Source organism: Gymnodraco acuticeps, unplaced genomic scaffold, assembly GCF_902827175.1.
Source record: "Gymnodraco acuticeps unplaced genomic scaffold, fGymAcu1.1, whole genome shotgun sequence".
Taxonomy (NCBI): Eukaryota; Metazoa; Chordata; class Actinopteri; order Perciformes; family Bathydraconidae; genus Gymnodraco; species Gymnodraco acuticeps.
Window position 1 is genome coordinate 1,533,900 of NW_022991003.1, and position 288,358 is coordinate 1,822,257.

Genomic DNA, 288,358 nt, shown 5'->3' on the forward strand with positions numbered 1-288,358 from the left:
GAGGGGTGTGAGCAGTATGAGGCATGGCTACAATGGGTGAACTGTTCACAGACATGTTTTTTATAGGTATGGCCCTACAATATATGTTTACAATATAGCATAATAGGTCCACTTTGAACAGTATATGTTCTTTGAGTAAATGTAATATGTCAATATTATAGATTCCCTGGCAGATGAAGTCTCTTCTTAAATCCTCTTATAGTGAAATATTCTTACTGTCAGCTCAAACTGCAGGTGGGATGAGATGCAGCAGCAGGCAGGTGGGTGGCGTTGCTTAGGTCAATTGGACTTGAAATGGAGGCAGACTTCACCTCAGGTTATAATATTAATGAAGCAATTATAATTCATATGATTAACAGGGAGGAACACAGAGAACCTGTGATGAGCATTGTAATGATGGGATTTATGCACCATTTGAGAGATAAGGGTGTTTGTTTTTTGGGGTTGTTTTTTTTCTTCTCTTGCCTGCCTGTTTATGCATGTGTGCATGTGCGTATGCTTCCACATGCATGCAGAGTGCAATTGACTTGATGTGGAAGGTAAAAGCAGAATATCCTTGAGCTCTTGCTCCCCGAGCGCTGGTGTAGAATCGCAGGCATCAATATTAATGAAGAGGAGCAGTAGCAGGTCTGACCACAAAATGCATTTTTTATCATGATAATCTACAATCTGTGTTTATTGGTCGTAATTTAAGTTATTTGGTGTCCTTATCAATGAGGTTTCATATTCATATCAGGGAACAGGAAGGAATTACATGTTTGTCAGACGCTGTTTTTGCTTCTGTCCAAATCTCAACTGTTCATATCATACGGTTAAATTAGGAGAAAGATAACACAATTTGTGTCTTTTTCTCTCCACACCCTCTGACTATCTCTCTGGATTTTCCCCCGCATCTTCCTATAGCGGGAGACTATGCTGCTGTTGTTTTTGTTTCCACCTAAAAGCTGTTTCTTTGCTTTAAAGATAGATGAACAAGAATTCTCCAGGTTATCAAATACAGTCTGGTCTTCCAGCTGAGTCTGAAGTGTGTGTTGGAGTGCTTGTGTGTGAACAAATGAAAAAGGTGTCCATGTGAGTGTGAGTGTGTGTGTGTGTGTGTGTGTGTGTGTGTGTGTGTGTGTGTGTGTGTGTGTGTGTGTGTGTGTGTGTGTGTGTGTGTGTGTGTGTGTGTGTGTGTGTGTGTGTGTGTGTGTGTGTGTGTGTGTGTGTGTGTGTGTGTGTGTGTGTGTGTGTGTGTGTGTGTGTGTGTGTGTGCACATAGGGATTTTGCAATCCATCAATGCACTGAAGGTTGCTATAGAAACACTTTTCCTCAGCCACATGGCCACTGACACCGGGTAACATTTAATCCATACATGAATATGTTTGCAAGGGCACTAAACGTTGTGAGGAATCCATTCCAAGGCTCAAATGTAACGCTGCGATCATCTAAATTGGGATTTATTTATTTTTTCTGCCACTGCAGGATCAGGGTTGTGATATTATTACAATGAAAGTGAACTTCCTGCAGTGTGTCTATTCAGAGACATAAACAAAGGCAATCGACTGGAAAAGAAAACAAAGAGGCTCTTCCACAAGGAAATAAAAGCACTCGTGCGATATTTAAACTATTATTTAAGAAGATAACAAACACCGAGGTAAAGTGTGAAGGATTCCTCTACCAGGGGTGCCCAACCAGTCGATCGCGATCGACCGGTCGATCGCGGGGAGATTCCCAGTCGATCGCGAGATGTATCTAAAAATAGAACAACAACATTCTGTTGTATCGTTAATGTCCTGTAACATAATCTTCCTGTGCCAGAATAATGCATTTGAACGCATCAAATCTTTGTGATTGGCCGGCGAGACCCCATGTGTCGGGGCGTGACTGGTGGGCATTGGGCAGTATTTCACTGACGTTGTCCGTGTCAACAGGAGTGACAGTCCGCACACACACAAGACCGCAATTATGGCAGAAGCAAAAAAGCCCAAAATATATAATTTTCACTCCGAGGGGGAGGATAATTATTTTTGTATCTATTCCAATTCAAAGTCCATCTGTCTGATCTGCAATGCGAGCGTGGCTTTATCGAAGAAGGGTAATTTAGGAGCGGCATTTCAAAACAGTGCACAAACGCTACGAGACGGAATTCCCTCCTAATTCTGCCCTACGCTCCCAAAAGGGGAGGGGCCTGAAAGGACAGCTAAATGCACAGCAGTCCATTTTCACCAGGCCTAACAACAAGAGCAAGGCTGCTACCATAGGATCTTATCGTGTCATGAAGTCTTTCAAAGACGGCGAAGTTGTGAAAGAAGCTTTCCTGGAGGCTGCCGACGCGCTTTTGGGGGACAGTCAAAATAACAGAATTTCAACAGGTTTTTGATATAATAAAAACTCAAGTTAGATACCGTTATTAATCAGCTGTAAGTTTTAGTTTGTTTGAACTTATTCATTATTGTACATAATGGTATAAGAATGCAAACATTCAGATCTGTTCTGTTTAAATTGATTATAGTCTATTATCAATTCAGGTTAAGAAACTAGTGTTGCTTGCATCCTATTTTAAAGGCATTTATTTGTATACTCTACTAAAATGCAACAAAAAAAGGGTTTGACTCTATTAATTTTGTCTTTTTTTATTGCACTTTGGCAGCAGATTCCTGTGTAGCTTCAGATCTGAGTTTTCTTATTAGTAAGCCTAATTTATACTTTTGTAGCAACACTATTTGTATATAATAGCAAAGAAAGGGTTCAGTCTTTTCTTTTTTTCCTGTGTCATATGTGGCAGCACTGTTCAATGTTTCTTAAACATTACCCACTGTAGTGACGTGTGAATAAACTCCAACTCTGTATCAACAACACTGTTGTGTAACTTCAGTTAAATACTTGTATGTGTGTAGATTAGAAAGAGGTAAGATAAAGGATCTGCAGTATTTTATGAAGTATTCATCGTACAAAGGTCAGTTTTATACAAGTAGAAGTGTGTATTTACCTGGTAGTAATGGCTACGCCTCCCTATTTGGACTGGTAGATCTCAGCAGACTGGCAACTTTAAAAGTAGCTCTCGGTTCAAAAAAGGTTGGGCACCCCTGCTCTACCCTAAGCACGCACCAATGCTTAAACTGATGCTTAATTTTCTCTGCAATTGTGTCTTTTGTCCATTTTGCAAGCCACCCTCAGAAGGGGCACCTACTCTCAAAGCTCCCTGATTAAATGCTTGCACATTAACTTTGAATAGAAATGATTCAAATTGCATGTTTTTCAAAAGTCTCACCTGTGTGTGTGCCCGTCTTGATAAATGAGGCAGTCTCTAAGCAACATGAGCCGACGCTCTCGCTACGTTCAATACCTCAGACTTCATCTGTTGTCCCACCCGCTCCATGGGAACAGGTAATGAAGTTTGGTGAGCTATTGTCTTGGAACGGCAGCTACCTGCCCGGTAATTGGAAATGAGCGAGTGTGATGCGGAAAGACTGTAGCAAGATTTTTGCTTGGGTGAGAAAGACAGACGGAAGGAAAGGTGGCAGAGAGTGAGATGGTTTTATGAAGTGTATGTGTGTGTGGTGTGTGTGTGTGTGTGTGTGTGTGTGTGTGTGTGTGTGTGTGTGTGTGTGTGTGTGTGTGTGTGTGTGTGTGTGTGTGTGTGTGTGTGTGTGTGTGTGTGTGTGTGTGTGTGTGTGTGTCAAATGCTAGCATGGACGTGGCCACTGAGAGCTCACCGTCCCCCAGGATTCCTCTGCAGTGATGGCTATTGGTGTCTGTCTTCCCCAAGGGTCCGCTGCTCTGTCATCTCTCTCACACAACATCTCCACACACACAATCCTCAGAGACAGCACACTGCCTTCCAGGTCTGTTTTTCGGCAATACACACACTCCCACAATACTTCACGGCTGCAAACTCCTCTGTATTAGTTGTAAAAAAAGCCACGCAACACACACACACCAACAATGGATTATAAGGTGCAACCATTACTACACACTGTGACATCCATTATTGCCCGGCACAATGACAACAAGGTCATGCCTCGAGGAGATCTGCATTTTGTCAAAACTGACACCCTAATGCTTCTGCTGCGCTGCTGCTGCTGCTGCTGCTGCCCGGGATTTATGCATCACTCTCAGGTTTTTTATTTTTGACATGTTCTGCTCAGTAGGTGGCTGGAAATCTTTGCAGCACACCAGTGTTCTTCTCAAAGTATGAGCAATTCATGTCTTCATTTGTGCCTTTGTTTGTTATATACAGACTCAACATGTTAGACATTTGTAGCCTAACATCCCGTCATGTCTGCTAAATTATTCAAGTCATGTTAATCAGGTTCATGTTATTGTTTCACGTTTAGTCCATAGCCCAGGTTAGATGTATGTTTAGTCAAGTCTTTTTGTTCACCTGTCTAGTCCTGTCATTGCACTTCCTGTTTTATTTTGTACTTACCTCTCTCATTTCAGGTCCCCTTACTTCCTCCCTTTGTGTGTTTTCCCGTCAGCGTCTGCCCCGCCCCTGATTGTTTCCACCTGTTCCCACTTACCTCATGTATAAATAGTCCTGTCTCCCTTTGTCCTGTGCCAGTTCGTCTTGTGCCTTGTGCTATTAAGAGAGCCTTGTCACGGCAAAAGATGTTGTACTTTGTGATCATAGTCAAGTTTATTTAGTTTGTAGTTTGCCTTGCTACGTTTTGCCTCTCAGGAGTGATTTTTGTTTGAACTTTATACTTATCCAAAGTAAAGACCTTTTGAACAACAAACTTTATTTTGAGTCGTGCGTTTGTGTCCAAGTGTCTGTCAAGGTTCTTAACAACATTTATACACACTGGGTACCACATTTCAATGCAGAGTTTAAACACTTATAAATTGTGACTATTGGTTAACAATGTGAATCAGATATAAGCCATTAATGACATTCGTTATGATGCGGAAAATCCATAATGGCTGATGCATATCTATCTAAAAGAAATCCTTGGTTATAGTAACAAAACCTAGCATTTGCATTCATTCCTACCGATTTGATGCCGTATTATGAAGTAAGAAAGTAGTGTTCTTATTAGTAGATTATTTGTAATGGCTATAAGTAATTATTGTCATTAAAATACACTGGGGTGACTACAAAATTACTGCAGATCTGATGGCTTTGGACACACTTTGATAACTTACTCGTATCATGAATTCTCATACATAGCTCACAAATAATAAATAAATAATGTGTAAATGATTATTGTAGTAGAATAGTATGAACTCTTTTAAAAAAATAACCCTATAATCCATGATCTTCTTAAAAATGTACTTTCTAAACAGCCAACCCCAAGCTGTTATGAATTGTTATTTACTGATTTATAATATGAATAAATGATTGTCTTAGGATATAACCCTTATTAAACACATTTATAACTGCAGACCTACAGTAATGGCTTATTATACATTTTTTATTACATGTCCCTTTAATGGTTAACTTACTTTTGATAACCCAGCCTGATTTGTTGTCTTATTTATGGCTTGATGCTGTTGCTTAAAGCACTGATAAATAACTGTATTTCCAATAATAAGTCCAATAGCAGTAATCTATAAAGTTTTTATAATTTACAGTTAATTATAAAGTGGAACAACACGAAGAATACCCTTGAGAAAAGTTCAGTTGTATAACAAACTCAATACTAAACCCTGAATATCTCATCTGCAGAAAGAAGTGGGTTACTGGGAAGTGCTAATTACTGCCAGAATGTTCTATCAGTAACTATCACATTCTGAGTTATGTTGGTGCAGAGAGAGAAAACATGACAGCTGGTGAGAATGCTCAGCAGAGGGATTTGGCGACTCCGAAACGTCTTCTTCCTTCCCACAGTGATCCGTCCGGCTGAGTCCCGCAAACACAAAGAGCTGTGTTTTGGATCAGGGCAACACTTATTACTGAGGCACAGAGATGGAGCTTGGCGGGGGAGAGAGAGACTGGGGGGCAAAGAGAGAGGACCAGGAAAGGACGAGTGCCAGCTCTGCCTCCAGTGTCCATCTCATGTCCCTCCATCCTTCCCTTCATCCTGCCCCCCCCCCTCTCTCCTACCCAGCAGCTGGCCAGTTTTCACCCCAGCAGAGAAAGAAGTCTCTGATGGCGCAGACTGAGACATCAGTGTGTGTTCAAACTAAGAACAGAGTCTCTAAACTCTCCATGAATCCACACCCGCTGTCTCGTCTCTCGTCCTCCTCTCACGTCTGTCCTTTCCTCACTCCTTTCCTCTATCTCTTCTCCCCTATTTCCCCTGACTCTCTTCTTCTCTCCTCCATGGTATTTTTCTCATCCAGCTCTCCTTCCCACTCCCCCTCTCTTACTCCAGCTGTCACTCCCGTCTCCGGTCTCTTTGGACCAGCCTTCCAGTCCAGTTTTAATGGACTTGGAGTGACGTGCAGCTGAGGCGATGGGGGCAGACCTCCGGGGGGGTCGATACGTACAGAGATGGAGCGCCTCCAACACCAACTGGACTCCACAGAGTCAACAGTGGCTAGCTGCTGGGTGACACAAGCAAATGGGCTATTTCCCCTTATTTGTACAAGTCTTATGGCAGAAATGAGGCCATGGACAGGACACCAAGTGAGGTGCTCTGATATGATACGTGACACAAATATAGTCCCAAATATTACCATGGTTTTGATTGGTTGTTTGCTCAATGATTTAAGAACATGAAACCAATCAGCTTCAATGTCTGTTTGTCACGATCTGTCTGTGTTTTGTTTTGTCTTGTCTTTTTCTGTCTTTGGTTTCCTGTTTTAGTTTGAAAAGTGTTCACCCCCTGTCTTGCCTGTTGCTTTCTGTCTGTGTTCCCTCCTGTCTGATTACCCGATTGTGTTCACCTTGTGCCCCTGTGTTTTCTCCTCCGTCCTCACCTGTCTCTTGTTTCTTTGATTAGTCTTGTGTGTATTTAAGTTCTGGTTTTTCTGTCTGACATTGTTAGTTCCTTGTTTGTCTTTGACTGTGTCACAGATAGTGTTCTGTTTTTGACGATTTGGCCATGGAATAAAGGTATTTTTCTGTGAAATCTGCTTTTGGGTCCTGCCTGCTTCACTCAACCCTGACACTGTTTTTCATGTTAGATTAGATTAGATTGGATTAGATCAGATTAGATAGATATACTTTATTGATCCCAATTTGGGAAATTGTTTTGTTATAGCAGCATGTTACAAGACATTGCAAAAAATACGAAATGAACATAAGCACGTAATATATACCCAGTCCATATCCACAGTAGTAGCGTATCTATAGAAAACACAATAAAGAAAATACAGAATAAGACAGCATACACTGTAATAGACCCACAAACTAAAAGTATATAAAGATAGGATACATTATAAAGTGTGCAAGATGCAGATGATAAGATGATGATACATTAAAATAATATAATACAATATTTTTGATAATCATGTTATATTTAATTTATACATGTAATGGATCAGAGGATTACTTTCTGATAAGAAAAAAGAAGAAAGGAGCAGCATAAATAAAAGTTCAAATTGAAAAATGTATTCCAAAGACATGTAAGATATGTAATAAAACACATGTTAATATATTTGTTATGAGCATGTAGGATTCACTATAAGAATACCGAAATCTCCATTTCCCACTCTTAGTATCTTCTCTCCTTGAGCTGGAAACACATTTCTGATTTTATCTGAAACACGCAAAGAAATATAGGAATATTTCCATGGAAATTACAATGTTTACCTTGAGATCAGGCTGACGGCACAAAGGCATCTCTGTGTGAAATATCACCAATAAGCACACTGTGGCTGCCCTGCTGATGAGGAAACCTGTGTGTGGTAGATCTGCAGGTTTTTCACTGGAGTAAACATAGCACCCGTTCATTTGCACTCGTGATCCATTTTTTATTCTGCAGCCCTTGAACGGAAAGCCGCAGTGACCTCAACACATCCCGCAGCTGAATAATGCATTCAAAGGTACTCATACATTGAACGTCTCTAGAAAGAAGAGTGGGGCAAAAGAAAATCTCCCTCAAGTCTTGTAATCAAAATTGTATTAGAAAAGGGGCAATATAAAAAAAGAAAAGCCAAGTTATTTAAATGTCTTAAAACATGTGTAAAACTCATTATAATGTCAAAATATTGATTCGGCACAGGGCATGATCACATGGCTGATACAATTATAATCTTTTGGATTACTCCTGGTCATGCTTTTCTATTCTGTTATAGGACATTTTATTAATTTGTTGTCTTTTTGTAAACTATCAGTGTTAATAAATCTTACCTTTGGCAACAAACGCACAAAGACTATTTATGGTCCTGTGGTTAACCTTTAAAAATTATTGTATAGGTTTACAGTAAATTGTATTGTGATATGTACATTTGTTTAATCTTTCTTTCCCTTTTTCTGGTATTTTATAAATATTTCAGCCCCTTCACATGACTTTGAATCTTTACGTAAGACTTGGAATCATTTTTGTTTGTTGTTTTTTCCATAATTGAAGATGGCTTTTTAATTTTCTTCTTCTACTTTGCATTCTTGTACCTTGAATATATTTATTACCATTGCATTAATTCAATAAAAAACAAACAGAAAAAAAGGTCAGTCAATACAAAAGAGAGTAGAATACAGGTAATCATTAATATTATTATAACTTCTATTATTATTATTATTATTATTATTATTATTATTATTGACATTCAGTGGACTTCTGTAATTCCAGGCTCCTGAGCTTCAGACTGTTGTTGAATTAAAATATGTTTATTTTAAGAGGGAGAATGAAAAAACTGTTAAAGAACATGTCAATAGGTTGAGAGGAGTGACTCATCTAACAATGTGTTGCACCTGTTGGCCTTGATGTGAAGGAGAAGGTCAGCCCTCTCCGCAGGTGCAAAACCAAAAGGATGAATTGACAAAATGGTGGAAAAACTCAAAAATGGAGGCTATCAGGAGTGTACCGCTCCTATGACCTCTGCTTTACAGTTTCAGACAGAACTCTTTCAGAGTGGCCTGTATTTGAAGGCAACAATGCGCCTGTGATGGAAAAAACATCAGGGGGTAGTGGGCAGCCTCAGTCCAATCCAAACACTGGTGCAAGTTTAAAGGTTTCCTTTTTGTCTGTAGCATGGAAGACGCTTTGTGGGGTCCAAAAGGGTCCTAAACCTGAATCTGTTGTTGCACAATGGCACAATAAATTGAAGTACTACTATTTCTTTACTTTTTTTTGTGTGTGTGTTTTGATTCAGTTTAATAAAGACTCTGTTGACAAGACAGAAAATGACAAAAATGACAAAAATAAAAGGTATTATTTGGCATTTTTTGTAAGAAGAGACAGTTTATTTCAACCTTGAGGTCTAATCGTACTACACTTCACATTAATTCATTCAACGGGGCTTAATATAGGATTTTCCCTTTCCTGAAGAGTGTTATAGGTTTGTGTGCATGTAAATGGTCTGCAAAGATGGGGTTTCTCCCCCTGCCTGAAACGCCTCGATTGGACTCCTTTGTTTACTTCCGTAACACACTAACATCACAATGTAACGCTGACGCTTCTACTGGCTAGCGCTCCAACAAATTGTACGTGATAGGCGGGGTGGGACATCTCTAAGCGGTTGACCAATCACAACAGTTCCGGCCAGCTAACCAATCAGAGCAGACTGGGCTCTGGTTTCAGACAGAGGGTGAAAAGAGGTGCTGCAGCACAGGCAGTATGAGAATAATAAATAGCTTTTTAAACATTAAAGCACGGAGACATGTCACAGCAGAGACACTAAATACTGATATGACATGTATACCAGTTACAATTATTTTTTAAATCAGCAGCAGATGTTGATAAAAATTGTTACAGCTGAGCTGACATGGCCAAATCAAAAGATACAGAGTCATTCTATAAAAATCAGGATAGTTTACAGTTTAATGTATTCAAATAAAAAGGAAAAACATGTTCAATCTTGCATTCAACTGTAAAACATCATCCCTTTCAGCGTGCAGACAGAATAACGCCTAAGAAAAGCATCACGCCCATGCTATATCTTTAAATTGTTATTGATATTCGTCTCACACTAAAACTAATATAAATGAACATTATGTGTGTGTTTGCACTTACATGGTTGAGTGTGTGTTGCATCTTTAGAAAGATTCATTAACTCAGCTCAACTTATTAACCTCTGAATGGGATTGCTTTATCAGAATAAACCGTTCCATATATTGTATCCACACGCAGCGATCCTTATGGAGCAACTCAACTAAAAGAAAATCTAATTAAATAATCCAGTTGCTTTTCAGTCTGTATTTATTATCGAGTCATGCTTGCACTCTGAACACGAAGAATGGATTTTGAGCGTGGCATTAAAGTAAATCTATGTGTCAGATTTTCTCGATTTGCTTTCTCTCGTGTTTTTAATGATGCTGATAAATGGAAATTCCTTCCAGACTCAAACAAAGGCTGTCCAGTCCCTTGGTCATTGTACGATATACAGACATTTAACAGAATATCCAGCAAAGCACATGTTGAATTCATCTCACCTCTCATTATGCTGGAGATAATTCATTTCTCTCTCTTGTGTCACAACAGATGGAAAGCAGGATCTACTCTTTATTTTACCATAAAGATATAATTATCCTTCTTCTTTTGATTTCCCCAAGCTGTAACATTTTCTATATAACATTTTAGGATTTCAATGTTGTATTTTCTCCTCAATATTTTCACTGAAAGGGAAAAGAAGTGTGTGGGAGTTTATTTTCTCATGGTGAAAGGCTAGGAGGTCGTTGCTTGGTGATGTAACTTCACTGTTACGTTGCTGGTAATTGCTATTCATATGAAGTGTCTCATATAGAAGTAGACAATGATGTCCTTTGCAGCTGTTGTTATTGACATTATGTGTCGGATCAGCAGTGTAAAAATTGACCAGATTAATGCTAGATGTCACATATGATTTAATTTGATTAACATATGATCATATTTACCTTGAGATGTGGCCCTAATGAACACCCAATATGAGAGGAAATTAGTGATTTTCTAAGGAATTGGATCAATTCAATTTTAGTTTTGACTTTTAAATAGTAATGATAATAAACTTCTGTCTCTAGCTATCTAATTGAATACCTTTTGGAATACTTTTGTGAAATAAATAGTGTATAGAAAAGACATGGCACTTTTAAGATATATGATATATTGTGCAAAGAAAGCCAAGATAAAAGTTCAACTTCATTTTTGCGGGAACAAAGACTAAAACTGTGTTAGGTTCAAAGGTAATCCGGGTAAATCACATTCAGACACAATCCAGATATGAGATGCATGTTAATCCCGGGCACAAAGGGAGACACACAGGTCTCCATGACAACCGCACCGGACGGTCTGCCGGGATCAGCGGCGTGAGAAGCTGAACAACTGTAATTACTTGATGAGTAAACCGTCCCGAGCATTGCAAATTTCATCTATAGCATCCAGTAACCTTCAGCGGATATCACTCCCATTCACCGTTACACTGACTGACATTCAGACGCACACTGTTGCTGCAGGAATCTCACTACCACAGTTGGATTATGTTGCTGTCTACATATTATTGGACGTGAGTGTTTTCTCGTATTTTCTCATGCAGCTGAATCCTATATTGTTGGTGGAATACCTGCAGGCCCAATTTTAAGTAACACAAAAAATCAATAGTCTGAAATAATAAACAATTAAAGGGACCTTATAAGGTTCGAGGGGTTTTTCCTTTCCTGTAGTAGTTATATAGGTTTCTCTCCCACACACTCCCCCCCCCCCCGAATCACACCACAAGATTCAAGGCTTTTATTGTCATTCGTACATAGCTACAGTGTAGTTATGTCGATGAAAATCTTAGGTCCCAGGCTCCTCCAACAGTGCAACACAATACAACAGATAAAATAGTGCAAGTAAATACAATAAAATAGAATAGAAGTAGTGCCATAAGAGTCTGTATACAAGTGATACATAATTGGTAAGTTGCAAACAACTCGATTGGACTCCTTCGTTTATTACTGGAACATAGTGACATCCCTGTGTAACACTTATGCCTCTATTGGCTAGTGCTCCAACACATTGTACGTGATAGGCTAAGGGGCGGGACATACTCGTTTGACCAATCAGAGCAGACTGGGCTCTGGTTTCAGACAGAGGGTGAAAAGAGGTGTTGCAGCACAGGCAGTATGAGAAAAATAAAGAGCTTTTTGAACATTAAAGCATGGAGACATGTTACAGTAGAGACACAAAATACAAATATGATCATAATAGGTCCTTTTTAAGGTCTATATCAGCCATCTCATCCACACTAAGTCTGACTAATAACATTATTATTTCACATGATGACAACATGAATGTCTCTGATTTGTCTGTAAGAGCATTCACCACAAAGATGTGAACTTTGCTGATGGCTGGTGTTGGCATGACTTGATCTCAACATCTGGCCTGGAGGACAGATGTGAAACCTCACCGCAAACCACAGGGCCAGAGCTCCCTTCATGAGTCAAGCCATGACAACAAACAATGCAATACTGGCCAGTCCTGGGGGCAATCAATTATGTATATCCTCGTGGATGGTGGTTGGTATGTATATAACAGTTGAGGAGAGGGAGAATGTGATGTAATACTCTAAACATAAATAAAAGTGCCTTGGGTGGAAATGATAACAACAATGTGAGGCGGGTTAGGGAAGGGTCTGTGCATGGTGCTTCAACATCTGCATAATAATCAGAGCTCTCTTTTCCTCATCTTGTGTGGAAACATGCCGTTGTATCGCCGCAGGCCATGCCAAGAGATGAGGTGTAACGTTAACACATGAGGAGGCCAATCTGAGTCCCATGTGCCTCCGTACGCATCGAGAGAATGGACGCACAGCTATTTAGTTGCTACATTAAGATCATGAAACAACACACAGGCACAGTGGTGCCTTTGAATTTTATGAATGCATATGAATTGGAACGGACTCAAAAGTAGTAATTATTTCCTTTCATTTGAAAAACAACTATATATTATATATAGATCATTCCCATGGCATCCTGTGGTGCGTGCATTTCCTAACATATTTGAAGATGTATTTTTCCGTGGTACTTTTAGAGAAGCTTTTAATAACTCCTACAGAGTAAATCAAATGAAACCTGTATAACTACTACAGGAAAGGAAAAACCTCTCGAACCTTATAGGGTCCCTTTAAAAAAGGCAGTGGCCTGTTTTCTGTTAAAAAGGTCACTGGTTACAATCCAAATATATCTGACAGGGAATGAACCAGGCTTTCCCCTTTCTAAATACATACTAATGACGTGCCTTTGAGCCACTTTATCTGGAGCTTACTGATAGGGATACTTTTTTATATTTGAAAGCAGATAAGACTCTACTACTCTTCAAGACATCAGCTCGGTCTGTGATCTGGTAAAGACATCAATGCTCTTGAATCAGCACTACAAAGAGGTGCAAAATTCATCTTTGGAGATTTCAAGTGGGACAGCAGCCTCATAGAAATGCTCAAACGGGTGGATTGAGTAAAAGAAGACGACTCGGTTAGTTTTCTTCTTTATGATCCTATCCTATCCTTAACATCTCAGCTGGTGATGCCTGTCACAAGTGAACATCGTAAAGCTAACTGTCTGAATTTGCTAAATGTGCTTATAGCGACACTTTCAAACATCCATTATTTCCAGGAACAATCAAAGAGGCAAACTTTCTGCCAGAACAAGCTGTCAACAGAGTCTGTGGACTGCTTCCAGCACAAGAGACATTTAGTGGGGATTGTCTATCCCCCACTGAGCGTGATACCTCAGCTCAGTCTTCATCAAGATGCAGATTCAGACCACTGCTCTCTTCAAAGTATCACAATTTAGGTTTTCCTTTTGTTCACATATTGTTAATGTTAAATACACTTTTAATTCACTGTTCATTTTAAGATGGACCTGGTGTCTTCAGCACACAGTGTTTCAGCTTGCTGTGTGGTTTAAAGTGGTGACAACAGATGATGACAGTTGGGTGCATCACACCGTGGGATGACAAAATGACAAAAAGTGACAAGGCAACAGCCGCTTGTAACATTTGTCCTCTGAAAGTGTTGCACTCCCTCTCTGAAGCCATCAGCAGTAAACAAGTCACTTTATTCTGACCTGTAATTGCAGTGCCGGCTGTTGGTAAAGCTTCGTCATTTTGAATCTGCCAGAAAACTCCAAAGTCCCAAAAGTTACATCAAATTCAGTCAGTGATGTCCAAGATATTGAATGTGGACTGTGGGGGAAACTTCTGTAGCAATGGAGAGTCAGGACTCAAAGAGACACGAGGAGAGTTGGAGCTTTGATGGCAAACACTGCTGGTTTATTTGGAGTTACGGCCGGAGAATTGACAGGTGGTGTGTCACGACGAGTTGACACAGCGGTCGCCAAACCAATTCTGAAGAACTCTTCTGCAGCTCGAGGTTTTAACTAGTTTTGAGTGTAATAATCAACATTCTTTAACAGTGAGACGAAGCAATTATGGACTCTGAGTCTAACTAGAGCTCTCGTCCATACAAAAGTATGCGCGCCAGGGAACCTTCGTCCCTGAACAGTGAACTACCTCGTGGCGGCTTGTGCTCTGTCATAGACTGGCAACAACAATGCGCCCAAGCTGCCCCTCCTTAAGAGAGATAGCAGCAATACCCAAGGCCGTAGACCTATGCCGTGGGAAAAGAGACAGTAAAGAGAGAAAACGATGAACTGGGTCGAAGGTTGAATACCTAAGCAAATGATTCCCTAACATGGACAAATAGAGGACGCAGAGCTGTAGGCAACAAGCTTCTTAGCAAGGTAAACAACTGCTGTGTGAAAAACGACTCACTATGTGCATTGCATGACCTTTGTGAATGCTGGCAATACTATTTATAAGATTCCCTATTATAACAATGAGAGTTTGTTTTCTTGACCCTCAACAGCACTTTATTGACAAGTTGATGGTGGTTTGTTAAATTGCATTTGTTGTTGCCATGCTAACCAATGGTGTCAAAACACCGCAGGTTAAAACATTTGAGGAATTACAACTTTAGAGCAACAACATAGATTTGTATAGGTATTGTGTATCATTATTTATCATTTTATTCAGCTTTAATAAAGTAAAAAAGTGTATTTGTCTGTAAAGCCGGTGTGTCCTTGGGCAAGACACTTCACCTGAACTTGCTCCTGTGGGTATTGTCCACAGTATCTGACCATTGCATGTATGATATATGTGTAATGTGTGTATATGTAAAGCGATTTGAGTCATTGAAAAAGCGCTATAATAAATGTAAGGAATTAATTAATTATTATTATTAATTAATTATTATTATTATTAATTAATTATTATTATTATTTCCAGTGTAAATTGGTTCTGCATGACGTTGTGTTTTGTTTGTTTTTTAAACCTTGCTACCACTTAGAGTCGCCTTAGCAAATCTAAATCCTGCCTATAGGGGATTTCAAGAGCATCCTCTTGCACTGATGTGTGAATAAAAGGTGCTTCGACATTGAAGAATTGTGAAAAAGTAATGATGACATTTGTATTCAATGGAATAAGAATGAATGAATGATATTTGAAGATCACCAGTAGAATAATAAAGGTGAACGGTGGGCGATTGTTCACACACACTATGTGCAATGCTCTGTAAATCTTTTCATTGTTTTATTTTAACTGCATATTGATATTGTTGTTATTGTTATTATTATTATCATGCGCCGCTTTCCACCTTCTTCTCCAGTAGGATTCAGATGAGGGTGTTGCACTTTTCTTTTCCTTATACATGTGATGTTTTGGTGTTGTTGTTTGTTGTTTTGTTTCTTTCCGTTAACCATCAAGTGGGAAATAAGTATTTTTTTGTGTTTCTCTTAGTATCCTAAGATACTATTATGTTTGGCTGTGAAACATTTTATTATTATGAAGGGCAGACTATCTCTGTATTTATTTTTGTTTTTTTAGAAAGGGGCAGGTCAGATGTTATTCTTCTCCCTGCTCCTTTTCGCTCAATGGTGTTTTGGTGGAGTCATGTTTTGTTGGCAATTATTGTACATTTGGTTTTACCATGAGCGGGACAAATAAAAATTAAATTAAATTAAATTGGCACCTATATGTGTCTTTATTCACCTTGTGTCAGGTGAAATAAGACATGTGTTCCTGAAAGCTTCTACTTAATCTAATGCTGCTTCAAGTGCATCTCATGTATACATTCATTTGGACAAAACTATCAGCCAAATAATGTATACAAATGTAATGTAAAAAGATAGAAAATATTGCGTATTATCTGTTTGCTAAAGTTTACGACTCTGGTAAAGAGTTGAGTGCTTAAGCTTTATATTTCCTGATGTATCTACAAAAGGGAATACTGATGTCGAAAGCATGTAATTATGAAAGCTGTCAATGTGCACCGGCAGTACGTCAGTGTGATAGCTTGTTGCTGACGTCTCTGGTACATTTTGTACTTACAGTCATATTTGATTTGAGTATTGTTTCACTCTCAGTTCTCCTCCTGTCTCCCTTTTGTTTCTTTCTGACACAATAAATACGAGTGAGGAAGATAGGCCACATGCTTTTCTTAGAAAGAAAAGAAAATAATTACAAAGCCAGAACACCGAGATGAACGGCAGTGTCATCCCTGCAAGGTCGGGTTTCATTGTTAGTTTGTAATCTCCTGAACTGACTGTCACAGCCTTTTGCCGCAGAGTGCACAAATAATGTATTTAAAAAATGAGACGGGCTGTGTGTCTCTACAGGGACGGTGGCCATGAGTGATATTAATGGAAACCATTAAAGAAATCTTACACAGAAACAAGACCCCTGGACGGGCAGATTCAAACGGCACCTAGCGGGCCGGGTGTCACATTTCAGCCAGGCACAAGCAGTTTTGTCTGAGGGGGTGAATGAGCACAACAAATTATTGTTCCACATTAAATGTCGCCTCTCTGCTTTGCCGGGGTGACCTCTGTGGCCAATTATAGGGGAGGCTAATGCTTTGGCTGACAAATCTATTTGAATGGATGAGATGTTTTTTCTCATTCGCTGACACAGGAGATCACACGCCTATTATCATCACAATAGCCGTATACACAAGCTTATGTAAATGCCTCCTCACGCAGTAGTGACAGTCAGGCCCACCGCATATTTGCTTTGTGCTCAGAAGAATGGCGAGTGAGGAGAGAATAGGAGGGATACATTCAGGGTTGCTTGGATATCACTGCCTGAGCCGAAAAGGCTAGGACCCAGAGATAACAAAGCCTCTTTTTTTTCATTGGTGTTTTATAATATTTAATTAGCTTGTTTGAACTGAAATAGCAGATGCATTGATGTGCTAAGGGCATTAAAGCTCTGAATTTGACATGTGTGGCCAGAGTATCAAGAGACATCGAGACCCCAGGCTGATAATTAGCTACTGTAGTGCTAATTGAATCAATTGTACCTTTATTGATTCAATTCCCAAAGTCCAAAAGGCTAAATTCCCAATGTCGCAGAAGAAGTGCTCTCACCGCACTGAGAGCACCTTGTGGATTGAAGTAGGGCAAGCACATACACCGGAGGCGTGGAAAGATATGGAAAATAGCAGTCTGCCTGCATATAGGACTGGGCAAATAACACAGCTAGCCTAACTGACTACCCCTGGGAGACGACCCCTAATTAGGCCCCATCAAGTTCAACGGGGCCAGCGCCTGCGAAAAAGCACCGAAGAAAAAGGCTCCAGTGGGGTTTCTGAAGCACTAGTGACTAGCGGATATTTTATCTGACGGCCATTCTGTGACTCCATTTCTGTTGGCTGGCAATATCCTCTGCTGCCTGCGTCATTGTTTCTCTGGCTGAAGTGGGTTCTTCATCAGGCCCTAATTAGCCGCAAAATAGTGAAGGACTAGATAGTAAGGAAAGTATGTGTGTGTGTGAAATGGCAAATGTGTGCCCCCAGAAGTGTGTGTGTCAGCATGTGTTTGCCTGTGTGGCTGTGCTGTGTGTTTGTATTGAGGCTGTGAGCTGCTGTCAGTAGTCATCCCGTCTGGGGGGAAAAGTCAACTGATTTGCCTCCTGCTCTCCTCTGTTTGATCCCACTGCTTGCTCAGCCGTGAGCTTGTTTGGTAACCTTTGATTATGGTACCATATTGGTGGAGTGCACGCATGACAGGTGTTTGCAGAGTTATATGTAATGCCCACCCACACAAAACCCCAAGTATATAGGAGTAATTATATAGCATGGGGTGGTTTATTTTTGCCTTGCTTATGGTTAAGGCTAGTTCCTGCATCTGTGGAGATGAAGCAACGCAGCGTCTTCTTTCCAAATTTTGTAAAACGCTTCTCTCTAGGCCGCCACCTTAATTAGAACAGTATCCAAGAGCCTGCAGGGAGGGGGGGGAGGAAGAGGGGGGGGGGGGGGTGTAGCAGAGGGATGTCAAAAGACTGACTGTTATACTTGTATAAACACACTGAGGCATTTGTCTGTCTCTCTTCCTGCATGCCCTTAAAGAACCCTCGGTATCCGAAGTGCACAAGTCCAGTCCTATCGGTCACCCTTCATTCTGTCAAGTGGCAGTCCCTCTTTTTTAATGACCCTCACGCTGCGCCTTCTTTTCTCTGAAAAGTTCAACCAGCTCCCCTCCGCTGTCAGCTTCTCTGGCTGTGATAATTGAAGCCCCTCATCTTTGGGCTAATTTGCCGCCTTTGTAGCGTTTTGTTCTCTTTCCTTTTCAGGGCATTATTCGCTCCACCTGCCATACTGCAGGATTCCTTGGTGTTACACAGACCTCCCCGCCCTTCATCAGGAGAGTTCTGACAGTGACGTCCCGTGCAGAGACTACTGTCACTTACTGTCATCTGCTGGTATCCGTGGGTATTGCAACACCAGCAGTATGCAAAGTCAAAGAGATTTGATTTAGCAGTATTAGTTTCCTTGTAATATTTAATGCTGCCACAGTAAATGTGTCAGTACACTACCCTGTGAGGAACAAAACACATTCATTAGGCGGAAGATGCTGCTCTACCAGGTGTTATTCTCCCACACTGTGGTGTGGGTTGTCATCATGGATTGGCACATTCCTCTTCCTGTTGTCACACTCAGCACTTATGTCAGCTGAGGAAGATGAGTATAGGCACACTAGCTTAGTGCAAGTTCGCTTTTTGTCAACACAAAAAGCCTCTGTGAGGTTTGCAGGCAAGACTCTGTATAGTTCACACTACTTAACAAAAACAGGAAAATAGATTTATTTAAATTCTGCATTATGCAGATGGTGCACCCCATGATTGGGAGACCTGGTCTGCTGAAATGATTTCATTGTTGTGTGTCACCATGTGCTCAAAATAGCTCCAACCATTTCGGATTTGGCTACCGTCAGAGAAGGGGAGGATGTGCTGCAGCTGGCAAAAGGTTTCTGACAGCGACTATTGAGCTTCCCCGGATATTTGTGTCTGTGTGCACATACACACTTGTATGCAAAGACAACACACAGACACACTCATCCTCACAACTTGGCAGGCCTGCAGACAGACCTGGCCAGGGAACGCGGGCCCTGGAATGACTTTGCTCTTCTGTGTCAGCAGCCCCCCCAGAGGTGGGCATGGGGGGGTTGGTAGAGGAGGTACCGCTACTTTCCTTTGCTTGAGTGCTACTAATAAGAACAGGAAGCCCAGATAAAGGGCTCTCTTTCATGCTGTACCCACAGCCATAATGAGGCCTGGCATCTGATGGATTACCCAGACTTATTTAGCAAAGGCTGCCTCCATTTTCCGGTCGCCCTCCGTTACCCTCAGCTCTCCCAGTCAGTTGAACAAAGGCCGGTCTTTTTAGTGCCTTAATGCATTTGTCGCACAGCCATCACGTGTGTCTGGACTTTGTGTCTCCCGCTCATTAATCGTTCAGCGATAAGTCTGACATGATATCCTTGGAGCTACAGAAGGAAATGTGCGCTTGGTGATGATACTGCACCTAATGGCCCTCCTATGTCAAAATCACAATGACTTCTTATGTACATCCCCTCGCCAATGTCACGTAAAGTAAATGCTCTGAATTGGGCGATGTTTAAAATAACTGTCCCCCACAGGTAAGGAGACATCCGGAGCCTTGAGGCCTTCATACACAGAGAGTCTTCAAACACAATAAAGTCCTGATGTCTCCTACTCCACTGCATTTATGTAATCTCTCATTGAGCAACCCTTTTATCAGCCTTTCTAGATTAATGAATCATGTTCCTGGGGTTTAGTATCCATATTCTAAGATAAATGTACACCTAGTAGAAGCTGAACCCTTTGTGACTGTATCAGATAAACCACGATTAATTACAAAAAACTGCTACTCCGACAGTATGCCAACGCACTAGCACAGCAGCATTGGTACTATATCATTCATCACAATTTAGTTTCTTCCAAATCCTGATATCCAGAAACACTATTATCACGTAATTTCTTACACTTTTTAGCTGTGATATCTGTCTCGATGGATGAATAGCTTCATAGATTTTTTTTCTGGCCACTTGGAGGCAGCAGAAACAAAATGTGATCACACCGTTGACATAAAATCTCCTTTTAAGTTGAAAAGTAAAAATATTAAGATTATGCGATTATTACACTCCCAAAGTTAAGTTTGATCTTGTATCAATCTCCAAACTTTCTTGTTAATGATTAAGTGTTACGACTGAATAAACGGGTTTTAACTCAAATGCACGACTCACACAGGATTTAACAAAAAAAGGTTTATTCAAACCAGAGCTTGATTGATTGATTGAAAATGTTATTAACAGATTGCAGAATGGGTACAATACAGTACAGCTCAATACACACAATTGTTAAGGGGATGCAGACCAGAAAAATACTTTCGTCTTGTTTACATCAGGGTCCCCCATTTTAATTCATCATAACATACATGACATACAGATAGATTACATTTTCATTTTAGATTCATTTTCAATTCATCATAACATATATGACATACATGACATACAGATAGACAGTACTGTTACATCTAGACATTTATGACATACCAGATCTACAAATATACAGTACTGTTTGTGAGTATAAAAAGTGTCTAAAAAGAGAGTATATACATTGAGGGGGGGTGGGAAACTGTATATTATAGGGGGTTGGGTTTGGACATTTACAGGGGCCAGTTTCGAATTGCAGTCTCCCGTAGGTGCTCTTTTAGAGAGGTTTTGAAGGTGGGTAGTGATTCACATTCCTTTACAGCTGTGGGTAGGGCGTTCCACATTGTTGTGGCATAATTGCGAAACGTGTTTCGTCCCTTGTTTGAGCCAAATCTGGGTTTAACATGATTTGTGGAGCTCCCTCTGGTGTTGTGGTCGTGGTATTCACTGACCTTTGGGAAGTATTTTGACCTGTACATGGGTACCTTCGTGGTGTAGTGTATCTTGTAGACCAGGCCCATTGCAAGTAGCTGTACTCTGTGGTCTACTCTAAGCCATCCTAGGTTGTCAAAGTGGGCAGGGGTGAGGTGGGTTCTAGTAGTAAGGTCAAGCAGTAGTCTGACCAGTTTGTTTTGTGATGTTTTTAATTTTGTTTTTAGCGCCATAGAGGTGCTTTGGTACCATGAGGTGCAAGCATAGTCGTAGTACCCTTGAATGAGTGCTCCTGCCAGAGTCTTCAGGGTATTCTTGTTTACCAGAGAGGAGATCCGGTACAAAAATCTAGTTCGTTGGTTGACTTTTTTGATTACATTGGATGCCATTTTGTCACAGGAGAGATTTGCCTCTAGTATGGAACCTAGGTATGTAATTTCATCTTTCCTTGTAACAATATTGTCACCCACTGTAACTGAGAAGCCGTCGGTCTTGCTGAGTTTGTTTTTTGAACCGAAGAGAATGGACTCTGTTTTACCCAGGTGTAATGATAGTTTGTTATCGGCGAGCCAGGTGCAGATTCTGCCGAGCTCGGAGCTGAGGGTTTTTTCAACCTGCAACCTGTTCCTGCCAGAGACCAGCAGGGCTGAGTCGTCCGCGAACAGGAACAAGTTGCAGTCACATGCTGATGACATGTCATTTACATAAATTAGGAACAGTAACGGTCCTAGTATGCTTCCTTGTGGAACACCACAGCTCACTGGGAGGGGGGGGATAGAGTACCGTTTACCTCCACCATCTGTTCTCTCCCCTCCAGGTAGGATTGCATCCAGCTCACTGATAGACTATCAAAACCAATTTCTTTTAGCTTGTCAATCAGAATGGGGTGATTGACAGTGTCGAAAGCCTTTTGTAGGTCCAGCATGACCATGCCGCAGTATTTGCCCTCGTCCACCTCTTGTTTGATGTGGTCGTTCAAATAGAGAAGGCATGTGTCAGTGGAGTGGGATGTTCTGAAGCCAGATTGGAATTCGTAAATTAGATTTTTTTGCGCGAGGTACTTTTCGACCTGTTCATATACTATTTTTTCCATGACTTTCGAGATGGAGGTAAGAATAGAAACAGGGCGGTAGTTGCCTGGGTCCAATGTGCTGCCCTTTTTGTGCAGGGGGGTTACTCTCGCAATTTTGAAGTCTTTGGGTACGTGTCCCTGTTTTATGGAGAGGTTAATTATGTGAGCTATGACTGGTGAGATGGCGGTTGCTGTGTCTCTGAGGAATTTGGAGGGGATATTGTCGTGGCCAGTGGCCTTGTTAGGTTGGAGGGCGCTCAGTTTTTTGTGTACCTCAGCTGTTGTTACCATTACTAGTTTGAAATCATCTTTGCGTACCCCTAGGTTATTGGAGTAGGCTATGAATGTGTTCTACCCCAAAATGCCCTGAGTGGGAGGGTAGTTTATTTATCAGTGTTGTGGCTATGTTTGTGAAGAAAATGTTTAAGTACTTGGCCACATCCAGTTTGTCTGTGATGAGCGTGTTATCTGTCTTTATGTTTATGTTTGAAAATCTGGTTTTAAGTTTTTTACTGCAGCCAAGCTGGTTATTGAGTAATTTCCAAAGTTCACGGGGTTTATTTTTGTTTTCCTCAGTTTTGTTATTGATGAAATTCTTTTTTGCAGTTTTGATCATGGAGCTTACGTAATTTCTTAGTCTGTTTCTTTGCAGTTTGAGTTCGGTCACGTGGGCTTGGAGTTCACTGCTCGAGCTTTTGGTAAGCTTTGACTGACTTTTACGAAACTCAGAGCATTTTTTGTCTCTGGTTTTCATAGCTGTCAATATTTTGGAGTGCATCCACGGCTCAGCGCGATTTTTTAATCAACTACAAAGGTATAAAAAACTAAATCACTCTTAATGAGGAAAAACACTAGGAGCATGAATAACAAAATACTTAGACAAGACGTGGCTCAAAGCTCTGCTTGGGAGTATTCCTGGCATGATACGCTGGTAGATTGTCACAAGGAACGAAACAAAACGAACTAGCACAGGACAAAGGGAGACGAGGACAATAAATACACCAGGTAATGGGGAACAGGTGGAAACAATCAGGGGCGGGTCGACAATCACAGGAGTGGGAGACACACAAGGAAGGGAGGTCAGAGTATCTGAAACGAGAGGGAAGGTTACTATTCAAAAATAAAGGGGAACATCACTAGACTAAGACAAAAACACTTAACTAAACTAACATAATTTGCGAGAGATGACATTAAGTCATATGCCATATGTGATCAAGTAATAAAAACGACAATTTCAGATGCAAATACAACAAATTAAACAGAAATGTAGCAAAATTCATGCCATAGCCATCCATTTATTGTTGGTGTAAGTAAAACATTTCTATAATTGGATACTTACCTGAAAAAGACCTGGCAGTTTTCTAATCTGAACCGAGATATCTTCCAGTCTTAAATGAAGTTTACACTTAATGCAGTATTCATGATCCATATATTCACAGGAAATAATTGTACGTGTTTCTAGGTGTTAGGAAAAAAAGAGCACTTTAACTATGAAAAATCATCATTACTAATTCATTGAAAGACAGAGGCTCTTAAAGAAACAATCATTTAAGATCCACTCAGTAGTGCCCTCAAAGAGCCTGTCCACTTTGTCTTGTGAAGGAACGCTTACCTCTGAAACAGCAGGAAGTAAAACACCAAGGATAGACCGTGTGTGTGTGTGTGTGTGTGTGTGTGTGTGTGTGTGTGTGTGTGTGTGTGTGTGTGTGTGTGTGTGTGTGTGTGTGTGTGTGTGTGTGTGTGTGTGTGTGTGTGTGTGTGTGTGTGTGTGTGTGTGTGTGTGTGTGTGTGTGTGTGTGTGTGTGTGTGTGGTGTGTGTGTGTGTGTGTGTGTGTGTGTGTGTGTGTGTGTGCTATTGAAGTCGACTCTGTGTTCCCTCTATGGTGCTTCCTGGTCCTCAGCCAAAGCCCAAGCTCTGTAACAGCAGATAAAGCTCGTCTGTTACCGAGACAGGAGGAAATGGAGCTTGGCTCTTTGGAGAAGGCCACTCACAGATGTATTTACATCATTCTGGAGGGGAGCTCGGTCACATGTGCGCTCATCAGTGAAGTGTCGTGTGTGCGCGGAGAGAGCTGTGTTTTGTTTAGAGAGCCCTCCCTATAGGCATAAACAAAAAAGAGGGCCTGCCTTTTAATTGCAGGGGTAATCTATCGCCTGACTTGCTAATTAAATCGCTCCTCAACCAGCCTGCCTAACACCATGACTGCACTAAGCCAGCATTCCAGCAAGGCGAGAAGTGGAATATTTTTGCCAAAGGCAAGACAGGGGGAAAGAAAGGAGAGGGGATGAAGGGAAGAAGGCTTTAGAAAGAGACAAAGGCAAGCCTGGCAGCGAGGTCAAAGGGAAGCAGAGGGAAAATAAAGCGAGATGTAAAGGGGACCGAAACACATGCCCTGTTGCATAACGCCATTGATCCCCTTCTTGTAATACCACAAGTTACAGGAGTCGAGTGTGTTCACATGCAAATAAAAGCTTCAATTAGTTTAGCAGGGCTTAAGAATAAAAGTGCACTAATGAGACAAGGTTAAAGTCACATTCCTTTAAAGCAAAATGTAGGCCTTTGAAACTTCAGGTCAACATTTTCTCTGAGCATTTCTGTGTCTTGAAGCAATTTTCAAACATAATTTGTTTTGAACCACTGTGTGTCTTTTAAAGTACTGCCCAACATTGCGGCAGTGACAAAGACAGATTCACATTAGATGTTTTTTTACCTGAGCCACGGAGGGAATGTTTGTTTGATTGTCCGTTTATCAGCAGGATTTTGGAAACAATTACGATTTTTTTTTATGAGAAGTGAAACATCGGCACAGGAAGAACCTATTCAATTTTGGAGCAAATCTGAATCATGGGAAAAAATACACAATTTATGTTTCTCCATCTTTGGCTTGGCAAACTAAAGCATTTTGCTGCATTCATGTGGAATGAGCTAAACAATTAGATCCTGACTGGGAATGTTCAGGTGAACATCTCCTCAAAGAACAACCAATCAGAAAGAGCTACAAATATTAAACACACGCAGTTACAACACATCTTCTTTGTAGTGTCCACAAGGTTTCCACATTACGACTTGAAGCTCATGAACCCAACAAAGTCGGAAGAATAACGTCACAGCATGGGAAATGGCCCAATCCAAAGAGCATATGAAAGCACCAAAGGACTTCCTGTCACAGTCTGCTCCCTCACTCACCTATTTTCTGCATTAGCATTTCTCAGTCACCTTAGTCACCTGGTAGTCACACCCTGTTTCTCTCTCATACTCTGTTACGCCCATTAGCTCCACTAGTATATAAGCCCCCTTCACTCTCACCTCAGTGCCAGATCGTACTTCGCAGCATGCAGTTCTTTCCAGCATTACCTCCCAGATTGCTCTCCCGGTTTCGACCTTGTCTGTCCCTGACCAGCCTGCCTCGCCTGCTCCCTGGACCCTGACCCTGCCTGTACCTGCGTCTCCCGTCTTGCCTACTCCTGGAACCCTCGCCTGTCCCCGACCAGCCCTTTGCCAACTGGCTGCCGGTTTATCTCATATCAGAACTTTTCAAGTGAGACACTTTGTAATAAAGCTGCTTACCGACTTTCCCTGGTTTCCCGTGTGTTGCATTTTGGTTCTCAGCTCGTTCGTGACAAATCCAGTGTTATTATAGTGATACTTTAGTCTGGCCTTCACTGCAACTATTTATTGTAACCTAGTAGCAATATATACAACAGGAATCAAATGACCCTGTGTAATATGAAAGCGAGTCATAGAGAATTTCTACCTGACCCTGACGTTTTTCTCAGCTTTACTGAATATTTTACAGTCTTTTAACGACGTTACCGTTTCGCATTTTTGCTCGGATTTCAGCAGTTGTGTAGATTGAAAAATCAAGATTAATCTTAGTGGGGATTTGAAGAACTAATTTTAGATGTGTAAATGTTTTCAAGAAACCTAAAAGACCAAAAATAAATGTAAATTTGGCCAGCAGTCTAATCTTAATCCTCCAGTTACACATAAAGCATGCAGGCATACAGTATGAACAATCCTGCTTGTGATGCAGCCAGCTGTCTATGCTTACACAATGGTACAAACATTAGGAATATCACAAGCCAAGTGTTTGAGTTGCTGATGCTAAACTTAAGGAAAACGCAAATTCACATACCGACTGAACATTTATGTGTGCACAGTACGGGTCCATGCATAGGCTGTACATCAAAAATGTCACATGAAATTCAATGTTTGTTATGTGAACTGGTCAAGCAGTAAAAGGACATATGTTGTCGTCCCATGCCAATCCTGTCAATGAAGGACATGATGGACACGTACCACTATTCCCTCAAGCCACAGGCATGTTTGCCTTTGCTGCAGTGCAAATACATGTAACACCGCAAAGTGCAGATACATGTATGACAAGAGTTCACATCTGGTGACCTTGCCGATATCCTATAACCAACCTGTCCATCACCCAGGGGAGAGGAGCGGGTGAGGACATCAGGTTCAAACACATCTGCCTATTGCAGCTGTGACAATTCCCCTGATGTGGTCACATGCTGGAAAATACTGTAACAGCTCAAGTTATGTTGTTGTTCAATAGAATGCACACAGAGATACACAGCAATGCAAAAAGCGATGCAATGTAATCGTTTCTTTGCTCCAACATGACATCCATGACTGGAATTGGTCACAGCCACAATGAGCAGCTTGTTGCTTCATACATAAAAATGTGTTTCCCCAAGAATGTCATGAATTTATTAAAATAAAACTGCTTCACGCTAGTCCATTTCCTGGAGATGCTGCTTGAATAATTGAACTGAACATACATTTATCAAAGGTAAAACATTGACTGCATTTTTCGTCCATTTGAAATCCTTTTATGAAATTATAAACAAAAGCAGGGATCTGTCTTTTTCCCTTTTTTCATGTACACTTCATTTGAGACTAAAATGAACACACTATTCAGAGTTTTCCCTTCATTAATATTCCCCTTTAGCTCGTCTTTTTTTCCACAAAACATGGCACAAACAAGTGAATGAGTTTGTCTGCTGCTTGGAGCGAGCCATCAGGTTTGAATGCACTCCAAAAGTCACAATCCACACAGCAGCCACAATGCTCGTGATGGGAATACAAGCTACAATTCAATTTGTTCTACTTTTTCATAAAAAGACCCTGCTAAAATTAGTCAAATTAAGTTCTCAAGCTGTTGATGATTTGTGTTTGCTATATAGGTGGGTCCCACTTTAAAAAGTAAAAGCATGTTCTACAAGATGAATGTACCTTTTAATAATTGTATTTGATCAGAGTAATTACCTTCTTTAAGGTTTCTCAGTAGTAAGTGGTTTTATACCTCAAACCATTTATAAAATCCTTCTTACCTGCTGCCGTCTTTGCAGCTAAAAGTCAAATTTGGTGCTAAAGATGACAATGTTATATTTCTCCAGCATCCCTGGAGTCCAGTCCATCTATATAGCTAACTCTGCGTACTTTATCTAACCTTTCTGATACAGTATCTCCCTAAGTATGCATACCTAAAAGACATTTAAGAACTATTTTAACTTGCATGGATCAGTTTTGTTGACGACTGTTCGGTCCAAAGTAGGTTTGGCATGCTGACTAAGAAAAATCCATCCATTAGAGAAAGTTATTTGACTTCAGTGTGTGGTCAAACAGACAATGCGTCTTTTGGACATAATCTTTGAACGTGGCCATCAATATCCCAAGGTTAAACTTTATTGGTTCGTATTTTTGTTTGAACATTTTTAATATGCTTGGCTAATGCACAATATCCAGTACATAGTTGTTTTGTTTTCGTAAATTGTGTGTAATCGATTCATATCACACCAAACTTTGGGATGTATATAACTCATAGTGTAACAAAATTGAAAGGGCAAATCAGTGGAACTCATAGGGACCTTTCTCTTATATATTCTTTCTCCTGGGGCCCAGAGTAAATTGAAATGCCTTTATTTAGACTTAAAATTCATGGTCTGCTTTAAAATATCTAATATATGCAGAAGTAAAGAGTATTGCATAAATGTTTCCTCTTTTCCTCATAACCCAATGCAAAGTGTGGTGTGCAGAGCTGCATAAACCCTGTGAATAAGGCTCATAACCATCCTCCACAAAGTCAATACAGCATGCGTGAGAATAGGGTGCATCCATCAGCTCTCGTTGCTATCATCCCGTGGTTCATTCAGTAAGGTTTTCTTACTTATTGATTCTCTTTTGTCCATTATCTGCCAGGCGGTGCGGGGAAAATGATAAACGTGACATGGTTGGGCACGAACGCTGTCATTGTGTATGAATTTAGATAAGACATTTAAAGCTCATTGCCGAAGCGTCATACATCAAGTTATTATCCATTGTCATCTTCTCTCGCCTCTTTAGTCATTTACAAAGGGCAGTCTAGTCGCTTTCGATCCATCATTGGAAATCTGGGTTGCTTCGCATAAAAGGTCTCATCTATTTTATTTAATCTGCCTCCATTGGGTGTTTCTGTGAAAATATGTGCTGCCAAAAGGCTTTATAGCTAGAAATGATCTTCAGATGTATTTATTTTTCCCTCGGTTGTCTCCTTTTTTGAAGACATACATTTCCTTTATTCTGACAAAACGCCAATTACATGTTCTTTATTCTTGGCATTGCCTCTGAGTTATTTGAATAATGTTGTCTCTCAGAGCTGTTGTATAAGTGTACCTACTCCTTTCTCAGCATCTCTGTTGAACTTATGCACCTGCTTCATATGGAAATGTTATTCCAAGGTGTCTTTACTTATCTAAGATGCAGATACAAAATGTATGAAGTCTTGTTCACTGTGTAGAAAACACAAACAGAATGAGATGATAATAAAGCTGAAAAATATAAAAGGGCATAATACAGGGCAGGGAATCGCATTAAATTCACATCTCAATCAGTCACGTCTTCATAACATTAAAGGTCAAATAACAGCAGGTAGGTGTAGAAACACAATGAAGAAAGGCTAACCTGGCTCTGCTTACTAATAACTCTGAAACACACTAATGAACATGCATCTCATTTATTTGGTGTGTACTAAAATAGCAATGTACAAATTGTGTTTAAGGTTTCCATGCACAAGACTCCAGAAAGTCAATACTGTCCGTTGTGGCTAATAACACCATGTACAGTAAATTATGTAGTATTTGAAATCCAAACTTAAATTCATAAAAGTATTTATTTTTATTTTTAGCTGTCAATCGCCTGTGTGATAGTAATCTTTTTCTGCTATTTCTTCATGAATGCCAGACTTTGTGAGCAGAAAGAGGAATCAAATCGCTCTGATGAAAATGGATCGGGAGATGATGATAATGACAGCTTGGAGATATTCCAGGTTCACCCATTGTGGTCATGATTACATACAGTATGATCCCTTTTTTCCCCAGGTAGTTTCACTCAGAAGTTCCAACAATAAGGGTGTACAGATCGCTGAAATCTGCTGGTGTGCTGTTTTTGGGTTCTTATATGCTGCAGCACAGGCACTATGAGAAAAATAAAGAGATTTTTAACATTACAGCATTTAAACATTAGTAGAAATACAGATATGAACCTTGAAAAGTGGATAATAGGGCCCCTTTAAACGTCTCAGCCCTCTGCGGCCCATCCCTGCTCCAGCAACAGGTTTTTGGGAAAGAAAAATAAAAAGTCTCCACAGTGTGTTCTCCCAGCATAAAATACTCCCACTCATTCATCTCCATCCCATTATATTTCAACATCATCCCTCTTTCATTCTTCAGGTTAGCTACCTAAGTATAATTAGACCGTTGCATAGCAACAAGATGCTGCACAAAGTCCTTAGGCCCTTTGAGCTCTTGTTCTCTGTGGTACTAGCAAAGCTCACAGCTTTGTGTTTGTGCATGAGAAGAAAGAGGAACTAATATGCTGCCACATTCACGTCATACACTGAACCATAACCAGTTATGCTGATGAGGTCATTAACTTAGCTAACACATGCATTACTTAGCATATGTTGACATCCTTGTTTTCAAACAACACACAGTGGTATAAATATGAACTACCTATCTTAAAGCATGAAGGGACTGCAGTAGATTTATTGGCATCAATAACCAAATGAATGCAGCTGAGAAAAAAAGCTAAGCCAATTATCTGCCCTATAGCTCGCTGTGGTGCTTGTATGACCTTTATTTCATTCGATGTTTGTGTCAGTGTTCAACCGATGTGCCACCAGTGTTCATACAAGCAGATGGTAACAATCATAATGTTATGCACACAAATGTATATCTGACCACACCCTCATACTGCTTGCCAGTGGAAAAAAGGAACATTTACTTTTGATTTTCTACCCGACAACAGAGTATCCTTTTCTGTTCTATATTCCATTTAGTTTCTTGTGAGGAGGAAGAGATACACAATTAATGTTGTATTTAGCTCTATAAAACACTCAGTATCTGAATGGTGTGTCTTTTTACATATTTCTGTTTTAAAGCCTGAGAAAGAGAAAGAGACGAGAAGCAATCAGAAACCAAACTGAGTTCAAATCACAAACCAATTCCCAGTATCTGCCTTACACTTTTCGTAGATGTAATATGTATTTATAGTTGTTATTCAAATGTGTTTGCTTAGAGTTTGCTGTATGTGTAGTGTACAGTTGATTGGATTTATTCTGTTTTTGTCTAACCCTAACCCTAACCCTATTATGAGTTACATGGTTTGAAATAAACTAAAGGCTAACCAACCCAATCAGACAGAAAACCATGAACAAATATAAACAATATAATATTATAAAGTGATTGAAAATAACATATTTGATGTATATCTTTGGTGAGTACTTTTCCCCGTTTAGTTCCGTTAGTAGGCTACCCTTTATTTTACGTTCACACCAAAAAGAGTACTTAGTGCCGGGAACTTTTACCCCCATTTGTTGTGCCTGCTAGAGAGGTGGTACTATCCTGGGGAGAAAAAAGTACACATTTCGATTGGCTGGACGAATTGCAAACCACGCCCCGTAAAACTCTGAAAAGTTTTGTGAAGCTGCCATTGTATTTTCTGGCATTAGCATTATTAGCATTAGCATTAGCCCAGTGCACAAACGCAGAGAGACTAACTTATGGCAACACAAAAAAAACATGGGAGCGGTGGAGATGAGGAGGTGTCGGCGTTCTGGTGATTTACTCGGAAGGCTTCAGTAGAAGCTGCTGGGAGTGCCAGCAGCTTCTACTGAAGCCAGTCCCCAACTCTGGGGGCTTCCGGCCGGGGACTTCGGGTGGCAGTATACGCCGTGAAGTTGGTTGCGGCCTGCCAGTAAACCCAAAGCAGAAGAAGACGAAGTGACGTCAGCGGCTCATTTGCGTAATCTTCCCTCAGGGAACTTATTCCGGTGTGAACGCGATCTGTACTTAGTTCCATGGGGTACTAAGTGCCGGGGCACTAAGTAGGCTACGGCAAAGTACTTGGTGTGAAAGCGGCTAATATACACTGGTTCCATTAATAGCAGCTTGCACCAGAATGTAGTCTTTAAAAGAATACAAATGAACAGTGCTCGACACTCACTTCACATCCCACTTATTTACTCACTAGCATAATTTTTTACACAGATGATAATACTGCCATGATTATCTATCATCACCTTCCTGACATGTCATGTGACATTATCATCATGTATATCCTGAGGCAGAAGGAGGGCTTGATGCATGCAGTGTGTGTGTCACAACGTTATCACTTTCCCAGGCCACACAGGCCGACTGGCAAGGACATATGGCCGACCCGCAGAGGGCCATCGGCAGGAAACCCTTTCCTCCGCACTGAACCTCTCTGGCTGCGAGCGGCTGATTGGACGTGACGTGACAGGTGGATAACCGTACAGGCGACAGCTGGACGCCTGCCGGGATCTGAAGAGTCTCCAGTTTAGAGCTGATTGAACCTGGCTCTCCGTTTCACAGCCTTCTGATACTATGCAGTGACCACTGATGCTGAATAGAAGAAAAAAAAATACAACAACAAAATAACAACGTTAAAATTGAAGCCAGACATGCTGCTGCTGGGATTTGAACAGTTGGCCTGCTTCAGTTCTGAGTTCCAAGTCAGCCAATTAGAGACAAACATGAATCCACAGGCAATGCTACTTATTAATTTATGACTCTTGGAAAGCTAGAATATGAGATATCTGCTGGTACAGATTACCATAATTATTGGCAGAGAATTTTTTTCCTCTGTTCACCTCAACAGAAAATCATCATATCTAATTTGCCTACCTGTTATTGTGATTGTGAGTAAATCCCCATGCAGGAAAAAAGCCTTATAGCTTCCAGCAGCATTTAGTTCTCGCTGGTTGCATTGTGGTGAGATCTTTATTATAAATAAATGAAATTGGTAAACAGTTCAGAGCTTCAATTGATTTTATAGCAGAATCTTTTCAGCCATCTTAAAACTCAATACCAGATATCATCTTTTGGCGTGGGCTTTGTGGACTTGCTATTTTGCATTGATGTTCATCAGAGTTGAAGGGAAATGTCCATTGTTGAAAAGCCAGAGACGTCAGTTTTTTCACTGACAGCAGCCTCAGAATGCAATGCAGCCACAAGACATGTGACTAAAGGCTGTAACTTCATTATACGTACATCTCGATAAAAATGATCCATAACATATTTAAAATATATACAATATGAGGGATTTGTGGTGTGATAAAACCCATCTTTTACCTTTTAGAGTATATAATGCATGTGACACAATCAGAACATGTGGAATAAGAGTTTTGCCAACTATAAACTCTGTGGAAAACAGAATCAATTGAATGTTAAAGGGTTTAATTACAGTAAATGATGGTGAGGTTTGTTATTTCTCTGGGAGAATCTCTGGGAAAACATTTATTACATCCCAAGCGATTTATATGTCTACAAGATCTTGAAAAAACGAAATGTTAAGGAGACTTAACTTTCTGAACTGTGGATGTTCCAAACCTATGTGTAATGAGCCTGAGAATTGGGTTGGATTAACTTTGGGTAATTGCAATAAGATTGCAATCAAAGTTTCAATTAGACTGCAGCCACAGTTAGCTAACTCCCGTCTGGGTGTTGATTTGCGATCTGGTAATTTGGAATTAGAGTGTTAGTCTTCTCGCTCTCTTGTTCATTTTATATCTTTCAAGTTAGGGGAGGTTTTTCTGGGTTGGGAGCTTCATTACTTTTCCTGTGTACGTCCATAAGAGGAATCTAATGTCTTACCGAATTTCCTGTTTGGACAGGCCAATTAGCCCAAAACGATGAGGCTGTGCTTAGGGACCTTTTAAGTCATCAGTGTGTTCTCCTCAAAAGAATAAAATAATTGACCAATGCATGGAGGGTTTTACAGTTTTCCTCGATTGCTAACACACTCAAATTATACATAAAGCACAATTATTTTAACTGACACTCAAAGAGCAAAACATCGGCTCAAATCTCCAAAACTCTAAACACGTTTTCAGCTTTTCACACAATTTGCAAATCAACATGGCACTTTTTGCAAACCACTGCACACGTTTCTCCACGTAAGACACAGGAGTCTGACATAAAGTCACGTGTTAGCTGGTTTAAAACACTGATATTCAAAAGGCCTCACACATGACCAATGATCAAGAAACACGTTCCACCTGACCAAACACCTGATAGCATAATTGTTGGCGCATCAATCAGGATGTTAGCACTATGAAAAGACCACAGGTGAGTACTTTCTTACAGCAACAATGGAAGCCAACATGGAAGCAAGAGGAAGAGGAGAAGAGGAGGAAGGGTACTCTCTAATGAAATGAAATGTTATCAACCATGGTTTGACGATGAGAGGCTGGACAGAGGGTTCAGCCTAATCTAAGCCGATTTACTGTCGCCTCTGTAATCCGGACACTTAGACTTGAAAACAGGTTAGTTCCCAGTTTTTATCTCTGCATAATTCGTGACATATCAGTGCTTATATCTGTTGTGTGACACGTATTTACTTCATTACTGTAATTGAGTTGTTAGCATGTTGCATACTATAACTGTACAAAGATCCTGCACAATGTACAGTGGTAACACACACTGACCGACCACTATGTCTTTGTTGTTTATCTGAAGGACAGAGAAACAAGGAGGTGCAGGTGGAAGGCTAAGGATTTTCAATGAGGCACAGGAAGCAGCAGAAACTGGGTTTTGGCAAACAATGCATCCCACTTAGAGAGATCCGAAGCATTGTAGCTATGTGCTGAGATGCATGTTGCACAATGTTATTTTTGAATAAAATGTGACTTTGTTCAACAACTCATTTGTATTTCTTCATTTACTGTATTTCTGTAAACTCAAGCAATCTTTCTCTGCAGAAACCTCTCTGTACAGAGCACAGCCCATAACAGATGAAAGTGTTTTAGAGTATGCTCAGCAGTGTGTAGTTGGGTGGTCAAACCATCTAGTATTATGAATGAAGTGTGTTATATTTGGTGCTAAAGTTTGAATTTGGTTAAGTGTTGATGTAGTTTTGAGTGCAGTTCTTCATTTAGCAGGAGAAATTAGGAGTTTTGCACTTTGGGTGTGTGGCTTTGTGAATTGTGTTTAGTGTTCTGAGAAACTGAGCAATTAAAAAAAAAAAATGGTGTTAGCAATCGAGAAAAACTGTAAATGTGATAGGGATATAATTGTTTGCAGAAGTTTATTTACCCCAGGGTTTCCAGCATTGTAGAGTTTGCTAAAAGTGAGCTGTGTGTCTGTGTGGCCCTGGCAGAGCTCCAACACTTTGACAGATGGAGATATTTCAAATTGCAGCTTCAACATAGACCTCAATGCATTAAAGGCTTGCCACCTCTGATTCTGGCCTAATTATTTCCTAAATAATCTGTACATCAAAATGAGATGAAAATGTCCTAATCTCATCCATTTGATACTTCTTTCCAGCCCACATGTTTAGTCTTTTTTTCATGTCTTATAAATATAGCTTGACATTCCCTAAGGGAGGTTACTATTGTAACAGTATCAGGTCTAAAACCACCAGACTCAGGGACAGTTTCATTCAGGCCATAAGACTGTTAAACACCTGAACTAAGAACATCCATAACATTCGCCTGTTTTTCAATTTACAAATTAGTTATCACTTGTCTCTTATGGCACTACTTATATTCTATTTATTTGCACTATTTATCAGTTTTATTGTGTTGGAGCCTGTGACCTAAGATTTTCATCGACATAACTACACTGTAGCTATGAACGAATGACAAAAAAAGCCTTGAATCTTGAAACTATGGAAATACATTTGAGAAATGTAATTAGTAAATATAACACTAGGGGGCAGCAACACCCTTAAAGACATTGGTCTATGTACACGAAGAAAACGGTGACCAACGAGGGGCCATAGAAGTAGAATATCTAGATCAGTTTGCTCTAATTAAATTAATTGTCCTTTATTTGCGTTGGATTCAATTGTGTAGGGTTATTTGTGTTTTCATTGGTTGGTTCCTATTGACGTTTCAAAGCACATCATGTTGAATAATATAATATTCCTGTTTCTGGTGTGTACCATAAATAGGTTGAATCCATATATATCCAGTTAAAGACAACATATTACAGTATCTATGTACAATGCATTTCAGATGTTTCTGTGATTCATTCTCTATTTTCATTTCTAAAGAAGTACAAACACGATACATTATTAGGAAATACTGGAAAATATAGCAGCATTTTTGCAGTACTAAGTATAAACTTAGCTACATGCCTGTCTATGTGGTTTGATTCTATGTCCAGGCTGCTGCTGTATTGTTTTGATTAGGAAAATCATTTGCACAGGTAGAGATACGGATTACGTTATCTAAGGTTAGTTTTCATTCGATGATTTAATGATAAATATACATTCAATATTTCAGTTAACATAGTACGAAATCTCATCTTGACGAGTTAATGTAACCTACAGCAAAAAAATAGGTGCCCGTATGCTAGCTGACTGCTTGCTAACTGAGTGCTAACGCTAGCTAGGAACATCAGTCCAATATCCTAGTGTTAGACGATTGTTTCTGATGATATCTTCAATATGTCTTTGCTTTTAAACATTTCCGTTGGTTAATATAAGACAGTCAATGACCGTCCTACATGCTGAAAAGCGCATTTTATGCACCGCAGCTGTTAAAACTGACATGAGCTCATTTGTATAACCGAAGCTAGCTAATACAAATGCTCACACCAATTGTGAGAATATCATCGACATTTAAACGTCTGCCGATTTAAAATGACATACGTTGCATTAGATTCTGACCACTCACTAACGAGTGTGACTATATTGTCTTACCATATGAACACAGCATTTGCTAACACCAACGCTTTCAACCCTGCTGACTGGGTGCTCATACAGAAGTATTAAGGACCTCACATTAACGTTATTACAACCAATAAACAACGCTCAATGCTAACATAACAGCAACATGTGCTAATTACTTTTATTTAGCCATTTTTTTCGGATTTAAAGTATAGGATAGCAGTTTGTAGGTCTATGTTTGCCTTGTATTTCTTACAGCCTATTCTAGGATGCATAGCTTGGAATAGGAATATTTAAATGCTTGCAAACAGTCATATATATCATCATTTAAATATACAGAGCAATGCTTGAGGAGTCTAACAAGATAAACGCATTTTCTGTGTGTAAAGTGACAGTGAAGCACTTAGTGTAGAGATATATTACTCTGTCCACGTTAAACCATGTATCATGTATTGTGTGCGTTCACCCAGCAGAGGGTACTATGGCATAGCTTTTATTTGTGAGGTTTAGGAAGCAAAACACTGTGAATATAAAGTATTGTTTGTTAGCTGCAGAGTGTTTGTTCATAGTTAAGCATCAGCATCTTAAAGCCCTACCTGCTGGTACAGTTTGTTTAATAGGCGACACACCTTGTGTTTGTCAGTATCTGTATGACTTTGATGTGTCACTAGAATCTGACCTCAGGCATCACAGAGTATGAGAGAGAAACCTTGCCTAACTGATGCTGCTGTTGGGGGAATTTCCCCCTCATTTTCTTCCCAACAGTGCTTTTTGTGGTAGACGGGCTAATTCCTCTGTGACTTTTCCCACAGTACTTAGTGACAGGGGGCAAAACCACATCCAGGATACAGAGGCTTGCTTCCCACGTAGTTATTTAGAAGAGGGGCAAAAGGTTAAAACACAACCTGGGCTGTTTGCCCGGAAGAGCCCTGAGTCAGTATATTTTTAATTAGGTGCTTCCTGAATTAATTTAGGATTGTTCGATTTGTTGTGTTTCATAACTGACCTAATATTATTCTAAAAGTAGCAGAGTTCCCGTTAGAGTATTTGTTCGCCGGTCAACATGTCCGTTCAAGTTTAATTCTTCCGGACAACATTTGAAAAGTGCAGGTCAAAGGTCTTCTTTGTTATTTATTGAGCTTTAAAACCAATTGATATGATTCGATATTAAACAAACTAATTATAGTAGATGAACTATTCAAAAGTGTACAGTAATTTACAATAACACGGTAATAATAAACGCAGCCCGTCAGTATCATGCAGCTCGCGGATCAGTAATGAGTGACCCGACAGTAAAACTAAACATATCTATAACTAGTTTAGGTAGTTTGAGAGGTCATTAAAATAGCTACGTGTGATATTCTAACCTGGTGTGTGTTTTGTTCCGCTCACCGCTGCATGTGATCATCCAGAGCTGCGTGTCGACTCGTCAGCAGCAGCTGATCTCTCTCTCCGGTCAGATTAGACTTCACTCGCGTGTATGTCCATATTGATCAGATCCAGCTCTAGCTAATGATAGGACTACCTGCTTATTAAAAGACACCTACACAATAAGCGTCGCTATGCAACCGGGTGAGGCCGCAAAGTATAGCGCAGCATTATGCATTTGTTTACATGCCCACCGGAACCCCGAGGCATTACCAACAGATCAACGCACAATCAACCCACACAGGACATCTCTTTCTCCACATTAAGTGTTAGACATTAGAATGGACTATTCTTGTCTGTCACATACTCTTTTGTCTGTCACATAAATGGCGCAAGTTGCGCAACTGATGCGGTATTTGCCTAAGCAGAAATTATTTTGACCGGACACTTTGACCGGAGAGATTTAGATTTGCCGGTCTTCAGCATATTTTACCGGTCATAGTCCGTTAATTACCGGCTAATGGGAACTCTGAAAAGTAGTTAGTAGTAAAAATGTGTTTCAAGCTATGATATAACTAGTAACAAAAAAATCTGTCCACAACACGACTCTCTTGAAAGCTTAGTTTGAACAGAAGTTCAGCTAGAGAACAGATTTTATTTCCCAGAGAGATTTTTGAGATGTAGCTGTTTTCTTCTAAGTGACAGTTCAACAGCTACTTCCTTTTGTTGAAAATAGGCTAAAATAGCATCTAAGGAGTGGGGGTGTTGTTGTTTTGTTTCATTAAATTGCTCAACGATGATTGATAGCAGCAAGACATTTCTATTAGAGGAAGCGTGACTGGCCAAGAGCACGTTTGGAGCCAAGATTGGCAGGAGTTTGCGGAAAAGCGATAGCGTACAATACTGAGAATCCACGATTCGCTCAAACCCTGTCTCAAAGTGCTTCATTCACATTCATCGGGATAAAATGTGTGTCTCAATTTTTTTTATCTGGCTCCTCCAGGTGACAAGCCTTACCTTAACTAATGGATGACCTTTCAAGATCATATATGGTAGGACAGTGTGTAGCTCTAACCAGAGATGAGAACAAAACAAAGACTTGAAACCAGACTGGAGCCAATGACTCATGAGTGGTGACTTCACTTGGACTTTTGCCTTTTGAATGAAAAAAACGTAATTACCTTCCCGCAAGCTGGCCACAAATAAATGACTTTCTTTTCATTTCCTGAATCACTAACATTAATGCTATTTGTTCAAGTCAACACTTAATACGCCAAATCCACTTTATTTGAAACAATCCAACAGCCTCCAATCAAGCTGCAGGAAACAACCATGGAAAATAAATTCTATGTCACTGAGCCCATTTGGAAAAAATTATACAGAAGAATAGATATTTTCTTTGAGCACACATACTATGAGTTGGTCAATGAAAGAGGGCATATTTTTGCGATAATTGAGATTTACTTGTGACTTTCAGAACAATGTCTTTGTCTCACGTCGAGCTTTCATCCTACTGGTTTGAGAAGTTTCCTATTCTAACATCTCCCTCTGTTTTTTCCCCCAGATCTTCACCGTAGTCATCGTGGTCATGGAGGAGCAGACCGCCTCTCCTGGAGCCAACGCCGACAACAACGGCCAGAGAAATGGAGACGAGGTAAGAGCTGGACTCGCTGTTAACACATGAAAATGTTTTCCGATTCAAACTCCAATGAATGTCCTGCCATTACATAACACACAGGACTGCTACCTGAAGCTTAAACACATCTCTGTTTTTGTCATCTCTGCAGAAGCCCCGACGTGGCAACTGGACCAAGGGGAGGAAGAGGAAGAAGCCGATGAAGGACAGCAACGCACCCAAGGCCCCCCTCACGGGCTACGTCCGCTTCATGAACGACAGACGGGAGCAGCTTCGGGCCGAGCGTCCGGACGTGCCCTTCCCAGAGATCACCAGGATGCTGGGCAACGAGTGGAGCAAGCTGCCCCCCGAGGAGAAGCAGGTCAGTGAGGAAGATCCAGACTGAGAAAACAACTGTGAGGAATCATGTGTCAATGAGAGTTGGATAAATGACTAATTACAAACATTTTTGTCTGATATTCCAATTTCAGAATAATTCACAATATTAGAGGGAATTATCATTTTTGAAACATTCACAGTAAGTTTGAAAAGACTGGAGTTTGCCCTTTCCTGTCGTGAGATATATAGGTTTTTGTGCATGATAATGGTCTGCAAAGGCTAACATCTTACCAAGGTGTCTCTCCCACACACTCTCCCCCAGCCTCCATTGGACTCTTTGATTACTTATGTAATATAGTGACATCACTATGTAACCCTTGTGCTTCTATTGGCTAGCGCTCCAACATATTGTACGTTATAGGCTGAGACCTCTCTCCCATAGTCAATTTTGTGTATTACTCTGTTTAAATGTTCCCATGGAAACATCAACGTCTTCATCAGTTTTTATTCTGTAAATATGAATGCAACAAAGGGAACTAACTAAGACGATATCGGTTTTGAAAAAGCAGTGATAAGGGAATCAACAGACCAGAGGCAGGACAGCCAGCAGCAAAATCTGTTCAGTTTTTGATGGATTTTTAATTGTCATTACTTTCAGTAATCGCTCCAACGGTGCCCCAAAGCGCCGGACAGAAATGTTCAGCTGCAACCTGCCAGCACTTAATCTGAAGCCACATTTACCACTCTCAAACCAGCAGAGACCTTTATCTATCTCTTTTTCCCTGTACACAAAGCGTGTCGGAACAAAAGCCTGTTGAGTCCATGGTGTCACTGTTTCAGAGCTGACAAAACACTGACTTATACATGGCTGTGTTTGCTAGTTTGACATCCTTTACAGATTGTTTTGCCATACTTGATGGCATCTTGTATTGTGTCCTAGATACGCCCTCAACTGGGATGCAAGAATAACAGAAAAATAATACAAAAGAATGAAGTTGCTGAGAGAAAAACAGTCGAGTTCAGGCAGATTTTTCATAACAATTTGATATTCCACTTCAAAGATATCTGAGGGATGATATTGTGATTCAACCTCGGAGAACTTTCGGTGGCCTTTAAAAAAAAAAATGGCAGATCATGGATCAACAAAATGATAATGCGTTTCCACATGTTCTTTTATCAAAATGCATCAACTTGGTCTGCTAGCGAAATAGCTAGTGCTTTATCAGTGTGCTGCTTTTCTTGGCTCTCTTTCAAGAAGAAGATTAGGACATGTTTTGTTTTGAAAAGCAAAGACTGGATAGAGCCTGAGAGCTTTTCTGCTGATGTGTATCTAAACCACGAGTTCAGAGCTCAGTCGGATCCACTTTCCTGGCACCAGGTCTTTGCACAAAGATGGATTTAGAAGTGTTTCCTCTAATTCCCAAACTAATGATAATACAAGATGCTTTAATCTGTTTTAAGCCTCGTATTACTGTAGGTTATTAATTTTGGAAATGACAGTTTTTTTGCCTTTTGAAAGAAACTAATCCTGATAAGAAAAAGAACTCTCCAAATCCTCATATTTGACTGAGTCCTTCCAACTCTCCTCACCTTTCTTTCTTCTCTCTGCAGCGATACTTGGATGAGGCGGAGCGAGATAAGGAGCGCTACATGCAGGAGCTGGAGAAGTACCAGAAGACGGAGGCCTACAAACATTTCACCAGGAAGGTTCAGGAGAAGCAGAAAGGCAAGCGACACAGGGGAGGTGAGGTCTGGGTAGAGAGGCAGCAGGGGGTCGAGTAGAATCAACCATTAAAACTAGTGTAGCGACTTCACCTCCAATAAAAATGCCCCAATCACTTCAATTGAAGATATCAAAAAGCCCGACATACTTTTGAACAGGTGGACCAAACCATTTCAATCACACATAGGTGACGATATGTTTAGGGAAGTCACAAAGTTTAAATTAAAGACAAATGAGTTGTGAAAAAAATAGTTTCATAACAGACAACGAATAAAATGTGCGCAGTCTTAATACATCATTATTATACGAAAACTAATAAACAAAAGCACAATTAGCATTTTGTCTCAAACAACCTGTAGCCCACCAACATATTAAAGCTCTGCTGTTTGAAAAGTAGTTGGCAAGATAAAAACGTTATATATCTGGTGACAATCGGATCAACCAGCTATTATATTTGGTGGACTACTGCTTCCAGGTCGACTAAAATGGACATAAATATATGATGAATACGTTTAGCAAGCTCTCAGTTTGATTATGTAGTTGTGTGTCTATTTTCCTTTTAAAGTTAGTTTACATTAACAAATAAATACAGGTACTTGTAATGTTCTTAAACATTTGGTTTTAAGCATAAAGATGCCAGTGAGCAAGGCACCAAACCACTACATTTTAATTTATTTTTATTTTAACTTTACTTAACCAGGATAGATCTCATTGAGATTTAAAATATCCTTTTCAACAGCGTCCTGGCCCAGGAATGGTAACAGCACATTTACAGACCATTTTAAAACCCACAATCACAACACAGTCACACAACAGTTAGCCAAAGCATTTACAGCCACAGCGGCTGATTCAAGGTCAGTTGGAGTAGCTTTGAGTTTGTTTAAAGAGACCAGCTCTCTGACTTTCAGCTCAACTTGCAGCTGGTTCCAAGCCACAGGAGCAGCGTAACTGAACGCCCTCTTCCCCAGTTCAGTACGGACTTTTGGTACATGATCTGGTAATGATGTTGGTTTGTTTGGTTGCTGCTTCAATTTGATACAAGATGTCAGTGTTTATAAAATAAATAAGGCTAAGAAGGCAAATGGTTGCAGGGTTTGACTATATCATATGAATACATGCCTTATTTAGTGTTGAAAGTCAACACTCATTATTTGCTTTCCTCAGTCAATGTAAATGTGGCCGAGAAAAGAGGTACTTTTGGAGTTCATGGCAGTTCCCGTTAAGAGTTAGAGTGTAATCTGAGGCCAAGGAGCGGTTACTGTTCTCGCACAACACATGGTCTTTATTTTCAGTTTCAAAAATGTCGACGACATAAACAGCTCTACCTTGGCAAACAATTCCTAAAGTAGATGATCTGCTCTGTTTCAGGTGAACCACAATGGAGAGGGCGGAGATGGGATTTTTGTATTGCTCTCATTCAGTCATCTGTTCACAAAGTAGTAAAAGCTCACTGCGTCGGGGGAATCATGAATCATCCTCTGTCCTCTCTCTTTATTCTTTCCTTCCTCTCCAGATGCTGGGCACCAGGTAGCCAACGAAGCTCTTCACGAGGTCAGTAACTCTTTCCCGCCCTATCACAATCACTGTCTCTAAGAATACAATAGATTCCTGTCCACGCAAGGAAATCTCAAAACATCGATCTAAAAGATTCACATGGTTAGAATACAATAGAAGCATGTCAACACGTCACAGTAGAGGCACAACATGCAGTATGAACATTAGCACAATATATCCTTTTGAATCAACATGAATTGGAAAGGGTTTGTTTTGACTTTAAAACAAAAATGTTCAGAAAAAGAACGACAAGTGAACTCATGCAAATATTATTAGATTAGATTACCACGAATTTCAGTTTGCATCCAACCAAATTAGTACAAAGAGTAGATAAAGTGCAGATAAGGATACAGTACATCCAGGTATATGTGTTACAGTATATACATGTTGTTGCATAGTGGTGCCATAAATATGAAATGTACTGTATACACAACAGGATAGCAAAAGTGCTGGCAGGTAATATTAACACATTTAGTTTCCTGGGTGCGAAAAAAGGCACAATTTGAATTTATTTTGAGTTTGTGTTACCATGGTTTTCTGTTATTTTCTCACCCAGGAAACTAAATCTGCTTTGTTAGCCCTCCTCTTGCTCAACCCATTAAATGCTTATTGTTGCATCACTAAAGCTGCGTTAATCCTCTTTGGTGCTGTGTTTGTGTTGCTAATCCAAACACTTGGCTTTTGATAAGTGTGTCATTCATTTGTATTAAGTTCTGCCTTTGTGAGGCTTATAGCCTTCTGCTGAGGGGTTATGGTCAAGGTGACTTTATTGGAATCAGCATTCCTGTGTGGATTCCCCCTCCACAGATTTCAAAGCACACGGGATTCAGCATACATTTCATTATGTTATGAAATGAGAAAGGATGATGCGTTCTTTCAGAGGAAGGAGTAAACCTGCGCTGTATCTTTGTGAAACACAATTTGATTGCGAACCATTTCAAGGCCTTTGATATCTTAGCAGCACTGCTGATGAAATTACTTTGCCTTCCTCATTTCTTAAATTGTATCACTGTATTTCCCCGGTGGCAAGATATAACATCTATTACCCACCCACCTACCAACCACATAGATAAATGACCAGCTCTCACTGTCAGTGTGTGCGGCCAAATGTGTTCTCTCTTCAGCTTATCCCCTTTCTGTCTCTGATCAACAGAAGGAGGGTGAAGGGAAGGACAGAACTGTGTTCGACATACCGATCTTCACTGAGGAGTTCCTCAACCACAGCAAAGGTAAAACTCAGCTAGCTCTGTTTGTTGTCGCACTGTAACTTTTTCAAACATCCATTTGTCTAAGTGTTTCTAAACGTGTTCATGGCCACCTCAAGATAACTTTGTTTAAAAGTGCTCCCAGAATACTTCCACAAACTCAGCGATGCTCTGAACTTTGAAAAGAACACACCTCTCTCAAGCAGATTAAATATGAATGCCGCTGTGTCCCCCTCTTTCTCTGTGTGTTTGTGTACAACAGCGCGCGAGGCTGAGATGCGGCAGCTGCGTAAGACCAACATGGAGTACGAGGAGCGTAACGCGGCGCTGCAGAAACACGTGGAGAGCATGCGCGGCGCCGTGGAGAGGCTGGAGGGCGACGTGATGCAGGAGAGGGGACGCAACGGGCTGCTCCACCAGCACCTGGAGACCCTGAGACAGGCGCTCACCTCCAGCTTCTCCTCCGTGCCTCTGCCAGGTGAGGATCCATATCACTGTCTGGCTGCTAAACACTCGGAACTGTTACAGGATGTGTATTTTGTAAATTGTGTAACTTTTTTTATTATAATCTTTGTATCTTTAATACTTTTTTATGCATGCTTCTTAGGTAACACTAAGCTGTCTTTGGCTCTTTTCTGCTGTAACAATGTACATGTCCCCTCTGTGGGACTAATAATGGCATTATTAACATAGGCAGGGCCAGTCTATTGATTGCGTGAAGTAGAACCGCGTGACTCAGTCATCCTTTAGCTCAAAAAGCATTTAAATACCGCATTTAGAAACTGATGAACTCAGTGTGCATCTGGACCCGGTGACAACATTACCTATTGACGCAGCAACCACTGTAAGTTATATTCTTGTTTAATTAGACTTCTCGGTTTCATTTATTCGACTCTGTATAATTGTTACTGTAGCTTAAACGGCTAAATCGCTTTTGAGAGATTTTAAATCTCAGATCTGCTCAGGCGAAACCTGCTTTACAGGTCTGAGCACTCAAGCCTGCATTATTAACATAGGCAGGGACAGTCTATTGTCGCCCATCAGCTGTAGATAGTTAACTAATTAACTTCAGCTGTGAGAACTGAGCAATCAGGTGTCCATTTCGGGTAGCTCTTTCCTGGAGCGTCAGCGGCAGACAGGCTAAGACTGACAAAGACATTAGAGTCCTACAGGAGTCACGAGGGAGGCAAAGAGGAGGCAAATCCTACTTTGATTGAGCTAAGTATCGTTGGTGTTTTTAATTTTTAATTTTGTTGTTTAGCCCCTCATGCTATAATCATGTGTATTTTCTCCATTCCTGTTCATGCGTCTTCTCGCAATTATCACTGGCCCTGTGTATCTCGTAATCGATATAACCGGCCTGCTCTCGTCTATCCCACGTGCTCCACTGAGATCCAACATCTAGTTTCAGGTGGCCTGTGGAACTGCCAGTCAGCTGTTCCTAAGGCTGACTTCATCTCTGGCTACACCTCCCTGCAGTCTCTGGATTTCCTTGCTCTCACTGAGACCTGGATTACTCCATCCAACACATCCACCCCAGCAGCTCTCTCCACTGCATATTCCTTCTCCCATACACCCAGACTCACTGGCAGAGGAGGTGGCACTGGTCTCCTGCTCTCTCCCAAATGGAGCTTTTCCCTCTTCAAGCTACCGAACTTTGCTCCTTCCACCTTTGAGTTCCATGCCGTCACAGTAACCCATCCTATACAGTTAACCATTGTTGTTCTCTACCGTCCACCAGGCGCCTTGGGGGACTTCTTGGAGGAATTAGATCATCTCCTCTCACACATCCCTGAAACTGGCCCTCCTGCTGTACTTCTCGGAGACTTCAACCTCCAGATGGGGAAGATAGACGAACTAACATCTCTGTTAACCGCCTTTGCTTTCTCACTCTCTCCGTCCCCACCGACTCATAAAGCTGGCAATGTCCTTGATCTCATATTCTCAAGGAACTGCGCTACTTCTAACCTCTCTGTAAACCCGCTCCACACATCCGATCACTTCTTCATTTCATTCTCTCTATCCCTTTCCAAACATAACAAACTAATCTCTTCCCATCCTACACTTGTCCGCCGTAACCTTCGCTCCCTCTCTCCCTGTACCTTTGCCTCGTCGGTGCTCTCAGCCCTCCCGTCCTCTGATTCGTTCCAACTACTGCCTCCAAACTCTGCTGCAGAAACTCTCCTCTCTACTCTCTCATCCTCTCTGGACTCTCTCTGTCCTCTGACATCTCGGCAGGCTCGTCAGTCCCCTCCGGCTCCCTGGCTAAATGATGCACTGCGTGCTAATAGAACCGTCCTTAGGGCAGCAGAGCGGAAATGGTGGAAATCCAAACACCGTGACGACCTCCTAACCTATCAAGCTCTCCTCTCCTCTTTCTCTGCTTCGATCTCTCAGGCAAAAAGCACTTTCTTTCAAGATAAGATCCAATCTTCCTATTCCAATCCTAAAAAACTATTTTCCATCTTCTCCACCCTCTTGGACCCTCCAAAAGCTCCTCCCCCCTCCTCACTTCTGTCAAGCGACTTTGTTACCCACTTTGAAAAAAAGGTTGATGATATTCGCTCTTCTTTTTCTGACTCACCTTTACTCACCGCTGGGTCACCAGACCTTCCTTCCACCAACACACTAACCTCCTTTTCCCCTCTCTCTCCAAGTGAGGTTCTTACCCTCATTACCTCTGCCCGCCCTACCACCTGTCCTCTGGACCCTATCCCTTCAAACCTCCTTCAGACTATCGCTCCTGATATTCTACCGTTTCTCACCCATTTCATCAACACTTCTCTAACTTCTGGTCACTTTCCAAACAGTCTCAAGGAGGCAAGAGTAAACCCTCTCCTAAAGAAACCCACTCTCAACCCGTCTGATGTTATAAACTACAGGCCTGTCTCTCTCCTCCCGTTCCTGTCTAAATCACTTGAACGCGCTGTCTTTAAACAACTCTCCTGTTATCTCAATCAGAACAACCTTCTGGATCCGCACCAGTCTGGTTTCAAGGCAGGTCACTCCACAGAAACTGCTCTCATTGCTATCACGGAGGAACTGCACACTGCCAAAACTGCATCCCTCTCCTCTGTCATCATCCTGTTGGACCTGTCTGCTGCATTCGACACGGTGAATCATCAGATCCTCCTTCGCACTCTCCAAAAACTTGGAGTTTCAGGCTCTGCACTTTCCCTCCTCACCTCATACCTGAAAGACCGTACCTACAGGGTGACTTGGAGAGGGTCTGAGTCCGACCCTTGTCAATTAACTACGGGGGTCCCTCAGGGCTCTGTTCTTGGTCCCCTCCTCTTCTCCTTGTACACAAACTCGCTCGGATCAGTCATTAGCCCGCATGGTTTTTCTTACCACTGCTACGCTGACGACACCCAATTAATTCTGTCCTTTCCCCGCTCAGAGACCCAGGTCGTCGCACGCATCTCTGCTTGTCTAGCTGACATCTCTCAGTGGATGTCTGCTCACCACCTCAAGCTCAACCTTGACAAGACTGAGCTGCTCTTCCTCCCGGGAAAAGATTGTCCAACTCTTGACCTGACAATCAACATCGGCACCTCAGTTGTTTCCCCGACTCAGACTGCAAGGAATCTGGGTGTGACCCTAGATAACAACCTGTCCTTCACTGCAAACATCGCTGCTACAACCCGCTGCTGCAGATACACGCTTTACAACATCAGGAAGATACGTCCCCAGCTGACACAGAAGGCGACTCAGGTTCTGGTCCAGGCTCTCGTCATCTCACGCCTAGACTACTGCAACTCCCTCCTGGCTGGTCTACCTGCATGTGCCATCCGACCTCTGCAGCTCATCCAGAATGCAGCGGCTCGTCTGGTTTTCAACCTTCCTAAATTCTCCCACACCACTCCGCTCCTCCGCTCCCTTCACTGGCTTCCGGTAACTGCTAGAATCCACTTCAAGACACTGGTACTTGCTTACCGTGCTGCGAATGGATCTGGCCCTTCCTACATCCAGGACATGGTTAAACCGTACACCCCAGCGCGTGCACTACGCTCTGCATCAGCCAAACGACTCGTTGCGCCCTCGCTGCGAGGGGGACCCAAGTTCCCATCGGCGAAAACACGTGGGTTTGCTATCCTGGCTCCAAGATGGTGGAATGAGCTCCCCATTGACATCAGGACGGCAGATAGCTTGCACATCTTCCGGCGCAAACTGAAAACTCATCTCTTTCGACTCCACTTCGAGCGTTAGAACGATTAACGAAGCACTTTTATACTAATAAAGGACTGGATTACCTAAAGCCAGTTGAGTAGCACTTGAAATGTTTGGCTCTATGAAACCTGATATACTTATATGATTCTGTTTTCTTCAAGGTTGTGTCTTCCTGGTCGAATGTACTTATTGTAAGTCGCTTTGGACAAAAGCGTCAGCTAAATGCAATGTAATGTAATGGTATTCTGATTCTGAATCCCAGTTTCAAACATGGCACAAACAAACTCTCAAGGCCTTTTCACACAGGGGAAACGTTTGACTTTAAATATATCATAATGTGTCAGGCTTTTATCATGGAAGTTAATGGAAGTGCTTCTTGTATGCGCTGCTTTTGTCAAGGTTGAAAGGAGAAGCAAAGTTAACCATCATGTAGTTGTTTTATAATCTAAAAAAAAAAGATATGCATTCATACCCATTTCGTACAACGTGATTGGTTGATGAAAAAAACTGAGAAAAATCGACCTTGTTTCTGAAAATGACGATGATTTTTCGCTGCATAGTTTTCACGTGAAAGTATTCCTAATAAAATGCGTGTCATGTTAACAGATACACATGAAAAAAGGCATTCTTCCTAAAAAAACATTTTTCATCGTTCTATCCGAGGAGATTTTTCTAGCACCTTTCACTTTTTGATATACATGTAAGGGTTTGGAACAAGTGACATTTTGAGATAGTCATTTTTGTATTTGTTGTTGTTCTTTTGTTTCAATAAAAAGACGATGAATGACTCGGCACTATCCTAGACGACTCATTTAGGCGGGCACTACTGCAGCCTCCTGAGTTTGTCAGATATTTGCTGATAGAGAGTTCATGTCTCCTCTGTCACGACGGTCTAGAATAAGAGCATTCGTTTTGGGAAACTCACAACAATAAATATTTAGTTTTTAATCAACATTCTGCTGTGTGTGGGAAAAATGAAATTGATTTTCTTTTATCTCTCAAAGTGAGCAATTTGGCTCTTGGGCCTGCTATTGATCAGTGCACAATATAAACCACTTTTGTCTTAATACCCCATACCAGTAATGCATCCCTTGACGTGAATACTGTAGTAAACTATTTGCAACAAGGTCAGATTTTAAATGAGTTGAGACATGAATGATAATGTAGGAGTGTTCATAACGTCTCCGCTCGAGTGTATTTGCTGTTCTTTTAGAGACTTTTACCGTGTACATTTCTTAATTAATTTTAACCTTAACATTATTTACATTTGAGGAATGTGTTCTCTCACTTTGTTCCTACTTGTTTTCTGCACACAGAGAACCCGTGCTGAGCTCACACCCACAGGTTTTCTCTTGTAATTCTTCCTCCACACCTATTTGAATTTCTTGCTCACACAGCAGAGACGGATTCTGCAAACAGTACTGGAATTATTTCATAAGAGCTTGACAATGAAAGATGATTGCAAAATCCACTTAAACCTAGCCACAGGGAAGCTCTGTGGCACTTTCATTTCAGAAGAAAGTGTCTATAAATTAATTACTGATAACATCAAAGCTTGTTCCGAGTGAAGGCTTTCCTTTGATTGTATTTGTTATCACGGTAAATGAGCCATTTCCAGTTATTAACTTACTTTACAAAGGTTAACTACAATTGAAAACTTGATATACCGGTCATTAAACATGCTCACTATTAAATATTTGAATACACTGGGATATCCTTTGATGTGTTTGCAGCAACAGCACCTAGTAGTAGTAGAGGTAGTGTTGTGCTTGAATCAATCGTATTCTGATGGAAATTGTCATATTTATTTCTGGCATTGTCCAAAATATCCAAATATAAAATGCCCATAGCTGTAAACACAAATGCTTATTCAAGGTTTTATCGGCAGTAATTAGAAGTAAATATAACTTAGTAACATGATTTGTTAAGACAATTTAGTGGGTATGAATAAATATACTTTTAACGGTTTGTGTCGTCCTATGAGGATCTTTCAGCTAAAAGACAATTCCAAGTACTTATTTTTGAGTACTAATATCCTTCATTGTTGTCCTACAGCGAGTGGAGAGACGCCCACTCTGGACAGCATCGACTCCTACATGAAGAAGCTCCACAGCATCATCGTCAGCTGCCCCCAGGAGCACGAGAATCTCATCAACACTGTGAGGGACGTGGTCAACCGTCTGGACAGGTGAGAGACGCTGTTCCTTTCATGACTTTAGTAGACTTTAGAGTTGCAGATGATCCATTTACATTAGGGCTGGTTGATATAGAGAAAATCAAATGTTACAATAGTTCTGATGAAATATCTCGATTTTTTTTTTTGCCTCCATTGACTTTATTGAAGATAGAGTTGAAAAGGGTCTGAGGCCAGTTTTGAGTCCGGGTCATTGGGCCAACAGCAACATTTGTAATAAATAATTATTAGTGATATTGGCTAAGTGGGTAAAGGAAAATAATAAATCGGCTATAACAGTCGAAGTTTAGAAAAATACTGTATTGTTATTTAGCCTTAAAAACCATGAAAAGTCCCATAAGCTATTACAATATGCAAAATGCATATAGATATTTATCTTCACATCACAGTATTGACATAATATGAACATATTGCCTAGCCTTACTTTACATTATTGCATCATCTAATGAACAATCATATTTTTTTTTTGTATTGGCTTTAGAGTAAGCTTTATTATCCCTTTCTCAGACATAATCAATTCAAGTCCAGTAGACATACAGTTTCACCTGTAGATTCATGTATCTTTTTTCAAGCTTTTTAGTTTTGTTTCACCAGTGTTCAATTATTATTAAATGTATTTGGGAATGAATAATGAGTGTGTATTTTTGCTGTCATGCTTTTGCCGCAGATAATTGGACCGTGTCTCGAGGCTGTTCCCTGACCGTGAATCTTCCTGCCGATCTGTCCTCCCAATTTATTTTTAAACGTCTTTTATTACTTCTCTAAGTTGATGTATGTGAAGGGGATGTAGGGACTCGTATTTATTTATTATTTTTTTACACTCTGTCCTCACTTTAATATAGCTGTAGTTTGTTTTATAAATCAAATGGTAGGACATGAAACAGTTTTCTGTCACTCATCGCTCCTGTTCTGTCTTTATGTCCATTTATAGCAAATGCTTTCACAAACAATATCTAAAGCATTATCAGACATGTTCTAAACAAAGACAAAATGTATCCGTGGGTTCACCATATCCAAGAAATGTTTTCTGTTTTTATACTCTGTTGAAGAAAAACATGTGCCATTTATTTTTTCTCCTGTGTGTAAAAGTGTTTGTGTTTTCAATAAACGTATTTACATCACCAGAGCAGTCGGTTTGTTTGGATAGGTTCATAACATGCTGGAATATATTTGCACTGAAATATAAAATCTAATTTAAATACACTATGGACCATTGCCCTAGATTCTTAGTTCATCATATACAGAATCTGTCTCTCCGTAGCTCAAGCTATGACACATATTTAGAGAAAATGGTCCCTCTTAAAGTTTAAGTAGTTTTATATACAGCGACATTCAGGTGTTTAAAAGGTAACTTTGCTAGTGTCTCAAAATTGCCAAATATTAGTATTTTTAATATGTATATTATATTGTATTTCTATTGACTCAATGCTCCATTTCCAGTTTGTGATTTGTAACATTAGGAAGAATTGTTGAATTTTAACAGCCTGGTTTTGAAGTCTACTCTATTAAAAATAACTATTAAGCTCATCTGCTGTATCACGTTTGTAATGGTGCCTATTTAGTGCCAAAGATTATTCAATTAAAGTAGATTTGCAGTCAAACAGATTTGGATTTGTTAGGTTCATTAAGCAGCTTTGCTGTAAATTACCAGAATCTGGAGAAAGAGACACAAATTACTTTGCGCTCTGTGGCACATTCACTTGGCTGTACTCAGCTTTGGGAAACAATGGCCCACTGTATCACATCACAGGATTTTCCCACTCTGGGTGTTTCTCAATGTCGAGGAAAGCTGCTCCAGAGCCACTATTTCAAGGATACTACGTCCCGCCGAAGGACTGTTCCAATGTCCAGGATACTTGGAATTCTACCGAGGCCAGCGTACTTGGTTGCGCGAAGTTTCGAGGCTGCAAGTGTAGACTCCGCGGTCTTAAAATCCCCACAATGCTTTGCGCACGGGCCAATTTCCAAATCTTTGGCGGAAATCGCACTCCATTTAAGACAGGGCCTCGCATATGACGCACACCTGCACACCTGTTAGCCTGTTCCACAATTCTTTGTTTTCCGAGGCTAGGAAGGATTCTTGCCTCGCTTCTGAAGCAACTGACTCGGAGGTACATGTGCTACCAAGCAAGCCTCCTCGACATTGAGAAACTGTGGCCGTTTCTCAATCGCGAGGATGCTGGCTTGGTATTCGCGTACTTCCAAGTCACTTCCTTCAGAAACGAAGCAAGTATACTTCCAAGCCATGGCTACGGAAAACGAAGAAGAATGGAACAGGCTAACAAGTGTGCCACTCTCTCTAACGGTTTCAACATAAACTACCAAAAATAAATACCTCACGATGTCTATTTAATTATGAACTTGCTTTACTTTCACGGAACATATTTTTCGTGATAACAAACAAATGTAACAAAGTAACATATTTACCAACACATGTTCTACGCCAATACATACTTACATTTAAATGTGTGCTGCGTCGGTTCTGCCATTCTCCGCAAGGGTTTTTGAAATTGGTCCGTGCGCAAAGCATTGTGGGGATTTTAAGGACGCAAAGTCTACCCATGTGCAGCCATAGACTGTATATATAAATGGACGTAGGGTCCGTGACGTCACCCATAGGATTCTGCAGAGTTGCCGTGAAGCCCTTAGTAGGCGGAGTCGGCCACTAACGGCTCGACGGTGTCGTCAGAGTCTAACTCCCGCCTTCTCCCGCCTTCTCCAAATAAGGGCAAAGAGGCGGAGCTGAGGCAGAGCCGAGGCGGGACCTGCTGCCAACGAGCGTGACGTTCGAGTCCTAGCTCAGGCTAAGAAGCTAAGCTAACATGCTCTTAGTATCAATCGAATGTAAAACATGATTGATGAAAGTAGTAAATCGGTCAGATTTGACCCGAAGACAACAGGAGGGTTAATGCCATATTCACTTAGTAACGCATGAACAACTTTTACAAATATTTCTATATAGTCTGTGTTGGTAAATGTCATCTAGGTTGCACATTTCCTGCTGAAATACATGCATACCAAGTCACTGCGTGGCACTTTGGTTTTGATAAAACAGTGTAGTTCCACTATATAACGTTACATTCATAATCAAACGAGACAATCTGCAAGATAATTAGCTATTTGGTATTATTCTTAATGCTTGTCATTCACACGTTAATAAAATAAAATAAGTACCGATACATAGCAGCAGGGCCGCCCCTGGCCAACTTGGGGCCCCAAGCGACATTGTGAGATGAAGCCCCCCCCCCCAACCGACAGGAGTGAACATTTTTTTTTTGGAAACAAAGTAGGCTACTTTGCAAATATAATTCCTGTTTATTATTATTATCAACGGTTACTTTTTTATACAGTGAGGTAAATGGTAAATGTGCATGTATGTCGTTCAGTATGGGTTTACAGGTGAATTTTGCATTTCCTGCCAAATACTAGCCTCAAAAAGATAAAAACATAATTAATGCAAATAAACTACTTCTACTAATAATGATAATCATAATCAATTCAATAATAAAAATACTATATTGTTTTATTATAATATAGTTGTAATATAGTCAAGACAAAACATGCTTATGACATGCTCAAAAACTGATATTTCTTAAATCTGTATTGTAGTTCCCTCTGTCAGCAATGTATCAACAACTACACACACATTTCTATCAGTATTTATCTGTGTTGTGGTTGACATGATGATGACTGTTAGGAGTTAAGGGGAGAGGCTGAGCATCACCATGAAATGTGCAAATTGACATACAAATTAATAAGAGGGGAACAAATGCTCCATGTTTTTTAAGCTGTAAACTTTAACTGTTATGTAAGCCAACTAGACAGACAGTTTATCACTCTTCCTCCTGTACATCAGCAGATAAAAGGCATCACATAATGAATGAATGGTAAATAAAGAATGCTGGAAATAACTGCATCTCCATTAGCCTATGCTCTGCAGAGACTGCCTTCTTCATGTCGTGAATTGCAGCTGATGTTTTAAGATGGCAATTTGACTTATACAACATTCGTAAGTTGTACATTTGACTAGATGTCGATTCATTGCAACGGTGTCGGGTTACAAACGTGCTCCTCTTGTCACCTCTCACGGCCCGTTCACACAGCGGCGTGCGCCGCACTCTCACTCTCGCGGGGGGTGCGCGGAGAACTGAGCGGAGAACTGAGCTGAGAACTGCGCACAGCAGCTGAGGCCCTCTGGGCGGGGCCTCCTGTGCAAGGCGGGGCCCCATGCAGCCTGCGTGATTGGCCTGTAGGGAGGGGCGGCCCTGTATAGCAGAATAATTGTGGCGGTGTTCAATTTAATAAGCCTTGCTCAACATCATTTATTTAGCTAATACTACAGCGGGCTGCAGGCGAACCAAGTCCGCGTTACGATGCATTCCTTGATCTCCAGTTATAACACCGGACTCCGCCGCTGGCCGAAGCTAACGGAGCCCCAGGGTGCTAGCTACGGCCGCCGGGACGCGCTAGCGAGCTAGCACCCTGCAGCCCCGTTAGCTTCGGCGGCGTGGACTCCGGCGGCCCACCCCTTTTAACATTTGCTCCCGTTTAGCATTATGGGCGTCATAGCCATATAGTATAAAAGTCTTACCCAAGGCTGAATCATAAACTAAACTGTATATATGTATAAAGGGTTACGTCCTTAGCTGGCTAATAAGCTACATAACAGGCTAAGCTAACAAGCACACAAACACCTGCTAACGGGGTTAACATGTATAATATTATCATTTTACTCACCGAAAAAAGCTGAAAGTAGACTTCTTGGAAGATCTGTTAGTACATTCAAGCGCACAGCACGACATTTTAATTATCTGGTATTTGTAACAATATTCCCTAACAGGCACGATCACCACGAACACAGCTAAAGGATCAAGTACAGTAACTACAACTAACTAACATTGTAGCCTCTATGGTTGTAGCCTAGCAGATTGGACAAGTTGCTGTTAGCTGACAGTGAGGCACGTATCTGTCAATCAAAGTGACCACGCCCTAATGTATGCACAAACTTTAAGACCTAATATAAATATAAAGGGTCGCGTTAGAAAACAATTCACTCACAGATCCATAATCATGAAGGTGGAATCTAACTATATCGATAATAAAATGTATGGAGCCAGGGGTAGAAACATGTTTTTTTCTGCTGTAAAATCGGGCATTTTAACATGGGGCTCTATGGAAATTGCTCCTTTCTGCAGCCATCGCCTATCGGCCAATATATGAACTGCAGTGTGTGGCACTTCCGTATTGGCTTCCAGGCTCTACCCCACAGTTTGCCGCTTGGTGCAGCCTCGAAATTTCCCCCAAACCAAGGACGCGGCCTCGGTGGAATTCCAAGTATGCTGGAGATTGGAACAGTCCTTCGGCGGCACTCGATGACGTAGCATCCTTGAAATATTGGCTTGGAAGCCAAAATCCTCGCGATTGAGAAACGGCCACCCATTGCCTCAAATGAGGAACAAAATGGCCGTAGATGACGGCCATAAATCGTTTTTAGTAAATCGGATTTACGTCATGATTCACTTGGAAATTTAAATATCTGTCTTAAGGAGCTGGCCAATTAGCTTGGATGCCAAGTATCAATTAGCTTGGATGCCAAGTATCAAGTTACTAACATAGTACTGTATTTATTTTCACTTTATATTATGAGCCTTTCCCGTTTCCATTGACAAATGCCCATTTCCTTTTTGCCAGCTGAGACTTCCTGTCCATAATGGCTGTATGTGTCATAGCTTTATGTCCCTAACAGATGTTCTGTTCCCACAGGAGAGTGCAGTGCACACCGTGAGCTAATAATACACAATCGCTGACTGCTATGAAACTGATTATATGTGAGGATAGGTTTCTGTTTGACATGCACGCTGCAAAGGTTCAGTTTCTCAGAACTTCGCTGTGCCAGGTGATGAAGTGTTGAGAGGACTTTGGCAATTTACAGGTTGTTATAAAATACTGGCATTTTACAACCCGGAAGCTAATCAAATGCCAGCTAGTTTTGGCAGTGATAGCCTATAATTGTATTGTCGAAGTAAAACGAGGAAGGGATTTTGAAGTTCTAAAACAGTGAGTGAATAATGTGTAGCTACTCTTAGAAGACTACAGACCAAAACTCAACTATGCTAGCAGACCTGTGTCCAAATATGCAGAGCAATTATTTGAGCTAAATGCTTACGGTTGCAACCCAGTCTCACAGCATTTCGTGTTCACCAACACGATTTTTAATCTATTGATTCGTGTTCACCAACACGATTTGCCCCTTTTTTTCGTGTTGCACAGCACGATTTTAAAAGCAATGTATTTCTACTGCCTGCAGCACGTCTTTTTCTCCGGTCGGGTCGAGGAAGACCGGAAGCTGTGTGGTTCATAAAAACATGTTCTTACTCAATATCAAGCCACAGTTATTGCTTTTATTTGAAATCGTATAATTTCGGACTTTTGTTGCCGTCTGTGAGGAAAATAAATGGGGCTCAGAGCCTCAGAATAAGAGAAAAAGACGTGCTGCAGGCAGTAGAAACACATTGCTTTTAAAATCGTGTCCTAAACGATAGCTGGGGATTATGGGTAGTGTAGTGTCTTCGGCCATCCTAAACTCAGAAATGTTGACAATCGCAATGATGCTCAAAATGTCCCTTATGTCCTTACGTCTGTTTCCGGTTATTTTTATTTGTTATTTTTATTCGTGACGGACGCCAAAAAAGCCCGAGATTATGGAATTAAACCAATAAATAAAAGCAAGGATAATTGTGTGTTATTAGTGAGTAAATAACAGTGTGTTATTTTGAAAAGAATAACGAATTAGAAGGAAAAAAATATTTAAAAATACAGATTTCCGTATTCTGAGGCTCTGAGCCACATTTATTTTCCTCACAGACGGCAACAAAAGTCCGAAATTATACGATTTAAAATAAAAGCAATAATTGTGGCTTGATATTGAGTAAGAACATGTTTTTATGAACCACACAGCTTCCGGTCTCCCACGACCCGACCGGAGAAAAAGACGTGCTGCGGGTGTCAGTACCAGATATGTTCGGGCTACCAGATATGTTCGGGTGTATTTCCGTCGCATCCGTCTTCCGTCATATCCGTCATATACTCACATCCCTCTGCTCCCAGCGCTCTGCTGCCACACACCGGCCGTCTGCGGAACTGCAGCCGGAGGAACTCGGGACAGCTTGTTATGTGTGGGGTGCTATGGTGGGGTCCCATGTACTTGTGCACATAAATAATGTTTCTAATTATTTACAATTCAAAAATATATATATTCTGCATTACTTTAGCCAACACTTTTATAAGGCCACTAGATTAGATAATTACGAAATGTGTAGATAGAATACATATCTTTCAGGTTGTTATTTTGTCATTACGTTTAATGTTTTATTTACCTTTTAGTATTTTTATATAGTATCTGAACTTTGGAGAGCAGTTGGGAGACACACGACACATCAAATCACATCTACAGATCAACGAAGCGAATGGAAGTACTCCCATACTCCTAGCGTGAAAATGTTTGTGAAAACGTGTGCAAAGTCTCCGAAAATCCTAAAAAATAAGCTCATATTTGAATTCCCCATAAAAAAACACATCATTCAGTAAAAACAAGGCCCCACTGATCATCTACTCTCTGAGACGATTCCAGGGATGTCTGGCTTGAGTTTCTACCACCAGGGAAAGTGGACAAAAGTGCCCGAGATCAGCCTCTTAATTTACCCAGGGCCTAGTGCTTGGCTTTGGGCATGAAACGTATTTTATTAAATATCTGAACTTTGGAGAGGAGTTGGGGGACACACGACACATCAAATCACATCTACAGATCAAGACGAAGCGAATGGAAGTACTCCTAGCGTGTGAACATGTTTGTGAAAAACGTGTGCAAAGTCTCCGAAAACGGAGCAGTGGCTGTGATGCTAGCTTTGCGGCTATTGGTTAGTTGTTATTGTTTGAAGTTGTTGCTATGGAAACAACATGACGGAGAAAAAATTAATATCTTCTACATATAATAACGGACAAAGTAAAGAATGAAGTGTAGGCTATGCCTGTTTGAAGTTGTTGCTAAGGAAACAACATGACGGAGAAAAAGTATAATCTTCAACATATAATAACGGACAAAGTAAAGAATGAAGTGTCGGCAATGTTTAAATGTTCGGAATTTGACCGTGATGGCCCTCTTGAGTTGCCGTAAAATATGACGAATATGACGGATGACGGATGCGACGGAAATACACCCGAACATATCTGGTAGCCCGAACATATCTGGTACTGACACAGGCAGTAGAAATACATTGCTTTTAAAATCGTGCTGTGCAACACGAAAAAAGGGGCAAATCGTGTTGGTGAACACGAATCAATAGATTAAAAATCGTGTTGGTGAACACGAAATGCCGTGAGACTGGGTTGTACTGCTAACTTATTCACAATGATGATGTTAGCATTTCGACAAAATACAGCGTCAATCTTGTTGGGGGTTACGGTATTCAAATTGATTCCAGTTGCTAGGGGGAAAAAAGAGAAGGTTTATTCTCTGGGCACCATGAATACCTTTTTTTTACTTAAAAAACACAAACTCTCAACCTGATGGTTAGATGAAAGCCAGGGAATCATCAACGCACTTTTGATTCACCAACTGGGGATCATGAATAGTGTTACAACATTTGATGTCACTTCCTCTAATTGTTGTTATTATAATTCAGCTTGGAGGAGCTGTATCACTTACCTACAGCCATGCTGCCGATGTGGCTAAACATGCTGAATCCAATAACATTTCAAAGCTCTTGAGTGTTAGATGTGCTGTGGGAAATACACTATATCCAGTGAAGCCTCTGTGACCAATGAGACACTCACTAGCTTATTAGAGTTGTTTACCTTTTCACTTATGGTATCATCTTTCACATGTCAACTGCTTGGTGTGTGCAGTAGGCCCCAAAGCTCATTTGTATAATGAGCTTAGCTACAGCTTTTTTTGTTGTTGCTTTGATGTTGCCCCAAAGCTGCAAAAATACAACACAGAAAAGGAGGGGGGTGTTTGAAGAGTAAAGGCTCTATACCTTGTTATCACATTCCTGACATTGACCCGTTTCGCCCAATCTGCCTTGGTAAATCTGTTTTAAAACATGATGTGTTGTATGGCTGTGGTCCAGTCCCTCATGATGACCCGCCGCCTGCCCTCTTCTCTCTGCACCATCATCACACCCAGTCTTTGTCTTCACAAAGAAAAGACCCACTGAAATAAAAACAGCCCCTTCCTTTCCAGAAGGGCCATGCCTGCATCCTTGGCCGGCTTCCTGCTCGTGGAGTGGCGGGTTAGCATTATGAGAAAGGAGCCAGTTTGAGTAAAGTGCCACAGATCCTGGACCAGGGGAGGGAGTGACTCAGAGCAGAGGGGATGAGTCAGGCGTCATGTGCTGAATTGGCATGCACCAGACCCGAATGCTTTCTGTTATCGCAAGCAATAATGGTCAAAATGAGCCTACCTTTTGTTACAAAGGCATGGTAATGTGGCCTTGCCTTGCTTATACAGGCCATGTATGCTAATCGGTTTTATCATCTACAAATATGCAACAGTGAGTGCATGGGTATTAACAATGCTTTCTGATGGCATAAAAGCCCTCATTTATCTAAGTATTCAGTTCAGTCACTCCAGAGAGAGCCACAGTTGACCTCAGTTTCTGAGGTCATGGACAGGACTATTCATTGTGATTGAGTATCTTCACATGTTGGGTACATTTGAAAAAATCAAAGGTGAGATAACTTCTTTATGAGTAGGATCTTCTATGTTCCACCCCTGTTCAGATGAGTTTTCTAATGGGATATTACGGATAGATCTTATCGAGTTGGAGTAGTAGTGTCTTGCTTGAAAAATATACTTATCCCGACAGACACTTGCCATGTTTTCTGCGTATTGTAATTATTAAGTTGAAGTATAGACAGATATTTCTCCAGTTCTAAAATAGATGATTACCTGGTTTCTTGAGAGAGCAAGAATGTTTGAATGACAATGGAAAACAAATCTTTATTATCTAGAAATTGTGTGTGAGTAAGTTATTCAGATTGGAACTCCATAAGTTTTACTTCCATATTAGATACAAGTAACATTTACTTTTCATTAAATACATATTTTTTCTATTTCCTCATTGGGGACAACATCCTTATTTTCAACTCAGTTTCTGATGTGAGTCACTTCTGACTTCATTACTTCTCTTCCAGCCGACCCTGACTCATGGCGCACTGTCTCTCTATCTCACTTTCTCAGATTGCATTACCTTCACTGTGTGTGACTTTACTGCATTAACATCCATTTGTATCAGAGTGACTGTGATGCTAATACAGTTTGTGCCAACATTTCAGTCACTGATTTCAAACACCGACTTTGCTGCTGCCAGTCTATCAGCTTTGCCATATTTTCTTGAAACTACTGGAACTTTTGGAAAGCCACTGTATACAAATCATCACAATATACTGTCATTTTGTAATAATTAGGACATATAACTAGTTTAGCATGTGCCTAAATGGACATTTCCAAATGGGTTGTCGCTTTATCTTGATCTCATGCTCCGTCCTTAGAACATCTCTTAAGAAAGGCATAGCACTTTTCTGTATGAAGGATACAGGCAAGCTATACAAAACCCAGAAAGACAGCTTAAAGTATACAAAACTAGTTCTTATTTAAACAGCTGGAGAAAGAGAAAATTACTTTAATGGGCAAAAGCGGAAAATGCGAGTCATCTTTCTCCTCCTTTGCTCCATCATCCGCACCATCTCCCTCAGCCTTGGAAAATCCTTGGCCTCAGTGCCCAGGACAGGGAGGAGGAGGAGGAGGAGGAGAAAACAATGCTAGGAATGTGTAAAAAACGTGAGTCATTCCCACATGTCAAGCTCCGGCTCAGCTCCTCCCCCTCTTCTCAGATGCATGTTGACTTCAGGTTCTCCTCATGAGCTTTTAAGTGTTACTTATTCGAATAAACTATTGTTGCTGCTGCCTTTAACTTTCACTCTCTTGCTTGCTTTACTGGACTTTTATTCTAGGAAAATACTCTTTAGAGAAGAATTGCAAACCATTGCATCACAATTAAATATGTGGTTTATTACACAAGATGTTGGTACAATTATCCTTCATAAGTGCCAAACAGAAACCTTTACAGTTACACGAACCATACTTTTATTTTTCATTTGAACTTGGCTTTAATTATGATAAAAATATTTCCTGAAGGCAGCAAGAGAGGAGGGGATTTCCTCTCCAAAAGTAATTTTCCCTTATGAGAAGCTCATGATAAAGCCACAGTGACTGCTCTCAACGCTTCTCAATAACTGTAACATGTAACACGCACTGTGGCACACAGCAGCTGTCTTTCCATACAAACACATTTTTCCAAATTAGTGCAGCTTTAAATTACAATGCTTTGATATGTGGTCTCATAATTTAGCAAGAGTGAATGTGGCTTTTCTTTCCAGGCACAGACGGAAAGAACACTGAAGAACAAATATCACAGCAGCACAAAGAAGAGCAGAAAAGTAATGCCCAAGTTAGGCTAAGCTTGACATTAAACAGACAAGATCATCACTTTTGGAAAAAGTATTTTAATCCATACTTGAGTAAAAGTATCAAAACCTCAAAGTAAAAATATTCAATAAAAAGTTGTTCTGTTGAAATTTGTAAGTTTTATCAGAGATTCTCAAGTGAATTACAAACACTTTTTTGTACCACTGAACATTGAATACTGACTAAAACAGGCATTACCAAGAGTAATTTGCAATAAACTAATAAACTACTATGTCCAATTATTTGATTAAGGTGATTAAAATCAACCAAATTAGTTTTGGGTACTTTTCGAATTCTATCCTGAAAAGCTGCAAAAAATCGGAATGCAAAAGCATATCTTACAAAGTCCCAAAACACACGAATTATGTTTAAAAGCAAATGCAGTTCAAGCAGTTCTTGACTGGACTTTCTCAAATACAGAAGGATTGGTGTGCCTTGTAAAATTGCGCGTTCACGACGTTCTCCTGGCCTGCCCAGTATCCCAGTGTGCGCGCTCCCGCTCCGTGCTGGTGGAAAAAGCTGCAGCGGCTGTTCTGTTACCGGTGTTCCGGATTGACTGGTTCCCCGATCAACTGGTTGACAGATGTGGAGGCGTGGCCTCGACTGAAATACACATTTCGATCGCTTCTTCTGTCGTTTACATACATCTTTTGGTATATTTGGCTGGATAGGAACACTTTGATGTACATTCAGTTCCAGTGTGTGAGGTTGTGCTTACGATGGCAATATCCGGACGCGAACAGCGAGGACTACAAAAAGAAAAACGAGTTGATCGGGGATGTCTGTTCAAAACATTGCGAGCTCCAATAAATCATTTAAACCAGCTATTGTTGCCAGACTTATTTCTGAATATCGTTCTTAATGTGATACCAAGTCCATCTGATACCTGTGTACACCTTCAGACAGCCTCCAAGTGAAGCACATGTTATTTACTCACAGTTTGAAAGCAGCGTGGAGAAGTCCTTCAGCTGTGTTAAACTGTGATCGCTCGAATAAATCCTTAAAACCAGCTATTGTTGCCCGATTTATCACTGAATATCGTTCCTAATGTGATACCAAGTCCATCTGAGACATGTGTACACCTTCAGACAGCCTCCCAGTGAAGCGTACGTTGTTTACTCAGAGTTTGAAAGCAGCGTGGAGAAGTCTTCAGCTGTGTTAAACTGTTCCTCTCAGGTAAACTGTGATTCGCCCATGGGAAAATGGGATCCGCCCAGATTAAACTGTGTTACGACTTCTGTGGCTATCTACCAGCGATCATGTTTAATATGAAAGACACACACATATACATCCCTTATAAAAACGGCATTCTGCAGCACTCATCCAGATAACATGTGACTGTTAACTCGTTTTGCAAAGATAGCAGCAGAAATGTCATTGCTGCATGTGCAGGGATATTAGACTTTAAAATGCTGATGGGTCATTAATGTTGGTCTCGGCAAACAATATTAGGAATCCTCTATTCAAACCACATAATATTCAGTGTCCATCGACATGAAAATAACAAAAAAGTTCATGCTGGACTCAAACCCGAGTTCCAACAGCAAAAGTCACTCCAGCCCTGCGCGTTATGAGTGCGCCACGGATCAACACGACGTATCGAACCACCACACTATAATATTTTAGATTAACCCTAATACACTTATATGTAAAACTAACACTTATCACAACATAATGTGGGCTCGCAGGCTGATAAACTAGGATATCTGATCTCGGTGGGTCTTAATGAGGCTTGATACAGACCTCAGTCAGTATACTATATTATAATATGTATATTATATGGCTTAAAGTGTACATTCGCTCACATTATAAATGATGGTCGGGTTGCATTTTTCTGGAACTTTTTAACAAGGTTAATTTAAAATATTATAGTGTGGTGGTTCAATACGTCGTGTTGATCTGTGGCGCACTTATAAAGCGCAGGGCTGGAGTGACCTTTGTTGTTGGGACCCTGTACAGTCTATGGTTGGGACTCGGGTTTGAGTCCAGCATGAACTTTTTTGTTATTTTCATGTCGATGGACACTGAATATTATGTGGTTTGAATAGAGGATTCCTAATATTGTTTGCCGAGACCAACATTAATGACCCATCAGCATTTTAAAGTCTAATATCCCTGCACATGCAGCAATGACATTTCTGCTGCTATCTTTGCAAAACGAGTTAACAGTCACATGTTATCTGGATGAGTGCTGCAGAATGCCGTTTTTATAAGGGATGTATATGTGTGTGTCTTTCATATTAAACATGATCGCTGGTAGATAGCCACAGAAGTCGTAACACAGTTTAATCTGGGCGGATCCCATTTTCCCATGGGCGAATCACAGTTTACCTGAGAGGAACAGTTTAACACAGCTGAAGACTTCTCCACGCTGCTTTCAAACTCTGAGTAAACAACGTACGCTTCACTGGGAGGCTGTCTGAAGGTGTACACATGTCTCAGATGGACTTGGTATCACATTAGGAACGATATTCAGTGATAAATCGGGCAACAATAGCTGGTTTTAAGGATTTATTCGAGCGATCACAGTTTAACACAGCTGAAGGACTTCTCCACGCTGCTTTCAAACTGTGAGTAAATAACATGTGCTTCACTTGGAGGCTGTCTGAAGGTGTACACAGGTATCAGATGGACTTGGTATCACATTAAGAACGATATTCAGAAATAAGTCTGGCAACAATAGCTGGTTTAAATGATTTATTGGAGCTCGCAATGTTTTGAACAGACATCCCCGATCAACTCGTTTTTCTTTTTGTAGTCCTCGCTGTTCGCGTCCGGATATTGCCATCGTAAGCACAACCTCACACACTGGAACTGAATGTACATCAAAGTGTTCCTATCCAGCCAAATATACCAAAAGATGTATGTAAACGACAGAAGAAGCGATCGAAATGTGTATTTCAGTCGAGGCCACGCCTCCACATCTGTCAACCAGTTGATCGGGGAACCAGTCAATCCGGAACACCGGAGCCACGCAGAGAGAGAGAGGAGGCACTGGCAAAAGAGTTGAGCTGCACACACAAGGATTTTTCCTTATTCCTGCCGAGGACGACGTTGTCAAAACCGGAATTTATGGCCGCCAGGAAGTGGTAGTATCGGCGGGGAGATATTCGGCGTTTGAAAGGTAGGAAAAAGTTAGGTAAGGGTTGTTTTTTTCTCCAAAATTGAAAGTGTCTTAGCCACAAGTCTAGGCAGTTTCCTTCGGTTGCCAACTTCCAGTTTGTACAGCAGGGGAAATGTCGTGGCTTTAAAACTATGCTAACGGCTCTTTAGCACTACATGTAAACTGTAATGCTGTTTAGTGATGCGTAGCCTAGACAGCGGAGAACTTTTCTAACCTTTTACGGTTTTCAATGATAGCTAATTAACGCAGTCTTCGTAACATTGCAACATAACTAACGTTAGCTGCTGCTGTCATGTCTTCAGGGCTGAAATACTGGAGACAGTGGATGCCCCGCCGCTGCTGCTTGTGTTTGCTCAAAAGTTAGTTTAGCGTACTCCTGCTTTTGGGAAAGGAGCCGTAGGCTACCAAAAGACAACTTCGCAATGTTTACAAAATGGGATAGGCGGCATTCAACTGACCGCTGCAGAACAAGGGACCGAACAAGGGACCGAACAAGGGACCGCCACGGGTATTGTGTTTTAGAGGGAAACAGTGGGACGTGGTTTTATTTGAGAGACATTTCACCGCCACGGATTTTTATATAATGAGGAAATGCATCGAGATGAGTGGAAAGAGAAAAAAGTTCATTTTATTCTGTTTCCATCTTTGTCACTCTCCGCAGGCCAAACATTCACTACTGTAAAAACTTCAAGTCATATGCAACAAAAACACAACAAACGTTATTTTTTTATTTCATGACATTATCTCTTAATTGGAGTATGTCACGTGACGTGTTGTAAAGTGCCTCTTACAGTTATATTGTATATTAATAACAACAAATCGTCTTGATTTTAAAGAAGTGTTAAATGTGTATTTTAAAGGCACCGTTTATTCTCCTTTAACCTGTGGTTTCATAAGGCTGAATCTCTTACAAAATACCCCGATCATCCACATTATCCCCATGTCAAGCCATGTACCCAACACAACGCAAGGCATGTGATAGTAGGTATTACATAAATACACCAGGCTTAATACTAGTAATTGTTTTTATCAGAGGCATGGTTTCATTTTCTTTCTCACCCTGCTCATCAAAGGTGAATGAAATGATAGCTTATTAAATTAGATAACACAACCAGTGTGATTATTGTGTTTAATTCTCTTTGGAAAATGCTTTTCAGAATTGCTGGTTACCAACAAATTGACATTTTGCATCGAGGCTGTGACTAATAATGACATCATTATATTTGAATAAACGTAAAGGTTTGGACAGCTACTAAATGTTAAGGAATCCTATTGGGTAATCAGTTTGATGATAAGATTAAGTATTATCAAAAACAAGTATTCTGGTTTGGTATTTAGAGGTAAGCACCAGACTGCATGCAAGAACGGCATTAGCCTTTCTGTTTTGTTGTACAGAAGAGGATTAATAACATTTATTTTCTTTCCTGGACATGGAAACACTTGTTTAATGCGAGAATCAAAAACCCAAAGGCTTTTGTTAACTATCGCACATCCATTTGCAATGCAGGAATAATTGATTGTGGGAAACTGCTTGAAAAGTGAAACCTCAGAGAGAGCTGAGGGTCAATGAGCAGTCGAGAGTGTGCTATACTGTAATTATCAATCACGTCATAACTTGTCTTCTCATCATTAGTTATACTAAATCACACATCTCAGGTGTGGGTGGAAAGATGTGTAAAATAATGTCAGCTTTAGCAGGAAATCAACATCTGTACCTCTCCAAAAATCCATATCAGTCAAATCCTAGTGGCGTTACTGCCAAGATCCATAATAAAGTGTATTATTCTGCAACAACAGGGACAAGAAACCCTCGTGTTTATGTGAAGAATGTGTTTGTGAAAGTGAAAACATTCTTTAGTTCCAGTGTCACAAGTTGAGGCGAGTGAAAGTAGAAGCACAATGCATCTCTAAACCTCAGCCCATTCACAACACAGACACTGGTCTGTTGATAAATGAGCTCTTCTTTGTGCGCTCACATGGGACTGTAGATGTCTTGTTTTTACTTGCTCTTGTTTTGACTCTTTAGTGGACAGTGTCAACAAAGGCAGGACTCTGACATTGTTACTTCTTCACCTGTTTGTTGCTGACCGGCTTGCGGATATGCGGATAATTCAGATCTTCTGATAAGCCAGTGTCCTGCGGATGCCTGTCCCCAAAGTGCGTGGGACCAATATTTGCAGGATGGTTTCCTACATTTCTGAATTGAATGAATGTGAGCATGCCTGACATTCTTTGTGAGGAGCAACAGGAAGATGGGGCTTTGTGGTGATCTTGATCTGTCTGGATCTCAGAGGGCTGGAAGATGTTTCGTGCGTGTCTTTGACAGATAGAGATGAAGTCTGACAGCTGCAGAATATACGCCTCGATGATCACAACATTTGATGACATTTGTTATTTCAGGGCAGCTGCCATACATATACAAGTACTTTAACTGCCTTTCCCCTTTGTTGTCTTGTACACGCTTTTAGCAGTGTATTCTAGATTGTGCAATTGTGGCATATATTATCCACTTCAATTGTTTCTTGTGGATGCCATTGGTGGCTCACTGGAAGCATATCATGAAATGCCAGTGCAGTGAGATGTTTACAATCAATCCTTTTTTATATTTCGACTTTGGATGAATTAGTGTCTGTTTCCCGTGAAGATCAATGAGTAGCCGCTGAACGGAGGCTTATCACTGTGTGTTCTAGGGCTGCTCGATTATGGCAAAAATCATAATCTCGATTATTTGGGTCAATAATTAATATCACGATTATTAAAAACGATTATCCATTTACTTTGAAAACATCAATTTATTGGAGAATTTTTTTTTTAACAGTATGTTTTTAACAGTTGATTACCCTGAACTTTAAGTATAACTCAACTGAAAAAACAATAGTAAAAAAAATTAGAATTTTTTTTTTAATTTTTATAATAATAATACAAAATAATAGTTATATTTCGGTTACGTTGTTTTCGTAATCGTTGCAAGCCATAATCGTAATTGCGATTAAAATACGAGTAATTGAGCAGCCCTAGTGTGTTCATTAAATACATATCCATTAGGGGTGTAACGGTACACGTACCCGTACCGAAATTATTCGGTACGGGCCCTTCGGTTCGGTACAGGTGTGTACCGAAGTGTACCGAACGAATATAACGTTAAACGTAAAAAAATTCAGAACGTGAACAACTTTTTGGAAGTAATCTCAGGTGCTGCGTCGCAGCATTCAGAGTAATTTGGTCACATTGGGTTCAACGCGTCATAGAGCGAGCAAGTCATTTCATTGGATGAGAGGCATACTATGAGAGCTGGTCAGAGGGATGCGTTCAAATGTAGTCAGTAATTTGAGGAACTGTCGAAAATTAATGGCGAACGCAGATAAAGTTGAGCTCGAAAATCCTCCAGCATCATTGAAGTTTCCGGTTTGGGAACATTTTGGTTCCGCAGTTACGTACAAGGATGAAGGACAAAGACAGGTGGACCGAACCAAAGCTGTTTGTCGGCATTGTTCAACTAAAATTGGTTACGCGGCTGGCAATACATCAAACTTGCACACTCTTGAAAAGGCATCACCCGAACGTGAATATCACCGGTACCAAAAGAAAAAAGACTGAAGTGCAAACCCAACTCCCGCTAGCATTTAAGCCTACACCACTCGCAGAGAGTTCAGACCGAGCCAAAGCTATTACAAACGCCATATATCCTTATGTTGCCATGTTAGCAAAGCGCTACCTGGCTGTATCTGCTACCTCTGTCCCTAGCGAGAGGGTGTTCTCCACAGCAGGAGACATTGTTAGTGCCAGCAGATCTGCCCTTTCGGCAAGCAATGTGGACAAGTTAATTTTTCTTTAAAAAAACATGAAAATACAATGACAAGCAAGTCATAATGTCAAACTGGCTGCTTAGGTACAGTACAGTTCAAATACAGATTATTTCAGTTCATCGAAAAGCTGCACCTTAATGTTTATTTTATTATATTTTGTATTTATTTGAGTGAATATTCACAGTTTAATAATAATTAAAAACCCAAAACTAATAGTTTATATTTTGTGAGTACTAGTAGCCTACAGTAAAGTTCAAATACAGATTATTTCAGTTCATCGAAATGCTGCACCTTAATGTTTATTTTATTATATTTTGTATTTATTTGAGTGAATATTCACAGTTTAATAATAATTAAAAACCCAAAACTAATAGTTTATATTTTGTGAGTACTAGTAGCCTACAGTAAAGTTCAAATACAGATTATTTCAGTTCATCGAAATGCTGTACCTTAATGTTTATTTTATTATATTTTGTATTTATTTGAGTGAATACATTATTCACAGTTTAATAATAATAAAAAAAAAAATATATATATATGTTTTGTTCTGTGAAAAAAAATTCTGCTGTACCGAAAACGTACCGAACCGAACCGTGACTAAAAAACCGAGGTACGTACCGAACCGAAATGTTTGTGAACCGTTACACCCCTAATATCCATACATGTTTAAGATGCAAATGCCAGTTAACAATAACACTTATTCTTAGGGATGCTCCGATCGCCAATTTCGGGGCCGGAATCAGTATCGGGCGATACCGATCGCCGATCCGATCGAGTGGGCGGGGCCTAAATGGAAGATTTAAACATCACTTTAAATCTTCCATTTAAAGTGATGTTTAAACTCAGTTAATGGGGCTCATTCACTGGAGCTTCCACAAACAACAATCAACTTAATTATTACATTCAAATGATGTACATTATTCAAGTTTACATTCACTTTGAATAATAACACGGGAGAAATGAGCGGAAGCGCTCTCTTTTCCTCTCTCCCTCTCTCTCTCCCCCCTCTCTCCCCCTCTCTCTCTCCCTCTCCTGACAGCCTGTCAGTATCTCATGCAGCTCACTGATCCAGTAATGAGTGACCCGACAGTGAAGAATACATATATTTATAATGACTAGTTTAGCTTGTTCCAGAGGTAGATAAAATAGCTAAGTGTGTTAGGTCTAACTCTTGTATGTTTCGCTGCGCTTACCGGTCCGGCGGGCGGAGCTGCAGGATTTCTGCTTCACACACGTGGAATACCGCTATTTTTCGGACACCTTAAAATAATGCCAGACCGGTGAAGCCATTTTGGCGAGCTTGTTTTGCCGCACACAGAGAAAAGTGTCATGTATTTTACGTCATGCGATCGGCATGTTTAGAGAGCACCGATCGATCGGTAGAGAGTGAGTATCGGCCGATCTCGATCGGTGACCGATCGATCGGAGCATCCCTACTTATTCTAATCTTTGAGTTCTGAGTGATAAAGCAAAAACTCCTTCATCAAAGCTGAACCACAAATACATTCCAATACTCTAAATAGCTTAATGAGCTCGTTCTGAATGATTCAATATTATAATGACTCTTCTGCCTTGTGAAAGCATTGAACACCTTTTGTTCTAATGTTGGTATTTAAATTGATTTATCACTAGCATTGCTTTTTTAAGGCATTATAGTATTTTTGGACAGAACGATGCAATTATTTATGAGCATGCATTTTATTAGACTTCAAGAAGTGTTCACAGTCCAGAACTTGGGACTATATGACGTCAATTGGATTTAATTCAACTGTAATAAGGCTTATATTTACAGAGGAGGGCATACTGTGAGATTTTCAAATGTGTTTAATCTAATAAACAGTTGTTTTCTGGGAAAGGTTAGTGACATCAATCACAGGTAATGTTTTGTTTGACATAATGCATGTGTCCAGTCGATTTTAAATCGAAATCGCGATTTGAAATGATGCGATTATGAAATCGCAAAGCCTGCAATTTTTGTTAACATTCTTTTTTTTTTACAATTTTTTTTCTTTTTCTTGTGTCTCAGTCATCCACACCAATCAGAAGTGCTGTGCTCCACATGTACCAGCCATTGTGAATCAATCAGAAGTAGCCCATGATAGAAGGTGCTTCTGAAAGTGCCTGCCCTTTCCAAATGGCTTCCAATGGAGCTTAGATGGTTTGGTGAAACAAACCATCTGGGTCAGGTTAGTAATGCTCCATCACGTGTTTCTATTACAGGGTGAATCTTAAACTGAAGCTCGACTTTAAAGCAACCCAACGGAAGTTTCATGTAAGTTTAGTTTTTTCACTCGTAGCTCGGGCTGCGGGGGTGCTAGAGACGGGAGCACGTTGATACGACCTTCCTAGCCGGAGATATGGCCGCATTTTACAATAAACTTCCGTTGGGTCGTTTAAAAACAAATATCGTAAATCGCAATCGCAATATTTGTCAGAAAAATCGCAATTTGATTTTTTTCCCCAAAATCGTGCAGCCCTAGTGTCCAGTGTGGGATCTGAAACAGGTCTGTGGAGGATGTGCCATGTGACACCACGACCCCTGACCCCTCCCCCTGCCCTGAGTTTGAGCTAGGAAACAGGTGTGACCCAGAGGTTAAGGAGCGAACACACACGCACGCACGCACACGCACACCATGTATACATCACTTCAGGGGACATTACATTGACTTACATGCATTTACTGGAGGCTTATCCTAACCTTAACCATAACCAACACATGCCTAACCCTAACCCTTAATCTTAACCTGACCCTAACCCTAAACCTAACCAAGTCTTCACCCTAAAATTAATGATTCCCCTCATGGGGACCTCCATTATGTCCCCATAAGGGAAGCCAGTCCCCACACGTGACTGTGTAAACAGATTTAGGTCTCCACAAGTATAGTAATGCTAGGACACACACACACACACACACACACACACACACACACACACACACACACACACACACACACACACACACACACTGAAACAGTAGTGGTAGTCAGACAAGATGGTAATCCTCGTTTTTTGATTTGTGATATGTTTTTTTGTGGAACAGGAAATGAATCCCCCCATGTAAACACAATCCACTCTCAGTCCTGTAACTAGGTCTGCACTCTGATGCAACATTGGAAAGGACAAGTGGAATAATGCAATCTTTATGGATATCAATATGGTATCACATTCATAATTTAGTTACTGATATTCTTGGTAAGATCTGGGGCAGAAACTGTTCATATTTATTCTAATACCTTGTCCCTGTACACATGAATTAATGATCAAAATGAGCAGACATTTAGCTTGTTATGCTAGTTCAAAGTGCTGCTCTTGCTAAATTATAGGTTGTTAATTTTTTTATTTCTAGTCAGATTAGAAATAAAAATCGAGGTCTTAAGAATGTTAAGTCCGCCCATAGCACTCATAGTTTTACATCTCCAAAGTAAGGTCTTCAACTCCACAAAGCTCAGCCGTACTTCAGTTTCTCTAAATGTCACATTCTCTGTGATAAACAACATTGTTCCCCTTTTTATGACATTACCGATTTGGCAATGTAGTCTCTCCGTAAAAAAAACACTCCAGGTTTTAGAAGGTCAACGAGTCTGATGAAGTGCAGTTTGGGCTGGAAGGCAGCCATGTCTAAAAACTTCAGCTTTGCCTGCCATGAAGGCAGAGCCGGTCCTACTTTTGTTTTGGATTTCTTAATAATTCATTCTGTCAGCTTCAGGTCGTGACATATACCGAGTACATTTTGCAGCTATCGGGCAACAACATTGCACACCAAAAGCTAGTGGCGTGTCACCCGAGTCATCCAGGTGGGAGGATGTCAGAAGAAATTAAAGTAATCCTCTGTCCTCCAGAAGTGACCCAGCTGACTAATAACACCTCCACAATGTGATAGATTGAAGATTTGTTTATAGGGGTGTAACGGTTCACAGAAGTCACGGTTCGGTTCGTACCTCGGTTTGGAGGTCACGGTTCGGTACGGTTCGGTCCAACAAGAAAAAGCAAAAAAAAGTCCCAAATGCATAATTCCAGGTTTGTTGTTATTTATTTTGAACAGTAGTGCAAGTTTCAGTTTAAAAATAAAGAACTCTGACATTTTGAATAATTAACTGTATTAAACAGTTAAAAACAAACCACAAACAGTACCACACACACTCAGATGGCCATATTATCTATAATGGCTGATGTCAAATAAAAAGGTTTCATCAAGCTGTAAAACTAAAAAGAACGTCTTGAAAATATGACATAATAAATAATAAGAAAGTGTTTCAAGAGCGCAAAGTCGTTGAAAAACATATGCCAAAAGCTTCCGTTATTTATTTTGGTCTCTCGGCTTTCATGTCTATTGTCTTCTTAAAAACAGCGGGGATCAGCTGTTGAACTGCTGTTGTCTTTTGCCGGGCTCCGGTGATTGGCAAATCTGGGTGATGCCTTCTGATATGATTTAGCATGTTTGGTGTGTGTTATCATTAGCATACCGCACCACTGTAGAACAACGCCGAGACACTGTCCTCGTCCGATCCACCACTCGCACAATTAATCGTTATTGTAGTCCACAGGGAACCCGAAATGTTCCCACACAGCTGATTTAAAAGAAGCAGGTGGGTTCTAGCTCCTGTGTGTTATCTGAAATCGCCATACTAACTTTTCTTCTTCTTGTAGTTTGTTCGTTTTGTTGTTGTGTTTCTTCTTGTTCTTCATTTGTTATTTAAGGGCGGCTGGCAAACAGCTTTTAGGCGCAATATCGCCCCCTGGATTATAAATAGTGTAGTGGATACTGCCCTGAATGACAGACTTTTTTCCCACTCGTAAAAAAAAGGCGTATTCGTCGTGTGACTGCGTGTGCCGAACCGTGACGTCTGAACCGTGACGGTACGGGACAAATACGGATACCGTTACACCCCTATTTGTTTTGCATGTTTATCACGCACTATGCACTTGCAGTGTTTCCCACAGAATTTGATTCTATTTGTGGGCGCACCGCACCGCACCGCACTGCACCGCACCGCACCCCCGGCAAGAAAAGCCAAAGGCCCCTTAACCAATTCGGGTTATCAAATAAGATAATACATGCGAGTTCATGGCTACTGTAGACAACGTTCTTGTTGCTCTGTGTTGCGTTGTTAATGAGTGAGACACACCGGAGTTGAGGATCTGTGGAGTTTATTCTCCCAAAAATATAATTTACAATTTAGGCATTTAGCAGACGCCTTATTCCAAAGCGACTTACAATGACCAATTACAGGGACATTCTCCCTGGAGGAACTGCGGGCTAAGTGCCTTACTCAAGGGCACACTAGTAGTGGGGTTCCAGGCAGGATTTGAACTCGCAACCTTCCGATCATCAGCCCACCTCACTATCCATTAGACCACAAAAAAAAAAAAATGAGATCCATTTGTGGCGGACGATATTTATTTGTGGCGGCCCGCCACAAATAAATCAATGTATGGGAAACACTGCACTTGATTTCACACTTGTTGCATGTGACATGACATCAGTGTTATGCGAGGTCAGCCAAGTGTCAGAGTTATGAGTCACTTCTGTTTCGGTCTCTGATATGTGGCTTGTTGCACGATGGTGAATGATAAAGGAGCAGATCGCAGTGACGCTGTCATGTTATATGGAGCCACAAGGTATCTGCCCTGTCCGGGTGTTTGATCTAAAGCACAGGGACAATCCTCAATGCTCCAACACCAGCAACCATGTGCCGTGCTCCCGTTTGTTTATCTGCCCGTGTGACGCTTTGTATGCATGTGGTCAACCATGCAGCTTGGTAAAGATGTGTTCTTGCAGTATGCATGATTAACCAACACGGTGTAATCTACAGGTTTTAATCCAAAATAACAGTTGTTCTACTTTGAGTTATGTTTGATCTACGGGGATCTCCTTCTATGTGGTTTAATAAAGTAGAAACAAAATAATTCAACAAAATATTGAAAGTGTTTTTATCCAGAAAATACTTTGCAGATATACTAATCTTAACTACTTTGTTTGCTACGTTCTAATGTCTTTCATTCAAACATTTTAAATATGTCAACCTCACATTTCAAGGAATGTTGGCTTTTCAAACATTTCTGATTATCTGGGAAACTCAAGGCTTTGCTGATAAACTGTTGGCTTAGTGTTGACCTTGAACATTAGCTAGTTTAATGAGCTATAACGTGAGGTAATAATGCAACAATGCAAATTTAAAAGGAACTGTTGAATAATTAAAAGACACATCAGCTTTAGTTTAACATCCATGCCATTTAAAAGCAAATATTTTTTTGTAGTTTTCCATTAAAAAGTGACAAGGCACCAACAGCTGTATTGCTATGCATACATATGAGGACAATTAGCTTAGGTGTTGACCTTAATGACTTAACTCCGGCTAAAAGCTGCCTGCTGCTGCTCTACCTGTCAAACGTTGTCCTTTCACCGAAGCGTGTGATTTAAAAGAGCGTCTCCTCCTCTCAGGGCAGCCAGAGTTCAGCTATTCAGCACATCCTAAACCGCCGTAATGGGCTGGAGCTGTTGGAGTCAGTGATTTAATGGTGTCAGATATTCTCCTCTTGAACCACGTAGCGGGTGTGGGATAGTCTACTCCTGCCATCACTATTGTTCTGCGGGGTAGAAGAAACAAAGGCTGAGCCAGTGGTGATGTAAGGTATTTTCATTGTTGACGTCTTCCAGACCTCTCACCTGTCTGCCTGCTTGTAAAATATCTCGTTGAAGTCTTTTTAACGGCTGATGGATGTGGGTCATGGCAGACGTTATATTCGCTGTTGTTGCTTTTGGCCGTCAGACGAAAGCCTAATGGATGGAAATGTGGCAGCATGTAGTATGCTCTGGATGTTGACTGACCTGATGTTCAAACCCTCCAGGTTTTCACTTTTCACAGTATACATGATAAGATCCTTGACAAATGTGTCTTTTCTGCTCACATATTTGCACACACTGGATATACGCTCTGGCATCGAGTACACTCTCTGACCCTGAAACCAAAGTCTTCATTTGGAGATTCCTTCAAGGGTCTGTTCCAGCTGCGTTGCATTCCAAGCTTGATATGTTCTGTTATTTCTCAGACTCCCACTTACTAACAGAGTGGGGATAATGAGTGATGTTGTGGCTGTATCCCCTTCGCTGTATTCAGTAGATATTCCACTTGCTTTTCACTGGAAAACTAAAGAGTAGAAGTACATTTTTAGCGATAGCTGCAGGGCAGAATTAGCATTTTTTTGTTATATACATTTTTGCTAAAGAGCATAAAATATAATAAAAGTTCAAAGATAGGGAAATCTTCAATTGTTATCCTTGCTCATGAAGACAACATTGCATGTAGAGTATATATAGCATAATGACAATATGGTTATTCACTCTTTTTGGTGAGAGAAGATTGCTTTGCTAGCATACCCTGTGTTGGTTTGTAAACAAAGGGTAGTATACTACACTAGTGCATATGAGCTGCAGTTAAAATTCTGCATATTCAACCACGTTTGTCACATTATCACGGCAAACTTTTGATTTAATGCCTGGTTCTTGTGAGATGACAGTAGAACAATGGTTAAAAGAAGGCCAACATAGAGTGGTAGCGAGGAATTGTAACTACAACTACTTCTTTACCATCTATGTGACTAAACGAGCCACACGTTTTAGCTGGCACAGTCTTCAATACATCTTACTGATAGTTTAATTAATATCTGTTTGGATTTAATTAATCACAGCCTTGTATCTCTGTCCATGTTATCACAGCTGCACCTTGCTCTGCAGTACCCCATATTTAACCAGTGTGTTGTCCTTGAATTAAAAACTTTCTTCACATTGACTTCTCTATACAAAAGTTAGTGTAAGGTTATTGCTTGCTTCCGGCCCGGTGGCTAAAGCTGCTTTAGTAGACCGGAAATGTCAGAGAAGCTAAAACACAATTCATTAATAGTTTTTTTGTTTAGGGAAGAATCAAATCATCCCCAACAGAAACAGACTAATGAACTGGTAAGAGAATGGACATGCAGTCTGGCTATCCGGCTAATCACATTTCCTATATGGTGCAAACTCAACTTGGCACTAAAACATGTCACAGTATGGTGGGTACAAAATATCAAATGAAGTCTTGTGTTCATAGATCTGTGGATACTTGACCTCAGAAGTCCAAGAACAACACACAGACTTCTTCATGCACTAACTACTCCATATGGCCTGATTTCCTACCATTTAATTATTGTCTTTGAAGGAACATCGCTATAAATTCTTTAATCTTGCACACTGAATACTCGGGAGATTAATCTGTGCTCTCTTTATTACCATGAAATGTGGAAACCATCCCTGAATAAATTATTCTTTTTTTTTAGACATCTGCAAGCTTCATTCCTCAGTCTGAGAACTAACACAGCTTATAGCCTGAGGCTGGAATGAAAGATGGCCAATAAAGACCTAACAATATGTGGTTGGAGATCAAAATCACCGAATGAATCTGGTTTCAAATCCCATTATGGCCAACATGCCTCCAGGCTCAGTCCCACAGTTCTGCATTTCTGGTGATTAAATCTGGGCGTGGAGGGATATGGGGTTAAGAAAATAACTGTGACATACAGATCAGTCAACACTGTGAATGAAGCACATGTAATGTATCTTGCCCAGCATGTGTGCACCCCTGCAGATACACTCTTTTGCAGACTTTTGCAACACTGTCATAATTAGTGGTGCACGATAATTATCGGCCCGATAATTATCGGTCCGATATTAGGAATTATGACGTCATCCCGATAAACCCGATAAAAGTATTAATAGCCCCGATAATAAATACTGCGGTGTGGGTGGATTGGGATGAGGGGCGCTTGTTTTTCACTCGGCTCCTCCCGTTTTGCCAGTACTGTGGTATTAGTGGTTTAGGAAGAGGGGAGTTTTTCACAAATCCAGCGCTCCCTAACTCATGCCTGGCTGTGACGTAAATGGTGTGCGGCCGTGAAGCCAGGACAGTAAACAAACATGTCGTCGGTAGTATGGGACTATTTCAAAGTTTCAGAGTTAGATAGTTCGCTTGCTATTTGTATTAACAAATGCAGAAGTTCCACGAGGAGGGAAAAGGCAACGAGCTATAATACTTCCAACCTGATTAGTCACCTGAAACATCGCCATCGCTACGATGGTGTGTTAAAAGCGTACGAAGACGCCTGCGCTGCTAAACTAGCGGCGAATCCAAAGCCAGCTGCAAAGGCACCGGGGCTTTTACCTATCGACGAGGCTTTTGAAAAAGGCAAGAAGTTTATTTGGGAAAATAAATATGGTCACTTTGAAGAGTTAAAACTGTTCTTGGCTTTGTTTTGTTCATAGTAGTAATGCTCATGTCATTTGCTCACTACTAGTCTCTTTTTACCACCAGGTGTGCAAAAACTACAGGTACATTTAATATATATATATATTATATTATTATCGGTTATCGGTATCGGTCTTGAGAAGCAGGAAGTTATCGGTATCGGTTTCAAAAAACCGATATCGTGCATCCCTAGTCATAATGTATCTGGACAGCCCACTCTCTTCAGTCTGCGTACAAATGACACGACTTTGCAAAGGCGTGTAATAGATACGCATAAGTCCGATTTTGCGTGCATATGATACTCCCACGTTACGTTTGTTATGAACGTATCTTAAATGCGTTTATTTTCTACATATCTTTGCCATTTATTTAACCCTAACCCTAACCCAATAAGCTGCTGTCGTTTATTGCACCGCAAACATTAAAACTGTCATTGGAACGGCGATCAAGCCTGAAGCCACAGAGCTCTTTGTTTTAATGTTTGAGGTGCAATATCAGCGTATCATATGCTATCATATATGGGGGTGTGTGACGTCGTGTCATGTGACTTGAATTTTGAATTGAGCCGTCCATTATAGATACTATCTCTTTACGTATTAGTGATGGGAATTCCGGCTCTTTTTAGTCACTAAGAAGTGCCGGCTCTTTCGGCTCCTAAACGGCTCTTCATTTTACCACAGAGCCTCAGTTTCGCCGCTGCAAGGCTCCGGCGTTTCGCAGTTCACGCGCGTGTTTCACTAGCACCCCCCACCAAGGCTCGCCGGCAGTACACTTTCCGTCACAAAATAATCCCACCAGACTCCTTTGCCCCTCCAACAGAGGGGTGTCCCTGTCCTTTTTCCTTTTCGTCATTTCAAGCGATAAAAACTCTCGATCTTCTCTCGAATTATAATTTTTTTTGGACGCCCTCGGCTCGAGTTCAGGGCGTTCCGAATGACGGCAAGACGCCCGCCTGGCGGAAACGCTGGACTTAATCTATAATTCACTTGATAATATATTGCATTTTGGTAACACTTTATATTAAGATACACATATTCACCATCAACTAGTTGTTAATTAACATGAATATTAGCAGTATTGCCTCTTTTATTAATCATTATAAAACACGTATTAATGCTTTATTCTATATGACCATATTCTACAAGTACTAGGCCATTAGTTAAGAGATTTCCTCAATAACCCTCTAATTAGTGTTTATTTATTGTAAGTAAGGAAGTTGTTGAGTTTTGGTCTTAATGTGCGCTGCTCAATATGGGCCCAATAAGGCAGCAGTACCACAAGAATAGTAATTCTCCCATAATAACACCTAACAAATATGATCTATTCTTATGTAACAAGACATGAAACTAAAAGTGTTAATGGTGTCAAAATAACGTGGTATTTCTAACTCAGAATTCCCTATTTTAAAGTGAAGTCTTGTTCATAACAAATAAGCTAGTAGTTTGACTCTAATTAACATGGTGAATAAATGTACCTTAATATAAAGTGTTACCTGCATTTTGAAATATTCGAGCAGTTTGAATTGAAAAATCAGTGTTACATGATCTCTAACTGCCCTGATAGTGTATGGAAGTCCATGTATGGCAGCAGGATAATTCTCCCTTGAAGTGTCTGCGGTGATCTCTCTACACAAGTATTTGTTTGAGTTAGGACAAAGCCTCTTTGACTGGATGTGGCTATGGGGAGGCAACACAATTTCTGGCTTACTCAGATGTGTTCAAAGTACGTTCTTGCTTTTGGCCAAGTTTTGACCTCACCGACTCTCGTGGACTCAGCCTGCATCCTAAAATAACTAATGCTCGGTGTGTTATGCTGAAGTCTGTCATACCTTGTTTACCGCGGTGAACCTGAGCTCTGCCTGCTGTTGGAGATTACACGGCTGGATAGGGGCCACTTACATGCCTCGATATTATCTCCTACATTAATCTGAATCTTTTCAGAATGAAACATGGTAGGTTTTTGGAGTTTTTCCTTGTGTAATCAGGTACATTATCTACAAAAAGAGAATTTTGCTGATTTTTCTTTGAGGTGTGTCGATGTATTCTGTATGGTTTTAATATTCAATACAGTTCCTAATCTGCATCTTGACAAAGCCCAGTGGATTATAGACATCTCATATATTGTAGATGAGATGGATGTGGCGCTTCTCTTCAAATCCACACTTATTAATGACTCTTCCTGACACCGCAAATGTATAAAAACCATTCCTCCTCTGTTCAGAATGGTAAACTAGGTCAACATGACTCCTATTTTCTCCTGAATGTGAAATTTAGAAAGGCTAAAGCTAAATGCTTATCGCTTTTACAGTAAGACTCGGCCCTTTCTAACCTTGTCCTAATTCAGTGATAAACAGGGACCTCTTTAATATCCCTTTGGCTCGGCTTTGGCTGATTTGGGTAATTGGGTACATTGTGCTGTCTTGGACTGTAGAAGCTGACAGAAATACTTCCTGCCAGTGAGCTACTATCTAATCACTTTTATATTACCATGTCACACCATAAAACCATTAAGCCAACATAATGACATGAACCCAATTCCCGTTGGCCTAACCCTTGTTTTCAACAGAGAGAATGCAGTTAAGGTCACAAAAACCCATAGTAGGATAGACAGTTATTATCAGTATCATTATGAATATATGACATGTGTTGTTGCATTAGGCTGCACAGTAAAGCTGGATTAGTACAAGGGTTTAACAGCTGTCCGCGGTAGATATTCTACCTGGTGATTGCACAACCTCAACACTACATGATCAGGCCCTGTCACACTTTAATGAAATTCCTAAAACAGTGGCCCATTATTTTTCTCACGGAAAGATTTGTGTCGTCTTTTCACCGAAACGGGGCTATTAAACTGCAGTGGTTGCCATTTTTCACACATTATGTTAAAGAGCTATGAACACTGTAAGCAAAAGGTTGTTGTGAAGATGGCTATGCTAGTTATAAGATTACTGAGCTAACTTCCTATGTTTTATTATTTAGTGACAACAATCTTTATTGGATAAATGTGGGACAAACATTCATATTCTATCTTCATATGTTTTAGGGTTACCTACCTTTTTTAGAAACGTTGTAATGTTCACTTTAAAAAAACAAAAAGAATAATGAGTGTTCATTGAACTGCATACATGTTCAGAAACACCTCTGTATGATGCAGTAGGTTTGGTTATAACCTGGCAACTTCGTGTCATTCTATTAGAAAAACGAATATTGATTTAGTGCTAACCCAGACATGAGTGAGTGAATTAGATTTAAAAATTAGCGCCAAGCTCAATAGTGCAGGCCGGCTTTGACCACAAAGTGTTCAGTATTGATAAGGGATGCTGATTTAGATTTTCTTTCTGACAGATAGCCGATGTTTACCAATCATTAAACGTTAACCGACAAGATAAGTGCCTTGCGTGCAGGGGAGCTGTGGTGAGCATAACAAGCTGCTCAGCTGTAACAACAACACATGCCCAAAACAGGTTGAATCCTTATTTTATCAGCAGCCTTATTGTAGGCTAACTGAACTGATTTATAGATCGACATTTTTATATTCGGTGATATGATTAATTATTTACATCTTTGGCATTGAACATTGTATTTCGATTCGATAGGAACTGAGAACAAAGTCAATTTACTGGCAAACAGAAACAATCGGTACCCCTTCAGTCTTTCACTTGGATGTCCAAGGTGGTTAAGACATTACACAGCATGCATGGTAAAAAAGCATCCCAGCATTAACCGCTTCATCATTTGTAAACAAACATCCGCTGCCTGACCTTGCCTGACACAGCAGGACTCTTTTCCGCAAATAATCCGGTTGGTGCTGCTCAAATTAAATGTGCACAGTCAGACACTCCATTTCCAAGTCACCCAGCTGAGAGAGGGCACATCTCAAATTACCTGTCACTGTCTCTCACACACACACACACACACACACACACACACACACACACACACACACACACACACACACACACACACACACACACACACACACACACACACACACACACACACACACACACACACACACACACACACACACACACACACCACACACACACACACACCACACACCACACACACACACACACACACACACACACACACACACACACACTGTGATCTCATTAGCAATATTGGTGCGTGCCGAATCTCCATAACAATTACCCCCCCCCGGTTGTGTAAGCGCTGGTTGTTTGGTGCGTGACATGATCTGGATAACATGGAGAGCGAAATGGCACGAAAACAAACACACCCATTCCTCCAGACCCTCACATACACCAGGCCAATGCCACAGATATATCAGGCTGGTGGGCCAACGGGGGTCCTGGCCGGTCGTTCGTGGAGAATGAGAGGCTTCTGTCTGAGAATGGTGTGAAGGAGCGCATGTACTTTTTATTCTGATTAGTTTGTGGATTCCGTGTTTGAACTGACTGCTTGCTTGTGCGTGAGTGTGTCATTGTGGCAGCAGGTGGGTGTCCTGCTCAGATATTGGCATTCAGCCAGTAGATCTGGGCCATGGGAGGAGGAGGAAGAAGAGGAGGAGGAAGAAGAGGAGGAGGAGGAGGAATTACAAGCGCTATGACCCAGCGGACTGTTGACTGACAGGAACAGTGGCTGTGCACGCGCACACTGAGTATCAGGCTACACTCCAGCACAAAAAGCTCCAGTACTAAATTCATTTCATATGACCCGGTGGTGGGACAGCATATTTCTTAGTGCAATTATTCAAACACTTTTTTCTCTCCTCTGGTACTGTTACACATTAAGGAGGAGTTTCGGCAAAATGTGTGTTTAGTTTCCTTTCTGAAGGAGAAAATATGTAAATGATGAAAATATACACATGCGTTTATTCTGGCTTGCTTGTTCCTCCCTTGTGCCAGTACATCTCCTTCCTGGACGAGTGCTGAAGGGGAACACCTGCTCCCACACGTGATGAGGACTCTGCAAAGATCAGAGGAAACCCTTTCTACGTTTGCTCTATTGGCATCAGAAAAAGCAAAGTGGTCTTTTGGGGTGGAAAGAGCTCTCAAGAGAGATTGAAATTGAAGAAATGAATGATATAATTTATTTCACTGTGAAGTGTCCCAGCTGGTGGTATAATGTCTGTTTATAGTGCCATTAGTGATGTCAAACGGGTGTAAAAACAGTCATAGTATTCCAAAGCAGTTAAAGAGGCTGTTTAATCGGAGTCAATGTGAACGTCTTTGTAGGCTGTTATTTATCGAGGGTAAGATGACAGACCCATGTTGACAGCATGTATCTGAGGATTTGTGATTGTATTATTGCACGCACTGATCAACCATCGTAATCTGACCCATTGGCCAAACATCTATTGATATGTTTTATTCAGAGCAACCATTTTGTTGTTAATAAGCTCACAATGCATTTGATAAATCAAAGTTTGAAATCCCCTGTTATTAGACAGCAAATTGCTTTGTTTAATAATCTGTTGGCTAAATATTCCTAAAAATAGAACTTGAATATTTATTTAGATGTATGCCCTTCCTATACAAGGAAATTGCCAATTCTTTAGATCTCTCACTCTTTCTTGCTTGTTCGCTTACTCACACATACATCCATATTCACCCTACACGCACCAGCACTCTTTTAATTAAAGCTATCTCTTGTGCACACACACTCAAGTCCCTCATTACATCTCAGCTAGTTCAGCAAGACATGTTCATTTACTTTGACTGTATAAGCATTCGGCTTGGTATGGAAGCATGCCAGAAAGTAGGACATGCATATTAATCAGGCTGCCTTTCTTCATCAAGGGCTTTAATTAAACAGGTTTGTCACAGTTGCTTTTACAACAGCAAAGGAATCATAATTATGAATAGAACAAACATGAGGTCAACACATGTTTGTGTGTTGTACAGTTTATGTATATTGTTGAATGACAAATAATTACTTTTAGTGAGTCTTTGCTCAGTATTTTATGTAAATAATTACCGTATATTGCTAGAGGCAGTTTTTGACTTTTCTTTCTTGTTTTAAAGGTCACCAACATGCTATTTTTAGGCAATAGCATAGGTCTCAGATATATAAAAAACATGTTTATGAAGTGTTTTGCTCAAAATACCGAACAGATCACCCATTCTAGCCATGCCTCATATCCCTCGATTTCACTTCCTGTTTCAAAAGTGCTGATTTGGGGTATAAAGCTAAAAAATAATAATTGATAAATAAAAAAGGAGGGGGCTGAGCTCATGCGGGACCCGGCAGCTACTGTCTAAACTAAATACTGCCGTGATGAAACGCCATATCAAGGATTTTCAAGGATTCTTTCTGAAACAGTTTGGAGCTCAAAGGCTTTCTCTCTTGCCGGTTATACCACAAGGTGAGTTCCTTTTGATTTCCTGCTTCTTCACACACATGCTCTCCAGTACAGGTTAGCTCTCAGTGATAGCGATGCTAATGTGACCACCGACCATATTACGTCCAAAACAGTCGGGCATTGTTTCTGATAGCAACTTTCTGATGGTGCCGTGGGTCCACATTTCCGATATTACGTCATATCGCAAATCTGGATCAGCTCCGTTGTAGCCCCGTTTTTAGAGATTTGGGTACGGAGGAAAAGAGAGAGGGTTTTATTTTTTGCCGCTGCTTGAGTTCCCTGGCACACCAGGGACACATATTTATGTATAAAAGACATAAAAAAGTGCATTTTGCATGATAGGTCCCCTTTAATTAAATGAATAACTCTGCTCCTTGAGAATGTAAGGTTACAGAAACTACTGATTGGCACACATTCAGAAATAAAAATTGGCAGGGAGTTGACATTTTATAACACAGGGGTTTACAACCAGCACAGAACAGAAAGTGAAACGTCTTTTAATGTTTAATAGCAAAGCAGTGGGCTGCTCTGTTTGGATTAACATCTCATTGCAGTTCACACTTAAAATAAATTGCAGTTGGATTGAACTCAACAATGTTTCTTTTGCTGATTTCCTCGGTTAACACCTTATGCAATTATATTATTCAGCTTAAACAAACAATAAGCCACAGTTCATTCACAGGTTTTAGCTTTCATGGTGATTCAATGTGCTTGGTTTCTTTATATGTTCATGTCTTTGTTCTCATACATACACGTCAGTCAAAGCTGTGAAGAAATATAAATTAAACACCCACAGTTGTCAAGATGCTGTATTGATGTTGTAGAAATGTGGGGGCATAAAAACCAAGAGTATAGAGGTGAGGAAATGACATGAAACACTAGTCTCATGCTGGATGTAAATGCACTTTTGCTAAGAGAGCTACTTGTGCTCAACCATATCAGTGTTGTTGAGTATATCCTGATCAAAATCATAAACCCCCATCTTTATAAATCCTGAGATCTACAAAAAAGGCCTGCACGCTTTAGGAAGCAGTATCCCTATTTCCTTAGAAGCGTCAAGTGATACAGTTATCTTTTTTGAGTTCATATAATACTACCCAATAGGAGTGCAGTACTGTAGTTCTGGTTTTTCAATTACTGCTTCAAAATCACTATCATTGCTCTTTCACAGGCCTCTCATTTCATTAGGTCATCCTGAACAAGGGATCCCTGCAAAATATCCGTGGTAACGCTCATGTCAGCACTTTGTTGAGAAAACGCTGCCACCAGGGATTTACAGTCATGGTAAAGTGAAACACGGAGCTTTGAAGATGGAGATTATAATCATGATTAGCTTTACAACAGCCTGAAGTGTGAATTCAATTCTATACAAACAGACTCAAAATGCTGACTCCATCACACCCCTCAGGGCACCAATAAAACTGCAACACTGTGCCCCCTAATAGCTTTCCTCAGGGAGTGTGATCTTGATCCTGAGTGATGTCTTTAAGCCTGCCCATTGAGTTTACATCACTCTTTTATTAGTTATATTTGGCTTGCTGCAAATGGCCAGTTTGTGTGTTTCTGTCTAAACCAGTTCTCTGTTTTCTTTGTACCAACTGGAGCTTTAAGAGTTTTGTGAGTTTACCGTAATTTGTGCCAACGATAAACAAATTAAATCCCACTGAGCATTGCTACGGGTGGCTGCCCTCACCACGACAATCTGGAGTTTCCCCTTTGTCCTCTGATGTAGAGCCAGCTGCCTGCCTGGGAGATGAACAGCGGGCCTACCGCATCATGGAGAAAGCGCAAGAAGAAATTAGGGAGTTTAGAGAAGAAACAGTCATAATGGAAATACTTTCAAAGTCTATTGACCGAAGACAAAGGAACAAAGAACATATCCTAAAAAAATTGACAATGAAGGATCTTGTTATTTGTATGCAGGAGATGTCCCTTCCTGTCCTCCAAGTTAGCAATATTGACTCATGTTTAAATGTAGAGTCTGATGGCATTTAAGTGTGATGCAAGCCCTCTGCTCTGGATCAGTACGGATGCTTTATTTTGCCCTGTCTCCAATGAATGACATCATGGCTCACGTACTACAGGGTAGATCTCCACTCCAGTCATTTGTCTCGTTGTTTTGGCTTGCATGCTTAGTCTTTCACAAACATTACATCCTATCAGTCACTTGTCACAGCAAACCCAGACTGCATTTATCCTCAAAATGCTTGAGTCATGATATAATCCCTTTACCATGGAGACAGATTGGTTTATGTTGGGCTAGGTTTCAATAGAGTCTTTTGTCTTTTTGTATCCATATTTTTTCCAATGTTGATCCAGTTATATTCACACACCCTGAAGCTAGTTGTTGGTTAAAAGCATTTTAGATCTTTGTAGACACTGGATTTGAACATCACATCCTAGATAACAAAAACTTGCAACTTCTTCTTTTGCAGCAACAGAATCTCTTAAGACTTTCTCTTTCAATCTGCAATTCAAAAACCTTCCCAGCTCTTGGAAAGGTCATGGAGAAGTCTTGGTGGTTTCTGTCTTGGGAACAAGGTCTCGGCCTGAAGACACGCTCCATGGACTGTTGCAAACAGACCTCTGCCCATCCTGTGGCCTCTCAGCCCACTTATGGCGCTTTTCCACGGCAGGACCTAGCACGGCTTAGTACGGTATGGTTAGGCCTTGGTACGCCAGGCTCACTTTATGCTGCGTTTCCATAACAGTTTAGGAACTGGTGTAGTAACTATGGTAACGCAGTGTAGGCGGGGCGATCGGCTGTTCGGCGGGAGGAGGGCCCCTGCGTAAAACTGCAGTGACGTCATCTTCAATGCGAACCACAAAACCAAAACATCAGCCGTTAGCAGTTAGCACTCAGAGCTCACAGCTCCTCATATCTGTTCAGAAACTAGACAAAAGTTAAACAAGTACAAACCACAGACTGTCTGTGTCATGGCTAATACAGTCGCTGGTTTATTTATGTCTGTAGGCCGTTGTTGTGAGTGTGGACGGAGCATATACTGCGTTAGCTTAGCCTGATCGATCCGATCTCCATTCAGAAAAAACACGCATTTTAAAAGGTTTTTCGTCTGCCGTCTTGTCTGCAAACCGGTATCAGTATGTTGTTACTTCGGCATCATTTTAAAACGTGTATTACAATTAAATCAGGGTAAAATATGTTCATTTTGTTCACCCCTTGCCAGCGATTCTCTCTGACCATTCAGCAGTCGAGTGTTTACGCCACTAGTTTAGCATATTCAGCCCGGTAAGAACCTCGATTTTGGAGGGCCAGAAAAAAGGTGAAAAACTACCCCTAGTTGAAAAGCAAAAAAAAGCAGGCCGGGCCAAACCGTGCTGCAGTGGAAAAGCGCCATTAGGCTGCAAACAAAACCAATCTAGCTGCATAGCTAAGAGAAGGAAACATCTGCACATTTCATAAGAAACCCAGAATATTTTATGAATGTTTACGAGCACACTGTTACTGTCTGTTGTTGTTATTCAAAGTCTGAATATATCCTTATTATTTCAAAACATTGTGTTTGCCACAGAAATAGAGCAAAAGTGGGTCACCAAAACAGAGTCTTGGCTCAATAACAATGTTTGTCAAGGGAAGAATTTAAGAAATTGCCTTCCAGTTCAACAATTCCCAATAGCAACTTCCTGACAATTTCCTCCTATACCTTTTTCACAATTTTTCTTAAAACCATATTTCTTTGCCATGGTCAATCCTAACTGAACAGGATGGTAATAAGCCAACATGTCGATGTCTTTGAAACCTTCTGTTGCTCTAGAAGCCAGCCAAGACCAGTAATGTCATATGTGGTTTGAGGGCTCATATCATGCAGTCTTTGATTCAGGTTCTGTTGAGCTTGGCATGTTTTCTTCCCAAAGGGATCTTTTAGGCTGAGTTTGAGTTGAAGATCAAAGGCCCGGTGCATGTGCAAGTTGCCCAAGGCTCACGGCTCGACCTTTCAAATCTGATACTCTCCACTCCTGACAGGTCGACTCAGACTCTTGCTGATCATTTCCCAGACACTATGCATGAAAGTTGTCCATCATGGCAGCATAGCAGCAGCCTGTAAATCAAGAGAGCCTGTGGAGGCATTACAATAGGCACAGCTCAAGGAGTGGGTGCAAATTGCATGAGTGCTGTTGGGATGCAATAAAACTGTTTGCATCGCAGTAGCAGTAGCTCTGTGCGCTCAGCTCCATATCAGCCCTGATTACCATCGCTTAACCGCCATAAAGGGACATATGTTGCTGTTTAGCTATCTGCCTGCGTAGAAATACATCAGAGCCAGAGGAAGGAAGTGGTCCCGGCTAAAACCTGGAGCCCAGGGGAGGGTTGGCCTGATTTGACATATCTCTCTTCTTATTTTAGTCGTCAGATGTGGGTTCTTTTTAGACTTTCTTTAGGATTGATCTGATGGTCTCCTGTTTTCTTTAGATGTTGTCACTCTCTTTGCTTTTCCTTTACCAGCATTCCTTAGCATGGCACTAGTTGCAAACCTCTTTATATAAATAAGATCATACTAAATCATAAGAATTGCATCAAGTTGGATTAGATGTTTTTACTCACACCTCACACCTGCATGTGTTCACTTCAAACTAACATTCTGTTCATTCCCCCCCCCCATCCTCTGCCCTCTGGCAGCCAATATTAGTGTTGGATTATACATTAAAGCCCGAGTCATGTTTAGCAAGTGGACCCTCTTAAAACAAAAAATCAAAAGTCTTTCCGTGTAAACAGACTCCCCACCTCTAAACTCTTGGCTGTAATAGTTAAGAGCCGCTAGCTGGACTCAACACTAACAATTCCTTATATAGCTGGCTTTCAGGCCTGACACCTGAATGCCAGGCCTGCAGCGATGAATTTAGGGCAGGGGAGTGGTTCATGTCTAATTTCTGATGACTCATGGCTTTTTAATGAGAATTGGGACATCAAAGTTGATCGGAGGCTGACATTGCAATGGTTCCTCTGTGTGAATGGAGATCAGGAGGGAGCAGTGCTTTGAGGCTCGTTCTTAGATGGTGCTTTGTAGAGGGCACGGTTCCAACGGAGACTTATAAAGTCTCTAGATATTTAAGCTCTTCAAATGTAAATTGGCAAATGAGACGACACTCTACAATGGAAGTGGCAGATGTTTATTTGCCTTGCCGCATCAATTTTGCGTCGGCTAAATGTTTTTGTTTGTTTTGCTCTGCTTGTCATATCTTAGAGAAGAGAAACAGACGTCAAAAAGGCAGAGATGCTAACAATATCTTTAGTATTCTTCTTTCTGTAGTTGTATAGCAGGCTTAAAAGGCTTTTAAAGCAATATTTAAATTTTACAAAAGCTATACATTTCATTTGAACAAAGGGTATGATAAAAATTGTTTCTTAAATGTTATGTATTTTCTTGTGGTAGCAAAAGCCTAGGCATTGAAATGTCAAATATCGGGCCAATTGTCAGTGATAAAAAACCATGAGACCTATTCCTCCCTTATGCATCAGCAGGTCTCAGTTTCACACAATTATACAATGTGGATATAATAATTATTTGATACCAAAATATTCCCTCAAGTGGTCATCAGCGTTTATGTTGGACATTTTGTACAAAGGTGGATTATTAATGTCCTGAGCTTCTCTTGATTTAAATGTGGACACACAAACAATAATGTCAGTTTCTTTGTCATTTCTTAAAATAAATCCATTATTTCTAATTAGCCTGTATGTGTGTGACTTCTGATGAGTAGGAGCTCACCATTAGCACTTGATGGTGGGTGACATTAAGCTGACATCTGCCCTCTCGCCTCTTGTCTGCAGGAACATTGGCTGCAGCCCCAAGATGCCCCGTGGCGTCGTCTGAATCAGCAACTTCTGCTGCTCTCAGACGGAAAACACTCCCGACAACAAGGAGCTGCATAACCTGCAAGGTAAGCACAGTCACTTTTGTTATCGGTTATTATGTGTGCTGCACCAGCTCTGCAAATTAAACAAATCTAACTCGCCGCCTCAATCTATCCCGTCAGTAATATATATTGTCAACAGCTGCGTCAGATTTGAATTTGAATTTATATTTGTTGCATTAAACTGAGTACTTATATTTTATTTTAAACATTTGTATGTGCTGAGGGAGTTTTCCCTTTCTTCTTTTGTATGAGCTTTGGCTGGTTTGGGAACTGTTGCTGATGTGGGCCTGTAAAGACATTAAGAACATTTTGTTATTCAAATAAACTGTAGTAAAAGCCTCCGACCACATCACAACAACAGCAAGACCAATACATGGACTACTTCAACCTCACTATTCCGACATCCTGGTTGTGATGTGTTATTCATTCTGATAGCTTTGACCTGACATAATATTTGAAATAGTCATAGTTTACACAGGGTTAGTCATCCTTGCACAGGGAGACGTAATGGGCATATTGTGTGTTTGGTTTCTGTCCTCACAGCCTTGACTTTGTGCCTGCCCCTCAATAAATCTGCCTTTTTGTAACAAGTATTCTCACGCTTTGGCACAGAGGAACAATTACAAAGCAGTCAAATGTGTCAAACTGCTCACCCTCACCCTGTTAACTTAGCTCTTGTGGGTACCGATTTGTGTCTGTGTGTTTTATTATAGTGAGGCTTTCCAGAAAACATTTGTTAAGTAAGTAAAGTCTCCCCATCTCGGCTCACACTGAGAAGCCCAGCATGCATTGTGTTGTTATACTACCCGTGACTAAAGGAGAGGTCATAGTCAAACACATTTCTTTCCTTACACATTCCTTGTACTACAATGAAAATATACATTATTTTGGGTGTAATACAACATGCTAAGAGCATTAAATATATATTCTTATGTAACTGAATACTTTACATGTCGAAGTTCAAATGATTCAATCGTTACGGGGAAAAACATATTTTTAGTGTGCACTCCTTTTTCTCTTGCTGGGAAAGGATTTAATCACTTCTGACTTCATGACCGAGGTATTTCAAAATGTTAGCTTCACGTCACCTACAAAGCTCAGCAGCTATTTCTAGCCATGTTTTTGTTCTGTTTTGGTAGTTATTATTAACTCGTGCTTTGACGTGTGAGACTGCTATGTTGTCTGATGTTTAGTCTCAGTAAGTCCCTCTGCATCTGATGCCAACATGGCTGTCATTGCTGTTCTATTTCACATTGACAATACATATTTCCTCCTCCTCCTCCTCCTCCTCCTCCTCCTCCTCCTCCTCCTCCTCCTCCTCCTCTCCTCCTCCTCCTCCTCCTCCTCCTCCTCCTCCTCCTCCTCCTCCTCCTCCTCCTCCTCCTCCTCCTCCTCCTCCTCCTCCTCCTCACTGACATTTCAGCTTTGTTTTGCCTGTTGTTGTGTCTTGCAAAGATACTCTGCTCATGTTGCTACAGGAAGACAGTTTTCTAAGTTAGATGTCATTTGAATTTGTTCTACATTTCATGCAAAGTATGAAGCATTTGCAAGAGCCTTAATCTATATTTCGATATTTGCATTATATGATATGAATACTTTTTAGATTAATACATTTTAGATTTTGAATTCACAGTGTGTTTGCTTTTCTACTACTGTATTTTAATCCGCCATGTAAACAAATGTAAAATAAATTACTTTTAGAGCACGTCATAAGGTTTAAAAGTGCTGAACTCATTAGCATTACAGATTTAGCTTTTAGTGCAATTTGTATACATTATTTCTTCACTTAAAGGGGACCTATACCTATGTCTTTTATAAATAAATATGTGTCCCCGGTGTGTCGGAGAACTCACGCAGCGTAAGAAAAATAAATTCTCTCTTTTCCTCTGTACCCAAATCTCAAAAAATGGGGCTACAACGGAGCTGATCCAGATTTGCGTCCGATATGACGTAATATCGGAAATGTAGGCTGGCTTTACAACCACGGCCCTATCAGAAACAATGCCCGACTGTTCTGGACGTAATATGGTCGGTGTTTACATTAGCATCGCTAACACTCAGAGCTAACCTGTACTGCACAGAGCATGTGTGTGAAGAAGCAGGAAATAAAAAGGAACACACCTTGTGGTATAACCGGCAAGAGAGAAAGCCTTTGAGCTCCGTACTGTTTCAGAAACAATCCTTGATAATCCATGATATGGCGTTTCATCACGGCAGTTTTTAGTTTAGACAGTAGCTGCCGGGTCCCGCATGAGCTCAGCCCCCTCCTTTTTCTTTTAGCAATTCATTTTTTTAAAGCTTTTTACCCCAAATCAGCACTTTTGAAACAGGAAGTGAAATCAAGGGAGATGAGGCATGGCTAGAATGGGTGATCGGTTTGGTATTTTGAGCAAAACACTTCATAGACATGTTTTTTATATATTTGTATATATCTGAGACCTATGCTATTGCCTAAAACTAGCATGATAGGTCCACGCCGCCACAAATCGCTCTGTACACAGGCTCCAGCTGACAGACCCTGCCATCCTGTCTCGTGGAGGATCAGGGGGATTTTTAAGGGGAGATGATTTAAGTGGGTTTGTTTTTGACGTAATTATCCTCTAAATGCAGATTCCCTGATAGCGAGGTCATTAACTTCAGTGTGTTCAAGAGGATGGAAGAATGTGGCTTCCGCATCTCTTCCTGATTTCCTCTGGGGAACTTCATTAGTGAGTCTGAGGATGGTGGTGTCTGGGGTTATAATTATCCATGAATATATGATGACAGCAGTGGTTAAGTCAGAGACGATGCAAAAGCCAACATTTGTGCTGTATTTATTGACGCTCTTCATTAGAGATTAAGAAACAAAGGATTAATTTACAAGAAAGACTTTATGATTTTGTTTAAAGGAAATAAAAGTCTCTTTGCTTCAGGGCAAAGCTCTTAGTGCTTGGAAAGTACCACATTTCCCCCTCCCCTGGCGCCCCCCCCCCCCCCCCCCAGGCTTCGGTTGGGAATGCAAATCAATGCTGGCAACATTTATACTCTAAATAAAATGAGCACAGTTTGCATATGACTGAATCATACTGATAGATTATTGGATTGAGAGCGTGATAAAGTCACTTGCCTTGACAACATAGATATCGATGCATTTATATATTTTTGCTTATATTCTCTATATAAATGATTCAGGGGAATTCTAAACAAGCTGTGGTAAAATGAGTTTCATTTCATTCATTCTCTGCTTTCCTTCATTTCCAACAGCTTTCTTTGTAAGAACTAATGCAATAAAATCCAGCTCAACAAACAACCGCTCAAGTCAAGGCCCATCAACTCGCAGAATCCCTTGATTATGATTGTTAGAACAAATGCAATGTAAACACTTTACTGTAACCTCAGCCTTTTTTTTCTCTCTTTTAACAATTCTATAAGCTAGTATCTGAACACACATTTTTCTACAGAAGTTAGAGTACAGGAATAGTACGTTATGTCAAATGATTAGTCTTTCAATTAGCCTTCATTATTTACTATATGTCTTAATTAGTGGTGCACGATAATTATCGGTCCGATATTAGGAATTATGACGTCATCCCGATAAACCCGATAAAAGTATTAATAGCCCCGATAATATACAATATATTTTTTGGGTAAAAAAAAGAAAGAAATACTGCGGTGTGGGTGGATTGGGATGAGGGGCGCTTGTTTTTCCCTCGGCTCCTCCCGTTTTGCCAGTACTGTGGTATTAGTGGTTTAGGAAGAGACGAGTTTTTCACAAATCCAGCGCTCCCTAACTCATAGCTGGCTGTGACGTAAATGGTGTGCGGCCGTGAAGCCAGGACAGTAAACCAACATGTCGTCGGTAGTATGGGACTATTTCAAAGTTTCAGAGTTAGATAGTTCGCTTGCTATTTGTATTAACAAATGCAGAAGTTCCACGAGGAGGGAAAAAGGCAACGAGCTATAATACTTCCAACCTGATTAGTCACCTGAAACATCGCCATCGCTACGATGGTGTGTTAAAAGCGTACGAAGACGCCTGCGCTGCTAAACTAGCGGCAAATCCAAAGCCAGCTGCAAAGGCACCGGGGATTTTACCTATCGACGAGGCTTTTGAAAAAGGCAAGAAGTTTGCCAGAGACGACCCCAGGGTTAGTTTTGTTCATAGTAGTAATGCTCATGTCATTTGCTCACTACTAGTCTTTTTTTTACCACCAGGTGTGCAAAAACTACAGGTACATTTAATATATATATTATATTATTATCGGTTATCGGTATCGGTCTTGAGAAGCAGGAAGTTATCGGTATCGGTTTCAAAAAAACAATATCGTGCATCCCTAGTCTTAATTACAAAATATGTTTTATAGGTGAACAGGTGACAGCCAGGCTACTACTATAGATAGCTCTCCGGATAAGAGTTAGATACTTAACATCTGAAAATTGCAATATACTGTCCTAAATATCTGAGGGACTTGTATAAAGCACCTCACCTTGGGATTGTAGTCTAACGTTGAGCCGCTTATGATGAAGCAAAATGAAGAACTCAAACAGAATACCAATTGAAAGTTTTAGAAATGATATAAGACATGCATTGGCAGTACATCTAGTCCCCTGGCTCTGACCAAGATATATTTTAAAGTGCAAATTCTTTCATTTTCTTGCATATTTCCTTAAATCCTTTGACACTTAACTAATAACATTTGCAATGTAATATGCCTAAACTGTTTTGTTTTGAAAGACATGAAGATCTTTCTAGTTTCAGCTGATCTGGGTAGAATATCTGATTTTGCTTCAAATAAAGCTACATTTGTTCACCCTTAGTTTGACCTGACTTTGTATGTTCTGTTTAATTGCTTGTGGCTTTGCTACATAGGCCAAGTGTACCGTTTATGTCCCTGTGGAGTTCGGGACCACTCTGGACGTCTGTGTGTATTGACTGGCAGTATGTATAGATCCATCAAGATTACACACTGTTGACTCATGGAAGCTCTTTAGGTTACTCTGCTTATTGATCGCTGCATTTCCCCGCTGTTATTGTCCTTGATAAATGGATTAGGATGTGCTCTGTGCCCTTTTTTACTCTCTAGAGTTACCACTTCAACAATGCTGACTAAAACTGCCCTTGCAATCTTGCTTTGAATTAGGACATCATTGATAAGGTTTGAATCAATTAAGCCACAGAAAATGAATCTAACTTTCAGGAAATGTAGTGGAAAAGTGGAAAAATATAGACCTTGGTGAGTGGTTCGTCCTTGGAGCCCATCATGTCAATGCAGCCAAGGTCAGTGTAAATCAATAAAAGAGTGGGTGTCTGGAACATGTATTCCCATCACTCTCTTACTTTCTCTCAATCCCTGACTTTCCCTGAAGGCACCGCTAAGTGGGCTGTGGAAACCAGCAGCTGTCGGATTTCCCATCAGAGCACCTCGGAGAGGGAAAGTGAATTTCACCAAGGGAGTCACAGAAGTCTGAAACATCAATATCCAATGATCTATGGGTCAGCTGTCCGCTCCGTTTCACTATAAGCATTAGTCAGAGGGAACCTCGGAGGTTCAACACTAGCTTAATGGAGTTACAAATCTTGTTAATTCCTTTTTTTTATTCAGGTTTTATTATATAATTACAAAAGTGTCAAGTTTTAGTTTGATAAGTTAGTAATTCATGTGTCAAAAAATTGAAATAATTAGACGGAACAACTGTATAAAGTATTTGTAATAACTTGAATATCCTAATTTACCTGATACATTCGTAACGTTCCTTTTAATAAACCCAGAGTTTAAATTCAAGAAAATGTCTTCTGGCCTATATCGCAACAACTCTGAAATAACTCCTTGCTTTCTCTTTCCATGACCAGGTTATGGAACAGAGGTCAACTAGTAAAATGACGTCAGCTTGACACCATTAACCTCACAGGACCAGTGGGAGTCTCGGTGGATTTAGGTAGCCTATTCAAAATGGTTAAAGAGGGGTGGGTGGCTGACTCCCCTAAATCTCCACAAGCTGTGACCCCCGTCTCCTCCACGCTGCTTGCTATAGTTATCCCAGGCCTGTTTCGACTTAGTTATGGCAGGAATGTGTCATTGCATGAGGAGAGGTCATCCCTCCTCATGGCTTTCCCCAGTCCTTAGTCAAAGCTGCCAAGATATGGACATGCTTTCCCACGCATGCAACCACCCTGCCATCCATCAATGAGGAATGTTGATATTTATTATGCAGCGAGCTTGACTTTGCTTTATCAAGACTATTTAGAGAAAGTATCTTTTTCTTTAAAGATCTACTTAGCCCGCAGTCTGGTCTCTAAATAAACATATGCTACAGTTTATTGTTCATCATAAATTAAAAGCAAGCCTTAGACTTTCTGTGGCCCCGCTGTGATATTTAACATTATTTTTACAATAAGCAGGTTTTTTCAGCATTGCTAAAGGCTCAGACACACCAACCTGATTTCGGCCGTCGATGGATGTCTGGCCGTCGATGAGCGTCCTGTCGCCCTACTCAGATTGGTGTGTCCCGCACCGTCGTGTATTTTTGGCCGTGCCGACAACTTCCGCCGCCGATTCGACATGTTGAATCGGGAGGCTGTCGGCTAAAGGCCGTCGGCCCAAGAAATCACTCTGATTGGCTGTTCAGCTTAGCGAATCAGTGCATGAGAAGCGAAACGGAAGTGAGGGACCCAAACAAACGAAGGCACACACAGACGGCTATTCTTTTTCATTTTCATCTCACACGGACGCAAGAATTTCTTCTTCATCATGGCGATCTGGAATGAAGACACCAAAGACCAACGCACACGCTATTTGTTGTTCGTTTATATCACGCAGTCTGTGCTTCTTCTCTCGGTGTATCACACAGTCTGTCTTCCGGTTGTTGCCTCTTTTTAATGACGAATACACACTACCGCCGCCTGCTGGTAAGGAGAGTTATTGCCACTCACGCATGCGCAGTTCGTACGTGCTACGTGTTGGCTGAAGTCTTTGCGGTGTGTTCCAGTGCGACTGTTGGCCAAGACGCAGGAGACGTGAGTGTTGGCCAAGACGCAGGAGACGTGAGACACAACAGTCGTGTTCCGTCGGGACGTGTTCTTTTAGTGTCAGTTTGGTGTGTCAGGGCCTTAACTCAACGACTTTAAGGACGAACATCTTGGTTTGCCGGTCCACCAATTTGTTGAAATCTATTCATGTTCCCCAGACAACGAATCCTGCTGACTTTGGTGAACACCAGATAATTCCTTTAGTACCAACATGAGCTTTACTTTTGATGCTTCATTGAAACATCAAAACATCTATTTGGGATGAGTTTGAGCTTCTTGTGGGAATATCATTTTTTTCCAATACTTTTGTTTGTTTGCAAATACCAGCCTATCCATGTACACTCTTGATCTTGTTTTTTTTCTGACACATGGCTAACACTGAGCTCTACACTAATGGCTCCTCCAACATGCCACCAAATCATCACATATGTATGGCAATGCAACCACAACCACGTCATTTAAGCTGCTTTCCCACATGCGTCTTACCCCATAAAGCAGTGGCAATTTTCGGAGTCTCTCATCATGTGGGATTAGAGGCTTGAATCGGTTGTGTAAGATCTTCAGAGTAATTAACCGGCTCAGTACAGTCACCGTAAATCTGTCATCATTGGCCCGAGCGGAAACAAAATCATCAACATTCATAGGTAAAGCATGCGATGGTAAATTGGTATATTAAAATTGTGCATGTTTGACTGTTTACGCTGGTGATTTAGTAAAGACAGGGATATTTGACGTGGTTATATACCCAATAATTGCCTTGAGATGTAATGGAATGGATTAGTCATTTTTCCATGTGCATAAGGAAGTCATTAAGTATTCGTGTTAACATTGATACGTTACATTTCTGTCTCCAGTGCGGACAAATGTTAATCATTTCAAAGTGAAATGAAGAAAAATGACTATTAATCACTTTAACGATAACAAACCAGAGAAGTCAGAATGAAGTTCGGCTACAGGGATTTTGGAAATGGACATTCCAAGCTTTTGCACAAACACAACTCTTGAGGGGGGGATAGTTCATTTCATGGGTTGGTGGAAAATGAGTTCGCTGGTGACGGGCATCTTTCTTCAACCACTGGTCGAGCGTGTCAAATAAGATGTATAGATGATTTCATGAAAAACTTGATCATCACTTAAATCGCAGTTAAGCTTGATTTATTCTTCACAGTGAATGCTAATCTATCATGTGCTCGATTCTGTTTAATACTGTCTGCCAACTGAAATCAGCACTTTAGTTGAGGCAAGGGGGGGGGGGGGGGGGGGGGGGAATTCCCTGACTTCTGAAAATAGATCTAGTTTCTTCACACGGTGTCATGTAATCTATGTTTCATATTTATTGACCTATATTCTTCCCAAAGACTTTCAACTTGATCTGCGCCAAGCCCTTTAGTCCGACCACCTATTGTTTCAGTGTTTTGTCAACCTTGTCCTTCGTGGCTCTTCAAACAAGCTGAAGTTACAGCTGTTCAGCCCCCCCCCCCCCCCTGCATGCTTCAGGCTTTGAAGATGGAATGAGAAATTAGATGTCATGCTATGGAGTTGATATTAAAGTTTAAATGGAAAAGTTCTAAAAGAAGTATTGTGGTTTTCCAAATGAGAAATGCCTCTGGCTTTTCTATCAAAGGCACTGAGTCCGTGCTTAATTTCAGTCAAAGCATTGTCTGTAAAGTCACCAAGGGGACAAAGTTAAGAAAGATTTCTAAAAAAGGTATTTAAAACATGACAGAGAACGACTGTAAAAGTGTTCCCAGTTTGCATTGTAAACTTTTCCAAAGTATTTATCCGCGTTATTCTTTCAAGTTGATGAGCAGACGGGCAGGGTCTCATTTTTACCACAGGAGTTGTGTGCACACAGACGAGCACACACAAAATATCACATGATTAATGTCACTCGGTATTGGAGGTGATGTGCAAAACAAAGAAGTGGTACAGCATTGCCTGCGAGGGATTTATCATCCTGTCAATTTGTAAGGGATGTAGCTGCTATTAGAATCACATTATAGCTGAAACTAGAACCTAGACACATTGCTCTGCGCCTGGTTTATTGACAACCCAGGAGCAATCCTATTTAATGCAAATACTGGAAGTATGTACTCTCGTTTTACCGGAAAGAGGATTTTAGGGGCCAAGGGCCATGTAAAAATAATTGTATGATATCATGTAAACGACATTGCTTCCCAGAATAACTTGCAGGGATTTTCAGAAAAGAGGGATGGGCAGGTTCAAGTAGTATGTCCTCTGCAATTTTAGTAAGCCTAAGCATATACAAATACTGGTTTTGATCAAAGTAACTGCTGACCATTGTTATCTGGGTGGATGTTATGAGAGATGGGGCTTGGGTTTTGTGCTCGATGTGTGTAATCTTGCCTTGTTGGGACTCCTCTCCACCCGGCCAGACTCTGTTCTCTCACCCTCTATTGCATGTTTTCTCAGCTGTGTTTACATGCCAGCTCTGTGAAAGTTGAAGGGTGGGGTGAATACCTTCCTCTGTACCAGACCTCTGACATCTGTCAGGACTTAACATCATTCATTATTTACCCGTTACATAAAGCATAAATGCTGGTTTTACGCTCATGTACACATTGAAAACACTTTAATGTTGAAGAATTTTTTTTTTTTATATGCCTACTTCAACCTAATTTCTTGCTTTCACTGATGTAGCAACGTCATATTTTCCTGTACCCACATACTAATGTTACATACAATGACATATATTTAAAAAAAAACAACATTTTTTTATTAGATGGATGGTTAAATCTCAAAAGTATATATATTTTTTTAATAATTAAATAAATCTAAAAACGTCTAGTTAGAAAACTGAACAAATGATCACAAAAAGCTTTACATTTTGTATATTTTTTTATTAGATATAATTGTTACTCAATATATTCAATCTTAAAGAGCCAGTCTAATATTTGCCATCTAGCTGAAGGAATCTGAATGAAATCAGCTATAAATATTAGATGAGATATATATATATATATACCTCATTAGTTTATAAGTTCAGCTGGACGTTAATGTATTCCCCAATGGCTTCATTCCACCAACAAACATTTAATAGTTTTTTCGGGTCAGAAATATTCGAGCCGCACTTTAGGGGCCTCTCTAAATTCTGACCTACCACTTCCTAAACATACATATTTCCTCCATGACAAATAATGCAAGCCACTTGGTCAGTTAGCAGGAAAGAAAAGCATCTATACGACATGCATTATTGATGAGTATGAAAATTGAGCCTTTGAGCTAATCTTTCATCTGCGGTGTACAGCACATTTTGTACCTAAGATCTATGAGAGTCCACTTCCCGGCCCTCACCCTGCGCTACTGCTCCGTTATTGATCATTTGTGAATACCACACCAGAATAATGTGCAATCTCTATGCAAGCAATGGGCCTGGGAATGTGATATTTTGGTGGAGAAGGCAATATGTGGTAATAGATCACCTGAAAGAGTCAGTCAACCCCCAAGGTGATGGCAGTGCGGTCATCTTCTTTCCATTTTGCTGAATTAGACAATATAACAAGCTCATATTAATGAATATGAAGAGTTGCAAGTCTCCTTAAATGTTCTGTTACTTGATATCTAAAGTATTATATACAGCAAAGTCAATCTTTTGATTTGAAGAACTTGAATCCAACCTTATCTTTGTAGGTTTTTCTTTTTTTTCCTAGTGTAATTGGGCTTTCTAGTAAACTAAAAGTTTCTGTGGAATCGCAGCAGTCCGTCAGAAAGTCAAAGTTTGATTTGAGCTCTGGATATAAATAAAACACTTAATCTTGGCCATAAATTCTACATGACTTAAATGTCAAATACATTATGCCTCATTATTAACCCATTACTTATTTTAAGTGGTTATTGTATTACCTCTACTATTGGTTATAGAGTCTTATAGGTATTTTATTTGACTGTTACCCCTATCTTGAAGACATTAACAGTACTGAAGTAACTTTTGAGCAATTTACAATATAACTTTAATGAACTGCAATGCATTATCTGACAAATTCACTAAATTAAAGGTGCAGTACAGAGACATAGTTGAACACATTACCCAATTAAATTGACTGAAAGCACTGCCAAACAAATATCACATCAGGTTATTCTAGTCATGATTCAAATTCCCATATTGCAGTTTAGCTTGAGCTATCATGACATGGCTATTTTTATAATCAAAGTAGACAGTGTTGAAATATAACTTTAGATGGGTCCTGAACTGGTAATGTCATCAAGACGTTAACACTGAAACTATGTCATTGAGAAAGAATGAGGGACCATTAAGACAAAATGATTACCCAGAGTGCACCTTCCTTGATTCTGTTGCATTGCGATCAAATCTTTTGCTGTATGATTATGTTTTTAGTCATTTTTAAAGAGCATTTTCTGCTGCCAAATATATCTCCCATAACATCATCATACAATTAAAACATCTTAACTTCCCAAAATGTGCAATGTAGCAAGTGATAATTTGCTTTGAGATGCAATCTTAGACCAAAAGTAAGTCTAACTTCGGTCACATGGAGTTGAAAATAAAGGCCTTTTATTTTAAGGCCACTAATTTCAGAAGTCTGTCTTCTTGACATGTTTAAGAAAATACCCGGAGGCAGACCAAAGTATTTCAGTGAATATGACATTGTATTTTGAACTTGTCAGTTTGTGACTACCAACAATGAAAGAGGCTGCAGCGTATAATTACATCTCCCTCTGGAACCTCGAGAGAAAGTTGAATCCAAAGATTGCTTTTGTATTTAGAGGAGAGAGGACTGATCTGTGAAAAATGTAAACTCCTAAGTTGCATCTCATAAAAGCGAAGATGATTCTTTCTTTCCATTGTCACTAGGTAAAAACGTTCTGCCCTGGATTGATAGTCTGTTTATTTTCTTTGGAAACATTGTGGTTTCCTTCTTGCCAGAAAGCCCCACAGAGCCAGATCTGTCTTCAAGAGCCAAATGGCAAAAATGAAATGTAGTGAGCTTGGCAGGGGACCGGAAGAAGTGGAAACTATTTTTGGAGAGAAAAATAGAAAAGGTTTTCAAAAAGTCATATCATTTCTCTTTCAATATCTCATCAAGGTGAAACATAAACTTGGATGAGTTGGATGAATCCCAGATGAAGTATGAAGGTTCCATTACAGGCTTTGTGTTTCTGTGCTCAGGCATTTCAGAAGACTGCAGATGGTCAGGACGAAGTTTACCGAAGAGTAGATACAAAAAGTTATTTCAACAAGAAGAATCATTACAATTGTGCACAATGAGTAAAAGTGCAGCAGCTTAGTAAAACCACATTGTCTTGTTACATTTGATAAATTGATAACAAAAATGTTCAACTTAATTCAAACCATCCAAGCCTGACGTTGGCTGTTCTTAGAGATTACATACATATAATTGTTAGAGGGCATTTCTGTCATGAACATGGAGAACATGAACATATCTCCCCCTTTTACGCAACTCAATGTTTTCCCTATTTTGCACTTAAAGATATCCATTATACAAATGTGGACTGATGAAGAACTTTTCAAAACACTAATCAAAATGCAACGTATCTAAGCAATGTGATAGCATGACAATGTAGCAAGACAATTGTCAAATTGGAAAACTTTAATTACCAACAACAGAGATATCTCCAGTTTGAATTACTGTAATGGCCAGTGAAAGAAGCACTGAAGATAACTTTTACTTTTATTTACCAGCTCTGAAAGTGTGCTTGAATTTCAGATACATTCTAAAAATGGCAGTTCACATTTCACGATCATCTTGTCTCCTCAATGCAGAAAAATCGCTATCGGCTGCTTGGATATTGTGCTTCTGCTGATGGAAGTTAAATCTGTTCAAGGATCATTAGTTTTATTTTGCAACATCAGCCTCCTCTTTCTCTACTTTTACACAACTTCACTGTAGAATGAAATAACATGAATTATGGCTTGCTGAAAACACTAGGTAGCCACATCATTCCGCCCCCCCCCCCCTTTTATGTCAGGATTATTGCGGCAACAACACTAAACATTTAATCTTTGCCTTTAGCAGACAAAGTGTGTCAAAGTTAGGGTTGGTAAACTTGAGAAATTGGCAAAAGTTCAGTAGATTTGAAAAGTATCTAAACAAAAGACCTAGCCCTGTGTTGCCCACCATTTCCCTATGAGAGTAGCTACCAGCACTAGCTCCAATAGTTGCTTAATCTAGTGCAAAAATATGCCTTAAAAGCAACACTGGCAATCTATTCAGTCCTCCCCCCAAAACCACTAAATGGTTTCCTTATTTAAAACCATATGATGTTGGTTGTATGTCACATGACACTGACAGGCTGTAGTGGTTTAAGCTCATCATGAGATTTCAAAGGGTACAATTCACAGAGATGCATTTTTCTGAATCTCTCAAACCTGTCGGGTTGCAACGAGATCCGGCTCTTAAAGCTTTCGTGGCCTGATCCGAGGTTTTGGCCGTGTTGTGGCGTCCTGTTGCTGCATGTCTCTCACAAGCTCAGCTGTTGATGGAATGCAAGGTTGGTAGAGTTGAAATATTTCTCTGTAGACTGGCATAGATTTGCGAGCATCAGACTTATACCGCTTCAGGCCAGAGCAAAGCAACCAAGCATATCTGCAAAGGCTTTCAGAAGTTTCCCAAAATATGTTTCGCACTGTGCCTGAAGTTTGGGTAACAGTTTGGGTAACAGTTTGTAATGCTTACGGTTTAAGAGGGAGAATAAACTATGGTTATACCAAGTGTCAGGTTTGTATTAAATGCATTCACTTCAAAGCTACTTACAGTCTTGTTCCTGTACACAAATAATGAAATGAATGTGTAATTTTCTGACCAAAATCCCTGGTTCAATGTTTTGTTTTGTAAAAACGGAGGTTGGTATGTGTGTTGGAGTAAAAGATTACAGAGTGGTGTGTGACGCTTAGTTTTTGTTTTGTTTTCTGAAGCAGTACAGTGTGTGTTGGGTAGCCGATATCATTGGTGTGTTGTTGTTCGAAAATCCGTGATGGAGTACAAAGTGTTCACAAAACACTTCACCACTTGTCTTACAAAGTCACATGTTGGTTTTAAAGGAATAATATATTTAGAAGAAATCCCCAAAATAACTGAAACTGCAAAAGCAATCGTAATATACGACCCTTCAAACAAATACAGTGTGACAAATGCTTGTCAGGAACATTAGACACATCTTAGCTTAAAACTGAGTAATTTGATCACTTTATTCTATTTCTCATTCGAAATGTTGCCAAAATAAACCAAAACAATCACTTTTAGCCTAATATGTAAAAGTATCTGTCAGCATCTTCCTTTGCAAACTCAAGCCAGCCCTATAATCCAAAAACTCATTTCATTTTCTACTCTGCCCTTTTTAAAACGAAGGCTTCTCAAATCAAATCCGGCTTTCATGGTGATCCACAGCGTAGCTAGCAGTGACTTTCCTCATTATTTTGTACGCGGAGAATATTACGAATTGCACTTCAAAGGGCTAATTTGGGTCTGACTTGCTATAAATAGGAGAGAGCGAGCACAGCAGGGGTTGCCTTCACTCTCTGTTCTAATGACTTCATTTATATGCATCGGGAGCAGCGCTGATGGATTTTGGTGTCTTGCTGCGCTTTGCTGTGACTCAGTCATCACATCTAGCACTCATCATGAGGGTCCAAGGATTCTGCTTGAGGACACTCATGTGATTCTTAAATAGGCATTCGGAAAGTGACATAATGACTTTCAAATGCAGTCTCACCATTTGTTTCCCCATTACCTGTCTTTCCCACTGGCACTTATGGTACATCAGTTACTGTTTGAGTGGGGCAGACCCGTCTTTCTGCGATAACTCGGAAATCTATTTATTCAGCTGCAAACTCGTCACTTTTTGTTAAAATTCCCTTTTGAAAGAAAAATATGGCAACTTCATGAAACATTTAGACCCTGCAAGCATATGAGATGTGTCAAAACTACCATACTAATTGTCTTCTGTAAATTCTTTGTGGCATGTTGACGTGCGTTATGCTTTAAGATGTCACGTCCTCTTCCACCAAACTCTCCAGGAAAACAACAATGTTCCACCGTTTTTCTCCCCAATCAGCACATCCCTTCTCACCTTGTAAGGTTTGTCTAGTATGTCCAGGGACTGACTCAGATTGAATGTCGTTATGTGACACCATGTACTGTAATTATTGAGGTTCACTGCCAGCCATCCTTGGGTCAAACAGAGAGAAAAGTGGTCAATTAAGAAAGAAGTAGCAAGTAGATGTGTTGCAGAGTGGGGACAACGCCAATCGTGATGTCTGCTATACTAAGCTTGAGTTGGCAGAGGTTGTGTCATTGATAACACTATTGCTATTCCTAATGAGCTATGTGTCTACTTGTTTCCTCTTTTAACAATGTATTGTTATAGAGCACACCAAATGATCCCTGTACAAGCGATTGGACACTTCATGTATTCATCTTTTTGTCATGCACGCATGTATGCTTGTAAAATATTAGTTTTGACTAGTTTTAAAAATGATTGCACCAGACTACATTGTTTTAGGTTCCCTTTTCCCTCTTTGGATATGATATATCTACAGTAGCAATATGTTGTGGAGACAACACATGGGAGAGAGAATCTCCTCTTCCCCACTTTGCCATTCTTTATTATCACCCTTCCTCACCCTCTTGTGTCTCTCTGCTTCTCAGAGGGTACTTCACAGCTTCTTATCACATATTTAGTCTAAAACAGGCCCTCTGAGACCGGCTGCAATCAGCCTGGAGAGGAAGCAAACATGAGCAGACTATGAAGAGAGCATTATTCGGTCCATCACGACCCTCTTCTATCTTTCCTGTCATCCCTCCTTCTTCCTTTTTTCACATCCCCCAACTGTTGTTGATGGCAACCATTGTTTTGGCTCTGGGTTTTCATTTATCTCTAAAATGTGTCCGTGTCATGAGAGTTGATCCAGAGAGCATTCAATTCCAGTGAATGCATTGGCTGAGGTTTCTTTAGAAATCTCTGCAGAGGAACAGAGTGTGCAACTAATGTGCACAAATGAGAAATTCTGGGCAAGTGAAAACTCTTCAGAAAATGGCCGTTCTCATAATTTGATAAAAAAGAAAGCGAAGTGCATACTGAAGATTGAAATGAGGCGATTTCTCACAGAAAGTATGGATCTAACATGTTTATAGTCTGTTGTTTTGGGTATGTTTGTGCTTAAAAGTACTCTGAGTACATTAGGGATGGGTATTGTTTGAAATGTATCGAATCCGATTCCGGTTCCGCTTATCGACTCCCCGTTTCGATTCCAAAATTGTAAAAGAGGTCAAACGTTTAGATAACAAAAATATCTTTATTCTTTTAAGCTTTAACTGACATTTTTACAAATAAAAAATATACATGCAATACAAATGTATTGCACAATAGCTGTGCTTTATTTGAACTGAGCTATGCCTGTGGCGAGCTATTAACAGGCATTACACTGTGCCTTTTCTTTTTCTTTTTTAGTGTAGTGGAGCCTCACTTCAGAGCGTTTACCGCGACCCATCTTTGGTGTCATGAAGTGACTGAGCTCGTGAAATGTCTACGGGAGGGCGGGGGGAGCCTCGCTGCGGGGCAACTGTGGACCTCTGTCGCCTGTCAGCGCAACTTACATGATGCCGTTTAAAAAAAGTAAGGGCGGTGCCGGCCGTCAGCGAACCGAGCCGGCCGTCAACGGCCCGCTGACGACCGGCCGTTCTGTGATTCTCCGGAACACACAGATGGCCAGTCCGCCCTTACCCTGTATTCCACCGGGTCACCGGGGCGCTGCGGTGCAGACGGACCCGGTGGAATACAAGGTCTACCGCGTTTAGGTACCGTCAAGCAGAACCAAAATTGTGTATTTTGAGTTTCGGTTCCCAACCCTAGAGTACATACATCTTCAGTATAGGCTGTTTGCACGTGACAGTAAGTAACATTTCTAGATTATGTGCATCAAATAATGTATTTACATTTGATAATCTATAACTGTGGCTTCATGAACTCAGAAAATAATGTCAGATCTTTCCATATTTTTAACCAACTGCATCTATTTGCGCATGATTGTCCTTGTGCTATCAAATAAGTCACTAATAGCTGAATATGTGGTTTTCCTGTATTATGTTTAACTGAAAAGTACCATGAGTCTTATACATCAACAGGATAGGTATACATGACTGATGTGGCTTGAAAACTAAATAAAATGTATTATTATTACAATAAATGTTATATACTGTAAAAGCCCATTGTTTTTATATGTACTGTATGTCCATAGATTTATATCCTCACTGAAACACTGGATTGAGACAATAGTAGAGGAGAGAATTAGTGCGACAGTAAATGACAACTAACGACTCTCATACTGAGCGTTAATGAAACGAGTGCACATAAATGAGCCATCTATACATAATGGAAAGGCATGTTGTGATGTATGGCTTATCAAGATTTACTGGTCTGTTGCTGATAAAATGCTGACAGGTTATTGGACAAGCTGACGGTATCAAGCTCTGTTAAGACCGCCCTTACAAGATTACAGTACTAATGTAGAGCTGTGCAGGAATCACAACTGGAGCGATGACTGATGATGACAGCACACGGCAGTTAAAGGATTGTTTCTGTTTAGTATAATACGGTATAGCTATACGTCTGTGTATACATTTAAAATGCTCTAACTAAAGAAGGCCATATTCTTTCCCATTGAATGTGTTGTCATTTAAATCTCTTTTATGTACATTAAACCATGTCGATTGAAGCGTACATTGTTTATTTTTGTACTTTTATCGTGTTTATTATATTGGTGTCAGAGAATAGTATCAGCCTGCATAACTATTACACAATATGGAACAATGGTGATTTTGCAAATCTACATATTTCAGAGTATAATGTTCCTGAACACTTTGTTGAACTGTGTAGTGTTTTGCTTCCAGCTAGGAGTTGTTTGTTTGAGAGTCAGCTCAATATCACCACACAATGTCCTGCCTTTCCAAAACAGACTTAACCTCCCACTGTTGCACATTTGTGATCTTGACGTATATTGGAAAGATAATTACCATCAAATGAGTAGAAGAAAAGAAACATCACTCTGTCAAGGTGTCCCAGACACACTGGATGATAAATTACCAGGATGCTGTATGCAGCTCTATTGATTTAGTTCTTTCAAAAAGTTCTGAATCTCCTTGGAATCCAATAGGTAAAATGCACTGTATGTAACTACTGAATGAACAGAGGCTTAGGTTACAAAAAAGGTCTTTATATGCAGAGGTTCGGTACACGGTAGGTCAGTCAGTAAGGCAACCACAACAGACGAGGCAGGAACAGGGTCAGGACACGAAGTTGGGTCAGGTACACGTGGAATTTAGATACTAGGAATAAACACTGCTGGAACGCTATAACTAAGACGAGCTGACACTGAGGGGAATCAATCAATCAATGTTTCAATCAATGTTTATTTATATAGCCCAATATCACAAATGTTACATTTGTCTCAGTGGACTTTACAGTTTGTACAAAATATCAGTATGACAATACGACACCCTCTGTCCTTAGACCCTCACATCGTACAAGGAAAAACTTCCGGAGAAAACCCACAGTTTAAAGGGGAAAATGGGAGAAACCTCAGGGAGAGCAACAGAGGAGGGATCCCTCTCCCAGGACGGACAGACGTGCAATAGATGCCGTGTGTAAATTGAAAAGATAATACATTTGCAACATAGGTAGTCCAAATGTTTGGAAATGCATGTGTGTATAATAGGAAGATGAATCCACGAGGATATCCATCCAGGACCTATGATCCAGGACCACAGCCACGACTCAAGATCCAGGGCTCGCGATCCAGGACAGAGGAGCGCAGGATCATCCATGACTCCGGATCCCAGCGTATACAGACACCAAAAAGAAATACATTTGGGGAAGCTGGGTTAATCGGAACATGAGAGTACACAGGTATAGACAGAGAGAAGGAAGAAGTAAGATGTCCCCCGACAAACTAAGCCTATATCAGCAAAACTAGGGGCTGAATCTAATCAGCCCTAACTATAAGCTTTATCAAAAAGGAAGGTCTTAAGCGCACTCTTAAAAACGGATAGGGTGTCTGCCGCCCGAACACAAACTGGAAGCTGATTCCACAAATGTGGAGCTTGATAAGAAAAGGCTCTGGCTCCCATTGTACTTTTAGAGACTCTAGGAACAACCAACAACCCTGCATTCTTGTAACGCAATGCCCTAGTAGGACAGTAGGGTATAATGAGTTCTTTAAGGTAAGATGGCGCCTGCCCATTAAGGGCTTTGTAGGCGAGAAGAAGAATTTTAAATTCTATCCTGTGTTCTATAGGGAGCCAGTGTAAGGCAGCCAGAACAGGAGGAATGTGGACGCACACTAAATAGACAGGGGGACGGATGATAATGGGGCACAGGTGAGGCTAATTAGGGATGGGAAGCAGGTGGAGTTCAATCAGGAGCAGGAAATGCTGATACTGAAATGAGGAGAGAAACAAAATAATACAGGAATAATAACAACTTGCTGGCTAGGACTTTACACTGTATACTTGCAGGAAGAAGTTTTTTTGTTTGCTTTAAAAAAACTCTGGGTGTTTCTCAATGTGGAGAAAGGCTGCTCCGGAGCCACTATTTCAAGAATACTACGTCATCGAGTGCCGCCGAAGGACTGTTCCAATGTCCAGCATACTTGGAATTCTACGAGGCTGCGCATGTGTAGACTCCGCGGTCTTAAAATCCCCACAATGCTTTGCGCACGTACCAATTTCCAAAATCTTTGGCAGAAATCGGCGGGGCTTCGCATATGACGCACACCCGTTAGCCTATTCCACAATTCTTCGTTTTCCGAGGCTAGGAAGGATTCTTGCCTCGCTTCTGAAGGACCTGACTCGGAGGGACTTGTCCTACCAAGGAAGCATCCTCGACATTGAGAAACACCCACAGACTGTCTGAACCTGCCTCCAGTGGTCTTCAAAGTATTGAATTCCTGATGGTGAAAGCCAAGGTGCCAACAATATATTACAGATTTGCCTCCCACTGAAAATGAAATATGACTAGAGCCATTATGAGGCTCAGCTGAGATGTCACTTCTGTTGATGAGCTGCAGGTGTGATCAGTCTAATCTAACGAGCTGCAGGTGTAATCAGTCTGACATAACGAGCTACAGATGTGATAAGTCTAATTAAAGCTAATAAGCAGTTTTCCTGTGGCCAGATGAGTCATGGGAAACACTGTAAATCACATTGTTTTCCAAGGGAACTACTGTCACAATATATCTCCTCCTCTTATGTTCCCAATCCTCCTTTATATTCCTATGGATAATGTAGATGACAGACAAACCAGCCTAATAAATATTGACCTTAGTGACTGTAGTCGTCATTAAAAACGCTGCTGCCATCCTTTTTCCTTTCATTTATTTCCTTTGCCAAGGAGGTTATGTTTTTGGTTCCTTCTGTTGGTTTCTGTTCTGTTAATCAGCAGGATTAGAATATCTACAGGCCCCCAATTATTAACATTGTTACATGTGTAGCATAAGAACCCATTCATTTTGAGGAAGGTGTTGACTTTGCTTCCAATGAACCCACTTATATGTTTGTATTTAAGTGTATTCAAATGCACAAGGTAGCTAGAAAAACTCTAGATAAGGTACTAACAGAAGGGCAGACAATAATAATAATAATAATGAATTCCTACCCATAAAACCTGCCTTTTCCCCCCTTGATCTTTTTGGAGTGCGCTCTTTCTCTCATAGCAAACCAAGCCCTATTATATAACCAGTTTTTGAGCCATACTTAAACTATGACTCAGTATTTTATGGTCACAGATTGATGGAGCAACATTTCATCCCTCTCCCCACTTTATGTTCTCTACTCCAGTTAGGCTATCCCTTTGTCCTGAATATTTTATGACATGATGTCTTCCAGCGGCTGAGCGAAATGCATCAAGGCTGATCTTTCGTTGTTGCTCTGTAATGCCGGCCTTTGCCCTTAAAGTGGGAGGGAAGTGTTTTTATTTCTTCTACTTAATACAACCCTTTGAAATATTCATTTTTTTAATAAATCATCACCATGCTCCTGAGGTCTAAAAGTAAGGTAGTTTCTGTACACTTGAATTACCTTGAAAATGATGTCATGTAATATAATATCTGTACTTCAGGAGGGAAAAAAGGATGATACTCCTATATAAACTATACTATATTTAAATCCAGTACAAACAAAGTTTATGTTTTGTCAACCTGAGGGATTAAAGTCAGATGTGTTAAATTAAAACAACAAACCTCAATAATAACATGTCAAGCTATACTCGCATTATAGTCTGTATTGTTATTTCAGAGTTTCCTGATTTTGACCAGTGCTTCCGTACATTCACAATGAACTCGGGTGTGTTTTCAGGCACGGTTAATGTTTGAGGGGAACTGCAACTCACAGAAAAGTCTGAGTATATTATAATATAATAACACAAAGGCTGTCTTCATTCTGTTTTGCCATCTCCTTGAGGAATGTTCAAGCTCACCTCTGAAACCCTTCACAGATACTGCCTTGTCCTGCTTGACATGTGAATAAGGGCGCAGTCTATCATTGAATCAGAGTGTCACCCAAGCACTGTCCTTTCAAATCTCAGGATGCTTTTCATCATTCCCTCTTGGTTCTTACCAACAAGTCATCCACTGAGTGAACTGCATCTTGTCTGTTTTACATGCTGATGTAAAGTACGTAGGTTCTAGACAGTGCTTCTGCACATCAACAACCTTTCAGCTTGATTGCAAGACCCCTGACTTTAGAGCCCATGCTTACCATTTCACTTCATCACATATATTAACTGTCCTAAAGCATCCACATACACTTGTCAATCATCGAATTGTCCAATTCCAACTGGGCTTGTGAAGCATACAACGGCAGGTTGCTTTAAAGCGACAGTACTTCAACAGTGTGTATGGTCATGTGACCGTACAGTCACTGAGGAGAATCTGATTGTGTGCAGAGATACAGTACGGCTCGTTAACAAATACTGGTTTTGCTCCAGGAAGTATATTTCCTCAGGATACATTTTTCCCCGGCCATTATGTTTGACTGCATATCTAAGTCATTTTTAAATTGCCCCTATAAAAATATATTTTAGGATTCACGTTGAATGTCCCATGAATTTGACATGCTCAGGGGATTCTCCCTAGTCAGATACGCCTCAAAGTTTTATGCAGAAATCTGGAAAGAACTTTAATTTCCACCAGAGGAAATTGATTTACCTTCGAATAATCTAGAGAGCTTTCTCAATTCAGCCAGCATTAATTGCAGAGCTCAGAGACCCCAGTTCTGCATATAGAGAGCAGAAACAATTCAGTGCTTTGCCTTTATCGCTTTCAGTCACCCGGCTCCCAAAGCTCAATTCGCTGACGCACGAGCCCTTTCATATGCTTTGATCCTGTTAATAATTATTTGCTATGCAGCTGAAGAAGGAGGGCAGTTTTAAAAAGCACCAGAATGCTTTGCACTGATAGTGGCATCGAAAAAAAAAAAAGCGAGAGAGGAATACTTGGAATGTTTTGTGGTGTGGGAGTTTCAACATCCCTGTGTTGTCCTTCCCAGACTTTCCTCTGGATATTAAGAAGCTGAAATTGGCCTTGAGGCTTCATCTGAAACTGTCAGTACACGCCAAAGGGCAACAGTCCTGCCGTGGTTAAAGCATAGCTGAATTCGAAACCAATTTAGTTTGTTTTTACCTTCATTCATTCAAAAAATGGCATGTTAGAATGCATCCTTCACTGTCCCCCTCCACTCCATTCATTTCTTCCATTTCTGATCTCTTTTGATGACAAATTCTGAGTGCCTTATCTCACCCCTGCCGTCGTTTGCTGTTGGAAAACGTTTTCCTCTTGGACCGGCTCCTTATCTGGAGTGGCTTTGGATGGACTCAGAACAGAACATCCCTACTGGGCTGCTGGCAAGGTCAAAAAAAGGGAAGCATTGACTGGGGGGGGCGAAACCGAGCCAAGGAGCTCAACCGTATCCTCATCCTCCTCTCCACTGGGGTTGGAGATAGATTACTATGGCATTCTTACATTTCTCCATAGATACTGGAGCTCATACTGGTCTCTTGTTGCCTTCTGGGTTCGTGATCAGAAAGCTAAAAAGGCTTCATGCTTCCACTGAGAGTCCAAGAGTAAATTAGAATAATTATTTCATTCAGAAATTGCTTAAAATAACGTGTTAAGTATACCAAATAGTTTGAATATCACTCATAGCCCGACATTTGAAGGTGTTTTTCTGTTTTTCTCCATTTACAGTCGGCATTCCATTGACCACCAAACACCACTGTTTATTTGACTGACAGGACTGTAATGCAGAAGGTCAGTCATCTGAAAAAGTATCTCACACCTCATTGTTTCGTGGAAGTTGTTAATTTTCAGAAGAGCAGGGTTACATAACTGGAACCCAACAAATCAAGAATCTAGTATGTCAAAAAAATTAAACAAAATAATGACTTGTGCAGAGTTTAACAGACTTATAGCTGGCATCTAAGGCGGAAAAAGGTACGTTACATTTGTCATTGACCTATATACTTGTTCCCTTTCTCTCTCTTAGTTTATGGGTTATTGAAATCATTGATTGATATCCTACTCTTGTTTCTACTAAATTGTTGTTAAAATAGACTTTTATGACCCAATACATATTTTTTCATTGAAGTTTTTGGTAAATCTGGATGAAAGAATGACTTACTCACTTTTAAAGACACATCATGTGAAAGTCGTTACAGTGACAAAGCGATGTTATCCCACTTGCAGGTAGGGAAGCTGATAGTTAAGGACAGAGGGATGGATATTGTTATAAGATAAGATAGAACTTTATTCATCCCAATTTGGGTTTATGGTTCCCTGTCAGTCTGAGGTGGGATAATAAAAAAACGGCAGTATGAGATATAAACTCAGAGATGGAAGAGGATGACGAAGCCTGAGATATGCCAACATAAGTGTGAGGTCTGTGATGAAGAACAGCTGTTGGGAGAGGATTCATTGGCAGTGTGTGTGTGTGTGTGTGTGTGTGTGTGTGTGTGTGTGTGTGTGTGTGTGTGTGTGTGTGTGTGTGTGTGTGTGTGTGTGTGTGTGTGTGTGTGTGTGGTGTGTGTGTGTGTGTGTGTGTGTGTGTGTGTCTGTGTGTGTGTGTGTGTGTGTGTGTGTGTGTGTGTGTGTGTGTGTGGTGTGTGTGTGTGTGTGTGTGTGTGTGTGTGTGTGTGTGTGTGTGTGTGTGTGAGCAATATTTATGCAAGGAGTAACGCCTTACATACAAGCACGCAGCTCACAGTTCCAGATGAAAGGCGGTAAACCTTAATGGGCAGGTTGGCCATTCATAATGGTGTCTAACCACAGGCATGTTTCTTGGAAGCCAACTGACATGTGGCCACAGACTGTTTGTAGCAGTTAACTCATGGTAGCTATAAGTCACAGAGGAATCTGAATTCAAACCAGCCCTAATGAAATGGGAATACATCTGGATTTAAATCATTTTAGTATTTTTGCCATTGTGTTATAGCTTTGTATTCTATAAAACAGAAAGCAATAGGGGCTATTCAACAACCTCTAAAACACATTCTACGTCACCTGTAATTGAAAGTTCTATTTGAACAAAAGGTTTGGCTCTATGTAGCTTAAGTATATAATTCATCCTTGAGCAAAATACAGTATACACACATGGTGCGATCAGACCAGTAATCTATCTCATGGAGCTATGCTTAATCTGATCCCTGAGATAGAGGACAATCATCCACCACAAAGGCTTTCTGTGTTATTTGAATCCATATCCCAGGAAACTCCTGCTTGTATCAGCTATCTGTAATTCATGAGGACATTCAGATGGCTAATTACTAGCAACCTTCTGGCTCGTCATCATCCCATCCCACTTACTCTACTTTTATCCTTCTGGCTTGCTTCCCATTCCTGACTTTACCCTTCTTCTTCTTCTTCCTCTTCCCAATTCTCCACACTATCCCTTCGAGATCATCCTTAGAAACCAAGCATTTAGGAAACGGCATGGAAGAGTTATTTCTTGGTTTCCTCTCCCTTTCTTATTTGTATTGCATATAGTACATGATGAAGTACATGCCATAAAGTGCATATATTGTTGATAACTCAATTTTCACGCAAATTGAAGCCCCTTATGAAAATGCCTGCAGCCTTTTCATTCTTTACAACCAATGCCCTTGTGGGTCCTTGGACTAATCCCACCCTTAGTGCCCTGTTTTTATTCTGAGTTCGGACCCTGGCCCCCCAGTCTAGAAGACATATGGTCCAGATGTCAGCACAGATGATGGGGCCACAAAGACCCCAACACATCAGCTGCAAACTGCACTGACATCTGCATACAAGGTACCTTTGTTGTCAATAGGAAATGGTCTATTTAAGCTAATTTAGTAGCACTGTGCCATGGAGACTAAACACTGGAAAAAGCTGGTAGCCATCAACTGTCTCCTCATTGTTAGAAATCCTGCATTACATCTGGGAAGCCTTCAGCGAAAAAGCCTCTGATTAGTTTTGGTTGTTAAACAGTCACTCACAATGCGCAAGTTATTTAAACAAATGTCTACTAAGTCTAGCAAGAGTGAGTAATGAAGGCAACCCTGGAAACTACGTACGTACTAATTGTGGAAATTCCGATTGGGATTGTTTAAGTTTCGATGTTTAAGAATCGCTCATGATCTGCACGCATGCTAATGACCATTTAAAGATATCAAATACTCTTGAAAATGTTTGAGTTGGCAGGGAATGCAACAGTAACTGCTACCGATCACATTGATATAGACTTCTCTCAAAAATACTAGTAAATAGCTGCTTGAAGCTAATGAAGTTTGGGTCAACTGCATCGCGTAGCACGGTTTAAGCGTGCCGTTTTTCTGGCCCTCCAAAATCGTGGTTCTTTCCGGGCCAACAACCGGACTGAATATGCTAAAGGCTATATGAGAGAATCGCTGGCAATGTGTGTTTTCTGAATGGAGATCGGCTAAGCTAACGCAGTATATGCTCCGACCGTCCACACTCACAACAACGGCTTACAGACATAAATAAACCAGCGACTGTATTCGCCATGACACAGACAGTCTGTGGTTTGTACTTGTTTCACTTTTGTCTAGTTTCTGAACAGATATGAGGAGCTGTGAGCTCTGAGTGCTAACAGCTAACGGCTGATGTTGGCTTTGTGGTTCGCATTGAAGATGACGTCACGGCTCCGCATACACTACGTTACTATAGTTACTGCTACTAAACTGTAATGGAAACGCAGCATAAAGTGAGCCTGGTCTACCAAGGCCTAACTATACCGTACTAAGCCGTGCGAGGCCCTGCAGTGGAAATGCGCCATTAGATCCTCACATTGAAGTTAACATAGACACTGTTTTAAATATGTATTGACTATTCAGTAGATGATACTGTATATACCACTGGGCATGCTTTCCTTGGTGTGGAATCTAATGAGTTGTCACGCCAGAGCTGCTCCTCTTAGACCAGAGGAATTGATTTGATAATCACTTTTCTTGACCTAGAAATTGAGATTTCTATAAAAATCGTGTGTTAATGACAGGCTTGCAGTAAGTGGTGCATACGCTTTGAAGAGCTGGACAAGGCTGATGAGGCTGGTGTAATTAAGGCTAGAGCTCTGAAAGGAAATTAGTTAGATTTTAACTAAGAGCGAAAAAAGAGTCATTCACTCAATTATATTTCTGTAATCACATTAGGGAGGCGTGTGGCGCAGTGGATAGCGCCTTGGTGTTGGGATCAGGGGGTCACAGGTTCAAACCCCACTGCAGTCAGCATGTCGTTGTGTCCCTGAGACACTTCACCCCAAATTGCTCCTATGGGGATAGCCCACAGCATTGAGTATGTAAGTCGCTTTGGATAAAAGCGTCTAACAAGTAACATGTCATGTAAGTTACATTTGTTGAAGTTGTCTGAAACTTTGGACTCAGCTGTAGCCCAACCTCCGAGCTGTGAAAATGTCTCAAGGAGATATGAATCGATCAATTTAAGAATGGCAATATGGCCAAAATCTTCTATTAGATCATATTTATTTCATATCTCTAATCGATTAACAATATGTGTCCCAGTAGAGCATGTGTTCCCTGGTTATTTTTATTTAATATGAAATCACACCATGAATAATATGTTATTAAATCTACTCCCAGCCCTTTTTCCCTCACTTCTTATTGGACGGTGCTGTTAAGATGTATCTACTTTATCTCTTCAACAGCCTGAGGATGCAATTGCAGGTGTAAGGAATGTAACACACATTGAAACACTGTTACAAAGACAGATACAAATCCAACACTTCTGGGTGTTGTTTTTCATCTCTGCCTCATGTGTTTACTTAAATAGTCATTGTTTAAGGAGTGGCGATCACTTCCTCTGTCTAGACTTACTCGCTTTACAAACCATTAGCTGCTGAAACATCTACTACATTTGCACTAAGCGGACCGGAGGTTGCCTTTGCTCCGCTCCATATCTGTGAGTTGACAGCTGCTCGACTCTTGCCCGGGCTGCAAAATGTATCGCTAAGAGCTATATGAAACTGATAGGTCTCTCTGGGAGTTCAGTCCTACTGGGAGAATTCAGCTCCACCTTATCCTCTCTTTTTACTCTCTTTCTGTTCACCATGAAGAGTGCTTAATGGGCTCGTATGATGTGACTGTTGAGGTGAGATGGTCACACTTGGGGACTGAACACAATGAGTGTTGCTAAAGACAGGCCAGGTTTATTTATTTCCTGTCACTCCTCTTGTTTTACTTTCCCCTCTCTTCTTTAAGTGTAAGAAGCCAAGTTGATTAGATTCCTCCCGTACGTGACCTAGCTTTTTCCTCCTTTCCCTTCCTCTGTCTCTGTTCTGTGATGTTATGCCTCCCTCATCATCAACCAGTCATATTTGTTCCCTTCCTCCCTCCCCCCTTACGTGGTGCTCCAGCTCTCCCTCCCCTCCCTCCCTCCCTCCCTCCCTCTCATTCATGCACCGGCTCCATATCGACTACGTTAGTCATGTGGCTCTCTTCTCCCATTCGCCTCCTTGGCCACAGATCGGATACGCTGCTGCCGCTGCTTTTGTGAGTAGTAAGCCACGTTTCTTTTTGTTTACTTTGTTGTTCTGCGCTCCTACAACTGTTGCTGTCTCTTCATTATGATAGGATCTGAGACACAGATGGACAGGATGATCACACAGGACTTAAGAGATTCACAGAGAAAAGGTTGTGAGATTAGATGAAGGGAAGGCAGGGTGAAGCGGAGGAGAGGGAGCCTAGGCAATGCATCATTATTATTATCTCCTGTCTCCAGTGTCAAGTGTGCAGCGCTGAAGGGACACCCTCTAATGAGGCACATGTTAATGAAACCTCTCTATAGACCGAGTAGCTGCAGCTTCTTAGTCACAGTGCGTTGTGAGGGGAAAACAATGCCTGTGTCACCACTCAACAATGCTTGTGTCTGTGCTTACTCTCACTCTACTTTGTATCTGTTCATGCGACTTAACCTATTGGAGACAAAGACGGATGTTTATGTTTTGTCTTCCAATTCATTTGCTTTCTTTTATACAATATTGTAGCAGCCCGTGATTCTTTTTCTCTTCCTTGTGAATATTGAATTTGTGGTGGAAGCAGCTTTCTCAGCTTAGCAAAATGTTCAAAGGAGAAGTATCTGCTTACAGGAACAGTGTTTGACTTTCCTCTCTGCTTTTTCAGCACAATCCTTTTTACTATCTGCATAAAAAAATCGAGCCATAACCAAATAATTTGTTTATACAGCATTTTAGTGATGGAACCTCAGAGTGAAAGAGAGAGACTAATGCACACTGAGGGGAATGATTGCTTGGAAAAACCTTTTCTCATTTGATCAACTGTGATGGAAGAAAGTATACACCCAGCAGTGTTTGTGTACAGTCAAGTTAATGCTACTTGATGTGAGGCTTATCTGTGACTATTTTTGCTCAATGTACATTGGATAATCCCACCCCTCCTCCAACACAATTCTTTCTAATCAGCTCTGAGAAGGAAGACACAATACACACGTCTGCGTGCTAGCTAATGCTTTTAGACATGATGTGTTTTCAGTTCTTGTTATCCCTCTTTATTTCACTGCAGGAGGGACATTTTGAGTCAATAGACTCTTCATTTTAATCCATTCACGTGTCACTGGCCAAGTGTGATTCAACCGGAAGTCATTCAGCTGACTTGCAAGGGATTAAGCATGGTGTTAAAGTGATATGTTGAAGTAGAAACCCTAGGCCAGAGCTAGAGCTTCAGGGTTATTGTGATTATTCCTGTAGCTCCTTACCTGAAGGAGAAACAAGAAATAAATTATCCTTAAAAATGTCATATGATGACAAAAACATTAAAGGTTTTGGATTGAGACCGATACCTGAAGCTGTGGGAGCTGGCCTTAATATGTGACCTTTTTACCATTTTCTCTTTGGCCACATCTTTAAGCTGGTGATTCCTTTATTCCCTTATGAGGGGAAAATATTAATCACCCAGAAACAAAAGCATTCGAAAACCATCCTCTGCCAACTCTGGAGAAACTCTGTATGCCAATGAAAAGCAGTCCTTAAAACCCTAAACCACGGTTTCAAATAATTCAGAAATACCTCCATGATTAACCCTAACAATCTACTGTTACTATACAACAATGAAATTGTGAAAACGTTTCTGACTAGGCTATTTCAGATGTTCCCTCTGTAGCTGACCTGTCCGTGTGAATTGCCTCAAATACCTCCATTAGACTCCTTAGTTTACTTCTATAACATAGTGACATCACTATGTACCACTCACGCTTCCATTGACTAGCACTCCAGCACATTGTACGTTATAGAATAAGGGGCCATATATCTCTAAGCAGTTGACCAATCACAAGTTAGCCGGTCAGCTAACCAATCAGAGCAGACTGGGCTCTGGTTTCAGACAGAGGGTGAAAAGAGGTGCTGCAGCACAGGCAGTGTGAGATAAATTATAAGTAGAGGCACAAAATACAAATAGGAACCTGGAAATGGGCATAATACTGTAGGGCCCCTTTAATAAAAGTTACTTTCGAAGTTGTCAGAGTGGAGCCTCTCTCCCCATCAGCAGTGACAAGCCTGTCTCTGGAAATGCCGAATATTTGGGATATTGGATTTTGGTGGTTGTTATGGAGACAAAAAGACTGTAGAGCAGAATGACAGGAAGCTATAATAAGATGAGGACCGAGCATAACAGCCATTCTGAAGACTGGGAGGGAGAGTGCATGCATATTCATGAAGCTGTCTTTAGGACTGATCTGAGTTCAGTGTCAGTCACAGCCGGTGGTGACACTGTCCTTCTCTGAGTGGCGTCGACTTTGCTGTATGCTCAGTTTTAAGTGATGATTTTACCTGTGGTCTTCCACTGAACCCTGTTGTTGTGTAAAGCTTCCTGTTTGTCTCTGTACTCAACCACAGTCTTAAACTATATCCAACACGCCATAGTTAGGAAAAACACAGGTCTTACATCTTAAGACTTACATTTATTGCAGAATGACGGGTAAAACTAAGAGAAAAATAACAGTTTGTTACCTAAAGTTCAGTGATGCTTTTTGAATCTCTTCTTAACAACATTCATGTGTTTTGGATCATTCAGTATTCTGAAATTACATAAAGAAACACAGGGAAGTTGCAGTTAGCATGATGTGGTGTTGATACCGTTAATAGAGTAACCTGCTAACAACACATGCAATCATTGTCTAGCTCAGTGGATGTGGTCACCTGAACTGTTTTGCTTGTATGAGTGATAGATGGAGTCATTATACTTTAATCCCAATTTCAAAAACATATTACGCACAATTAAGGTTACATTACTTTATCAAAGTATCGGTCGCTGTGTTTGTGTTTCTGGCTAGTTTTTTTGTTTTATTTTTTACCTGTCCTTTACCTGTTTGAGTGTTATCAGCTCGGCCTCTCTGCAGCCAGTGCTAATGAGTGAGTCAGCTATTTATTCTCACAGAAACTGGCCTTGGATTTAGGGAAGGTCAAGGTGATCTGGGAGTTAGGTGAAACTATTTATAAAACTGAAAGATGATAACCAATAAGTGCTAAATATGATTATGCCGTGTCAAAGAAATGCCATCATTATCATTTGAAGATGTACAGATGCCACAGTCATTTAGCTAAAAATAAAGTACATTTTATTTCAGGCAGGAAACTGTTCAGTATCCATATCATCTGTTTTAGACTGCACTTTAATAGACCATTTGTCTTAAAGGTGGGGTAGGTAAGTTTCAGAAACCGGCTCGAGTGCACTACAATTTGAAAGTACACAGCCGAAAGGAATCCGCCCCTTCCTTCAGACTTCCTTACAGAGCACCTCCTCCAACACACATGAACGCGCAATGCACGCCCAATGACGGCACGCCCAATGAGGGCATGAGATACATTTGTGCGTGCACGAGATGGAAGGCTGACAGACAGGGCGGCAATTGGTTGTACTTTTTACAGTATTACGGCTTCCACAGATGACATTTTTTGTATGGATTTGTTGTCAAAGCACTTAAGATATTCATTGCTACCGGGATGTGAAGAGCATTCCATGGAATATAACAAAAAGTGTATCTCCAGCCGGTTTCTGAAACGTACCTACCCCACCTTTAAATACCTATCTCTGATGTTTTAATCAGTATTTAGAATCAAAATCACAATACATTATTTAGTTGCTGTCCAGAAAAAAACGGATTATTGCTTGAACACCACAAATATTAAACATGACTTACAGAAAACGTCCAAGGAAGTAAACTGAACATTTCTGTTCACGCCACCCAGTAATGCTTTGTTAAAAAAGAACACAGACAGTCAATTAAAAGCCTGTTTACCGTCGTGTGCCAGTGGGGAACACAAACTGTTATTAAGGTGGCCGAGCAGCAACACTCACTCACGCTGTCCCAGTAAGTGCACCTCTCGGAGGGGAAACACCAATGGCGTGCGGGGGGTGTGAGTCCTGAGGAAGGGAATTCACAGGTAGCAGATGGACCGCTGGAAGCAGCTGTTGTTTACCAGGTAGGAGGGAGGGATGGTGGTCAATTAAGTTCACATAGGCAGGCACATGTGTGCAGTGGCACCTGCAAACAGCACACTTTAATTGAAGGTCTTCTGGCAGTGTTGGGCTGATACTGAGGATGCTACCACAACAGAGTGGTGACTAACTAAGGTTTAATTATCCTGTGTGTATGACTGCAGGGCAACTAGTGTCAATGATTGAAATGTAGGCACAGGAAATAAACAACCTGTATTCAGTATTTTGGTCTTCAGTTGTACGTCCACTGAGCCAGTTATTCACAAACTGCTCCATATGATCTAGTCAGGTCACCTGGAGTGGGTTTTATTGGACTGCTCGCAGGTTTGTAAAGCTGTTGGAGTGTGTGGGATGGAGCCATGTATTCATGAAGCCAAGTGATGATCTACAATGAAATGATTGAAACATTACCAGGGTAAAGGGTGTATGATCCTGCTGTTAAGCTTCACCTTTAGAAAACATATTCCTGTCCCCATAAAAAGGGTCCTAACTGCATCACACCTATTGATGTTGCTTTTCATGGCGCTTATCACCATTAGCCCGACACATAGGCCGGGTCAACACTCATCACAAAGGATGTGATTTCTGAACCTTTTACAGGGACATTTTAACCAAACTTTATTTTTCCATGTGTCATTTCTGACCATTATGATTTGACTAATTAAGTTGTTTTATGTCATATGGTGACACCACTAGAAGAAATAACATTAGAGCAGGCACTAGGAAATATAAGATGATCACTCATATTGTAAACTGACCATTTTAACAATATTTCCTGAAACTTTGTTGCATTTATAAAACAAAATTCAAGTTGTTTTTGTTGTGTACTCTTCTCAACTCATTCCATTACCTGTATCTCAACCATTAAGTTGTTTAGAAGAATGAACTGATCACCAATATAAATGATGGCCAGAGCTACACAAATTAGATAACAAAAAAAAATAAAATCTTCACACCTCGAAGTCATCAAGGTGCTTTACAAGTACACATTACACACATATCATACATGTAACGGTCATGTGCTGTGGACAGCACCCACAGGAGCAAATTCGGGCGAAGTGTCTTGCCCAAGGACGCAGTGGCAGGTTTCAGTGGTCTGATGATTAACGCACAGTCCACTACTGCGCCACTCCGTCCCTTAACAAAAAGAAAACCTATCTCTATTTCCCCTAACTAATAGGCATACTGCCAATTTAGCAGGATAAACTGTTTTCTGTGCCGGAGAGTTGCCCAGAAATGTTCATTAAAAGTCATTAAAACAGTGGAGGTTGGATCACTGCTCTGCATATAAATGAAGGTTGCATAAGAGACTGACAGGATCATCACATAAAGCTATTCCAATGTAATTGTAAGAGTTTATGTATTCACACTAAATGAACTGTTATGGGCATCCTACTGAACCCTTGAGTCTGCATGTGAATTGTCCCTCATGCACACATAGACAAAAACCAAGCAACAAAACAAATATAAAAAACACATCAAAACACACATTGATACCGAGTTAGTCAGAATGATCCTCAGTAAGTCTTTTAAATGTGCTTTATAAATCCATTTGATTTGATTTAAGCCATTTTCAAAGCTCCACACTAGAGCGTTTTGAAACCAACTTGTTTTTTTTTATCACAGTTTTATCGCTGCCAAACCTCCAAGAATTGTCTCTAGATATCCCATTTTGAAAGGCAATGTTGCTCTTTATAAAGCAAATAAATATGCTCATAAAAAGATCATGCCTCTTGAGATGACTGGCTATTTTTATCCATCAACAAGATGCTTTGTCCTCAGATGAATTAATGCAAAACATTATTTTTTAGATCTGACACGGGGGGTGGGTTGGTTTTACTTTACTTTCTAAAGTTTCCCTTGGTTGCATAGCAACACTCATAGGGCCACCTATTATGTCTCCAAATATACATCAAACAGATCTTAATAGAGCAAAAGTAGGACAGGAGTGAGCTTAGCAGTTTCCATGCATTGACAGAAAATATGTCCTCCCTTCACAGGCGGCAATAAATCCACCAACTGGATTAGAAGAACTGTCGCTGTCCAGTTTATTTTCAGCTCACAGGACATGATAGATGTTTGCATGCCACTCAACAGAGAGGAACATTGTGTATCACAGTGACCACACAATGATGTCTTCTGAAGAACACTTAGGGCACCTACTTTCGTGGCAGTGCCTTAATGTGGTCTCCTGTATTTTGGTAGAAATTGTCTTTAGATGTTTGTGGGGAAAATATACGTCTCAGCTGCTTCTTTAGTGATTTTGTCACAAACTAAATATGTGAAGTGTATGTGCAGTAGCATGCGAACAATTCTGAACATTTCAAGTTTTTTTAAATCAAACAGTCCCCAACAACACCAAGTGAAGATTTGTGAGGTTGTAGCAGGAACAATGTCATCTATAAATGTATTTATCTTTCAGTAACATGAGTAATTATTACAGTAGCTGTTGTTAACTGCTGCTTGCGAGTGTAGGAACATGAATAATTCACATAAACAAACTATATTTGATTCCCACTGGAAACTTTTAGGCACTTCATGTTTTGTTGTATATCAAGAAATATCCTATGAAGAGTGTGAGCAGCACTGTTCCTCAGGCCCACTCGCATCAGACAAACTAACAAAATGCTCTTTCTTCTTCTCTCCCTCCTTCTCTGTTTCACCCTCCCTCTTCTCTCTCTTGGATATCGTCCTCTCTCTGTCTGTCCTCCTCTGTCTCTTTTCCTCTCTGTCGTCTGCAGGATCCAGCAGTAGCTGCTCTCCCCGTCAGCAGCTGGGACTCCATGGCTGCCGCTTGATTCCCTGCACTGTGAGTTCCCTTGTGTCTGTTTGTCCAGCTGTGTTGTGTATAGGGATGGGAATTTGAAAGCAAATGTATATTCGAATATTCGACCCCCCAAAAAACGGTTAATCGGTTAACCGAAATGTACATATCCAAAACATTTGTTTCAATAACTTTTGGAAATAAATAAATACATATTCGAATAAGTATAGAAACCAAGTCTAATTTGTCAAATGTATTCAACTGGTGATTACAGTTTGACAGCTATAGGCCTACAGCTTTCATGTGTGGAGGTGATTCACAATCAGGCCAGCTGTAGAGAAGACCCTCGCAGCTGGAACGGAGGTTGCGGGTATAGCAAGGTATATATAAGTTTAATTTGGCATAGTTTGACCTCTACACCGCACTCACTAACCTGGTCGAAATATTTCCACACATTACTCCTTTTTGACGCCATGTCTGTTGTGTAGGACTTCTTAGAGTGTAAATAATTACTGGACTATGACTGGTAAAATATGTTGAATACCGGCAAAACTAAATCTATCCAGTCAAAATGTCTATGCACTTTGCCGCCACACACGGTTGCCAAGCAGCGCTTATTGTTGTTTAGGCTGGCCACTCATGTGTCACGAGTGTTGACAGGGGGCGGGGGAGCACGCTCATGAACTGTTAGCGCCGGAACCTTGCAACGGCTGCGGAGCGCATATGCGCCGCATTTGGGCCTAAGATGAGGTTTGAGTCTGCGTGATCTGCGTGTAGGGAGGGGCAGCAGCCATATCATTAGCTAGAACTAGCTAGATCTGATGGATTTGATAAACGCGAGTGAAGTATAACCGGATGCGAGAGAGAGAGATCAGCACCGGTGAGCAGAGCAAAACACACCTTTTAGACGTCACCTAACACATTTAGCTATGGCACTGTTGTATACATTTAATTATTCAATTTGATAATATGTAATCAACTTAGGCATCCCTTCCAAAAATAAAATAAAACAATTAATAAAAATATTAATAACTCATATTCAAATACCTGAATAATTTCGAATATTCGATTACTCGTTCCCATCCCTAGTTGTGTATGTCCTCAAACCCTTCTTTTGGTTCTTTTTGTCAGACTTTCCAACCTGCAACACTTGGATTTATCCTCTAAAGCCGCTGCTGCTTGGTGCCTTGTATGCATGCCATTGATTTGAATTGTGAAGATACACTTTGTATGACTCTACATGTTGATGCCAAGAGAGAAGAGTCGCTCCCTGTCCAGAGTCATGCTGCGTTCGGTCTCTCCTGCTGTGCTTCATTATTCTGCTGATTCCACATTAGTATGGCAACACTAGCAAAACAAACACTGTATGCAAGAAGCCAGTGTTCCCAACGTAATGACTGACAGGCTGTGATATCCATTACAAGCACTGCATTTTTCCTATTAGTGATTTCAAAACAACTTACCCCATCCATATTTCATATAATAATGGTGGAACAGCTGCAGTGGTTTTAATGGATTCTTAATGTCCTGAATAGCTAGATTGAGAGAGGAGAAGCCCTACAGCTAATGTTTGTTGTGGACCATTGATTGGATATTAGATGTTATGTCTGTATTTAACTTCTGTGTCCTCACACAGAGTGCTTATAACGGCCATTTTTGGATTTATCTTTGACAGAGAAATTAAGCTTAAAGGGGACCTATCATGCAAAATGCACCTTTGTACGTCTTTTATACATGAATATGTGTCCCCGGTGTGTCAGGGAACTCACCAAGAGTCAGAAAACACAACCCTCTCTCTTTTCCTCCTTACCCAAATCTCTAAAAACGGGGCTTTAACGGATCTGATACAGACTGATCCAGATTTGAAAATAGTCTGATGTCAGTGACGAGGAGCTCCGCCTATATGGCCAACTCTCCACCAATCAGGGGAATGAGAGGTTGCCGTGGCATGGTAACAGCATGGTAACAGCATGGTAACATGACGCTTGTGCCACGCCCCCCTCCTTTGCAGGGGGGCGTGGTCAGCTGCAGTGCATGCAAAGACATGGTGGAGGAGAGCAAAATAGAGCGAAATGAGGCATGGCTAAAATGCATGATCTGTTTGGTATTTTGAAAAAGAAAACGTATAAATATACCTTTTTATATATGTATGGCCCTACAATATATTATTCAAATATAGCATGATAGGTCTCCTTTAAATGTTGTAAGAAGCCTTTACTGTTTAGTGGAAGCAATGTTTTGGTTCAATGCACACTTAAGGTCAGAGGTTAATGTCAACAATGTCAGTGAGAAATTGATATCGTTCCTCACAAATATATATACAAGTGCAGCATTTAACGTCTATTTAATTTATGATAATAATAATACACTTCATTTATAAAACACCTTTCAAAACATACAGTATGTACAAAGTGATTTCACATAAAACAGAACACCGTTAAAACAAAATAAAACACCGTTGAAGATAAATAATTAGATGAACTAAACCACAGCATCCAAACACAGAGTAAAACAAATAAAAAACAAGAATAAAATCACATAATAGCAATTCTAAAAAAGTGACTTAAAAGAGCTGACAGATTGTGCAGCCCTGCTCTCCTCGGGCCGGTCGTTCCAAAGTCCAGGACCTCTGACAGAAATGGGTCTTTCTCCTTTGTGCCTCTGAGGATCTCACGGTGCAGGATAGGGCAGTAAAAGGTCAGATAAAGAACTTGGGGCCAGGCCTATCAAGGCATTATTATTTCGCAATAACATTTTAAAATCTATTCTCAAAGCAACAGGTAGCCTGTGTAAGGTGGCAATGATCAGTGCGATGTGATCAGTTTTCCTAGCCCGAGTTAAAGTCCTTGTAGTTTTGCTTGAGCTGGAAAACAATTTTAAACCCAATGTGTTTCCCACTGAGGCCGATCACTTCCACATAGTTATTGCATTTGTTGTCAATATGACCATTTTAATTACTGCAGCTTCATAACTGAAAACCTTTTTGAACTTCTGAGCATTTATTTCCTACCTTTGCTAACATTGCCATGCACCTATTACCTCTCTAATGACCTCTGTTTCCTCGTCTCAGTGCCAGCTGGGCAGAATGCAACCATCTGTCTCAGCAGGTTGGGGTCCTGCTGTGTGTGTGTGTTGTGTGTGTGTGTGTGTGTGTGTGTGTGTGTGTGTGTGTGTGTGGTTGTGTGTTGTGTGTGTGTTGTGTGTGTGTGTGTGTGTGTGTGTGTGTGTGTGTGTGTGTGTGTGTGTGTGTGTGTGTGTGTGTGTGTGTGTGTGTGTGTGTGTGTGTGTGGTGTGTGTGTGTGTGTGTGTGTGTTGTGTGTGTGTGTGTGTGTGTGTGTGTGTGTGTGTGTGTGACCAACCAACAGGTACTTGATGTGCTGCACTTGACCTCTCACAATGAACATCAGAACAACTACTTTCTCTTTGGTTGTGTCTGTTACTTTAGCTTTTTCTTGAAGCCTTGAAGGCGCACACACACATTCAATTAGAAGTGTATTGGAAGATAATAACGTACCTTATTAGTACAATGCATAGTGTGGGATGGACAAGAAATACATGGAAAGAAAGTCGTTACGGATGTAATTACATTTAAGGATGTAAAGTGCAAATATTTTTTAGATTGATAAGTTTTATTTAAAATAATTATTCAGCCTCATTGGAGATTATGATGATTGCACGTGTCCATTATTATTTCATCTCATGTAAAAAAATACATGTAGTCAGCAGAAATCACTGGCTGCCAGCGAAACTCCCCCTCACAACTAGGAAGTGTGTGAAATCCTATTTTTGGAAATGTTTCTTTTTAATGAGGCTCGGTTTCACACACGCATGCACAAACTGACATGGTTTCAGGCTGGTTTGAGAAACAGAGGAGGATAACAAATGCTTGTCAGGCAAAGGCAGAGGTGAAATTCGCTACAATGCATATGTTCGCTCTTTCGTTCAAAGCGTTTGACCGGCAGGCCGCTTCTTGACTTCGCCCACCGAGCGTTTCACCTGGAAGTGTGAGTCGTGGAGGATGGCATTAGCTCTCTCATTAGCCTCCGCCTCCTCTGCTCTCCATTAGTTTCTGCTGCTGCCGCTGGTTTGTTTTGCACTTGGCAGTTAAGGGAGGTGTTGTGTTCAATGTAATTGGATGATGTGGTACTGCTCTCCAAGTTGTTGATGCCAGCAGCCGTTTCTTGGCCCAACACATCTAATCATCTTCCTCAAAGCCTCTAAGAGGAATCACTGCTCCCATTGCAAGACAAGTGAAAACTGTCTATCTGTCCAAAACTAGCTTCTAGAAAATACTACAAATACAGATGGACTGGTCAGGGATTTGTTGTCGTTTTTGTTTACTATTATGATTTTGTTTATAGCTACCTGCCTGTATGTCAGGTCCACGCAGCTGTTTTGGCTCTTACCCCACTACTATTTATATAACCTCTTTCTGGAGTGGATACTTTTTTTACTTAAGGTTCACCAATTATGCAAAATCCACTTTTTCACGTCTCTTCTACATCAACATGTGTCCCCTCTTCTTCACGTCTCTTCTACATCAACATGTGTCCCCTCTGTGGAAAGAGACTCTGAAAGTTTCAGGAACAAAGATTCTCTCTCTTTTTGTCCTGATCTATTTCTATTAAAACCTGTCTGAAAATGAGCTGATCAGATTTTGGCCACTTTATGATGTCATAATGTTTTTTTGGCTTGTGTAACCATTAGCCAATCAGCAACCAAGGTAACCCCCCCACCCCCACTTATCACCTGAATCTCCTCCTAGAGCACCATTGTGTTCTTTTTAACCAAGTCTCTCTCAGAGGGGCGTGGGGAGGGGCTCCTTATTTTCATCTAAAGTAACAGACAGAGAATCAGCACTTTGGAAACAGGGCTGAAACAGAGGGGATTATGGGATGCTGCAAAGATCTGTTTGGTATTTGGAGCCAAACACTTCATAGACATGTTTTGTATATATCTGAGACCTATAATATATTGATAAAGAACAGTATAATAGGGGACATTTAAAGTTTTAAGACACAATGAATGGCAACTCATGGGAGTTAATCTTTGAAATGAAGCTGAAACTCAGTACAATGATTTTATTATCTCCCTTTCATTGAGGGGTTTTTCCATCTTTTTTTTTTATCAAATCTGTTCCATTTCACTTAACGCAAAAAGACAGCTGTAAATGTTTTCCAGAGTGGAATCAGACTTTTGGATTAGCATAGCCATTCTCCAGAGAAACAGACACAGCTATGGTTAAATCATTAGTGAAATAAGCCTGTGCTCCTTTTACAGACTAACATAGTCCACAAGTGAAGATCATTTTTGCACTCACAGAAACACAGCTTCTTTTTAGTGGTGGTAATTGGGGACTGTTATCAAATCTGTCCCCCCCCCCCCCTTCTCATTTATCTTCCAGTGCAGAAGCAGGCGATTATTCTTCCACGAAAGTAGGACATGATTCTCCAGCAGCTTCGGTTTTGTCTCCGGGCGCTTTCTGTTTTGTAGCTTCTTAGATATCCTGCCTATATAATCTGTTCTCAGGCACATACAGCACTGCAGAAACGCTCATTAAGGCCTGAGTGTTGAATAAGTGCCAGAAGTAATCGTTTCTTGTAATGCATCTTAACATTTACGTAAGTGCTTTATATCTTCTTACCGTGTTTATTGGTACTGGTAAATAGAAGAAGACATGTTAACCAGTTACAGTACAGACACACACATATAGGGCCCAAAATACACACCATCACAAACACATACATTTATGGAGAGGTGTCAGAGCAAAGAGGTTGCCACAGTAGCACCCATGGTTTGGGTGTTCGGTGCCTTGCTCAAGTACACCTCGGCAGGACCTAAGAGGTTAACTGTCACCTCTGAGGTACCAGTCCACACCAAACACTATTGTTTGTTAAAATATTTCGATACCCTTGTAACAAAAACGTTATTTTAACCATTGTAACATAAGGAGAAGCATTGCGACAGATCTAGCTAAAGCTAATGTGCTGCCCTTGTTCCTTGCTGGCTTCATTTTACATACATGAAACTGATTCAGGATATAAAAAAACAAGCTGTCAAAATGTAAGCTTTAATATATCAAAGTTATCTCAATAGAAGTATACCTTTTGACAGGAAGGGAACGTGCTGTCTGTGCTGCTACCGGCCGCTCGTGCAGGCAGTCTTGACAAGTGTGCGTAGTTTTCAGAGCTGAAGCCAAAATAACTTTCTTTGATCCCGACTGATTTTTTATTTCTGCACTTCCACCGGCGTCCCAGGAATATGCAGCTCTCAGTGCAATGCTCTACTCGTGTGTTTGATGCTTGCTGCTGCCATGCTGTTGGGGAAACAGAGGTGAGGATGTTAGTCAGGTGGGAGAAAACCTCCATGAGCTCTCCACAGTCATCACCCGCCCCCGGCTAATCACCGTGTCAGTTTTACACCAGAGCGCAAAGAGTGGGAGCGACCTGCTGCTGTTGTGTGTGCTAACTCAAGGTTTTCAGCTTGTATGATTTGACTGTGGTGCATTTCCAGATGCATGACCAGCACATAAACACAGTGACTGAGCTTCTTTCAAATGTCTTTTTCTGCTTTCCCAGCAGTTGCAAGGAAGTTATAAAACATGCCCAAAAAGTGTTGGAAGGATAATTCCTCTGGGGTTTGTTCACTGAGCAGACTCTAGATCTGTTTCACCACCTTCCTCCTGACTGTGTTCTTTGTGGTTTATGTTAAAGGGACCTTTTTTCCTGGTTGTTATAGTTTTGTTACCACAGGGGCTTCCTATAGAAGTATCATTAAGGGGAAAAGCTACCATAACATCCACATGACTTTGGAAAGTGGAGATGTTTTCCCTTTTCACAAATAGCTCTGCAAATGTTGGAAAGTGCAGAGCCAAGTCTCTAATCTGGGATATCAGGTTGCCCATTTCTACCTGCTCCAGTGACGGAGACGTTGTGATCACTGTGGCAGCACTCGCTGTGATTTCCTGGCCTACAAGGAACATGTTGTCCCCATTCAGGATGTATGTGATCAGGTAGAAGTTATGCACATATATACATGTGTGTCAGCAGGCGTTACAAAAGCAGCCTTGTGTTTGTTTTCAATGGATCGTATTTAATGGCACCAAGTATACACAAATATCTGATCATTTCAGATTGAATTGAGGATTTTGGATGTTGCAAACCAGGATATTAGATGCATCTATACAATTGACACTTAAAATGTGGATTGTTTAATATTCACTTTAATTAAAAAAAAGATATACCCTTTTCTAAAATGAGCAAAGTTAACATTCTTTAAAGTTTCGAGTTAAATTATATATTTTATTTATTACATACAGTATATTTGAACACAGTTACAGTACAGTGATTTTTTCAGGGCACCATCCATTATACATGTGTATTCTGCATCAACCAAACGGCTCGCTGCACCCTCGCTGCGAGGGGGACCCAAGTTCCCATCAGCAAAAACACGTGGGTTTGCTATCCTGGCTCCAAGATGGTGGAATGAGCTCCCCATTGACATCAGGACAGCAGATAGCTTACACACCTTCCGGCGCAGACTGAAAACTCATCTCTTTCGACTCCACTTCGAGCGATAGAACTATTAACAAAGCACTTATATACTAATAAAGGGCTGGCTTATCTAAAGCCAGTTGAGTAGCACTTGAAATGTTGTTGCTCTATGAAACCTGATGTACTTATATGATTCTGTTTTCTTCAAGTTTGTATTTTGTAGGTCGAACGCACTTATTGTAAGTCGCTTTGGATAAAAGCGTCAGCTAAATGCAATGTAATGTATTTCCATAACCATTCCCTGCTGCTACTCCAGTTTTCCTCAAAGCATAATTTGTCCTTTTTCTCTACTTTTAAGTTTTATTAAATGTATTTCTACATCCAGCATACTTGCAAGTATAAGGAGAAGTACCGTAAAATCTCAGTTCATGTTTTTAGCGTAGGCGTTATGATACTCAAAAGCTTAACAAATGTTTAAAAAAAATGATTCATTTCATTCTAGTAAGTATCACGTTTTCCATGTGGGAGATATTTATTTTGTGTGTGTGTGTGTGTGTGTGTGTGTGTGTGTGTGTGTGTGTGTGTGTGTGTGTGTGTGTGTGTGTGTGTGTGTGTGTGTGTGTGTGTGTGTGTGTGTGTGTGTGTGTGTGTGTGTGTGTGTGTGTGTGTGTGTGTGTGTGTGTGTGTGTGTGTGTGTGTGTGTGTGTGTGTGTTGTGTCTATAATGCATTCACGCACATCTGGCTGTTTCTGCGCCGCCACTTTGCTGGTGTTTGTCTGGAGGCCAGTGGGTTCCCCCCCCCCAGAGACCTGCACCGGCTCTTTCCCAGGCCACACTGCAGCAACGCTCCCAGAGCTTTACAATCCCAAACACTGCTCTGGAATGTTGTTGCTTTCTTTCTTTTTTCTTCTTTTACTCTCCTTCATTGCCTCTTTGTCATTGACTTTCTGCCACTGCCTCTCTGTCTCTCTCCTTCTTACCCCAATAGCCCCAGTTGAGCAATGCCTGCCCATGGAGTGTAACTGAAAACCTATTAAATTACATTGCCATCTTCTTTGCATGGAATATGTTCAGGAAGGGCTTATAGAGCCTTCAGGCTTAACACAGTGACTCTTACTGGCAGCCTTCTCCCTAAAGTCCAGATTTGTATTTTTATTAACTTAGCTAAAATCAATTAGGAAAACTAAAGATCCTACATTCCAGACACACATGCTCCTGCTACTGGAAACTTGATTTTTTTTAGAACCAACAATAAAAAACAAATCAAAGTTTTGAAAGAGGTGGTAGGGTTACATGTGATATCCCCATTGGCCATGTTGAAACTAAACAGCTTCTTACCATCTTGTGGGAATGTTTAAGACCTGACTGCCAGCAGCTAATGACTGAACTTTACTCCTGCAGCAAGGACGTTGTTTTGAGAGTTTCGTCTTTTTCTGCATTCGCTGTTCCAAGTCCAATCTGTCAGTAAATCAGCTTTGGGAGATGAGCCTATAATGAGGCCGTTTGGTTGTCACATCACTCATCGCTGTCTCTCACCACTACCGCTGAAAGGGCTTCTTCAGTCCATGTCTTTAGTTTGTTTACTCTGGGAAAACTTGAGGCTAGAACGAACTGAAGAGCATGCCTTGCAAATGTTGCGGCTGAAAAGTGTGCTCAAATTGCTGGCAGCTGAACGCGCAGATCGTCATGGATTCATTTGGCAATGGGAGGACACATAATGAGAAAAGAGCAGTTCTGAATACACACTGCAGGTATTCTTTCTGCAGTAGATGGTCGATCTTTAGCAGCAATACATTTCACCTGATCTAAAACCTTAAGTCAATAAAGAAAAAAACGATTTTCTTTGAATATAGAATAGACAGAATTGTTCATCTGACAGTAATGAAACTACATTTGAACCTAAAAATCAATAGCTGGTTCACATCACACATGCGTTCCCTGTAAATGTTTTCCAACATCTAGGACTTAAGAGGCATTCAAGTGACTGACAACTACCGGTATTTATAATCTCTAACAGGAACGACAACAACAAGTTGTATTACTTAAGTTCATTTTGATGATGTATTCAATGTTAGAAACAGCAACACTAAATCATGCACAAAGACTGCTACACACTAAATCACACACAACCCAATATCCTTCATTCATACACACACTCTCATACCATGTATACATCACTTCAGGGGACATTACATTGACTTACATGCATTTCCTGGAGGCTTATCCTAACCTTAACCAAGTCTTCCCCCTGAAATTAATGATTCCCCATAAGGGAGGCAAGTCCCCACACCTGACTGTGTAAACAGATGTAGGTCCCCACAAGGATAGCAATGCTAGGTCACACACACACACACACACACACACACACACACACACACACACACACACACACATACCATGTATACATCACTTCAGGGGACATTACATTGACTTACATGCATTTCCTGGATGCTTATCCTAACCATAACCATAACCAACACATGCTTAACCCTTACCCTAACCCTAACCAAGTCTTCACCCTAAAATGGATGATTCTTCATAAGGGAGGCAAGTCCCCACACCTGACTGTGTAAACAGATTAAGGTCCCCACAAGGATAGCAATGCTAGGACGCACACACACACACACACACACACAAATGCACAGAGCCAGCCGTCTAACCACTTAGTATATCACAGTGGATTCAGTCCATTACTCTCAGTCCATCTTGTGTTTCATTAATATGGATGAGCCCACGATGCAGCAGGAACACAGGAAAGGGCAAACCACAATGAAAACCATTTCTCAAGCATTTTAAATCCATCTTATGTATCATTGCATGGCAGAATTGTCTCAAACCACCAATAAGTACAATGTTTGCTATGCCAGATTTCAGATTGAATAATAAAAGCTTATTATGATTATTTGTGTTTCCATATGTGTGGAGTTGGATAGTAATATAATACACTGTTTCTACTGGTAATTCTATTTATGAAATGGGTATTATATCTGAGGACCATAACAGCTTCTGGAGCTTTATATTCTCCATCCATCTGTACTAAGTTGCTGTCAGATTGTTACCACATTGGCTATCATTACTTATAACATATATCCAGAAATTGGCTCATACAACGTTTCTTGGGGGAGCTGAAATGAAGTGGATCAGCTGAGTCCCGTGAGCCTCTTCACCTCCTCACCTCCTCTCCTCCTCTCCCTTGTCAGGCTTCCTCGGTGGTCTGTGTTGTCAGCTCTCTGACTTGTTTGGATTGTGAAACTAATTTTCAGGGGGAAATTCTGTGGATCACATACCATGTCTCTCAGTACTACTCGTTTCTCGGGACATAACTCTCTTAGCGAAGTGTAGTTGGAGCTGTGTTTTACCCGACTGGCTGCGTTGTGAAGGTCTTCTTCCAGACTTGTTTTCTCTGCAGCCTTGTATGCAGAGCACTTATAACTGTAAGGCTGAAGTGTTCAAAATGTTCTTTATTCAAGGTTTTCCAAATGTGCTAGTCGACAACATGCTGCCTCAGTCCTTCGCCAGTGGATTTTTGGACGCATTTAACTGTCATTAAAAAATAAATAAAAAGGGATCCTTCTGCGTTTCCTTTTTCATCTTGAGCTGAACCTAAAATCCTAAACTGAACCTCACTGTGTACTGTTACATCCCTAGGGAAAAATCATCTTTTGTTTCACTAACTGTTGTTTAATCAATTGTTGCAAACACGAGTGTATATCTCATAAAAAAGATCAGATTACACTAATTGGGGACGCCCCCCTGCAGCTACCTTCTGTAATATGAGCTAGCTGCTGATATGTGTGTTTATACAAGCTATTACAGCCAACACAGGATCAGGAAATAGTAGACTCTATAGCAGACTTGTAATACTTATAAGAGAGATGACACAGAATGATATCCCAATCATGCAACTTCAAGCCTCGGCCTTGGTTATTAAATGGATAAGCCCATGCCACTTCATGTATTTGTCCTAGAATAATACTCTTTGTTTTGCTGACGTGGCTCATGTGCATTTCCAAGTCTGCCTTTCACAAGCCTCTTAGCAGGGTTGAATCGTTTTTTCATCCCATTGAACCTCCACAGTGCTCATTAATGAGAGAATATCTTTTATTTGAGCTGTTCATTTATAAGGAAGTTCAATTGAGCAGCTAAGTGACAGTCATACTTGCGGAAAAGCTTCTTGAAACTGAAGTGACGTGCAGTGGGATCCCTTTGGCAGAATCAGGCTTTGGACAGAAAATGACATTTGGTAGAAATTGGGAATTAACAAAGTCGGGAAGTCAGCTGTCACTTGAGGTGGCTTAGCCCCGGAAATGAAAAGCTGTTTGGCAGGTGCCAGCATCCTCTACACATACACACTAACACACACATAGATACTAAGACACACATGCAGACATGGCTCAGGAAGATTTGACTGAACCTGTCATTGTCACAGGTCATTCCACATTACCTGTCCTATACTGCATTCAGAATCTGTTGAAAAAGACTTGTTACGCGCCATTCAGCATGACTAAGGGAAGAGATCAGTCAATGCACCACTCACTTTACTCTGAGGTCGAAATGCTTGAATAGCTTAGGGAGAAGTTTGAAGGTCGTCACTTTAAATCCAGGGATCAGCTGACAAAATCTGAGGGAAAAAGGCAGTAAGTGCAGCCTTCCCTTCATTTACTGCTGTCAGAGCGAACTTCAACATAGTGCAGGTTTTCTGATCCTAAGACACCGACTTGTTAAGAAAGTACTACGATATTTACACACAGACATACTAATCAAGCAGTGAAGTATGTATGGCTCATTTAGCTTCCTTTAACATCTTTGATTTAACACTGTTAGAATAAAAACAAGGGTGTATTCTTCTTGAATAACTAATAGCAGACACTGTCTTACTGTCTCTTTAACAAACAACAGCGTTCTCCCACTGCCTAGCTTCTCTCTCCGCACTTCCAATTTCAAATCTACTCTACTCTTGTCTGTCCGAATGCCACGGCTGTCTTATCATTCGAGCCCTCTGCCGTAAAGAAAATCCCACATCCCATCTCCTGATGTTTTCAGCTTTCAGCCTCAGTTATTCCACTATTATGTCCCAGCCTCTCTATGAACGTGCTCTGGGTGGGAAATGAGCTTCTCTCCTCAGCGTACTGACTTTTCTCAGGGGAAAACATTGCCTCTCTGTGGAGAAGAGAATACGGTGGAACCTGATGTGAAATTCTAATGTGAATTTTCTGTCTGTGGCTTTGATGTTTCACTTTCTTTACATCCCCACCTCTCATTCCTATCATTGGTCATTTTTCTTTTTGCAAATCCCGCATGTTTAACAGTGTACCCCCCTCTTCACTGGCACCGTATGTATCAGTACCTCATATTATGTGAATGCTGTTCTCTAAATGTCACCACCAGTATGTTACATACTTTGTATCCGGAAACCATAAACCATGTGAAGTGCACCTTGTGGTAATGGTTACAAAACCATATATCACAATTGTTTACCTGTTGGACATATAAAGGACTTGTTAATCATGCGGAAAGATCTGCCTGCCTCACTCAAGGTGACAACATGTTAACCCCCCTAACCCCTCAAACCCTCCATCTCTCTCCAGGTGGAGTGGTAGTTTGCATGGAGGACTTGGGTGTATGTCAATAAGATTGGTTGCGATTCTGCGTGTTTAAATGCAACTTTTGATTTTCAGAACAGGGCATGTTCAAGCTAAAATTGGATGCTTATTTATCTTGAAGTTGCTTTCACACACCCATAGACAGTCACCACTATCCAATCATCTTTCTCCAGTCAAACAGCCAGACACCCTTCAGCCTGAGTCAGGATCAATCTAACCAGGTGGACACGGGGAAAAGATGGCTGAAATGTACCGGTTGCTAAATGTTCAGTGACATCCTCGTAGTTTGTCTCTGACAGCCTCCAAATGCTTTATCTCCCTGAGAGTGAGCAGTTCCCCGGGCATGTCAGTTCAGTGAGCTACAACTAATGGGGGGAGTGATGTACGCGAGGGCTCTCTTGTGTACGATGAACGGATGGTAAAATAGTTGGTGTCAAGAAATCGGCTGTTTATATTCAAAAACGTTCCTTTGTGTAACGGTTATGTTGCAAACTGAGAAAGACAATACACTTGGTGCGAACTTTCCTTTGAAAGTATCTTTGAGCACTTTGAAAAGCGCAATATAAATGTCATGTCTTATTGACAAAAAATAAAAGTACTAAACTGCTCTGTAACCACAGCAAACTCCAGATACAATAGTTTGGGATGCAGTTAAGAGACAATATTGAAAGAAAGTATATACTTGAAGAGATACCCTCTGTTTTTCTCCTCTGTGTGATAGTCGGTGGTTAAATGGAGATGGGTGCTCATGCTGAGAGGTTATCTTTCTCGCCTCCTATTGCACACGGCTGGAAACACCTTATTGCTGAGGGCTGGTTCACTGCTGCTGTATTGATTTCACACACAGTGGAAAATGTGTTGTGCAAAAGTCTCGCCTGGGTAGCTTTCAATAAATAAAGTTCTATCCGACCTCAGAAGTTCTTCTTATCCTAGACTAGTACACGTCTGGGTCTCTCTGGCGGTCCCAGGGGGCTGGTGTCTGGGTGGGGGTGGCACCGAGCAGCAGGTGGTGTGTGATGTCTCTCCTGGCTCTGAACCAGGCCGTGTTTGCTGCGATCAGATCAGGAGCAGATGGTCACTGATCGAGGGACCAACACTGCATCTCGTCTTAGAGGCTAGCAAGTGCAGGAGCATCAACAGGGGCCAGTCTCATTTTTGACAGTGTTTCTATTTGTTGAGGTAAAGTGTGACGGTCTTTATCTGTGTGTCTGGTTTGTTACTTTCAGATGTTGGTTATTGAGAGCAAGTCACAAGTAGCACCACTGGTTTCAGCATTTTAGAGGGAGTATGGGATGGTTAGATAATATCATTGTAAAAGATCCATGTGTTAGTGCAGAGCTGTCAAAAGTGACTCATCAGGAAATAGATGTCCCAAGTCAAACCTTATTTTTAGTGTTCACACAATATTTAAGTTTGGCTGGTGTGTGTTCTTGCTGCTCAGGGTTTGCTACTATGTTTTGTATTGCTTGTTTGTGTGTGGTCTCTTTCAAGTTTGAGTTTTGTTTGTATCGATTAGCACGATATAGGTCTGCCAAACTTTAGTTGAAGTTCTGTCTGAGGCAAAGACATACACAAGGGCGGCATGTTCTCAATTACTCAGAGAGTCAAATTGAAAAAAGCCTTAAGATAAACCGCCTAAAAAGAAAGTGAGTGGGTAGGAACAAGAAGACAAGAGAGTGGGACATGAGGAGCCAGAGGGGAAAAGACAAACCACAAAGAACAACTTTAAAAGAATACAATTGGGAGAAACAAAGTCAACAAGTTAGTAATCAGAGGAAAGGAGCAGGAGAGGAAAGACAAACTCGAGGTTAACTAGGGATAATGAGTGAGGAATCTGTCAGCTGGCCTTTCACCTGTTACATCTACTTGCCTCAGAAAGATGTTTGTGTGCTTCCTTTCAGCAGTAACACATATTCCCTTCTGAGAATCCTTCATTGCTTTTTAGATTAAATAAAACAGGCACATGCTATCCTCCAAATGTCATTGAAATGCTTCCAAACGGAATAAAGGCTTCCTGACTCACATTAAGATAATATACACACACACACACACACACACACACACACACACACACACACACACACACACACACACACACACACACACACACACACACACACACACACACACAACACACACACACACACACACACACACACACACACACCACACACACACACACACACACACACACACACACACACGTTCACACTCTGACTCGAGCTCTCAATTCCCTGTGTGGTCCTTGTACTGAGAGCTGCTCTGTGTGCTGAATGTTCAAACGTCATTATTTCTCCTCTCACTCACGCTGCAGGTGACCTGTTGACTCACCACAGGGAATGAGATCCCTCACACTGCACAGACATGTCACATCACAAGTAGACGTAAGATGTAGACACGGAAAAAATGAATGTGCCACACACTGAAAACTCGGCTGAAGACTGACTTAAAACACATGAATCTAATCTATATCTATATATAGTCCTTTCGAGTGATTTCAAGCCTTTTTTCATGTTTTGTTTTGACTGTATTTATTGCTATTAACAGAAACAGACTGCATTATACTGATATGTAGACAATTCAGTTATGGAACATACATTTTGTGTTTTTGCAGAAGAGTTTCCTGACACACAAATACACTTCTTACACACAAGCTGATCCACACACTGTTACATTTCGAACTTACATAATATGATGCTTCTAACAAAAATGATGATAAACATGAAGTTTGACATCCTTTGTAGACATTCCAGACTCAGTCTAACCAAATGTGACATCATTGTTACTATTCAATCCCGTGTTAACACTACATCAAAGTAAGAACATTTCTCTCTGACCACAAATGATCTCATTTACAAAACACATTCATCTTTCATGCAGAGCAGGCGTTCCTTTCCCTTAGAAAGTCATCAGTCTTTTTTTACATATTGGATCTCTTTAAATTATCGACACTACTCCCTCGGCGGCCTCATCAAATATTCATGACAAGCAAGGCAGTGATAAACAAAAACCAGACTGAGGAGAATAACTAATAAGACTTGGAGAAGGAAGGTTTCACCGATGGAGACACATTTTAACCTGAAGGTTTTTTGTATCTATAAAGCAATTATATACTAAATCAATGCTACTGATCAGTGTTAGAGGTGTGTACATGTTTCACTTAGTATTTCAGAGTCAAATAAAAAAAGAATCTGGTGGAAAGGTAGAAGCAGAAGGATTGGAAGTGTGTGCAACTGCAGCCTCAATACTCTCCGCGCCTTAGTGCTGCTTCATATCTCCCCAATCAAATATGTTGCAGTCACGCTGTGGACACACGCAAAGACTGGATCAATATCACGCCGTCAATATAATAGCACAATGCCACCTAAGGGGAGCAAACATATCTCTATAATATTGCAGGGGTTTGATGCTGCATTTGTATGATTATGCAACACATTGTCGTACTGCAAATGTGCCTGGAGGCTTTTGTGTAATTCATCCCTTTTCTATTATGTTGTGTAATATGTGTTACATAATGAAAGGAATGCAAAAATAGCAGTCCATTATTTGGCTGACTGCCACAAGTAGAAACACTTCTATTGCAATGAGTAAAACCGCAGTTCGAATCTTTTTCATGTGACGATTATATAAGCAATAGGGGGTTCTCATTTCTGAGAGGTTTCCCAACGCTCGGTATGGAGTCTGGAGTTATCATATTTTAATGATGCGCCCCACACTGCGAGCTGTGTGAACTAAAAATACTGGACTGCATGATTTAGGGTAGGATTCTTGGGCAGATGGGATGTGACTGTCATTCCAGATTAAATGTTGTGGGGTCTTGCAAACATGGCACTACTATTTTCCTTTCGACTTAATGAGAAACTAAAATATCCGTGCATTTTTTTCTGGCTGGTGGAGGGAGTGTCATATCAGCTCTTTCTGTGGAGGGAAGGAGAAATCAGAACAACAAGAGAATTGAAATGGTGGCTGGGGGAAAAGTAAAATATTCTTTCACATCCGGTTACTGCTGGTGGAAAAATGTAGGTGACACATACTGGATATTTCTTGCGTCTCAGAACAATTTCAGAAACACAAAGCCATGAAAACCGGAATGATCTTATTAGCATGCAGCCTGGAAGCTGCTTTTCATAATTCCATCGAGCTGCTTTGGAGACAGAAAACAAAATAAGGAGGCTTTATCTTGATTTCAAAAGAAAACTGTTCCCTCTGCTGTCTGTCGGGGAAACATAATGGAGTTACAAAGGAAGTCAGTCTGGTTTCGATCGCGTAAAAATAAGTTCAGCTTTTTCTTAAAAGGTTTGAAATATCCATGTTAATACCACTTAAACCACTTGTTTTATGTCTTCCACTGCTGTCTTTTTTTTTACTCGCAATAAAATCCTAACTTAGTCCAGCTGTGTTTCAAAGAGAGTTCATGGGGTTGACAAAATGAGTGTGGATGATTTAAAATGCTGCTTTTGTTTGATCTAAGGAGCAACACGTACATAGAGAGACAGACATATTGGACCCAGTTATTCGTTTTTCTCGAGCTGTACTTTCATTGTTCCGTGAAGTTTTTGAAAGTCTGCCACAGAAATATTCAGTGCTTACGTGTCCCATCACCACAGGTTATGAATATAATGTTATTTGAATTACAGTCTTTGTTTCCTGTGAGGATGAGGTCGATGCGGTGTAACAGGATAAAATCCCCCCCCCCCCCGCCCATCTCAGCTCGGTCAGCAAAGTTTGATTCAGGCGTTCCTGCGTTTATTGTGTCTCGCCCTGGGCAGGTCCAGGGTGTTGTCATGGTAACATCCTTCCGTACAGGATCCCACACCTATGACCTTGTTAGATAAGTGAGAAGACCAGAGCAGCCCTGAAGTAAATCATAGCCTTAGCTCCTTGTTGTTAACCACCAACTGTGCAATATATATATATGCCCTTAATAACTGCAATATATACCTGGCTGCTGCTAAATCCTCAGGACTGTTACAGGATGTGTTTTTTGTAAATTGTGCAACTTTTTTTATTATAATCTTTTGTTATCTTTAATATGTATGCATGCTACTTAGGTAACAATGTACACTTCCCCTCTGTGGGACTAATAAAGGTGTTCTGATTCCAGCTTTATGTGGTGAAATGAAGGTTTGGGCATAAAAGGATATACTCATCAGTGTTGATTAGTATATAGCAGAAGAGATGGAGGTCAGTGTCTATAAGCATCTTAATACCATCTTTAAATGACTGTATGGTGGAGTGAAATGTCTGTGGCAACTATATGTTTATTTGTTAAATGATCATTTTTCAAAGTCACACAATATCTAAACGTCTCTTTTCTGTGACGTCACACACTACATTGTGTGTATAGACTGGCAGCCTTTACATGTCAAACAGAGCTGAATACGGTACTGTATCTAACCCAGTCAATTTATAGAATATAGCGTTATTCACGAAACTCACTTTAACTGTAAAAGTTTGAGCATCGTGCCACTTATTATCCAGTTGATGTTAATGTGGTTTGAGAGCAATGTTGATTGAACGGCTAATAACTGTTCCGCATACAAATTAAATGATTGTTCTGGTCTAACTTAAACTGGGTTATTTGGTGGTTTCCTGATGTCACAAAGTATGACGTAGTGGGTCAAGAAAACAGGATGTGTTTGATATGAATGTGCTGTTGCCGATAGCCTGTGGCCGTGCATGCGCCCAAGTGTTTTTTCTTTGTTGCTCGGCAATGCACATGCATATTTCCCAGCTTTTAGATTCAATGTATTTTGTACATTCTTATCCAATAGTGTAGAAATGGTATCCACATATTGAATCATGAGATCGAGATCATGTAAGTGTATTTCAAGTGTACTATGTATTAATTTATTGAGCTGTACTTAAATCAGGTTTTTAAATTGTTTGACTGATAGAGATCATGTAATGTTATTATTTGTTTATTGATTGTTATGAACCTGTCTGAGGACCGCAGATAGAAATTAGCTATTAGCTATAATCTGGCATATTGCATCTCTTCTCTTTGCTGAGATTAATGTTTTTGTATGCATGGTCCTTCTATAAATAAATACAAAAAAATAAAAATAAACTCTGGTTTGGTTGCAAATGATTCCATTACTTTAATCTCTTTCCGTACTTTAATCTGGTCTTCAACAAATGAAAAGTCAGGGGATTGACAGTTTAGGAGAGTCCACTGTCTGGCCTAAAAACACATTGTGTTACGTGTGTGTTTGGGAAATAATTTCTGGCTGAATTGTACTTCAATTGTGGTGATAGGCATGAAGAGCTACTTGTGGTTCATTGTTTATCCAGTACCAATGGAAGCCCTCACAAACTGTTGCCCACTATGTTGTAAATCAATGAAACTTTTGTAAAACTTCAGTGCATGTGAACTCAGCTGAAATGGGAAAGGTTCCATTTTCCATGTAGCTGATTTAGTTTGTAGGATTTAGGAAAATGAGGTTTTTGACTCGGTAGTATCAGTACCTTTATCATCATCATGTAAGCCTGGCTGAAACAGCCAACAACAAGTCAGGACAGCAATACAGAAATAAGCTCTCTTAATCTTCTGCACCTCTGCTTTTCAAATCTTTCCAATCCAGTTGAGGTTAAGGAGGAGGAAGCACACTGCCCCACAGGATAGATCGGCTGCTAAGTAGAGAAAGTGTGCCACCTAATGGAGATAATGTAGCACTGCCTTCCTCATTCAGTCTCTCCCTCACACAGTTTGTGTTTGTTTCTCTCTCTCTTCCCCAATGTATGCTCTTTACTTTAGTGCAGCTTTTGTGTGATAAGTATACTTATTGTGGAATGGGATCAATATAATATCAGTATGTTGGTCCTGTATTGAGATATATGCAAATAACTTGATCCAATTAGTCCATTCAGTTTGTTTGCATCATGGATTTGTGGCAAAAATACATTCAGTTAACAAGTAATTCAAATTAAGTAACTTTTTATTAATACCTTTTTTCTTGTCCTCTTTTTCAGGTCCAGTATCCCACACGTTTGAGGATTGGATAGTGTTAATCCGTGTTGAACTACAGTCAGTTCCTGCAGCCTGTAGCTTCATGGAGGGGTTTCCTGTCCACTGACCTCACGGGACCAGCAGCCATGTCCGCTTGCAGCACCTTCACAGAGCACGTGTGGAAACCAGGCGAGTGCAAGAACTGCTTTAAACCGAAGAGTCTGCACTCTCTGTCTCAGAGTGGTGGGAGGAAGCCTCCCTCTGAGCAGAGGCCTACGACAGTTCAGCAACAGAATCCACCCCCTGCTGGGGCCAGAGCCAACACTAACTTAACCATCAACTCCCAGAGAGCTGGTAGTGGTTCTGCGCCGCGCACAGGACACGTACGTCCCCCGGTGGCTAAGAAGCCAACTATTGCGGTTAAGCCCACCATGATGCTGCCCTGCTCCTCTGCAGGACTGGATTCAGATGGCAATTTACAAAGACCACCAAATGTGATAGAACAAGGCAACCTTTCAGCCTTCACAGTTTGGAATCGCAATGGACTGAACCGTAAGAGGCCTGGTGGGCCCAGCAACAACAACGAAGGAGAGGATGGAAGTGAGGAGATTGAAGGTTATGGACAATTTAGCCCAAGGACCCCCAGTGGAAATAACAACAGTGGACTTACAGATGTCCTAAAGGAAATCGCTGGGTTAGGCCCTGGCTTTAGCCCTGGCTTTAGCCCTGGCTTTAGCCCCGGCTTTAGCCCCACAAACCCTTCTGGTTCCAAGGACTTGTTTTGGGGACGTATTAGTAGTTCATACAGACGCTCCTTGGAAAGAGGCCTTCCAGCCTCCAGCTGTCGTGCCATGGGAAGCTGTGGTGGTGGTGGCACTCCTCACAAACGGGTATCCCTTAGCGATGGCTCTAAGGTCATCAGCACAGAGGGTGGTCGCTATTGCTACCCCGAGTTTTCCAGTGAAGATGATGACGAAGAGGATGATTATGATGAAGAGACTGAAAGGGATGATGAACATGAGAGCTGGGATGAAAGTGATGAAGAGTTACTAGCCATGGAGATCCGTATGCGAGGCCAACCACGTTTTTCTATTTTCCGTGCCGCTACATTGTCTCCGGTGCCCTTTGCTGCAGGTAAAAAGTGGAATACTGTGCCACTTCGCAACCGCTCACTACAGCGGATTTGTGCAGTGGACTATGATGATAGCTATGATGAGATCTTGAATGGATACCCATCCCTGGACTCCAATGGGGCGCTTCTTCCCTATCTGACCCATGACATGCAAGGCAGTGGGTTCCTATCAAACTCAGAGTCTACCACCTCTCCGGAATCATCCTCATCGCTACCAGAAGATTCTCGAACAACTTCCAGCAGTGGGAGTAGTGCTCCTTGTGCTCTTCGAAATGGCTTACATTCTCCCATATCTCCTAAAGCACCTGTCTCCTGCACTTCGCCTCTAAAAAAGGAGCCCGTCCAGAAAGCACTGAGTCCCCTCAAGATGACTGAAACACACAAGGCTGTCCTGGCCATTAGGTTAGAAGACCAGGAAGGAAGAGAAGGCTTGCCTATGCCCCAGGCCCTTCCAGGTCAACCAGTCACCATCAGCTTTAGTCCCACAGAGGAGCAGGCCAAACCGTACCGTATAGTGAATTTGGAAAAATCCCTAATCTGTAAGCCTTACACTGTAGTGGACGTGTCAGCATCCATGGCCAACAAAGAAGAGAAGACTTCAGACTCTACTGCAAAACTAAAAAAACTGTTAATGCCTACCAGCCCCACATCATTCTGTAACGCTCCTAAAGGTCATCCCCTCTCTCCAACCTCCCCACTTTCTCCTTCTTCGCCTGGGATGCCAACATCCCCCACATCTGTAGGTCTGCCAGGTAACTCCCGGAAGAAATCAGGGAACATACGCTACCAAGAAGTGTGGACATCAAGCACAAGTCCTCGCCAAAAAATACCTAAAGTGGATCTAGGGGTTAGGAATAATGCTGGCCCCTCCATCACTACTCAACACTGCAGCCACAAGTCGGCTCCCACTTCTCCCATCGCTGGGCTACCTTCTTCACGAACTGTCCCTGTGAAGTCCTCCAACTTCTCAGAGATTAAGTTTAACAGTTTCAATAATGCCGGCATGCCTCCTTTTCCTATTATTATTCGAGATGAACCAGCTTATGCCCGCAGCTCCAAGAATGCCGTTAAGGTACCTATTGTTATCAATCCAAGTGCATATGACAACCTAGCTGTGTACAAGAGCTTCTTGGGACTCAGTGGGGAAATCCCACAGCCAAAAGCGGTGGGCAGTAGAGTGACCAGCCATACCTATGAAGAGATTGGATCCTCTGAGAGCGTCCAGTCCTCCTCCACAGAAAAAACTATCTCTGGTAGAGGCACATCAGAGCGAGCGTCTTCTGAAGAGACAAAATGTCCACCTGAGGCAGCGTCAAAAGCCCCAAATGTCCAACCTAGAACCACTACAGACTCTAGCACTGTGACAAGCACTGTGGTGAGCTACACCGTTGGCGCCCTCTCGCCCACTACACAAACAAATTCCCCTGCAATTCTTGCCAATACTGCAAACCTACCTAAAGCCAGCCCAACTGCCAATGCTGTTACACATACTTGCAAGACAAGTGGAGACAATAAAGGTGATCATACAGACTTAGCTTTGTCTTCTGTGGCAGTGGTAAGCCAAAGGGAGGAGGCCAGTGCTGTGCTTTTACAGATTGTGGCTTCCATTCATCCTCCCTTGTCTCCTCCAGAGTCACCCTCCGCACAAGCCTATACCGACAGTTCTGAGGAGCTGTATGCCCTCCCACCTGATGCCATGAAGGAGACCCTCACCCGACCCAAGTCTCTCTTTTCAACAACCGATGGCTGTCTTTCCAAACCCAAAAAGGAAACGCCCACAAAAGTGTTATCTAAATCCCAGAGTGCCTCTGCTGCTGTCCCACTCTCCAGCCCCCGGTCAGAGCCCAATGCCCCCTTCCCTCCTCCTAGATCTACGTCTTCCCCTTACCACGCATCTAACATCCTGCAAAGACATTTTGGCAACTGGACCAAGAGCTCTGCCTCCAGTTCTCCTGTACGACCAAGTGAAGTTGAAGCGAGTCCAGGAGCAGAGGGGAGACGTATTTCAAATGAAAGCACCAAACCCAAGCGCTGGATCTCCTTTAAGAGCTTTTTCCGTCGGCGGAAAGACGAGGATGAGCAGAGAGAGAGGGCGGAGAAAGAGAAGGAAAAAGGGAAGATAGTTGGGCTTGATGGAACAGTCATTCACATGCTTCCACCACCACCGATCCAACAGCACCACTGGTTCACCGAGGCCAAGCCAGAGGATCCCACCCAGAAGCCGACAATCATCTTCACCTACAAACCAGAAAATGGCAGCACCCCAGGTGAAGAGGAGGGAGAACTACGAGTGGAGGAGTGTAGAGAAAATGCACTGCTGACATCTGATGAGAGTAAGGAATGCAGACCTCTGAGCCCCGGGCGAACAACACCCTCTCACAACACTGGAAGTGATGTCATCAGCAAGGATCTCAGGTATTTGTCTAAGATGTATTCAAATACTCCTGACGTTTTATTTTAGAGATTCCCAATGACTGAAGACTGCAGAAGACTCCCAATTAATCTCCAACCAAATAGATGTAGTCATGGGAAAGTTGTCTCTTTGTAATAAGTAAGGATTAATTAGGGTCAAGTACACACTTGTCGATCAAAACCTGTAGGATTGTGGCCCCAGAACAGAATGCAGTTATGATGCTCTTTAGAAAGATTAACCTGAAGTGATTTCAACAGACAATAAGCTAACAGGGATTTAAAGGGTGAATGATACTTTGAGCTGCTGTCAGAAACATATTGGTTAAAGGTAGGGTAGGTAAGAATGGAGAAACCAGCTTGAGTGTGCTAGAATTTGAAAGTACGCAGCCGAAAAGAATCTGCCCCTTCCTTCAGACTTCCTTACAGAGCCCCTCCTCCAACACACACGAACGCGCACATGACCAATGAGGGCACGAGATAAGTTTGTCCACAGATGGAAGGCTGACAGGCAGGTAGGCCATCCAGTTACTTTAGCCGGGCCGGCTCAGATGATTGGTCGTGCTTTTTACAGCGCCACGGCTTCCACAGATGAAATGTTTTTATGTATTTATTGTCAAAGCATTTAATGTATTCATTGCTATCGGGATGTTAAGAGCATTCCATGGAATATAACAACAAGTGTTTCTGAAGTAAATTACCTACCCCACCTTTAACCATAAATCGTTTCAACACATATCTTCATTAGGACCTGTAGTTTAATGATTTGTATCTATCTAACCACTCATATGTTCCTATATAACCTCTTGCTTATCTAATTAATGATTTCACATCACTGCTCTTATTACTATCACCCACATGGATTCCCTCGGAGCATTCATGGCATGAAATTAGCATGCTCCAACTTTGCCAGCTGCTTCCTCCAAAGAGCAGGGATGTTTCTCCCCCTTCATACAGATCCCTTATTACAGATTCTAGAGGTGTTTGATCTTAATGTGGCATGTCTGCTCAACCACTTGCCCGAGCAACTGCATGGGCTGTACAGGTCTCTTCCTTAATGCCATGTATTACCTGAGCAGCAGGCTCTGTGCTCAGCGGTTCTCCCATCAGGCGGGATCCTCAGTGTGTTACAAGTCATCCAACATCAGTGGGATCAACCTTTGCTCTATTAATCACTACTTTAGATGGCATATTACCTTTCAAATATGCACACGCCCTCACATACAACCACACTCACTCACAGTGATCGTTGTACTTGGTCGAATAGTCACAGTATTATTCCTGATGAGTTCATTATCGGTTTGTGACCTGCTGTTGCCCTTTGTGTTTAACTTCTGGGGGTAAGCTTCCTGCAGTGTGACTAATGGTGCCAGATACAAATAACCCAGATGTGTCGGATACACTGTATTTCCTGTTCTACATTAAAAGCCTATTTCTGCTGAACATGACTTGTTGTGCCTTAGAAATTAAGCTAAGTGCTAAGAAATGCTCTTAGATTGCAATCAGTCAATTGGATGCTGATGTGGGCAAGAAAAAAAAACATCATTTATCAGGAAAGCTGAATAGTGAAAGCACTAATAATGTAATCACTTAAGACACTGTGATGGAGAAGGCACTCGTTCATTTTGTGTTAATCAATGTTTTAGCACACAATTTACAAGCTTACTGTTTGTTGACAGCAGAAAAAATAAATTTGGACTTCAGATACGCCATGTACATGATTGGATCCAGGATGAAATAAACCTTGTAATCAGGCAAAGAAAAGTCGCTGAAACGAGACGGTGTGCAGCCTCTGGACTTTTTCAGACTTGTATTTCAAATGTAATTTAAATCTACGTGTCAAAAAGCATCTCAGAGCAAATTAGAAATATTAAATAAATGCCATACAGCATAGCTTTGTTCAGTTCTTCTTCATCTTCTCACCTTCAAATTATGAAGGATTTCCACCATCACCGTCTCTATTTCAAGTCATTTTTTACCCTTACTTTGAGCCCATAGCACTGTGAACTCTGGAATATTTCTGTCCTTTATTCTGTCAAGAGCTCATCCCCATTCTGTCTCATTTCTAGCTACCCTGCTTTTTCTCCCCTCACAAAGTTTCAGCTCTAGGCATCATCTTTTACTTCCAGAAGTTTCTTTCTCTTCCATCGCTTACAAGTAGTACAAGAATAAAGTATTTCCTAGTTTTGCTATTAATGTGAGTTATTAGGTAATGTAATGCTCAAATTGGGTATATGACGGTGTACTGTAACATTACATGTTACTTGTTAGACGCTTTAAGTTTATCCAAAGCGACATTCAGCACTGTGGACAATCCCCACAGGAGCAATTTGGGGTGAAGTGTCTTGCCCAGGGACACAACGACATGCTGACTGCAGTGGGACTCGAACTTGCTATCCCCTGATTCGAAGTCCAGCACTCTATCCACTGAGCCACAGCCTTCCCCGTATATATAAGAATTTTAAAGTGCATTACCCAAAAATTAAAATTACATTTGTTTGTCTGCGACCTCAAAGTGTTTTTTTTAACATCAATAGTAATACAGAGTTTTGTTTTCCTAGCTGATGTTGGCAATAAAGACAAACCGATGCAGTATTACACATTGTTAATATTGCTTTTTTATATTGATTAAAACACCAGCCTCTTCACAAAAACTGCTTTTTGACATTTTTGATTTAATCGTTGAAAAAGCGCTTATTACAAAAAAATTTTTTAAAATAGGTTAGAAGAGACACATATTCTGTCTAGCCACAAACTTACTTCACTGTGGTTTGAGATTCAACACATAACACTTTGAAGTATCTGACCTTTGGTCTAGCGTTTCCTATTTTCTTTACACCTGTCACTTTCTTTGTGACCTTGTTGTTTACAGCCCGAACTGTGAACGTGTCAATGAGTAACTAAGTTATTCACTTAGTGCGTTGGTAGTAGCTTACAGTGTTACTCCCCTGTGTATTTTATGTTTATCTCAGGTATTGGCACATGGATGTGAGTTGACCCATAAACAGAGAATAACTAAACCACTCCTGTGTTGGTGAAATGTGGTTTACACGCAGACATTTAAGGGATAGGACGTTGTCTTTAATAGATAGTGTGATTGTTATTAACTAGGTCTCTGCAGTTAAAAGGTTTTATAGATTTGTTGTTTGTTCAAAGCAGTGCGTCTGCCTACTACTGCAACTCAAAAGCCTTTCTAAAAATTTGATTTTGTCCAACCAAAATTGTTTCTAAATTAAAAGCTGTTCGTCTGGAGACGAAATAACTTTTTTTCAAATGTATTTTGTAGTAAAAAAAAGCATTTTCAGTTACTTACCAACCTGAGCTGTCTGGGTAAACAGACCAGCAGGTCAGTGATGTCATGCCTTACAGGTCATTCTGCAGACCTTTTGTTTTTGTTGGCAGTTGAAGGGTTAATCCTTGCTGTTTTTTTCTTTTTCTGATAGCACTTTTATTGGCTAACCGTGGGCGTGCTCTTCAATGCTGGAAAACACTCATTACCTTAGGCAGGTGAGAGCATTCAGAGAGGGAAAACAGAGGCAGACAAGGAAGGGACATATGCAGGGAAACACTTTCTGGATTCTTTGCAACCGAACAGCCTGCAACCACTGCTCTGCCTAGGATGTGAATTCAACTTAACCTTGCATTCAAGGTTTCCAGATGGGAAGCTGTGTGAGCCAGTACAGTGGGTAAGAACTACAGCCCTTTTCTTTCATGCACTTCTGTAAATACCTGTGACTATGCAGGCCATATTGACTTAGTAGGGAGGAGAGGTTTCTTCAGTATATGTTATATTTGTTTTTAAGGATCAGAGATTGTTCATTTCTCAGACAGAAGTCTGTGAAACCGTGAAATGCGTTGCAGCAGCTTCTTGCCGTCTGAACAAGTCAGGTCCTGACATTGAAACGTGTAGCAGCCATAAAGGTATTTATTGTGTCAAAGGCCTCTCAAAGTGTGTACTAGCCACGCTGGGTGATTATGTGCTAGAGATAGACTTTTTTGTGATCTATATTCTCGTTTTGTAGCTGACTTTAACCCATTAATAGTCTAGTTTGCAGTAAATAATTGTTAATTGTTTTACCCTTGTGTATAACACAGTACAATTGTGTTCAGTTAGTTAAAACCAGAACCATTAAATGATTTGTGTTCACCCTACAGGGAGGAATAAAAGAGGAAACGTATACAAGAACGGGAAACAGCAGATTTCTTTCATGCCAAAATTTCTGCATTCTATTTGAACACACTGCACTTCAGGACATGCTATTTTGTATATTTAACTCGTACTTTACGCCTCCATCTTTTCACACTTTACTTACTCTTCCTTCTGAAATGCTCACAACAATTTGAAGGGCCTTTTATATCAACTGTCCGCCGCTGCTAAGTGCTAAAGTAACTCAGAGGCTATTGATCTCCTCTCTTTAACAGAGGCACAGAGTCCTTGTGGTCTACAAAGACAGATCATAAACTTGTCAGATCTGCAGTTTTCCTCAGACACAGCTCCAGGGCCGCGACAGACTAATGAACAGCTGGGGGTTTACTTGAAGTGCTCACTTTGCTATCACTTCATAATGAAAATATTGCAATAACACTACCAACATTTGTGTTATTACAAAAGAACCAATGGGCAGATTAACATTGCATTTGAATTGCCACAAGATCATTGAATTAAATTCTGCTGAGTTAAAACAGCAACAAATTGTTTACAACTCAACAGACAAATGTTTTCTTATAAAAAAGTATAATTTGGCCCAAATGGATCCATGTAGCCATTAACAGCTTGGTTCTCTTCATGATTCTCTTTTTTTCTAGGCACACAAATGGGTTCAGTTGACCATTTAGTGTTCTTTGAGATATCAAATTACCTAAACTTCAAATTCAGGAAATCAGCAAATATCTCTGAGTTAAGGCACACATGAAGGCTTTAGCACTTGATTTTAGCCTTTCAACAAATAAGTGCAAATACAGTCACTGCCCAGCTTTTTGGTGTAAAATCTAACTCTTGTGTTTCCTAGTGCTAAACATTCACAAAGCAAAGCCCTCTTTGAGCTCTGCTGTCTCATGACCTCTGCTGTTTATCGACAGGGACATTGCCTTTGTTCACATCATTCATTAGTCATATGGGCAACATGTTTAATCACACTTCCAGTCATAGGAAATGATACATCTGATTCAGACTCGACAACCATTACTGTCAACCTGCCCCACCCATGACGACACCTGAGGCTATGAGAGCAGCTCTGTGAACTTTTTGTGACCTTTTTGGTCTCATTTCATTTCAAACCTTTATTTAGACAGATAAATCCCATTGAGATCATTGATCTCTTTTTCAAGGGAGACCTGCTCAAGTAGTTCCACATGAAACATAAATAGAACAACAAAAGGACATCATACAGCATCATTTACATACTTATATAACTGTTGATCAAAACTCAAAACCGCAGCGACAGAACAGGGAACAATACGCCGCCACAGCAATCTGAAACTCACAGCAGACTGCAGGGCCAGCCACTTGATCAAAAGCTACGTGCTTTGTGCATTACAATAGGAGTTCAAATCTACTGTAAGTTTAGAATGTCACCGAGCCTAGGGGGCCACAGCAGGAAGCCCGAGGCTGTGATGCTTTACTCAGGTCACATTGAAAAGCCGCGTCTGAACTGTTATAAGATCAGGGGGCAGTACCCAGGTTGTTTGAGTATCTTATTAACTGTGATCAGACGGGCAGACTGACAGATGGCTCTCCATGAAGCACCAGCTGCCGAGGTTCATTCAGCGAAGAGCAGCGAGACACGGATACCCAGGTGACTGCGAAACAAAGCATTGCTTTTGACTTGATGTCGTATTGTAAACTTTAATTAAAGGTAAGGCTTTGTTGAGCTACAAGGCTTTTAGCTCTATACTTTAGCCAGTTGTCTTTTATCATTTGTATTCTGTAAAGCAAATATGTTTGCTATATTGCAAAACGTTCCTAGATGTGCTCTGCTGATAATTATGTTGTGATGGAGGGCTATATCAAGATTGAACTCAATGTGTTTATTATCAGCTCTTAAGGAACCAATGATTGTATCTGTATTTGTATCCCTGTTATCATTTAGGGGATAACAGTTAGCCGGTTAGCTTGCGAAATATTAGAAATTGTAAAAAACCAGCAGATGAGCAACTTTCATAATAACTATACAACAATCGGAAGAAGCCTTGGTCAATATTTGACAATAAAGACTCTTCTGCGCTTTTACCATCAGTTTTCATAAAAATATATTTCGTCTTCATTGATACATTTTCTGTTTTTTGCAAACATATTGTATCATATTCAATTTTACTCACCAAAACAAATAGTCTGTTACCTTCCAACAAACATGTTGAATGCGTTTCCTTCCTGAGATCTTTTTAAAAAGTATTTTTCAGAGTTACATTTAAGACATCCATGTTTCCTTCTGGACATTTGGAAATAGTGGGAAACCATTGTATTTGAACGGCATCACATTTGCTTGCTTGTCAGTTTTGTTTGTCTCGTAAAAATGTGGCATTGCAAATGGTCAAAAGCTTCACATAGTACCTTTATGACATGACATACAGGCCCCGTGGGCAATTATGTTCCTGTCATTACCTCAGAGACACATACTGTGGGGCCTGTAGAGGAAACTTCTGTGTAGCTATGCAGTGGGAGTCACCGACTCAGGAAGGAGACACTGTAGGAGCAGTAGCTTTGATGTCAAACACATGATGGTTTATTTGGAGTTAACGGCCGGAGGATTCACATCACAAGTCCAAGAGTCAGAGGTTCTGACTTCACGGTAGAGTTGCCACGTCAATTCTGAAGAACTCTACCCCAGACCCATGTATTTAGCTAGTTCAGAGAGCATCATCAACATGCTGCATAACAAGATAGAATGATAACACCTCTATCAGCTGACGCCAACAGGCAGGAACAGGGAGACAAAACACTGAGAGCACAGCAGCCAAGGTTACAGGTGCCTGTGCTCAGTCAGGACAGTTTGAACTGATACACTGGGTCAAAGTTATGGGCCTTGGAAAATATTTCCACAACAGGGCCGATCTGCTGTATAACTTGCATCACATGTAGCAATGAGCTTCAGTATACGACAAGTCTTATAGCTCCCCCAGGGCTTTCACACTGTGCAATCCCAACACTCTGTGATACCACAGCCTGAGATACTGTGACCCACATCACTGGAGTCTACAACTGTCTGTACATAATGAAGGGAAAGGCAACATATACATCATAATGTTCATCTACTGCATCTAGTATATATTCATCTGATGTAAGTCATCGTGAAGAACAGCATTACTCAGAGACATAAAACACATTTAAATATGTCTGTCAGCTGACACGGATATATTATTTTGTCTGATCTTGCTAAGTTTCAGAATGCCTCAATACACTTCTAAATCTGTGTTAACTATCCTATTCTTTAAACAATCTACTGTGACAGGTTAAACGTTTCCCACCTCTTTAAACGCAAATCAAAGAGACCCATTGTCGCAGATTGGTTTTCAAAACATAGTTGTGTTACCTATAAAACACACCCGTGCTTCAGAAGCCCCCCATTTAGAGCCGTGACTGATCTAATTCATCACTTTTTGAGAAGAAAGACTTGAGCTGATGAAGTGAAGTCTTTTCATATCCTTTGATGTTTGATAGTGATCTGTAAGACAAAATGAACGCCAACCAAAGCTGTCTTCAATAGCATCTCGTTTTTCATCTATCAACATTACTGTCTCAGCATAAGAGCTTAGTGTTATCACTTTCTTCTGTTTTTATTTGTTTTCGCAGATATTTAATGTCAAATTGAACCCTATCACCAACAGAGAGATGAACAAACTCAATCAGTTTTTAAAAAATAACAAATTCCGATTGGTCAGAATTTGTCATTGCGATTACAGAGGGATTGATCATTTATTGCATTGCTCTTTTTATCATAGAAAATACAAGGAGAAATTATATTTTTTGAAGTCTGTAGAATGCGATTTATAGGCCTAGAATTCCCTACAGCTCCAAAATCCTTCATTCCAAAAGGTCTTTGATAAATCTTGAGCCTCCTTATATTTTAATATTGCACTATTAAAGGTCACCTATTATGCAAAATCCACTTCTTCATGTCTCTTCTACATCAACATGTGTCCCCTCTGCGTTAAGAGACTCTGAAAGTTTCAGGAAAAAAGATTCTCTCTCTTTTTGTCCTGATCCATTTCTATAAAAACCTGTCTGAAAATGAGCTGATCAGATTTTGGCCACTTTATGATGTCATAACGATATTTTGACTTATGTAAACATTAGCCAATCACCAACCAAGGTAACCCCCCCCCCGATTATCACCTGAATCTCCTCCTAGAGCACCATTGTGTTCTTTTTAACCAAATATCTCTCAGAGGGGCGTGGGGAGGGGCTCCTTATTTTCATCTAAAGAAACTCAAAGAAAACTCACAAAAACTCACCTCTTCAATCTGGCTTTTAATGTGTGTTATATTATTTGACTTTAACTATATATTTATTTGTTGTTCCTTTCTTTTCTTTTCACTATATCTGTAAAGCGTCTTTGAGCACCTGTAAAAGCGCTAACAAAATAAATCTATTATTATTATTATTATTATCTAAAGTAACAGACAGAGAATCAGCACTTTTGAAACATCTCTGAAACAGAGGGGATTATGGGTAATGCTGCAAAGATCTGTTTGGTGTTTGGAGCCAAACACTTCAGAGACATGTTTTGTATATATCTGAGACCTATAATATATTGATGAAAAACAGTATAACAGGGGACCTTTAAGTCAATATTGCGTATTCGATAACATTTCAAATAATTGTGCAGCCCAGGAAAATATCATAGATCCCGAACATGGTAAGAAGGAAAGCAATACTAGTTTAATCCAGCTGTTCTTTATAACTAAATGAGCCATTCCTGTCTCTCTCATCTGCAGCCAGGTACCAGTCAGTGGCAGCACTGCCAGGGATGGGGGGGGGCCGGGCGCCTCCCTGCCTGCCAAAGTGAATCTGGGGCTGCTGTTCGGGGAGGGAGAGGGGGGTCCGGCAAACCAGGTCTCCACGGCAGCCTCAGCCAGCGAGGGTGAGCCCGAGGACGACGGGAATCACTCCCCCGCCTCCAGCCAATGCAGCGCCACATACAGCAACCTGGGTAAGACACACATCACATATGAATTGTTGGGTTTTAACTGGTGTATCATACAAATTAAAGCATGGTTTTAAAATAGCACGTGTACAGGGCTGTGTAGGTACGGGAACCCCAAAGTCTCCAAGCTGTTATTGTTCAAAAAACAAATTTGTTTTGCTTAGGACTACCCTCTCAAAAAAATGACATAACAGCCACTACTTTACAAGTTTACTGATTTTAAACAAATTAAAGTCATAATGCTTCCACATAGTGTTTATTTATTTGTTATTTACAGCAAGCATCTTCACCACACTCTTCAGAGCATTGAACAAAAGTTATGTAGTTAGACCCCATAGTCCAATTCACGTTAGATTGTTGTATTGATTTGTATATTTTCAAATCAAATCAAATTTTGTTTGTAGAGCACATTTAAAAACGATTTTGGTCGAGCCAAAGTGCTGTACATGTAATTTAAACACATAAAAACACATTACATCACAATAAAAGACAATAAATCACAACAGATAAAGCAACACATGGAACAGTCAGGAGTCGTGAACCCACTCTAACTAGAAGGCCAGAGAGAAGTAGTGTGTCTTCAGTGTGGATTTAAAAGCCCCTAGGGTCTGGGCCGACCTCACATGGAGGGGCAGAGTGTTCCAGAGCCTGGGGCCAGCTGCTGCGAAGGATCGGTGCCCTCGGGTTTTGAGCCTAGTCTTAGGCACTACCAGCAGCAGCTGGTCAGCAGATCTTAAGGCTCTGCCTGGGGTGTAGCGCTGGAGGAGTTCAGCTATATAGGCCGGAGCCAACCCATTTAGTGCTTTAAAAACAAATAAAAGGATTTTAAAATCAATTCTGAACCGGACTGGAAGCCAGTGTAGTGAGGCCAGAATCGGGGTGATGTGGTCACGCTTTTTGTGGCCAGTCAGGAGACGTGCAGCTGCGTTTTGGACTAGCTGCAGGCGTTTAATTGATGCCTGGTCCATACCCACATACAGAGCGTTACAATAGTCCAGTCTTGAGGTCACAAAGGCGTTAATAACTCTTTCCAGGTCTTTAAAAGATAAATACGACTTTTGAAACTGAGCACAGATTATTTTTGAAAGCACCACATTTCTCCTTACAGATGCTCTGTTTGCCATTTCTGTAAGACTTACTTTAGTCAGCGGGTGCATTTTGTAAGAATATGTCTCCCCACACAATTGGCAGTTCACTTCACTGCTAAAGGGCTAATTATACTTTTCTTCAGCATCTGCACCTCCACAAGTGACAAGTCATAATGTATTCCCTGCTGAGCTCTAGATCTCAACACATCCATCCCGTAACTTTGGATCCAGAATACTTCAAAGTATTGTATGTTTATTAAGGGTGAACATGTCTGCCCTGAGATTAGTTCATAATTTTTAAGATCTGAACGATTTGTTTCTGGCTATTCAAAGAAGTGGATCCCTCACTCGCATAAATCAACATTCATGTACATGTTTTGCTCTCTCTGTGTCTCATGCCATTTGTGTCGTTCTCTTGTTGGGTTTCTGAAACCATGGGATGATTGAAGCTTTGGAATTAGGGCTGCACTATTAGCCACATTACAACAGAACGTATTGCATGACTGACCACGGTACTGCTATTAGTGTCATGGAAGCTTTTAGCCTCATAGACTAATTATGATCCTGTCTTTGTTCCTGACATTCCTAATTGCTTGGTCTGACGAGGCATTTCTTTAAGCCCACCACCCCCAAATGTCGAGCAAGACAGCAATGTTCAGATTGTTTCTATTGTGGACTGCAACATCACATTCCTGAAATACCATGACAACAAAGTTCCTCCATTATAGTGTCTGTTTGGGGGCCTGTTTGTGACTAGTTGACAGTAGACGTGACATTTCGTCATTAGACTTTGTCAGCAGCTGAGGACCAGATTTTGATGTGCAGGCTTTTTGAAGCAAAGATAGAAGGAGCAGCTATTTTTGACACAGCTGTCAAACATAGCTGACCACTTAACACATCAACCTTTTTGGTGAAAGAACTTCGCTTAGATGAAGTGGTGGTGAGAAAAAATGGACATGGAAAGTGGATAGTGTGGGTTTGTGGAGCAGATACAGTACTAAGGTCCTTCATGTTTGTGAGATTTTAAAATATATGTGGCTTTTATGAAGGGATTGACTGGAGAAACTGTGTGTTTTTTTATGAATCTGAGTGCACTCTGGCTCTTCTGGTGTATATATTTTGAATATGTTAAAAGCTCTCTGGACGAGTTATAATGAGCTGCCTGCAGCCTGATTTTTACTCTTCTTCGTGTTGCTAATAAGGAACGTGTCAGGAGGGCTTTCAAGCATTGTTCAGTAACACTACACATTTTCACCGTAGTGTGTGTGGCCTTTAAGATTGACAACCTTGTCTCTGAGTGGGATTGAAGTTTCCAATTGTGTCTTGTCTATTGTCAGATGAGCACTAAAACTAGTGATTTGCCTCGCTCTCTGCTGTACACTTGCTTCTCCAGTAATACTCTGTTTGCACATTTCAGTAGAGAATCACATCCTCTTAGAGTCTCTCTCTCAGTATACCCACACTGGTGTTTTAATCAGAGCATCAGGCAGTAGGAGGCAGAGCGCTCGCTGCCTCGCTCACAGACAAATCTCCAGTATTGGTGGGAGCGCTGAGCCTGTTGGCACCAGCAGATTCTCAGAGATGGAAGCAGGGAGGGATGCTTCACTCTGCTTAAACACCTTAACACACCTTAAAGCTTTGAGGCATTAGTGGACTTGAGGTAGGCTCGTTTTTCCTCCTTATCTTTCAGTAATCATCTATTTCACCAGCTGTCCCCTTTGTGTGTCTCTGTTTTCTTCCTGCTCACCCCCTTGCCTATTTATATTTCTCTTTCTCTGTCACTTCTCTCACTTTTACCATCTCGAGCCACCCCCTCCTCTGCTCTCACTTCCTTTCTCCTCTCTTTTCTTCTTTATTCTACCCACCTCCTGCATCGCGTTTTTGAACCATGAGGACTGAACAGTAATCACTCGGCTACGGCAACAAGTTCCTTTGTCTGCTTCTCATTATATTGTGCTCTAGAGTTGCAAACGGATTGTCTTCAAAACAGAACAACGGAATTTCTATATATAGCAATTTGTCTGAGTGCGTTTTTCAGATTTGGATTAAGGTCATAGAAAGCAAAAGCAAAGGAGTTGTTTCAGACACTTAAGGCTTTTGATCACGAGGAGAAGAAAATACAATCATCCTTTTAATCCGGATAAGATTCTGGAGAGCTTTTGACACTCTTTTATCCCATGGAGAAGGACACAGGTCAGGAGTTCAGTTGAGCATCACTGTGTTGTAAATTGAAAATAATGACGTTGTTTTCTGTTTCAATTACTGCGCAACACTATTTTGAGGTTTTTGCTTTTTAGGATGCATCATATGTTACACTGTCTAATTTATCAAAGATTGGATACCAGGTTAGATTTCATGTTCCTTTATGAAATATCCACTAAACTAAGTTCCTTAATGAAATGTCCACTAAACTGAAATATCCACTAAACTGGATTACTGCAATGCTCTGTATATTGGAGTAACCAAGGCTTCCCTGTCACGCCTACAGCTGGTCCAGAATGCTGCTGCGCGCCTCCTTACAAGGACAGGCAGGCGTGAACATATTACGCCTGTACTCGCCTCGTTACACTGGCTACCAGTCTGTTTTAGAATCCAATAAAATGTTTTACTGTTCGCATACAAGGCCCTAAACGGTTTAGCCCCATCGTACCTGGCAGATCTTTTAAAACCATACACACCCACACGGTCACTGAGGTCTGCTGACAGACTCCTTCTGGTCGTCCCAAAATCGAGGTTAAAGCAGCGAGGAGACGGAGCCTTTGCTGTTGCAGCTCCAAAGTTATGGAATGAATTCCCCCTCCAGGTTAGACTTGCTCCAACTCTGCCTGTTTTTAAATCTCGTTTAAAAACCCACTTCTTTTCCCTGGCTTTTACAGGCCAGGTGACACTTGTGCTTTTACATTGGGTTTTTATCTTACTAGTGTTTTGGATAGTTTTTACGTCATGTAGGAACGTTTCACAGTCTGTGGCTTCTGATCTGGTTTCATCGTCTCGTGTTTTACATTTGTTTCATGTCCTGTCTGTTTGTATGTATTTATATTATGTTTTTACACAGTTATTGGTGTACAGCACTTTGTTTAAATGTGCTATAGAAATGAAATGGATTGGATTGGATTAAGAATAAGCTAAGAGCCTTTTGTATTATGTTTAAATGCCCTTTGTTACACCCCTAGGGATTACAATGAAAAGTGTATTAAAATAGAAATAATGGAACACAGTTTGATAATGTTTGGTAATGGGAGAATACTTCCCAACTATTTATTCAGTATAAAGGAAAATAAGAGGAAAATAAATGTGAAGACGTCCAATTCAGGCTCTGAAAACTATTTGAATGCCCATTTTTTTATATCAAATTGAAAGATAACAGACTAAACTATATATTGATAGAGCAATTGACAAAATAATTAGCACATTACTTAGCCATGTGGGGTTTTCTGTCCCCCCAGCAGGTTGTTTAACCATCACTTTTTATTTCTGAACATTAAAGTATTACTTGTTTACATTCACAAACTGAGTTAGTCTGCTGGCATTTAGTTACAGCCACACTGCTGCCACAGAAGTTGCCTCTGACTTGAAGAGGGAGGTTGTTTCTTGGATGGATTACTGCAGATTGGTGAAGGAACACATTAAATACACCCGTTCCAGGGAGGATTACCAAGACTCATTTACTTTATCCTGACTGCTCTTTCTTAAGGCTTCGTCTGCTTTCTTAAAAATGATGTCAGCGTCAAGCACACGTGATGAGTCACTCGTAGCGTTTAACAAGAATTTCTGAAAGGCATTTGTTCGACGAAATGCCTTCATCGTAGGGATGGAGGATCATTTGGCAAAAGATGTGACTTTGAAAGACATCTTAAAACACTCAGCAGCCTCTCATCGTGATCCTCCTAGAAACTGGGGTACTCCCTGGTGAGTTTAAAGATGTGCAGTAGGGTTGTCTGTGACCTCGTACACCCGCTCAATTAAAACTATGAGGCTGTTATATTCCCACAATGCAAGTGGCACGGCTCAGTCTGATCTTTTCATATTGCAGCTTGTCTCTGACACATCTGCCTCTGTGGTCCTTGACTCAAGAGAACATGGAGGTTGTCTAATCAACCCCTCAACCCTTCACTTCCCTCCCACCACCAGCCCAGAAAATAAGGTCACTGATGGATGCGCTCTACGCTGCCTCTTTAAGCCTCGCTGCTGAACACAACTGCAGATTGAGCAGCTGGACGGTTGGAGGGGCGACTTGAGCCCAGCTGTCCTGCTCTCTGGCTTGGATTTTCCTCAAGGCCATTAGTTCTCTCACGTGCCGCAGCATAAATCCTTGTGCCAGCCTCTCGTCTGTAAGAGAGGCAGCAAGCCAGAGGGCGGCTGGAAGCACCATGTGGCAGACAGGGGAATACTGGTGGCAAAAGAGAGTAGGATACATTCAGTGTCGTTTTTATACTTTCAGCTGTTAAGACTTCTGATCTGTCTTTTGGAAGGTGACATTCAGTTATTCACATTTGATCAAAAAAATGTATTAACATATCCAATTTATTCAGTTTTGACGGCAACCTTTTAGATCCTGAAACGTTTGCCTTTTTGAACCAATATTTATTCAGTGAATATTTTGATGCCACTAATAACGGTAATAATGGTGATTTCATTGCTGAAGCTGCCATGAAAAATATTGATTTGAGAGAAATGCAGTGAAGTAAAAGCACAATATTCCCCTGAGTAATATTGTGGAGCAATAATGTAAAGTAGCATAAACTGGAAATACATAAGTGTATATATGTCCAAGTACTAAGTAAGTAAATTGTACCCATGTCCAATGTGGAAATAAATGTACTTTTCTGTTCACTAATCACAGTATGTTACTTTCCACCAACGCAAGCTGCCTAAGCGGTCATTACATTATCTAAATGTATTAACGATAAATCAGATGAATTAAAGCTGTATTTCCTGCTGTTTCAAACTGCCATGTGTCTTGCACTTTGGTTTCAGCATTCTGAATTGGACTGATTCTTGTTCATCCAATAAACATGTTGTTATCTTTCTTTCCTGTAGGTCAATCCAGAGCAAACATGATCCCACTGAAACAACCCCGAAACATCAAAGCATCCAACGATACGTTAGCCTCCATCGATCTGGACAGCCTTGCTGACCAGCCGGCCCTGAAGGCAACACCACCCCCTCTACCTAAGAAGAACGTTCCTCGCTCCAATACCGAACCCAACCTCGCCGGCAAAGACTCTGTCCTGAGAGCCCGGGCTGAGGCTCGCCCTGGGGGCACCAACCTGAGTGTGGCCAACCCCATCTACGACCTGGACTCCACGTGGGAGACGGCCAGCCAGAGCTCCTCCCTCAGCTCCGAGCCTCACCGCGTCCACGACCAGGAGAGCGGGGACTCTCTGGAGAGATCAGCTGCTACTAACAAAGTCCGCCCCACTAACAGCGTGTCCTCTCTGGTTCCTCAACCTGCGTCTGCTGCACCCAGCGCCACGACGAGCAGAGAGAGGAGGGGCCTATCTGAGCACAGAGTCTCTGGCCGGGAGGGGTCGTTCAGCGGGTCGAGGCGCTGCTGCTGCTGCTGCCGGAGGCTCCAAAGCCCAGAGACCCGCTCTGTACCGGGGGTTGGACAGCTGGGACGAGGTGGTGGGGAGGATCCGGGGGCTCCACACAGACACACTGAGGAAGCTCTCAGCAAAGTGCGAGGACCGCTTCATGGCCGGTCAGAAGGACCACTTGAGATTCGGTACTGACAGCTGGTCTCACTTCAGGCTGACCACCGGGAGACCCTGCTGCGAGGCGGGGGACGCTGTGTACTACACCGCCTCCTACGCCAAGGACCCACTGGTCAACTACGCCATCAAGGTGAGATATCTGACCTGTTTATAATATAATAACAATAATAACAATAATAATACATTTCATATATATACCACACTTTCTGTTTCGACAATGCATAAACAGTGTTTGTCATTTAGAGATGGAAAGCAACATGTATGCATACAAATGAGACAGTGTTCTGTACTGATTGTATGTACAAAGAGAAAAAATCATTACAAAGAACACAAACAAACAATAACAACAACTAAAGTAATCAACTACATTCACTGCCAGTGAGCCTCATACACACGATAGCACTCTTTAAAAACAACGTCATCTCAAGGTGCTTCGCAATGCAATTATAAATCAGTTTATTCTGCCCGGCAACAACATTAAGATCGACTCTATCCGTTTTTATTCACAGTATAATGCTGGTATAATATGAAGCTTCAAACATGCTTCCTCTAGCCTCGAGCCCTTTATAGATTTTCTTAAAGTCCAGTGTTTACTGCAATGTCATTATACAGAGAATCATGCTCACTTCTCCTGCCAACTTTAATCTAATAGAATCCACATCATTTGTTTATTTAGGAGATACATGCTGCATCACTGCAACAATAACACGTCTTTTAGTGACATAAAATCACTTACAAGATGACGGAACTATTTTGGTGATCATTAATCATTTCAGGTATGTTTCATCATTGACTTGCTCCAGCTAATCAAATGAAAGGATTGACTTGTTTCTGTTTTATAACATTGTAATTGTACTATGTTTTAACATTTCATAAGCCAATCATTAATCAAGGACATCATTAGCATATTAATCAATAATAAACCTAATTATAATAATGTTTCAATGTAAAACCACTCGATGTGAACATAACTTAAAGATTTAGAGTTGATTTTGTCCAGTTTATGGTACTGCTAGATGCCGAAAGTACCATTACTGCGTATTACTACAGCTTTCAACTACACATACTATTGAAAACACAACTTAAAGGTCCCATGTCATGCTTTTCCGGTTATTACCCGTCCCCTTGTGTGTTATGAAGGTTTTTATGCATGTAAGCGGTGTGCAGAGTCAAAACCCTCAAAGTACACCCTGTAGTGAGTAAAACTCTAACACAGAAAATACCTCCCCAAAACGCCTCGTTGGTGAAACGTCATTGTCCATTTTTTACTTCCTGGGTGCTGTGTCGTAGAAGCACCCAGTAGCCACGCCCAGAACTATGACGCGATACGGTCATGCGGCACCCGGAACCAAATGGGCCAATCCGTGGAGCCGTTACGTTACGTCCGCGGAGCCGTTACGTTAAGCCTCCGCTGATTGGTCCAAATTGACCAATCCACGACTTCCTCACACACTCAGTGCAGGCAGCTCTGCTGATTTCTCCTCCCTGGCTGCAGGCTGATAACAGACAGTTGGGATCGCGGAGAAATTCTCTCTGCAGACCCATTCTCTCTGCAGACCCATTCTCTCTGCAGACCCATTCTCTCTGCAGACCCATTCTCTCTGCAGACCCATTCTCTCTACAGACCCATTCTCTCTGCAGACCCATTCTCTCTACAGACCCATTCTCTCTGCAGACCCATTCTCTCTGCAGACCCATTCTCTCTGCAGACCCATTCTCTCTGCAGACCCATTCTCTCTGCAGACCCATTCTCTCTGCAGACCCATTCTCTCTGCAGACCCATTCTCCCTGCAGACCCATTCTCTCTGCAGACCCATTCTCTCTGCAGACCCATTCTCTCTGCAGACCCATTCTCACAGCGTTTATCAACCCTTTTCTTACTCAATATCAAGCCACACTTATTGTTTTTACTTCGGCTGTGACTTTGTGTGTGCTCAGGATGAGTTTGGCTGTGTATCGCTAAACAAGGAAATCACACCTCCACGGAGCTCAGCGCGATTCACAACGTCCCGACCAAACGGAGCACACTGTGCTCACAGGGAGGGGGGGGGCAAGAGCTGCAACGAGCCGTTTAGTGGAGAGAGTGAATACTGCTGAATACACGTAGTTTACAGAGATGCTGTATGCGAAACCAATGTGAGTTTGGAAAATTGCACAGTATAAATCTATTCTAGTAGATCTCAACAATGGAATTATGATCAGTGGAAATGGCCATGACACCTCTCCTTTAACTAACATTACATTGCATTTAGCTGACGCTTTTATCCAAAGCGACTTACAATAAGTGCGTTCGTCCAACAAAATACAACGTATACTTTGTCCCACTTTCCCATCAAAGCAGTTTTATTTTGCAAACATATACATCTTCTTGCTTTAGGCCAGACTAAATCATGTAAGAAACTTCTTTTTTATGGTTTGAATTCATTAGCGTGTGCTTTTTTGGTATTTGGCTTTTGCTTTCTCCCTGCGTTGAGATAAGATAAAATGGGAGTCTGGTAGTTTCTCCAGTTGCCTTGGACACAATGGATCCTTGTATTTTGTTTTTGTGTCGAGGAATCTCCTCCCACTCTCTTAACCGAAGGTGGAGGAAAATGTTTGTGCGGAAATATTGGCACTTAATCTTCGAGCCTTCAGGGCACAACCTTGTACAATGAAACCTGTGTGTGTGTGTGTGTGTGTGTGTGTGTGTGTGTGTGTGTGTGTGTGTGTGTGTGTGTGTGTGTGTGTGTGTGTGTGTGTGTGTGTGTGTGTGTGTGTGTGTGTGTGTGTGTGTGTGTGTGTGTGTGTGTGTGTGTGTGTGTGTGTGTGTGTGTGTGAGCTCTAAAGCTAAGCAGATATGGATGAAGGTTGCATAATTTACACCAAGCGATCTGCGCCCCACAGCACTTCAAAGCCTTCCTATTATCAGCAGGCCTTCAAGAGAAAGTCTTTTATGATGCTCATCCATAAATGAGGCAACCAGGAGCAGCATACTGGTCCTAGCCTCCCAATTAATCCTTCCCCAACTCACTACTTTAATGTGCTCTTCCTCCTGCCGTCTTTCACACCCCAAGTGAAGTTGATCCTTCTGCAAATGACATTTTTAATGCTGTGCTAATTATTCATAATCCACTTTTAGCATATCTGTGTGGAATTCAGCACGTGAGTCAGTGTACGTTCAAGTATCTCTGAAATGTCAGCGTTAAGGAATCAGTCAATTAAAAGGATTACCTGTTAACCTTGGTGTTAGAATCAGGAATACTGCTTAGAAAATCTGATATATAATCGACGAAAAATGTACATATTTGTCCTTAAGCGTTATCAGGAGACAGCTGGAGTCTCGGAGCCAACATGTCTGAACAAACATTAGTAAACATGCACATTCCTAAAGCGTTACACAGTGTGTTTGGAAGAGAAAGGTCCTAATCCATCCATGCCCCATCACTGCTTTTTCTACAGCAGTCCCATTGCGAAATACTTAAAAGACTTTGAATCAGATTTTTTATGAGATTCGATTTTTAGATAAACCATTTTTGGGGAAATTAATATATATAAACAAATGACCATGCAGTGCACCTTCACAGACACACAATGCCATCATTAGCACTACACAGCATCAGAAATAATAGCTCTAATTCATATTAAAGCTGCTCTCATTAGATTCATTTTCTTTTGGCCCCACAGATTCGTACTCTGAATCTAAAAATCTATTTCAATTATATTTTAGTCATTCCAATGTGTGCTTAAATTAAAGTGAAGAGTATTTTGTGCTCAAGTTAAAGTGTGAATAAGATCATTACTACAAATAACTCGCACTGTTCAGCCGAAAATATCTTAGTAACATCTCATGACTTTTCCCGCTCTGCTGGTATTTTAGTAAATGTAGTGACGTGTGCAGAGACGATCATCACTCCTCTCCTCTGTGCTGTGATCACAGTGCAGACACACAGAGAGCTGCTGACTGTCACTGAGCTCCAGACAGACGCGGTGGTGACAGCCTGAACTCTGCTCCATGTTACGCTCCGCTTTAAATATTATTTGCGGAAATGCTCCAGAGAATCGGAGCAGGACGGAGAGTTTTAAAACCTAGAAAATATTTGGTTTCACACTGACTGTGCATTCTCGGCTTGCATTGTGTATTTGTTCCCTGATGGTGTCTCCCTGTGAGGCCATTTCTATTCATTCTAATTGTATTTGGAATGAAAGATCTATAGTAATTGCAGAGGTTTTCACAAGTGCTTGGAAGTGAAACATTTACATGCAGAAACATCTATCAAATAAAATGATTGTTCATCATAAAAAAAAGCAAATGTCCTTATGTATCTTAACCCTCAGTTCTCCGACCTCCTTACTCTGTGGCTCTCAATGCCAGCATGTATATTTAGTGAAGATGTGAATCTTTAAAACTGGTGCAAAATATGAATGTCATTTTATTTTCAATTGTAATAATTCTCCAGAGCAGCTGTTTATTTTAGAAGACACCCCTTAGAGAGAAGGAATTTGTCTGGGACTATTTTTTTCAGAGTATTTGTACACATTCAGTGCTCGAGGGATAATTGCAGTGAGAAGGGAGGTGTGTGTGCGACTGACTCAATAAAGGACACTGCCTGTGTTCATGGTAATAGAGGGAAATGATACCCAGTGCAACAGTGTGGCTCATTAGTGCACTTTTTATAGTCATTGGACAACAATGGAGCTCTATGGCACACGGTAATAATAAGTATCAGGCTGTGGAGACACACTTTGAAGTAAGGTCTATTTTTTGTCCTTTCATTGGATCATTAGGCAACTAGACTAATACAACATATCTTTAATATCAGTATTGGTAGTTTGGTAAATTGTATTTCTCCTATATCTTCATCATGAGAGGTTTTACAGCTCAAACCTTACATATATTAAAAGGTTGTCTTTATTATGTTTATTTCTGCAGATCTGTCGGAGCAAAGTGAAGGAGACCCAGCAGCAGTTCTTCCACAGCCTGGCAGTGAGGCAGAGCCTGGCCGTGCACTTCAACATCCAGCAGGACTGTGGACACTTCCTGGCTGATGTGCCCGGCCGCCTGCTGCCCTGGGAGGAGGAGGAAGGTACGGAGGAGGAAGAGGATGAGGAGGAAGATGTGAAGGAGAAAGAGAAAGACATTGAGAGGGTTACAAAGACAACAGACTCCAAAGCTCCAAACGGTAAACTAGATGAAACCCCAGCAGCGGGTCACATGAACACGGTGGGCCGCCTGAGGAGCCGCGTGGTGGTGATCACCCGCGAGGTGCCCTTCCAGACGGTGGCCGACTTTGTCCGGGAGGGCGTGGCGCGACACACCCACAAACCCGGAGCTGTACGAGCGGCAGGTCTGCCTCCTGCTGCTGCAGCTGTGCTCTGGCCTGGAGCACATGAAGCCTTACCACGTGACGCACTGCGACCTGCGGCTGGAGAACCTGCTGCTGGTGCACTGCCACCTGGAAACCCCTGGAATACGGACCCCCTGGAGCCCAACAACAACAACAGCAGCAGCAGTGGGGGGAGCAGCAGTTCTGGTGCGACCCCCGCCGGTGCCGCTGCCAACGCCACCTGCCCCGCCCGCCTCATCATCAGCAACTTCTCTCAAGCCAAACAGAAAACGGCTCTCGTGGCCTCCGACCCCGGAACGCTGCGCGACCAATCACGCCTCGCGCCGGAAATCGTCACAGCGACTCAGTACCGCAAGTGTGACGAGTTCCAGACGGGGATCCTCATCTACGAGATGCTGCACCGGCCGAACCCCTTTGAGGAGACGCCGGAGCTGAAGGAGCGAGAGTACACGTGGGCCGACCTGCCGCCGCTGCCCGTGCGCTCGCTCTACTCTCAGGGCCTGCAGCAGCTCGCCCGCCTGCTGCTCACCGTCAACCCCTCGGAGAGGATCCGCATGTCGGAGGCCCGGGCCTGCCTGCAGTGCCTGCTCTGGGGCCCCCGGGAGGACCTGTTCCAGGCACTGGGCTGCAGCAGCTCGGGGCCCATGTCGGGGGCGACCTCCAGCCAGCGCGAGGCCACCCTCCAGAACTGGCTGGACCTGAAGCGGACGCTGATGATGATAAAGTTTGCGGAGCGCTCTCTGGACGCGGCGTGCGGCGTGAGCCTGGAGGACTGGCTGTGCTGTCAGTACCTGGCCTTCGCCTCCACGGACACGCTGAGCCGGGTGGTGCACATCCTGCAGCAGCCGCAGCCCCATCCCCAGTCCCAGAGCCATCAAACACAAACCCTCCACCCGACGCAGCCACTCTGAGCTACTCCAGCCAGCTGTTACTATGGCAACAGGTCCAACTTCCCCCCTGTGTGGCCCCCTCTGCTCAGGCTAATGTGTGATGTAAGCGTATAGTCAGCTTTGTTGTTGCAGTGCTCACATAAAACTCCTGGGCTGGGTGTGTCTGTGTTGCCTTCATGAACACATCGCTCCACAGAGTGAGGCGTTCACATCCATCACCATCACGGTTATTCTGAGCGCTCATTAGCAACAGCGGGACGGTTCAGAGTCCCGCAGATGAAGTGGCTGTCTAAAGCAAACTGAAACATTATTAGCAGGTTGACGTCATTCTGGCTCCTGGCAGCGACGTCTCTTCTTTAATCGCTTCATCTGTTGCTTTAGCCCGTCACATCTCAAATGTTCAAACGCTAAAAGTTCCAGATTGAAGAGATTTACCAAATGTGTGAGGGACTTTTTGAAATGTTTCAGTCCTTCAAGACTACAGATATCATGATATTTTAAATGGTTTGCATGGCAGCCGTCTCCACTCCATCAAATGGAATAAAGTGGGGATTTTATGTTACACATCAAAACTCTATCGTAATCATCTAGACTTCAGAAAGCATCAGAAGTTGAGATATATCTGAGATTTTCAAAACACAATTTTCAGAAGAAGATAAAGAAAAGACACTTCAGATTAAACATATTTGGGGGGAAAAAACGAATCAAATCATTTTTCTAGACGAATGAAAAAAACCACTGAAGCCAAAGATCTGCCACAAATCATCCACGTAGATAGTTTAAAGATACTTCGACACATTTTTACAAGAGATGTTCATTTCAGTTTGTTACATAATGCAGTCCGACATGACAATAACTAGATTGGGTTTTAGCCGTGACTCAAAGTGAGATGTCACTCTTTATTTGTGATTACAAAAGCCAGTGTGGAGTTGAATGATGTTGTTCCATGCCACACGTTAGTGGTTAACACTGAGTTAATTTCGGCTTATGTTTCAAACACTTTGAAGCGAAAATGGGACACAACTTCTTCGGCTGTTAGCTTGCTTTCTAGCCGGAGTATGTGCAATGACTATTTTTGTTTATTTCCTTTGGAGATTAGAACATTTCAAGCAGTCTTTTACTAACCTTCCATTAGTTCTGTGGCACATAAACTGATCCATTTCCTGCAAGTGAACCGGACTTCTTACAGTGGATGGGAGACAGGGATGTTTCAGGGACTGCGGAAAAAAACGTTTCTTCGTCTGTTGCGTTGTTTTTGTCAAGTTGTTTTCGGACGGTTCTGCGTTTACAGATGACATTTTTCACATTCAGTGTGAACGTCCTCGGTGAAGACTGAATACGCGAGGGTGCAGGAGAGTTTGAGAAAAGTTCCCGGGGGAATTTGAGGAACTGGATTTGTTTTTGCAGCGTGTGGAATGTAAAGGTTTTGCGTGGACTGAAACAGACATTTTTTTGGACCTGGTCTCATCTGCTTCGGAGACTCACTCATCTTCCAGCTGAACCACTTAGTTTCACATATGAAGAAGAATCATCCACAGCCTTGAAGAGAGAGAGACTCGCCTCTATTCCTCCTGTCTTGTTCCCCGTCCACTTTCTTGTCATCCTGCCAATACTGTACGATGGCATTGATGCTCACTTCCTGTCACTCAACGGATTCATTCTGCTTTAATTAAATGAGCTCGGTGTTATTGATCTGTACCTTTCAGCTTAGAGTCACTGGTAGTAGCCTATCAAGCCACCATGAAAACAACTCATTGCTTCCACTTTTTACTGCGTTTATGGTGAAACCCTCTGAAAAGCATCGTTAATTCACATGTAATCTGTACTTGGTGTTCTTTTCTCTGGTTATCTGCAGCTCTTTAGCTTGTGTCCTGAAATGTCCTGTGATCCTTTTACTGCAGTACGAGACGGTCCACGGAGCGCAAACGAGACAAAGCAGGTGTGAGTGTGTTGCTGCATTTAAAGGTTTTGTGTACTAAGGAGTGTGTGTGGACAGCACTGGTGGCTGTCCTTGTATCTAGAGATTTAAGCCTTTATATAGTATATATAGTATAAATATATAACCTTTATCTATTTTAATCCACACACTATTTTGTCGCGTACGGAGCACCTCTATTTCTGTCTTTGAGTCTAATTATCATTTTATTCATTTTGAAAGCTTGACTTTCTTCGCTTGTTTTGAAGGGAGGGAAATCATTGTCCTACACAGAGGATTCATACACAAATATTATTCTTCAAACCCCTTACATACAGAACAATGTACAGTATTTTTACCCCTCGTGTAAAGCTTAGGAGATGAACCACTTTGGGAAGAGGCTGGAGAATGACTTTTGAACACACCATTCAACCCGACATCATCAGCTGTTTCTCTCTCTCTTTGCATTGTTGATTGCCACTGAACAGAAAAACTGAAGCTCTCTAAGGCTTTCTTTTAAAATGTGTACAGTTAGTCTCCTGGCCTGCCTCCATTTATTGTTGATCAAGTTAACCAACAGTAACAGAACAATAAATATATGTTTTTATAAATACACTTTGTGCCATTGTGTTATTGCTTATGTGGTATGCTTGATTTATTTACTCCTCTAGAGAATAACTGGAGTTTTAGTACCGATTGTAAAAGAAAGGAGTGGTTTAAAGTAGGGCTGCACGATTTGGGGAAATAATCTAATTGCGATTTTTCTGACAGACATTGCGATTCGATTTGCGATTTTGTTTTTAAGCGACCCAACGGAAGTTTATTGTAAAATGCGGCCATATCTCCGGCTAGGAAGGTCGTATCAACATGCTCCCGTCTCTAGCACCCCGCAGCCCGAGCTACGAGTGAAAGAACTAAACTTACATGAAACTTCCGTTGGGTTGCTTTAAAGTCGAGCTTCAGTTTAAGATTCAAGGTTCTTTATTGTCAAACTAACACAGAGTAATTATGTCGTTGAAAATCTTAGGTCACAGGCTTCTCCAACAATGCAACACAATAATACAGATAAGCAGACAATATTAAAATATACTAATGACCCTATTCTATTCACCCTGTAATATATGTAAAACATATGATGGAGCATTACTAACCTGATTTCAAAAATATTCTATCATGGGCCACTTCTGATTGGTTAACAATGGCTGGTACATGTGGAGCACAGCACTTCTGATTGGTGTGGATGACTGACACAAGAAAAAATTAAAAAGAATAAATAAATAATAATCGCAGGCTTTGCGATTTGATAGTTGCATCATTTCAAATCGTGATTTCGATTTAAAATTGATTAATCGTTCAGCCATAGTTTGAAGTAGATTAAGACAGACTTTTTTTTGTGATATTTGAACACTGCTTCAATTGTATTACGTACTTAAATTATATTGTTAGGATTATAAGCAGTTTGGGCAGTGACACCCTTGGTTTATATTCATTTCGGACGATCTTTAGCATCAGTCTACTAAAAAATACGAACCCTCCTCAAGCCCCGGGCCGATAATGAGCCTTTAATTATTCAGAGTGACCAAACTAAAACTGGAAACAGATTCATCTTCTCAGAGGATTTGAACATATACCAAAACCACTGTGAATGTTTTAAACCAAAGAGAAACCTGCAATTAATTGAATTTGGTCTTTCTTTGTGAATTTTAAGAAGATGCTCATGTTAAGAGTCTTTGCTGACGTACCTCAAAGATCTAAAAAATGTCCTTTGAATCCAAAGAGTTTTGCTTTGATGCATCTTTTTCCAAATATTTTATTTAAGATTTAAAGATTTGATTAAATATCACAAAGGAACTCCAAAGCATAAACATTTCCACATTTCATTCCAGTGAAATTATGGACTATTTTTACATGAAACTAAAGCATGTTGTTGAAGTTTTCAGTCGTAAGTAAACGTATCATAAGTATGAGTCATATGCAGTACTCGAGTTGAGGGGGAATGGCATCCCCCCTGAAATAAAAACGGTCAAAATCATCCCCCTTCTAAAACTGCCATTCCCCCTTTCCATCCCTTATGTAATTGTATCAATGAACGTGGCACTGGTATTACTGCTATTTCAACATTAATTTTGAGTAAAATACTGTGGGCGAGGGAGCACGCACACACGCAATGACATTTTTACCAAGTCACTGACGCTATACTATGCGAGTGCCCTAGAGGGCGCCAGAGCGCCGTGATGCGCCTGTTTGTTCGCTGCCAGAAGCGCAGGTAACGGCCATCACAATGGCCAAGCGACCAGGACAACGCGATCTGAGGGACTTCATATTTAAAAATACTAAAAATAACATTTCAGGTAAGTCAAGAGCAGGGCCGTTTCTTCCTATATGCGGACTATGCGGGGGCATAGGGCCCCCGCGGCCACTAGGGGGCCCCCAAGCTGAAAGTATTTTGTTGTTGTTGTTGTTGTATTCATCCGAAAAACAAAAAGAGTTTAATTCATACACACAAAGATGAACAAAATTAGTAGAAGCGGGAGGGCTGAAGCATAGCTTGTGGAAAGTAGCCCTCCCGTGCATCATTCTAATACAGCGGCATTATTGCGTCAAACATTTATAGAAATTAAGGAGTACAAAAAAGTAAAGAAAACAGGAGAAAAAATTAAATAAAAGTTAGGGCAGGTAAACAATAAATGCATATATATATATATACGAAAACTAGATATAGGGTCATTTTCTGCGTATGTCAATAGCAGTTTCAACTATCTTTTTTTGGAAATTAAAATACTATATATAAATATATACATAGGTACACATGCACTTGGCATGTATAATAATGTTAATAATAATATATGCATAATTGCATATAAACATTGTGAACACTTATTTTCAAGTGACTTTTTTTACATTCATATGTTCACGCTGTGGTTTGGAACTGCTTTTGAATGTTATTAGGCATTTTGTTATGGAAAATGTTGTGCATAATCAGTACTGTTTTAAGCTCAACACATTTTAATAGATTGAGTTTTTTTAAATATGTGAGTTGTGTGTTCATATTTACCAACACCACAGACTATTCGTAATACTTTTTTTTGGGATGTTATTATTTTTTGTAGATTTGTTGAGTGTTTCCCCATATTTCGGAGCAGTATTAAAGGTAAGGGAGAAATAGACTGTTATAAAGAGTATATTTTCTTCAAGAATGTTCTTAGTATGATACAAAATACCTATTGTTTTTGACAGTTTAGTCTGTACATCATTTATATAGTGCTTCCAATTGAGTTTTTCGTCAACAAGCAGTCCTAAAAATGTACATGCACCAACTTGTTATATCTCTGTATTGCAAATCCGTATAATGCAGTCATTTCTACTCTCAGACTTTGTATTGAATAACATGTAATTTGTTTTGGCCACATTAAGGGATAATTTATTAACTGCAAACCAGTTACATAGTATTTTTAATTCTGCATTAACAATTTTAACAAGATCGCCAAGATTATGATGGGAGCAGAGAATTCAAAGTTCAGGTTCAGCCTCAATATATTTGGGGAGAATTAAAATGAGCCGTCTTTATTTGTAGACAGCCAAGCCCCCTCCTGTGAGTGTTCGGTGAAGCATTATATGCTTACAAATCCAATGTAGGATATAAACACGACTAAACTGCAATGGGAGGAACAATGCGGATTCCGTCCTGGTCGTGGAACGACGGATCAGCTTTTTACTCTCGCAAGGATCCTGGAGGGGGCCTGGGAGTACGCTTATCCGGTTTACATGTGTTTTGTAGACTTGGAGAAGGCGTATGACCGAGTTCCCAGGGAGTTACTGTGGGAGGTGCTGCAGGAGTATGGGGTGAGGGGGTCTCCACTCAGGGCCATCCAATCTCTGTACTCCCAAAGCGAGAGCTGTGTCCGGGTCCTCGGCAGTAAGTCGGACCCATTTCCGGTGAGGGTTGGCCTCCGCCAGGGCTGCGCTTTGTCACCAATCCTGTTTGTAATATACATGGCTCGGATTTTGAGGCGTAGTCATGGGGGAGGGGGTCTGCAGTTCGGTGGACTAAGGATTGCACCACTGCTTTTTGCAGATGATGTGGTTCTAATGGCTTCATCGGTCTGCGACCTTCAGCACTCACTGGATCGGTTCGCAACCGAGTGTGAAGCGGCTGGGATGAGGATCAGCACCTCCAAATCTGAGGCCATGGTTCTCAGCAGGAAACCGATGGACTGTCCACTCCAAGTCGGGAATGAGTCCTTACCCCAAGTGAAGGAGTTCAAGTATCTCGGGGTCTTGTTCTCGAGTGAGGGAACAATGGAGCGTGAGATGGGCCGGAGAATCGGAGCAGCGGGAGCGGTACTGCAGTCGCTTTACCGCACCGTTGTGACGAAAAGGGAGCTGAGCCAGAAGACAAAGCTCTCTGTCTACCAGGCCATTTTCGTTCCTACCCTCACCTATGGTCATGAAGGATGGGTCATGACCGAAAGAACGAGATCGCGGATACAAGCGGCCGAGATGGGTTTTTCTCCGCAGGGTGGCTGGTGTCTCCCTTAGGGATAAGGTGAGAAGTTCGGTCATCAGGGAGGGACTCGGAGTTGAGCCGCTCCTCCTTCGCGTCGAAAGGAGCCAGTTGAGGTGGTTCGGGCACCTAGTTAGGATGCCACCTGGGCGCCTCCCTAGGGAGGTGTTCCAGGCACGTCCAGCTGGGAAGAGACCAAGGGGTAGACCTAGGACCAGGTGGAGGGATTATATCTCTTCGCTGGCCTGGGAGCGCCTTGGGATCCCCCAGTCAGAGCTGGTTGATGTCGCCAGGGAAAATAAAGTTTGGGGCTCTCTGCTGGAACTGCTACCCCCGCGACCCGACCACGGATAAGCGGGAGAAGATGGATGGATGGATGGATAAACTGCAATGATAGCAAAGCTGTGGCTTGGGTTTTTGGGGTAATAAAGTCCAAATCATTGTTGGGCTGACAGCTGAGAAAATGCTGCATCTCTTGCATTTATTGACATAGAGGAGCCTTATTGTTTACCTTTAAAATATCATTTTTTGTAATTTTCAATTGCTTGGTTTTCGTGAAATTAGCCTGTTTAACTAAAGTGTAACAGATTGATGCATCTCCACAGATCATCTTAAAGGCTTCGGAATCCCCCCCATTGTAGTTAAAAAACTGTCAAAACTAGGGCCCCCAAACAGCATCTTGCATAGGGCCCCCAAAAAGCTAGAAACGGCCCTGGTCAAGAGTCAGTAATGTTAGTCATTACTCATTACTTTAGTCACCAAAGATGGAATCTATGGACATAAGCAGCAATAACAACTTAGTTTGGAGTTTAGCTACGTTTTTCTCTCGTGTTAGCTAGCTGGTAAGACTCAAAACTGTTGATGAAATGATACCACCAGCACCAGAAGAACAAGTTCAGACCAGAGGTATATGTCAAGACTTGGCTTCAAAGCCATTGCTTAGCTAACAATCCGAAAGCAAGAGCCAGAAAAATTGAGACCAAAAAGCATGATTATGAAAATCTTTGGAAACTTCTATGAGATGGGGGAGAGTGGAGTAGGCAGCCATTGACAACAGTGGTCCTATTTTGTATTATCTGTATAATCTTTTAATATATTTTCATATTTTGTAAACAATTTCAATTTGCACTTAATGCCCTGTTAAAAAAAGTAACATTGGGAATGTTAACATAAAATATTTGTATTTGAACTGCAATAAAATGATGACGGATCAATTTTTTTCTAATTTTTTTCCTCACATTTTTTATGAAGTGTTTAATTTACACAATGATTTAATTAATTACGATACAAATGTAACCCTTTAGATACCAGTTTTTATCGTATACCAGTTACTGCTTTTTTGAAAAAATACACTATAATTCAATATTCTAAAAACTACCCCCTATTTTGACTTTATTATTAGTATAATCAGTTGATCCATCTGAATAATAAATGAGGGACTGTTAACCTACAAGATTTGTACCATAGACTTCCATTATAACCACATTTTTGTATCCCCTCCCCCCTTTAAATTAAAGTGAAAAAAAGATTTTGCACTAATTGTCCTCTGAATTTGACCCTAATGTTAGTGGTGCCATGGCAGCCCGGGGACCGACTCTAATTCTGAGGTGCCTTGGTCAAGAGCAATGAAAGGAGTATCTGAACATCCATACCATGCATGTTGTTTTAGGAGTATAATAATTATCTTTATGCTGGTTGGTCTCCCACCCTCGGCGGGTTATCAGCACAAATTATGTCCCCATATGATCAAATCCACCATCCCTCCTGATTTTTTTTGACAACTTGAGTACTAGTCATACACAGTAGGGTGGTCCTTACAATTGAAAGTTGGAAAGTCTAAGCTCCAACCCCTCCTCAATCTGACAACATTTACCCCTCCCGATCCTCATCAACCTTGAAGTGGAGCCTCAGTTGCAGCACCGTGGCTGCTGGTGTGGCAGCCCAGGTCGATGAGGGAGGGGTCCATGTTGTCAGATTGAGGAGAAAAAATCACCAGGAGAGTTTTCTTGACTAATAGAATGAATTCTGGGGGTTGGAGCGTAGACTTTCCCTCTTTCAATTTTAAGGACCACCCTACGTGAGGCTAAACTTCAAGGTTGATGAGGGAGGGGTAAATGTTGTTGGAATTTGAATAAAATTCACCAGGAGAGTTTTCTATATCATAACGAATTCCAGTGGTTGGAGCTTAAAATAAATGAATTCGAAAATGTTCATGGCACTAAGGACCGCCCTAATACACAGACTTAGTAAAGAAGTTGTTTTGTACATCATTTTTTTTGGAACGAGATGTATTTCTGTGCCAACACTACAGCAGCTCCACCACCAGATGGAGACATTTAAAAGGTAAAACATACAGAATGCACCATTCTCCTGTTGTTGAGCCTCATATGAACTGAATGTTGTAGTTTTAAATCACAGCTGCGAAAACACTCTGACTTTTGCAGGACTAGCCTAAATGCATAAATGTTAAGCATATTAAGTCTTGTAAGGACACATATCAACCAAAAGATAAGATGTTGTCTTGACAAAGATTTTCTAACATTCTTGGTCCCACACCGCCGGTTTATGGTCGTTAAACATATTTTGTCCGTTAGGGTTAGTGTTAGAGAAAGTATATCGTGATGAGCAAAACCATGTCACTTGGCCCAGGCGATTTCCACAGAGCGGAATCGGCAAATGTTAAAGTGTTTCGGCAAATATTAAAGTGTTGAGGCAAATGTTAAAGTGTTAAGGCAAATATTAAAGTGTTGAGGCAAATGTTAAAGTGTTGAGGCAAATGTTAAAGTGTTAAGGCAAATATTAAAGTGTTGAGGCAAATGTTAAAGTGTTGAGGCAAATGTTAAAGTGTTGAGGCAAATGTTAAGGTGTTAAGGCAAATGTTAAAGTGTTAAGGCAAATATTAAAGTGTTGAGGCAAATATTAAAGTGTTGAGGCAAATGTTAAAGTGTTAACGCAAATATTAAAGTGTTAAGGCAAATGTTAAAGTGTTGAGGCAAATGTTAAAGTGTTGAGGCAAATGTTAAAGTGTTGAGGCAAATGTTAAAGTGTTAAGGCAAATATTAAAGTGTTGAGGCAAATATTAAAGTGTTGAGGCAAATGTTAAAGTGTTAAGGCAAATATTAAAGTGTTGAGGCAAATGTTAAAGTGTTGAGGCAAATGTTAAAGTGTTAAGGCAAATATTAAAGTGTTAAGGCAAATGTTAAAGTGGTAAGGCAAATGTTAAAGTGTTGAGGCAAATGTTAAAGTGTTGAGGCAAATGTTAAAGTGTTAAGGCAAATGTTAAAGTGTTGAGGCAAATGTTAAAGTGTTGAGGTAAATGTTAAAGTGTTGAGGCAAATGTTAAAGTGTTTCGACACTTGTAAATTTGTCTCTAGCTTTGTAAAAATGTTTCGCATCTTTTTTAATTGTTTTTGTTAGTGTTAAATAGTTTTTTCTTTGGTAAAAGTGTTTTGCTAATGTCCTTTTGTTTTATAAAATGTACATTTGTTTTATAAAATGTACATTTGTTTTATAAAATGTACATTTGTTTTATAAAATGTAAATTTGTCTGAAGCTTTGTTAAAGTGTTGCACACTTAGTAATTGTCGTTTGCGCCTCTCAGCCACCGTACACTCCTCTTTGTAATCTAAAAGGAGGACAGAGGAAATCCTTTCCACCTGCCTCTCAGTGTTTCATAGAAAACAATCGATTATGAGGATGCTTTTTATTTGTATTGCTGTCCCTTCAAAATTAATGTATTTCACCTTGCAATTCAGCTGCCTTCGACACTGTGGACCATAGCATCCTGTTGTCACGGCTTGAACAGTCCGCTGGCATCACAGGCTCTGCCCTTGCATGGTTCAGGTCCTACCTGACAGACCGCAGTTTTTCAGTGCAGCTAGGTGCCTTCTCCTCTGCAAAGGCCCCTCTTACTTGTGGGGTTCCCCAAGGCTCTATCCTGGGCCCCATCCTATTTTTATTGTATATACTGCCTCTAGGTTTAATCCTCACAAAACGTAACATTCCCTTCCACTGCTACGCTGACGATGTTCAGATTTATCTGCCTCTCAAAGGAAATGACAAACACTCACTACAGCAGTTGATGGATTGCCTGACAGAAATGAAGTCCTGGCTGAGCAGAAATGTTCTTAACCTTTACGAGAGCAAGACTGAGGTCATCTTTTTTGGACCCCAACCTCCAGCCTCTTCTGTTGACATTCTGGGTCCTCTTAAAACAAACATCCTCCCCTCTGTTATGAATCTTGGAGTGACCTTTACTAACACTTTTAAATTCGACAAGCAGGTCAGCAGCGTAGTGAAATCCTGCTTTTTTAAATTAAGAGTATTGGCCAAAACCAAGTCTTTTTTATCTTTTAAAGACCTGGAGAGGGTTATCAACGCCTTTGTGACCTCGAGACTCGATTATTGCAACGCTCTATACGTGGGTATGGACCAGGCCTCAATTAAACGCCTGCAGCTAGTGCAGAACGCAGCGGCACGTCTCCTCACCGGCCACAAAATGCGTGACCACATCACCCCAATTCTGGCCTCACTACACTGGCTTCCAATTCTGTTCCGAATTGATTTTTAAATCCTTTTATTTGTTTTTAAAGCACTAAATGGGCTGGCTCCGGCCTATATAGCTGAACTCCTCCAGCGCTACACCCCAGCCAGAGCGTTAAGGTCTGCTGACCAGCTGCTACTGGTAGTGCCTAAAACCAGGCTAAAAACCAGAGGGCACCGAGCCTTCGCAGCGGCTGGCCCTAGGCTCTGGAACACTCTGCCCCTCCATGTGAGGTCGGCCCAGACCCTAGGGGTTTTTTAATCTAAACTAAAAACTCACTTCTTCACCCTGGCCTTCTAATCAGAGCAGAGCACGACTCATGACACTTCCCTGTGTTTGATTTTTATATTTGATGTTATAATTGATTGTCTTCTGTTTACATCGGTAGGAATGTGTTATTTATTATCTGCATGTGCAGCACTTTAGCTCGACCGAAAATCGTTTTTAAATGTGCTATAGAAATAAAATGTGATTTGATTTGATTTGATTTGCAGATCAAGGGAGATTACCACGAGTGGAGATTGGGTTCACAGGTGATAGGTTTGTTTGATCAGACTGCACCACTGTTGGCAAACAAAGCTGAGTTGTAATCTCATTATTCCTGTTCATCATGCTCTGTTTGTCTTCATCCGCCATCCAATGTCACAGCTGCAGAACATGGCCTCAGAGGAAAAGACAGGCTTCTCCACAGACACGCTTTAGGCACATCAATCATCCAACAGCAAAAGAAGAACATAGCCTCGCTGTCTCTGCATTCATATAACCTGTAACCATTTACAGTGTAAGGCAAGGCAAGTTTATTTATATAGCACTTTTCAACACAAGGCAATTCAAAGTGCTTTACAAAAAATGAAAGACATTAAGAAAATGGCATTTAAAATCAGTCATTAAAAAGAAAAGCTAATAAAATAAACATTAAAAGAAAAAATACATGGATACAAGTTACAGTGCAGTTTAAGATATGAATAGTTCAATTAAAAGCAGCGACACAAAGAAAAGTCTTTAGTCTGGATTTAAAAGTAGTCAGAGTTGCAGCGGACCTGCAGGTTTCTGGGAGTTTGTTCCAGATATTTGGAGCATAATAACTGAACGCTGCTTTTCCATGTTTAGTTCTGACTCTGGGGACAGAAAGCTGACCAGTCCCTGAAGACCTGAGAGATCTGGATGGTTCATAACTTAGCAGGAGGTCAGAAATGTATTTTTTCGGCCTAAACCATTCAGTGCTTTATAAACCAGCAGCAGTATTTTGAAATCTATTCTTTGACACACAGGAAGCCAGTGTAAAGACTTCAGAACAGTGTGGTGTAGTGTAGGTTTTCCTCATTGTGCCTCAGTGAGAGAAACTCCCTCTGGAGATAACTTTGGGGTTTTAGCCTTTGCAGACAATTTACATGCGAAATAACCAATAATACACTATGGAGAAGGGGACCCCAAAAAGCATGATAAGGCCTCTTTAATACAAAACAACTAAAAACTATATGTTGCCTTAAAAACATATCAACCAGAAAAGTTCTCTTAAAAATAAGAGTCTCATAAATTACTCAATTAAAACAAAGACATTTCCCAATACTATAATACATTGTGGCTTTATTGATGCTAAATAATGCATCAGTGCTTTAAGTTTCAGTAATAATTAATAACATTGTGAATATCCCTCTGCTGATGTTTATCATCATACAACTCGACTACTGATCTATAAAGCAATCAGATGATTTATTAATGAATCATTAACCCCTTTATATTAGATGCCTCATTAGAAAGTGGCACTTTGAGATTTTACTTAAGCATTCAAGTGTTATAATTAGGCCGGTGAGGAGTACTTTAAAGTACCGGGAGAGTATGAATAGATTCAGAGGTGTTATCACTGCATCTGAATGATCTGTACTGCTGAAATAATGATGAAGAAGAGGGGGAGGTTTGTTCTTGGGACAGACTCGGGGGTCATGTGAGCGTTAAGGAGAGATGATGAGTAAGAAAAGTTTGAATGTTCCTGAATCACACACCTCCCACCCCAGTTTCCCCCCCCCCCCCCCCCCCCCATGCACCGGTTGCATAACACCAAACTGTGTGTGTTAGTGTGTGTGCAGCAGGCAGGTCTCCCTCAGTGCTGCTGTGCTGTGAGGAGGAGGAAGAGGAGGAGGAGGAGGAGGAGGAGGCGGTGGTCGTGTTATCGAGCGGCCGGGCGGTGGAAGTTGCGCTGCAGGGGGGAGGGACTTTCTTCCTGCAGTCGGTCGGTCGGGGGTGAGCTGCGGCTCGTACAGAAAAGCCTCAGACAGCAGCTTTTCAGACTCCAGCGAGCAGCAGCAGACGGACACATCCGAGTGGAAGATAAACCATCCTCCTCCTCCTCTTCTTCTTTCTCACCACCCCTCCTCACACTCCTCCCTATCTTCCGGGGGGAGTGTGGACTCCATCCCCGGGATAGAGAGCCCGGACCGGCACCGCTGCCATTAGGAGAGAGGCGCCTGAAGAAGGGAGAGCGGTGGAGTTGGTCTATCCCCCCCCCTCCTCCTCCTCCTCCTCCTCCTCCTCCTCTTCATCCTCCTTCTTCTTCCCTACTGCACCAAAAGAAAACTCCGGGTAAGAAATGCGTGTTCACTCAGCTGCAATACTGCTCCGTGCACAACATGCAACATGCATCATGGCGAGACTTGGCACGTGCATGCGTCTTTTTCTCCCTTGCTTTTGTATTGTTAGTGAAGGGATTTCATTAAAGCATGAAGCATTAGCTGACGGCAGACGGGGTGGCTTTTTTTTATGTTGGCACAACGTTTCCTAATCCGCGACTTCAATCGTTTCTCTCAGGCGATTTAAATATTGTTTCGCATCGCAGCTCCACCTGAGCTTTAGGAGCAGGCTATCGGCTGTGGGAGCATTGCTCAGGGGGGAAAGTAAAGGTAGGAAACATAACACCAGGGTGCAGGAGCTGTCATTTCAGCACCACTCTGCTGAACTCTAACTGTGGCCTTAAAAAAACTTAGTGCAGGTTTGATGAGCAGCTTTAAGGATGTGGGAAAGTCAGGGTCAGCCAGGCTTGTGTTTGCAGGATAGACCCTTAGGCTAAGGTTTTACTACTAAGACTGGGTATTACCTAAGGGTCAAGGATACAGAGTGTAGTAGGTTTTACAGAGTGTAAAGCTCAATAAATAAAACCAATGTAACTGTAAGATGGTGTTGCTACCAGTACCAGGGTCAGACTTTTTAGAACACCTCATTTTGCTGAAAATGTTTATCTCCAAGTTGTGTCAGAACCTTGCGTATAATGTAGTCTGATTAGTGTTTAGAAAGACCTGACTTGGTTTCCAGGTCAAAACCATGTATTTGTATTTATTCGTTATGCTCTTAAGGAGTATTTTATGCATTTGTATACAAAGTCAAGAAAACAGGAAATGCAGTGCGAATGATTCAACCGTAGATCTCTCCCATTGTCAAACTGGGGTTGTTTAGTTTGATCAACACAAGTCTCTTAAGCATTTCATCTGAATAGATTGTGCAACCTGTGACAAGGGGTCGTGAGAAGACATTGATTTGCTTTAAAGGGTCATAAAAGGTTGTGAGTCATTATCTCAGTGATTTTGATCCGTGCTAATTCGATGAAATGTTTAGTAAAGCTCAAGAGAGTTTGTCCTTTGTTGCGTTTGGTTAGCAAAATAATCAGTCCGCCTATGACGAATTCAGAGGTTTTTAGATTCTGCGACTTTCTGAGCTGGTTGTGGTCCAATTTCCTGAAACTAAAGTTGACTGATTGTCCGTCGAACGCTTTCTTGGCTTTGTAGACGTCCTGTTTCCCCCTGAATGCACCCACACTCATATATATACATTTTTCCTCTTGGCTCCCTTTCTCTGTTCCATCTAAAAAATGAAACGCTGTGTACTAATTACCAGGAGAGCTTTTTGCATCAATTAACAGTTTAAAGATGTGTGGGAGTTGCCTTCTGGTCCTTTAAGCTGTGGTTAATTGAAGCACATTCAGAGTCCTCTTTGCTTCAGACATTTCAAACTAAAGAACACCATTTTTTAAAACATGATTCCAAAAGTCTGAGTCCTCTCCGGCTCCTCGAGTGTGTTCCCCGGAGCTTTCTAATGGTAATGGAAGTCTGTTTGAAGTGACTTGGCAATAGAGGTAAAATATCCTGGTGTGTGTGTCTCACTGGGAATCTCGCCTCCTCCCCGGCGTGAAATACGACCTGCTCAGAATTCAATCCCTTCTCCAGCACTTGCAATCATCTCAGCCATTCGTTTAACTCTCTTTCTCGCTCTGTCGTGAGCTTCCCCTGCTTCCACACACACACAAACACACACAGCTTCCCCCTCCATGTGTCCTTGTTGAACTCATAAGAAAAGTGTTATTACATTTAGTAAACTGAGAGCACTTTGATGAACCCCTGAGATGTGGCTCTGTGATTCTACTGTAGCGGTGTCTGCCGTTATTAAAAAAGCCTCTCTCCCCCCATCGACCTGGCTTACACTTTAATGTATCGCCTCTAATATTTCCAGAATGGATCATGTAATGGATTGCCTCAGTTTATGGAGGAGGCGTGTGGTCAGAGCAGTGTGCTGCCAAATGCAGCTACAGCTCACTTCTCCTGGAGATGCCTCGAACGCAGCAGGCTGGGGACCAATCGTAACATAAAACATGGCACGATGAATCATATTTATGAGTGAGAAGTTAGCAGGCATTAAAACTGTTGTTTATATCCTCTTCTACATCTGTATTGTAAATATGTAGCTATCTGGTTGCCTTAGCGTGGCTCTGGCCAAAGATAAGAAAAAATAAATGAATTACATGCATATCTAATCGGTTTAATCCAAATAAAATCCAAAGTGTAAAATTGATCATTAGTTATTTTACAGGGGGTTACTGTATGTACCACTCTATTTCTTGGCTTGGAGCGATCTCCAGCCATTAGTGGTGTAAAAGTCGAGCTTAAGAGATGCTAGTCGGCAGATGTTGTTACCTTTGAGTTTCCACTCTTCATGCTAAGCTACAGAAGCTAACCATCAACCGGCTCCACTTCATATTTACCATACAGACATTAGAGTGGTATTGATTTTCTCATTTTACTCTTGGCAAGAAAAAAAAAAGTGCATTTCTCAAAATGTCCTTTAAATGATTCCCAATTCCCAAAGTTGTTCGTCTCATATGGCTGAAAATACTCCCAAAATATGTTTTAGGAAACCTGTTTGTTTATTCTCGATGGTTGTTTTGATTTCAAATACACAGTCTCTATACAGCACATATTCAGTACATGTGTGTTTTCCAGTCATTTTCAATATCTGTGTAAGCATGCATGATAAATAGTTTGTAGTATAACTTCAGTTTCAACAGCCGCACCACAGCAGGCAACCAGCTCGAGGTCCTATGATGCTCATTTTCAGGTTCCTATTTGTATTTAGTGCCTCTATGTGACACGTCTCCGTGCTTTAATGTTCCAAAAGCTCTTTATTTTTCTCATACTGCCTGTGCTGCAGCACCTCTTTCCACCCTCTGTCTGAAACCAGAGCCCAGTCTGCTCTGATTGGTTAGCTGGCCGGCTCTGGTTGGGATTTTAGCCTTTGCAGACCATTAACATGCACACAAATCTATAGAACACACTACAGGAAAGGGAAAACCCCCCAAAGCATAATAGGGCTTAATACATTTCCTTCTGTCCAATTTCTGATTTGATCATTTCCGAGTAAAGATTAACCTAGAAGAGTTGAAACTTAAAAAACTGTTACTGTCCCAATACATTTGTATCTGACTGCAGATACTTAATAGTTAATCAATAAAGCAGTGGCTTGGTTTCAAATCACTGCTCTTCCCTACTTTGGAGAGTTTAAGCTTCCATCCAGCTTGAATGGACCTTTTTCCCCAAACATTCAATTGGGTCTGACAGATTCTTTTGTAGCACTAAGTGCTTTTCCTGTCCTGTATTAGCCTAATTGTCAGGTTGGTAATCTACTGTACGAAGAGGTCTAATGAGTTTGACACTAAACCACCAGGAAGACTTCAAAATTGCAAAAGTGATGACAAATCATTGGCAAAGTCCATCCAGGTGTGGAAATAAATGGGAAACTCCTGTGTGAAACCATGATGAAGCTGATTCTGAATAATAACATAATGTAAATTAAACCAAACATATGTTCTATTTACATTTTTCTGATTAAATTGTGTTGTAAAGCTTTATTTAGTCAGCAGGCCTTTCTCCGTAAGCTGATCCCAAACTGCAGAAAGAGCTTTTCTCCCTCTCTGGCAAAGAAGAAAAGAAAATATTTAACGGGCAGATTTTTGGAAACAAATCAAATTCCCATTGTTCGAGTTGTTTAAGTAGCACTCTCCTGAATAACCAAACTAGAAAGAGGGGGAATTATTCTCTGCTTGCTGTCACACTCAAGAGCAACACTTCTGTTCACTTCATTTCCTGTTAAATCGATTTGCAGACATCATCTTTTTACAAAGAAAATGCAAGTGCCTTTGCTCTTTTCATTGATACGTTATCATACAATTAAAAGTATAAAGAAAGCGTAATCAGACAGTATGAAGATGACTTTTGTAGGGGCAGGTAAATAAAAGAAGTGCCATGTGTGTAATAAAAAAATTAACAAAAACTTTGGTGTTCGGATCTGATGTTTTGCTGTTTATCCAAAACCGATCTGCACACTAAATGTGATGAAGAATGACTCCAATATTTCAGAGACATCATTCAGGTCAACTTCAAATATAACCTTCTTAGTCCAAGTAAAAATTAAAATGTTATCCAATTAAGTGTGATGGTTAAAGTGATTGCAATGTTGTTCATGGTCCCATGCAGTGGATTAACTTCCTCTAGGCCACCATAAGAAATGTTTTGTAATGATTGACATTTCTTTGCACCTGCTGGATGGACTGATTTGATATCCAATCTATGCATTCATGATACATAACTTCTATGTTTAATTAATAACTCTTCTATGTATTGACTCAAGTTGCAATATGTTGCTTAACCTAAAGTAGTATTGTTGCCTGAACAGGTTGTGAACTTCAGGGACTCACAGTTTCTCTTATCGCTTGTTTTGCTGGACATTCATAGTAAAACATAAATAACATATTTTAGTAAGATAACATACCAACCACTGTATGAGAATATGTTTATGCAGTTACAATTACTTAACATCAGTGTAGTAGCATTGTCATTGCGACTATGCTAGCATGCTTAGCATTTTCCTCAAAGCTAGCATGTCTGTAGCCTCATGCTACTTCAGCATTAACGTGTGTGTTTCAGTACATTCACCACACTTTTAGCGGCCTTTAGAAGTTGAATGTTTGCGTTCAGACTTTGTTGTTCTAACTCTGAGTGATTGAGCGGATTAGCCGCATCGTGCTGGCGCCATTGCTGACATTTAAAGGCCGGCTCCAGCTACTTCCACTTACCCATGCACTAAGAGCTGTCCAAACCAGGAAGTCAAAATGAAGCTGGCATGGAAGCTGTAGATGTGTGAGGAGGGAGGACAGAGAGAGACAGATTGCTGTGTCGTGTTGTATCTGGACATTTCACAGCGAGCAGCAGTGAGGCAGTTCATTTAATTATGAGTCATTGGGTGAGATTAAAAGAAAAGTAGATTGATCAGTTGTTTGGAGAGCGAGCTGACTTCTTCTTCTTCTTCTTCTTCTTCTTCTTCTTCTTCTTCTTCTTCTTCTTCTTCTTCTTCTTCTTCTTCTTCTTCTTCTTCTTCTTCTTCTTCTTCTTCTTCTTCTTCTTCTTCTTCTTCTTCTTCTTCTTCTTCTTCTTCTTCTTCTTCTTCATTTCCCAGCTGCTCTCTGTTTCCTTATTGTTTTTCAACACAGATACTAACTTCTTCTTTATTTTCCTGCATCACTTATTTCGACGATCAAATTCTTTTGTCGCTTTTGTCCTTCTCCTTTCTTCTATTAGGCCTTTTTTTCCTCTATGTGTGTCCATCTGTATGTGAGGGTGTGTGTGTGTGTGTGGACATAAATCAATGTGTCTGTTCTTATTGATCAGACCTGTTTAAACATGCAGAGGGAATTTCTTGTTGTCTTTGTTCTGGCTGTTAGCGGCTCCTCTGGCATATTTACATCCAGTCTGAGCTGATTTCTGAACTGGTGCGTTGGTTTTGCTGTTCGTGCCGGAGCTGCTTTACGTTCAGCCGGAGACACGGAGGGGGCGGACTGTCACATTGATTTCTGTTGGCGACCCTGCAGAAACCAAGGAAACAAATACTCTAATTCCACTGAGATACATGAGTCTGACTTACACACACAGTCTGGACAAAGAGGAGCATTATGCTACTGTAGCATGAGGGATTACTGCTTCTGAAGTTAGAAAAACACACAGTTTACTAAATCCACTGCTGTCTACCATCCTGGCAGGCTTATAACAACAGGTGGACCGGCATCAAGCTGTTAGCAGGAGGAAAAGACGAGCTCTTGGCAATAATTATTGTTATGTAAGAGGATTATCTTTCACTCAGGTGTAGAAGACACAAGGTAACAAAACCAAAAATAGAAATTAGATGGAGAGAGGTTTAACATGTTCAATTTCTATCTGAATTAAGGATTAAGACCCCTTTTAAAAACAGAATGAGACCATTTTCTTTTTAGCATTACTGATCATAACACAGAAAAAAGCACTTAATGGGGATCCAAATAACCAAATAAAAAATGAAATAAAAGCCCTGTTTGAACAACAACCTTTACTGCACAGCTAAACTGGTTATTTCATGTGACAGTCCATACTACTTCAATTGTGTAAGACATTGTATTTCAATCGATTTAGAATTATGTGAACACAAGGCAGAGTTTTTTTGCAGGAAGAAATAAGCTTTCCTAGGAACTATATTGAACTAGTTTGGTGAATTTTCAGATATAAACCTGACTTTTCAACCTGTAATGCAGAAGAAAAATGAAAGGTTGATATGAAATGTCCCCTGTGTTTATTTTGCCTTCGACAGCCTTATTACAGTTCTGGAAAATGTCACAAGCTCTCTTTGAAATCATTACTCACATGCCAGTTACTCATCACGGCCTGTTTTGCAAGCTGACATCGCGACAAGATATTCATTTTATTCATATCTCAGTAATTAAAACATCCTCGACACAAACTGCTCTTCATGCGCACTGGAGGAAGACGTCGTTTCAGGCTTTATGAGGAATGTTATTAGGCACAGCACTTCTTAAGCAGCAGTGAGATACATCTGAAGAGATTTGAGATCATGTGGGCATGATGATGACACTTCAGTGGGAAAGCTTTCATGCAAATGTTCACCTTTCCTTTCACAGCCGTGTTTTAAGAGAAAAGATTACTCATCAGACTATTGATGAATGTGGGAGAGAAACTCCCTCTGGACCATTAACATGCACACAAACCTGTACCACAAAGGAAATGTTGTGTCTCGTCAAATGTGTTAGTTATGTTTGTGTATTTTGTCTGTCATTTCCTGTTTTATTTTGTATTTACCTCTTGTCTTTCATTTCCCTGTTTTCTTCCTCCCCCGTGTGTTTTTCCCGCTATCATCAGTGTCTGCCCCGCCCCTGATTGTTTCCACCTGTTCCCACTCACCTCATGTTTAAATAGTCTTGTCTCTCCCCTGTCCTGTGTCAGTTTGTCTTGTTTGTTTCCCCGAATGGTCGTGCCAAGCCTCAGCTCAGAAAGGATCGCTTTCACTCATGTCAGGTTTTGTTATTTTGTTTATTTTTTGTTGGCTTAAGTTTTTATTAAAGGTCCCATGTCATGGCCATTTCTGCTGATCATAATTCCATTGTTGAGGTCTACTAGAATAGATTTGAATTGTGCAATTTTCCAAACTCACATTGGTTTCTCAAACAGCATCTCTGTATAGTATGTGTATTCACCAGGTATTCACTCTCTGTCCTAAACGGCTTGTTGGAGCTCGCTGCTGCGATCTGCTGCGAGGAGCGGACCGGTTTCCGGGTCGGCGATACAGCGAGAACAAGCGAAACTCATCCTGAGCACACACAAACACTCACAGCCAAAGTAAAAACAATAAGTGTGGCTTGATATTGAGTAAGAAAAAGGTTTATAACGCTGTGAGAATGGGTCTGCGGAGAGCATTTCTCCGCGATCCCAACTCGTCTATTACCAGCGTTCAGGGAGCTCTAGTCAATGGGGACTCCCTGTTAGTTAGCCAAGGGATCCTGGTGTGTGAGGTGCTCCGCGGATTGGTCCATTTGGGCCAATCCGGTCATTTGTTGTTGATTTGGGTGTTCACACGTCACAGAACCCAGGAAGCAAACAATGGAAAATGAGAAATCTCCAACGAGGCGTTCTGGGGCAGCATAGACAGGCATTTTCTGTGTTAGAGTTGTACTCGCTACAGGGTGTGCTTTGAGGGTTTGTGACTCTGCAGGCCGTTTACATGCATAACAAGCTTCAAAACACACAAGGGGACGGGTAATAACTGGAAAAGCATGACATGGGCCCTTTAAGTCCTCTTTTTGTTATGCTAGTTTTTTCCTCCTTGTGAGCGCCTTTTGTTATTTCCACCACCTACTCTGTTAAGAGGGATTACCTGCACTGTGAAAAAGAAATATACCTTTTTTTATATTCAAGACTTTGTCTCTGGGTCGTGCATTTGGGTTTTAATGCCATCAACCTGTCTGGGACTGCAGATGAAAAATTCATGTGCATTGTCCCTTATTAGATATATCAATACAAGAAAGGAAGATGCTATTTGTTAGTTGATGATAGTGGAAATGGGGAAAGAGAAAGTGGAAGGCAGCAGCAAAGGTCACATCCTAAATTGTATTACTTTCTATCAGAAGAAAGTATGATATGCATCTTTTTTATGATTGACAACTCAAACAATATCTGCTTTTGTAACAAAAGTGTGAGATGTGAGTATGATTGCACTTTGTTGACTGAGCACATGATGTCCAAATCCTCCATGGCACTGAACTGAAACAGACTTTTCAAAATGAGTGTGCCTTGTGTTTTAAAATACATTGCTTTTCTAGGCATGTCAGACTTCTTTGTGAGTATTCTGCTATCTTAAGCCCGCTGAAGCGCCCACGCTGCCTCGTTGTTTACTAAATCTGTCTTGCCTTGTTCTCTTTTATCTCTCTTTGTCTCTTGTTCGTTCCCTCCCCATCTTTGATATTTGTTATTTTCTTCTTCTCCCTTCTTCTAAACCTCCTCAAACCTCAAATGTTAAGCAAGTCCAAGCTGATGCTGAGTTTTTTTTGGGGGGGGGGGGGGTGTTGGTGGTCACATACCCCTCCCTGTGAGAGATTCCCATGCTTTTCTAAGGGCACACCAGAGCAGCTGTCAGTGGCCCTGCACTGCGTCAGCCACTTTAATTGGCCCGCATGGCTGTGGTCCGCAAAGCGCTCAGCATAATTGCGTTTACAAAACCCCCCGCCAGCCCCCCCTCCAGTCTTCTTTCTATATCATTAGTGTAATGCTCTCGTTTCCCTCGAGATATGGGGAGATTCCAACAAGTGTAGGGAGCAGGAGGGGAGGTTGGGCGGAGGAATGAGTCACACATGCCAGCGCCCAAAGTCTTTTTATATTTTGCACTTTGCGGAGGAAGAGAGCTGCGCAGGAAGATGTGGTTCGGTTTAGTCTTTAAAAAAACAGCCTCTGCTGCTTCTTACAATCATTGTGTTGTCCCAGACGCTGGGTACCGTAAGCAGAAGTAGGGAAGTGATTAAATGTATGTTTCATCCCAGCAGTAAGATTAGAAACTATAGTATGTCTTCACAATACACACATTCAATCTATGCTGCTGTTAAAATGTCAGTAGTCAGATTTGTAGAATATAATAATAATAATAATAATAAAGCTTTATTTATAAATCACTTTTCATACAACACATGCATCTCAATGTGCTTTACAAAATGACACATCACAAGATAAAAACAAACAAGAAATTCCCTCCAGACCATCCGTTAAGAACCCCACAGGTACATTCAGTAAAATACAACATTTTATCAGACCTTGCGTATGATCTCCGGCAGTTCCCCTAGGATGCCACCTATCGCCGGTAGCGCTGTGGTGACGGAGAGGGGGAAAGCATGTTCGGCCGCCAAGCTGGCACCCTGCTCCGACTCTGTCTCCCCCGTCCGGGGGAGAGGAGGGAGGGGAGAACCGAACGGTGAACCGTGGAAGGAGGAGGGGCAGGAGTTGTCGGACTCCTGCCCGGCACTCGGCCCCAGGGACACGAGCCCCCCCCGTCCGCGGGCTCGTAAGCCAATCGTCCTCCTCGGCCGCAGCAGCAAGAGCGTCCGCTCTCCGCTTCCTGTCGCCCGAGGGGAGACGGGCGCAGTTTGTGCATGCTACCTGCTGGTTTAGAGCCGTGTACGCGTGCTCTGACCCCAGGCAGCAGTGGTGTAGTGGGCGTTGGACGCGGGGGTACGCCGTACCCCCACTTATTTGGAGCATGATCTTTTTTGTAATAGTCTAATAAATATAAAGTCATTGCCAGTCTTATCAGTTGTAAGTGTGTATTTGTTGTAATAATGACAAAAACATAATACATTTCACAGTAATTATAATAAAAAATAAAAACGATTTCCTTAAAAAATGATGATTCGTCACATCACGCTCGTGACCCCGCAGCGAGCTGGGGGTGTGTCAGTGACACACCCACGGCCAGCTCGCCGCCCGCCGGTTTTGCGGCAGCTCTTTCCCTCAAGAACGCTAACGAAAAAGCTCTATAATGGCAGGCAAACATATAGAAAAAACTTATTTTCTAAAAAGAATATAATTCACAAGAAGAAAGAGGCTAGCACCGAAGCTACAAGTGAAGCTGCTAGTAGGCCTACTACATCACCAGAAGAGCCGCCTAAAGACGTGGATAATGCTAGCACTAACGTTAACGTTAGCTGCGCTAGCAACGTTCCCCTGGCTAGCTCAAGCTCACCTTTCCCAGAGGTATGGACGGAGGAGATGTGGCGGAGGAAACAAGAGGCTACCCGTGGATAGACTGCAAAGCTGGGAAACTGGGCTGCAAAGTTTGTTCATCCAATTCGGATTTATCAGTCTTCAAAACGCAGTGTGTGTGTGTGTGTGTGTGTGTGTGTGTGTGTGTGTGTGTGTGTGTGTGTGTGTGTGTGTGTGTGTGTGTGTGTGTGTGTGTGTGTGTGTGTGTGTGTGTGTGTGTGTGTGTGTGTGTGTGTGTGTGTGTGTGTGTGTGTGTGTGTGTGTGTGTGTGGCAGCGCTGTCTGCTTATTTGCAATATAAGCTAGGCCTAATCAGAATAATTTCAAGTCCAGATTCAATGTTGTTTGCATAAGTAGGCTATATTTTTGGTTTCGTTTATGTAATAAGTTAATTTCAGGACAACTTTAGGAATTTTGTTTGTTTGTTATGAATTTTAAATAGATTTTGAAAGTGGAGATAGAGAAAGAAGCAGCGCTGTCTGCTTAGTTGCAATACTGTAGCTCAGTGACCACTAGGGGTGGGCGGATCGATCCCAAAATATCGATACCTCCGATATTACGTTACGTTTCAAAATATCGATACTAGAGCCAATAGGATCGATACTGTTATACTTTTTTTCTCGTCTCCTCTACTCGTCAATTTCTTCAAAAAACTATGTGCAGACGAACACAAGTATATGCTCTTTTCTTCTCTCTCCACTGCTGTCCTCTTCTCCTCGAGGCTCCCTGCCTGAACGCCGATTATCAAGCTGACTGACAGCAGCCAGCAGGGCAGTCAGCAGCAGCCAGCGACTCGCGAGTGCAACACACACACGCGCATGATGGCTGAGAGAAAGAGCAGCGTTGTGTGGAGCAATTTCACAACTGGCCATTAAAACTTAGCGAACTGTGATGTGTGCAAGAAGACAGTTCGCTACTTTGGCCACTTTGTATTGTTATTTTTCATGTTTGCACTTTAAATTTGCAAAAGTAAAACGTGTATTTGTCTATAAAAACTGTCCTGTCTTTATTCATGAAAATGAATTCAGATTTAGTCTATTTATGATGATTTCAGTTCAAAAATCATGCCATGCAGCTCTCCCCTATATGAAAGTACATAAGACGCTTTTCATTAAAAAAAGTATCGGTATCGATATCGGTATCGGCGATACTGGCCCTGAAATACTTGGTATCGGATCGAATCCAGATTTTGTGGTATCGCCCACCCCTAGTGACCACCAACTCGCGGCCCGCGGGCCACATCCGGCCCGCCAGACATTCTCATCCGGCCCGCACGACGGGGGTGACTGCGGCGTGGTTACTGCGTTCGCAGTAACCACTGTGTGCAGTACCGGAGTCCAACAGAGAGGCAGCAGCTGCGGGACAGTAGACTGCATACTGCAAAACCTTCCCTGCCTTGAAGAAGAAGTGATCCTTCGTTGTGAAGAGTCTGGTTTGTGCGCTCCGCACCACAGCAGTAGCCCCGCTGCGACAGAGTCCAACAGAGAGGCAGGAGCTGCGCTGCGGGACAGTAGCCTAGAAGCAGGGTTGGGTTGTAACGGAATACATGTAACGGCGTTACGTAATCAGAATACAAAAATCAAGTAGGCTAACTGTATTCAGCTGGCGTTACATTTGAAAAACGAGTAATCTGATTACAGTTACTTTCGTAAACCTGAAATGAATACATTTTGGAATACTTATTGGAATGATTGGTGGAAACATTTCCTCACAAAATGTAATATTCATTACCGGCAGAGCTGTGTGCACACTGCACAGCGCTGCAGCATGTCTGTGAGCGAGAGAGAGATGCAGCGCGTCTGTGAGGCCCCGCCCCCGCACGCAGATTAGAGAGAGAGATCTCTTTTAAAATATATTGAAAGTTAGAAACGGAGATGGTTAGATAAAATGTGCAAGATAACGTTTATGTAGCATTTCTTTATTGTCGAAATGATGACATTTCATAACGGGATGAAATCAAAGTGAATGGCCTGCTGCTGCTGAATGCCTGGGGCAAGTGACTGGAAAAAGTTTTAAAAGTTATAACATCGTTTCAGATAATACATAATAATGATAATTCATTCTATTTAGGGGCGTCTTTCAAAGCACCCAAGGACACCTTACAATTCATAACATATTCTAAGGAAAGGTTTTAAGACAGTACAAATAATGCAGTCCAGGTGATCCCTGCTGTAGCTTATGCAATTTAGGCCTATACATTGTTTATGTAACTTATGTGCCAGTGTGTCCATGGTTTTGAGTCTGTGTGTGTGTTGAGCGCAGCGACGTCTGCTTTTTGCAGTACAGTAACTAAAGTAGGACTAAGCATGGTAGTTTTTGTGGACCTGTCTGCCCGTTTTGTGAGTGCACTGCGCGCGTGCGCACTTGTGTGGCATTTTTGGGATGACCTGATTAAAATAAAGTCCCCCCAGTAAAAAAAATCCCCACTACACCACTGCCAGGCAGGATTCGCATACTGCTTTTATCTGTGCTGGTCATAACTCATTATGAACCCAGAGCCACATGAGGGACAATCTCTCACACAATTGTTACTCATGTTTACTCTGCAATTGAAGTGTCTCTTGTGCTTCAGTAACGGTGTGCTGAAGAAAAGAGGGGAGCAGATTGTCGGGCCTCCTTCCTATTTATACCGGAAGGGTGGGGCCCACCTTGCGGGTGGGCGTGGACTACAAGTGTTTCAGTGCTGCGCGGGTGCGCAGGGGGATTACCCAATAGCGATAGCCTTAGAGGGCGAAGCCATATACGAAATAGAACCGTCGTAAACTAAACCAGAAACAGCAGTATATTTTATGTTGTTAACACTCTAAACTTGACAGCTTTTTAACCCGCACCTCCTACTGGTTAAAGCACGTTATTACACGTTTAGAGTAATCTTGAAATCTTGAAAAGGGATGTACAAAAGGAGCAATTATATACAGTTTTTAATTAACTATTTGTAGAGAATAACGAGTAATGAATATACTTTATAGGGATCTGCAGATAAATATTTAGTCTTCTCAAGCACCAACAATCATTACATTACATTACATTTAGCTGACGCTTTTATCCAAAGCGACTTACAATAAGTGCGTTCGACCAACAAAATACAAACTTGAAGAAAACAGAATCATATAAGTACATCAGGTTTCATAGAGCCAAAAAATTTCAAGTGCTACTCAACTGGCTTTAGATAAGCCAGTCCTCCAATCAAATATCTCTCCTGATTGTTGGCACTTGACAATCACCTTCCCTGAATTTTACTCAGGTGTAACTAAAGTCTGCTTTAAGCATTGTTTATATTTCACATCATTAATCAGAATCTGTAAAGTAACTAAAATAAATGTAGTGGAGTAAAAATACCAGGTTAACCTTAAAGAAAGCCCTCAGGATTATAAAAGACCCCCATCACCCCAGCCACAAACTGTTCTGTCTGCTGCCGTTCGATTCCTGTTTTGAATAGTGTGCCGTCGATGGGTTTCATTCCATTTCATAATGCTGTTTGACGCTCGGCGTAAACTTCGCACACTGCCACTCCAACATCACCAATCACAGAGCTTGAGGACAAATCACCGGGTTTGTCTAGCAAAGCACATGGTGTAGTCCCAACGATAGCTGAGGATTCTGGGTAGTGTAGTGTCTTCGGCCATCCTAAACTGAACAAATATTTGTTTCTCCGGATCAAAGGGGAAAATTACAAAAGCATTGTACACAATTTAAACCAATCAATGTTGTGTAATCACCAAGGATAATCTGGTGTTTTTGAGTTGATGATTTCCTGTAAAATCAATCGACAGTAAAGAGAATACTTACTTCCGGGTGTAAAATCCTCCGTTATCCAATGGGAATGGACGCTCACATTGCTCTCTGTAATACAATAAAGGGGACATGATCAAATCGGAATATAATGTTCTTTTAAAAAACATTAACTAAAGGGAACAATCTATTTGACACAGCTGAAGCTCTGGCCTTCCTTAAAATCTTCCCCTCTATCTCTCAATTTAACACCCTCTCTGGAATAAAGGCATTCTGGCCCAAAAAAAATCATTTAAAAAAAGAAATTTGATTACTTTTTAACATTATACTCAAAGGGCCAGTAAATATCACCCCGGGCCGGATTTGGCCCGTGGGCCGCCAATTGAATAGCCCTGCTGTAATGTATCTGAAACAGCAGGATGTCAGGAGTCGTTAGCTTCCCACGACATCGCCCTGTGGCCAAAAGCAGTTCAATTTAGCCGTGTTTACTGAGATGCATGTTGAAAGCATAGATTAGAAGGTTAAAACACTTCGGTTTTTAAAAAGCTGTTGCTAATACTTAGTATTAAAACGTTATTTAATTATATTGCAAAACATAATTTATTGTTGTAATTGTAGCTTAATATTCAATGTTTTTTAGAGGAAAGTCACCCAAATGTCATCATGGATGAAGTTTTCAGTTATATTTTGTAAGGTACAGTTTTTTTTAAGACCAAATCTTTCTTGTGGTATCTGACATTAAAGGCCACTTGAACATGTTTTGATGTTTATTTCTCCAGGCTGGCTGCAGCACCATGTCCTCCGCTGAAAGTGGGGATCTATCAGGCTACCATCTGAGCGGTGAGTAGTTTCAGCTTATTTGTTTCTTTCTGCATTGTGTCCTTGTGTGGGTTAATGCATATTGTTTGATCCACATTGTTGTAAATCAGTGAACGTGTGTATCAGACTAGAGAGACGAGGCTGTGTGTACCTTAGCTTCTGCTCTCAGGTTGCTTTACAGCTTTTTTAAACAAGCTGCACAACTCCTCTGACCTGGTCTCCTGCTGAAAGCCAGCAAAGACACATTTTAACTTGTCCTATAATTGGCTTATGTCTTGTGTTAAAAAGCAGAGATAAAGCTGTCAGTCTCCTCTCACAGAAGCAATTTATTTTAAGTCAGCTCGACACAGGCTCGCAATCTTTCTCTTAAACGCATCATGATGCTCTGACGTTTAATTCAGAGAGACTTTTCAATTTGTCACCTTCTCCCGAACTATTACATCAAACGTCATGCATCCCTTAAACTCCTCCAGTCATCTCAATGCTCAGTGTAAAATAACAAGACTTGACTGTGCTCAGTGATTGTGAGTTTTCAGTGCTGTAGAAGTATTGATATCCTTTGTTTGAGTAAAAGTACAGCTAGGTTAATGTTAACATGTTCCATTATAAGTAGAAGTCCTACATCCAAAATCTAACTTAATTAAGAGTGTTTAAAGTGTAAACATTTAAAAGTACTCATTCTGCAGAAAAGAAAACCCTCCATATGTGAATAAAACAAGGTATAGATGACATTATAAGATTATCAAGTATAATTTTACCGTTGCAGACAACATTTGTTTCACAAATTATTCATGTTTAGGACATTCTTTATTAACTTTTTGTGATATATATCAGAGTTTAACTTTTTTTCTAACTCAAACAGTTATTCCACTGGTTTGATGGATGCATTATGTTAAAAGTTTATCACGTCTGCTAAATATAGCAGAGGAAAAATACACAATTTCCCTTTGAAGTGAAGTACAGTAGAAGTATAAAGGAGCATACAATGGAAATACTCATGTAAACTACACATATTTAAAAAGTGTAAGTACTATAGTTGAGTAAATGTACTTACAAATGTACTATTTTCCACCACTGTTTTGAGTTTGTGAAGACTCCTACTTGTGTCGTTAAATAAAAAGTTTCTTCCAACTTTCTACACTGCGTTTCTCCCAACTGTCAACCAGTGATCAAACTCCCCCATCAAATATTTAGTTATGGGGCCAAACATGATCTTTTATTGATAAAATGGTAATAATGATCAATTATTTTGTGTTTTTGTTTCAGTGGTGCGTCACCCGCACGGCTGGGAGCTAGGGATCTACCTGGTGGGCTTCTTGGTGCTGCTGTGCGTTGCCGGGATCAACATCTGGAAGTTGTGGAAATCTGGAACCTTCCCTGCTCCGTCCCCTTTCCCCAACTTTGACTATCGATACCTGCAAGAAAAATATGGAACGTCCTTCTCAGAAGTCAGACAAAAGGTGCATTTACAATCATGCTAGTCTGAGTTATATTTAAAGGTCACCTATTGTGCAAAATCCACTTCTTCATGTCTTTTATACATCAACATGTGTCCCCTCTGTGTAAAGAGATTCTGGAAGTTTCAAGAAAAAAGATTCGCTCCCTTTTTGTCCTGATCCATTTCTATAAAAACCTGTCTGAAAATGAGCTGATCAGATTTTGGCCACTTTCTGATGTCATAGCGATGTTTTGTGTAACCATTAGCCAATCACCAACTAAGGTAACACCCCCCCCCCCCCCCCACCTTATCACCTGAATCTCCTCCTAGAGCACCATTGTGTTCTTGTTAACCAAATATCTCTCAGAGGGGCGTGGGGAGTGGCTCCTTATTTTCATCTAAAGTAACAGACAGAGAATCAGCACTTTTGAAACAGGGCGGAAACATTACATTTAGCTAACGCTTTTATCCAAAGCGACTTACAATAAGTGCATTCGACCAAGAACATACAAACTAGAAGAAAACAGAATCATACAAGTACATTAGATTTCATAGAGCCAAACCATTTTAAGTGCTACTCAACTAGCTTTAGATAAGCCAGTCCTTATAAGTGCTTTGTTAGTATATGAGTGCTTAGTTAGTATATAAGTGCTTTATTTTTGTATTGCTCGAAGTGGAGTCGAAAGAGATGAGTTTTCAGTCTGTGCCGGAAGGTATGTAAGCTTTCTGCTGTCCTGATGTCAATGGGGAGCTCATTCCACCATTTTGGAGCCAGGATAGCAAACCCACGTGTTTTTGCTGATGGGAACTTGGGTCCCCCTTGCAGTGCGGGTGCAGCGAGCCGTTTGGCTGATGCAGAGCGGAGTGCACGCGCTGGGGTGTACGGTTTAACCATGTCCTGGATGTAGGAAGGGCCAGAACCATTCGCAGCATGGTACTAGTGTCTTGAAGTGGATTCTAGCAGTTACTGGAAGCCAGTGAAGGGAGCGGAGGAGCGGCGTGGTGTGGGAGAATTTAGGAGCTGCAGAGGTCGGATGGCACATGCAGGTAGACCAGCCAGGAGGGAGTTGCAGTAGTCTAGGCGTGAGATGACGAGAGCCTGGACTAGAACCTGCCTCGCTTTCTGGGTCAGGAAGAAAAGAGTGTACCTGATGTTGTAAAGAGTGTATCTGCAGCAGCGGGTTGTTGCAGCGATGTTTGCAGTGAAGGACAGGTTGTTATCTAGGGTCACACCCAGATTCCTTGAAGTCTGAGTCGGGGAAACAAAAGAGAGGCCGATGTTGATTGTTAGGTCAAGAGTGGGACAATCTTTTCCCGGAAGACAAAGCAGTTCAGTCTTGTCAAGGTTGAGCTTGAGGTGGTGATCAGACATCCACTGACAGATGTCTGCTAGACAGGCAGAGATGCGTGCGACGACCTGGGTCTCTGAGCGGGGAAAGGACAGAATTAATTGGGTGTCGTCAGCGTAGCAGTGGTATGAAAAACCATGCGAGCTAATGACAGATCCGAGCGAGTTTGTGTACAGAGAGAAAAGGAGGGGACCGAGGACAGATCCCTGAGGGACTCCTGTAGATAATTGACAAGGGTCGGACTCGGACCCTCTCCAAGTTACCCTGTAGGTACGGTCTTTGAGGTAGGAGGTGAGGAGGTAAAGTGCAGAGCCTGAAACTCCAAGTTCTTGGAGAGTGTGAAGGAGGTGAGGATGGTTCACCGTGGCTGCTTTAGTAGTGTGCAGTTCAGGGGATTATGGGATGCTGCAATGATCTGTTTGGTATTTTGAGCCAAACACTTCAGAGACATGTTTTGTATATATCTGAGACCTATAATATATTTATGAAAAACAGTATAATAGGAGAACTTTAACACTTTCCCAGAAGGCAGGGAGGAAGTGGGAGTGAAACATCTACCTGTTTCCCTTCTTGGAGCAAGTGATGAGCAATCAGGTTGCTGAAAGGGTCAAGATATTGCAGGTTTTTAAGTGAAGTGAAATCTGCAGCTGATTGTAAAGTAATTATGTGTGTGGGTAAAGAATATTTGAAATGAACGTGACAGTTATTATTAGGGAGAGAATAAGGTTGAATCGACAACTAAATCAGAATTTTTAGAAAACATGCCACATCAGAATCAGAGTCAGAATCAGAAACAGGTTTATTACCAGATAGGTTGACACATACGAGGAATTTGACTTGGTGCATACATAAAAGTAAAACAAAATTTAAAACACAGATAGAGGACTTGAAAAATATTAAAAATAATAAAATATATAGTAAAATATAGCAGTATTTACATAGAAATGGAATGGAATAAAATATGGAATACAAATCTGCAGTAATACAACAAAAAAAAAAACAGATATTGTTGTACATTGTGTGCATTAATGTAATGCATAGAGTCTATGATGTGGTGAGGTATCAGTGGGGGGTCCGGGCCTTGTCAATGAGGCCGGTAGCGGAGGGGAAGAAACTGTTCAGGTGGCGAGAGGTTTTGGTCCTGATAAACATAAAAAACATCTCATGCTTTTAGATAAATCAATTTCTGACTTCTTCATCCCTTACTTTTCTCCTTTTCTGAAGCGAGTGGCTGCCAACAACCACCGGCGGACCTCCACCACCTCCAGCCGCAAACCCAGCCTGGCGTTTGGGGAGACGCCGGACGTCCTGAGGGACCTGGGCCAGCTGGAGCTGATGAGCCGCGAGCTGGACCCCTCCGGCCTGGCCCAGCTGAATCGCTCCATCTCCACCGACTCGCTCAGCTCCATCTCCTCCATCGCCAACAACTTCGGCCACGACTTCACCGTGGGCCAGCTGGAGGTGACGCTGGAGTTTGAGCCGTCCAGGCCGCCGGGCCAGGGGGCGGGGCTTCTGCACGTCACCCTGCACCAGGGCAAAGACCTGCTGGAGAGGGAGGAGGGAGACTTCCCTGGCTGCTTCATCAGAGTCTCCCTGGGACCAGATGAGATCAACCTGGGAGTCACAAGGGTGAGGAGGCTGTGGGCTTTTGGGTCGAATGTGTTTGTAGCAGCCAAAATGCTGTGGTAGCCTGTGTTTATAGTTATAATATCTTCATTATTTGTTAACACCACAGACACTTGTAATGGGTTGTTTCCGGTAATTGTCACATGGGTGTGGTTAATGGTATTTAGGACACCTGTATTACCTCATTCACACCAACGGTGTTTCAGGGCCGGTTCGGAGCTGGAGCTTCAAAAGCACCGGGTTTTCCTGTTCACACAGCAGCGGAGCAGCCTCTTAGCTCCGGAATCCGGTTCATTTCGAGCACCAACAAATTGTTCGGCCAGAGCAAAAGCACCACATACGTCACGCTTACGTCGAGGCGGGGGCAGGGGCAGGGGCGGGATCAACTCCAGAACAACAACAAAAAGCCGGCGTTGTATCCAGTTTGTACACAACGATGGAGAAACTTAACAAGCAGCAGTGGTCCACTAAAGAGACCAGCTACCTACTGGGAATCTGGTCTTCCGAAGAGGTACAGAGGAAGCTGGAGCACAATCGGCCATTGTTGTTGTTGTCGGTGTGAGTTGTGAGGGGTTTCCGCACGCTTTGGCTTTATGAAGCAGGCACGCAAACGGTTACGTCATGACGCAAACGATGACGCAATGACGCAGCACCAGTCGGACTCTGGGCAGTGTGAAAAGAGCCGGAGCTAAACCGAAGAACCGGTTCTGAACCTGAAAAGCTCTAGCACGGAGCTTGAACCGGAGTTGCGTTGGTGTGAATGAGGTAACAGTAGAGGTTTGGTAGCATGACAATGGGGGTGAAGTTAGATCTGATATCTTTTGTTGACCGTATGATTCTGTTTGTTTATTGTTTTGATTTACAATATTAAATATACTTAAAATGTCGAGTTCAGTACAGACTTTATTATTTATACTTGTCACAACAATGAGTGAAGTTTAGCCTCAGAGGCCGTATTCAATGGGAATATAGCCGCCACAGTACTGGAATGAAAAGGAGAACCACTGAACTGGCATTGTTTGGTTTTTTTTCATTATGTAAAGGCTTTGAGCATGGAAATAGTAGTTTACACACAATTAGTGGACCAGTATCGTCTTCTAAAAGGCTGATCCCATACAACGAAATTACATTTTGTGGGGAATGTATTTACTTAAATAAACACTGTACTTTCAGCCAGGAGACAGTGTATCGCTATAGTGGGAAGCCAAAAGTCAATGTTCAGTGATTTGGATACACACAAATGGTGTTGGATATTAATACCAAACTTCATGGTTATCCATCTATTACATGTACAGATCTTTCAATATGGACCAAAGTAGTGGAGAACACCATCCATACGCTATCCTCGCTAAAAGGGACTTGGGAAATCAATCTAAAACTCAAATATTTAACTTTCACAGTGAAAACACAAGAGGAGAAACAACTAAAATCATCCCTTCAGCACTACAGTGTATTAGAGAATGTGAATTGATTTGCAAACATGGCTTTTATTATGTGAATGAAAGATTTAGTGTTTCAAATGTCATCATTAAATAATTAAACAATAAATGAAGTTCCTTATTAGTGATGTTCAACATGATGAGAGATTCAGGCCTGAGGGGAAAACATATTCTCAGATGGTTAACCAGCAGTTAGACCATGAAGACTGAATCTGGAGAAAGGACTGAAGATTGAAAAGTGTCCTCTGACGCTCTTACTGTATGCTTGAGGGGCAGCTTTGACTGCTTGAACTGTTTTGAAGACGTTAGCTCGGCTGCTTTTTAGGCAGTGATCCATCCCTCTGGATTTCAGTTGTGATCCTCCGGTCTGACGGTGAGCCCACTTCATTTGTTTGAGTGGAGAGACCCCTGGGAGCGGGATGTCGTCAGAGAGACTGTTTTCTCATCAGGAGGAGATGTGATTGATTTTAGAGTCACCTGTCACCTGTAACCTGCGTTAAACTGCAGTTTAGATTACAATGATATCTATAATACATGGTCTACTGTCACATAAAGATCCTTGGTTTTTGATTTGTTCTTACTTAACTTAGCTCTAAATGTTTTAAAATGATGCTGCTAGTCACAACACCATGCTTTCTGTATGGAAACCCAATATGTAGCATAATTAGGTAAAACATCTAACAAAAAATACTTGCAGTAAATGACTCTTACTACTTATATTGAATCACTCATTTCAACACATTTAATTTTTACAATGTATTTTATGATTAAATAATTATTTAACTGCCTTTGTTCTTTAATTTCAGCCGTTAAATTGATCTTTTCTTAAAATGTTATGAACAATTTGTAATTCATTGTACTGCATCAGTTAGATTTGTGTCTTTTCTGCAGCATTTTCTAACTTAATGCCATATTTACGCTACGAATACAGCATTTTACAATTGTATATGAGCTATAACATCTTAAATGTCACATACTATCATGAACTAAAAAGTGGGAGATTTTAAGTCAAGAACTGTCTTGGTGATTTTTGCCTTCAAAAGCAGTTACACTTTAACCACAAGGATGGTTTACAATAACCATGAGTATTCCTCTTCTAATAATGCACCGTTTCTAACGATGATTCTTTGATCTCTGGTGGCTACTTCTCTTGGTATTCTCCACTGAAACATGTTCATAAAAAGCTTGAATCTGACATTAGGTGACCTTCTCTCAGGAACAGAGAGCTCACAGTCCTCCATCTGCTCCACCTGCCACTCGCCTGCTGCTCTTAGTGAGACGCCGCCAGAAAATGCTCTAATTCCTGCCTCGCTGCGAGTCCTCTTCATCGTGTGAATGTTGTCGTTTACCGGCCGACAGCACACAGGCAGCAGGAGAGGACTCTTTAAAGTAGAGACACTAAATACCGATATACACCTGAACATCAGCAGGAGAGGACTCTTTAAAGTAGAGACACTAAATACCGATATACACCTGAACATCAGCAGGAGAGGACTCTTTAAAGTAGAGACACTAAATACCGATATACACCTGAACATCAGCAGGAGAGGACTCTTTAAAGTAGAGTTTCTGCAGGAAATGCATGTAGAGTTTGAATGTTAAAGCTTTATACTTTCTCAGTGAGACGTAGCTCTGGAGCATGTTGGGATGTCGTATTAATGCTTCCAGGCGGGGTGTAATAATATTGGAAGCAGCGCCTTTTGTGGCTCCCTCTTTAATATGTCGACGAGTGGGGAAGACCAAAGAAATGCTGACATCAGCTTATCTCACCCTAATGGTCAAGCCAGCCTCTCTCTCTCTCTCTCTCTCTCTCTCTCTCTCTCTCTCTCTCTCTCTCTCTCTCTCTCTCTCTCTCTCTCTCTTTGTTGTCACTGTGTTTGTTTGCTCTTCACCCTCTTTATCACTACCTCTTTCTTCCCATTAATTAGCTTTCACTGCTACTTGCCTTTTGTTTTGCCTGTGATAATGTGGATGCCACTCTCCCTTCATTCTCCCTTCCTCTGTCTACATGAGCCCCCACACACACACACACACACACACACACACACACACACACACACACACACACACACACACTAGTCTCTGTCTGAGATTGTATTGCCTCATTTTCACCCAGCACATCACCATTCTTATCCCCCCTGAGCGATAAACAGTGCAGACAGACATATTGTGGATGGACAGCATGTATGTACGCTGCGCGCTCAGAGCCTTCTTCCGATGCTTTATATCTCAGCGTACATATTTGTACAGCAGCATTAGCTTTTCTAGTATTCTGAAGGTGTTGCATGTACGATTATGGTGCTATTCATCTTTTTGTTATGAGGCGCAATTCAAGATCGGCCTCTCGGGCTGATCTGCACCCTGCGCTCTGAATTCACAATCATTTTATTGTATAAGGAGGTCTATTTTTATCAAAAACAACTCACACATCCAGCTTTTATTTTCTCTCTCTGTATTTCACTATATTTGTTTTAAAGTATAGTTTTTAGCAAACATTTTCCTCTTTGTATTTGACACTTCGAGAACAACCATGGTGTGAAAAATAGCTATTATTAAAGCCACTCTCCTCTACACGTTTACTTGTTGCCTGGTTACTTCCGACCCTCCATTCAGAGTCGCTTTAAAATAAGAAGCCCTGAAAACAGCCTTAGCATCACATCCAATGCTCATTCACTAACCTAAAGTAGACATGGTGTACCCTGCTGGCCTTAAACATGTCTTATTGATTTTAAGAAAAAGTTGTAGCTTGGCTGCTAAGAAATGAAATGGAATTGTACAAAATATTCAGTTTCCACATGGTTTTGAAGCTGTAAAACTAGAAAACAACACAAATGTTGTCTTCAATTCAGTCTGTACGCTTCTCCATGTTTGTGATTGGTCAAATGTTGCCCTTTTATGTGAACGCGCACATAACTAGGGCAGGGGTACTCAAACTTTTTTGTTAAAGGTCCACTTGTGAATTTTATACAAGGTCAATGGTCCGGATCAATAGCCGCTTTCACACCGCAGGACTTGCCGTACTTTAGTGCCGGCACTAAAGTACCACGGCACTGAATCCGCCATGGGGCTAGTGCCAATCGCATTCACACCGCAGTACTTTCCCTTAAAGAGCACCTTCGGGAGAGAGCATTGCAAAACTGGCCCCGGTAATGGTACAAATCTCAACCTGTCGTACAATGGACAGCTTCCCCCCCCCCCCCCCCCATCTATGTATATACTCGCATTTTAGACTCTGTTACTAACTGTATATCTGTAGACTTGGTATGTCTTAAATGTCCGTTTAGGATGTATTAGAACGAAATCTAAAATGAAAATTGTAAATAAGCAATCTGTATGTAAAAAACCACCTGTATGTAAATTGTAAATGAGCCATCTGTATGTCAAATATGTCTTATATGTCTTAAATAATATGATGAATTGGAAATGGGGGACCCTGATGTAAACAAGACGAAAGTCTTTCTCTGGTCTGCATCCCCTTAACAATTGTATGTTTTGTACTGTACTGTACCCAATATACAAGCTGTTAATAAACTTTTCAATCAATCAATCAATCCCTGAGGCAAGATTACGCTGACGTCACTTCGTCTTCTTCTTCTCTGGGTTTACTGGCAGGCCGCAAAACCACTTCACAGCGAGTACAAAAAAAAACGAGAGAAGAAGAACTACACGGGGGAGGGGGTATAAAGCCCACCCGCTGTATGAGGCGTTTGTTTACTTTCCGACCTCAGACATGATGGAGTTCATAAGGGTAATTTACAAATAAAATACCCCATTATAACAATGGACTTTATCTGTATGTATTTATTATATATTACCTCCTCAGGTTGATTTTGGAAAAAGACATTAACCCTTGTTTGGTGTTTTTCCCTTATTTATCTAAAACAAATGAATGACATGATAAATGACTTGTGTTTATGTGTGTAAGACTTGTGTTTCTGCCCCTGCCATTGCTGCACAAGGTTGCAACATTGTAGATACATTCAACCACCGACACCTGTCTGCTCTCACATTCTTCTATTCTGCAAATTTGGGGTGGGACACAATAAATAAAGCTTCGCCAGTTTGTTTGTTTTATTGCACAGTCAAGACATAACAATAACGGCATCACGCTGTTCCAGGTGTGTCGTATGCATGTAAATTGAAGTTAAATAAAAGTGTGAAATGTAAAATAAAGTGTAAGTAGTTTCAAAACAATGTAACAGTGGCAATATATATAGCAGCAGACACACCTTAGTGCAAGTTAGGTGTCAGTATTAAAAAAACAGTGGCAATATATATATATATATATATATATATATATATATAATAACAATAGAAAATCGTTACCACTCTTATTATTGTGGTCTTTAATTTTGTTATAGTCCTGCCTGAGTTTCTTTATTTTTACTCGGCATCCGTGTGCACTGTGCACGATTCCCAGCTCAAGTAGCTTTTGCGAACATCGCTCAAAACATTTGGAGTTGGGAACTGCTTTCTGTAGAAGCTGCTGCATCCCGTCCTCAGAGTAAATTGCCAGAAGCGCCGACACTTCCTCATCATTCCACCGCTCCGGTGTTGTAGTACGTGTGGTCATAACTGCTTTAAAGTACAAAAAAACTACTCGCTCAGGTGTGGATGTGGTTTTGTAGCGAGGAAAAAAATGGCTGCCTAACAAAGAAAATTCAGAGTCTAACGGGGCGTGGTTTGCAATTCGCCCAGCCAATAGAAATAGAATAGAAATTGGCACTCTTTTATCACCAGGTTCGTACCACCTCTCTAGCAGGGACTAGATAGCCGCATTCACACCGCAGTAAAGTCGCCCCCCCCCCACCCCCAGACATATTCAGACATGTTTTGTATAGGTATGGCCCTACAATATATTTTTCCAATATAGCACAATAGGTCCACTTTAATTTACATCAGAATCAGAATTGTTTTTTATTTTTTGAATTTTTTGAATTTATAATGGGACACAGGGTTTGGTCCGGATCCGGAGTTTGAGAAGCCCTGAAATAGAGCAAAGCTGACTTGAGTTAACGAGTTGATAACCCGCGTCGTGGGACCGCTTAGCGAGAGCGCGTTTGTTTTGGATTAGGTAAACCGGGTAACCCAAACATATCCAAGTTATGTTGAACCGGCTTCGTAGTACAGGCCTCTTGCTAGCCGTTCAGCATAAGTTACCATGGAGATCTAGACCGCTAAGAAGTGAACCAGCGTCGTAGGACCGGAAACCCAGAGTTTTCTCTGAAGTTAGCTCGCTTTGCGAAAAATCCAGCTTCGTAGTACAGGCCTCAGGCTTGCCTCTTTGTCCACAAAGTAATCACAGGTGCAACAAAAGCATCAACAGATTGTTTTATAAACAGTTCTGTTCAAATAAAAAAATGGTGTATACAATTAAATTGGTGTTGCTGACAGCATTACAAATTGTTTTTTTTTTAAAAAGAAAAATAAATTATGCAAAATGACATTACTGAGATACCGCCAGTAGCTTTATGGGTTTATTTTGGCCTCCTTCGTATTAAGGGTGAGAACACACAGGGTGAAGGGGGAAATAACCCCTTTAAAAGTACTAATAGATATAAAAGTTTGCTTTAAAGTCGGAAGTGAAGTGAGTCAGGTAGAGGATGAGAGAATAACAGATTTTAATGCCTACACAACATCTTCTTTTGTTAAGTTAAATTATTGCCTGATTCTTGTCATTCATCTTAAACAGTGATTTATGTGCAAGAGTTTTAATTACATCTGTGTTGATTTGTGATACTAATTAAGTAGCAATCAACTTACTGAAACTCAGATGACCCCCCTTTAATAGTCAAATATCTGGGAGGTGAATCTAACAAGTAATAAATATATACATTCTAACATTTGAATCATTTTTTGCCTCTCACAGATCCAGGCGAATGCATACACAGTGCTTTTTGACGAGCACTTCTCCATCCCCATGGACTCGTCCCTGCTGGAGGAGTACAGTCTGCGTTGTGCCGCCTTCGGTATCGATGCTGAGGAGAGAAACATCAGTGCGGGGGTGGCAGATCTCAAACTGTCCGACCTGGACCTGACCATCAGACCGTTCAACGCCTGGCTCTACCTTCAGGATGTCAACAAGGTGAATTTAAAACAAATGGCATTAGTATGATGGTACCATTTACTTGTATAGATACTTCTTGCACTATTTCTATTTTAATTGTATTTACTTGCACTATTTTATCTGTTTTATTTGTTCTATGTCATATATGTTGCACTGTTGGAGGAGCCTGTGACCTAAGTTGTTCATTGCCATATCTACACTGTAGCTAATGTACACATTTCCATAAAGCCTTGAATTGAATGAAATGATTACAGATCATCTAATTGTGTCTATATTCCAGTATGACATGTTCTGCTTTTACAACAAAAATAGCTTTGAGGTGTGTGAGAGCCCCATGCTGGACATTCAGCAAAACTACAAGTTAAATGCAATAAATAAGAAGCTAAGCTGTATCCCAAACAGAACTGATCTACCAGTTCACTCTCTCTGTTGTATAATGAGATCAATCGACTGCAAACAACCTTGCAGGATCATTTAAGTCCTTTCAAAGACTTCATCAACCTCATTAACAAAATGACTTTTTCACTCACGTTATTTAAATCAGGAACAGTATCCTAGGCTGAGGTGCCTGCAGTGTGGCAAGGGAAATATTAAAGTTCTGTAACATGTTTAATTATCATAAATACTACATTAAGCAATTTTGAAAAGCTATTAAACCTTGCTTCATTACAACTGCATTGAGATAATGCGCAATAAAACAATTCAACAGGTAATACGGATCATTAAAATAAGCACATTTCAATACATTTCCTAACAATTACATTGTAGATTAAAAAAAATACATAGATAACTAAATTAACATACACATGAAATGTTATATAATCTCTGCCATGCTCTTGTGACTCGCAGGCTGTGGATGCCGTCGGGGAGATCCTGTTGTCTCTCAGTTATCTGCCGACAGCAGAGCGCCTCACGGTGGTCGTGGCAAAGTGCAAAAACCTGCAGTGGACCAACAGCAAGAACACTGCAGGTTTGCCGGTTTTCTGTGTGTGATTTTGCCCTTTTTTGTAAATATGGGTGAATGGGAACTACCTGAGTAATGGTTACACTTTGTATGAACTATAAATAAATCTGTCTGTCTTTAAATACATTTTTTAAACCACTCATAACCTTTGATTAATAACATCGAACACACATTCAGTAGTAACATACACTTAATGTAATCTCCCAGAGGATACAGTTATTTATATCCAGACAGGCAGATGGGACTTAAATGACGTGTTTATCACATTAAATGTCCAGATTAGTGCCACATTAACATTTTACAGATAAAGGTCACCCACATTATCATCTCCAGAGCTAATTGTGTCAACAACACTCCGCTTCTAATTGATTGTTCTTTAATGAGCAGTGTTTTATATGCTATACACACAGTGTGCGGGGTATTTATGTGTGTGTGTGTGTGTGTGTGTGTGTGTGTGTGTGTGTGTGTGTGTGTGTGTGTGTGTGTGTGTGTGTGTGTGTCAGGGTTTCCGTTAGCCGGTAATTACCGGTTTTTAGCTGGTACAATTTAATAAAAACCGGTAAATTCAAAACCTGCCGGTCAAAATGTCCGATGCTCCGATCGATCGGCCGCCGATCATTATCGGCCGCCGATCATTATCGGCCGATATTCACTCTTAATAGTTTGATCGCTGCTCTCTATAAAGGCCGACCAGGAGAGCTGGATCTGATCGATATGGACATAAACGAGAGTGAAGTGTAACCGGACCGAAGAGAGAGATCAGATCAGCTGCTGCATAATCACCTGAAGCTCCGCCCACTGTTTAGCGCGCTGCATGAGAAACTGACGAGCTGTCAGGAGAGAGAGAGAGGGAGAGAGGAAAAGAGAGCATCCGTTTCTCCCGTGTTATTATTCAAAGTTAATTTAAACTTTTGAATAATGTACTTCATCTACTACAAGTAGTTTATTTGAATGTAATAATTATGTTGTTTGCGGAATCATTTATTGAAAAATTAATCTGAATTTTTCCGATCTGTTACGATTATAAACTGAAGCAATATAAAAACGATCCCCATTAACTGAGTTTTAAACATCAGCATATCCGGTCCTAATCCGTAATTACCTGCTAACGGAAACTCTGCTACACAATTCTTATTATTATTATTGAAACATGACCGGTAAGTTTCAAATTTGTCCGGTAAAATTAATTCTGTCCGGACATTTGACCGGCGAGTAAAAATCCTAGCGGAAACCCTGGTGTGTGTGTGTGGGTTTTAGAAGCTTTAAATGCACTCCTAATCATATTTGTGCACTCTCGTTATCAGATCCGTTTGTCAAAGTGTATCTCCTGCAAGACGGCAGGAAGATCAGTAAGAAGAAGACCTCCACCAAACGGGATGACACAAACCCAATCTTCAACGAAGCCATGATCTTCTCTGTGCCCTCCCTCGTCCTGCAGGTGATATTATATTCCATTACATGTTACTTGTTAGACACTTTTATCCAAAGCGACTTACATACTCAATACTGTGGGCAATCCCCACAGGAGCACTTTGGGGTGAAGTGTCTCAGGGACACAACGACATGCTGACTGCAGTGGGGTTTGAACCTGTACCCCTGTACCCCTGAACCGAATACCTACGCACAAATTCTGAACACCAACGCACTAATCCACTGCGTCACACGCCTCATATTACACCATGATTACATTTTATTAATCTACAAGAGGAATTCAGGTCATGGAAAAAGATAAACATGTGATAACAAGAACAGAATAAGAAACCAGCAATGAAAATAGATATCTCAAAACAGTTGTTCAATTATTAAAGAAAAAAGCATGAACCGTTGTTTGGTTACAATACAGGTAACAAAAAGCCAAAAACAAGAGAGAAAAAGTTATCCCAAAAGAGGTATTTGTAAAAAAGGACATACCTGAAATAAGGACATAGAAATACAACATTATAGATCGGTATATTTTTGTGTCATTGTGCTCAAAACTTAAGCAATGTGAAACATAATCTTATATACTATAATAATAACTGTGTGCATCTGGACCCGGTGACGACATTACCTATTGACGCAGCAACCACTGTAAGTTATATTCTTGTTTAATTAGACTTCTCTGTTTCATTTATTCGACTCTGTATAAATTGTTATTGTAGCTTTAACGGCTAAATCGCGTTTGAGAGATTTTAAATCTCAGATCTGCTCAGGCGAAACCTGCTACACAGGTCTCAGTACTCAAGCCTGCATTAATATAGGCACGGCCAGTCTATTGATAGCGTGAAGTACAACCGCGTGAAAGACTCGCTCTGTCCTCTCACATCTCGGCAGGCTCGTCAGTCCCCTCCTGCTCCCTGGCTAAATGATGCGCTGCGTGCTAATAGAACCGTCCTTAGGGCAGCAGAGCGGAAACGGTGGAAATCCAAACACCGTGACGACCTCCTAACCTATCAGGCTCTCCTCTCGTCTTTCTCTGCTTCGATCTCTCAGGCAAAAAGCACTTTCTTTCAAGATAAGATCCAATCTTCCTATTCCAATCCCAAAAAACTATTTTCCATCTTCTCCACCCTCTTGGACCCTCCAAAAGCCCCTCCCCCCTCCTCACTTCTGTCAAGCGACTTTGTTACCCACTTTGAAAAAAAGGTTGATGATATTCGCTCTTCTTTTTCTGACTCACCTTTACTCACCGCTGGGTCACCAGACCCCACTTCCACCGACACACTGACCTCCTTTTCCCCTCTCTCTCCAAGTGAGGTTCTTACCCTCATTACCTCTGCCCGCCCTACCACCTGTCCTCTGGACCCTATCCCTTCAAACCTCCTTCAGACTATCGCTCCTGATATTCTACCGTTTCTCACCCATTTCATCAACACTTCTCTAACTTCTGGTCACTTTCCAAACAGTCTCAAGGAGGCAAGAGTAAACCCTCTCCTAAAGAAACCCACTCTCAACCCGTCTGATGTTATAAACTACAGGCCTGTCTCTCTCCTCCCGTTCCTGTCTAAATCATTTGAACGCGCTGTCTTTAAACAACTCTCCTGTTATCTCAATCAGAACAACCTTCTGGATCCGCACCAGTCTGGTTTCAAGGCAGGTCACTCCACAGAAACTGCTCTCATTGCTGTCACGGAGGAATTGCACACTGCCAAAACTGCATCCCTCTCCTCTGTCATCATCCTATTGGACCTGTCTGCCGCATTCGACACGGTGAATCATCAGATCCTCCTTCGCACTCTCCAAAAACTTGGAGTTTCAGGCTCTGCTCTTTCCCTCCTCACCTCATACCTCAAAGACCGTACCTACAGGGTGACTTGGAGAGGGTCTGAGTCCGACCCTTGTCAATTAACTACAGGGGTCCCTCAGGGCTCTGTTCTTGGTCCCCTCCTCTTCTCCGTGTACACAAACTCGCTCGGATCAGTCATTAGCCCGCATGGTTTTTCTTACCACTGCTACGCTGACGACACCCAATTAATTCTGTCCTTTCCCCGCTCAGAGACCCAGGTCGTTGCACGCATCTCTGCTTGTCTAGCTGACATCTCTCAGTGGATGTCTGCTCACCACCTCAAGCTCAACCTTGACAAGACTGAGCTGCTCTTCCTCCCGGGAAAAGATTGTCCCACTCTTGACCTAACAATCAACACCGGCACCTCAGTTGTTCCCCCGACTCAGACTGCAAGGAATCTGGGTGTGACCCTAGATAACAACCTGTCCTTCACTGCAAACATCGCTGCTACAACCCGTTGCTGCAGATACACGCTTTACAACATCAGGAAGATACGTCCCCAGCTGACTCAGAAAGCGACTCAGGTTCTGGTCCAGGCTCTCGTCATCTCACGCCAAGACTACTGCAACTCCCTCCTGGCTGGTCTACCTGCATGTGCCATCCGACCTCTGCAGCTCACCCAGAATGCAGCGGCTCGTCTGGTCTTCAACCTTCCTAAATTCTCCCACACCACTCCGCTCCTCCGCTCCCTTCACTGGCTTCCGGTAACTGCTAGAATCCACTTCAAGACACTGGTACTTGCTTACCATGCTGCGAATGGATCTGGCCCTTCCTACATCCAGGACATGGTTAAACCGTACACCCCAGCGCGTGCACTACGCTCTGCATCAGCCAAACGACTCGTTGCGCCCTCGCTGCGAGGGGGACCCAAGTTCCCATCGGCGAAAACACGTGGGTTTGCTATCCTGGCTCCAAGATGGTGGAATGAGCTCCCCATTGACATCAGGACAGCAGATAGCTTGCACATCTTCCGGCGCAAACTGAAAACTCATCTCTTTCGACTCCACTTCGAGCGTTAGAACTATTAACGAAGCACTTTTATACTAATAAAGGACTGGCTTACCTAAAGCCAGTTGAGTAGCACTTGCAATGTTTGGCTCTATGAAACCTGATGTACTTATATGATTCTGTTTTCTTCAAGGTTGTGTCTTCCTGGTCGAATGTACTTATTGTAAGTCGCTTTGGATAAAAGTGTCAGCTAAATGCAATGTAATGTAATGTAATAATACAATAAAGCAACATTGGAACAGATACAGAATGAGTACCAGGACTAAAGCCGCTCAAAAGGTCCAGAGAGCGATGTGCTCAAAGTTCAAATTATTCAAACTTTGACCTCGACTGCTGCTTTTTCTAATACTTGAGTATTCAGGCAGAGGGTAGTAGACCTAAATCCTTAGAGCAGTAAATGTAAGTATTAATATAAGCATGAAATCATTGTTTAAGTTTTCCTGCTGTTAAAAAGTGCATTTTGAAAGCATGGATTAATCTTTAATGATTTCAAGCATTAGGATATTACTGCTCTTACACTTCTGGCTATTAACTAAATGAGCCAAACAGTAATACAATTAAATGCGCATAAAATATGATGCGATTAAATGCCAAAAACAATAAGAAATAGCAAATATTGTTAATACACATTCAACCAACTCCATAAAGATCACACTGCAGAGAAGCTGCTGAGTCATGCTTACATAGCAGCTTGTGTAACCGTGTTGTTCTGTTTGCAGGAGCTCTCCCTCAGGGTGACGGTGGCCGAGGCCACAGACGACGGCCGGGGCGAGAACCTGGGTCACGTGATCATCGGCCCCGAGGCCAGCGGGATGGGCATCACCCATTGGAAACAGATGCTCGCCACGCTGAGGAAGCCGGTGTCCATGTGGCACCCTCTGCGCAGGATCTAGGCCTCACACACACACACACACACACACACACACACACACACACACACACACACACACACACACACACACACACACACACACACACACACACACACACACACACACACACACACAACCTGTTTCAATGAAAACACTCGCCTCTTCACCTCTCCCCTTATTGGGTGCTAGGCGGTTTCATGTTTTAGTAAGATAAGAGCTTTGTGAGTATCGAATTGGAGTAGACACCTTATCTTCATGTGAGGGGGAGGAATCTGAAAAAGCCAGTGTTTGACTCTGAATAGGGTGTTTTTATGGATCCATGGATCAATTATACATGTATCTTTCCTTAGTATTCTGCTGTATTCTGGCCTGGGTGCATTATGAGTAAGGCTGGCATTTAAGAAGCAGCATTGCATATTCCAAATGCAAGTGCAAATCCCAAATTTCACAATAAAAGTAATTCGTTTTCGTCTTACCTTTTCCCCTTGGATTGATAATCGAGCTGAATCTCAATCTAAAAAAACAGCAGAGGAGACATGAGAAGTGGATATCTATTAAATTCTCAAAAATCCAGATTCGAATATCCTATAGCGTGGACTTTGATGTGAATTTTAATTATTGAAAGGAGCCCAGCCTAGGCAGACGTAACCCCCTCTCTGCATGGTGCCTACTCTGGTTGTAGCCTGTTATAGTGAGCGACTGGACAGTGGAATTAAATCTCCTCTCTTTCAGGAAAACACTCATTTGTCTTTTCAAACCAGTCATTGATTGCGCCTCCTTGATTGATTTCGTTGCGGTTTTGGAGCCGAGCTAGCTCTATTGGATTTGCTTGTGTCATTTGTTGATAGTGAGATTGACAAATAATAGAGGTTTTGGTAGTTTTTTTTGGTTTGGTATGTATATTATTGTGCTTTTGAAAAAAATTAAATCCAGGTACTCTTATCCAGGTGAAATAATTGTAATTTGTAGCAGTTGTTACAGGGTGGCCAAAACAGCATTTAAATATCATTTTACATTGTTCTACTTTACCATGATGAATGCAATACAACTTGCATATGCATAATTAACAGTGTAAAAGTGTACTTCAACATTATTCTCAATGTCTTTTAATTACTCAAAATCTGGGTGCAACTCATCTTTTTCATAGTATTCCAACTTTATTAGACTCCAAATTCATTTCCACAACACTCTATTTAACACTAATGTTGTTGCTGAATTAATATCAAAACACCTCTGGGAATTTAACTTGTGATGTAAAGTATACTAACCCTTTTAAATGGGTTTACAGTTCCTTTTGTCTCAGAGGAAACACCTTGATATTCTGAATTAATCTGTTGTTGTTTTTCACCAGGCACTTGTCACACTCATTTAAGCTTTCGTCATTAAGCTATAGCTGCAAACGTCTCATAAGCACTGAGGGCTAACCTGGTTAAAACTCACAGGAGCCACTTTGTAGTTTTAAGCCTGAATGGTAATATTGTAAAAAGTGTTGCTATTTAAATGAAGATAGAGTGACAGGGGTCTTGTAAAAGTCAAAATCTCAAGGTAGCTTTATTTATCTGAGATATTCTCTACAACATTGTTCAATAGTGCTGTTTTGTTGTAACTTCCGAATGTGAAATATCATCTGAAATATCTGCTAAAGACATCATCAGCCTTTCGCACTGCTGTGATATTTGTTTTATTCCAGCAGAACCTAGTCTACACTTTTAGTCAAGTTCTCATTTTATTCTTCAATTCACTTTTAAAAATCCAAAAATAACACATCTGTGGTCATGTAAAGGACAATATTTCCTACTGTGCCAAATAACAAAGCAATATTTTCATTTACAATCAGCATTCGCATTCAACAAAGCTGTAGCCTACATTCAACAATGCATGAAGTTATTTAGCACTTGATGTGAATGTGCCTCAAGAATACAGTGTATTGTGTGAATGCTGTTTGAAATAAAAGCAATTAAACAGTAAACGTCTGCTCATGTGTTTATTTAGTTTGATTGACCTGGAATTTCTGTAATCTGAGAGAAGGATTGTAGGCCTGTTTGTAGCTGTTTGAGTGAACTATGTTGTATATAGGTGCTGGTCAACTGCTTTGGGCTATTTTTATTGAACTCTTGAAATATGCAGCACTAAAACACAGTGTTGGAAGGAGTATTGAGTATTTCATATTTCAAAATTAGTAAATTTAGCCAATTTACTGTGCAACAATAGCCTGTTATAAGTAAAATAACGATACTTAAGTAAAAGGGATTTAATTACCATTAAATGTAACTATAAGTACCAAAAGTAAAACTTGTAATTTGCATAATTTCCAAAATCACCTACATTTTTCAGCTGGTAACAGTGGATCTAATTTCAATTAATATAATGTATATACAGCTGCAGAACTTAACCTGTAACACATCAATACATGTATTAGTTACTTTATATTTAATGATGGCGTTTGGCACAGTGAGTTGTGCGCAGGTGTTCAGATCAGGGGGTCACAGGTTCAAACCCCACTGCAGTCAGCATGTCGTTGTGTCCCTGAGACACTTCACCCCAAATTGCTCCTGTGGGGATTGTCCACAGTATTGAGTATGTAAGTCGCTTTGGATAAAAGCGTCTACTAACAAGTAACATGTAATGTAATATATTGCATTTCTAATTTAAGTATGCAAAGAGTAAAAAGTGCCCGGGAGATGTAGTGGAATATAATTATAGAAAAGCATAACATATATTATGATACTCAAGTAAAGTAAAAGCACCTCAACTGTACTTCATCCTACTAGTACCGTAAGTAAGTAAATATATCTATTAAGTTAGATTCCAATATTGCCAAAGCGCAATATGACATGATATTACAGAGGTAGATTCTGCTTGCCTTTATCACCTGATCTTCAAGACAGTCCCTTTTAGGACTTGCACAATGAAACAATGAGCAAGAGGGTATTATAAAAAGGTTGATTGTGTTCATCATCTTTGGTTTGGTGCTTTCTCCTCTTGTCCTAAAAGTAGGTCAAGCTTCCTCTCTTCAGCCAATCAGAAAGGAGGGTTGTGGGCGGGGGCGGGGCCTAATTGAGCAAAGTCCAGGAAGAATGGCTAGAGATCGGGGACAACAGCGATAACAGTTTCTCCTGCAACATCTACCCAGCATTTTGACGTCTAAACGTCCTGTAACTCTGAGCTGTCAACATGGCTGACAACAGAGATAAAGCTACCGATCAAATGAAGGCATGGAAGCAGAGTAGAAGCTCTCAGGTCTGTATTTTGTCTACATGTTGTTGCTGTTTAGCGCTGTCTTTCTTGGGAGAAATGGTGAGAGGTCATTTAGAGTAACCAGCTAACAGTCATAAGCTAAAGCTAGCTTGTCAATGGAACTACTTTGCAGATATTTCCAAGTTATTTAGTGTTCTTAAATGTTTATTTTGGGGCAATGTAATCTCTGTTATTGTAAAGACTGACTTGCAGATCTGCCAGCCATTTGATCATGCTAAAATAACGTCAAACGTCAAATAACGTGAAGCAGAAATGACACCACCAACCGAGCTTATGAGTCACCAAATAAACACACAAAAGGCTTTAAAATGTGTAAGGAGAGTACATTAGTGTAATGATGTAAGGTAGGTCATTGTCCAGGCCCGGGGCATGTTTGTGGTGCACTTCACCCCTTTGAGTTATATAACCAGAGCATATCAGAGCAAATAGCATGGTGCGTTTCCAGATAGTCCAGGGGATGAGGGGAGGTGAAGAAGTACTACACAAATACCACAGTGTAGAAAACTCATGCAATCTTAATGTTAGTCAAGTAAAAGTACAAAAGTATTGGCATCTTAATACACGTAAAGTACCAAAAACAAAAGTACTTATTATGCAGATTGGCCCATTTCAGTATATATTATATGTTTTGATTATAATTCTTGATGCGTTCAAATGTTGTCAAAGCTGGTAAAGGTGCAGCTAGTTTTAATTATGCTGCAGGGTAGCTTGTGAACTTTACTACAGGTGTAAAGTGTTATTTAGGTGTTGATCATATTTTTTACCATTAATCTATATCTGCAAAGTAACTAAAGATAATGTATTAATGTAGTGGAGTGAGTAAAAGTACACTATTTACCTTTTGAATTGTAGTGGAGCCATGCACGAATAAGCTCTCTTAACTGTTTCTAATGCGATCTTTATGTCGTAAACAGATGAGTAGATTTCCCGTAAATCACAAAATGTATTCTCATGTCTCGTACAGAGAGATATCAACACGCAGTAACACGTCCACAACGGCCCTCTGGGAAATGATACTTCCCCCCCCCCAGCAATTGATATGCTGCCCTGCTGAGATCACTTGAGAGTAAAGTTACCTGTGGAGACAATTAGTGGGAGAAAGAGAGACACCACAGCACATTACACATCTACTATCACCTTAAGTAACCCTTATTGTCTCTCTAATGTTAGTTTGGTTTGTGTTTTTATCTTAGTACAGTTTCAAGGGAAGTCTGATTGTTGTCATAATAAGCAGAGTGCTTCTTGAGGTTTTTTTTATAATTTTGCAGCTGTGAAAACAATGAAGAGGGAACAATGTAATCTAGCAGGTTATGTGATCTTAGCATATGGATTTGGTGGATCCTGTTTATATTGTTTCTGTTGCAACACTGCAAGCAACAGTGACATATCAGTTGCAGAAATGTGCATGCAGCTGCTTGCTTGGATACCAACTTTTTCAAATGTTGTGTCAGTCGACTTATCTCTAATGCATCTAGTTGCCTCAGCTCTACGTAGGAAGGAATTCAAATAGAAACAATGAGATAGTTAGTTGATTTAAAAGATTGGCCGGTAGACAGAAATGAATGTGCAACCGTTTTGCTTCAGTTATTTAAGCTAAAGTCAAGTCAAAGTTTGTGTCCATCTTTCAGTTTAACAGCTCAGTGAAAACAGCTAAAAAGGAAAAAAGAACTGACTTATTCAATGTAAATTTGCGTTGCTTATTTTGTTTATATTTATACATATTTAATTTATATATTACAAAAGTTGTTACCTTGGCCTCTCCAGCCTATTATAAATTATAGTACGATTTGTTTGCAACATTATTTGATTCTTAATCATGCACACTTGTAACAAAAGTACTTGTGAAAATGAATGTGTTGGTTTATTTTGTTAAAATAGAGAGATGGGAGGACATCCAGCTCTGAGCCACAGGTTGGATTTGAACCTCTGCAGTAATGACTCATCCTTTAATTATCTCTAACATGGATTATTCTTGCAACAGAGGCCCGACACTCTGACCACAGGGGCCGGCCATCCCATAGGAGACAAGCTGAACCTGCAGACTGCCGGACCCAGGGGCCCCCTGCTGGTCCAGGACGTGGTGTTCACAGACGAGATGGCCCACTTTGACCGGGAACGCATCCCAGAGAGGGTGGTGCATGCCAAAGGGGGGGGTGAGTGCTGGCCAGGGAGCAGACTCTCCTTTGTAACTGAGTCTGAGAAACTTCAGCAGATTGACATTAAACATTGAAGTAGTGGTTTCTGTTTCTCAAAACTCAGAGATCAAGTATCCTGTTTCGTATTGCAAAAAGGATCTTATTGTTTCTTCCACCTCCTCCTTCTGTAAACAGTGTACTTCTAGATACTAATCATGTGACTGTTTAAACCATGGGTCTCAAACTCAAGGCCCGGGGGCCAAATCCGGCCCGCGACTTCATTTGATGTGGCCCCACAAGAGCTTGCAAAGAATATAATATAGTTTATTATACGGTTACATGCCACTTTACAGAAGCAGGATGCCCATAAACTACATGTCCCACAATGCATCTCGTTTTGTGACATGCGCACTGAAGAGACTTGGAATTATTTGCCCTGGACTTCTGCTTTCAGACGTAGTTAATTACTAAGTTATTATCCTATCCGATAATAATCCAATTCAGAGGCAATAATGTCATATAATACATTATTTTATATATATATATATTATATATTTATATAGTTACAACCGGCCCTTTGAGTGCAACCTTTATGGGAATGTGGCCCGCGATGAAATTGAGTTTGACACCCATGGTTTAAACAGAGTTACAATTGTGTGATGTTTCAACTGTTTCTGTGATATAATGTAATCTGTATACTGATGCGTAGTTTTCATGTAAGTCTAACTATAATACTATGATAAAGACCATAAAGGCATAGCACAACACTATCTCAGCAACAGGATTAAGTTGTTTCCAGATGATACAAATATTTTTACATTTTAATGATTTGCAACGAACACGCACACAAGAAATGTGAAAATCTGGCTGCATAACCTGCCAAAGTCAAATGAGATTACTGACCATAAAGTAGGCACAGTTCAAATCAAGGTCATTCATTGGTAGATTAGCTCCAGAAAAATGCTAATCCGTGCAAGGTGATCCGATCAAGGTCACAGACTTTGTTAAGTAACTTCTTCTTGTTGCTTTTCTCCAATGTATCGTAACGTGCAATCAACTAAAGAGCTTTGAACCAGACTTGTTCAGCTGATATATGAATATGAACAAATGATGACCGGTCTCATTATTCTCCCTCCATGATTCAGGAGCCTTTGGTTACTTTGAGGTGACTCACGACATCTCTCGCTACTGCAAGGCCAAACTGTTTGAACATGTCGGCAAGACTACACCTGTCGCTGTCCGTTTCTCCACTGTGGGTAAGAATAACCATTTCCTCTATTGTTTCAGTCTTACTTTATGCAAACAGATTTCCCCCCAAAAAGATCAAACACATATATATTTATTGAAATGACAGAAACAGCATAATCTATTATTTCCCATAAAAACGCTAGGTAAGAAATGCTGCTCTAGAATAGTTATTACTATTTAATTTAATTATCTGTCTTGAAAATATGAGTTTTACAAAAGGAGATATAAGAAAATATGTTGTTCTGATGGAGGTTTATTTAATTTAAGTATCTTTTAAGTAAATATGAAAAGAGTATTACAGTTCGCCCCACACATTTGATTCGGTTCTATTGAGATAAGTATGAGTGGCAAGGTGCATGGTGTCTTGCAAGGGTGTTTTGGATATTTGCCCTCTTCCTATCAGCCCCTTGAACTCCAACTCAGTCTGATGAGTCTTTTCAAACCGCTGATCGATAACACAAAATATTTCCACTAATGGCTTGATCAACTAATCAGTGAAGCCCTACTTTACTTTGAAATAAGAACAATGGCCAGTGTCTGTTGAATTCTGAACTATTATTTTACTAATTTATGAGTTAACTGTTTTGTCTTATTTGCATTTTATTTCAGCTGGAGAATCGGGATCAGCAGACACCGTGCGAGACCCCCGAGGATTTGCAGTCAAGTTTTACTCTGAGGAGGGAAACTGGGACCTGACGGGCAACAACACCCCCATCTTCTTCATCAGGGACGCCCTGCTGGTGAGTGTCGGTGGTGTGTGAACCAATCAAAATCTTTTATCAGTGGGAGGACTACAACGTTAATAAATAATGGTTTTAAAGGTCACCTATTATGCAAAATCCTCTTCTTCATGTCTTTTCTACATCAACATGTGTCCCCTCTGTGGAAAGAGATTCTGAAAGTTTCAGGAAAAAAGATTCTCTCACTTTTTGTCCTGATCCATTTATATAAAAACCTGTCTGAAAATGAGCTGACTTTATGATGTCATAATGATGTTTTGGCTTGTGTAACCATTAGCCAATCAGCAACCAAGGTAACCCCCCAGCCTTATCACCTGAATCTCCTCCTAGAGCACTCTCTTGTGTTCTCTTTAACCAAATCTCTCTCAGAGGGGCGTGGGGAGGGGCTCCTTATTTTCATCTAAAGTAACAGACAGAGAATCAGCACTTTTGAAACAGGGCTGAAACAGAGGGGATTATGGGTAATGCTGCAATGATCTGTTTGGTGTTTCGAGCCAAACACTTCAGAGACATGTTTTGTATATATCTCTGACCTATAATATATTGATGAAAAACAGTATAATAGGGGAACTTTTAAAGCTTTGAACCTATCAAAAAATATCGGAGTAGATTGTAGAAAGAGCTTCACCCAACCACATTCCTCTCGTCTCACATTAACTTGCCTCTTTTTTCCCCATGCAGTTCCCGTCCTTCATCCATTCCCAGAAGCGCAATCCCCAGACCCACATGAAAGACCCCGACATGGTGTGGGACTTCTGGAGCCTGAGGCCTGAGAGTCTGCATCAGGTAGCTGCTGCTGAGCCCCTTGTTGTTTTTGAGTCTACAGAGGATTATTACAGAAAGCTAAATTCCTCAGTTGAAGGCACTTCACATGACTGTTTTTAATTAAAGTAAGTATTTATACATGAAAAGTTTGCAGGACTCATGACCGTCTTCTGTCCTCCTGCTCAGGTGTCTTTCTTGTTCAGCGACCGAGGTTTGCCTGATGGTTTCCGTCATATGAACGGCTACGGCTCACACACTTTCAAAATGGTCAATACCCAAGGAGAGCCTTTCTACTGCAAGTTCCACTTCAAGGTCAGTCAGAACCCAGGGTTAACACTCATTTGTCCTTTCAGATTCACCTCCTGGGGTTTTGGCATTGCATAGTTACAGGAAGTCATATTTGTTGTTGATATGTTGTGTTTTTTTTAGACTGATCAAGGAATAAAGAACATGTCAGGGGAGGAGGCAGAGCGCCTGGCTGCCAGCAACCCAGATTATGCCATTGGAGATCTTTACAACGCCATTGCTAATGGAAACTTCCCATCCTGGACCTTCTTCATCCAGATCATGACCTTCGAGCAGGCGGAGACCTTCCAGTTCAACCCCTTCGATCTCACCAAGGTACCACATCCCTCCACAGCAGAACGAACAAATGTGTTAGGTTTGAGACAAGCAGTTATTAAAAGCTTCAGATGGACTCACTTTAAAACCTCTTGTAGGATACTTAAATGTTCTTTTTAATTAATCTGTTGACATTATACCAGGTGTGTTTGTAGGTTCACAGCTTTGTTAGGTGTTCTAAGCCATTTGGTTGAATGAGGAACAGTCTAATCAAGAGAAGTGACTGCACCAAGTGTTTTTTTATATATATAATTAACACAATTGCATATTTGTGAATATTACTGTGATGTCACAGAAGAAAATTGAATTATTTATCAATCAATAGACAAATAATGAATACAACAAAAGTGTATATGTCGACTTCAGTACTGTGGACAATCCCCACAGGAGCAATTTGGGTGAAGTGTCTTGCCCAGGGACACAACGCTGACTGCAGTGGGGTTCGAACTTGTTACCCCCTAATTCGAAGTCCAGCACTCTATCCACTGAGCCACAGCCGCCCTATTAACCTGTCTTAACGTTTTGATCACTCTACTGTGGTAACAAGCTGGAGAAAAAAGAGAACAATAAAATCAATATGACCACAACAAGGCATTTAGTGTAGTAGGGCTCCATATTTTGTGTTTGTTTATTGATAAATTGCACATTCCTGGGAAAGCTGTTAAATATTTAGGAGTATTGGACCCTGCCAGGCTCATTTCTATGTCAAAGATCTTTAACCTCTCCAATTATTGAATGATTAATGATTAAAGTAACAGTCTTTTTCAGCTCACTGATTTTTTCTCACTCAGGTTTGGTCTCAAAAAGAATACCCTTTGATCCCTGTGGGCAAAATGGTCCTCAACAGGAATGCAGTGAACTACTTTGCCGAGATAGAGCAGCTGGCCTTTGACCCCAGCAACATGCCGCCTGGCATCGAGGCGAGCCCCGACAAGATGCTGCAGGTAAAACAACGACAGTCTTTTCTTTATTCTTTTTTCAGTCAGATTGTAAAGAGACAGGGAGATGTTCTACGTAATTGTAGGAAAAAATATATATATGCTGCCATTTTTAACCTTTAATAACCATTCTCTCTGTGTTGCCATTTCAAAGGGCACGTTCTCAGTGTGCTAAAACAAATGCATGGATGTTTTTCTCTGCACCAATGCGTGTAAATAAACAGCTGAAAACATGCTTAGTGTGAAGGTTCTCATCAATAAAGAAACTTAAAGGAGTCTCACGGTGCTATGTCTTGTTTCTCTCCCATCATGCCGTTGTGTAGGGTCGTCTCTTCTCTTACCCAGACACACATCGACACCGGCTGGGAGCAAACTACCTGCAGCTCCCCGTCAACTGTCCTTTCAGGACCCGCGTGACCAACTACCAGCGCGATGGCCCCATGTGCATGTTTGACAACCAAGGTGTGTGTGTGTGTGTGTGTGTGTGTGTGTGTGTGTGTGTGTGTGTGTGTGTGTGTGTGTGTGTGTGTGTGTGTGTGTGTGTGTGTGTGTGTGTGTGTGTGTGTGTGTGTGTGTGTGTGTGTGTGTGTGTGTGTGTGTGTGTGTGTGTGTGTGTGTGTGTGTGTGTGTGTGTGTGTGTGTGTGTGTGTGTGTGTGTGTGTGTGTGTGTGTGTGTGTGTGTGTGTGTGTGTGTGTGTGTGTGTGTGTGTGTGTGTGTGTGTGTGTGTGTGTGTGTATACAATGAATCAGAAACAGGTTTATTACCAGGTAGGTTTACACGTACAAGGAATTTGACTTGATGTTGCGGTTTACATAAAATTAAAACAATAGTTGAAAACACAGGTAGAGAATTATAAAAAATATAATACAATATAACATTTACCTTGCAATGTAAAGGAATAAAATATGGAATAAAAATCGGCAGTTATAAAAATAAGAAAACAGATATTGTTGTACATTGTGTGCATGACAAGGATATACACACATTCTTAACTGTTGTAGCAGCAGATGTGGATAGTGTGAAAATGTGTATCTTTTGTAATCTATGGAGTCATTCATTTAAGTTTGTATGACCTTATATCCAGGGCTGCACATAACTGGTGCGCAGGTGCGCATGCGCACCTCCGCCAAAAAAAGAGCACCGGGTCATTTGAAACAAAGCGCATTTGCGTACCAACATTGAGAAGGAGAGAGAGAAGAGAAAAGAGAAAATAGAGGAGAGAGGAGAGATGAGAGAGAGAGAGAGAAGAGAGAGAAAGATATTTGCGAGTTGCATATGAACCATGATATGAACTCAGGGCCGGCCCGTAGCGCTGGCTAGATGTTCGCCTAAGGCGCCAGATCTGGGGAGGTGCTGCGCTGGCAGTTCTGGGAGGGAAAAAAACATTTTGACCGTTGGGGCTCATCCTAATTTTCGGCCTTGATGTAACAATATTCACAATTAAGTAAATGTAACACCCTTTTCACCCCGGTTCCACCTTTCATTTGCCCTGTACGATGGGCGCTGTAAGTGATGAAAATGGGGGGTGTTGGCTTATCTGGCGCCCGCAGCTCACAGACAAAATGCGAGTGAGCGAGGGAGAGAGGGAGGGAGGGTGGTACCAGCGCTGTTGTTATTATAATCTGGTGCCGTGCTAGCTGCTCTAACGGAGATAAGAAGAAGATGTTTCTACAATAATGTGGAGGGAGAGTCCTCCAGTCAGACTGAGAGGCTGATAAGTTAACTACAGCTCAGTGAGGTAAAGGACTCTTAGTCTAAATTCAAACGGTTTGGTCACAATTTATGTAAACACATATTTCCAAGGCACTCTTTTGTAATTATTGGGATAAACAGGTTTTAAATCATTCCAATGTATACTATAGGACAGTAACCAAAAATATCCTTTAAAACGAGATTAAAAAAAAATGCATAAATAAATAAATGTTAAGGTAAAATAAGATATGAATGAACAACACAAATAAAATAAGTTACATTAATTTGTTATTGGCTATGGTAGGCTATTGGTTATGTTCACATACTTATTTGATTACATCCACTTGTCTAAGATGACAACAGAGACTTTCGACCCAAACCCTGCTGTTGACTTGTGGATGCAAGCAGCTAATCGCAGACTCAACCAGAGAGAAAGAAGTAGGCCTACATCATCAGCTACCATGTCTGACAGAGAGGAAGACAGTGAGGAGAACAGTCAGGAGGGTAGTGATGACAGCTTGTGACTGGTCGTGCTAATGTTGTCTTGTGTTGTGTTCACCTCTGCATGTGTGTTCTGTGTTCACCTCTGCATGTGTGTTCAGTGCCGTGTGTCTGGCAAATAAAGTCAAGACCCCCTCAAAAGTTACGGTTTATTTCATTTTAAGGATGAGCACCAAGCAACATCTCCAGGTGCTCCTTTGAGAACCAGGGCAAAAAAGTGATGTGCACCCCTGCTTATATCAGTAGAGCATTGTAGCTTTGGCAATACTTGGGTTTTCCAGCAGAGGGAGTCCAATCGCACCTCCACCACCAAATGCAATACCAATAGCAACCAACAGATGGCGCCATTTAGAATGTATAAAATGCAATGTACTACTTCATTACCCATATTCAGCATAGTAACTTCATAGTAGTTCAGTACTTCAAGACTCCCAGATTATAAACAAGCAGGATCGAGAGTGTACACATTTGCGACATCAACAATTTCACTGGCCAAAAAAAAACTATATTAAAAACCTACACTGGATATTCCTTTCTATAAATGTTTCCATCTTTTTCAGATTGTTTTCATGCTTTGTTTTGATGTAGCCGTTTTGAGTGTTTTATCATTTACATTTTTCCTAATTTGCTTCCAGTTGTGGTTTTTGTAGATGAAATATGTTTGTTTTTTGTTTTTTACAACTTTTTCCTTTGAACCACCTTTCCCCACTTCCTTGTAATAGCTTGTTTACATGCTGACCCTAACTGATTATTTAGAAAAAACCCAATTATCTACCGAATATCAAAGCTGTGAGACTTTACAACATGCCATATTTTTAAACCAGAGACCTTCCACAATTTGAGTAACCCTTCCCTTTTATTGTCTCAGTTACTTCAGTATTTGAGCAGCATTTTCTCTCCCTACCCTTACTCACCAGTGTTTGGTCTGTCTTGCCTCTAGGTGGCGCTCCAAACTATTTTCCCAACAGCTTCAGTGCCCCGGACACCCAGCCTCAGTTTGTGGAGTCCAAGTTCCAGGTGTCTCCAGATGTGGCCCGCTACAACAATGCAGATGAAGACAATTACACACAGGTACAAATAATGTCTGTAACTGGGTCAGTTTTATAGGCATGTGCTGTGTTGTGTTAGAATATCACCATAAGGCCCATCAGTTATGGGTCAAAGGTCACCTATTATGCAAAATCCACTTTTTCATGTCTTTTATACATAAACATGTGTCCCCTCTGTTTAAAGAGACTCTTTAAACAGAGGGGTTTTTACCCTTACCCTGCACTGGATCGTGGAAACAGGATCCCAGTTTACATAATCTTTTTCAAATGCAAGTCTGTATAAAAACCTGAATCAATCACACTTTATTTGATAATGTGAAGTAGCTTGGACTACCACAGAGGGTTAAGTTATTTTGTACATTTTATATTGTGTTTTCTTGATATACTCTATTGATATATATATTTTCTACTCTTGATATGTACATATTTACAGTGCTGTATTTATTTGGTTTATTTTTGGTAGTTTTTCAATATAATGCATTTTTAATTAGTGTAATAAAGCTGCTGTGACAAAAATAAAGCCCAATTTAGATGACTAAAATGTAATGTAAATGAAATCTAATTGAATCCTTACGGTACGTCCACACGACTCCGTCACATGCTTCAACGGAGACGCTTCCCATTCACTTTGAATTGGGTGACGTCACGCTTTGCCGAACTGCATTGTGGTTCGACGCGTTGCCTCCGTTGCTCGCTTCCAAAGTTGAGAAAAGTTCAACTTTTCAAGCGTCAACGGAAGCGCCAGCCAATCAAATCATATGCCAGTACAAGCTCTAGCAAATGAAACCGCGTGCTTGTGTGTCCGGGGCGGGAGATGAATGTGATTGGTTGTTGGTTGCACGCCAGACACGCCCACCGGCAAGCTTCAACACGACTGAACCGTGTAGACGTACCGTTATGATCAGGTTTTCAAGGATTTTATCTACTTTCTTTGCAGGTTCGCACCTTCTACATGCAGGTGCTGAACGAAGAGGAGCGCCAGAGACTTTGCCAGAACATGGCCGGGGCCCTGAAGGGAGCACAGCTCTTCATCCAAAAGCGCCAGGTGAGTGCTCACCATCTTACACTTTACTACACACAGTGTTTCACTCTGTTATGATCTACACGTGGATTTTTTGATTGAATGACCACATGAAGATTTTTTTTAAAGTATCCAGCAGTGAAATCAGTTAACTTTACCTTTTTAATCGAAGCATTTATATTAGTTACCCAAAAGAAATACAAACTATGTCAGTTGTTCCATGATGAAACCACAGGATGTAGCGTTTTAAAACATGAAATGTTCCCCGGAGCATGTGCTCTGAACCGTGTAGCTTTGTGGTTGTAGGCAGGCGTATTTATGTTGCACGGTTCCTCACACAAGGCACTTTCAATGTGTCTTAAGCCTCTTACACACCAAACTGACACCAAAGAACACGTCCCGACGGAACGTCACCTCACGTCTCCTGCGTCTTGGCCATGTGTCGCACTGGAACACACCGCAAAGACTTCATCTGACGGCCAAGTTACACGTACGAACTGCGCATGCGTGAGTGGCAATAACTCTCCTTACCAGCAGGCGGCGGTAGTGTGTATTCGTCATTCAAAAGAGGCAACAACCGGAAGACAGACTGTGTGATACAAACAAACAATAAATAGCGTGTGTGTTCCATTTTCACTCTACAGCGAGAAGCTCATGGGGCTTTCCCGAACCTGTGTCGAGAGCAGGGGCCTGTACTACGAAGCTGGTTCAACCTAACCTGGATATGTTTGAGTTAGCCGGTTGGCCTAATCCAAAACATACACGCTCTCGCTAAACTGTACTACGACGCGGGTAATCAAGTGGATTTCACATAAAGGGGTGGTATCTGGAGCATTCGACCAATCACAAACATGGAGAAGCATACTGACAGCGCAGCGTCATACTTCCTGAATGAAAAGTCAACTATAATATTAGACATATGAAGAAGTTAAACTTTAAACATCCATGACTTAAACACTTTATCCAGGATCAAAGCCACATAGCTGCACCTGCAAGGTGAATACAGCTGGTAACAGAACAAGTGTTTGAATGCGTACATTAACAGGTTTATGATATCACTGCCCGTCTAAGACACGATCTGACTTTAATTACATTTGACTCGAGTGTTTCGTCAACTTAATGTGTTGCTTAAAATAATACTTCTGCATACAGTATGTGACACTGTGAGTGTTGCACGGCCAGATACGGCTCAGCTGACTCAGATAAGGAAATATATGATACATTAAGATATGATATGCCGCGGACTGTACTTAATGTTACTCTGATCCGGTTACTTATGTTGTGGCAGATATTTAAGTAAGCTTTCTTAACGCTAATGTTATAATAGTCAGATTGCTCTGAAGATGGAGGTGATATTCTATTAATGTTCACGTTCACACAGTCGGTGATTTTTGCCGGCCGTCTTTCCTGCATCGGCAGCTTTTCTGTATTTCCTTTCTCCTGTAATATGACATGGTCGGTTTAAACTCCGCACACTGAGCTCTGATTGGTCAGCAGGCAGTGCTTTCACTGAGTTGAGCTCCTAGCCTGCAACCTAACCTGGTCCCGACCTGGGGGGTATACTACGAATCTAGTTCAACCTATCCTAGATATGTTTTGAGTTATCCGGTTGACTTAATCCAAAACTAAGCCGCTCTCGCTAAACTGTCCTACAACGCTGGCTATCAACTCGTTCGCTCAAGCCAGCCGTGTCCTATCTAGTTAGGTGCGCGTTCACAGAAAGGGGTGGTATCTGGAGCATTCGACCAATCACAAACATGGATAAGCGTACTGACAGCGCAGCGTCATACTTCCTGAATGAAAAGTCAACTATAATATTAGACATATGAAGAAGTTAAACTTTAAACATCCATGACTTAAACACTTTATCCAGGATCAAAGCCACATAGCTGCACCTGCAAGGTGAATACAGCTGGTAACAGAACAAGTGTTTGAATGCGTACATTAACAGGTTTATGATATCACTGCCCCGTCCAAGACACGAGTGGATCTGACTTTAATTACATTTGACTCGAGTGTTTCGTCAACTTAATGTGTTGCTTAAAATAATACTTCTGCATACAGTATGTGACACTGTGAGTGTTGCACGGCCAGATACGGCTCAGCTGACTCAGATAAGGAAATATATGATACATTATGATGCATGTGATATGATGTGATATGAATGATAATGGGACACATCGACGTCTGCACTCACAGTACCGCGGACTGTAGGCAACGTAATGTTACTCTGATCCGGTTACTTATGTTGTGGCAGATATTTAATTAAGCTTTCTTAACATAATAGTATAATAGTTATAATAGTCAGATTGCTCTGAAGATGGACGTGATATTCTATTCATTTTCACGTTCACACAGTCGGTGATTTTGGCCGGCTGTCTTTCCTGCAACGGCAGTTTAAACTGTATTTCCTCCGCACACTGAGCTCTGATTGGTCAGCAGGCGTGGTGCTTTCGCGGAGTTGATCTCTTATCTTGGAACCTATCCTGCATCGGAGCACAGACTAGGTTCCAGGATAAGTCACCATGGAGATCTAGCCCGCTAAAAAGTAAACCAGCTTCGTAGTACCGGAAATCCCAGAAGTTATCTTGCTAAACAAAAATCCTGCTTCGTAGTATACCCCCCAGGTTAGCCGCACAGCATAAGTTACCATGGAGATCTAGCCTGCTAAAAAGAGAACCAGCTTCGTAGGACCGGAAACCCTGAGTTTTCACCGGAAGTTAGCCGGCTAAGCGAAAATCCTGCTTCGTAGTATACCCCCCTGGAGTTCAATTAAATCTCAGATTTGCCTTCTTAATAGTTTGTTTTGAAACTTCCGTTTCGCTTCTCATGCACTGATTCGCTAAGCTGAACAGCCAATCAGAGGGATTTATTTGGCCGACGGAAGGTGTCGGCACGGCCGAAAAGACACGACGGTGCAGTACACAACAATCTGAGTAGGGCGACACGACGCTCATCGACGGCCCGACATCTGTCGACATCTATCGTTGCCGATAATCGGCTCGGTGTGTAACAGCCTTTACACACACACATCAAAATAAACTAAGTCTGTATATATGCTCCTTTTATTAAATCCTATAGTGATCATTTTTATGTAAAATAAATACATTAGAAGGCAACACAAAAAGGTCAGGTTTTGAAGCTTATAAAGGGTGAGGTGGTGCAGAGTTACTGAATATATCTTCTATTACTTACTTTTGGAACAGTGACCTACTTTATGCTGAGAACCTAAAGAGTCTGGCTGTTTTTTTGTAAAGCAGATTTATATAGAGTGATTTCACAGTGACTTCAGTTTCCCACTGGGTCTTTAATCTGGTCAATCCACTGAATAGGGTTGGTGAGGGACACATCCTACACACAATTCACTTGATAAGGCTTTTGGATCATGTAAATACATTTAATACCGTCTTTTTTTTGGGTGATTCTATTCAAATATATGATTCAATAATAATTTGTTAGTTTTCTTTCATTCACATTAGGTCACATAGGTAACATCACGTTAGTTCTGATTAATGCAATTCATGGTGTGGCAACTGCCACTGGTCTCCTCTACTGTCACACTGAAAACTGCCGGAAAACAGGTTTCATCAGATCTTGCCAGTTAATACTGCACCCTCAGCCAGTGCATGCAAAAGTCAAAACGAAAGTTATAGTTTGTGTTTCTCAGCACGGTTTACTTCAATTATGAAATGGAAGTCGATATGAGTTTAAAGAAAAAATAAAATAAATAACATTCAGTGCAGTCCAATACTTGTGTGCTGCTGTGTGAAGTACAGAAAGGAGGCCAAAAAACTGCGGACTATGGTGCACGGCCCATTTGTTAAGGAACCAGAAATCTAAATAAAATTCTCTAGCGATCTTTTGAATCAATCTACGAACTGCTTCTGTAGGCCCAACCCTAGCACTGAATCAGTATTCGATCCGCATAATTATGATTTAAAATAAATACAACAATGCAAATATGACAACAGAAGCAAAGCAACCAGATGTGTTGTTTTGGTTCACCATAGCAGCATGCAGAGAACTACCAAACCCATATAAACTAATACATTAACATTTAAAGAGTTCATTATTTTCTGTTCAAATCAAATCAAGTTTTATTTATATAGCACATTTATAAACGATTTTTGGTCGAGCCAAAGTGCTGTACATATAATAAAAATAGCCTACAGTAGAGACACTTTACAGCAAATACAACAGCACAGATTGTTCAGAATATCAGTATGAGAAAAACGACACCCTCTATCCTTAGTTCAGACATTAAGCTTTACTTTCTCTCAAGCTGTCAGCTCACCACAGTGACTGGAACCCTGTAGCTTGTGTGGAAGTGGGTAAATCACCCTCTGTGCACGGTGTTCATGCTCAAAACCCGCCAACTATGATGAAATTGTGATGGAATTGTTGACTTGTTATTTATTCGTTCATTCTAATATAATCATCAATTTTGTCTACGTGACTGCTATTTTTATATATTTATTGTTGTGTCATCATGTATATATTTCTATACTGTATAATTTAATCTTTGGGACGGTGGGAAGCGGTATTTCGGTCTCCCTGTTTGTACCACACATACACATCGATAAATCCTGAATGGTGCACAGAAGAACGTGACAAAGCAAGAGTACTACAGACGACAAGAGTTTATTGTTCTTATGAGAAGAAACAAATGGCCCTGACTTTGGCAGATAATGGTTTGGTTTCATTTTAGAAAATCTGTTTTCAAAGCCTAAAGTCTCACTGTCTGGTTCTTCGTGCAGGTGCAGAACTTGAAGGCTGTTCATACAGACTATGGCAACCGCGTTCAGAGCCTTCTCAACAAGTACAATGCCGAGAACAAGAAGGTAAACACTCTCGCTGTGAGGTCTAATCCAGTGTTGGGTAGCAATCCATCCATGTATAGATGTTTAGATTGGATGAAATGTTAATTTGTGATTTCTCTTTCTTACATATTTCATAATGCCACCAGTTAAGCTTGAATATGCCATGTATCTTATGTTCATTTAAATAATATCATCTTTCTCTGTCTTCTCCACTTTTGTGTTTCTCAGAACACAGAAGTGCACGTTTATAGCCGCCCAGGAGCCTCGGCCATCGCCGCCTCTTCCAAGATGTGAAGCCTTAAATGTCCACAGGCCCCCCCATCATTTATCTACGAGCAAATGCACTTGCGTGATTGCCAACTGCTAGTGACAAGATCGAACTTATTAACCATATAGTTTCAGGTTGGGGTTGGTTAGGTTTTAATTCAGTTAAACTGTTGATTTTCTTTAAAATAGTGAGCTTAATTTGTCTCGACTGAAAAGTCAATAAAAAAAACATAAAAACACCTTGATTTGTTTTTAGTTTAATCCTGTTAATACCAAAAGCATGGCAATTATGAAATCTTGACTTTTAACATTTAAAAGTTCTTAAAGTAATTATAAAAGTCTTTTGCATTTTGATTTGATCTCATTACATCAATTAACCCCAACTGCTGCCAAAAACCATGACATGATTGTTTGCTATAAATCCTCAGGTTGTGTGTGTACTACTACGTTGTAATCATCCAACTATAATCTTAAACTTCAATATAAAGTAAGCCGATGTATTCAAAATGTTTTTCTCTTATGGTTAGTTTTCCATCAATAATCATGAATATTTTATTTAGTACAACTGGCTCTGGAAACCCTTTGTCCGTCGAACTATAAAGCTTGTTTGCTTATGGTCATCTGCCCTACTCATTATATGCAATTTATGAGGAGCAAGTATCAAGATGAGGAATTTATATGCATTATTGCTAAATCTTTAGTGCCTTTTTTGTGTTTATGACTACCAAATAAAGATTATCGTAACCTTAAATCACGAGAACCAGTTATGAAATGCTCTGCTTGATGTTGTACTGATCAGCTCATTTTCAGGTTTTTATATAAATGAATTGGCCTTTCAGCAGCTACTCTTTGTCTCCATTTCTTCTGTTCTCACCGTCTTTCTAAAGCAGGTTTTGTCTTCATGAATCCTTTTAAAGCAGTATTCAAAGATATATTTATATCCAGAAATCTCTTTCACATCAACAAAAAGACCCAACCTTGAAAAAAAGGCCAAGAGTCAAATGAATGCTTATACAATGTTTTAAATGCAAATTAAAACAAGCACTTCTTCTGTATCTTAATCAAATCAACAACATACACAGAACATGTTCCTAAAATCAAAAAAACAAACAATTCTAAATACATCAATTATCAGACAGCTTATTTAACTATCTGTCACACATGTTATTATTTTAACAAAGTATACTCAACAAATTTTAGACCAACCTATAACCAGCCAGTTAGCTCCACTTTGCTCATCTTCCACAACAAACAACAGACTAAGCTGAGGTCAATGCCCCTTCAGTTCAATGTGCCACAACCTGGCCACAACAGGCGACAAAGCAACGTGAAGACCACCGCCAAAACCACAGACAATAGCTCCGTGCAGTGAGCTTCACCTCCATCCGCTCCGCACACATTATAGCAACAATGATAGGCCTACACGCAGGGGTGGCCAACCCGCGGCTCTTTGCCTAGTTTCATGCGGCTCTTCAGTTCATATCGAATTTTATATGTGTGAGTTTGGGGGAGAGACACTGACTCCTGACTAGTTTTGCATGGTGTACCGATACTTGAAAGGTATACCGCGATACCCTGCCGTTAAAAACGTTACGATTCCTCCGTTTCATTAGTATCGGTACTTTAAGAATGACGGGGGAAAGTACTCCGGTGAGAAAGCGCCGTTTTAATAAGAGCCGTGTGTGTTCAGCGCTCTGCTTCCACTCCCTGCACTGCAGCCGTGCCTGCAGTCCCGCCCCTCTCAAGCACGTTCTAAGTCCCTCCCCTCTCAAGCACGCTCTAAGTCCCTCCCCTCTCAAGCACGCTCTAAGTCCCTCCCCTCTCTCGTGCACGCGCTAGCTGCCAGAGCATGTGAGAAAACCAGAAGCATGGCTGCAAGTGGGAGTACAACTGCCGCTGCGCCTCGGCTTGTTGAGAAAAAAGACGCCAGAAGCGATGTATTTTAGCTATATCTCTGACAGTGAGGGCAAGCCTACGGACACCACGAGGCCCGTCTGTAAGAAATGTATTAATTTTATTTAATACGAATTCTTGTCATTTATTTTATTTATTGTTCTCATTGTTTAAAAGTTTGTGTTATGGTTATGGTTCTGGTGTGAAATAAAGCACAATAATTACATTTAAGACTGTTTCCCTTTTTTAAGAAAAATAATCGGAATCGCAATTCTTGACTTGGTATCGAAACCAAAATGTTGGTATCGTGACAACACTGACAGTTAAACCTGATATTTAGTAGGTCTGTTAAGTATTGAATGCTGATAATTCTGACGTAATTTGGCTGGTCAAAGTTGTTCGGGCTCGGATAAAATAGCTCCGTTACTTTCGTCCCGTGTTACTTTCGTCCCGGCTCTCCCTACGTGTGTATGTGTGGTGTCAGGTGTCAGTATGAGAGGATGACAGCGCGTCTAATTTTGATGTGGCCCAAGAGCCAATCACAATAATACCTGCGATGCAGTGAACCAATCACCTTTGAGGGGGGGGAAACCTATCGTTGATTAAACACTATCCAGTGTTTCCCCTACCATTGTCTTAGAGGGGCGCTGCCCGCAAACGGAGCCCCGCCAACGGAGCCCCGCGCCCCCCCCTGGAATTGAAGGTGTTATATAATAAAAAAAATATATATATATGTAGCACCAAATTGCAAATAATCTATAACTACTGTCACTTTTCACATTGAACATGTGCTCTTTTATTAAATAAACTAAACGCTTTCATCTTAAATTGTGGGTTTAGTGTTTTTGACCCTAAGAAACACTGATGCATTAATCAATAACAATAATCCACAGCTCCTCTCTGCTCCAGAGGATTTAAAAAATATATATCCCAATGCCACAAAAATGCATCAGTGACGTGGTTGAAATCTTGTCTCCAGAAAACAAAAAACTGAAACAAGCGGTATCAGTGACTGTGTGTTTGATGTGGCTCTTTGCAGTAACATAGAAAAAATGTGGCTCTTAACCTCTGACTGGTTGGCCACCCCTGCGCTAGGCTAACGCATTAGCAACGGTTAGCCGCGGCTAATTTAGCATCGTACCCTGGGGGCAAAACTAAAAATTTTAGGAAATCAGACATGGAATGTTGTAAAAGGTTGTCCACCAGAAATGATATCTAGGACCTTCAAGGATCATAACCTGGGTGGACAACCCGCTCAACTAGCTACTGGAAAGCTACAGTGAGGGTCCAAACAATGCAACCCCTATATGAAAAAAAGTCAAAAATGCTGTCTGGATCAGATGCCATCATTCTCTTTCTGATTGAATATCTCTGTGACAGTTCATGGTAAAGACAAACTATAGGTTACTTACGTAACCCCAGTTCTCAGAGTAACATGAAGTGAGATGTCTCATTATGGGATGCGCCTCATCGCGGAGCAAACAGAAGCATCAATCTCATTACGCCAATCCTGATTGGCTGGAGATCTTGACGTCAGCGTCAGGGAAATCACCCCCTATAAGTAGCTTGCGCCACAACGCATGCGCCATTCAAAATAAGCACCTCTTCTCGCTTCACCATATTAAGGATGTCTCTGGTGAGACATCTCACTTCATGTTACTCTGAGAACTGGGGTTACGTAAGTAACCTATAGTTCTCATTCATAACACTCCGTTCGATGTCTCACTATGGGAAATTGTAGCTCCCGTATTGCCAGACGAGCTTATCTCGAAAATCACCAAACCAACCAGAACTTAACAGGTAGAGCTCTGACTCAACCAGGTGCCCAGCACTGCTTGAGTCACACTGGGAGCAGAACGTCCAGCCTGTTAGGAGGCAGACAAAAGTGAGCGGCGAGGACCAGCTCGCCGCTGCACCAATGTCTTGGATGGGAGACATCCTGGACAGAGCCCAGGATGCAGCCAGACCCTGAGTCGAAAGAGCTCGCGGACCAGAGGGTGCCTGCGAACTCTGACTCGTATGAGCCCCAAAGCAATTGCTTCCACAAACCAGTGGGAGAGCCGTTGCTTAGTAACAGGCTTGCCCTTATAAGGGTTAGCCCACGACACAAGGGGTTGGTCATTATGAAGAAGCACCCTTGATCTGTCCCTGTACGTGCGTAAAGCACGGGCTGGACACGGCAAATCCGGCCGCTGTTCCCCGGAGGAATACAGTGGCGGGGAGGATGCCTCAATGTCAAATGTGGTACCTGAACCAACCGCCTTAAGATAAAGGCAGGGTTGGGCTTCAACCACACTCTGTTTGCCCTGGGGCGAACTGAGTGCATGAAGACTGTACAGATAGCGCATGAGTGCCACTGGCTCGCTTGGCAGCTGCCAGGGTCAGCTTCATGTCACACTGTATTCAGATTGTACCACTCACGGGCCAGGCCCATAGAGCCAAGCGCTCTGGGTGTGGGTGAAAGATCGCCCCCCCCGCTTGGGACAGTATGTCCCTGTGTAGCGGAAGCTGCCATGGCTGCCCGCACAGCAGCTGATATATCTCCGCTAGCCAGTACATAGCTGGCCAGTGCGGAGCTATCAGGATAAGTGTGTGGCGTTGCTCTCTCACTCTGGCCAGAGTTGGGGGTATCAGAGCCAGGGGTGGGAACGCGTACAGAAGGCCCGGGGGCCAATCGTGCGCGAGTGCATCCACGCCTAACGGTGCATTTAGATCGCGCATTGAAAAGAACAGCTGACACTGAGCGTTGTCTTTCGATGCGAACAGATCCACCGCGGCTCTGCCGTAACGCACCCACAGCTGGCTCCAGTCTGCATAAAGTGGTATACCTCTGGACAGTAGATCTGCCCTGAGGTTCATCACTCCCGGTACGTGCGTCGCTCTCAGAGAGAGGAGACGTCTACCGCTCCATAGGATCAGTTTGCGGGCCAGTGTGTGTAACTGGAGAGAACGCAAACCCCCTTGGCGGTTAATATACGATATTGTGGTCGTATTGTCTGTCCTCACGAGGACGTGATGTCCCCTTAGGAAAGGCAGAAAGCGTTTTAGGGTGAGAAACACCGCTAAAAGGCTCCAAGTAATTTATGTGCACCCGCTGGAGGTCTCTGCTCCAGAGACCCCTCACCGGGCGACCTTCATAAATACCTCCCCAACCTGTCAGACATGTGTCCGTGGTGACCACTTTCCATGAAAGGACAGCACCCATAGGCACACCTCGTACTAGAAAAGTCGGGTGCAGCCAGTGGCGCAGTGCCATTACGCATTTCACAGTAACCATCACTCTCCGTGCGCCATGTTTGCGCAGCTGGAAAAGAGCGAGACAAGCTCTGAAAGCTTTCACTCTTTCCGCTGACAAACGAGCTGAAAAGGGCACCGAGTTCAGGCGTAAACCCAGGAAGAGTATAGTCTGCGCGGGGCACAACATGCTCTTCTCTGTGTTTATTATGAAACCCAGGTTGAGCAGGTGCTTTACGAGGACATTTGTCTGCGTAACAGTCTCCTGCTCCGACTGTGCGAGAAGCAGCCAGTCGTCCAGGTAGGTCGCCAGGCGAATACCCTGTTGTCTTAACGGGGCTATCGCGGCTTCCGTACATCGTACAAACACCCTTGGACTGAGAGACAGACCGAAGGGGAGTACTCTGTATTCATAACAGATCCCCTGAAATGCGAATCTCAGATATTTCCTGTGTGGGTAATATACTGGGATGTGAAAATACGCATCTTTCAGGTCGACTGATGTAAACCAGTCGTCTTGTCGCATGAGCCGCAGCAGAGATGTGTGAGTGAGCATTCTGAACTTATATCTTTTTAGATATTTGTTCAGAGCCCTCAAATCAAGTATTGGCCGAATTCCGTTCCCTCCCCGTTTGGGAACGAGGAAGTACTTGGAATAGAAGCCGCCCTGACTCTGCTCGGCGGGTACAATAGATATAGCCCTCTTTTCTAGGAGTGAGAGAATCTCTCTCTCCAGAATATGGGCTGACTCTCCTCGGGCCTGCGAATGCAGAATGCCTGAGAAGCGAGGGGGGGGTGACGGTGACTTGAAGTCTGTAGCTCCGTGTAACTGTCTTGAGAAACCCAAGCAGATGTCGTGAGCATCTCCCGCTGTATGCTCCTTAGAGCCAGCTGAGATGTCTCGTCTCTTCCCCTCTGAGTCTCTATTTGTTGTGTTATGGGGCCCTCCAGTGTCTGAGCACTGTGGTGCCCCATTTCGACAATCCCCACCGACACAGCGCATGCGCGTGACGGTGGTGCCTTTACAGCTCCAGCCGGCACTGCGCATGCGCGTGACGGTGGTGCCTTTACAGCTCCAGCCGGCACTGCGCATGCGCGTGACGGTGGTGCCTTTACAGCCCCAGCCGGCACTGCGCATGCGTGTGACGGTGGTGCCTTCACAGACCCGTCAATTGTCCGCCCTTTGAGAGAGGCGGTAGCTGCTCTCAGAAGGGGAACAGTTGACGGACTGTTTATTGTTTTTATTGTTTTTCTTTTCATTTTTTCGAGCTGCGCCCTTGGCTCGAAGCCTGGATGCGTAAGCGGAAAATGTTTTATGACAGAAAAATCAATAAGTGTGTGACATGTGTTTATGCGGACTTGAGGATGGTGTGGAGGCATCTCTCGAGGCGGCGGGAACACATTTAGAGCTGGGGAACCGCAGACTTCCAGCTCTGTCACAGAGGGGAGAAGGAGGGGCTGTCACGCCGCTCGCTTCTTCTTCCTCGACTGCTGGCCGAAATTCGGGTTGCAGCCGGAACTGGAGATTTTCTAGGCCAGCTCGCCCTCGTTCCCTGCCTGGGCTGGGGACTCGGGCGGACTGCGACCTCTGCGTTTTCGGTATTTTAAACCGAGCAGGGTTCGGGGCAGCCTGGACGAAGGGCTGCCGCTGCGAAGGCAGCGGCTGGGCCCTTCGAGGGAAGCAGAGGTGGAGGGCCTCGTCCTCCTTCTTTTTCGACTCGCATGGAGGCAAGAGCGGAGCCGAAAATCCCCTCGGGAACGATGGGCATGTCAAGCACATCCTCCTTTTCCCGGTCTGGGAGGTTGGTGAGGTTGAGCCATCTAGCTCTTTCCTGCACCACCATGATCCCCATTGTTTTGCCCGTGGCCTGGACGGCACAGCGTTGGACACGGAGACAAATGTCTGTGACCGCGGCCAACTCGTCCAGAACGGCCGGTCCAGGATTACTCAACATATCCTCACAGAGCTCCACTTGGTATGCGGTTAGCAGTGAGGAAACGTTCAGAGCCCTGGCGGACAACGCTGCGGCTCTGGAGGACCGTTCAGTCATGGTCGACTGGAAACGGTCCATCTTCGCTGGCAGCGTGGGGTTCCTGCTTGGTGACGGGCCCATCCTCGGTAGGAGGTGGGCTGCCACCAGCAGTTCCATCGGCGGTATGCGGAGCAGACCGAGCCTCTCCATACCGTCGCAGTCTAGGGAGGAGGCACCCTGGATTGGGGCCTTGTTGCTAAAGGGTCGGTCCCTCCACGAGACCGACACCTCATCCAACATCTCCGGGAAGACCGGGAGGAGTTGCCTCCTTGTCCTCGTTGCTTAGGGAGAATGTTTCCCCTCGTAACGGGACCTGGCGGTCTCCTTGGCCATTTCGGGCCACGGGATGTCTAGCCTGGACGCAGTGCGCTGACACGCGGCCTGCAGGTCCATGCTCAGACAGGGCGAAGCTGGTGTGCTATCGCCCGGGAGAGCAGCCATCGCTCCCGGCTATGCCGTTTGAGCCGATGACATGAAGATATCTTCTTCTTGCTCATCCGAATCAGACAGGAGGAACTCAGAGGTGTCCTCTTCGTCCTCCATGTAGTCTAATTCCAGGACATCCTCCACGGGCGAGACCATGGTGAGGTCTCGCCGGGAGCTCCCGCCTGGTGAGGCGTGGGGCTCCGTTCCCGCGTCTCTTGCCGCCACCGGGTCCCGGCCTGATACGGCGTGGGATCCCGGTTCCGCAGCTGCCGCTGTTAGTGAGCCCCAGACCGACACAGTGAGGGGCTCAGTCTCTGCGGCGGACGCCCCCGTGTCTTGATTGCCAAACGGCGAATCAGTGGACATGAGGGAGTCCTGTTCCAACAAGCTAGCTTGGTGTGCTAGCCGTCGGTGGAAGCTCTTTCGGGTGAAACGGGCACAATGCCCGCACGAGCCGGGGTTGTCGATAGCCTCCTGGGCGTGTTCCAGCCCGAGGCAGGACGAGCAGACCTGGTGTGAGTCTGTGCCTGCTATCTTCAACCCGCAGCCGCATGACCGAGCCTCCGAGTCCCTGACTCCTCTGGTGTGAGGGGGAGAGGCGTCCATCTTCTTCGCCTCGTGGCGTGGAGAGGACCCGCTCGTAACAGGTACGTCGTTGAGAGAAAAAGTGTTACCAACCCGTCCTTAATCCGGAGAAAAAGGGACGGTGTGGGTCCTTTGTTCTCAAAGAATATTGACTGGTGTGTCAATATACTTCTAATCCTTTTCTCCTCCGTGAGAGAGAAAAAAAAAAGCGTCCTCGCTACCGTGGTGTCGGTAGTAAGGGGAAGCTAGCTAGCAACAGGTGCGTAGCTAGCTTGAGAAAAATCAAAACCTTACCTTACTTTCCGGGGAAAGAAACGGCGAGGTCGATTTTAATACTAACTGGCGTTAGTATTACCATCTTCTTGCGAAGTAGAAGGAGTAGCCGGCGAGCGCCCGTCGACCGAAATGGTTATATTTGGGTTCAGTCTGTGGACCGTTAAGCTTGTCCGGCTACTATAGAGATGTGCTCTGAAGCGAGAAGAGGTGTTTGAATGACGCATGCGTCGTGGCGCAAGCTACTTATAGGGGGTGAATTCCCTGACGCTGACGTCAAGATCACCAGCCAATCAGGATTGGCGTAATGAGATTGATGCTTCTGTTTGCTCCGCGATGAGGCGCATCCCATAGTGAGACATCGAACGGAGTGTTATGAATGAGAACGAAAGTTATAGTTTGTGTTTCTCGGGAAACGCTACTGTGTTCGCTCTGCCTGTCTGACCGTCTCAGGGTCGCAACACAGCATGCCGCAGTGAGAGATACACAGCAGGCTTGTTTACTTCAATTATGAAATGGAAGTCAATATGAGTTTAAACAAAAAATAAAATAAATAACAACATTAAGTGCAGTCCAATAAGGGTGTGCTGCTGTGTGAAGTACAGAAAGGAGGCCAAAAAACAAACTGGGACTATGGTTAAGGAACAAGAAATCTAAATAAAATTCTCTAGCGATCTTTTGAATCAAACTACAAACTGCTTCTGTAGGCCCAACCCTAGCACTGAATCAGTATTTCATCTACATAATTATGATTTAAAATAAATACTACAATTATGACAACAGAAGCAAAGCAACCAGATGTTTTGTTTTGGTTCACCATAGCAGCATGCAGAGAACTACCAAACCCATATAAACTAATACATTAACATTTAAAGAGTTCATTATTTTCTGTTCAGACATTAAGCTTTACTTTCTCTCAAGCTGTCAGCTCACCACAGTGACTGGAACAATGTGGCTTGTGTGGAAGTGGGTTAACCCCCCTCTGTGCATGGCACGGTGTTCATGCTTCCTCGTTCCACTTTGCAAAAACAATCTACCAAATTTTACCAATTGATTTTTCCTATTACAAACTAGGAAGTTGGATGTTGAAAAAAAGTTTGGTTGGTTCAATTCTCTCTCAAAGTATTTCTCTACAACAATAAATAACAAGATTTTTTAAGATGTATTTTGTTTGTAGTTTGTACTTTAATACTCCCTTCACAACACAATTGTAAAAAACCCACCAACTATGATGAAATTGTGATGGAATTGTTGACTTGTCATAGATTCATTCATTCTCATATGTTCATCCATTTTGTTTACATGACTGCTATTTTTATATATTTATTGTGGTGTCATGTATATATTTTTATACTGTATATTTGTATCTTTGGGACGGTGGGCAACGGTATTTCGGTCTCCCTGTTTGTACCACACATACACATCGACTTGATACATCCTGAATGGTGCACAGAAGAACGTGAGAAAGCAAGAGTACTACAGAGGACAAGAGTTTCTTGTTCTCATGAGAAGAAACAAATGGCCCTGACTTTGGAAGATAATGGTTTAGTTTCAGTTTGGAAAATCTATTTTCAAAGCCTAAAGTCTCACTGTCTGTTTCTTCATGCAGGTGGAGAACTTGAAGGCTGTTCATGCGGACTATGGCAACCGCGCAGGGGCGGATCTAGACAAATATTCTTGGGGTGGCAAGAGGGTGGCAGGAGAATTTCAGGGGTGGCATCCCCTGGCAGAAGTATATGCTGATTTAATCGTAGTCATATCAACAATGTTAACTTGGAAAGCCACAATATTGATATTTTAACTCAATAACATAGGTTACATTTTTGTGGCACATCAGTAAAGCCTTAAATATAAATATATAAGGTGGCAGACATAATTTAATGAATTTTAACTGAACAATAACTGAATGAGTTTGTTTCACTCTTAGACCAGCAGGGGTACCAATCTATGCAGACTGCTGCAATAAGTACATTAATTAACTGTCTCATCGATGTTTGTCTGAATTAATATGATAATATTAACAATCATATTATTCCTATCAGCTGTCAATCACTGTTATGATTCACATATTCAGTGTTATTATTAAATAAACTATATTTTTTGGAGGAGTTAATGATGAATGTTCCTCAAAATGCTTGCTCACCCTCCTTCAAATTTGAAAGACAAGTAATTATCATAAATCAAAAGAACAGTTCAGCGCCCCACAACTTCATTGCAAACAGTTACAACCTTGACTTTACATCAGAAAGAACAAACATTAAAGAAGTGACTAACTGCATCAATTAGGGTTAAAAAACGTGTATTCAGCTAAAACATAAACATCGCTGCAGTTATTATCCAGTGGAAAGTCCTTACCTACTGGCCTAGTTAAATCAAAGGTTACTTTCTTTTGGCTGGGCAGTGAAGTTTTACACACCGTCTTATTTTACTTTATCAGGACTTGAAACTGTTTTTTGGGGGCAGAACCCCACAAAGAAGAAAAATATTATACACACGTAAGGTCATCATCTTAACAGTTTATTATTCTCATCGAATCATCCGTGAGCAGAGCATCTAGTTGGAATGCCTATAACAGCTGAATGTGGCGATTACCATATTGTTCAGCAAAACGCCTCACAAACTTATTAAGATTTAAAGCTATGGTGCGTTTTGATTCAATGCTGAGTACAGCCAAACTTGACAGGCTCTTCTCTGTCATTGTAGACCGCAAACAGTGGCTCCAGAGTATTTGTGTTGGGTAATCTATGGTAGGGCTAACCCATACAGTGGTGGGGCTCAAGTCAGTATTTGCAATGTAATTACATACACGCTCCCCTTGACAGTGAAACGCCACGTGTGAGGTTTAGATTATTTCCCTGTCTCAATCCAAATTGAACTGTATGAAATAAAAAGGCACATTTGTCTTGTAGTAAATAAAAAGGGCAACCTGGAGCCAATTAGCACTTATTTATTAAATATTATGAATATGTCTTTATTATCAGGCTATGTTCCACAATCATTCAAAGTAGCAGTGATAAAACCGCTTCTTAAAAAGCACAACCTCGATCCAGAGGTTTTAGCCAATTATAGACCTATTTCCAATCTTCCGTTCCTCTCAAAAATTCTTGAGAAAGCGGTCGCAAAACAGTTGTGTGATTACTTAAAAAACAATGATTTATTTGAAGATTTGCAGTCTGGCTTTAGAACACATCATAGCACAGAGACAGCTCTTGTTAAAGTCACAAATGACATTCTAATAGCCTCTGACAAGGGACGTGTCTCTATTCTTGTTTTGCTCGATCTCAGTGCTGCATTTGATACTATCGACCATGATATCTTATTGCAAAGACTAGAGCACTTAGTTGGCATACAGGGAACTGCTTTAGACTGGTTTAGGTCCTATCTATCTGAACGCTCTCAGTTTGTACGTGTCAATGATGAATCTTCCACGCAAACCAAAGTTAGCCATGGAGTGCCACAGGGCTCAGTGCTCGGACCTATTTTGTTCACATTATATATGCTTCCGTTAGGCAATATTATAAGGAATCATTCTGTAAACTTTCATTGTTATGCGGATGATACTCAACTATATTTATCAATCAAGCCTGATGAAATGAATCATCTAAATAAAATTCAAGACTGCCTTAAGGACTTAAAACGTGGATGACCTTAAACTTTTTGATGTTAAACACGACCAAAACTGAAGTTATTGTACTTGGCCCGAAGAATCTACGAAACAAATTATCTAAGGATATACTAACTATGGATGGCATTAATTTGGCCTCCAGTGAGACTGTAAGGAATCTTGGTGTTATATTTGATCAGGATTTATCGTTTAACGCCCACATAAAATCAATTTCAAGGACCGCCTACTTCCATCTACGTAACATTGCAAAAATCAGGCATATCTTGCCTCAAAACGATGCAGAGAAACTAGTCCATGCATTTGTTACTTCAAGGCTGGATTATTGTAACTCTTTATTATCAGGGTGTACCAAGAAGTCAGTCAAGTCGCTTCAGCTGATTCAAAATGCTGCAGCTCGTGTACTAACCAGAGTTAGGAAAAGGGACCACATTACTCCTGTTCTGGCTGCCTTACACTGGCTCCCTATAGAACACAGGATATAATTTAAAATTCTTCTTCTCGCCTACAAAGCCCTTAATGGGCAGGCGCCATCTTACCTCAAAGAATTCATTATACCCTACTGTCCTACTAGGGCATTGCGTTCCAAGAATGCAGGGTTGTTGGTTGTTCCTAGAGTCTCTAAAAGTACAATGGGAGCCAGAGCCTTTTCTTATCAAGCTCCACATTTGTGGAATCAGCTTCCAGTTTGTGTTCGGGCGGCAGACACCCTATCCGTTTTTAAGAGTGCGCTTAAGACCTTCCTTTTTGATAAAGCTTATAGTTAGGGCTGATTAGATTCAGCCCCTAGTTTTGCTGATATAGGCTTAGTTTGTCGGGGGACATCTTACTTCTTCCTTCTCTCTGTCTATACCTGTGTACTCTCATGTTCCGATTAACCCAGCTTCCCCAAATGTCTTTCTTTTTGGTGTCTATATACGCCGGGATCCGGAGTCATGGATGATCCTGCGCTCCTCTGTCCTGGATCGCGAGCTCTGGATCTTGAGTCGTGGCTGTGGTCCTGGATCATAGGTCCTGGATGGATATCCTCGTGGATTCATTTTCCTATTATACACACATGCATTTCCAAACATTTGGACTACCTATGTTGCAAATGTATTATCTTTTCAATTTACACACGGCATCTATTGCACGTCTGTCCGTCCTGGGAGAGGGATCCCTCCTCTGTTGCTCTCCCTGAGGTTTCTCCCATTTTTCCCTTTAAACTGTGGGTTTTCTTTGGAAGTTTTTCCTTGTACGATGTGAGGGTCTAAGGACAGAGGGTGTCATATTGTCATACTGATATTTTGTACAAACTGTAAAGTCCACTGAGACAAATGTAACATTTGTGATATTGGGCTATATAAATAAACATTGATTGATTGATTGATTGAATCCTGCAGTTTCCCCACAGGTGAAAGAGTTGACCTGCTGAAAACCCAACCCCTGCAGGGGGGTCTGGGAGGAGATTTTTTGAAATACTAACATAAAATACACATTCTGGTACTCTCTTGAGAAGAAAAATAAATAAATCTATTACTACACGACATATTTAAAAAAATGAATGCCATTTTAGTTTTTTGTTACATTGTTCTGAAAGGTGAACCTGCTGCTCCTCACAGAGAAGAGGGAAGAGGCTGTGAATTACTTTACATTGTGGATAAGGGTGGATAGCCCCCATTGTTCTGTGCGTCAAAATGAAAGACAGCCCACACACCTATCAATCATCAAACCGTGGGGTCTTATTTCATTACGTGTTGATTTCTATCAACACGTAATGTTGTATCGATGTATAGAGATGTACTACAGCAACAAATATTCTCCGTCGGGACTTCCTGCAACAACACCACGCCGTTATCTTGATTCTGATTGGCCAGAAGACATTATCAAAGATGTTCTATTGAGAAGACGATCACTACGTGACAAAAGTTTTCAAAACCGTTTCTAGTCTTCGGTATTTCCAGACAAGTGGCTACTGAAATTAATCTTACTAACTGCAATTTACTCCGCGCGAGTTGGCGGACTTTATTTTGCTTACTTTAACATCATTTTTCATAGTGGGGCTAAGGTGGGGCTAAGCCATTTCTTGGTATGGCTGTAGCCTACCCCAGCCATACCTGACCGCAAATACCTCATTCCTTCCGTCTACTTGGATCCGAAATGCTTCTCGTTTTGAGCTGTCCCCCGTTCAAATGAAATCGTCACCACTCATATTTCCACGCTCGCGCCAGGGCCGGGGGAGGGGTTACAAGGCTCGCCTCTTGTGCTGCATTCACTTGCACTCGGACATTAGTGATGTTCTCCCATAAATGTCCGATGAGCCCAGAGGTCTTGTTAACCGAATATTTTCCGTCTATGACGGATTTTTTTTAACAATAACGGACAAATCTGAAAGCAGTCCGTCATTTTGACAGATTAGAACAAACTCGGAACAGCGCCAAAGTTTCTCCGCAGCGAGGCTCCGGTGTTATGCCGTGTTATGTATGCCCTCCAAAAAGGAAATTATACCGTTTCCAAACCTAACTGTGCCGTACAAATCATTGAAATGTCTGTGAGTTTTGGCTTTACGCTGTGCACGCTCCCGCGAGGTGCAGCAGCCATGCATAACACTGCGCATGTGAACTGCCCCCCCCCCCCCCGTTGACAGTTCACGAGCATGCTTCTCTCCCCCGCCCCCCGTCAGAGTTGTGAAAAGGCCGACGGGTTATAGAGAGGCGAAGTCCCTCCCCTTCCGAAAGCCTCCATGGGACCCTTGAAGCGGAAAATTATACATTGAAGTCAATGGAGAGAGAAAGGTTATCTTTTGATCCCGTTTGAATTGTGCCACGAATGACACATATGATGTTTGTCAATTTAAAAGAACATTTTGCAAGTCAAAAAAATAAAAATGTGTCGTAAAACTGTGAAGTTACAAATTTGTTCGTGTGAAACCGCTCAGTGAACTACAGGTCTCTCGTCTCGCACAATACGCGTCACCAACATAAAGATGGCCGTCAGGTTAGCACATTTCACCACATTCTTTCAGAATGAGAATAAAAGTATTTTACGAGGTGAAAATCACTACAAGTCTGGGCACGTAGAGAGCTGTACCTATATGAAAGGGGAGTTAGTCGGTTCTGTAAGAGCAGCGGGACCGGCTTTACAAGGTTTCGGTGAGTAATATGAGTGCAATGTGTAACGTTAATGTCAGCTAGCTAACATTAGCTAACAAGGTACACTAACGTGTTTTGTTTTAGTAACTATTTTTCTCCTTAGAAATTCGTGGTCTCTCTGTGTATGCTGTGGATAACATTAGTGTTCACAAGAACAAGGTACACTCCCGTGTTTTGTTTTAGTTGCTCTTCAGATTGAAGCGGACAGTTTTATATCGACTATACTGTATGTGTGATCTCCTTTTTCTCGTTGTGTCATTTGAGTTTATTTGCTGTGTGTAGATTCAAGGATTTTGGTTATCTAATCACAGCTGTGTGTGACTCCCTCTGGTACACTGGTATGTGTTTTCCTAATGTAGAGAGCATTGATTAATTAATAAACTACCCACCGAGTCTAGATCCTGACCAAATCCTTTTTTATTGTTGAGCAAATGTTTTTCAAAAATGTATTCATACACATTTAGAAAAATACAATGTACAATCAAAACCAATACGACACAAATTACAAAAAATACAGAAAAAACAAACAATAACAACAATCAGACAAGAGGACAAAACTATGGAAAAATAAACCCTCCCACCCACAGATCCGGACCATACTTGTATTATTGCTCATTCAATCTATTATAGCATGCTAACAAATGGTACTTACTTTATTTTTACAGATCTGCATAGGAGACGATGGCGCGATGCAGAACGCTGTCTGTGATTGTGCACAGGAGATGTACAAATGCAGCCACGCTGCAGCATTGGCAATATTTGCCATGTGGCAGATCAGCTCCACAGATGTGAGTGCCAGTGGAGGAAGCCTGGCACTTAAAAAGTAGTCCAGTCGGTGTCTCAACTTTACCAACAGCGAGAGGAGACATACAACCCACTGGCCAGAGACATCGCCAACTGTCAACTGGGGGGTTGTAAACGAGGCCGAAGGGGTGAAGGCTTAGAATCGAGTCTGGTCTCTTTGTGAGTGAGTCGGGTGTTTTGGGAGCATCACCCGATGGACTTGTGCAGCCATCTGCCCTGCTGGAGGTGAAGTGTCCACACAGCCAGAGGAACATGACCATCACGGAGGCAGTCCAGTTACCATCCTTCTGTCTCCGTGAGGAGGGTGGGTTATATATTCTCAAGGAGAATCACCCATACTGGCACCAGTCAGTGCATATCACAGACCGGAGTCTCTGCTACTTTGTTGTGTGGACCACGAAGGAGGTGATCATCATCCCCAAAGACCCTGCATGGCATGGAAATCTCCTCCTGGAAAAATTCTACACCCAGCATATGCTCCCTGTGTTGGCCAGTAGAGGTAGATGGTGGTGGAGACGCTGAGCAGTTATTTAATTGTTGCATGTAATTATTATTATTCTGCGTGCTTCTTAGTTATTCCATCTTTTGCTGTAACATGGATCTGTATGTAACTCTATATTTACTTGTTATCTAACACACTTCCTTCTACATCATACACCATCATTATACATGATGGTGTATATAGGATATATATATTTGTATACATATCTGTAAATTGTATAATTTTATTTAAACATCTTTTTGATCTCTCAAACTGAGTAAAATTGACAATAAAGTTGACTTTGAAAAATATATATATTCTTTATGAAAATAGTTGACTGTTGTCAAATGAATCCAAATGAAACGTTGGACTGAACTACAACTACGCCTTTAAATCTCTACGGACTGTTTTTCAGTGGGATGGCAAGTTCCTATCTTTAAACATTTATTAGTTTTTTCTCAGAACAGATTTGATTTTCTGAAGTTAATTTAACTTTGCCGACCATGTAAGGTCATTATTAAAAAGGTACAATCAATTTGTTTAGGGTTGACTAAAATAATGAAAAACATTTAATTTGGATAATTTACTTACAGAATAAGAAACTCAATGATGCTTTACTCACCTGTTCCTTTTTTATAAAGTGAAACAGTTGAAACGATAGATTTTAGTAAACTTAAAAACAACCTTCTCCAAAAGCTATCAAGGAATATACCGAATACTTACAATACAATACCTGTTACTCATATATTAATGTCTTTGTAACTTCAGTAAACCACTACCTCACTCATTTCTTTCATTCATCACGGTTCAGTAAACTAAGTGATACATGAACCAGTTTAATCATTATAATAACGTAGGATGGCAACTCTTTGAAACTGTAGGTGGCTCTTAAAAGAGCTGTTGTGTTTGGGTGTGCTGGTCTCAGGTCAGTCTAAGCCCTCTCTCCACGGATGCGGCGGGCCAGCTGGATGTCCTTGGGCATGATGGGGACCCTCTTTGCTTGGTTCATCTTGGGGGGCAGCTACATGGATGTCGGTGCAGTCCACAATCATTGTGCAGTTGAAGGCAGAATTAATTTATTATTGACTCCGAATGAAGCACAATTGTATGACATTGTATGTCATACAATACAATGACTTTATTTGTAATTGTGTAAAAAAATATGAGCATTGATTAGCAAGCAGGACCTGCAGGAACAGAGAATGGTGATGGATGGAGCTGGGAAGAGAGAAGAATAAAGAAAACATCAACTTTATTATCGGATATTAAAAATTCAATTTCAAAACAAGTTGCCGCTCCTACAGTTTTCTAGTATGTAAAGATGATTTCACATGACCTATGCAAAATATCACACTCAATACATGTGTGTCTCTGGGGGGTGCATTGTGCCTTTGATGTATATAAATAATATACCATAACCAAATACTATTACGTACAGTGGAAATCAGGTTGCCAGAGCAGGTCAGTGTGCATGTTCCTCAACGTCTCAGCAGTTACAGGTGAGGTAAAGAAAATAAAAGAGAAAAAGGTCAGTAACAACACTTTAAAGTAACAACACTTTGAATAATTATCTCTTCTAACAATTTTCTCTCAATAAGCACACAACGACTGTCTTTCCAACAAACAGATTGTCATCACAATGAAACACGTCCAGAAGAATGTTATGCAAAGCTCCCTGCCTGCCTTCGACTCTCCCTGAACTGCTTCCTTAGCACCCGGTGGAGGGCGCAGTAGGCTACGCTTCAAATGTTTCACGAAATACTTACCATCATGACTACTCTTACTGTTTAAAATGTTGGTTTACTTCATGTAATAAAATAATAACTTCATGGTAAGGCTACTAAAAATGACAAGGCTAAGTAATGTAATGCTAACTAACGTGCTCGCTACTCGTCGCTACTAGCTAGGTAGCTAACTTGACTATGCACATGAACATGCACAACATGTATATTTACCTATGATATTACCTGATATGTCTGATCCAGCGACTCCTGGTCCTTTCATCAGACGGGAATCGATAGAAGGAGCAAGTGGTATGATCACTTTTATGACTACAACCTGGTACAAAGCACACAGGCATCGTGTAAAAGTGAATTTATTTTTAGCGATCTATAATTTATTGGAGGGAATAAATCAGTTATGAGATCTTCTTCTTCTTCGCTTTAATTACGAGTCTTATTATAAATCACCGAGCATGCCTGTGACATCACTTACGCGACCCAGAATGGGATTTGGGATTTGTAGTCTTTGTAGTAGCGTATTTTTCATAGTCTTATATTTCAGCAGTTTTACGACAAAATGTGACTTTTTTGACCTGGAAATGATTGTTTAAGATTGACAAACATCATATGTGTAGTTCGTGGCACAATTCAAACGGGATCAAAAGATACGTGTTCTCTCTCCATTGAATTCAATGTAAATTTTTCGCTTCCGGGGTCCCATGGTCCGGAAGTAGATGGGCGTGACTTCGCCTCTCCATTCTGGATTTTGACAGAAGTCGGCAGTTATAAAAATAAGAAGACAGATATTGTTGTACATTGTGTGCATGACAAGGATATACACACATTCTTAACTGTTGTAGCAGCAGATGTGGATAGTGTGAAAATGTGTATCTTGTGTAATCTATGGAGTCATTCATTTAAGTTTGTATGACCTTATATCAGTAGAGCATTGTAGCTTTGGCATTAAATTAAGGCCCTCAAGGTCAAGGCCTCGGTCACGGGATTACGCCTGGAGGAGGTCACGGTCGGTGACTCTGGCGCAAAGCTGTGGTGTGACGTCTCCACGGGCCAGCCTCGACCGCTGGTCCCTGTGGACTGGCGTCGACCCGTTTTTGAGGCGGTTCACAATCTTTCCCACCCCGGTAGGAAGCCGTCCGTGAAGTTGTTGTCGCAGAAGTTCGTGTGGCAGGGGCTTAAGAAGGACGTGAGGTCCTGGAGGTGCGTGGCCTGTCAACGGGCCAAAGTCCACCGCCATACTAGGGCCCCTTTTGAACTTTTTGCGGTTCCTGAGAGGAGGTTTGACCATGTCAATGTCGACCTCGTAGGTCCGCTTCCCCCCTCTCACGGTTTCACCTACCTGTTTACGATGGTGGACAGGACGACCCGCTGGCCCGAGGCCGTTCCCCTCGCCTCGACATCAGCTTCCGACGTCGCCCGCGCTTTCATCGGCACGTGGGTGGCGCGCTTCGGGACCCCGTCTGACCTCTCTTCTGACCGCGGTTCTCAGTTCACCTCGGAGCTGTGGAACGCTGTTGCTGTGGGTTTGGGGGTCAAGATGCACCGCACCACCACATATCACCCCCAGGCTAACGGATTGTGTGAGCGGTTTCACCGGTCCATGAAGGCGTCACTGCGTGCCGGCTTGACAGACGGCAATTGGGTGGATAAGCTCCCGTGGGTTATGCTCGGCCTCAGGTGTGCCCCCAAAGAAGACCTGCAGTCCTCGTCGGCGGAGCTCGTCTATGGCCAGACGCTACGGGTCCCCGGGGAATTAATTCCCACCGCCACTGTGCCCTGGTCTGCAGCCGGGCAGCGCTCATCCCTGCTGGAGACCGCCAGGACATTCACGCCCGTCCCCACGTCGCAGCACAGCAACCCAGCTTTCCGGGTGTCCCCCGGATTACGGTCGGCAGATTTGTTTTTATTCGCCACGACGCCCACCGCGGTCCCCTGCGGCCCCCTTACGACGGTCCGTTCAGGGTCATACGTCACGGGGACAAGAGCCTGGTGGTGGACGTTGGTGGCAGGCCTGAGACTGTGTCCGTTGATCGGATTAAGCCTGCTCACGTGCACATTTCCAGGCCGTTGGAGTTGGCTCTGCCCCCACGTCGGGGCCGCCCTCCCATGGCCCGCCCCCCGCCCCCTGTAGGGATGCCCTCGCCCTCGTTGGCACCCCTGCCCTCGCCTGCGACCCCGCCCTCCTCGGCCCCTGTGGTCCGTACGCGCCGGGGTCGGGTGGTACTTCCTCCCAGGCACGAGGATTTTGACTATGGGTGAATACTGGGGGGGCTTGTGTGGTGATTGACATTATTCACCCACGGATCTATGGGTTGGGGTATTGTTCCGCACGGACATTTGAGTGAGCCGACTTGAGTGACTTCCTGTTTCCGCCGGTCTTCGCTTCCCGGGCATGAAGTTGTTTACATGTGTGTTCAGATGCTAAATAAAAGTATAGCCTGTAACTTTGATACCCCGCCTCCGACTCCCGTCTCTCGGCACTACAACGCAATTAATTAAAAAAATGTATTACCGCCGTTAACGCGATAATTCTTCGCGTTAACGGCGGTAATACATTTTTTGAATGAATTGCGTTAAGAAAATAAAACAATGTCAGTTGTTCCGTAATGAAACCACAGGATGTAGCGTTTTAAAACACCAAATGTTCCCCGGAGCCTGTGCTCTGAACCGTGTGGTTCCACGCTCGCGCCAGGGCCGGGGGAGGGGTTACAAGGCTTGCCTCTTGTGCTGCATTCACTTGCACTCGGACATTAGAGATGTTCTCCCATAAATGTCCGATGAGCCCAGAGGTCGCGTTAACCGAATATTTTCCGTCTATGACCGATTTTTTTTAACAATAACGGACAAATCTGAAAGCAGTCCGTCATTTTGACAGATTAGAACAAACTCGGAACAGCGCCAAAGTTTCCCCGCAGCGAGGCTCCGGTGTTATGCCGTGTTATGTATGCCCTCCAAAAAGGAAATTATACCGTTTCCAAACCTAACTGTGCCGTACAAATCATTGAAATGTCTGTGAGTTTTGGCTTTACGCTGTGCACGCTCCCGCGAGGTGCAGCAGCCATGCATAACACGGCTTATGTGAACTGCCCCCCCCCCCCCCCCCCCGTTGATAGTTCACGAGCATGCTTCTCTCCCCCCCCCTCCCCCGCCCCCCATCAGAGTTGTGAAAAGGCCGACGGGTAATTCTGGATTTTGACGGAAGTCGGCAGTTATAAAAATAAGAAAACAGATATTGTTGTACATTGTGTGCATGACAAGGATATACACACATTCTTAACTGTTGTAGCAGCAGATGTGGATAGTGTAAAAATGTGTATCTTGTGTAATCTATGGAGTCATTCATTTAAGTTTGTATGACCTTATATCAGTAGAGCATTGTAGCTTTGGCATTAAATTAAGGCCCTCAAGGTCAAGGCCTCGGTCACGGGATTACGCCTGGAGGAGGTCACGGTCGGTGACTCTGGCGCAAAGCTGTGGTGTGACGTCTCCACGGGCCAGCCTCGACCGCTGGTCCCTGTGGACTGGCGTCGACCCGTTTTTGAGGCGGTTCACAATCTTTCCCACCCCGGTAGGAAGCCGTCCGTGAAGTTGTTGTCGCAGAAGTTCGTGTGGCAGGGGCTTAAGAAGGACGTGAGGTCCTGGGTTGACTCGTGCGTGGCCTGTCAACGGGCCAAAGTCCACCGCCATACTAGGGCCCCTTTTGAACTTTTTGCGGTTCCTGAGAGGAGGTTTGACCATGTCAATGTCGACCTCGTAGGTCCGCTTCCCCCCTCTCACGGTTTCACCTACCTGTTTACGATGGTGGACAGGACGACCCGCTGGCCCGAGGCCGTTCCCCTCGCCTCGACATCAGCTTCCGACGTCGCCCGCGCTTTCATCGGCACGTGGGTGGCGCGCTTCGGGACCCCCGTCTGACCTCTCTTCTGACCGCGGTTCTCAGTTCACCTCGGAGCTGTGGAACGCTGTTGCTGTGGGTTTGGGGGTCAAGATGCACCGCACCACCACATATCACCCCCAGGCTAACGGATTGTGTGAGCGGTTTCACCGGTCCATGAAGGCGTCACTGCGTGCCGGCTTGACAGACGGCAATTGGGTGGATAAGCTCCCGTGGGTTATGCTCGGCCTCAGGTGTGCCCCCAAAGAAGACCTGCAGTCCTCGTCGGCGGAGCTCGTCTATGGCCAGACGCTACGGGTCCCCGGGGAATTAATTCCCACCGCCACTGTGCCCTGGTCTGCAGCCGGGCAGCGCTCATCCCTGCTGGAGACCGCCAGGACATTCACGCCCGTCCCCACGTCGCAGCACAGCAACCCAGCTTTCCGGGTGTCCCCCGGATTACGGTCGGCAGATTTGTTTTTATTCGCCACGACGCCCACCGCGGTCCCCTGCGGCCCCCTTACGACGGTCCGTTCAGGGTCATACGTCACGGGGACAAGAGCCTGGTGGTGGACGTTGGTGGCAGGCCTGAGACTGTGTCCGTTGATCGGATTAAGCCTGCTCACGTGCACATTTCCAAGCCATTGGAGTTGGCTCTGCCCCCACGTCGGGGCCGCCCTCCCATGGCCCGCCCCCCGCCCCCTGTGGGGATGCCCTCGCCCTCGTTGGCACCCCTGCCCTCGCCTGCGGCCCCGCCCTCCTCGGCCCCGTACGCGCCGGGGTCGGGTGGTACTTCCTCCCAGGCACGAGGATTTTGACTATGGGTGAATACTGGGGGGGCTTGTGTGGTGATTGACATTATTCACCCACGGATCTATGGGTTGGGGTATTGTTCCGCACGGACATTTGAGTGAGCCGACTTGAGTGACTTCCTGTTTCCGCCGGTCTTCGCTTCCCGGGCATGAAGTTGTTTACATGTGTGTTCAGATGCTAAATAAAAGTATAGCTTGTAACTTTGATACCCCGCCTCCGACTCCCGTCTCTCGGCACTACAACGCAATTAATTAAAAAAATGTATTACCGCCGTTAACGCGATAATTCTTCGCGTTAACGGCGGTAATACATTTTTTTAATGAATTGCGTTAAGAAAATAAAACAATGTCAGTTGTTCCGTAATGAAACCACAGGATGTAGCGTTTTAAAACACCAAATGTTCCCCGGAGCCTGTGCTCTGAACCGTGTGGCTTTGTGAGTGTAGGCAGGCATATTTATGTTGCACGGTTCCTCACACAAAGCACTTTCAATGTGTCTTACACACAAACACATGAAAATAAACTATGTCTGTATATATGCTCCTTTTATTAAATCCTAGAGATCATTTTGATTTAAAACAAATACATTAGAAGACAACACAAAAGGACAGGGTTTAAAGCTTTTAGGGTGAGGTGGTGCAGAGTTACTGAATAAATCTTCAATTACTTACTTTTGGAACAGTGACCTACTTTATGCTGAGAACCTAAAGAGTCTGGCTGTTAAGATTGTAATGCAGATTTATATAGAGTGATTTCACAGTGACTTCAGTTTCCCACTGGGTCTTTAATCCGGTCAATCCACTGAATAGGGTTGGTGAGGGACACATCCTACACACAATTCACTTGTTAAGGCTTTTGGATCATGTAAATACATTTAATACCGTTTTTTTTGGTGGATTCAATTCAAATATATGATTCAAAAATCATTTGTTAATTTTCTTTCATTCACATGTTAGTTCTGATTAATGCAATTCATGGTGTGGCAACTGCCACTGGCTCCTCTACTGTTACACTGAAACCTGCCGGAAAACAGGTTTCATCATAAATCAGTTAGTACTGCCCCCTCAGCCAGTGCATGCAAAAGTCAAAACGAAAGTTATAGTTTGTGTTTCTCGGGAAACGCTACTGTGTTCGCTCTGCCTGTCTGACCGTCTCAGGGTCGCAACACAGCATGCAGCAGTGGTGGCACAGCAGGCTTGTTTACTTCAATTATGAAATGGAAGTCAATATGAGTTTAAACAAAAAATAAAATAAATAACAACATTAAGTGCAGTCCAATAAGGGTGTGCTGCTGTGTGAAGTACAGAAAGGAGGCCAAAAAACAAACTGGGACTATGGTGCACAGCCCATTTGTTAAGGAACCAGAAATCTAAATAAAATTCTCTAGCGATCTTTTGAATCAAACTACAAACTGCTTCTGTAGGCCCAACCCTAGCACTGAATCAGTATTTCATCTACATAATTATGATTTAAAATAAATACAACAATTATGACAACAGAAGCAAAGCAACCAGATGTGTTGTTTTGGTTCACCATAGCAGCATGCAGAGAACTACCAAACCCATATAAACTAATACATTAACATTTAAAGAGTTCATTATTTTCTGTTCAGACATTAAGCTTTACTGTCTCTCAAGCTGTCAGCTCACCACAGTGACTGGAACAATGTGGCTTGTGTGGAAGTGGGTTAACCCCCCTCTGTGCATGGCACGGTGTTCATGCTTCCTCGTTCCACTTTGCAAAAACAATCTACCACATTTTACCAATTGATTTTTCCTATTACAAACTATGAAGTTGGATGTTGAAAAAAAGTTTGGTTGGTTCAATTCTCTCTCAAAGTATTTCTCTACAACAATAAATAACAAGATTTTTTAAGATGTATTTTGTTTGTAGTTTGTACTTTAAAATTCCCTTCACAACACAATTGTAAAAAACCCACCAACTATGATGAAATTGTGATGGAATTGTTGACTTGTCATAGATTCATTCATTCTCATATGTTCATCCATTTTGTTTACATGACTGATATTTTTATATATTTATTGTGGTGTCATGTATATCTTTTTATACTGTATATTTGTATCTTTGGGACGGTGGGCAACGGTATTTCGGTCTCCCTGTTTGTACCACACATACACATCGACTTGATACATCCTGAATGGTGCACAGAAGAACGTGAGAAAGCAAGAGTACTACAGAGGACAAGAGTTTCTTGTTCTCATGAGAAGAAACAAATGGCCCTGACTTTGGAAGATAATGGTTTAGTTTCAGTTTGGAAAATCTATTTTCAAAGCCTAAAGTCTTACTGTCTGTTTCTTCATGCAGGTGGAGAACTTGAAGGCTGTTCATGCGGACTATGGCAACCGCGCAGGGGCGGATCTAGACAAATATTCTTGGGGTGGCAAGAGGGTGGCAGGAGAATTTCAGGGGTGGCATCCCCTGGCAGAAGTATATGCTGATTTAATCGTAGTCATATCAACAATGTTAACTTGGAAAGCCACAATATTGATATTTGAACTCAATAACATAGGTTACATTTTTGTGGCACATCATAAGCCACATAAGGTGGCAGACATAATTTAATGAATTTTAACTGAACAATAACTGAATGAGTTTGTTTCACTCTTAGACCAGCAGGGGTACCAATCTATGCAGACTGCTGCAATAAGTACATTAATTAACTGTCTCATCGATGTTTGTCTGAATTAATATGATAATATTAACAATCATATTATTCCTATCAGCTGTCAATCACTGTTATGATTCACATATTCAGTGTTATTATTAAATAAACTATATTTTTTGGAGGAGTTAATGATGAATGTTCCTCAAAATGCTTGCTCACCCTCCTTCAAATTTGAAAGACAAGTAATTATCATAAATCAAAAGAACAGTTCAGCGCCCCACAACTTCATTGCAAACAGTTACAACCTTGACTTTACATCAGAAAGAACAAACATTAAAGAAGTGACTAACTGCATCAATTAGGGTTAAAAAACGTGTATTCAGCTAAAACATAAACATCGCTGCAGTTATTATCCAGTGGAAAGTCCTTACCTACTGGCCTAGTTAAATCAAAGGTTACTTTCTTTTGGCTGGGCAGTGAAGTTTTACACACCGTCTTATTTTACTTTATCAGGACTTGAAACTGTTTTTTGGGGGCAGAACCCCACAAAGAAGAAAAATATTATACACACGTAAGGTCATCATCTTAACAGTTTATTATTCTCATCGAATCATCCGTGAGCAGAGCATCTAGTTGGAATGCCTATAACAGCTGAATGTGGCGATTACCATATTGTTCAGCAAAACGCCTCACAAACTTATTAAGATTTAAAGCTATGGTGCGTTTTGATTCAATGCTGAGTACAGCCAAACTTGACAGGCTCTTCTCTGTCATTGTAGACCGCAAACAGTGGCTCCAGAGTATTTGTGTTGGGTAATCTATGGTAGGGCTAACCCATATAGTGGTGGGGTTCAAGTCAGTATTTGCAATGTAATTACATACACGCTCCCCTTGACAGTGAAACACCACGTGTGAGGTTTAGATTATTTCCCTGTCTCAATCCAAATTGAACTGTATGAAATAAAAAGGCACATTTGTCTTGTAGTAAATAAAAAGGGCGACCTGGAGCCAATTAGCACTTATTTATTAAATATTATGAATATGTCTTTATTATCAGGCTATGTTCCACAATCATTCAAAGTAGCAGTGATAAAACCGCTTCTTAAAAAGCACAACCTCGATCCAGAGGTTTTAGCCAATTATAGACCTATTTCCAATCTTCCGTTCCTCTCAAAGATTCTTGAGAAAGCGGTCGCAAAACAGTTGTGTGATTACTTAAAAAACAATGATTTATTTGAAGATTTTCAGTCTGGCTTTAGAACACATCATAGCACAGAGACAGCTCTGGTTAAAGTCACAAATGACATTCTAATAGCCTCTGACAAGGGACGTGTCTCTATTCTTGTTTTGCTCGATCTCAGTGCTGCATTTGATACTATCGACCATGATATCTTATTGCAAAGACTAGAGCACTTAGTTGGCATACAGGGAACTGCTTTAGACTGGTTTAGGTCCTATCTATCTGAACGCTCTCAGTTTGTACGTGTCAATGATGAATCTTCCACGCAAACCAAAGTTAGCCATGGAGTGCCACAGGGCTCAGTGCTCGGACCTATTTTGTTCACATTATATATGCTTCCGTTAGGCAATATTATAAGGAATCATTCTGTAAACTTTCATTGTTATGCGGATGATACTCAACTATATTTATCAATCAAGCCTGATGAAATTAATCATCTAAATAAAATTCAAGACTGCCTTAAGGACTTAAAAACGTGGATGACCTTAAACTTTTTGATGTTAAACACGACCAAAACTGAAGTTATTGTACTTGGCCCGAAGAATCTACGAAACAAATTATCTAAGGATATACTAACTATGGATGGCATTAATTTGGCCTCCAGTGAGACTGTAAGGAATCTTGGTGTTATATTTGATCAGGATTTATCCTTTAACGCCCACATAAAATCAATTTCAAGGACCGCCTACTTCCATCTACGTAACATTGCAAAAATCAGGCATATCTTGCCTCAAAACGATGCAGAGAAACTAGTCCATGCATTTGTTACTTCAAGGCTGGATTATTGTAACTCTTTATTATCAGGGTGTACCAAGAAGTCAGTCAAGTCGCTTCAGCTGATTCAAAATGCTGCAGCTCGTGTACTAACCAGAGTTAGGAAAAGGGACCACATTACTCCTGTTCTGGCTGCCTTACACTGGCTCCCTATAGAACACAGGATAGAATTTAAAATTCTTCTTCTCGCCTACAAAGCCCTTAATGGGCAGGCGCCATCTTACCTCAAAGAACTCATTATACCCTACTGTCCTACTAGGGCATTGCGTTCCAAGAATGCAGGGTTGTTGGTTGTTCCTAGAGTCTCTAAAAGTACAATGGGAGCCAGAGCCTTTTCTTATCAAGCTCCACATTTGTGGAATCAGCTTCCAGTTTGTGTTCGGGCGGCAGACACCCTATCCGTTTTTAAGAGTGCGCTTAAGACCTTCCTTTTTGATAAAGCTTATAGTTAGGGCTGATTAGATTCAGCCCCTAGTTTTGCTGATATAGGCTTAGTTTGTCGGGGGACATCTTACTTCTTCCTTCTCTCTGTCTATACCTGTACTCTCATGTTCCGATTAACCCAGCTTCCCCAAATGTCTTTCTTTTTGGTGTCTATATACGCCGGGATCCGGAGTCATGGATGATCCTGCGCTCCTCTGTCCTGGATCGCGAGCCCTGGATCTTGAGTCGTGGCTGTGGTCCTGGATCATAGGTCCTGGATGGATATCCTCGTGGATTCATTTTCCTATTATACACACATGCATTTCCAAACATTTGGACTACCTATGTTGCAAATGTATTATCTTTTCAATTTACACACGGCATCTATTGCACGTCTGTCCGTCCTGGGAGAGGGATCCCTCCTCTGTTGCTCTCCCTGAGGTTTCTCCCATTTTTCCCTTTAAACTGTGGGTTTTCTTTGGAAGTTTTTCCTTGTACGATGTGAGGGTCTAAGGACAGAGGGTGTCATATTGTCATACTGATATTTTGTTCAAACTGTAAAGTCCACTGAGACAAATGTAACATTTGTGATATTGGGCTATATAAATAAACATTGATTGATTGATTGATTGAATCCTGCAATTTCCCCACAGGTGAAAGAGTTGACCTGCTGAAAACCCAACCCCTGCAGGGGGGTCTGGGAGGAGATTTTTTGAAATACTAACATAAAATACACATTCTGGTACTCTCTTGAGAAGAAAAATAAATAAATCTATTACTACACGACATATTTAAAAAAATGAATGCCATTTTAGTTTTTTGTTACATTGTTCTGAAAGGTGAACCTGCTGCTCCTCACAGAGAAGAGGGAAGAGGCTGTGAATTACTTTACATTGTGGATAAGGGTGGATAGCCCCCATTGTTCTGTGCGTCAAAATGAAAGACAGCCCACACACCTATCAATCATCAAACCGTGGGGTCTTATTTCATTACGTGTTGATTTCTATCAACACGTAATGTTGTATCGATGTATAGAGATGTACTACAGCAACAATTATTCTCCGTCGGGACTTCCTGCAACAACACCACGCCGTTATCTTGATTCTGATTGGCCAGAAGACATTATCAAAGATGTTCTATTGAGAAGACGATCACTACGTGACAAAAGTTTTCAAAACCGTTTCTAGTCTTCGGTATTTCCAGACAAGTGGCTGCTGAAATCAATCTTACTAACTGCAATTTACTCCGCGCGAGTTGGCGGACTTTATTTTGCTTACTTTAACATCATTTTTCATAGTGGGGCTAAGGTGGGGCTAAGCCATTTCTTGGTATGGCTGTAGCCTACCCCAGCCATACCTGACCGCAAATACCTCATTCCTTCCGTCTACTTGGATCTGTTAGTGTATTCTATAACCCCGAAGGCAGGAGAGACTGAAAAGAGTCAAGGGAAGCTTATAAAAGTCAACAGCATTTAATTACACAAAAGATGCGGTGGTGTACAGTACAAAATGAAATGTGCGAGTGGAGGCGCTCTCCTCATCCGCCCGGTCAGTCCAGGTCACCCGGTAGCAAGAGGTCAATCATTGGCTTGCTCTTCCTGTTGTCATCGGAGGTCTTCTCCTATTGGCCGGCGTCGTCGGGGAGCGGGTCCAATGCAATTTCTGCCTTTTTCTGTTGTTAAATTATATCATTCTGGTGTCTGTGGTTATTTAAACATTCCCTAATAAACATTATTCAGCGGTAATAAATGATTGCTAAACCCAGTGTGCTCAGTGTACAACATCACATGTCATTTCACCTTTGATTCACGGTTTGAAAATGCAGCATTTCGCCACATGCTAATGCTAACCGGAAATGAATAATTGTCAGAATAAAAGTATTAAGTTAATAGTTAGTGAACTTCCGGTTTTTCAGAATAAAACTGATTTAAATTAAATAGTGTATTTAATTCAAATTACGCCATACCAACATTGATTTTAATTTCTAACAGATCCGAAATGCTTCTCGTTTTGAGCTGTCCCCCGTTCAAATGAAATCGTCACCACTCATATTTCCACGCTCGCGCCAGGGCCGGGGGAGGGGTTACAAGGCTCGCCTCTTGTGCTGCATTCACTTGCACTCGGACATTAGTGATGTTCTCCCATAAATGTCCGATGAGCCCAGAGGTCGCGTTAACCGAATATTTTCCGTCTATGACGGATTTTTTTTAACAATAACGGACAAATCTGAAAGCAGTCCGTCATTTTGACAGATTAGAACAAACTCGGAACAGCGCCAAAGTTTCCCCGCAGCGAGGCTCCGGTGTTATGCCGTGTTATGTATGCCCTCCAAAAAGGAAATTATACCGTTTCCAAACCTAACTGTGCCGTACAAATCATTGAAATGTCTGTGAGTTTTGGCTTTACGCTGTGCACGCTCCCGCGAGGTGCAGCAGCAATGCATAACACGGCGCATGTGAACTGCCCCCCGTTGACAGTTCACGAGCATGCTTCTCTCCCCCCCCCCTCCCCCGCCCCCCGTCAGAGTTGTGAAAAGGCCAACGGGTAATTCTGGATATTGACGGAAGTCGGCAGTTATAAAAATAAGAAGACAGATATTGTTGTACATTGTGTGCATGACAAGGATATACACACATTCTTAACTGTTGTAGCAGCAGATGTGGATAGTGTGAAAATGTGTATCTTGTGTAATCTATGGAGTCATTTATTTAAGTTTGTATGACCTTATATCAGTAGAGCATTGTAGCTTTGGCATTAAATTAAGGCCCTCAAGGTCAAGGCCTCGGTCACGGGATTACGCCTGGAGGAGGTCACGGTCGGTGACTCTGGCGCAAAGCTGTGGTGTGACGTCTCCACGGGCCAGCCTCGACCGCTGGTCCCTGTGGACTGGCGTCGACCCGTTTTTGAGGAGGTTCACAATCTTTCCCACCCCGGTAGGAAGCCGTCCGTGAAGTTGTTGTCGCAGAAGTTCGTGTGGCAGGGGCTTAAGAAGGACGTGAGGTCCTGGGTCGAATCGTGCGTGGCCTGTCAACGGGTCAAAGTCCACCGCCATACTAGGGCCCCTTTTGAACTTTTTGCGGTTCCTGAGAGGAGGTTTGACCATGTCAATGTCGACCTCGTAAGTCCGCTTCCCCCCTCTCACGGTTTCACCTACCTGTTTACGATGGTGGACAGGACGACCCGCTGGCCCGAGGCCGTTCCCCTCGCCTCGACATCAGCTTCCGACGTCGCCCGCGCTTTCATCGGCACGTGGGTGGCGCGCTTCGGGACCCCGTCTGACCTCTCTTCTGACCGCGGTTCTCAGTTCACCTCGGAGCTGTGGAACGCTGTTGCTGTGGGTTTGGGGGTCAAGATGCACCGCACCACCACATATCACCCCCAGGCTAACGGATTGTGTGAGCGGTTTCACCGGTCCATGAAGGCGTCACTGCGTGCCGGCTTGACAGACGGCAATTGGGTGGATAAGCTCCCGTGGGTTATGCTCGGCCTCAGGTGTGCCCCCAAAGAAGACCTGCAGTCCTCGTCGGCGGAGCTCGTCTATGGCCAGACGCTACGGGTCCCCGGGGAATTAATTCCCACCGCCACTGTGCCCTGGTCTGCAGCCGGGCAGCGCTCATCCCTGCTGGAGACCGCCAGGACATTCACGCCCGTCCCCACGTCGCAGCACAGCAACCCAGCTTTCCGGGTGTCCCCCGGATTACGGTCGGCAGATTTGTTTTTATTCGCCACGACGCCCACCGCGGTCCCCTGCGGCCCCCTTACGACGGTCCGTTCAGGGTCATACGTCACGGGGACAAGAGCCTGGTGGTGAACGTTGGTGGCATTCCTGAGACTGTGTCCGTTGATCGGATTAAGCCTGCTCACGTGCACATTTCCAGGCCGTTGGAGTTGGCTCTGCCCCCACGTCGGGGCCGCCCTCCCATGGCCCGCCCCCCGTCCCCTGTGGGGATGCCCTCGCCCTCGTTGGCACCCCTGCCCTCGCCTGCGGCCCCGCCCTCCTCGGCCCCTGTGGTCCGTACGCGCCGGGGTCGGGTGGTACTTCCTCCCAGGCACGAGGATTTTGACTATGGGTGAATACTGGGGGGGCTTGTGTGGTGATTGACATTATTCACCCACGGATCTATGGGTTGGGGTATTGTTCCGCACGGACATTTGAGTGAGCCGACTTGAGTGACTTCCTGTTTCCGCCGGTCTTCGCTTCCCGGGCATGAAGTTGTTTACATGTGTGTTCAGATGCTAAATAAAAGTATAGCTTGTAACTTTGATACCCCGCCTCCGACTCCCGTCTCTCGGCACTACAACGCAATTAATTAAAAAAATGTATTACCGCCGTTAACGCGATAATTCTTCCCGTTAACGGCGGTAATACATTTTTTGAATGAATTACGTTAAGAAAATAAAACAATGTCAGTTGTTCCGTAATGAAACCACAGGATGTAGCGTTTTAAAACACCAAATGTTCCCCGGAGCCTGTGCTCTGAACCGTGTGGCTTTGTGAGTGTAGGCAGGCATATTTATGTTGCACGGTTCCTCACACAAAGCACTTTCAATGTGTCTTACACACAAACACATGAAAATAAACTATGTCTGTATATATGCTCCTTTTATTAAATCCTAGAGATCATTTTGATTTAAAACAAATACATTAGAAGACAACACAAAAGGACAGGGTTTAAAGCTTTTAGGGTGAGGTGGTGCAGAGTTACTGAATAAATCTTCAATTACTTACTTTTGGAACAGTGACCTACTTTATGCTGAGAACCTAAAGAGTCTGGCTGTTAAGATTGTAATGCAGATTTATATAGAGTGATTTCACAGTGACTTCAGTTTCCCACTGGGTCTTTAATCCGGTCAATCCACTGAATAGGGTTGGTGAGGGACACATCCTACACACAATTCACTTGTTAAGGCTTTTGGATCATGTAAATACATTTAATACCGTTTTTTTTGGTGGATTCAATTCAAATATATGATTCAAAAATCATTTGTTAATTTTCTTTCATTCACATGTTAGTTCTGATTAATGCAATTCATGGTGTGGCAACTGCCACTGGCTCCTCTACTGTTACACTGAAACCTGCCGGAAAACAGGTTTCATCATAAATCAGTTAGTACTGCCCCCTCAGCCAGTGCATGCAAAAGTCAAAACGAAAGTTATAGTTTGTGTTTCTCGGGAAACGCTACTGTGTTCGCTCTGCCTGTCTGACCGTCTCAGGGTCGCAACACAGCATGCAGCAGTGGTGGCACAGCAGGCTTGTTTACTTCAATTATGAAATGGAAGTCAATATGAGTTTAAACAAAAAATAAAATAAATAACAACATTAAGTGCAGTCCAATAAGGGTGTGCTGCTGTGTGAAGTACAGAAAGGAGGCCAAAAAACAAACTGGGACTATGGTGCACAGCCCATTTGTTAAGGAACCAGAAATCTAAATAAAATTCTCTAGCGATCTTTTGAATCAAACTACAAACTGCTTCTGTAGGCCCAACCCTAGCACTGAATCAGTATTTCATCTACATAATTATGATTTAAAATAAATACAACAATTATGACAACAGAAGCAAAGCAACCAGATGTGTTGTTTTGGTTCACCATAGCAGCATGCAGAGAACTACCAAACCCATATAAACTAATACATTAACATTTAAAGAGTTCATTATTTTCTGTTCAGACATTAAGCTTTACTTTCTCTCAAGCTGTCAGCTCACCACAGTGACTGGAACAATGTGGCTTGTGTGGAAGTGGGTTAACCCCCCTCTGTGCATGGCACGGTGTTCATGCTTCCTCGTTCCACTTTGCAAAAACAATCTACCACATTTTACCAATTGATTTTTCCTATTACAAACTATGAAGTTGGATGTTGAAAAAAAGTTTGGTTGGTTCAATTCTCTCTCAAAGTATTTCTCTACAACAATAAATAACAAGATTTTTTAAGATGTATTTTGTTTGTAGTTTGTACTTTAAAATTCCCTTCACAACACAATTGTAAAAAACCCACCAACTATGATGAAATTGTGATGGAATTGTTGACTTGTCATAGATTCATTCATTCTCATATGTTCATCCATTTTGTTTACATGACTGATATTTTTATATATTTATTGTGGTGTCATGTATATCTTTTTATACTGTATATTTGTATCTTTGGGACGGTGGGCAACGGTATTTCGGTCTCCCTGTTTGTACCACACATACACATCGACTTGATACATCCTGAATGGTGCACAGAAGAACGTGAGAAAGCAAGAGTACTACAGAGGACAAGAGTTTCTTGTTCTCATGAGAAGAAACAAATGGCCCTGACTTTGGAAGATAATGGTTTAGTTTCAGTTTGGAAAATCTATTTTCAAAGCCTAAAGTCTTACTGTCTGTTTCTTCATGCAGGTGGAGAACTTGAAGGCTGTTCATGCGGACTATGGCAACCGCGCAGGGGCGGATCTAGACAAATATTCTTGGGGTGGCAAGAGGGTGGCAGGAGAATTTCAGGGGTGGCATCCCCTGGCAGAAGTATATGCTGATTTAATCGTAGTCATATCAACAATGTTAACTTGGAAAGCCACAATATTGATATTTGAACTCAATAACATAGGTTACATTTTTGTGGCACATCATAAGCCACATAAGGTGGCAGACATAATTTAATGAATTTTAACTGAACAATAACTGAATGAGTTTGTTTCACTCTTAGACCAGCAGGGGTACCAATCTATGCAGACTGCTGCAATAAGTACATTAATTAACTGTCTCATCGATGTTTGTCTGAATTAATATGATAATATTAACAATCATATTATTCCTATCAGCTGTCAATCACTGTTATGATTCACATATTCAGTGTTATTATTAAATAAACTATATTTTTTGGAGGAGTTAATGATGAATGTTCCTCAAAATGCTTGCTCACCCTCCTTCAAATTTGAAAGACAAGTAATTATCATAAATCAAAAGAACAGTTCAGCGCCCCACAACTTCATTGCAAACAGTTACAACCTTGACTTTACATCAGAAAGAACAAACATTAAAGAAGTGACTAACTGCATCAGTTAGGGTTACAAAACGTGTATTCAGCTAAAACATAAACATCGCTGCAGTTATTATCCAGTGGAAAGCCTTTACCTACTGGCCTAGTTAAATCAAAGGTTACTTTCTTTTGGCTGGGTAGTGAAGTTTTACACACCGTCTTATTTTACTTTATCAGGACTTGAAACTGTTTTTTGGGGGCAGAACCCCACAAAGAAGAACAATATTATACACACGTAAGGTCATCATCTTAACAGTTTATTATTCTCATCGAATCATCCGTGAGCAGAGCATCTAGTTGGAATGCCTATAACAGCTGAATGTGGCGATTACCATCTTGTTCAGCAAAACGCCTCAGAAACTTATTAAGATTTAAAGCTATGGGGCGTTTTGATTCAATGCTGAGTACAGCCAAACTTGACAGGCTCTTCTCTGTCATTGTAGACCGCAAACAGTGGCTCCAGAGTATTTGTGTTGGGTAATCTATGGTAGGGCTAACCCATACAGTGGTGGGGCTCAAGTCAGTATTTGCAATGTAATTACATACACGCTCCCCTTTACAGTGAAACGCCACGTGTGAGGTTTAGATTATTTCCCTGTCTCAATCCAAATCGAACTGTATGAAATAAAAAGGCATATTTGTCTTGTAGTAAATAAAAAGGGCGACCTGGAGCCAATCCTGCAATTTCTCCACAGGTGAAAGAGTTGACATGCTGAAAACCCAACCCCTGCAGGAGGGTCTGGGGGGATTCTCCCCCAGGAGATTTTTTGAAATACTAACATAAAATACACATTCTGGTACTCTCTTGAGAAGATAAATAAATAAATCTATTACTACACGACATATTTAAAAAAAATGAATGCCATTTTAGTTTTTTGTTACTTTGTTCTGAAAGCTGAACCTGCTGCTCCTCACAGATGCCCCTTTCACACCAGCGCTTTTTCAGCTCCGGCTCGGAGCTGGAGCCTGAAAAGCGCCGGTTTTTCCTGTTCACACCGCAGAGGCGCCGGCTCTTAGCTCCGGAATCCGGTTCACTTCCAGCTCCAAAAAATTGTCGGTCTAGAGCAGTGGTTCTCAAAGTGGGGGGCGCGCCCCCCAGGGGGGGCCCAGAGGCATGCCAGGGGGGGGCGCGAGAGACCAGGAGGAAAAATGGTTATATATATATAAAAAAAAAAGATTTAAAAAAAAAAAAAAAAAAAATCATAATTACAAAAATTATTGATTCAAAAATAATATGATGCAGTACAGTACTATTACGTCTGGGTCTCTGTGTATCATTAAAGCTCGGCTCCGTGTGTGTGGAACGAGCCATTTTGTGTGCGCGAGAGAGAGCGCACTGGTACCGGAGATCGTTGTTGTTAGCTTCTGCTACTATCGAGCTACGCTAACGGATATAAGGAGTTTGTTCAACAACAAAGTGGAGGAGAGTCAGACTGAGAGACTCAATGAGCTAAAGGACTCTCTCAGTGTTATCTCAGTGGGTCTCAAATTGTTGGTCACCATTAATGTAAACAATTATTTCTGAGGCACACGTTTATATGACCATTATAGTTATAAAAAAACAAGAGAATAAATGAAAAACAGGTATGAAATACTATATGACAGTAAAACAAGAATAGAGTTTAAAAGGGTGATTTGTAAAATATCCATAAAGAAAAAGTAAATCTGTTTACAGTTCTGTTTCATATGGGTGTTGAGAGAGGTATCCATAGATCTCTTCATGTTGCTCTCAAAGTGCACCAGATTGATGCTTTTAACTTCAATATTTAAAAATAAATCTTCCCGGGGGAGCATGCCCCCCCCCCTATGTGAAGTCCACACACCACCTACAAAAATAGCACTTTACCCCTGCTTACACCTATATGCCGTGAGCTGATTATCGAGCCAATTGTGACAGTCGCGGGTACACTGTGTGTATATGCGTGGGGATTGTTGCAGTAGAACATTCCACTGTAGCGCCCGGTACATTAATGGGAAACCTTAAATGTTTGAGCACCCTCTATGAAACGTCAAGCTACCGCACAGCAGCCCCAAAATAAATCTCTGGCGCCGCCACTGAGCCTGACTATTTGTGTTGGGGGGGCCCGACTTTTTTTTTTCTCCAAAGGGGGGGCCTGACAGAAAAAGTTTGAGAACCACTGGTCTAGAGGCAAGAGCTTCGGAGCTAAGAGGTGGCGTCGCTTACGTCTCTCTTACGTCGAGGCGTGCAGGAAACTAAACCCACCTCCCCTGAACATGGGTCGACTGTCATGCCTGCCTACAAGCAGTAGGCTAGTGCTTATAAACACACTTTATAAAGTCAGGCAACACTAACCAGGCTTCGTGTGATTCTGTTTATTTGTACTGTACCTTACTTTGACCATCCATTCACTGTTATTGATCATTGTGGAGAGAGGCAGACGTGTTGTTTTGTATTATAGCAGCTATCGGATGGAATCAATACATGGGCTGCACAGGTTGTCGTGTCCGACTATCACAAGTAGAATCATAATAAAAATACGCCGGTAAAATGTGCCTGTACCAAACGGTTTATGCCACAGTAGGATAGCAATAGCAAGTAGTCAGTTTAGCTTCGGTTGCTATGCTAACATCACCCATTTTATACCAGAGAAACTTTCATAACAGCGTTGTGATACCAAACAGCGTCAATTCAGACTGACACACATTCACTTAGGCTAAGGGGAACTGGGGATATGTATCAGCTGCTTGTGTGAGTCGGACAGTGAATACTTTAGAGCGGGCCGCTGCAGTGTGAGCTAACCGTGAGCTAACGGGAGAATAAACTCCCGTGGAAAAGCAGCCAACACTGCAGCGGTCGGTAAATGCTGCAGAAACACATTAATAAACAATGAACCACGGCACTCTGGAGCAAAGTATAAGGTTGGAGAAGTCGTTATTCAATTTATTCTGGCTTCGTGTGATTAAAAGCAACACGATCATCGACCCGACGCAGTTCCCCGTTGTTGTTGTGAGCGCCGTAACACCGTTGGGGAGCAAATCAGCGATGTAAACGGTGACGTCATGACGCAGCAGCACCAGTCGGGTGCTGGGCGGTGTGAACAGAGAGGGAGCAGAAAAGGGAAACCGGAGCTGGAGCAGAAAAGGGAAACCGGAGCTGAACCAGAAAAGCTCTAGCTCGGAGCTAGAAAGGGAAAAGCGCTGGTGTGAAAGCCGCAAGAGAGAAGAGGGAAGAGGCTGTGAATTACTTTACATTGTGGATAAGGGTGGATAGCCCCCATTGTTCTGTGTGTCAAAATGAAAGACAGCCCACACACCTATCAATCATCAAACCGTGGGGTCTTATTTCATTACGTGTTGATTTCTATCGACACGTAATGTTGTATCGATGTATATAGAGATGTACTACAGCAAAAATTATTCTGCGTCGGGACTTCCTGCAACAACACCACGCCGTTATCTTGATTCTGATTGGCCAGAAGACATTATCAAAGATTTTCTATTGAGAAGACGATCACTACGTGACAAAAGTTTTCAAAACCGTTTCTAGTCTTCGGTATTTCCAGACAAGTGGCTACTGAAATCAATCTTACTAACTGCTGTCTGTGCAATTTACTCCGCGCGAGTTGGCGGACTTTATTTTGCTTACTTTAACATCATTTTTCATAGTGGGGCTAAGGTGGGGCTAAGCCATTTCTTGGTATGGCTGTAGCCTACCCCAGCCATACCTGACCGCAAATACCTCATTCCTTCCGTCTACTTGGATCCAAAATGCTTCTCGTTTTGAGCTGTCCCCCGTTCAAATGAAATCGCCGCCAATCATATTTCCACGCTCGCGCCAGGGCCGGGGGAGGGGTTACAAGGCTCGCCTCTTGTGCTGCATTCACTTGCACTCGGACAGAGATTTTCTCCCTTAAATGTCCGATAAGCCACAACTTTTCTTTCAAAACAAAGCTGCCAAATGGGGTGGCAGCTGGGATGGCAAGGCCTTTTTCTGAGGTGGCAGCTGCCACCCCGTGCCACCCCGTAGAACCGCCACTGCAACCGCGTTCAGAGCCTTCTCAACAAGTATAACGCCGAGAACAAGAAGGTAAACACTCTCGCTGTGAGGTCTAATCCAATGTAGGGTAGCAATCCATCCATGTATAGATGTTTAGATTTGATGAAATGTTAATTTGTGATTTCTCTTTCTTCCATGCTGCTGCAGCTGCTGCTGCCTGGGACTGGCGGCTCTCATCTACTCCATCAAGGTGAGTTTCATTCATGGGAAATATTCTGTTATGGCAAAGAATAGTAAAAAAAGAGTTTAACATTATCACAACTGACAGCTCTAACAAAGGAGAGATTACAAAGGTGTATTGCAAGTTTTTGCAGACAAAAAAGAAACATCCCTCACTCAGAGGACAGGCAGCTGGGGGAAAAGGAATCGTAATCTCAAAGATTATAGATATTTGTTCCCAAAATTTACAATTGAACTTGAATGAGGAAAGATAAATAATTTAAATAAGAACACGACAGACACTTTAAATGTGTTTCAAACTATCTATTAGTGACATTTTTGACAGACAAAAAATATAAATTATGCAAAGAGAACTATGTAGGGATGTTATCCCGTTGAAAGCATGAACATATAGCAAAACATGAATCTAAAGCATTGGACTGAGCTGATGTTCAACATTTAAGGTTCTCTGAGGTTAAGTAAAGCTAAGAATCCAATTTCAAATCAATGTGCTTTTGGTCCTTTCAGGCCAGAGACCGGAAGGTGATTGGAGATATGGAAGGAGCCCGGCGCTACGGCTCCAACGCCCGCTGCCTCAACATCTTGGCCACAGTCCTGGTTTCCATCATGGTCCTTATTATGTACATCGCTACATATGTACTGACAAGGGAGACCTCCCAAATATACAAGCGCTTCAATTCCCATTATAGAGATTAAGTTTCAAGAGCATGAGAGTTTTTTTGTGCAGCTGTGGCTTGGTGATACTTTCTCTGCTTTACGCTTATGGCTCCAGATTTAACCTATTTACTCATATCATCAAGCAAAACATTGGACTCCTGCATGTTTCCTTCATGACAATTTGTAGTGAGGTTTGGCATTAAGCCTTCCCTGACCCTGGCATTCCCTGACAAGTCAAGACTTGTCAGGCTTGTCAGGGAGTGTTTGTTAATAAATTCCCTGTCGAGGAGAGTTTCATTTGTCAATAAATATATCACTTTCATAACCCTGAGACGGGCTTCGCAAAACAGTTTGTCATTACACACTTTTTTTCGACTCTTACACAAATGATAGTGTTTTGAAATGTGCACTGTGCTAATCTGTAACCAACAGGGATTTCAAGGTCAAGTACTTCACCCAGGAAAGAAACGGGAACAGGGTGTTGGCTACTATTTCCTTTTTCCGACACTTAGTCTTTAAAGGACATTTTTATTCTCAATCAGGCTTTACCATGTTAAATGAAAAAAACGACATACTATTACTGGCACAAGTAACTTTGTACAGAAAATATGTATTTGCAGGGCTGCAAACTCTCACACAATGACTGTGAGACTCAACTATTTAAAGTAGTTTCCTGTATATTACTTTACAGGGTAAGTAAGCTCAAATGACAATGTACCACTTCAGTTTTCAACTCAGATTGATTTTTCACATAGGTTTGCTGACATTTTTAATGTATTGGTATTCAAGAAGACCCTGACTATTACAATGCACAATTTAAAAGACAGTTTAAATAACATTATAATATTGTCATAAAAAAAGAAATGTCACAGCAGTAGAAGTTGGATTTATTTTTGTCGGATATGACTGCGGCTACACTGGAAGTGCTTTAAAAGAAGGACAAATACATCAAAAACAGCAGCAAAATGTTTTTTACAGTTAACCAGGGCCGTCCCTCACAGGCAGATCACGCAGACTGCGTGGGGCCTCACCTTGCGGAGGGAGCCTCACCTTGCGGAGGGAGCCTCAACTGAGCTGCACCTATGTGCGCATGCGACGCAATTAGTGTGGCGCGGCACGGTTTCGCCGCTGCGAGGCTCCACTAGCACCCCTCCCATCGACGCTCGCGAAACAGAGGGCCTCATCATATAACTTTGCATGGGCCTCAAGTTGGCCAGGGACGGCCCTGCAGGTAACTAATATTTAATCATTAAAATGATATACACAAGTGAACGAACACAAGGAAGCATTCTGAGACTCTGAGATGTACAGTAAAACAGGAGTGAATTATTGTTTTTATTTTAAATCGCAAAATGTCTGACTTTTTTTGCCATCTGTGAGGAAAATAGGGAGGCGTGTGGCGCAGTGGATAGCCTTTTGTCAGTTCGTCTTGTTTGTTTCCCCGAATGGTCGTGCCAAGCCTCAGCTCTGAAAGGATCGCTTTTTCCCTCATGTCAGGTTATTTTGTTTATTTTTTGTTGGCTTAAGTTTTGATTAAGTCCTCTTTTTGTTATGCAATTTCCTCCGTGTGGGCGCCTTTTGTTATTTCCACCACCTACTCTGTTAAGAGGGATTACCTGCACTGTGGAAAATAAATATACCATTTTTATATTCAAGACTTTGTCTCTGGGTCGTGCATTTGGGTTCATCAGTTTGTGTCGAGGTCCTGACAATATATGTAGACGATAGACACATTTTCTTGACCATTTTACTAAGGGACTATGGTCTAATTCAAGCATTTCTGTAGAACGTTTCCTGATGTTGTAATGTTTATTGTTTCTGTCTGAGTATAGCATATTATAATGTAATATCAAAAGTCAGAGCATCCTATTTCTTCATTTAAAAAACTGATTCCAAAGTTAAAGTATTGAATGCAATACAATGTCATAGTAAAACATGCCAATCACAAGTGATTAAATTGAAAAGTCATAGTGTGGTATCCCATAGAAATATTAGTCAAGAAGTTGTAAGAAAATGCCATAAAAATGTCATTGTACAAAAAGTCATTGTATAATGTAATCAAAATAATCATTTTTAAGAGGTCATAGTATAGTATGCCATGAAAATATCATCAAAAAAGTCACACTATAGCATGTAATACAAAGTTCTTAAAGGTCACCTATTGTGCAAAATCCACTTGTTCCTGTCTTTTATACATAAACATGTGTCCCCTCTGTGTAAAGAGACTCTGAAAGTTTCAGGAAAAAAGATTCCACTCAGTTTTTGTCCTGATCCATGTATATAAAAACCTGTCTGAAAATGAGCTGATCAGATTTTGGCCACTTTATGATGTCATAACGTTTTTTTTGGCTTGTGTAACCATTAGCAAATAACAAACCAAGGTAACCCCCCCCCCCCCACCTTATCACCTGAATCTCCTCCTAGAGCACCATTGTGTTCTTTTTAACCAAATCTATCTCAGAGGGGTGTGGAGAGGGGCTCCTTATTTTCATCTAAAGTAACAGACAGAGAATCAGCACTTTGGAAACAGGGCTGAAACAGAGGGGATTATGGGATGCTGCAATGATCTGTTTGGTATTTTTGAGCCAAACACTTCAGAGACATGTTTTGTATATATCTGAGACTTATAATATATTGATGAAAAACAGTATAATAGGGGACCTTTAAGGAAGCCAAGAGTATTATGCTTTACTGTATACAGAGACTTACTAATAGTCCAGCAGCAAGTCCTCAAAAAAGGCTTTAGTTTTCGAGATACCCCTACCCGAGGTAGAACAAATGACAACAATGATTTTTCTTATCTTTAGGGTCTCCCATTAATTAAATTGATTGTTGTCACATTTTATTTTGGGGGCAACATTTTTTTTTGGGTTGTTATTTGGAACTACCACAATCCCTGAAAAAGAGCCAAATTAGACCAGGCCGAATATGGGAAAGGTGACAAAAAAGCCCATAACTTGAGAGTGACCTCTCTGTGGTGTCTAGACAGTTGTGTTAAGTTAATTTATTTAGTTCAGTCCTTTTGTCTTTTGCCTTGTCTTGTGATTTCCTGTTTTATTTTGTAGTAACCTTTCCCTCTCGTTTCAGAGCATTCCTGCCCTGGTGTGTTTTTCCCACCAGTGTGATTGTCAGCCCCTCCCTTAATTGTTGCCACCTGTGTCCCCTTACCTAGTGTGTATATATAGTCTGCGTCTCCCTTTGTCTTGTGTCAGTTCGTCTTGTCTCGTCAAGCCTGCCAGTCATCCCTTGATCGTGTGAAGTATATTTTTGATAGTCATGTAGATGTTTTTTGGTTTAGAGTTTTTTGATCCTCCAAGTGAGCGTTTTGTATTTGACCTTAATTAAAAGACCTTGTTAATTCTAATCTGTTTCTGGTGTTGTGCATTTGGGTCCTGAGCCTCGTGACATTCTTAACAGTACGAACTGACCAAAGAATGGACCCAGCCGACCCAGACAGGTTCAGAGCAGCTCTGCGCTCACAAGGCACGCTTTTGTCTCGGCATGACGATCAGCTGAAATCAATTGACCAGGGAGTGAGAGAATTGAGTGGTCGTCAAGAAAGCTTCCAAACATCTGTGAACAGCCAAGTAAACCACCTGGCAGATCAGCTTGTTCGTGTCCTTGCCCACCTGGAAGCTGGATCTCAAACTGTTTCCGCGGCTGCACCCCTGCCTGAGGCTGTGATCCAAGGACCTACTTCTTCTTCATGCTCTCGTCTCGCATCTCCAGAGAAATTCTCCGGTGACTCAGGTGACTGTCGTCCTTTTTTAGTCCAATGCGACCTGCATTATCAACATCAGCCTTCTGCTTTTCCAACAGACCAGTCTAGAATAGCTTTCATGATAACACACTTGACTGGTAGAGCAGCAGCGTGGGCTACAGCAGAATGGGCTAGAGACTCTCCCCTTTGCAGATCACTCGGACTGTTTACTGATTCCCTTAAAAAGATTTTTGATCGTACAGCGCCAGGGAGAGAAGCGGCTAAAGCTCTAGTTCAACTCAAGCAAAGAAATCAAAGAGTGTCTGATTATGCCATAGAGTTTAGGACAATAGCAGCAGACAGTGGCTGGAATGATCTGGCCTTGCTGGACGCCTTTGTAAATGGACTTTCAGGCCTTGTCAAAGATCACTTAGTCCCATTAGATCTTCCAGAAGATTTAGACTCTGTGATTGCTCTGGCTATACGAATAGATAATAGGCTCTGGGATAGACAAAAAGAAAGAGAACATCCTGCAGTTCGTTCACCAAGCTCCAGGGGGCCTCCTCGTGGCATCCGGATGAGGGAGGATTCGTTTCCAGGGGTCTGGATCAAGCCTCCTTTGACAACGCCATCCACCACATCAGAGGAACCCATGCAACTTGGCCGAGCAAGACTTTCACTGGAGGAGCGGGAACGGCGCCTCCGCCAGGGCCTGTGTTTCTACTGCGGGCATCGTGGACACCTGATGGCCGCTTGCTCACTAAAAGACGGGGCTCCCCAGGCAAGAGGAGGGCGCTGGTGTGCCGACTAACTTCTGACTACTCTCCTCGTACGCTGACTCCTATCCAAGTAAAATTAGGTAAGAAAACCTTAACACAGAATGTTCTCAGAGACAGAGAAAGAAGTCATGGTTCCCTCGGCACACGCACTGGTCAGGCGCTGTCATGGCATTTGGGCTTCAGCACGTCGGGTCCTCCTTAGGACTTCGGCCCGCATGAAAAAAGCGGCTGATCGGCATCGCCGTCCTGCACCTGTGTACAGACCGGGTCAGAAAGTGTGGCTATCCACCAGAGACTTGCCCCTGAACGTAGTCTCTAGGAAGCTGGCACCAAGATTTGTAGGCCCATTCACTGTGGAAAAGTGTATTAACCCTGTGTCTGTTCGTTTGCGCCTGCCTAGATCACTCAGAGTCCATCCAACATTCCACGTAAGCAAACTCAAGCCGGTCAAGGAAAGCAAAATGGTTCCCGCTTCCAAGCCCCCCCCTCCTCCCAGGCTCATTGATGGAGGTCTGGTCTACACTGTCAAGCGTCTGCTGAAGGTCAGAAAACGAGGAAGGGGTCAGCAGTTTTTAGTGGACTGGGAGGGTTATGGACCGGAAGAGCGGGAATGGATCCCGTCTAGCTTCATCGTGGACCAGAACCTGATAAAGGATTTTTACAAAAGCCATCCTGAACTCGCTGGGCCGTCCGGAGCCGTCCGTAAAGGAGGGGGTACTGTGGTGTCTAGACAGTTGTGTTAAGTTAATTTATTTAGTTCAGTCCTTTTGTCTTTTGCCTTGTCTTGTGATTTCCTGTTTTATTTTGTAGTAACCTTTCCCTCTCGTTTCAGAGCATTCCTGCCCTGGTGTGTTTTTCCCACCAGTGTGATTGTCAGCCCCTCCCTTAATTGTTGCCACCTGTGTCCCCTTACCTAGTGTGTATATATAGTCTGCGTCTCCCTTTGTCTTGTGTCAGTTCGTCTTGTCTCGTCAAGCCTGCCAGTCATCCCTTGATCGTGTGAAGTATATTTTTGATAGTCATGTAGATGTTTTTGGTTTAGAGTTTTTTGATCCTCCAAGTGAGCGTTTTGTATTTGACCTTAATTAAAAGACCTTGTTAATTCTAATCTGTTTCTGGTGTTGTGCATTTGGGTCCTGAGCCTCGTGACATTCTTAACAGTACGAACTGACCAAAGAATGGACCCAGCCGACCCAGACAGGTTCAGAGCAGCTCTGCGCTCACAAGGCACGCTTTTGTCTCGGCATGACGATCAGCTGAAATCAATTGACCAGGGAGTGAGAGAATTGAGTGGTCGTCAAGAAAGCTTCCAAACATCTGTGAACAGCCAAGTAAACCACCTGGCAGATCAGCTTGTTCGTGTCCTTGCCCACCTGGAAGCTGGATCTCAAACTGTTTCCGCGGCTGCACCCCTGCCTGAGGCTGTGATCCAAGGACCTACTTCTTCTTCATGCTCTCGTCTCGCATCTCCAGAGAAATTCTCCGGTGACTCAGGTGACTGTCGTCCTTTTTTAGTCCAATGCGACCTGCATTATCAACATCAGCCTTCTGCTTTTCCAACAGACCAGTCTAGAATAGCTTTCATGATAACACACTTGACTGGTAGAGCAGCAGCGTGGGCTACAGCAGAATGGGCTAGAGACTCTCCCCTTTGCAGATCACTCGGACTGTTTACTGATTCCCTTAAAAAGATTTTTGATCGTACAGCGCCAGGGAGAGAAGCGGCTAAAGCTCTAGTTCAACTCAAGCAAAGAAATCAAAGAGTGTCTGATTATGCCATAGAGTTTAGGACAATAGCAGCAGACAGTGGCTGGAATGATCTGGCCTTGCTGGACGCCTTTGTAAATGGACTTTCAGGCCTTGTCAAAGATCACTTAGTCCCATTAGATCTTCCAGAAGATTTAGACTCTGTGATTGCTCTGGCTATACGAATAGATAATAGGCTCTGGGATAGACAAAAAGAAAGAGAACATCCTGCAGTTCGTTCACCAAGCTCCAGGGGGCCTCCTCGTGGCATCCGGATGAGGGAGGATTCGTTTCCAGGGGTCTGGATCAAGCCTCCTTTGACAACGCCATCCACCACATCAGAGGAACCCATGCAACTTGGCCGAGCAAGACTTTCACTGGAGGAGCGGGAACGGCGCCTCCGCCAGGGCCTGTGTTTCTACTGCGGGCATCGTGGACACCTGATGGCCGCTTGCTCACTAAAAGACGGGGCTCCCCAGGCAAGAGGAGGGCGCTGGTGTGCCGACTAACTTCTGACTACTCTCCTCGTACGCTGACTCCTATCCAAGTAAAATTAGGTAAGAAAACCTTAACACAGAATGTTCTCAGAGACAGAGAAAGAAGTCATGGTTCCCTCGGCACACGCACTGGTCAGGCGCTGTCATGGCATTTGGGCTTCAGCACGTCGGGTCCTCCTTAGGACTTCGGCCCGCATGAAAAAAAGCGGCTGATCGGCATCGCCGTCCTGCACCTGTGTACAGACCGGGTCAGAAAGTGTGGCTATCCACCAGAGACTTGCCCCTGAACGTAGTCTCTAGGAAGCTGGCACCAAGATTTGTAGGCCCATTCACTGTGGAAAAGTGTATTAACCCTGTGTCTGTTCGTTTGCGCCTGCCTAGATCACTCAGAGTCCATCCAACATTCCACGTAAGCAAACTCAAGCCGGTCAAGGAAAGCAAAATGGTTCCCGCTTCCAAGCCCCCCCCCTCCTCCCAGGCTCATTGATGGAGGTCTGGTCTACACTGTCAAGCGTCTGCTGAAGGTCAGAAAACGAGGAAGGGGTCAGCAGTTTTTAGTGGACTGGGAGGGTTATGGACCGGAAGAGCGGGAATGGATCCCGTCTAGCTTCATCGTGGACCAGAACCTGATAAAGGATTTTTACAAAAGCCATCCTGAACTCGCTGGGCCGTCCGGAGCCGTCCGTAAAGGAGGGGGTACTGTGGTGTCTAGACAGTTGTGTTAAGTTAATTTATTTAGTTCAGTCCTTTTGTCTTTTGCCTGGTCTTGTGATTTCCTGTTTTATTTTGTAGTAACCTTTCCCTCTCGTTTCAGAGCATTCCTGCCCTGGTGTGTTTTTCCCACCAGTGTGATTGTCAGCCCCTCCCTTAATTGTTGCCACCTGTGTCCCCTTACCTAGTGTGTATATATAGTCTGCGTCTCCCTTTGTCTTGTGTCAGTTCGTCTTGTCTCGTCAAGCCTGCCAGTCATCCCTTGATCGTGTGAAGTATATTTTTGATAGTCATGTAGATGTTTTTGGTTTAGAGTTTTTTGATCCTCCAAGTGAGCGTTTTGTATTTGACCTTAATTAAAAGACCTTGTTAATTCTAATCTGTTTCTGGTGTTGTGCATTTGGGTCCTGAGCCTCGTGACATTCTTAACACTCTCTTATCCTCTTTAGATTTGCTGAGGTATGAACCAGGTGACTGTCCCACTTCACTAAATAGTCAGACAATTATTTAACTTAAAAAAATACTGAATTATAGTCCTGTAAACTTAGCTTTAGTTTAGACGGAAATTGTACTTGTTGGTGATAGGAACATAGGACTCACTTTTCTCTCATTTATCAGAAAAACCGAAATCCCTAAAAAATATACCATTACTGAATTGTCTAGGGTGCTATTGAACACTAACCAGTAGTTGTATGGTAATATCTGGTACAGTTCTATTGCAAATGAGATTTCTTTAGACATAGGCCTACTGTACCTCTTCTCTGATACAGTCAAATTCTGAATGGGGGAGAAGTGGCACAATAGCTTATAAGTTAAGAATGCTCACTCTGATGGTCATTATATTTGGAGAGGGAAATACCAGGTGGCTGAACTACATCACCAAATAGTCAGAATAAGAGTAACCCAATACAATAAAGTGTATTAGTTCTAAATTGCAAGCCTCTAAAACATAGGTGTAAATAGTACAGGTTTTATTGAGACTGGATCCTTAATTCAAAGTACAGTATACAAATCATCAAATAATTCTGTGAGAGGTCAAGTATATACTAGAATATAATGTTAAATGTCAGGTTCCTCAGAAACGTTAGGGGACAGATTTTGACATTCTGTCAATGTGTCCTCTGGTTGAATGGCCCCATCTCCGACAATCCACCCCTTGCCAACAGGACTCCATAACAAGGGTTTGGGTTCGGCTGTGACACCATATCGCTGTCTGAAACATTGCTCTTTACATGTAAATACAATCATGTCTGTCAATCATGTTTACATGTATTGTTTTGTATTTACTTTAAAATATTCTTCTGAATGTAAACTATTTTTATATTATTGTTAGAGTTCTTAAACTATTTCAAATGAGATTTGTGCTTGTAATATTTAATTCATTTGTAATCAAAGCCTTTCAGCAGCTTTGTCTCCATTTCTGCTGTTCTCGCCGTCTTTCCAAAGCAGGTTTGTCTTCATGGATCTTTTTAAAGCAGAATTCAAAGATACATTTACATTTTAATTGAGCTAATTGACTTAAAACATTTTATTTCAGTGTGTTTTATTAAGTGGTTTAGCAAAACTGATTGAGTGGGTTTCCTGCTAAGACCTTAGAAAGGCTTGTAGGTTTTGAAACTACCGTCCAGAAAAAGTGGTGTTGTCTGACCCCACCTCAGTGTTTAAGCAGCAGAAGAAGGAAGTTGTGAAAGACATAGCAATGTCAAGTGATAGCAACATCAGGAAGTAGTACCATGAGAAGCTTGGGTAATACCAAGGGCTCAGAGAAGAGCTAGAGAAGATGTGGAAGGTGAAGGCAACAGTGGTTCCAGTGGTGATACACTCTAAAAGGTCATTCAGGGGACCTTTTACAACCACTTAATTAAAGGCATAGTTGCAAGATACACATTTGAATTAATTGATTTAGATAACAAATTTAAGTTGCAAACATTAATTTATAAGTTGTGTTGATGTAATAATGTTGGTAATTACATCAACTTAATATTGTGTGTAATTTAAACTCGGATTTCGGCGTTAATTGACTTAAAAACCAAATTCAAGTTGTAGTAAGTAATGCAATTGGCTTGATAACTTAATTGTTCTACACCTTGAGTTAAGGATTTCAAGTCCACTCCCACTTAACATGCCTGGACAAGTTCCGACAGTTAAGACAGATAGAAATACTATCCAAAGGACATTTTAAGGTGAGTGTCATCTTTTGTCATTCAAATACAGTAGATAGCCAGTTGCACTGTATAGGAAAATTGCTGTTTGACCAAAATTAGAAGCCTTTGAACTGTGAACAGTTCTGTGAGAGGATACAAAGTAGTAGAGCAGGGATGTGAAGTCCACACACCACCTACAAAAATAGCACTTTACCCCTGCTTACACCTATATGCCGTGAGCTGATTATCGAGCCAATTGTGACAGTCGCGGGTACACTGTGTGTATATGCGTGGGGATTGTTGCAGTAGAACATTCCACTGTAGCGCCCGGTACATTAATGGGAAACCTTAAATGTTTGAGCACCCTCTATGAAACGTCAAGCTACCGCACAGCAGCCCCAAAATAAATCTCTGGCGCCGCCACTGAGCCTGACTATTTGTGTTGGGGGGGCCCGACTTTTTTTTTCTCCAAAGGGGGGGCCTGACAGAAAAAGTTTGAGAACCACTGGTCTAGAGGCAAGAGCTTCGGAGCTAAGAGGTGGCGTCGCTTACGTCTCTCTTACGTCGAGGCGTGCAGGAAACTAAACCCACCTCCCCTGAACATGGGTCGACTGTCATGCCTGCCTACAAGCAGTAGGCTAGTGCTTATAAACACACTTTATAAAGTCAGGCAACACTAACCAGGCTTCGTGTGATTCTGTTTATTTGTACTGTACCTTACTTTGACCATCCATTCACTGTTATTGATCATTGTGGAGAGAGGCAGACGTGTTGTTTTGTATTATAGCAGCTATCGGATGGAATCAATACATGGGCTGCACAGGTTGTCGTGTCCGACTATCACAAGTAGAATCATAATAAAAATACGCCGGTAAAATGTGCCTGTAGCAAACGGTTTATGCCACAGTAGGATAGCAATAGCAAGTAGTCAGTTTAGCTTCGGTTGCTATGCTAACATCACCCATTTTATACCAGAGAAACTTTCATAACAGCGTTGTGATACCAAACAGCGTCAATTCAGACTGACACACATTCACTTAGGCTAAGGGGAACTGGGGATATGTATCAGCTGCTTGTGTGAGTCGGACAGTGAATACTTTAGAGCGGCCGCTGCAGTGTGAGCTAACCGTGAGCTAACGGGAGAATAAACTCCCGTGGAAAAGCAGCCAACACTGCAGCGGTCGGTAAATGCTGCAGAAACACATTAATAAACAATGAACCACGGCACTCTGGAGCAAAGTATAAGGTTGGAGAAGTCGTTATTCAATTTATTCTGGCTTCGTGTGATTAAAAGCAACACGATCATCGACCCGACGCAGTTCCCCGTTGTTGTTGTGAGCGCCGTAACACCGTTGGGGAGCAAATCAGCGATGTAAACGGTGACGTCATGACGCAGCAGCACCAGTCGGGTGCTGGGCGGTGTGAACAGAGAGGGAGCAGAAAAGGGAAACCGGAGCTGAACCAGAAAAGCTCTAGCTCGGAGCTAGAAAGGGAAAAGCGCTGGTGTGAAAGCCGCAAGAGAGAAGAGGGAAGAGGCTGTGAATTACTTTACATTGTGGATAAGGGTGGATAGCCCCCATTGTTCTGTGTGTCAAAATGAAAGACAGCCCACACACCTATCAATCATCAAACCGTGGGGTCTTATTTCATTACGTGTTGATTTCTATCGACACGTAATGTTGTATCGATGTATATAGAGATGTACTACAGCAAAAATTATTCTGCGTCGGGACTTCCTGCAACAACACCACGCCGTTATCTTGATTCTGATTGGCCAGAAGACATTATCAAAGATTTTCTATTGAGAAGACGATCACTACGTGACAAAAGTTTTCAAAACCGTTTCTAGTCTTCGGTATTTCCAGACAAGTGGCTACTGAAATCAATCTTACTAACTGCTGTCTGTGCAATTTACTCCGCGCGAGTTGGCGGACTTTATTTTGCTTACTTTAACATCATTTTTCATAGTGGGGCTAAGGTGGGGCTAAGCCATTTCTTGGTATGGCTGTAGCCTACCCCAGCCATACCTGACCGCAAATACCTCATTCCTTCCGTCTACTTGGATCCAAAATGCTTCTCGTTTTGAGCTGTCCCCCGTTCAAATGAAATCGCCGCCAATCATATTTCCACGCTCGCGCCAGGGCCGGGGGAGGGGTTACAAGGCTCGCCTCTTGTGCTGCATTCACTTGCACTCGGACAGAGATTTTCTCCCTTAAATGTCCGATAAGCCACAACTTTTCTTTCAAAACAAAGCTGCCAAATGGGGTGGCAGCTGGGATGGCAAGGCCTTTTTCTGAGGTGGCAGCTGCCACCCCGTGCCACCCCGTAGAACCGCCACTGCAACCGCGTTCAGAGCCTTCTCAACAAGTATAACGC

At 41.7% G+C, this 288,358-nt stretch overlaps 5 protein-coding genes and 1 long non-coding RNA gene across 14 annotated transcripts in view; 5 read left to right on the forward strand and 1 right to left on the reverse strand.

Moving 5' to 3' along the window:
• The first annotated feature begins 35,943 nt into the window (after positions 1-35,943).
• On the forward strand, positions 35,944-51,755 carry hmg20a (high mobility group 20A). 6 transcript variants are annotated; one of them, XM_034236171.1, is made up of 9 exons: positions 35,944-36,030; positions 39,399-39,488; positions 39,622-39,831; positions 41,400-41,532; positions 43,025-43,062; positions 44,219-44,294; positions 44,533-44,748; positions 50,496-50,628; positions 51,302-51,755. In XM_034236171.1, exons 2-9 carry the CDS (start codon positions 39,423-39,425, stop codon positions 51,303-51,305), a joined length of 876 nt encoding a protein of 291 aa, XP_034092062.1. In that variant the 5' UTR covers positions 35,944-36,030; positions 39,399-39,422; the 3' UTR covers positions 51,306-51,755. The 6 variants fall into 6 exon arrangements, with proteins under 6 accessions (XP_034092062.1, XP_034092066.1, XP_034092067.1 ...); XM_034236175.1 differs by having other exon boundaries at positions 44,222-44,294; XM_034236176.1 differs by having other exon boundaries at positions 41,400-41,514.
• Positions 51,756-65,130: 13,375 nt separating this feature from the next.
• Positions 65,131-173,611, forward strand: peak1 (pseudopodium-enriched atypical kinase 1). Its single transcript, XM_034236130.1, is given in 10 exon segments — positions 65,131-65,285; positions 90,488-90,597; positions 125,311-125,378; positions 145,402-148,925; positions 157,854-158,068; positions 164,191-164,645; positions 164,647-164,997; positions 169,777-170,166; positions 170,168-170,297; positions 170,300-173,611. Coding segments are annotated over 7 exon segments (5,745 nt in total). The 5' UTR covers positions 65,131-65,285; positions 90,488-90,597; positions 125,311-125,378; positions 145,402-145,524; the 3' UTR covers positions 171,103-173,611.
• A 10,539-nt stretch (positions 173,612-184,150) lies between these two features.
• On the forward strand, positions 184,151-219,474 carry syt12 (synaptotagmin XII). 4 transcript variants are annotated; one of them, XM_034236121.1, is made up of 8 exons: positions 184,151-184,623; positions 199,438-199,498; positions 200,744-200,937; positions 203,489-203,893; positions 211,199-211,414; positions 212,246-212,381; positions 213,665-213,798; positions 217,353-219,474. In XM_034236121.1, exons 2-8 carry the CDS (start codon positions 199,453-199,455, stop codon positions 217,524-217,526), a joined length of 1,305 nt encoding a protein of 434 aa, XP_034092012.1. In that variant the 5' UTR covers positions 184,151-184,623; positions 199,438-199,452; the 3' UTR covers positions 217,527-219,474. The 4 variants fall into 4 exon arrangements, with proteins under 4 accessions (XP_034092012.1, XP_034092016.1, XP_034092014.1 ...); XM_034236125.1 differs by having other exon boundaries at positions 184,153-184,623; positions 212,246-212,366; XM_034236123.1 differs by lacking the exon at positions 184,151-184,623 and adding an exon at positions 184,793-184,940.
• LOC117559373 lies at positions 210,929-217,560 on the reverse strand. Its single transcript, XR_004570975.1, has 3 exons — positions 217,317-217,560; positions 211,927-211,964; positions 210,929-211,396 (listed from the first exon to the last, which is right to left on the reverse strand). It is a non-coding gene; the product is annotated as an uncharacterized LOC117559373 (long non-coding RNA).
• A 1,092-nt stretch (positions 219,475-220,566) lies between the features above and the next one.
• cat (catalase) lies at positions 220,567-237,406 on the forward strand. The gene is made up of 13 exons (XM_034236137.1): positions 220,567-220,745; positions 222,745-222,916; positions 224,044-224,154; positions 224,756-224,886; positions 225,568-225,672; positions 225,838-225,963; positions 226,081-226,272; positions 227,064-227,216; positions 227,534-227,672; positions 230,345-230,475; positions 231,391-231,498; positions 236,232-236,315; positions 236,523-237,406. The coding sequence occupies exons 1-13, from the start codon at positions 220,680-220,682 to the stop codon at positions 236,586-236,588; spliced, it is 1,584 nt and encodes a 527-aa protein (XP_034092028.1). The 5' UTR covers positions 220,567-220,679; the 3' UTR covers positions 236,589-237,406.
• Positions 237,407-280,993: 43,587 nt separating this feature from the next.
• LOC117559408 overlaps positions 280,994-288,358 on the forward strand; it is an 11,412-nt gene continuing 4,047 nt past the window's right edge. Inside the window, exon 1 of the mRNA XM_034236167.1 lies at positions 280,994-281,606. Coding sequence (XP_034092058.1) covers positions 281,013-281,606 — 594 coding nt within the window. The 5' untranslated portion in view covers positions 280,994-281,012. The remainder of the gene's footprint in view (positions 281,607-288,358) is intronic.

Excerpts from the sequence above, each read along its gene's own strand:
- hmg20a (XM_034236171.1), top strand. The coding sequence starts at position 39,423 with ATGGAGGAGCAGACCGCCTCTCCTGGAGCCAACGCCGACAACAACGGC. Across the intron at positions 39,489-39,621 it reads GCCAGAGAAATGGAGACGAG|AAGCCCCGACGTGGCAACTG; the intron begins GTAAGAGCTGGA and ends TCATCTCTGCAG. Across the intron at positions 44,295-44,532 it reads GTTCCTCAACCACAGCAAAG|CGCGCGAGGCTGAGATGCGG; the intron begins GTAAAACTCAGC and ends TGTGTACAACAG.
- syt12 (XM_034236121.1), top strand. The coding sequence starts at position 199,453 with ATGTCCTCCGCTGAAAGTGGGGATCTATCAGGCTACCATCTGAGCG. Across the intron at positions 200,938-203,488 it reads TCTCAGAAGTCAGACAAAAG|CGAGTGGCTGCCAACAACCA; the intron begins GTGCATTTACAA and ends CCTTTTCTGAAG. Across the intron at positions 213,799-217,352 it reads TGCCCTCCCTCGTCCTGCAG|GAGCTCTCCCTCAGGGTGAC; the intron begins GTGATATTATAT and ends TTCTGTTTGCAG.
- cat (XM_034236137.1), top strand. The coding sequence starts at position 220,680 with ATGGCTGACAACAGAGATAAAGCTACCGATCAAATGAAGGCATGGAAG. Across the intron at positions 222,917-224,043 it reads GGTGCATGCCAAAGGGGGGG|GAGCCTTTGGTTACTTTGAG; the intron begins GTGAGTGCTGGC and ends TCCATGATTCAG. Across the intron at positions 225,964-226,080 it reads ACTGCAAGTTCCACTTCAAG|ACTGATCAAGGAATAAAGAA; the intron begins GTCAGTCAGAAC and ends TGTTTTTTTTAG.